Here is a 288,358-nt window from a genome sequence, read left to right as displayed (position 1 = left end):
AGTAACTAAGGTCAGCCACACCAGCATCCCATGGCTCTGTGATGACTGCACTCTGAACACCAAGGTGTTACCGGATGGTGCCGTGCAATTCCAGGCTCTTGGTGTCATAAACAAAAACACTGGACCGGGCCAGGCACAGTGGCTCACGCCTGTAATCCCAGCACTTTGGGAGGCCAAGGTGGGCAGATCACCTGAGGTCAGGAGTTCGAGACTAGCCTGACCAACATGGTGAAACTCTGTCTCTACTAAAAATACAAAATTTAACCAGGTATGGTGGCACATGCCTGTAATCCCAGCTACTCAGGAGGCTGAGGCAGGAAAATCACTTGAACCCAGGAGGCAGAGGTTGCAGTGAGCCAGGATCACACCACTGTACTCTAGCCTGGGCTCTGTCTCAAAAACAAACAAACAACAACAAAACAAAACAAAACAAAACAAAAACTGGACATGATACACACAAGTAGCAAAGCCAGAAGCAAAATTTATTAGGCACAGCATTATACTCTCAAAGAGGGGAGAGTGGGCTGACCTCTGTGAGATGAGATCAGCATCAGTTTAATGTACTTGTGGTCTTTTTATGTGTTTCCCCCCTCCTTCTTTTCCCAAGGCTGCCTAATCTCTAGCCAGTGTCTGCCTTTTGATTGATAGGTGTGTTGCTTAGTTACTTTGGCTCTTGTGCACTTGCGTTACCTCTATCCCATAATCTCAACCACATGCATGACATGCAGTTCATATGCATGAGCTTTAATGAGCTGATTATCATCTGGGGTCTTGTCAAGGATACTTTTTCTCTCTAATGCGCATGCCCATCTCTGAGAGCTGTTCCCCCGCATACTGGTTTGGTCAGCATCTGGCTGGCCATAGGGTCTCTTTACTCACTTTTGTATCTTACTTTTGATTTGGCTGCTTAACTTCTGCTTCTTTTCTTGCTTCTCGCTCGCTCGCCCCTCATCTTGCTTCTGCTTTCACTCCTTCTACCCTTTATCCAACCTTCAATTCCCTCTGCTGTTCTCCTGCCACAAAAGTGCGCTTCCCTGGTTGTCAATACTTCGTGCATATCGTACTCATCATTGCTGGGAGAATTAAGTGCTGTCCATAGAACACCACTGGGGAAGACACCTAGAAGCTCAGTCTATTCTCTCCGAGACATCACACTATGTACCTTTTTCTTCTACTGATTTTAAACTGTTGACTTTTGCTGTAATAAACTGTACTCATGAGTATTACAGTTTCTTCTTGTTTGTTCTAGAGGCAAGTTCTCACTCTGTCACCCAAGCTAGAGTATAGTGGCTCCATCACAGCTCACTGCAGCGTCAAACTCCTGGGCCCAGGCAATCCTTCCATCTCATCCTCCCAAGTAGTTAGAACTACAGGCACACACCACCGCATCAGGCTAATTTTTACATCTTCTTTTGGTAGAGACAGGGTCTTGGTAGGTTGCCCAGGCTGGTCTCACACACTTGGCCTCAAGTATCCTTCCACCTCAGCCTCCCAAAGCATTGGGACTAAAGGCATGAGCCACTGTGCCTGGCTCAGTATAACAGTTTCTAAGTTCTGTGAGTCTTCCTAGAAAGTCACGGGACCTGAGGTTGATCTTGGAGAACTTCTGACACACTCAAATAAGTTCTGAAGATTAGCTAACAATATTGCAGCCGTGTTAATGTCTTGGTTTCATAATCGTACCTTAGAAGAAGCTGAGTGAAGGATATACAAGAACTTTGTGTAACTTTCTGAAAGTCTAAAGTTATTTCAAAATTAAAAGTTAAAAACGAACAAGGAGATAAGTGTGATCATTGTCAGTGCTGGGTATTAGGCATGTGTGGATTCAGTATATTTTTCTCTCTACTTTTGTAGAAGTTTGAAATATTTTGTAATTTAAAAAGCCTTTTAAGCTAGAGAATTCAAGAGTTCAGTGAAACAACTCAAAATGATCACATCCAAAACATACAGAATAGGGTCAGCCTCAAAGTGGATGAAAAAACAATTTAAACATAGAGAGATTATTAAAAAGCCTTGCTCCAAGGGCCACTGAGCAAGGCTTTCTCCACTGGGCACCTCCTGTGATCCAGGCCTTTCTCTATGGCACAGAGAAACTAAGTCATTGTCACACGGTCGGTGATAGCATTACTCCTTCACAGAGGTGAATCCAGTTGGAAGTGAGAACTTTCACCTCCAAACAGTGAGGCCAATGCCACCTTCCCTGAAACCACTGCCCATGGCAATGAGAACTGCCAGGAAGCTGAGCCCCACAACTCCAGGAGGATCTATTAGGTGATAAGTCTCAAAGCTTGGGCCACAGATCCTGCCTGCCTCCTCCTGCAGAAACAAGCTAGACACTACCCTGGGATATGATGGGGTGTCGTGAGGTTCCTTACTGAGCAAATATCTCGCATTACAAGGGAGGCCAAGGCCTAGAAAGGAAGGACACCTCCTCAGAGTCAACGCAGCTCAGAAGTCCTGCCAGAACAGGAGCCTTGATCTCCCACTGGCCTCCTGATTTCTTTCCCAATCTTACACAAATGCGTTACGTAATCTATTTACGGTGCCAACCCGAACAAAGTGACATCCCCTCCCTGAGCTTGTTTCCTTACCTGCAAAGTGGGAAGCTGCATCTGACTTTCCAAGGTGGTTATGCAGGGAGGAAAGCTCTAAGCCTCTCATCCCTCCCACTAAGACGGGCTCCCATCTGGATCCCACACACTACAGATGGATGCTCCACAAATATTTGTCCAGGGAATGTCAGGGGATGCTAAGCATAAGACAAACCACATGTTAGAGCAGAAACATGGGGAGAGAGGAAAACCATACACCTTACAGAGCAGCCTTTTCATGTAAGGACCTTCTGAAGGGAGCCTATTAAGTTCGTGTGATATTAACAGCTTGAGTCCCTGAAGGGCACACAATGAAAGATCAGCAAAGACCGGGATATCACTTTGGAAACACTGCTGGGGTACACAGTTTTTGGTACAAGTAGTAACACAGGAATCCCTGGCTTTGAGAATGGAAGGGCTCCACACACAGCAGTCCTCCAGGACAGCCCCAGACACTGGTGCGAAGGTCACACCCATGCAGGAAGAGAGGGAGGAAAGAGACTAGTCAGCAAGCCCAGACAGGCAGGCGGAGCGCGGGCCAAACAGGGCTCTCAGCTTCTGCGTTCCAGCCCCTCTGTGGGAGGAGAGAAGGGCAGGACCACAAGCCTGCCAGAGGCTGCGGCCTGCAGTCAGGAGGAAAGGCCAACCCGACACAGGACAGAAGGGAGCCAGGTGAGCCAGGCTGCGGGGCGGGGACAGACCGGGAGACTCCAGAGGACGCGGCACCCTCGCTGTGACCTTGTCCACAGCTCCGAGGGACCCAGGGCAAGTCTTCCTCTACTGGGCACCCCTGCAAACCAGGCCCTGCACTAAGTGTCAGGGTAACAGCGTGACAGTGACAAAGATCACGGCCCTCTTGCAGTTTCCGTGTTAGTAGCGGGAAGACAGAAGTAAAGAAAAACATATGAAATGACCTCGAATGTCAGAAGAGGGCAACTGAAAAGAGAAAAAGGAGAGCCCAGTGAGGACAGGGAACGCTGGGGGTGGGGGGTTGCGGGTTTAAAGAGGGCCTCTTTCAGGTTAAATGAGGCTCAATGCAAAAAGCAATAGTGACATCTGAAGAAAGGGGTTCTGGGCAGGGGGAGCAGCCCCAGCAAAAGCTGGCGGTGGCAGGAAGGCTTGGGGCATTCAGAACAGCAAGAAGGCGGGGGCAGCAGCGGAAGGAGAGGTAGGGCAGGAAGAGAAGAGCCGCACTGGACTCCCGGGGGCAGAGGATGGGGGCCCCTTGCCAGCACCCCCACTGCCTGCTAGGGGTATTGGTTTGAAAGCCTGCATATGAATCTCACTTGCTACATGTGGCTGCATGATGTTATAAAGTCTCCTCCCTTTCCAAGGCCCACGTCCTCTCCATAAAATGGTAATAACAGTAGTGCATCTGTCAGGTTGAGGTAAGGCAGGAAGGGGATGAAAAGCATGGTAACCTGTGGGAAAGATGTGCAGAATGGCTGCTGCAAGCTCAGAAATGCAGAGCTGGCCTCCTAGGCCTTGTAGGAAGAACATGTAAGTAAATAAGAACTTGTTACTAACACTAAGAACACCCAGGGGGCCATGGAGCTGGACCCAGACCTTGCCGAGAGGGAGCAGCAGGGGCAAAGGGTAGGAAGAGAGAGTAGAGGCCAGCGATGAGGGCAGTAAGTTGCCACAGGAGAGAGGCGAGCACAGTGGGAGGCGGGTAGACACAGCAAGGACTCCACTCCACAAACAGTGGGCCCCAAGGAGCAAACTCCAAGCCAGAGAGGAAAACAACGTGATTTGCAAGACTTCACCTAGCAGCTGGGAGAACAGACAAGAGGGACACTGAGGCCAAGTAAGAGATGACAGTGGCCTGGGTGCTAGCCAAGGAGACATAAGAGCAGATAGACTCAAGAGACCTGTGAAGTGGGATGGACCGCACCTCAAGGTTACCTCACTGTGGAAAAGTGGGGGCTTCTCAGAGGCCAAGCATTTATTGTGAAGGAGGCAGGGGTTTTAGGGGAACATTCACAAGCAGGGAGCAGGCTTCCACCCTCAGTTCCACAAAACACCTGCAGGGCTCATAGAAATGAGGCTGGATGATCCCAGAACTTACGAGCAACTGAATGATACCAAGGTGCTCCTAGTCACTCTCCACAGTGGAGCTGCAGTGTGGACAAAGCATGTGCTTTGTGGTGAGACCCCATCCACCTCCTGGCCATCTCCAGCTGCGTGGCTAGGGGCCACTCAACCTCTCCAGGATTGATTTCTTCAGGTGTAAACTTCACTGACTTTTTGTGAAGACTGCCCAAGGCAATGCAGGTAACACAAACTGCAGTGGATAGAGCCCAGTCTTTGGGGTCAGGCACTGTCCAATCTTGGCTAACAAGTATTGAACAAACAGGTACCGAGCAATGACTGCATACCATGTCCACCATGCACACAGTGCCTGGTCCACAGCAAGCATCCACAGGGCGAGTGTGGAAGTGGCGTGGCATTCAGGTACTTAGGATGTCTTTCTTCTACCAAGCAGCCCTGGCTGACACCCAGCCCTAGGCACTTCCTCTCACACACAGGTTTTTTGCACTGCCCAAGATCAGAGCAGACCCTCGGAGCAGCCAGGTTGGAAGTGTCTCTCCTCAGTCACCAGGCAGATCCAGGATAGGATGGGCAGCCCAGTGCACCGAGTATCACTGGGGGATACCTGGAGCAGACAAATGCACCCCGACATAGAGAGTGAGAGGCATATGCAGTCCTTTGACGTGGAACGGCTCACCAACATCCTTGATGGAGGTGCCCAGAACACTGCGCTCCGGAGGAAAGTTGGTAAGGGGAAGCTGGGGAATGGGACATCTGCTTTACGCCCCAGGCTTCTCTGGTAAGAGTCCTTCATTAGCAGTCCTGCCTCCAAATAACAAATTTTGCCCTTGAAATTCCACTGTTAGAGATTCATTCCTTTGAACTGTAAAGACAATCTTTACATGCCAACATTGCCTGAGCCCACCTGAGGGATAGAAGAGTCCTAGGTGGCAGAAAACCTGGATTCTGGTCCTAAAATTCTGCCGCTGCATAGCTTTGTAACCTTGGGCAATTCACTTTCCCACCACTTGTCCTCAGTTTTGTCATCTGTAATATAACAATAACGTCTGATTTACTTTCCAGATCCATGAGGCAAGTGGGTGAGAAGATTTGAAGGTGCCAGAAACCGCACCCCAGGTCCCTAAGCCCTCTGTTCTCTGTCCTCTGTAGAGAGCATCATCCACAGTTATCCAGAGTTTAGCCGTAAGGACGATTATTTCATGACCCAGAATGAGCGTTATAAGGCTGCCATGCGGAGGGCATTCCACATCCGATTGACAGCACAGCGCCTGGGTTGGTTGGCAGATGGTCCTGAATTAGGCTATGCTTACAGGTACTCACTCCTGGGGCAGCTCCACTAGAGAGCGATATACCTGGGATCACCTGGAAGCCCCCCAGCCCCATGAGCCATTTTTCCCAACAAAGGGAAGACTTACTAGGAAACCAGGATGGAGGTGTCCCTTATCTCCTTTACTCTGCTCAGGCAGTGTGTACCTGGGCCCCTGTCTCCAATAGGCTACTCAACTACAGCATCTCTCCCCAACAGAGCCATTTCTGGAGATGTGGCCTTAAATATACACAGAGTCTTTGTGAAAGCCCTCAGGAGTCTGGGCACAGAGGAGCAGATTGCCAAATGGGACCCACTCTGCAAAAACATCCAGATCATCACAACATATGCTCAGACAGAACTGGGACATGGTGAGCCAGGACTGCTGCATGTGGTGTGTAGATTGTGCACTGCAAAACTCCAGAGGGCCCATTCACATCTCAGTAGCCATAGGTTCGTATGCTCCGAGGGACATATGTTTCCTATGAAAACATTTCAGCAGATGGCAGTCAAGGGGCTTGAGGAAGGGGTCCCACCTTCTAATTGCACATATTGTATGAGCTGCCGGTGGGGCAAGTCATTCCTTCCAGGAACATCAGCACCCATCCCTTGTCATAGACTGGCTAGAGGGAACTGTGTGTCCCCCACACAGCCTGCAGATGAAAGGGGAGAACTGCCTGTAAGTACAGCTGGGAGCTGAGCCCCACTCCATACTTTGCTGACGCCTAAGATTCAGGCCCACCTACAAGCAGCTTCCCAGGTAAGAACCTCACCTGGGGCCAATGTCTAACACACCTCCTTGATCCTAAGGGACATACCTTCAGGGCCTGGAGACTGAAGCTACCTATGACGCAGCCACCCAGGAGTTTGTAATACACAGCCCCACGCTGACTGCCACCAAATGGTGGCCTGGAGACTGTGAGTATCCATCCACCCCGCTTCCTTATCTCTCCCCAAGTAGAGCAATGTTGAGGGCAGAATGGCACTGGCTTTGAGGGCCAACAGCCCTCAGATTGATTTTCTGTTCTAAGCTGCTGACCTTGGGCAAGTCAGGTCACCTCCCTGAGCCTCATGTTCTTACTCTGTAAAATAGGTGGGATATTCAACATTTCATTAACGAGTGGCTGGAAAGTCCCAAAAGAACTTTGAAGTAGAGGAGGCAATCGACCCATGAGAGACAAGGCCTCACACTCACACACACACACACACACACGCGTGCACGCGCACACACACACACACACACACACCCTTGGTCTAGTCCCAGGCACTCCCCACAAGCCCAGTTCCTCTCATCTCCCGAGTTAGTGGGAGAGCTTACCACCAGCCAGAGCACAAGCCCTGTGCTGACACAGTGAAAAGAACACACCTCCCTGCGCCTGCGGCAGACAACTAGGAAGGCTCACGCCCACCACCAGCACCAATCAGGCCACCAACACCGTACCTCCCATCGTGGCCACCAGGTGGCAGCCACATCAAGCGTCCCTGAGGCTCGGTGATTTACCAAGCCCCAAGAAGGGGTTCTCCTTCTTCAAACTTGAGAATTTACCTCTGAGGACACATCTGTGGCACCTGGGGGCCCATACCTTGTGTGGAAAAGTTAAAACAAATATGAAGAGTCCAACTAAAACAGGAGAGTAACAGAGATGAGAGACGCAGAGAGAGGGAGACAGGCAGAGACCAGAGACGTAAGAGAGAGACAGGAGCCAGGAGTGGTGGCTCACGCCTGTAATCCCAGCATTTTGAGAGGCTGACGCAGGTGGATCACTTGAGGCCAGGAGTTTGAGACCAGCCTGGCCAACATGGTGAAACCCTGTCTTTACTAAAAATATAAAAATCAGCCAGGCATGATTATGCACACCTGTAATCCCAGCTACTTAGGAGGCTGAGGCGTGAGAACTGGTTGAACCTGGAAGGCAGAGGTTACAGTGAGCCAAGATCACACCACTACACTCCAGTCTGGGCCACCAAACAAGACTCTGTCTCAAAAAAAAAAAAAAAAAAAAAAAAAAACAAGAGCGAGAGAGAGATGAGAGAAAACAAGATAGAAAATGAATGACCACTGTCAAAAAATGAAGACAAAAGCAACCAGCCTTTAAGATCAGACAGACCAGGGTACAGATGAATCAGCTCTGTCCCTCCAGGCCAGTGAACTTCAGTGCGTCACTCTACACTCTCAGCCTGTTTCCTTATCTGGAAAATGGGACTCATCATCATCCCTCCCCTGCAAGAACTGGAAAGCATCTATCACAGGGTCTAGTGCCACATGGATTTCGATAAATGATAATTATCCGTATTCACTATTGTAAAGTTGATGAGAGTAATTCGTTAATAGTTGGGGGGTGGGGGACAAAAAAAAAAGGTGGATCATTTCACAGTGCCTTTGCCAAGTCACTGCTAGGTTTGCTTGGTTCTTTGGGGGCAATTTCCCCTATCTGTGATCAGTGACTTTTCAGGGCCCCAGAGGTACCCATCCAAAACCCCAGACCCAGGAAGCTGGGTGGGAAAAGCAATGCACAGGTCTTCCTGTGATGGGCCTCTCCTCTTTCCACCCTCAGTGGGACGGTCAGCCACCCACGCCCTGGTCCAGGCCCAGCTGATCTGCTCAGGAGCCCGGCGGGGCATGCACGCTTTTATTGTGCCCATCCGGAGTCTTCAGGACCACACCCCCCTGCCAGGTATGCCCATAGTGCTCCCTCAAGGACTCCTGCCAGGAGGAGACCCCATGTGGCCTCCCTTGACTGGGGTTCCAGAGGGCCACAGGAGAAGCTGGGACATGTCTCCCTTGGGCAGGGAGGAGTCCAGTTGGACAGACTTGGTACTAACTGGCTAGGTGACCTTGAGCATCTGATTCAGCATCTATCTGACCTCAGTTTGTTCACCTGCAAAATAGGTACAATAACCCCAGTGTCACAGGCTGCTGTGAACTGGATGTGTATGTGATACCTGGCACATAGCAAGCACTCCCTCAACTGATAGGTGTCTTCATCTCCATCTCCTTCAAGGAATCATCGTTGGGGACATCGGGCCCAAGATGGACTTTGATCAAACGGACAATGGCTTTCTGCAGCTGAACCATGTGCGGGTCCCCAGGGAGAACATGCTAAGTCGCTTTGCACAGGTTAGGGGCCCGGGAAGGCCGGGGATTTGTACTTCCTGGAGAGGGGACCTGAGCTTTGTGGAGGCTGGGTGTAGGTCCTCCATAGAGCTGAGTTTGGGCCACATAACCCCCTCCCCCCAAGAGAGGTTCTGACATCCCACAGGCTGGGGTAAAACCCCAGCTTAGGAGCAGTATGATCTTGGCCACAGAGCCTCAGACTTCTCATGCAGAAATGCTCATCACATGGGCTGACAGAGCAATCACAGCAGTTGGGTGGCAGCCCCAGGAGAGGACAGGGCTGAGGTGATCTGCATATTTACCCACAGTGAGGCCTGAACACACACCACCCAGAGTGCCAGCAGGAGTTCTGAAGGTCCCAATTCTGCCAGCCATCACCCTTTTAGTTATGGGTTGTGGGGAGGTCCAGGGTGTCCCAAGAGAGGCGCTGTGAACCAGGACACTTGGGGAAGTGGCCTGGTATTTGAACATTCCAACTCCACATGAGCAGGTTGAGGGTGAGGTGCCCTCCACGTGTGGAGCCCCACAGCTCTGGGAAGTGGGGGGAATCCTGGGGAGCCTGGGCTCAGACCCTGTGTCTGTCCTTGTTCCAACAGGTCTTGCCAGATGGCACCTACGTCAAACTCGGAACAGCACAGAGCAACTACCTTCCCATGGTGGTGGTGCGGGTGGAGCTGCTGCTGGGGGAGATCCTCCCTCTATTGCAGAAGGCCTGTGTCATCGCCATGCGCTACTCAGTCATCCGCCGCCAATCCCAGCTCCGGCCCAGGCAAGGGGTGCCCAGCGGCTGACCACCGCAGACATGCCGCTTCTCAGTCCCACAGTGCCTTCCCCTGACCCCACCCTTCTGCCAGAGCTAGAGTGCTGGAAGCAGGCTCTGCCCCCACCAACACACACTCACAAAATCTGCCCAGGCCTGGTCCCATCTGGCCATGTCAGAGGGGCCTCTCTAGCTCCTTCTATCAGGACTGACCAGCCGGCCTAAACTGTGTCCCCAGTGCCTGGCCCCCTCGGGCTCTATGTGACTGTGTCTTTAGCCCTGTAGTACCAGGTCTGTCTGACTCTGTGTCTGTCTGAGTCCAGCTGTGTGCTGTGTGGCTATGACGGGCTCAGCGGGTCTGGGTCAGCCAGTTGCCAGCTGCGTCAGACTCTGGCTGGCTGAGTTGATTCTGTCAGGCCGAGCCTAGCAAAACCCAATGTCATATCGACTGTGTGTGGCTGAACTCGTTCTGCCTGGCTGTGCTGTCAGCATCTGACTGTGGTATGTCTACATCTGGGTCCCTTTTGTTGTAATTGGTTGTGTTGCTACCACTCCCTCCACCCCACAGCACAGAACAGCAAGGGCTGACTGAACCCACTGTGCACACTCAGCTTGGCCACTTCATCTCTCAACTTCCTCAGCTACAAAAGGGGTGGACAGAAGCAGCCTTTCAGGGGGTGTGGAGGGTGAAATGCAATAAGGTGCACTAGGCCCTCAGTCCAGGGTCCTTTCCTCTGGCAAGCCCACAGTGTCCTCAGTAGGCCTGGGCTTCAGAATCCAGGCTGGGAGTGTTCTCTGGAGGATGGGGCCACTGGGAAGAAGGGGCTGCGGCTGCTGTCCCGCCCATGGCCCATTTATCTGGGCTGCTGAAGTGTCCTCAGGGACGTTATAAGAAGGATGCATCAGGTGAGCAACTGCTGCCCAGAGAGGAGGCCTCTTATAATCACATGCTCTTTCAATCCCGTTACTGCGAGGTCCTAAATGCTGGACACAGTCTCGGGCACTGAGGACATGGCAGTGGATAAGGCAGACACACTCCCACCCTCTTCCCAATCCTGGAGACGCTGGCCAGACCAGGTTTTCCTTTCCTTGGGGTTTCGTCGGACCGAGTTTACACCTAAGAGTTACTGTTTAGGCTTGACATAGTCAGCACACAGCAAGTGCACATGGGCGGTGGAAGGTCACAGGTTCAGATCTTCGGGGGTGCAGGGCCACAGCTCTTCACCTGAAATCTTGGGACCAGACATGCTGGAATTCAGAACGTTTCAGGTTTTAGGATAATACCTTGTATTTGCCGGAATTCTGTCAGCCTCCCTTAACAAGGGGCAATACCACCAGCAAACGTGTCAGTATTTCTGCAGTGAAATATGTGGATGTTCATGTTAGATGGGATTCTTAAAGGATCATACATAGACTCATGTCAGTTCAGGTCAAGTTTTGCAATGAGTTCTAAGGAACCGTCTGTTTTTAAGGCTTTTATGGTGTTAGGGATAGGGAAAGGTGGATACAGCATGTAGCGATCTAAATCTTCCTCTTCTTTTCCCCTCAGTGACCAAGAGGCAAAGGTCCTGGACTACCAGACGCAGCAACAGAAGCTCTTTCCTCAGCTGGCCATCAGTTATGCCTTCCATTTCCTGGCAGTCAGCCTCTTGGAGTTCTTCCAGCGCTCCTACAGTGCCATTCTGAACAGGGACTTCAGCATCCTGCCTGAGGTACCTGCTGTCTGCAGAGGAGCAGGTGCTGGCCGGGCAAGGGGGAGCAGCCATAACCCCATCCCCATGGGCACTCCCCATCCCCACCTCTCCCAGCTTTTGGCATCCCATGGCATCTGGGTGAACAGTACCCTGATAAATAAATTTACCCACAACTGGCCCCCAGAGAGCCACAAACATGCTAACAGGAGACACTCACACCTAGTATAAAGAGCGCAGGTCCACAACCCCTGATGTGTATTTGAAACCCAAAAAGCCCAGATAAACAGTTGTTTGGAACTCATTTGGTGGCATAGTTGGACCTGAACTGACCTGATTAATCTGTCTGAGTGTGAATACATTTTTCAGTAAAATTATTAATGTGTTTAATCACTAAGGCAACCCCAAACCCCACTGGGGCTATTATATGTAATGTACCTTAACCACTTGCCTGTCTACAATTCAAAAGTTACTGATTCCTAAATACACCTGGCTCACAGGTCTCCGGTAAAGCATTGTGGACTTATATTCCCAGTAAGATTCGGTCTGTCCAGGTAGCACGCTCTATTAGCACTGTTAACCCTTCCAACTGCATTTGAGGCACAGAGAGATCAAGGGACACAACGTTTCTCCCAAGGACTTGAAAGTTCCAAAGATAGGTAGGGGCTTCAAGAACCAAAATCTCAAACCAGGCTGCTGCCTGCCAGCCTCTGTCTCTGTTGGGCTGCTGTAACAAAATACCATAAAGCAGTGGTTTATAAATAACAGAATCTGGCCAGGCATGGTGGCTCACACCTGTAATCTCAGCACTTTAGGAGGCCAGGGCAGGGGGATTGCTTGAGACCAGCCTCAGCAAGATGGTCAGAACCCATCTCCACACAAAAAAATTGAAAAATTAGTCAGGTATGGTGGCACACACCTGTAGTCCCAGCTACTACTTAGGAGGCTGCAGTGGGAGGATTCCTTGAGCCCAGGAGTTCGAGGATCCACCAAGCTATGACTGTGCCATCGCACTCCAGTCCAGCCTGAGCAACAGAGTGAGACCCTGTCTCAAAAAAAAAAAAAATTATTTCTCACAATTCTGGAGGCTGGGAAGTCCAAGATTGAGGCTCTAGCGCATTTGGTGTCAGGTGAGGGCCTGCTTCTTGGTTCATAGATGGCTGTCTTTTTGCTATGACCTCATATGGTAGAAGCGGCTTCTTTCATGAGGGCACCCTCATGACCTAATCACCTCCTGAAGGCCCCACCTCCTAATGCCATCGCCTTGGGGGCTAGGATTTCTACATAAGAATTTCAGGTGGACACATTCAGACCCTATCGCCCTCCTACCACCCATAAATGGGCTGACCGTGGACACCCATCCTCACAGGCTAGCTTTCTAAAACCCATTCCAGCAAAATTCATTATCTCCTGGAGGCTTGTGGACTCAATCCAGGCAGCACCCTCTTCCCAATCCTGGAGACACTGGCCAGGCCAGGTTTTCTTCGCTCTTTTTTTTTTTTTTTTTTTTTGAGACAGAGTCTTGCCTGAGTGCTGTGGCACAATCTTGGCTCACTGCAACCTCTGCACCCCTGCACCCCCCAGGTTCAAGCAATTCTCCTGCCTCAGCCTCCCGAGTAGCTGGGATTACAGACACATACCACCATGCCCCACTAATTTTTGTATTTTTAGCAGAGATGGGGTTTCACCATGTTGGCCAGGCTGATCTCAAACTCCCGACCTTGTGATCCACCCGCCTCAGCCTCCCAAAGTGCTGGCACTACAGATGTGAGCCACTGTGCCCAGCTCCTTTGCTCTTATGCCCCTACAGCTACATTGCCTAATTGTGTGTCTCTGGGTGAGTCACATAACCTTAGTTTCCACCTTCTCATTAATAAAGTTGTGAGCAGAGGAAACACTTCTTGCTTCAGAGCTGAGCTGGGCATACAGTAGATGCTCTGTAAGTGGTGCACAGGGTTGGCCCCCATGGTGAAGGTCCCTTTACACCGCCCAGCCCCTCTGTGTTCTCACAGCTCCATGCACTGAGCACAGGCATGAAGGCCATGATGTCAGACTTCTGCACCCAGGGGGCTGAGATGTGCCGCAGGGCCTGTGGCGGACATGGCTACTCCAAGCTGAGTGGCCTGCCATCACTGGTCACCAAAGTGTCCGCCTCTTGCACCTATGAGGGTGAGAACACAGTGCTCTACCTGCAGGTGGCCAGGTAAGATCCAGACTGACCCAGGCCTTTGCCCAAGCCCTTGGGGACACACCAAGCTTCTGCTGGGTGGAGGGTTCTGTCTGATGCCCATAAAGGGAGCAGGCTTTGGGAAGCACCATTTGGGAGCTGTCCAATTCCCCCAAATATGACCAAGCTACCCATTTCTAGGACACCATCCTCTCTCACCTCCACCACAGCCTCAGACTCCTCCCTCGTCACTTGCTTCTGCCCTTCTCCACTTCTCCACAGGGACCCACAGGGATCTTTTCAGAGCCTAGAAAAGATCACATCTTTCTCTGGTTTAAAATTCAATGGCTTCCAGTGCTTGTAGGAAAATGCCACATTCTATGCTATGGCCTGCAAGGTCCATGAGACCTGACCCCTGCCTTCCTGTCCATACTCCATCCTGCTCTCACTACCTCCTACCTCTGCTCAGTTCTTTTTTTTTTTTTTTTTTAGATGGAATCTCACTCTGTCGCCCAGTCTGGAGTGCAGTGGCACAATCTCAGCTCACTGCAACCTCCACTCCCGGGGTTCAAGTGATTCTCCTGCCTCAGCCTCCCGAGTAGCTGGGATTACAGGCACATACCACCATGCCTGGCTAATTTTTGTATTTTTAGTAGAGATGGGGTTTCACCACGTTGGCCAGGACAGTTTCAATCTCTTGACCTCGTGATCTGCCTGCCTCGGCCTCCCAAAGTGCTGGGATTACAGGCGTGAACCACTGTGCCGGGCCACCTCAGCTCACTTCTGCTGGCCACACACTTCTTTCTGTCCAGGAGGCTTTTGCATTTGCTTCCTTCCCTCCCAACATGGCCTTGTTTCCTTTGAAGCAGTTTCATAGTCTACCATCATCTCATTTTTTTGTCCACCTTTTTAGCTCTGCTCTCCAACTAGACTAGGAGCTCCCTGAGGGCAGGGACTACCCCTACCTTGCTCACTGCAGCATCGCCCAGCCTTGGTGCAGAGCCTGCACACAGAGGCTCCAACCCCGAGGCAGAAAGCTACAGCCAAGTCAGCCTCCTCCACATAGGCGGCTTCTTTTGATCCCTTTTAGGTCTGTAGGACCTTGAGGCCAACAGAACCTCACACTCACCTATTCTCAGGTGACCAAACAGGGTAAATGCAAGGAGAAAGAATTTCACTGGCAAATACAAAATACATTTATTAGATTTTTAAAAACATATAACATCCCTTGGTTTTTCTTCAAATTACAAAAGGAATACAATAGCACATATTATGTACTCTGGGCCCAGCACTGTGCTGAGCACTCTACAAATATCATCTCATTCCACTTCATCACCCCCCATCACATGAGAACTGTCCTCCCCACCTAGAGCTGGAGAAGCTCAGCCTTAGGAAGTAGAGCTACTTCTGCAGCATCACACAGGTCTCAGCAGGGCTGCATGGGATCCAGGGCTGTCTGAGCCCAGGACCTGTAACCACTGGATTAGCCTAAAGCAGCAGCTGAGAGTCACCTATAATCCTCCTATTCCTGTTAGCATTCTTGCCTCTATCCTTCTTTTTTCAGCTAAGAAAATTTAATTTCTACCCAGTCACTGTACAAGTCATTATAAATCCCCAAATCGCAATGTTCTGAGGGAAATTCTGTTTGCTCAGATCACAGAAGGGTTTATGTTCAGGATCTGAGAGAGTCAGATCCAGCTCCACAGGTCCTGGGGTGTGCCTCACTGAGGGCCTCGAGGCAGGAGGACCCAAGGGAAAACCCTCAGGAGGGAGACCAGGCGGAGGCCGGGTGATGCGGCTCTCCCACGGGAAGGTGGGGACCCGGCATGAGCATGCCTGTCTTTGGGAATGAGGGGTGCTGGGCTGTCCCACAGAGTCTCTCCCCTCTTCCTGCCTCCCCTTCCACCCCCCAGGTTTCTGGTGAAGAACTACCTGCAGACTCAGATGTCCGCTGGCTCCGCGCAACAGAGATCTCTCCCTCCATCTGTCGCCTATCTCACAGCACCTGTCCTGGCCAGGTGTCCAGCCCAGAGGGCAGCTGACTTCCTCTGCCCAGAGCTCTACACCACGGCCTGGGCACACGTGGCAGCAAGGTAAGCCAGTGCTGAGAAATCAGCCATCCCACCTGGGGACAGGCTCCATGCCACACTAGGGCCTTTGGGATTGGTTGGTTGGACATTCGTGGATTCAGTTCTAAAAACCACCCTGTGCCTAGCCTCCTCGGTCCTCTCAGTTCCTGCCACCGTGGGCAGAGAGAGGGGGAAGCCCCCCCTCAGCCATGGAGCCCCATCACTTCCCCATCCTGGTCACAGTAGTAGAAGGACATCACGCCTCTGGCCAGTGAGATATCTTTTAAATCTCTAGGGTCCTATGTTGATTTGCAATACAGTAAGTGTACCCATATGTCAATACTACAAATATATTGATATGCAAATGCCAATAAAGCAATACTCACATGTTTGCAATATCCCACAATTTAAAAATAATTTTTGAAAATATGACTATACCACAGGATAGAATTCATTTATTTCCAGGGTCTAGGAGGTTCCAGGGAACATGGACAAAACCAAGGACCCATCCATTCTGTCATTCAACATATTGTTCACTACCTACTATGTGTTAGGAATGACCAAACATGCCAGGGGCAGGAAATAAAGAGAGATCCTGACCAAATACAGACACCACCATGGAAAAGATGGAGAGATTTAACTACCTAAAAAGAAAACCTTGTGAACCCTGCCCAAATTAAAACACCAAAAATAGGTTGGGCCTGGTGGCTCACACCCATAATTCCCGTACTTTGGGAGGTTGAGGTGAGTGGATTGCTTGAGCTCAGGAGTCTGAGACCAGCTTGGGCAACATGGTGAAACCCCACCTCTACTAAAAATACAAAAAAAATTTTAATTAAAAAAAAAAAGAAACACCAAAAACAAACTGGAACAACGTATTTTCAGTATATAGTCAGAGGCTTTATATCCCAACCTGTGGTCCCAAGGATGGTTAATAGTTATTTCAAGATCACAAGCAACTTGGAACATTCATTTATTTATTCCAAAAGTATTTATTAACTGCCTATAACATGGCATGCACTGTTCTAGGCATTGGGGACCCGATAAACACCCCAGACCTCACCAAGCTAACATTTCTGGGAGATTTGAGGAGGGAAAAATAAGGCTGCTCGAGGTAATTAAAGTGTCATGATATTTCTCCTTGCTTGAAACTCAGTGTGACCTCTGCTTATCTATTCCCTGGCAAAGCAAAAAAACATTGCTTAATAAACAGTTTGCTTTACACACAAATTCCAAGGGTCATGGATGGACGGGCAGGGAATGAAAAAATAAGAGGGATTAAAGGTGAATAAAATGGCAAATGACTAATTTAGTGGTTTGGAGGACAAAGGTTGGTTTTCTATTTTTGTTTTTAGGTCTCTTGGGTAGAACCTACAACAGGCTAGGTGACCGACAGGCCCCTCTGGCCTTTACAGAAAAACCATTCTCCTTGCTCAGGCCATAGGATGTCAGTCAACAGAAAAGCTTGAACATACTGGTGTCAGGCTGGAATCTGCATTAGAAATAGGGTACAGCACCTGGCCTATGGCTCTGAAGCTTTATAACATGGTGATTAAGTCAAGGCCAGCACAGTGGCTCACACCTGTAATCCCAGCACTTTGGGAGGCCGAGGCAGGTGGATCACGAGGTCAGGAGTTTGAGACCACCTGGTCAACATGGTGAAACCCTAGCTCTACTAAAAATACAAAAATTAGCCGGGCATGGTGGTGCACACCTGTAATCCTAGCTACTCAGGGGGCTGAAGCAGGAGGATTACCTAAGCCCGGGAGACGGAGGTTGCAGTAAGCCAAGATCCAACCACTGCACTCCAGCCTGGGGGACAGAGTGAGACTGACTCAGAAAAAAAAAAAAAAAAAAAAAGAACAAGTCAAAATCCTGGCTCTGCTCCTTATCAGCTGTGTGACCCTAGACAAATTAGTTAACCTCTCTGGGACTCAGTTTTCCCCAATGCAAACTGGGGGATGCCTGCCCTTAAAAGAGTTAGAGATAATGAATATCAATCATTTAGCTTGATGGCACACAAGTGGTCAATAAATAGGCATTATTTCTACTGCTGAGGAACCACAGGAAGCCCATCCGTTGTCTTTTCCACTCAGTCAGGAAGCTGAACCTTTTTTTCTTTGTCCTTCAGGCTGATAAAGGACTCAGTGCACCATTTACAGACCCTGACGCAATCCGGAGCTGACCAGCACGAGGCCTGGAACCAGACCACTGTCATACACCTCCAGGCTGCTAAGGTGAGCTCCCGCCAGCTGAAGCTAAAAGGGATCCGTTTTTGTTTCCCAGGCAGGCTACCCTGCTGGGAAAATCCAGGTTCTGCCATTATTCCCAAACTCTGCTTTGCCAGCAGCTGCCCTCATTTCACTTCTTAGGCTTTTAGTCCAGCGTATTTTAATTAAAGGACTTAACTCCAAAGCAATCTTGCTGGCAGCTCTTAGGGGAAAAGGTAATGAGGCAGTGTTATTGGATTTGCTTCAGGTTGTTCAAATATTTCCTCCCAGATAGAAAAGCAGGTCAAGTCTCCCCTTAGCCCCACAGGCAATCCTTGGATGTCTGATTCAATTTCCACTCCGTTTTGTGTTTGTGCATAATTCACAGTCAGTTGGCAAATATTTGAGCACCCACTCTGCACTAGGCACTGAGCTGGGTGCTCAACAGTGAAGCCACTGCCCATACACAGCTATAATCAAGGAAGCACCATGGCAGGGAAATACAGGCTGCTGTTGAATCCCAGAGCAGGTTCATTTCTGCCCACCTGGAGGAGTCAGAAAGTGGCATATAGGCTAAGACTTCAAGGATAAGCTGAAATTAACCAGTCAAACAGTGGGGCAGCAGCTCTGGAGAGAAGAGTTTCCGGGCAAAGGGAGCTGTGCATGCCAAGGAGGCAGCAAGAAGCCTGGTGTGCTCGGGAGAAAGTACAAATCTCCTAAGGAGGACCTAAGGAGGGGGACTGAGACAAGGGGAGGAGGAGAGACAGGCAAGGCCTCCTCCGACCTTTTGTACCACTGTGAAAAGTTGGGGGTTTGTTTTCATTGCAATGCCTTTGCTGAGTTTGTTTGGAGTTGGGTTAATCAGTTTCATTCTAGAAGAATCATGCAGGCTGCAGGGGGAGGAATGGACAGGAGGCTAGAGGCCAGTTAGAAGGGAACAAGTCTGGGCGAGGACTGAGGGTGGTCCCGACCATGATCATGGCAGAGAGCCTGGAGACAAGTGGGTAGATCAGAGATGCCAAGGGGAAAGAAGGCAGGGACAGCCCTCAGAGTGCTGGCATGGGAAAGGGGTAAGAACAATTCCCGAGTTCTAGCTTATGCAGCTGGGACTCTGGCCCTGCCAATAACTGGAAAACTAAAGGCCTCAGGCCTCAGACCCAGAAAATGGCAGCTTTGGAACAGGAGAGCCCTGAAGGGCTGCAGACGCCCTCGTGGGACAGGGCTGGTGGGGCAGGCTGGGCATGAGCACCACCATGTGAACCATCACCTCCACCACACCACGGGTGCCGGTATTAACTCTGCAGTCCTCAGTTCTGCTCAGCCCACAGCAAGGGCACCCCCTGCTGTGCTAACTGTCCTGTAAACACAGAGGGTTAGCCAAGGCTTCGTGCCTTCTCTGGATCACCAAAACAGGAACCACAGCCTCCCATCATCCACTCATCCATTTTCCGTGAAACCTATGGCCTGACTTCAAATGGACCAGATGCTGCTTGCCAGGGTTACTTCATTGAATCCACACAACCCAGGGAGGGAGACTGACGTCATCTCCACTTCAAGGGTGAGGAAAGAGAACTCAGGAGTTAGGTCCCAGAGGTAGGAAATGGCTGAGTCCAGATGCTTTTCCTTCCCACACCACCAAGGGTGTGATGAGTGACAGAGGTGAGCCTGCGGGGGAAGAACACATCCCTGACAGTTTCCTCGAGAGGTGGTGCCCCAGCTAATTCTCCAAGGTCATAAATGGATAGGGCTTTCTGTACTCTCTGTGCTTTGTGAGGTTATCTAGTCTACAGAAAGCTTCAGCACTCAACAGGGCCCCATCTGGAAACCATAAATGTGCAGGTAGAGATAACCGCAATTTGGGGGAAGGGGGGATGATACTGACAGAAAAGTAGACAAGGGGGAGCCACAGGCTAAATTCCGGTCCCAGTTCTGTGTGACCTCAAGCACCCCCTCCCTCTCTGGCTTTAACTTCCCTGTCTGTAAACAAAGGGGCATGGAAGAGCCCTTTAGACTCTGACAGGCTCTGATCCTATAATTCGGACTGACCAGAAGAGATGTCAGTCCCCAGGACGACAGGAACAAATGCTGGCCTCATTATAATCCAGCTGCTCTCCTGTGGCTTTGGCCACACAGGGTTAGGAATACAGCCCTGGTGTGGATCTCACTGCCACCACTTTCTAGCTATCAGCTTGGGCAAAAAACTTCTCAGAGCCTCAGTCTCTTCATCTGCAAGATGGAACTAATAACAGTACCTACTTTGTAGGATTCTGATGATGACTAAATGAGTTAACACATGTAAAATGTGAGAGGCAGCTAGCATGTAAGTGCTATATATCGCACCCCTACACCCAAATTAGACAGGAGGCAAGATTTCAACCAACACACACAATGTAAATAATGTTCACTGTGCTCAGAGCATGGGGCCAAGGTTCGGCTCAGCCCTTCCCCAAAGCGTAAAGGTCACCTCTGTCTCTGATCCTTATCCTGCTTAAGGCAGAGACCCAGACCCTTGGGCAGCTCTCCATCACTCTACCCCTCAACTCAGACGCTTGAGCATTTGAGGATGTGGCTCTCGGGTTAGGATAGGAAAAGGAGTGTGGGTCTACAGTTCTGCCAAGCTGGACCCAGTCTGAGCAGCAATGGCTAATGGAGCCAGCAGAGGCAACGTAGCACATCTGCTCACCTCCCACAGCCAAATGCTGCAAGCTCAGCAGGCTGTGAGCACACCATGTCTGCATGGCACAGTGGAGTAGTCAGCACCTGTGTGAGAGCCCCTAGGAAACACAGGTTCTTTCCAAGTGAGAAAACGAATCGGGTCACTGTCCTGCTGAAGACTCCTGGTCCCACAGAACAAATCCAGACCCTGTCATTCACAGCCCTTCACTGACCTGGGCCCCAGGTATGGGTCCACCCTAACCTCCACAGTTCCCCATCATCACCTCATTATACCCCCACACTTCAGCCTCATTAAATTGCCTGTAGATTCCTGAAAGTACAGTCTTTTGCACAAAATGTTCACCCTGCCTGGAATGACCTTTCCCCCAATTCACGTCCCATTGGGTGAACTCCTTTGAAACCCCAAGATGCTTTTTTTTTTTTTTTTTTAAGACAGGGTCTCACTCTGTCACCCAGGCTGGAGTGCAGTGGCGCCATCTCAACTCACTGCAACCTCTACCTCCCAGGCACAAGCGATTCTTGTGCCTCAGCCTCCCAAGTAACCAGAATTACAGGTGTGCACCAACACACCTGGCTAATTTTTGTATTTTTTAGAGGCAGGGTTTCGCCATGTTGGCCAGGCTGGTCTTGAACTCCTGACCTCAAGTGATCCACCCACCTCAGCTTCCCAAAGTGCTGGGATTACAGGTATGAGCCACAGTGTCCAGCCAATCCCCCGCAAAACACTCTAAGTCTTGCTACTGAAAATCACTACAGCAGCACGGGCATCACAGGGGACCTCATTAGAAATGCACAGTCTTAGGTGAGGCGCAGTGGCTCATGCTTGTAATCCCAGCACTTTGGGAGGCTGAGGCAGGGAGATCACCTGAGGTCAGGAGTTCGAGAGCAGCCTGACCAACATGGAGAAACCCCTCTCTAGTAAAAAATACAAAATTATTTGGGCGTGGTGGTGGATGCCTATAATCCCAGCTACTCAGGAGACTGAGACAGGAGAATCACTTGAACTCAGGAGGTGGAGGTTGCGGTGAGCCAAGATCGCACCATTGCACTCCAGCCTGGGCAACAAGAACGAAACTCCATATCAAAAAAAGAAATGCACAGTCTTAACCCCTGCCTTGGAATCTGCATTTTGACAAGATCCCCAGGTGATCTATATGCACACAAAAAACTGAGAAGCTGGCTGGGTCCAGAGACTCATGCCTGTCATCCCAGCACTTTGGGAAGCCAAGGAAGGAGCATCACTTGAGCTCAGGAGTCCAAGATCAGTGTGGGCAACATGACAAGACCCTTATCTCTACTAAAAATACAAAAAAAAAAAAATAGCCTGGCATGGTGGTATGTGCCTGTGGCCCCAACTACTCGGGAGGCTGAGGTGGGAGAATTGCTTGAGCCCAGCGGGGCAGACGTTGCAGTGAGTGGAGATCACAGCACTGTAATTCAGCCTGGGTGACAGAGTGAGATTCTATCTCAAAAATAAAAAGTAAAATTATGAAGCACTGCTTTACACTCTCTCTATTCCTCGCTCTCCCTTGTGGAACTCATATATCCTACCTGACAAAATAATTACATGTGCTTGTCTTGACGAGATGGGGACTGTTCAAAATATTAACAACTCACAGGACAAGGCAACCGATCAACTGGACTTCAGGCCTAGGGGAAGCAACGTCCTGAAGGCCTTCTGCTGGGTCAAGCATTAGTTGCTGGGCTGTGGAGGGAAGGAGGGGGTCTTCGGGAAGGAGCCCATCTGGCAGGAGGAGCTCTCACAGGGTTGATGGCAGTGGACACTTGCCAACTGGTATTAAAGTATTATTTTAACAACTGACACAGCCAGACCATTACATATGCACTAAATAACAGCACTGCTTACCTTAAGAAGTTTATACTCTGGCTGGGATAAATTTCATATACATCTTGAACTCTTATTTTCTCACCCCACAGTGCACACACATGTGCATATACATACACCACTGACTTGAACATGGCAGACAACAAATAGCTATTTTTTTTTTTTTTTGAGATGGAGTTTTGCTCTTGTTTTCCAAGCTGAAGTGCAATGACCCAATTTTGGTTCACTGCAACCTCCGCCTCCTGGATTCAAGTGATTCTCCTGCCTCAGCCTCCCAAGCAGCTGGGATTATAGGCATGCACCACCATGCTGGGCTAATTTTTGTATTTTTTAGAGGCAGGGTTTCGCCATGTTGGCCAGGCTGGTCTTGAACTTCTGACCGCAGTGATCCACCCACCTTGGCCTCCCAAAGTGCTGAGATTACAGGTGTGAGCCACTGCACCGGGTTTAAAATACCTATTTTCTTAATAACAGTGGTGCTGTCCTCCACCTTCCCCAGGCCAGCCTCCAATATGCCTGTATTCTTTCTCTCAACTTTCCAACCACCTTGAAACTGCTCCAAGCAAAATGAAGAAAACAAGAGCCATGTTTCAAAGTCCACCAGCCCCCCAACCCCCCCACACACACACAAACATATACACGCCATCAAAAAGGCTTGATCAGCCTCAGAGTGAGCTAGGAAAAAAGGCAGCTGCTCATCAGCCTGCTGGGAAGCACATGCCTGCCTCAAGTTTATTCCAGCCATCTGGCCAAGCTTACAGGATGATTTCTGGAGTAGAAAATCAGAAATCAGGAGAACATATCTTTGTGTCTTTGTAGGCACACTGCTACTATGTCACTGTGAAGGGTTTTGCAGAAGCTCTGGAGAAACTAGAAAATGAACCAGCGATTCAGCAGGTGCTCAAGCGTCTCTGTGACCTCCATGCCATACACGGAATCTTGACTAACTCGGGTGACTTTCTCCATGATTCCTTCCTGTCTGGTGCCCAAGTGGACATGGCAAGAACAGCCTACCTGGACCTGCTCTTCCTGATCCGGTGAGTGGCTGAGGCTTCAAACCATGTTGGCCTTCAGAGAATAACTCTACACCATCACGCCCAGCCATAGCTAACCCTTAAAGAGCACTTATGTGACAGGCCCTGTCCGTCATAAGTGCTCTTTATCTTATATACATCTCATTTAATCCTTATAGCCCTTTGAAATGAGTACTATTAATCTCACTTTATTGGAAAGGAAATTCAGGCTGTTGGGAGTTAAGTTGTCCAGTGTCACACAATCAGCCAGAGGAGGAGCCGGTTACACTTTCAGGTCTGGCCCTTGAGCCTGCACTCTTAACCTGTGTGTTAAAGTTAAGGTTGAGGAATTACTTCAAACACATCCTTGTCTTTTAGTTGAATGTGCTTAAGCAAATTCTTACCAAAATTAGTAAATTTAGCTTATCCTCCCTCAGCTTCAAGATGAAATTTTTTAAAAACTCTGTAATTTATATATTGATTTGTAAAATAATAACACGAAGTTTTTAAATGCAGCATGAATGTAGTGCTATGTAGGGTCATGAAATATTAATGCAGTGCTTTCACACTGTTATTCTATAATCTAAATGATTACTGTAAAAACATCTCAAAACCAAAGCCCAACCTGATCAGGGTCCTAGAAAAAATAGAAATAAAACCAATAAAGAAAAAACAAAGGCCGGGCGCGGTGGCTCAAGCCTGTAATCCCAGCACTTTGGGAGGCCGAGGCGGGTGGATCACGAGGTCAGCAGATCGGGACCATCCTGGTCAACATGGTGAAACCCCGTCTCTACTAAAAATACAAAAAATTAGCTGGGCACGGTGGTGCGTGCCTGTAATCCCAGCTACTCGGGAGGCTGGGGCAGGAGAATTGCCTGAACCCAGGAGGCGGAGGTTGCGGTGAGCCGAGATTGCACCATTGCACTCCAGCCTGGGTAACAAGAGCGAAACTCCGTCTCAAAAAAAAAAAAAAAAGAAAAAACAAAAAAGCCTGAGCAACATGGCGAAACTCCATCTCTACAACAAAATGAATCGGGCATTGTGGCACACACCTGTAATCTCAGCTACTCGGGAGGCTGAGGTAGGAGGATTGATTGATCCCAGGAGGTTGAGGTTGTAGTGAGCTATGATCCCACCACGGCACTCCAGCCTGAGCAACAAAGTTTCAAAAAAAAAGAAAGAAAAGAAAACATTGCAAATTATTTACCATTGTCTATAAGATAAAAAAAAAATGGACTAACTTGAGAATATAATGTTTTTGAGACCTCACTGGGCAGAAACTATGATGCCTTTTGCATAAGGTCAGGGTTGACTCCTAGAATTTCCAGTAATTCTCATATCAACAAGACTAATAAAAAGAAAAAAGAGGCTGAGAGCAGTGGCTCACATCTGTAACCCAGCACTTTGGGAGGCCAAGGTGGGAGGATCACTTGAGGCAAAGAGTTCAAGACTAGCTTGGGTACCACAGTGAGACACCATATCTAAAATTTAAATACACACACACACACACACACACACACACACAAAGAAAATAAGATTTGTAATTTTAAAAATAAGATTTTTAAGACAGGTTTTTCAAAAACTAGACCAAATTCCTTTTATTTCTAACAATATGCAATGTATTACATGCCCTTTATGACCACCCATAGCATGTAACAGACAGCTGGTGTTTAAAAAATGTTTGTTCAGGCTAGGTGCGGTGGCTCACACCTGTAATCCCAGCACTTTGGGAGGCCAAGGCAGGTGAATCATCCGAGGTCAAGAGTTTGAGAACAGCCTGGCCAAGATAGTTGAAATCCTGTCTCTACTAAAAATACAAAAATTAGCCAGACATGGTTGCAGGCACCTGTAATCTCAGCTACTTTGGAGGCTGAGGCAGGAGAATCACGTGAATCCAGGAGGCAGAGGTTGCAGTGATCCGAGACCGCACCACTGCACTCCAGCCTTGGCGACAAGAGTGAGACTCCATCTCAAAAAAAAAAAAAAAAAAAAAAGTTTGTTCAGTTAAAGCATCAAAAACTGTCAAAAAATACATTTAATACATTATGTCCTAGGTATTAAACTTTCCCTAATACAAGGAATCCAGGGGTGAAAACTATTAAGAGCATAATTAAGTACTGCACAGTTCAAGCCCAAGGGTGTCTATCTTTCTGAAACCCTCAGTATTTAAAAGTACATGAAAATAATGTTCCAACTGTGGTTAACAATGATGATACAAAAGATCACCTTAATACCCTATAAGCGTGTTTTTTTTAATTTGCAAACAGCATTTCTAAGTGCTTGCCTTGGCTCCAGAAACTTACAATTCAAGACAAGATAGACAGCCCTGATGCAAGCTGCCAACTTACTCATGCATCAAACCCAGAAATGGATTTACTTACATGATGGTTCCTAAGTAACCTTACTACTGCAGGGTAATTACGTACATAACAGATTCTCTGCATATCATTATTCAGGGTCACAGTTCCCTGCCTTGATTAGTCACTATCTCCCTAAGATTTCTGAGATGAAAACTGAAGGGTGGCATAGTATTCTAAGGATGCCAAGAACCAGCTCTCTGTAATGTTAACTGACCCAGACAGTTTTTAGCTGTTTAAGTGGTCATAAAACCTCAGCTGGGAGACTTCCGGGTAAAGAGAGCAGATTAAACATATGCATTCACTTTCGTTCTTTCCTGAAACCCTACTAAAACATCAGTGAATGGACTGAAATTTTTTAAAAGGCACACACCCACAAAGAGAAAGAGAACAGGAGAGAAAACGTGAAAGCGGGAGAATAGATGGACATACTTGCAGACTAGTGATTCAGCAGACAAGTTACACCAAAGAACCCCAGGAACTAGTAGCACTGTGTACCTCTGGCAGTGGGGGTGAGGGTAAGAATGACAGGAGGGGTTAAAAGTCTATTTCAGAAGGAGCTGAATCAGGTCCCCTCCTCATCTGTGAGTACTTATTTAGGAGCTTTGGAGGGGTTTTTGGTTTTGTTTTTAAAGATGGGATCTCCCTATGTTGTCCAGGCTGGTCTTAAACTCCTGGGCTCAAGGGATCCTCCTACCTCAGCCTCCCAAAGTGCTGGGATTACATGCATAAGCTACCACAACTGGCCTCTATGAATAATTGTAAGACTTTCCTTGACTCTGGCAGAAGGGTAAACGGAGGGTCTGTGGACTAGGGAGCATCAGGCATAGTTGATAATAAGACTAACCTTCAGAAGACAGAGGTCTTTATAGGCCAAATGCTGACACCTCCCTCCCCAGACCTTTTTTCCCTCTGGTTCCTAAGAAACTGCCAGCCAGACTAGCACCCTGCAAGAAGATGATAAGATGATTCTTCTCTGGAGAATCCGACCAGCCTAAGGAGAAGGATCTAAAGATGCTGGCATCAGAGTCCCCCAATGGTCCACCCAGTTCACTCCATAGTGAACCCCACATTGGCAAGCATAGCCACAGGTTTGTAATCAGCTAGTTAATGTCTTACTCTTAGCTGTGATCAGACACTCAGGTATCACCAGACACTTGAAGAATGCCCCTAACATAAAAAATGGAGACCAAATTAAGCAAAACAAGGCAATTCAGAGGACACGAGAGAATCCACAGGGAGAAGAAAACTTAAAAAAAAAAAAAAGTGATATCTCAGAGTTAAGAGAAGATATTGCAACCACAAAATAAAAACCTAAATGCCATTATTTAAAACTAATATTCAAAGAACCTAAAAAAAGAGCTCCTTGAAATTAAAAAATGATAGTGGAAATGAAAACTCAATATAAGTACTGGAAGCTAAAGTTGCAGAAATCTCACAGAAAGAAAGCAAAAACACAAAAAAATAGGACTTTTAAAAAGTAAGAGGATCAATCTTAGCTGTTCATCATCTGAAGAACAGATCTAGAAAGAAGACAGAGAAAACAGAAGGAAGCAAATCATTAATAAAACAATTCAAGAAAACATTCCTCAAATGAAGGATATGAGTTTCAGGTTAAAAAGGATCACAGATGCCTACAGACTAGAGGAGAGGAGACAGGCACACATATGCACAAAATAAGTCACGCTGTATACAATGTGAAATGGTAATACCTGCTATGAAGCAAAGGGTAGCAGGAAGCGGGGGAAAGAATGCTGGGGGTCAGTTTGAGGGGAGGGGGGAGCTGCAGTTTTAAATAGGCTAGAGAAGGCCTCCCTGAGAGGGTGACAGTTAAGGAAAGACCTGGGGAGAAGGTAGGGAGAAGCTGTTGTGGCTGCTAGGGAAAAAGCATTACAGGCAGAACATCATACAGTCACGCCTCACTTAACAATGGGAGGATCCATTCTGAGAAATGTGTCTTCAGGTGACTCTGTCATCATGTGAACATCACAGAGTGTACTTACACAAGCCTAAATGGTATAGCCTATTGCTCGTAGGCTGACCCCTGCAAAGCATGTTGCTATACTCAATACCGTAGGCAATTCTAACATAAATCACTAAGCAACAGGAATTTTTCAGCTCTATCATAATGTCATGGGACCACCATCATATACATGGTTCATCATTGACCAAAACATCATTATGCAGTGCATGATGGTACAAATGTTGAAGGCCAGAGTGTGCCTGGCATATCCATCCAGAGAACACAGAAGAGGTCACGGGGGCAAGAATGGCATGACTGAGGTGGAAAATGAGGGCAGAGGGCAGAGAGTTAAGGGAGTGCAGTGGGGGTAGGAAGAGAGGATAAGGTAGATCCTTGCAAAGACTTAGAATGTGAAGGTTTTGAGCACTGGATAGAATGGGAGGGTTTTGAGTACTGGATAGACACAATCTGAAAGAATCTTATGAATATTTTTAAAGGCCCTCTACAGGTGCCATATTAAGAACTAAGAGTGAGGCCAGGCACGGTGGCTTATGCCTGTAATCCCTGCACTTTGGGAGGCCCAGGTGGGCGGATGACAAGATCAAGAGATTGAGACCATCCTGGCCAATGTGGTGAAACCCCATCTCTACTAAAAATACAAAAAAATTAGCCAGATGTGGTGGCACATGCCTTGGAGGCTGAGGCAGGAGAATCACTTGAACCCAGGAGGTGGAGGTTGCAGTAAGCCAAGATCACACCACTGCACTCCAGCCTGGCAACAGAGTGAGACTCCATCTCAAAACAAAAATAAACAAACAAAAAAAGAACTAACAGTGAAAAGCAGGGAGATCAGCTGAATGGCTAATGCGATAATCCAAGTGAATGATGGTAGTGGATTGGACCAGTGATAGTGATGGAGGTGGTAGGAAGTGGTTGAAGTTGAATATATCTTGAAGGCAGAACAGGATTTGCTGACAAATTAGATGTAGGGAGAGAAAGGAGAGGAATCAAGGTTTTTGGTCAGAAGGACAATGCTGCCATTTACCATAAATGGGGAAGACTACAGGAGGGCCAGGTTTGGGCAGAATGGACAAGAAAGATCTGGCCAACCAGGAGTTTGGGTTCAGATACATTACATTTGAAGAGCCTGTCAGAAATCCAAGTACAGATGTTGGTAAGCAGGGGACACTGGAGGAACAAATTTGGAAGTCTTGGCATGCGGTTGATATTTAAAGCCATGAGGAGGACTATCACAAGGAGTGCATGAAGACAAGAGGTCCAAGTACTGAGTCTGCAGACCCTCCAAAGATAGTAAGGAAGTAACGATGACAAGAGCTATTTCTGTGGAGTCATGAAGTCATGTTTTTACATGAATTGATCCAGTTCAGGAGAGAATAAACAGTATAACACTTTCAGGGAGTTTTGTCCTAAAGGGGAGCAAAGATGATGGAGAAGGAAATAGTCAAAAGCTTGCATTTAGATGGCAGAAATGACTTTCTGTTTGTATACTGATGGAAATGATCCAGTAGAGAGGGAATTTTTTTTTTTATTGTACCTCTCTTTGAACTTGATCTTGGCCTCCCATCAGGCCTTGTGTTTAAGAGCAAGGTCTTTGAAGAGATCCTTGTTGAGTTTGTCCAAGAGGATATCCACAGAGTACCTTGTGGGCATAAGGTGACTGCAGTTGTAAGCTTTTGCAAGACTTGATCTTGGACCTCTTGGAGATCTTCTTGCCTATGGCAGCTGTCAATTTGTGAGGCTAGCAGTCAGTTCCAGCTACCAAAGCCTGACTGTAAGAATGGACTCAGGTGCCATCATCAATGCTCTTCACAATGATGGCTGTGCATCCAGAATGGCATACAGCCAGGACTAGCAGCACTTTCCCAGGCTTCATGAGCATGCCCATTTTGACAGCAACCAGCCAGGCCTACAGTAAAACTTAAGAAGGGCATTTCCACTAACCATTCACCTCTGAGAGGGGAATTTTGGTGTTATAGGGGAAAGGCAGGAGAATTTTGTTCTCCAGTAGGCATAGGGAAAAGACATCTAGTAGACAAGGAGGGACTGAGGCCCGAGCTGGGAGCCTGGACAGCTAACCTGTACTAAGAGAGAAGGCACTGTACATATAAATGCAAAGGTGGGAACTTATACAGATTCTCTTACTTTTCCACTTCATCAGTGAAATAGGAGGCAAAGCCATCCAAGCAAGAGAGCTGGCAAAGGTGGACAGTGCCGGTCTGAGGATCGAAGAGATGGTACGAAATAACCATCTAGGAGAAGGAAAGAGTAAATGAACAATGAGTAAATACAGCAATGTAATACAATTGCTGAGCTGCAACTGGGCCCACCTGAGCCCTTATTACACCAGTTATGATTGGTTTTTCCAGCCATGTATAGCTACAAAAGTAGTGGCACAAAGTGGGTGGAAAATTAAAAACAAAGAAGTATGCATTTTGCTAAACAGGTATGATAGAGCAAGAAAAACTGTTGTGAGTGCATGTGTGTGTGTTTTTTTTTTCTTTTTGAGAGGGAGTCTTGCCCTGTTGCCCAAGCTGAAATGCAGTGGCACAATCTTGGCTCACTGCAACTTCTGCCTCCCAAGTTCAAGCGATTCTCCCACCTCAGCCTTCCCAGTAGCTGAAACTACAGCTGAAAAATTAGCCACCACACCTAGCGAATTTTTGTATTTTTAGTAGAGACAGGGTTTCGCCATGTTGGCCAGGCTGGTCTCAAACTCCTGACCTCAGTTAATCCATCCACCTGGGCCTCCCAAAATGCTGGGATTACAGGTGTGAGCCATTGCCCCCAACCTGTTGAATATATTTTTGAGAGTAATAAAGCATGGAATTTCAGCTGGATAAGGAATGAACGGAGACCACAAGGGGGCGGGGGGACATTAAATTAGCAATGGTGATGGGGATCATCAAGAAAGGATTAAATTGGATACAGTATCCAAGTTACCTCCAATGCTTTAATGACGCACAGTCATCATAATGTCAATAATGAATATTGGTCTGGCCAAAATTATAACTATATTGGCAGGCCAGGAGGCCAGGAGGAGGAAGAATGGGAACAGGGGAGAGAGGAGTGAAGAGAAAGGTTATAAATACAAATCCTTACCTTTTGAATGAAGAATCAACAAATACTATCTAAAACTGAACCATCAAGAAGCAGCAATATAAACAAGATATTTCGACATTCAGATAAATAGTGAAATATCTAAAAGATTGAAATTGCCTCTGGGGAGAAAGAAGTGGAAATCAGACAGGGATATGCTGTTTTTTTAAACAAGCCTTAAGGAACTCTTCGATTCATTATACTGTGTGTGTGTGTGTGTGTGTGTGTGTGTGTGTGTGTGTGTGTAAACTGATTAAAAAATTTTTTTAATGCTGAATTGTTTGAAAATTGAATAATCACGCAACCTTTAATTAGATATTGTTATTTGCCATCTAAGACTAGTTTGATTCATAAGAGCAATCTGAAACACTCACAAACTCTTGTTTCTCTACCAGGAAGGATGCCATCCTGTTAACTGATGCGTTTGACTTCACCGATCAGTGTTTAAATTCAGCACTTGGCTGTTATGATGGAAATGTCTATGAACGCCTGTTCCAGTGGGCTCAGAGGTCACCAACCAATACTCAGGTAGTTGAGTGGAATTATAAATTACGTGAAAAAGCAGAGAAAAGGCAGTGAGTACACCTTCATGTTTTCCCATTTTAATTGATTCCCATTAGGTTGGAAATCACTTGGCGCAGCATGTCTGTTTAAAATATTTTCAGAGAACACATAAAAGAAACCAGGAGTGGTGGTATGGCCTGGCAGGAACTCTGAGCCTAGACTATAATCAGCAAAATGCACTGCTCGGAACTTGGTAAAGGGAATTAAGAGGAAGGCCGACGCTCTAAATCATGGCTTGACAGACCCAAGGGCATACACACAGAGTGGTAAACTGGCTTTTAAGTAACAAAAAGAAGGAGATAAATCACTGTGGTGATTTAACTACCTTATTTTCAGCCTTTTAACTTTCAGTTTTGTGTAGATAAAAGGGGGTATTCAGAAGTGATAGGAAGCTTGAGGGATGTCTCTCTCAGACCTGATTTCCTGCTAGAGATGATACCCTCTCCTCTTCACTCTAGGAATACAATTCAAGGAGCAAAAAAGCTGTTGCACTGACATCAGTAGCCCAGGAAAGCCGTATAAGTGACACACTCAAGGGTCATGCCAAAAAAATCCCCAGCCATCCTAGGAGAGCACACCAGTACTCTACATCATTAACAGCGAGAAGACAGGGAGGACTCATAAGGTCCCAACACTCTAGGGCCAGGGTATGCTCACAGTTCTCTGCTGATGAGCCTCTTTGGGAAAAGTTGCAAATGTCAATGAATATGTTAACAGCAGTGAAGAAATAAACCCTGTATTTAGAATATGAGGAACCAATTATTTAATAACAGATTTTACACAGATGATCAAAACAAAGTCTATAGGTTCACAACAGATTATTTTAAATTGTATAGTGCAAATATATTATTCGGATGGTGAAGCTTTCTTTCTTACCTCTTTGGTCCAATTTCAGAAAAGGTGTCTTAACACCTCATCAAATTGGCAACTCTCAAGCTTTCATTCACACTTAGCATGGTGTTAGACTTGCTCTTAACAATTTGCAGCCTGTCATACCACATGGCTTAATTTAACATGATTATCTGAAGTTATGACACAACCAACCCATCTTGGTCACTCCTTGTCCCAGAGAGACATCCTTTTAACTCAAGGAAATAGAAACAATTTACCTAAAGAAGGTATACATTCACAGCTTTAGTAGTTAACCTACTTCCAGTGTGTTACTTTTCTAATGATTAGATCTGCTTTCTAACATTTAAATCTTGGCATAAAAATTCAGCAATCCTCCCACTCCAGACAAGCTCCCGTGGTCTAAAGATAAATGTATGCCCTTTGGTGCTCCAGAGAAAAACCCGCCCTGCTATAACACCTGTCAGAAATGCTGACATATATAGCTCAAACCTGTTTTACTGGCAGCACAGGAAACATTCTGGCTTCTCTAGAGAGAATGGCGGGGGCTTTCTTGTGTTTTAGTTTGGTTTTAATGTTTATTATAAAAGACTTCAATCTGGATAGTACATAAGAGCATGTTTATGTAAACGAGAGGAATGACTGACCCAGAGGGTCAACGCATTTGGGAAAACATTGATGCACTTCATCCCATTCACTTCTATCTCCTTCCACTCCTGTGAACAACGATGGTGTCGTCACCTTCCCAATGCCAGGATTTACCACGGAGTAGACACTCCACGTTTATGGAATAAATGAACACGGTTTTAGGACCTATGCAGTGAGATGAAGGAAGCTGCTGACTTCCTTCATCATAGTGCCACAGACTTGTGTCATCTTAGCTTATATTACCTTCCTAAACAGGTAACAGGTATAGCACTGGATCTTTCACACATGACAATTTGGGAATGTGAAGTTACAAATGATCTTAGTGAACTGTTTCCAGTTAGTTAAAATGACACGAGGCTGCCTGCTGACACATAGCCATATGATCTTACATTTCTGGCTCCTTTAGAGATCACCAAAATAGTACTTTTAAAATGTATTTTTCTCATCTGTGGATAATTTTTTAACCCTAACCTTAAGATATAATGCTATAATGCTGAAGGTGCAATAAGAGATGCTTTCCTCATTTGCACTAATAGAAAGAGACACACTACAGATATTTTATGTATACATTTTATTATTTTTTTGAGATGGAGTCTCGCTCTGTCACCCAGGCTGAAGTGCAGTGGCACAATCATGGCTCACTGCAACCTTGGCCTCCCAGGTTCAAGCAATTCTCCTGCCTCAACCTCCTGACTAGCTGGGATTACAGGCACGCACCACCACACCCAGCTAATTTTTGTATTTTTTATTAGTAGAGATGGGGTTTCATCATGTTGGCCAGGCTGATCTTGAACTCCTGACCTCAAATGATCCGCCTGCCTCAGCCTCTCAAAGTGCTAGGATTATAGATGTGAGCCACCACACCCGGCATATATTTTAAATAAAAGAGCAGCTATGTTGAAACATGCCCTGTAAACACTTAAGTACAAATAGGAATATGTTTCACTGACATTTTTCTACCAAAAGAAAAGTGCTATGCTAAGGTAAACATCTTGCAATCAAATGAGAGGCTCTTCTATCTGGGGCAGTGATGAGCTTTATCCCTGGAGAGGATGATGTGCTTTCTTGGTTTAAGGGAGTAATCATTGGGGATAATTTCAAAACAAAAATCTTGTTTTTCCCCAATTATTCTATTGTAAAAATTTGTCCAAGTAGGAGTTAGATGCATTTAATACATCTACTGATTCATTCATTCGATAATTCAACAAATATTTACTAAGTACATGTTTATGCCAGAAACTATTCTAGATACTGAAGATACACTGCAGAACAAAAGTCATAAACCTAGGCTGAGTGCAGTGGCTCACGCGTGTAATCCCAGCACTTTGGGAGGCTGAGGCAGGTGACTCACTTGAGGTCAGGAGTTTGAGACCAACCTGGCCAATATGGCCAAACTGTCTCTATCAAAAATACAAACATGAGCCAGGTGTGATGGTGTACACCTGTAATCCCAGCTACTCGGGAGGCTGAGGCACGAGAATTGCTTGACTGGGAGGCAGAGGTTGCAGTGAGCCAAGATCCCCGCACCACTGCACTCCAGCCTGGGCAACAGAGCGATACCCTAGTCTCAAAAAAAAAAAAAAAAAAGTCATAAGCCCAGTGTTCAAGGAGCTTACAGTTTTAGTGTAGACAGGCACACACACACACACACACACACACACACACAAGTAAATATTATAAAAGACGAGACTAGAACTAAGAAACAAAGAATCAAGACACTGAATTACAGCATAATGAGGATAACCTAGTCAGACCTAGAATACCGCTTATGTGATCCCACTATCTGGTTCCTTGCTTCGTAAATAATGTTCAGTTTCAGAGAGCCTCCAAGAGTCAAGCCTTTTATTTGTATTAAATTCCAAAAGCAAGTGATAAGCTGTGTTTTTAATTGGCCACCTGCATCCACAATTTAAAATCTGCATGAGAAAAGGAAGGATGCCCTTTGGAAAAAATGTTTCTCCATATGTTCACACAAAATGAGTTTTAGAAATAATTTTTAAAATTAAGGATCTTATGTAATGTTACTTTTTGAAACTAAAGACTTAATTTGAAAGAAAAAGTCATTAATCCTGGCAGAAATGTACTGTCTTAATAACGTGTTTCTTTGTACAAACAGGAGAACCCTGCCTATGAGGAATATATAAGACCACTATTACAAAGTTGGAGATCCAAGCTATGAAATAACCAACAGTATTCAAGAAGCAACCAGCACCACTATGTAATGATGGTACTATGGCATATACGCAAAATTAAAATTTTAAATTAGATATTTATGTTTTAGTCATTAACTTTTAGATACAGTCTGAAGTGATACATGTGAAATAATATCTGTGATTTACTTTGAAATAATCTATAGGAGAAAAAAGGCAAAGTGAATAGTTGTTGAAGCTAGTCAACGGGCAGGTACATGGGTCTTCATTACACTATTCTCTCTACCTCTGAATGTGTTTGAAATTTCCAGTGGGGTACAGTGGGTCATGCCTGTAATCCCAACACATTGGGAGGTTGAGATAGGAGGATCACTTGAGCCCAGAAGTTCAAGACCAGCCTGAGCAACATATAGGGATGCCATCTCTACAAAAATAACAATAAAAAATTGGGCATGGGGGTACATGCCTGTGGTGCCAGCTACTGGGAGGCTGATTGCTTGAGCCCAGGAGGTTGAGGTTGCAGAAAGCCATGATCACACCACTGCATTCCAGCCTGAGCAACAGAGTAAAGAACCTGTCTCAAAAAAGAAAAAGAAATTTTCCACAGTAAAAAACAGCACCACTATCCAGTAACAGCATCTATTTGGTTAAATACCAGGATTTTGTTTTAGATCTAGCAAAAGCCAATAGGCTCATTAGTCGTCACTGCGTTCTTTAGCACACATTTATCCTTGGGTTTAAAGGGACACACATACATGCACACACACAATCCTCCTAAGTGATTATACTTGCTGTAATCTAAATAAAATACAGCTCTAAGAATGCAACTAAGTATCAACTTTTAAAAATCAACTCTTCCCACAGTGAAAATGATTTAAAATTTCATTAAAAGATATAACTGTCTCAAGTTACCCAAATGTAATCAAGCTACATTTTTCATATCATTTTCAGTTACCCAACTAGACAAAACACTCTAAATGTCATTAGATAAATAAAATGGCAAAAAAAAAAAAAAAAATCTCAGCTGGCTACTTTTCCTGATTTATTCATATAAACAATCATTTTATTGTTAATAATTACTAAATTTGAGAAAATTTACCAAAAGCAAACATCTCCAGTAAGCAGGACAAGGAAGAGGCCTGATAAGTTTTTAACTTTTAAAAACTTGGGTTAAGTACGGTGGCTCACACCTGTAGTCCCAGCACTCTGGGAGGCCAGGGCAGGTGGATCACCTGAGGACAAGAGTTCAAGACCCATTGGCATATTAGTGGCATTGAAAAAAAGAAAAAGAAAAGAGTTCAAGACTAGGCTGGCAAACATGATGAAACCCCATCTCTACTAAAAATACAAAAATTAGCCAGGCATGATGTTACATGCCAGTAATCCCAGCTACTCAGGAGGCTGCAGCAGGAGAATCACTTGAAACTGGGAGGCAATTGCAGTGAGCCAAGATGGCACCATTGCACTCCACCTGGGCAACAAGAATGAGACTCCATCTCAAAAATAAATAAATTAAAATTAAAATTAAAACTGGGAACTGGTATTATTCTTATTTCCACACCTGTTTTCAACCCAAATCATTTTATTTCATATTGACCTCAGCAAGCTCAACAATACATAACTGGTTGGGCCTTTTTTTTTTTTTTTAAAGGTAACTATCAATCAATTTTAAATACAAGATAATTTTCCAAAATGATAAACCTGTACTCAAATATTGACTCACTGAAACCACAGAAACCTGTCAATAACATCAAAGGATCTTAGTTTGAAGATGGTGAAAATAGGGTAATTACAGATTTCTGGATATTGGCCATTTGTCAAATTTTAAAATACATTTTCAGAGACATGGGCAAAAATAGACATAAGGAAGTGTCGTCATCTTCCTTGCAGAGAGAGAACCTCAGAATATTCTCAAAGAGAAAAAGAGAAAAGGAGTGGCCTGCCTGCCCCAGGGCAGACAGCCTCAGAGCTCCACTCTTCCCCAAGAAAATAGGGAATAAATTACATGACTTCCTTTGATACGGTGGTCTAACAAACTAGGAAGTCTCAGTATAATTAAAATGATACTTCCTGAGTTACTTTCAAGAAATAGAAGCAAATGAACTATACAAAATAAGACTACAGTGAAATAAATAAAAGTAGGTGTATTTCTCCAGCTGTTCTAGGTCCTTCATTCACTGCAGTTTGTTTCTTCCCTTCAGAAATAATCTTAACTTTGATAACAAAATACATTTGTGAGTTACCACAAAACATGAGCATAAAGGGCTAAAATCATTTTGTCCCTGTGCTTAGCACAAAACTGAAATAATGGTCATAGAACTGTTGGAAATTAAAGAAAAATCTGTAATCTTCAACATAAATTCCATTTTTTAAAATGTGAAAAACTCTATGTTCACTGTTCAAACATGTACCCTTTTAGTCAAAATTAATAATTCCATCCATCCTTGCTTCAATGACACAACAGAGTTCCTATAAACTGTAACCTAAGGTCCCACTGTGTCCTCTCAAATCAAATACAAATGTGCTATGGGCAGCTTTTAGACAAGGAATATGATTCCCCCGCTTAAGTAATAATAATCAAGAAATACAAACTTAACTTTCATATTTCATTTTTTATTAGGTTTTTTTTTTTTCTGGTAGACAGTACACTTGAGAATTATACTGCACCAGGCATAAAGAGTAAGAGTTCTACCACAGGGACATTTTGTATTCAGAATTCAATATAAATATTTCTAGTCAGACATTTCCATGGCTACAGATATTTGGTTCCTTGATTTATATGCATAGAAAGAAACAGTTGTCATAACTGTAAAAAGCAGTACTTATTAAGTACTTTTAAATGATTGGAACAGTTTTCCTTTAATATTACAATACTACTTATTGGTTTGGAAACTAGGTCACCCTACATGATCTTTTGATTTTTCTCAAAGGCATCATGAGTACTCTACTTATTCTTTCATTCTTGTATGTTTAGCCTACTAGTTGAGTTAGGGACCATTTTATCAGAAATCATTTTAGCACTGTAATAAAAAAAGCTCTGTTAAGGGTAGATTATATACCATAATGATTTTCAGACTTCTTTTTATAAAAAAGGTATCTGGAGACTCTGAACAGGCACATGCATACTCAGGGGGAAGGGAAGAAAACATGGAGGAGTCTACCAAAGCACAAAACTTCCTTCTGGTCCTCACTGCCTTCAAATAAATACAAATATTTAAAAGAAAAAAAAATCTCACACTGTGATTAAAAAAAAAATCTGTATCTTCCATTTCCTGGAGAGTCTATTTCCAGGAACCTGTGGCAGGGTTGGAGATCAGTCATCTGTCTTCCGGGCTAGCCTACAGAAAGTCCAGTTGTGCTCCACTGTGTTTTCATTGGCCCGCTCACTCATGTGATGCACCCGGGTGTTTCGGATCGTGAAACCTTGTTTTGTAATGTATTCCATCAGGTGGACCCTAAGAGAAACTTCCTGGTGGTAATCACAGGGTCCAAAAGTAAAGGAAACCTGGCAGTCTCTGGTGTCCATCATGTGCTTATTCCACTTGGTAAAATAATTTGAGATGCCTTCTAGTAAGGAATGGACCTTGGTGGTGATGGTTAGTTGGGTTATGATGACAGCCACTGGGTTGGAGTACTTAGAAAGCTTCCGAGTACTAGACAGCTCCACAACTTCCTCAAAAGTATCCATGGGATACAAAGGCTTAGGATCATTGAGACACTGAATCAAGGGCTCAATCTGGTAAAAATCTGCTTCTTTCCGAAGCAGATCAAATTCCTTAAAATCCAATGGTAAGGTCAACTCTGAAGTTCTTAAGAAGTTGAGGACATATCGGAAAAGAGGTCCATCTCGATCAATAAAGTAATTGCCTTGAGGGTCTCGAGCTGTGGGGAAGTCCCCCCCAAACATAGCTCCAAGCATGGAATCCGGGTAACGCGTCAATGTGGTGAGAGACGTTGTATACAAGTGTCCACCTACATTTAACGTGACTGGGTCAGTCATCTGAAATTTTTAAAGAAATGATCAGTCATCTGAAATTTTTAAATACTAACTTTGACAATTTAAGAAAATCAGTGAGGCCGGGCACAGTGGCTCACACCTGTAATCCCAGCACTTTGGGAGGCTAAGGTGGGCAGATCACGAGGTCAAGAGATCGAGACCATCCTGGCCAACATGATGAAACTCTGTCTCTACTAAAAATACAAAAAATTAGCTGGGGGTGGTGGCATACGCCTGTAGTCCCAGCTACTCGGGAGGCTGAGGCAGAAGAATCACTTGAACCTGGGAGGCGGAGGTTGCAGTGAGCCAAGATTGCGCCACTGCAAACTCTAGCCTGGCGACACAGCAGACTCTGTCTCAAAAAATAAATAAATAAATAAGTGATACTGAGCAAAGCCCAAGATTCTTTCAGGCTGTAATGTATTTAGTAATCCTCTAATGCAAAATGACTTTAACTTCCAGCAATAAACCCACCCAGATGAAGAGATCTGACATTTGCTTTCAACTAAAAAATAAAATGAAGGATAAATCCAATTCTTTGAAGACTTACTGTAAGAATATAGGGCATGACTTCCAGAGTCACATCATTTCAGGCCCATTATCTACAGTTTTCAGGTCAGAATATATTGTGGGAAGGAAAAAGCCAAGTTAAAATACACTTATTTTTCTCTGATTTTTTTTAAAAGGCTTGCATTCTTATGAATTTAATTTAACATAAGATAGAATTAAAATGATCTAATTATATAGACATTTACTTTCAATATTTCTTTGGGTTTTTCCCACCCCCTCAAACAAAAGAAACAAACTATGAAATTTGTTTTTGAAATAAAAAGTTGGGCTGGGTGTAGCGGCTCACGCCTGTAATCCTAGTACTTTAGGAGGCCAAGGTAGGCAGATAGCCTGAGCTCAGGAGTTCAAGACCAGCCTCGGCAACATGGCAAAACCCCATCTCTATTAAAAATAAAAATAAAAAATAAAAAAGTTAGCTGGGCATGGTGGTGCATGAGTAGTCCTAGCTACTTGGGAGGCTGAGATATGAGAATCACTTGAACCCAGGAGGCGGAGGCTGCAGTGAGCCAAGATCACACCACTTCATTTCAGCCTGGGTAACACAGAGAGACTCTGTCTCAAAAAATAATAATAAATTAATTTAATTAAATTAAAAAGTGTGCAGACCCAATCTTAGTAACTTTTTCATGGAAGTGATAGTTTCAAATACTAAGTTAAAACAGAGAGTTTAGTCAATACAACCTAGCCACAAAAGCATCACATACCCAAAGGCTAACAGCAGCCATAAAATTTCACAATCTGATAGTGTATTCACTTTTGTAACATTAATGTGGTAATCTGCCCTTTAATTTTTGAGAAGCAAGCTTCTCTTAGAACACAAACCTTCAGTTTTGGAAATATTATTTAAGAAAAAGGCTGTGGTTCATGCCTGTAATCCCAGCACTTTGGGAGGCCAAGGTGGGCAGATCACAAGGTCAGGAGTTCGAAACCAGCCTGGCCAATATGGCGAAACCACATCTCTACTAAAGCTACAAAAATTAGCTGGGCATGGTGGTGCACCCCTGTAGTCCCAGCTACTCAGGAGGCTGAGGCAGAAGAATTGCTTGAATCCAGGAGGCGGAGGTTGCAGTGAGCCAACACTGTGCCACTGTACTCCAGCCTATGTGACAGAGCAAGACGCCATCTCAAAAAAAAAAGAAAAAAAAATAGACCAGGTGTGATGGTTCACACCTATAATCCCAGCACTTTGAGAGGCTATGGAGGGTAGATCACTTGAGCCCAGGAGTTCCTGGCCAGCCTGGGCAACATGACAAAACTGAGCTACGCATGGTGGTGAACACCTGTAGTCTCAGCTACTCTGGAGGCTGAGGTGGGACAATCACCTAAGCTTGTAAAGTGATGAGCTGAGATAGCGTCACTGCCCTCCAGCCTGGGCAAAAGAACAAGACCCTGTCAAAAAAAAGAGAGAAAGAGAGAGAGAGAGAGAGAGAGAACTTCAAGTACTAGGCAAGTAAAATATACCTCACATCAAAGGAATAGAAAAATAGGGAGACATATGCACACACACAAAAAAATGCAAGTGGCAAAGGAGGCACTCCCAAACCACAACAAAATACCCTCCATATCATTATTCACTAGATCCTTTTGTAGTCACCATTCATGAAGCGTTTTCAGAGGAACATACTTTAAAAAATAAAAAAAATCACGTTATCTCTCCAGCGATTATAAAAAGTATTTGGAGAATCAACTTTGAGTTTGCTTCCATTAAAACACCAATCAAAGGCGGGAGGATGGTTTGAGGTCAGGAGCTCAAGACCAGCCTGGCCAAAACGGTGAAACCCCATCTCTACTGAAAATACAAAAATTAGCTGGACGTGGTGACACACACTGGTAATCCCAGCTACTCGGGAGGCTGAGGCAGGAGAATCACTTGAACTTGGGAGGAGGTTGCAGTAAGCCAAGATCATGCCACTGCACCTCAGTCTGGGCAACACGGTGAAACTCCACATAAAAAATTTAAAAAATTTTTTAAAACACCACACAAGGCCAGGTTTGGTGGCTCACGCCTATAATCCCAGCACTTTGGGCAACATTTACTTGCCTAGTACAGGTGGATCATGAGGTCAGGAGATCAAGACCGTCCTGGCCAACATAGTGAAACCCCGTCTCTACTAAAAATACAAATATTAGTCAGGTGTGGTGGCACACACCTGTAGTCCCAGCTACATGGGAGGTTGAGCCAGGAGAATCACTTGAACACAGGAGGCCAAGACTGCAGTGAGTGGAGATTGCCCCACTCAACTCCAGGCTGGGTGACAGAGCAAGACTCTGTCTCAAAAAAAAAAACCCACACAAGACAAAAATGCCCCCAAAATACATCTAAACGAAGTAAAAGGGGGCAGAGAGGTTACACAAATTCACAATTTTCTTTTCTTATAAGATATATTATACCTAAAAATACATAAGGGTAAAAAGACACAGAAAAATAATTCCCCAGCCTTTAAAATACATCTCCAAGAACCACTCACCATATAGCCCCAGTCTCCATTATCCATCTGCTCCAGTGCTGCGTCTTCCGGAGCCCAGGTTTCAGGAAAACTTCAAGAGGAGAAAAACAGACATATGATAGCACATATGACTATGAAAATAGAGAAGAAAGGTTTTTTTCCACCCAACAGAGGAGGCCAAACACCAGAAAAACTACTCATCTTTGCTCAGCTGAACCCCACTATGGGGCAAAGATCTGGGAAGGAAAGCATTCCCTGAGGGCCTTCTACGTGCCCTGTATTCTTACCACAGAGAACCCATCTGGAACTAACAGACTGCAGATTTTCAGAGAAAGAACTATCCTGTACTTAAGAGAAGGAAGAAGAGTCTAGGAAGTAACCCGGTCATTCAAATTCTACCTCTCTTCTTGGAAAATCAATTTTTAGAATTTATATAAGAGAATATTATGATTAACTCTACAACCTTATCCTGGTACAAACCTATAATGGTCCTCACCAAAAAGGTCATTTAAGAAAAAGGGAAGGCCGGGCGCGGTGGCTCACGCCTGTAATCCCAGCACTTTGGGAGGCCGAGGCGGGTGGATCACGAGGTCAAAAGATCGAGACCATCCTGGTCAACATGGTGAAACCCTGTCTCTACTACAAATACAAAAAATTAGCTGGGCACGGTGGCACGTGCCTGTAATCCCAGCTACTCGGGAGGCTGAGGCAGGAGAATTGCCTGAACCCAGGAAGCGGAGGTTGCGGTGAGCTGAGATCGCGCCATTGCACTCCAGCCCGGGTAACAAGAGCGAAACCCCGTCTCAAAAAAAAAAAAAAAAGAAAAAGAAAAGAAAAAGGGAGAAGGGGAAACCTCTCTTCATCAGCATTTCAGCTATACAAACCAATCACCTGAGTAACAGCATCAAAATAATAAACCTCCCAGGATACCAGCATGCCTTTCCAAGAGAAATACATCAGAATGGTATATTATAATATTAAGAAATAGGATGTTTTTAAATAATGATGTATATCTCTTTGTACAATAATTAAAACAAATAGATAGCAATTTAAATGCCAGACTATTAAGAGCACAATTTGGGGCAAAAAGAACCTTATCAATATAGATGAGAGTCAATCAGCCAGCACTCATGGAGAGCCAGCCTTAAGACACTGAGAAATGCTCAGATACTAATGATGCCAATGCAAATTTATTTTTATCTACAATTCTAAAGCACTTAAACAAACAGTTTCCCAGCTACTGAACTGCCTTAGTCAGTTCCCTCTCACATACTTCAATCCCAAATCAACCTGCAAAGCAAACTGCAGAACAAATTCCAAAAGCTCTGGCAAGGGATGGTAAGAAACGTGGACTTAGCGGTATTGATCCAGGAAATGCACTGTTTTTTTTTTTGTTTTTTTTTTATGTGGTCCTTGAACAGATCCACTTTTCCCACTTTTAGAGGAATCTGGCACAGAATTCCCAGAACAAGCCCTGGCTACAGAAGATCACAAAGGCTCTTTCTCAAAAGGTCACTCAGGCATGTAGAGAACATTTGCATAGCACAGCATGGGCTGAAATCAGAGCCTGAAGCATCTATTACTCTACCTTGCAAACTCTTCAAAGCACACAAACTAAAATGTGGACCAGGCTCTAGGCAGTCAGTTTTTATTCTTTACACAGAGCGGTAGGATATAGATAGGCCTCCACATGCTATGGGGCGAGAAATGGAACAAATGTCAAATTCAAGATTGTTATGGCAGTCTTTCATTCCTCTGACTTGCTTCACAAATAGTATCCGAAGTAAACAGAACCAAGAAACGGGCTTTGCCAATTTGTCTTGCCAGAATCTGATTCAGTCACTGATAACAACAGATTAGTAACTGAGCAATTTAAAAGGCCACTCATCCAAAAGTTCTGGTAAGATGCTCATCTTTGGCATTTTCTCATCATCCAAAGTATTCATTCCTGACAACCTCAATAATAATTCGTTCAGCCAACAATTCTTGTGGGTCACCTCTGGGGTGGATGGGGTGCCTATGTGCAACATGGATACATGGAAATACAAAAAGTACAGTCTTTGCCCTCATGGAGCTTTCCATCTATAATGGAAGGCAACATGCAATGACTGAAGTACAGAACAGAATTCAAAGTGCCATATAACAGATGAACCAGCAGAGGCCCATGAGAGGGGAAAAGTAAGATTCCAAATGGGAAAATGGAGGACTTCTGGGAAGAGCTCACTCAGTTGAATCCTTGAAAGAAAATCTGGACAACCTGAGAAGGGATTCTAGAATGAAGAAACAATTTAATAGACAGGTATGAAAGACTTTTTTTCCCCCTACAACATTCCTGACACCAGTAGGCGAGCATGGATTACTATCCTCATCTTAGAGATGCAAAACAGACAAACAGGGCAGATTAAGTGACTAGCTTAAGGCATCACAGTGGGGAAATAACTCGATAAGAACTTGCATGTTCTGACTCTTAGTCTAGATTTTTCCATAAATCCCCTCCTAGGGTAGAAATTGAAAGAACAGAATCTAAGAGACAAGAAATTGAAAAAGATTAACTTTAAACTCTCTACTAGCCATCTATTAACCCTATCCACCCAGTAGGGTTTTATTTACAAATTTTACAGTAACAGCCTAACTAAACAGACACATGGGTTTGTAAAAATTCTCCTGAGTCCCGCTCACACACAAAAAAAGACAGGAACCCATTCAATTAGTGTGAATAATGGCTGCTGTCCTCTGTCTGCAGTGACATAAGGAACTCCAATCCAGGGCCTGGTGCGGTGGCTCACGCCAGTAATCCCAGCACTTGGGAGGCCGAGGCCAGTGGATCACGAGGACAGGAGTTCAAGATGAGCCTGACCAACATGGAGAAACGCCGTCTCTATTAAAAATACAAAAATTAGCCGGGTGTGGTGGTGCCTGTAGTCCCAACTACTCAGGAGGTTGAAGCAGAAGAATCACTTGGGAGGTGGAGGTTGTAGTGAGCAGAGGTGGTAGTGAGCCGAGACTGCACCACCCAAGCTGGTTAACAGAGCGAAACTCTGTCTCAAAAATAAAGAACTCCAATCCATGAATATCCAAATGATTAAATGAGAAACAGAAGACCAAAGACAAGAAAAAAAAGAAAAAAAAAGAAAAAAAGCATACATCAATGTTACCACTGTTAATGAAAAGTCTGTCTACCATTAATCTTTTTTTTTTTTTACTGCTAAATCAAAACAAGGTAACTTCTTGAGCATTATTAAAAAAAAAAAAAAGAAGAAGAAGAAAGAAAGAAAATTAGATGATGTCCCTGAATCTGGTCCACAGCAAATGCAAAAGTTCTGGTACAAAGATGTAATGAAACCTCATGCTTAATAAATCAGGAAAGCAATTATGGGAATCTATAGCCCACATTTCTTAAAAAGTACCCAAAAGCCTTCCTATACTTGTATATAAGATACATCAAAATAAACTGAAGCAAAGTCACTATTAGTCATTTCCAATAACAATGACTAAACTGTCTAAAGAAATCAAATTGTTCATTAAAAGTTCAAAGAGCAAAAACAGTATTGATTAAATTTTATCTCTACCTGCTTCTAAATATCTCCTGTAGAGATACTTAGATACAGCAAGAAGCAAATTTTTAAAAAGGCACAAAGAATTCCTTGTTATTCACTAGCTGGATAATAATCAGCTTCTGAATTCTGAATTGATGACCATTAGGAACATCTCTGAAACCATGCAGATGAATGAAATATAACATAATCCCAAGGAATTTCCAGAATGGTTTCAATCTCTTCTACTAAATCATTTTCCAGAGCTGCTAACAATTAGAAAATGATTTATTTGCTTTTCATCTTCTCTCCCTTCTGGCATAGTCTCCAGTGGAGGGCTTAATGAGAAGTTAAATGACCACAAGATAGGCAGCAGAAGGAAGATCTTGAAATGGGCATCAAATAGGCCTGTTTTACTAGATGAAGGCAAAGAAATATCTAATGTTTCAGAAAATCTGCCAGAAATGGTAACAAATGAAAAATGAAAAAAACTTTCCTTTACAGTGACTTTCCTTACTAAAACTAATGATGGTTTTGAAAGACAGCAAATGCAACCAAGCACAAACAGCCATAAAGATCAAAGAAGTCTCTGACTCTGTAAAATCAGTTCACCTGAAAAGATTTAACCTTTGACGCAAATAAAATTCCTGTGAAAACACCACCGACCATTCCCCAAAGAATATAAAGCAGTGCTGAAAATTCACCCATGTTTAAGCTTCAAAAGTTATTATGACTAATGTATAAATTCTGACAGTGTCATGTTAGCAGGTAATTAAGCTTAAGAAAACACATACTGAAGAATTTATAGAAGCCTTAAAAGAAAGTATTAATTTTCTAAAGTAGCATATCTGAAGAATACATAATTCAGTAAGTTAATAGCTTAAAAAGTAACCTAAGAACCCTTAAATGCAATTCTCCCTACCACTGTGGAACTGCAATTACAGGCTTACTGGTTATGATGAACTAACTTAACAAAAATATTCTGAGTTTATCATTTCTGCTATAGACTAAGAATTCTCCAGGGCCAAAGTCCTAATCCTATATAACAACTTACATGTTGCAATATAAACCTCCAAACTTCAATGAATAATAAAAACCTCCAACTACTACCTTCCCAGAGTTTCCAGGCAGCCCTTTAAAATGCTTTTCTACTGAAACGTTTTTGTGTCTGGCATTCAGAAAAGACTCAATAAACTCCCTCTTTCTATACTTACCTTCAAAATTGCCTTTGTACTGAGTTTTGCTCTTCTCGAAATGTGGGAGTTTGAAAGTGAAATACTTTTTATAGTAACTGGTTCAGTGACATCTAAAGGAGTCTTTGGGGTTAACATTCACACACAGGCCAGCACAAGTAGCCAGGCATACAAGGATAATGTGATTATGGTGTTAGATTATCCTTAACCATATGACTGCAGGAAAAGTAATCATTTTCTCTTTCTCCCCTCTCAACCATGTGGTCTAGAAAAGAGGAGCTATAGGTTGAAAAGTGACCTAATATTAAAAAAAACTGTCATAGATAGTCACAAAATCATAACACTCCTCTTAACTCAGTTTCCACAAGAAAAAACAGGATAATACCACCTTCTCAAAAGTAATTACACCATTTAGGCACAAAAGAAAGGCAAAAATTGGCCTCTAAGAGTAACACAACAATACAAAGAAGAGAACAGTTCCCTGGGAGGTCCTGTAATCGAATTCTGCTCCATTACTGATTATGAGACCCTGAGAAAATCACTCTATGCCCAACTTCTTCTTTGGGGAAATGGAGAAAATGAGTGAAATCACGAATATAAAACCATCTGCAAATTGGCAAGTATTAAATATGAAAACACTAGTGGCAGCAGTATAAACAAAATTTCTATGTTAACATGAGAAACTTGAGTGTGAACACAAGTAATTTAGAGCACTGGCCTGGAGACAGGGCAAATATAGAGAAGGCAGCCTCTTAATTTGCTTCAAATCTCCCCAGGTGCTCCTTTTCCCAGAGCTCCAGAAGGGAGAAGTACATACAGGTAAAGGGGGGTGCCTAGCTTTTCCAGAGATCACCAGACATCTGAGCTCTTGATCTCAGAAGGAACTTATTTAAAGCATGACTCAGGATTATCTCCAAGGTAAAGCTGAATCCCAGTAAATACATGTACTCCATTTTAAATGGACCCCAAATATCAAAATCCAAACACACTGAAGGATTCATAGGGTTCACCCTAAGAGCCCTTTAAGTAGTGATACTTGGGTTAAAATATGATTTATGAAAATTCAAATCACAAAACTTAGGAATAGCATCCATGACTACCCTGACCGCTGCATCCTTCATATCTAAGGCAAATCACAAAATCAAATATCAATATGGACTGATGGTTTTCCGCCAAAGAGAAAATTCTCTCAACCTACCAACACTGCTGACAAAAACATTTTCCTTTTCCTAGCTACACATTTGTTCATTTGAAAACATCTCAATCTTGGGCTCAGGACTGTGTCACATGCTGTCCCCAAGCTGCTTTCCTATCCCAGGATGATTCAAGTAATAGGGCATTCGTGACAGCGAAAAAAAGAACATGCCAGGGGGATATGGAGAGATACTTGGGCTACTCCAAATCTGCTTAGCGAGCCGGGTCATCCCGGGCCACTTTGCCACCCAAACCTCCTTTATCACAAAGTCCTAAAATTGGATCCATCAACTTGTTCTAGAACTGGTATACTTGAACAGAAACATGATAACTTCAGCAGAATATCCAAACAGGATCTCTGTCACGTTTCATTTCCCCGTCCCACCCCCAGACACAGCCTCCACCGTCAGCCCAGCAGGTGCTGCAGGGGCTCCCCATTACCACGGTCATTTATCACCTTGACATCAAGCATTAAAAATGCCACCACACACACAAATCTAAGCTTAAAGAACTCAGCTGCAATCTGAGTGTCTCTTCAGGGCAGAAAAGCCCACAGGCAGGGTTTAGAGCCCTGCCTCACGTTTTAAACTAGGGCAATTGGTGGCTAATAAGCGCCATCTCCCAAAATCAATCATCTGCGAGCACACCCCGAATGTCCCCGTCTGGGCTACGCTTCGCTGTTGCCCCGCCAGCAAAGCCCCCGCAACCCGACCCCGCCAGGGGTAGGGCGGGCGATGCTCCGGGCCCGGACGAGGGGCGCGCCGAAATCGCGCGTCCCCGCCGGGCGGGCCCCGGAACCCCCGCCCAGGCCCGACCGCGGGCACCTCCGCCGCGGGCTCGTGCCAGCCCCTGGACGCACGGTCCCCTCAGCGCGGCCCCGCCGCCGCCCGATTCCAGGCTCCCCCGGCCAGAACCTCCTCAGCCCAGCTCCCCTGCCCGCTCGGCTCAGGCATGTCCGGAAACCCGGCCCTTCCAAGCCCCGGCCCCGCAAGCCCAGCGCCAGCCCCACTCACTGCGCGGCGGCGGCCGGGCCGGGAGCTGCCCGCGGCCGGAGAACGCGAGCGCAGGGACGAGCGAGCCCGCGCCCGGCGACGGCGGTGGCGGCGGCGGCGGCAGAGGGGACGACTGAGCCCGCGCCCGGAGTTGCGGCTCCAGCTGCCCGGCGCGGGCGGCGCCTTCCCAGCAGAGCCTAGGCGCCACGAGCGCGGGCGCCCCCTACCGGCGGCGCGGGCGGGAAGCCAAAGGGACCGGCGGCCGGGGGAACTCAGCTAGCGCACCCGGAGCCGCGTGGTTAAGACCACACCACCGCAGCCCCGAAGCCCCGCCCCGAAGCCCCAGTCCGGTCCCCTAGGCTCCGCCCCTAAACCCCGCCCCTACGTCCAGCCTCCGCCCACATTCTGGGGTCCGCCCAGCCACAAGCCCACTGCGTCCTCAGGGCTGGTGTCGCGCAGCGTTTCTCCTCAATCATTTCACGAACTTGTATGGGGCCCCACTATATCTCAGGCCTGGGGGTTTAGGAGATACAGCGCCCACCAAGACGGAGGCGGGTTCTAATGGAAGGACAAGACAGACAAAACTCAAGGTAACAGCTAGTAGACAAAATAATGACAGGTTATGATCATAAGTGTTGGAAGGGGAGTGATTAGAGGATTTGATGGAGCAGAAGGGAAGGGGACCCCTGCTTCAAACGCAGTGGCCAAGGAAGACCTGGACCCGGACCTGCGGCCAGAGCCCCTCCTGCCTGCCCTGCATTGAGGAGACTGCTTCTATGAGAGCTGTGAGGAAGCCTCCGGGGCCACCCATCCGGCTTGGAGGGCAGAACAGTAAAGAGCAGCCGGGCCCAGAGGCTCTGCAATATGGGCAGCCAAGTGGAGAGGAGGGCAGAGCCACCACAGCAGACAAAACGACCAGTGCAAAGGCTCTGGGGCCTGGAGGAGCTCCGCGCTAGACAAGGCTGGCGCCGGTATTGTCCCCACTTCACCAGGAAGGAGGCCAAGGCTTCAGAGGATGGGCAGCTCCTAAGGCCTTAGGGCTCATTGGTCTCCATGAGTCCACTTGTTCCAAGTCCCATTCGCTTCCTGCTAGCTAGGTCGCGGTCCCCTTCCGGTGAAGCCAGTTCCCTGATGGTGGGTTTGCTGTTTCCGCTTCTCCACCAGAATAACCACTGGCCTTAGAAACTCACTCGGGTTTCACATCTGCATGTGTGTGAGCTGGCTCTGGGGCTGAAATTCTTATCAGCATCATCACAGTCATATTTGATACTTGATTTTTCTCCAAAAACTCAAATTGATAGGTTAAATAAATGACATATGCTTCATCAACATAACTGAGTGCTACATTATCAACTTCACAAGACTAGGGGAGAATACAGGGAAATGTGTGTGAAAATAATCAGTACACAAACTAGTATACATGATATAATCCTGATTTTATTTTTTAAAACATAAATATACACAGACAAAAATTTTGAGGGAAATACATCAAACCATTGATCATCATGTTGAAGATAATAGTATGGGAATGTTAATGACATTGCTTCTTAGTGTTCTTCTGCATTTTCATGAATATTGAATTTATAATCAGAACACATGACTATTGAATTTATAATTAAAAAATACGAGTTTTGGTTTGTTTGTTTTTTTGCACCCCACCCCACCCCACCTCACTCCGGCTTTTATTATTTTTTTTAAACAGGAGGACAATACCAAAATTACCCAATACTCAGACTTCCAGAATTTGGTACCACTGAAAATCCAGAATTGTCTCTGACTTACTGAGTGTCCTTGAAAGAGTCATTTCCCCTCTCAGGGCTTCTATCCCCCAAATAAAAACTGATGGATTAATTCTGTTGGTGTTTTTGTCAGACTTAGTCCTTCCTATCTTAACAATTTTTAGAACTATTGTTAATTGTACCTTCAAATTTTTCTTTTATAATTGACAGATGGCTATTGAAATGCAGTTGAGCCGGGCACAGTGGCTCATGCCTGTAATCCCAGCACTTTGGGAAGCCGAGGCGGGCATATCACGAGGTCAAGAGATCGAGACCATACTGGCCAACATGGTGAAACCCCGTCTCTACTAAAAATACAAAAAAATTAGCTGGGCATGGTGGTGTGCACCTGTAGTCCCAGCTACTTGGGAGGCTGAGGCAGGAAAATTGCTTGAACCCAGGAGGCGGAGGTTGCAGTGAGACAAGGTCGCGCCACTGCATCCCAGCCTGGTGCCTGGTGACAGAGTGAGACTGTCTCAAAAAAAGAGAAAGAAAAGAAAAGAAAGAAAGAAAGAAAGAAAGAAAGAAAGAAAGAAAGAAAGAAAGAAAGAAAGAAAAGAAAGAAGGAAAGAAATGCAGTTGGTTTTTATGTAATCTTATAGCCAGCAAAATTAAACTCTTTTTCAGTTCTATTAAGTGTGTAGGTTCTCTTGAATTCGCAGTGCAAATAATCATAGAGTCTGTAAGTCATGACAGTGCGGTATCTTCCTGTCCTTTTTTTCCTTTTTCTTGCTGCACTGTGGTGACTAAATTCTCCCACACAATGTTGAAAAGCAGTGATGGTATGGCCACTTCTATCCTGGTTTTGACTGCTTCTAACATATCACTGTTAACTGCAGTGTTTGTTGTGGATTTTTTGATAGACATTCTTTATGAGGGTTAGGAAGCACTATTCTTCTTTACTGTCAATGGGTGCTGAATTTTATCAATGTGAGATTCTCCCCATTGCAATGCAATGAATTACATGGATTGTATTATACTATATTAAATAAGATATATTATTGTATCTTATGATATTAAGCTATCCATGTATTCCCAGGCTAAACTCGCCTTGATGATATATTTTTTAAGTCAATATATTTTTATTAAAGGAATTTCACATGTCATGATGTATTACTTTTTCAATATACTGCTAGATTCCATTTGCTAATATTTTACTTAGGGTCTTCATGTCCATATGAATGACTGAGATACGCTATTATTTTCCATTCTTATTCTTTCCTCATCTGGCTTTGCTATCAAAGTTCCATGAGCCTCACAACATACCTGAGTGTCTATTCACTAGACTGGGATTTTTCTGTAGTTTGCATGTTCTATAGGCGTCTCCTGTAAACCATCTGGATCTGTTGGTTTCGGGGATTGGGGGTGGAGAGGGTTTACATTGGAAGCTGTTTCTGTCCAACACCATCCCCTCTTCTCCAGGTGCCCCACTCCATGGACTGGCTCAGCCACCTCCATCAGTTCCATTACTGTGTCTGAGCTGAAGGCTTCCAAACCCGTGACTCCAGCCCAGCCCTTTCTCCTGAATCCAGAGCTATAGATCTCACCTATTCTATAGCCCCAACTCTGTGCAAGGCACTGTGCCAGGTACTTTTACCTTCTGTATCAGTTACCTTTTGCCCCATATTGCTCAGGGTTGCAAGCCTGCAAGGGAAGGCTGGCTTCTGGCTTACAGCTGCCCCTAGCCCTCTGCACCTTTCTTTTCCAGGTGGCCACCAAGCATCCAGGCTCCTGTGGTAAAGAGACTGATCCTGGTCTGCCCTGGGCTAGGCTGGCCTGGAGGGGGCTGTTCATTATCAGATCTACACCTGTTATAGGAAGGAACCAAGCCTGGTACAGTGCTGGGAGGGCAAAGGGGGACCAGCAGTTGACAAAACTGATCCGTAGGAATGAAGCCTGGAGTTCTGAGTCCCCTCCCTGTCTCCCTCCTTCCTCTCCCAACTCTCACTGCCTAGTGGACCTCACCTCCTACTTGTCAGGAAAACCTTTCTCCTTCTGTGGGAGCTCCCTGGACCCCTCCTTCTTCTCTAGCTCCTCCTCGTAGACTTACAGAGATGCTCCTATTGTTTTACCCTGGACACTTATACCCAAGTTTCTGTCTAACACCTTCCCCTCCTCTCCATGTGCCCCTCTCCATGGACCGGCTCAGCCACCTCCATCAATTCCATTACTGTGTCTGAGCCAAAGGCTTCTAAACCTGTGACTCCAGCCCAGCCCTCTCTCCTGAATCCAGAGCTATAGATCTCACCTAGTCTATAGCCCCAACTCTGTGCAAGGCTTTTACCCTCTGTATCAGTTACCCTTTGCCACATAACAAATAATCCCAAATGGTGGGGTCTTAAACTTCCAAGTTCTATCCCCTCAGTTTCTGTGGGTCAGGAACTTGGAAGCAGCTCAGGGTCTGACAGGAGCTTGCAGTCCTGAGGGCGGTAGGGGCTGCAGTCATCTGAAGCCTGGAGACTTCGCTCCCAAACTCACTCACGTGGCGTTCAGCACAAGGCATTCATTCCTCATCATGAGAGTCTCTCCTGATAACATGGCAGTTGACATCCCCCAGAGCAAGTGACCAAGAGAGAGCAAGGTAGAAGCCAAAATGTCGTTTATAACCCAGCCTCAAAAGCGACACACATGTTATTATGGACCTACAGATAAACCATACTACCGTGTGGGGGGTCACCACAAGGCGGGAACCAGGAGGCTGTGGCCACACCCTCATGACAGCTCTGGCTCCCCCCACAGGACAGATAAGAAGGGGAAGGCACAGAGAGGTGAAGTTATTGATCCAGGCTATATGGCTAAGGGTGGGAGGAGAGAATGGAATGTGGCTCTGCCGGCTTCCCTCAGTTTCCTTCTCCCACAGCCCATCGATCCCAGGTCCACCACCAGTCTCCTCACCCTCAGCATGTACAAACCTGAACCCTCCGCACCACCCCCAAACCTCCCAAGTCCCCAGCTCAGCTCGGCAAATGGCGCCTCCGTCCTCCCATCTGCCCAGACCAGAAGCTTTGAGTCATGCCTGCTCCTCCCTCCCCCTCACTTCCCAGTGCCAGAGAACCCAGCCCTGCCAAGTCTTCCCCCTCAGTGCAGCCTGGATCCTTCTCTCCTTCTCCCTCTTCATCTCCAACACCATCAAGCGAGGCCAAGCCACTGATGTGTCCATCCCGGGCACCTGCAGCAGCCCCTCCTCCTGGTGTTCCCCATTCCCTCTGCCCCTACACTGCCCATCAGTCCTCTCTCTCCAGCATGAGTCAGCTCTAAGAACACAAAGCTGTGTGTCACCTTGCCTGCTTTACACTCCTTCTGTGACACCTGCTGCCTTCAGGATCCAGTTCAAACTCCCTCCAGTGTGGTCTGGCCCCTGCCCACTGGTCCTTCCCTCTCCCCTCTTCTCACTCTCTTGGCTCAACCTCTCTGGCCACATTTCAGGTCCTGGGACCCACTGCTCATCTTTTCACTTCAAGGCCTTCCATGTGCTGTTCCCTTGACCTAGACCTCTCTTTCCCCACCCCTTAGCATGCCTGTCTCCTCCTCCTCTGTATGTTGTCACCTCATCAGGGAGGTCTTCCCTGACCTCCCACCAAGGCTGAGTTCCCCCAGCTAAAACTTCCACAGTGCCTGTCCTTCCCTCTCTCCACCTCCCAGCTTCTCAGCTGGACTGTGAGCTTCCTGAGGGCAGAGGCTGTGTCCCACTGGCTCATAACTGCATCCTAGAACTTCATCTGGTACCCAGCACTTAGTACATACTCAACAGCTATGTGACAGTTCGGTGCATTCTCTGCACTGTCTCCTGCCCTTTGCACTCCATACTCCAGCACCTGGACAATGTTCCTTTCCTTAGATGAATTACGGGATCTCTGACCTCCAGATGTTCACTCATGCTGTTCCCGCTCAGCCATGCCCTTCCCTTTCTTCCCCTGATTCACTCAGCTAACTCTTGTTTATTCATCATCAACTTGGTTTGCCAGATTTAGCAAATGAAAATACAGGATGCTCTGTTACATTTGAATTTCAAACAAACAATGAATAAATATTTAGTATAAGTATGTCCCAAATATTGCATTAGATGCAAGCATCCAGTATTTTCTCTGGAAACCCTGTCAGGAACCAGCACCACTCCCCTCTCCTTTGAGAGGTCTTCCTGGCCTTCGCCTCTACTTTAGGTCTGCTCACCCCCCAACCCAGGGGTCCCAAACCAGCCCCCTCCTGGCCCCTGCTGACCACATAAACACTCCCTCTGTTTTAAAATAGTCTATACCAATTGGACTGTGATCTCCTGATACAGAAAACTGTATCTCAGACTTCATTCGGAATCTCTCTTCACCTGAGACAAACTTGACCCTCAGGAGGTGGTCAGTCAGGTTTAGAAAGAAGATAAAAGAACAGCAATGAAGAGAAAAAAGTAAACAGGATGGAAAAAAGGAACTACGAAGCGAAACACCGCCCGAGGAGCAAGAGCAGTCTGGAGCTCTTGACTGACTGCTTGCAACATGGAGCTTCCCTTCCATCTCCCTCCACGCCCTGCCTTGCCTCTGTCAGGTAGAGCCCTTCTTCCCCCAGCTCCAGCCTCTGGAACTTTCAGATTATTCTGGAGCAGGAATGCAAAAAGAAACCAGTCTGTGTCCCTTTAGAAGGTTTTCCAAAACCACCTCTTGAGCTTTAAAATGGGAGGCCCTAGGCAAGAGCCTAGTAAGCCCAGTACTTTGGGAAGCCAAGGCTGGAGAATGGATTACTTGAGTCTGTGAGTTTGAGACCAGCTTGAGTCCCCCAATCCCTATAAAAAAAAAATACGAAAATTAGCAGGGCGTAGTGATGTGGGCCTATAGTCCCAGCTACTTAAGAGGATGAGGTGGGAGGATTGTTTAAGGCAGACAATGCTGCAACGAGCTGTGCCAATGCATTCTAGTCTGGGAGACAAAGCAAGACCCCATCTCAAAAAAGAAAATAATTAATTAACCAATTCATTAAGTAAAATAAAATGGGAGGCCCTGTGAGGGAGCAAGGTGGGAGTTCATGCTTCAGCCCCGGACAGAGGAGAGCTGTGAGGGTGCACTGGGCAGGGAGGCACCCCCAAAGCAGGGGACTGCTCAACTGCTATCGGAGTCCAAGCAAGTGACCTGGGGGCCAAACCTGCACTCAGCCCACACATGGCCATTCACATTACCTCCCTCAAGCGCTGACATGCTGGGGGTGCTCCCTAGGAACTGCAGGCAGTGAGGAACCCTAAAGCAGTGAGCCCACATCTCTGCTGATCTCCTTCCGACTATCCATTGTGGCATATTCTGAGCAGTCAAAGCTGGCCAGTGGGGAAATGCACTCCACTCAGTCTCTCTTGGTAGTGGGCTCTGTCTCGTGTGTGTGTGTGTGTGTGTGTGTGTGTGTGTGTGTGTGTGTATGCACGCATGTATCCCTTGTGCCACCAGTTTCACCAGCTGTGGTTTTCTTAGAACTTGTACACAGCCTCCCTTAGCTTTTTACTCGCTGGGTGATTCAACTGGGAAATAAATTCCTAAACAGCCCCCTCGCACTCCCTGTCCCTGGGAACTGGCCCCAGTCCCTCTCCACACTTGCTTCAGCTTCCAGGACACCCTCTGGCACAAGTGAGCCTTGCAGCCAGCAGTTTCCAATGCCTCCTCCACGTCCAGCCATGAAGACGCTTTGGCAAGTTTGATGAGAGTGTTTTTCCTTTTTTTAATAAGGTTTCTAATTGCCTGTTATTTCCAACCTTCTCTTTAATCAGCTTCCAAAACTCTGCTGGGAGCTACAGAACCAGGAAAAGGAATCTGGTTCTCACCGGTGTCAGGAGAGAGGCCCTGTGGTTGTCCTTGGATGTCACCATCCTCTTCACCATTATGACTCCGTAATTATAGACAATGGATCTTAAAGGAGCCCAGGAATCAGAAGCTCTGGCTCCTGTCTTCAGCCCCAGGACTGCCTCAGCATGCCACCTCTGAAAAGTTTACTGGCTTTGAGACCCCTTTTATGTCAAATGAGAATAAAGCTGCCTGGCTGTAGCATCACCGGCTAGTGTGAAAAAGACTCATAAAACGACTCCAGATTCTGAAGTCTCACCCTTTCAACTCCATGCCCCCAAACACTTGTCAGTAGCACATTTCAGGCCCTGGTTTGTCCTCTCACCCCGTTCCTAATCCAAGCTGTTTCCTCTGCATGTGTTTAGCTATTTAGCCAGAGTGTAATCACTTGCACAGCCTCGCTCCTGCCTTTTCTGTCCATCCCTCCCAAGCTAGGTCTCTCCAGGTCCTAGGGCCTCTCCTTCCACACTTTTCTCCTGCCTGGATGCCTACCCTCAACTCAACCCAATGAGGGGGCACTGACCCACTACCCCCCACCTCAAATAGATTGCCTTGTCAAGGAGTTCTGCGTGATTCTGTCTGAAATATGGTTATGATGGGGATCAGGACATGCTCCCCCAAATTATGGCAACTCTGTATACTGGATATTTTTAAGCTGAAAGAATTTGAGAAACAGCAGGTGCAGGAAGGACTCTTTGACCTTCCCCTGAAACTAGTCATAAGCCTTTCTTTAGTTCCTTATGAAGTCCCCCACATCACACAAAACTTATATTATATAAACGTGTAAGTTTTTCTCTTGTTAATCTGTCTTTTGCTACAGAAAGAAAAAGGGTTTTTTCCTCCATATAGTTTTTATAGAGCTCCTATGTTGTATATAATATGCAATTAATAATATTTGTAAACCTCCATAAAACAAGGTCTGTGAATGTTCTAGGATCTTCTGAAATGAAAGTATGATTACAAAGCAAGAACGCTAGTTTAACCCTATTAAAATGCCCCTAGGGCAGGGTGCAGTGGCATGTGCCTGTAGTCCCAGCTACTCGGGAGGCTGAGGTGGGAGGATCACTTGAGCCCCGGAGTTCTGGGCTATAGTGCGCTGTGCTGATCGGGTGTCAGCACTAAGTTGGGCATCCATGTGGTGACATCCCAAGAGCGGCGGACCAACAGGTTGCCTACAGAGGGGTGAACTGGCCCAGGTCGGAAAAGGAGCAGGTCAGAACTCCCGTGCTAATCAGTAGTGGGACTGCGCCTGTGAATAGCCACTGCACTCCAGCCTGGGCAACATAGGAGACCCCATCTATTAAAAATAAAATGCCCCTAGGGTTTTGAGGTGGTGCGGGGCTGGGGGACTCAACACCTCAAAGGCTAACAGTGGATCCATTGTCATTTCAGCAAAAAAAATAAATAAATAAATAAAGAGAGAGAGCATCATTTCGAGCAGTAATTATAGCAACTGTATGAAGAGCCATGTTTTGGGATTCAGAATTGCCTTACACATGTCACTCATTTCCTGTTACTCACATCAGGTCCCAAGATAACTGGGTGGGACCCCAGCTTGCTCTCTGGCTCTGTCACTTACCAGCAACCAGGGCTAGGACGCACTCAAAAGCCTCTCAGCCTCAGTTTCCTCAACTGTCAAATGGAATAAACAATGCAGGGTTGTTATGACGCTAAAACGAAACAATTAAAGTATGAAAAATTCTGATAATGCAGTGCCTGGCATGAAGTCGGCACACAATAAATTGGTAGCTTTTATTATAATAACTAATTGCTGTACTGCTGATTTGAAAAGATAAATATAGAAGTGAAACCCTGGCAGGCAGCAGAACTGGGCTGAGAGAGAAGGGACGTTTTGAGACTGATGATTTGATTGTTCCAACAAGACTTCTTAAAACATTCATTTATTTTGGTTACAAGTTGAATATTGTCCACCTTGATAATTGCTATGAATAATTAAGGAACAATGACTTCCACTGACGTTCTTATAGCACTTGTGTGAATAATTAAATAGATCTTTTTATAACCCTTTCTGAATTAAAATATGCAAAACCTAAACTAACATTGTAAAACTAAGTTGCCAGAGTGATGGAATTATACAAAGCAATAAACAGGAAAGTAATAACTTTAAATGTCATTAAATACTTAAGTAACAACTGGGAAGAAACAGTATCCCCATTTTGACTGAATTTTTTTTTTAAGTTTAATTTTTTACTGGGGTATAACATCCATATAGAAATATGCACAAAGCAAAAACAGTTTAATGAATTTTCACAAAGTAAACATCCCCTTGTAACCAACATGCAGATAAAGACACAGAACAGCACCAGTACTCCAGGAGCCCCCTCATATCCCTTCCTGGCTAATCTTTTCTTTATTTTTTTTTCTTTCTCCTCTTCCTCCTTCTTCCTCTTTGAGATATAATTTGCAAGCCATAAAATCTATTCATTGTAAATAAACAGTTTGGTTATTTTTTTTCTAAATTTATGCAATTGTGCAACCATCACCACCATTCACTTGTTTGTTTGTTGAGACAGAGTTTTGCTCTTGTTGCCCATGTTAGAATGCAATGGCCTGGTCTTGGCTTACTGCAACCTCTCCCTCCTGGGTTTAAGCAATTCTCCTGCCTCAGCCTCCCGAGTAGTTGGAATTACAAGCACCCACCAGCACACCTGGCAAATTTTTGTATTTTTAGTAGAGACCGGGCTTCACCATCTTGGCCAGGCTGGTCTCGAACTCATGACCTCAGGTGATCCGCCCGCCTCAGCCTCCCAAAGTGCCGGAATGACAGGCATGAGTCACCGTGCTAGACTACCATCCAGCTTTAGAATCTTTCCTTTGCTCCAAAAAGTTATCTTATTCAAAGTCAGCCCCTTTTGACAGTCAATTCTTACCCCCATCCTCAGCCCAGACAACCATTGATCTGTTTTCTGTCCCTAGAGTTTTGCCTTTACTAAAATTTTTAAATGAGTAGACGTATACAATAGGAGACAAACAATAAGAGTCTTTTGTGTTATAACTAGTTTTTTTTTTTTTAAGACGGAGTTTTGCTCTTGTTACCCAGACTGGAGTGCAATGGCATGATCTTGGCTCACCGCAACCTCCACCTCCCGCGTTCAGGCAACTCTCCTGTCTCAGCCTCCTGAGTAGCTGGGATTACAGGCACTCACCACTGTGCCCAGCTAATTTTTTTGTATTTTTAGTAGAGACAGGGTTTCACCATGTTGACCAGGATGGTCTTGATCTCTTGACCTTGCGATCCATACAGCTTGGCCTCCCAAAGTGCTGGGATTACAGGCGTGAGCCACCACGCCCGGCCTATAACTAGTTTTTTAATCATAAAATATATAAATATGAACATTGCCAGATTAGAGTCTTCCAAGTGTGACACATGAAACAACTTAAGGTCCTCAACAAAATACTAGCAAACAGAATTCAACAATGCATGAAAAAGATTATTCGCCATAATCAAGTGGGATTCACCCCAGGGATGCAAGGATGGTTTCGCATATGCAAATCAATAAACATGATACATACATCACCAGAATCAAAGACAAAAAACATATTAGCATTTCCATAAACACTTAAAGAAACAGACAAAAGTCAATATCCCTTCATGATAAAAACCCTCAACAAATTGGGTATAGAAGGAACATACCTCAACACAATAAAGGGAGTATATGACAAGCCTACAGCTATTATAATACTGAACAGGGAAAAATTAAAAGCTTTCCACTAAGATCTGGAAAAAGACAAGGATGCCACTTTTACCACTTTTATTCAACATAATACTAGAAGTCCTAACCATAGCAATTAAGCAAGAGAAATACATCAAGGACATTTAAGTTGAAAAGGAAAAAGTCAAATAACCCTTGTTTGCAAATAACATGATCTTATATTTACAAAAGTCTAAAGACTCCACCAAAAAACCCTTAGAACTGATCAATGAATTGAATATAGTTGCAGAATACAAACTCAACATACAAAAATCTCTAGCACTTCTATATGCTAACAGTGATCAATCTGAAAAAGAAATCAAGAAAGCAATTTATTTACAATAGCTACAAAGAAAATAAAATACCTAGGAATTAATTTAACCAAAGAAGTGGGGCCAGGCATGGTAGCTCATGCCTATAGTCACAGCACTTTGGGAGGCAAAGGTGGGCAGATCACTTGTGTCTCCAGAAGTTTGAGACCAGCCTGGGCAACATGGTGAAACCCCACCTCTACAAAAAGTACAAAAAATTAGCCAGGCATGGTGGCATGCACCTGAAGTCCCAGCTACTTGGAAGGCTGAGGTAGGAGGATCCTGTGCCCAGGAAGTCAAGGCTGCAGTAAGTCATGATCATGCCACTGCACTCCAGCCTGTGTGCTTGAAAGAGACTCTGTCTTCAAAAAAAGGAAGATCTGTACAAAGAAAACTACATAACAGTGATGAAAGAAATTTAAGAAGACACAAAAAATGGAAAGATATCCTATGTTCATGAATTGGGAACATTAATATTATTAAAATGTCTATACTCCCCAAAGTGATCTACAGATTCAATGCAATGTCTATCAAAATAACAACAACATTCTTTACAGAATTAGAAAATAGAATCCTAGCCCAGGTGCAGTGGCTCACTCCTATAATCTTACAACTTTGGGAGGCCGAGGCAGGTGGATCACCTGAGTTCAGGAGTTCAAATCCAGCCTGGCCAACATGATGAAACCCCATCTCAACTAAAAATACCAAAAAATTAGCTGGGCATGGTGGCACATGCCTGTAGTCCCAGCTACTTGGGAGGCTGAAGCAGGAGAATTACTTGAAACCAGAAGGTGGAGGTTGCAGCAAGCCTTGGTCATGCCACTGCACACCAGCCTGGGCAACAGAGCGAGACTCCAACTCAAAAAAAATAATAATAAAAGGAAGAAAGAAAAAAGAATCCTAAAATAATGTGGAACCACAGAAGACCCCAAATAGCTAAAGCAATCCTAAGCAAAAAGAACAAAGATGGAAGCATCACACTACCTGATTTCAAATTATACTACAAAACTGTAGTAACCAAAACAGCATTCCACTGGCAGAAAAACATATATATAGACCAGTGGAACAAAATCAAGAACCCAGAAATAAATCCATGCATTTACAACCAACTGATTTCCGCAGAGGTATCAAGAACATACATTGGGGATAGGGCAGTCTCTTTAACAAACAGTCCTGAGAAAACTGGATATCCATATGCAGAAAAATAAAACTAGATCCCCATCTTTCATCATATACAAAAATCAACTCAAAATGGATTAAAGACTTAAATATAATGTCTACAACTTTGAAACTACTAGAAGGAAACATTGGGGAAACACTACAGAACAGTGGTCTGAACAAAGATTTTTTGGGTAAGATCTCAAAAGCACAGGCAACAAAAGCAAACAATTAAGAAAGTGCAGACACAACCTTCAGAATGAGAGAAAATATTTGCAAACTATCCATCTGCTACAGTTTGGATATTTGACCCTCAAAATCTCATGTTGAAATTGACCCCCAGTGTTGGTGGTGGGGCCTAATTGGAGGGTCCACTTCCAATGGGTTATGGGGGCAGATCACTGATGAATGGCTTGGTGTTGACCTCACAGTAAGGAGTGTGTTCTCTATTAGCTCCTGTGGGAGCTGGTTGTTTGGAAGGAGCCCAGCACCTGTCTCCCCTCTCTCTTGCTTTCTCTCTCTGGCAATGTGAGCTCCCTTTTGCTTCTGGTCATGGATAGAAGCAGCCTGAAGCCCTCATCAGAAAGAATTGCTGGTGTCGTACTTCTTGTACAGCCTGCAGAATCATGAGCCAAATAAACCTCTTTTCTTTATAAACAACCCAGCTTCAGGTATTCCTTTACAGCAACACTATACAGACTGAGATACCATCTGTACTAGTTCATTTTCATGCTGCTGATAAAGACATACTAGAAACTGGGAACAAAAAAGGTTTAATTGGACTTACAGTTCCACATGGCTGGGGAGGCCTCAGAATCATGGCGGGAGGCAAAAGGCTCTTCTTACATGGTGGCGGCAAGAGAAAGTGAGGAAGAAGCAAAGGCAGAAACCCCTGATAAACCCATCAGATCTTGTGAGATTTATTTACAATCACAAGAATAGCATGGGAAAAACCAGCCCCCATCATTATTTCCTCCTGGGTCACTCCCATAACCTGTGGGAATCCTGGGAGATACAATCCAGAGATTTGGGTGGGGACACAGCCAAACCATATCACCATCCAACAAGGGATTAATACCCAGAATATGTAAGGAACTCAAACAACTGAAAAGCAAACAAACAAATAAACAATCAAATAAAAATGGGCAAAATACATAAGTAGACATTTCTCAAAAGAAGACATACAAATGGCCAGCAGGCAAATGAGAAAATCCTCGACATTATTAATCATCAGAGAAACACAAATCAAAATCACAATAAAATACTACCTCATCCCAGTTAAAATGTCTATCATCATAAAAAACAAAAAATAACAAATGCTGGCAAGGATGCGAGAAAGGGGGAACACTTGTACACTATTAGTGGGAAAGTAAATTAGTACAGCCACTATGGAGAACAGTGTGGAAGTTGCTCAATAACTACAAATAGAACTATTATATGATCTAGCAATCCCACTGCAGGGTATATACCGGAAAGAAAGGAAATCAGTGTATCAGAGATATCTGAACTCCTATGTTTATTGCAACACTATTTACAACAGCCAAGATATGGAATCAACCTGTGTGTCCACTAGTGGATGAATGGATAAAGAAAATGCGGTCTATATACACCATGAAATATTCTTCAACGACAAAAATGAATGAAATCCTGTCATTTGCAGCAACATGGATGGAACTGGACGAGATCATTACGTTCATATAAGCCAGGCACAGAAAGACAAATACTACATATTCGTATTCATATGTGGGAACTAAAAACGTGGATCTCATGGAGGTGAAGAGTAGAATGGTGGTTACCAGAGGTTGGGAGGGTAGTGGGGATGAAGACAGGTTGATCGATGGGTACAAAAATACAGTTAGATGGAAGGAATACATTCTAGTGTTTGATAGTACAGTAGGGAAATTATAGTTAACAAAAATTTATCATGGCCGGGTGCGGTGGCTCAAGCCTGTAATCCCAGCACTTTGGGAGGCCGAGGCGGGTGGATCACGAGGTCAAGAGATCAAGACCATCCTGGTCAACATGGTGAAACCCCGTCTCTACTAAAAAAATACAAAAAATTAGCCGGGCATGGTGGCGTGTGCCTGTAATTCCAGCTACTCAGGAGGCTGAGGCAGGAGAATTGCCTGAACCCAGGAGGCGGAGGTTGCGGTGAGCTGAGATCGCACCCATTGCACTCCAGCCTGGGTAACAAGAGCGAAACTCCGTCTCAAAAAAAAAAAAAAAAATTATCATAAAAAATAGCTAGGAGAGAAGAATTACAATGTTCCCAACACAAAGAAAAGATAAATGCTTGAGATGAAGGATATTCCAATTACCCTCATTTGAACATTCCACACTGTTTACACGTACCAAAATATCACATGTAGCCCCAAATACATATACAACCATTACCTATCATGTTGAAAAAAGAAAGAACTTTGGGTGGTATTGAGATAACTATTTGCTTTCTTAACTGTGTATTTTTAATTAGGTATATGAAAATAACTAGCACATGATGCCAATGATGTTACACATACTATTGCTTAGATCTGGACTAGGTTTAAAAATTAATCAACGTTTTAAAAACATTAATAATAACATAGACAAAAAAATTATAAAATTGTATGCAGCCAGGGGCGGTGGCTCACGCCTGTCATCCCAGTACTTTGGAAGGCTGAGGCAGGCGGATCACTTGAGGTTGGGAGTTCGAGAGCAGCCTGACCAACATGGTGAAACCCTGTCTCTTAAAAAATAAATAAATAAATAAATGATCTGGGCACCATGGCACATGCCTCACTCTGGAGGCTGAGGTGGAAGAATCTCGAGCCAAGGAGTGTCCAGACTGCAGTGAGTGAGCTAGGATGACACCACTGCACTCCAGAATTTAACAGTCTCTCTCTCTCTCTCTCTCTCCCCACCTCAAAAAAATTTTTTTAATTGTATGCAAAGGAGTGAAGCCAATAAAATAGTAGCTTAGATTGAGAGAGAAATAGTTTCTGTGAGCCCTGAAATTCCACATATCCATCAATATTTAGCCTTTAAAAAATAAATAACAAGGGCCGGGCGCAGTGGATCTCATCTGTAATCTCAGCACTTTGGGAGGCTAAGCCGGTGAATCACTTGAAGTCTGAAGTTCAACACCAGCCTGGCCAACAAGGTAAAACCCCGTCTCTACTAAAAATACAAAAATTAGCTGGGCGTGGTGGTGTATGCCTGTAACCCCAACACTTGGGAGGCTGAGGCAGAAGAATTGCTTGAACCCAGGAGGCGGAGGTTTCAGCGAGCCGAGATGGCACCACAGCACACCAGCCTGGGTGACAGAGTGAGACTTCATCTCAAAAAGAAAAAAAAAAAAAAAAAACAGGCTGAGCATTGTGGGAGGCTGAGGCAGGCAGATCACCTGAGGTCGGGAGTTGGAGACCAGTCTGACCAACATGGAAAAACCCTGTATCTACTAGAAATACAAAATTAGCCAGGCATGTTGGTGCATATCAGTAATCCCAGCTACTCAGGAGGCTGAGACAGAAGAATTGCTTGAACCGGGGAGGTGGAGGTTGCAATGAGCTGAAATTGTGCCATTGCACTCCAGCCTGGGCAACAGGAGTGAAAATATGTCTCAAAAAAAAGAAAAGAAAAAGAACAACAGCAACAACAACAGATGTTTATGGCCATTGAGGTGTTTTATTCATCATTTCAACACCTTTTTATTGTGTGCCTTCTATGTGCTAGATGCTAGATAAATGTTGATTTAGAGATTCTTCTCAAACTGCTTTTTTGTATTTACATTTAAAATATTCTTAAAAGGAATTTGATGATTCAAATTAAGTCAGGAAATGTCCATGGACGTTTAGGAGTATAAGAGGTTGCTGTGCTGTCCCTTCCCCACTCCCATGCAAAGAAGGGGGTGCAGGGGTGTGCAGGACAGAGCACCAGCCCTTAGAGAGCTCATGATGAGGCTGGAGAGAAAGCATACCAATAAAATGAGAAATGACAGTAAATCACAGTAAAGAACAATCCCCAGGGGATGCAGTGACACACAGTAGTACATGGTTATGCATTTGCATACAGCAGCTGCCACAAAGGCTTTGGGCTGACAAGAAGATTCAGAATTCAGGAAGGTGAGTGAAAATGTGTATGCATGATGAAGTATTTGGCCCAATGGAGGGTAGAATTTAGACAGGCAAAGAAGAAAGCGATGGTTCCAGCAAAATCGAAGCATAACAGAGAAAAGCATATGCTAGGGAGAGCTGACCTACGGACTAGTGCAGAGTTGAAAAGGGTGGAGAGTTGGCCACAGGTCAGAAGGGCTGATTCCAATGTTGACTACCCACAAACAACTATGAACTGGACTCATGAACAACAAGAGATGTAGTCAGAATGTTTAGGCTGTCTCAATCAATCATTTGTAGAATGTCTACAGAATAGATAGGTGGATGGATGGATGGACGGACGGATGGACGGATGGATAAAGGAAAGCAGGAAGGGAGGTTATGCATATGTAGCCCACATCCATCCCTGCCTGTGTTGTAAGGCCTAAAGTTCAATATTATGTGCTGTCTTGACATCTGGCAAAACGAAAGGGCCTCAAATGGCCTAACAACAAGTCCCCTCCCCACTATGCTCCTGTAGATACGGTCCCCTGGCCAAATAACCTTCCTTATTTAAGGGACTAGGCACAGTTCCTGCTTATCACTGAGTAGCAAGTTTCACTTCCTGCCAGCCCACAGAATTACTCCAAAAGCCAATCACTTCCTCCTGTAGGGATTAAACAGCACTTCACCCTCTTGAAACTACAAAGCCTGCCTCCCACAGCCCCCGACAGTTCACTCTGTTCCTGGGTGCAACCCCCGTATGGTCCTGTATTCCCCTCCCCTGGGCTGTGAGTATGTGAGGAGTAAGCTGCTGTCAATCTCACCTGGCCAGTGTAGTGTTCGCTCACCCCCATAACCCTAGCTAGGAATCCCTCCTTCACTAACAGGATGAAGAGGAGGCAATCAAAACAATCCGCCCTATTTTCCTTTGCTGACAGAACCTGGATTTTGTTCAAGGAACCATCCTTCCTAACATGACTTAGAAAATGGTCGCTTCATCCCCATCTCAGAAATAAATTGTAATTGGTTTTATTCCCTCTTAGTGGTCCCATTAGACTCTAGCATATGACCCAGTCCTGCCCATTAAAACCTGAGGATAGAGGGAGGGATGGGGAGCAAAAAAAAAAAATTAAAAATAAATAAATACAACCTGAGGATATATCTGATGGGAGGTTTCTGGGAAGGAATTCCTAACTCCTGAGAAGGGGGCACTGAAATAAAAGGCCCCTGTTCTATTTCCACAGGTTTCTGTTTCTAGACCCCATGTGTTCACCTGTGGCTCCAGTTACCCTGTGGCCAAGAGCATATACAGCCTACTCTAGAGGAAACTGAAAAAGAGATGGAAAAGCCTGGGTCAGTCCGGGAGCAGTGGCTCACACCTGTAATCCCAGTGTTTTGGGAGGCTGAGGCAGGAGGGTCTTGGGTCCAGGAGTTCAAGACTGAGTCTTAATTGCCACCATTGAGCCAATGAATCAACCTGCATACCTTTGAATAATGTCTTTTCTTAATGTTTATGCCAGTTTGGGTCAGTATTTTCTCTTCCTTGCAACTGCAAACATCTTACTGATACATCAGCTTTTAGCTGTATTGGTAAACATGAATTCCTAAATCCATCCAAAGGGATAGCATTCTTAAAGCATTTTCAGGACCTTAAGTTTAAAGTTCAAACCGATGAAATACTTGGATGAGGTTGATTTAATTATCAGAGAAAGAAACTAGCCATTGAGCACCTACTGCATACATTCACAGTATCCCTAAAGTTGCTTGCTTTACTGCCCCTGTTTTATGGAAGAGGAAACAGAAGGTAATGGAGGTATGTGACCAGCTCAGGTCACACAAACAACAAGCATCCAAGCTGGAATTTAAAACCCAAGTCTGTCTGTCTTGTCAGACCCCTGCAGGGTGTTTTGCCCTGAGTGAATTAGACTGGGAACAAACTGGGAAGCCAAAATGAAGAAAGAGTTGAAGGAATATCAGTAGACAATTTTTGTTTTTAAAGCAGAACTAGGACTTCTTCTATTTTTTTAGAGAAAACAACACCACCAGCAACCTCTCACTTTTTCTGGCACATCTAAACCAGACACGAAAGTATGTGAAAATGCAAAATCACATGTGAGATGTACAATCAATCAGTCACCAAGTATTTATGGAGCTCATAACATGAGCCTGGCAGCCAGGGTAGCTGGATGCTGTGTTTTCTAGTCCCACGGAGAGAGGGGCCAGACTATAGTGCAAACTCCAGGACAAGATGAGAATAATCATAAAAATGTAGTTTAAAGATCCCCTCACAGGTTGGGGGCAGTGGCTCCCGCATGTAATCCCAGAACTTTGGGAGGCTGAGGCAGGCAGATCACTTGAGGTCAGGAGTTCAAGACCAGGCTGGCCAACATGGTGAAAACCCATCTCTACTAAAAATACGAAAATCAGCTGGGCATGGTGGTGCATGCCTGTAGTCCCAGCTACTTGGGAGGGTGAGGCAGAAGAATCACTTGAACCTGGGAGGCAGAGGTTACAGTGAGCCAAGATCCCACCACTGCACTCCAGCCAGCCTGGACAACAGCAAGACTCTACAAAAAAAAAAAAAAAAAAAAAATCCCCTCTCAGGATTATTGGTCCAGCATTTTTTAAGTTTCTAAGATACAGTTGAGCACTGCTTATTGTAAGGTTTATTGCCGAGTTCAATGAGGAAATGGAGACTGGAGTAAAAAAGTAAAAACCAATTTATTCAGCTCCCGGGCGAGGTTCTATGCTCAGGGGAAGGGGCCAGAGAAGCCGCGCTTCTCTTCTTAGGGCTTGGGGGTTGTATGGAGAGTGGAGGTAGTTGACTGGCTGCAGGGGAAACAAAGCGGAGGTAGTCTCATTGGTTAGGAAGGGACTGGGCATGGACGAGGCAAGCCGCCATTGGCAGCCACTCGGGGCTGCTGGCAAGTGGGCTGGCTGAGGACGTACGGGGCAAACTGCCATAGGGCAGGTCTTGGAGGGATTTTTAAAATCTCGGCAGGGCCGAGTGCCTAGTTGCTGATGAGTGCAGGACTGAGATTGGAATGCGGAAATGGGTGTGGGGAGCCCACTGGGAGAGGCCAGATGCACTCAGAATGATGAGTAGTTTTCTGGTACGGAGAGGAGTGGGTGTGTCCATTTGGCCCCTGGCAAGGCAACCAGCCTTACACTTATAAATAGGTTCCTGGAGTCTAGAGTCAGGAAGACTGGGATTAAAATTCCAGCTCTTCCACCACTGCAGTGTGACCTTGAGCAAGCTTCTTATCTCACTGAGCCTTAGTTTTCTGATCTGTGAAATGGAAATAATAATAGTACTTAGTTCAAAAGGCTACTGTGCCAGGTCCAGTTTGTGTCTGACAGATGTTAGAGAATATTACTTTTTATCCTTCTATTATTCGTTTTGAAAAAGTAGATGTCTATAATCTCCCACCTGAAAACGCAGAGCTGGAGTGAAAGCGTGAGCTGGCAGCAGGCCTAGATCACGCTGCAGGGTGATAATCCACATGCTTGGGCCTTGTGTTTTCCTTTCTCTCTTTTTCCCAATTCAGAAGGGAGCTGACTTTGGGAATACTGTCTGGAGTCTGGAAGCCTGTGGAAGGTGATGCAACCAGCTGTTACAGTAACTTCAGAAAGGGCCCCAGGATGGCAGGAAAGCAGCAGAGGGGCCTGCTAAGTGGCCCCTCCTGAAGCCAAAGGGGCCACTTAGCAGGACCAACAGAACCCTTGACCAACTATGTGGACCAGTGACCCAGAGCCAGATTCATTTCCCTCCCTAGTCATGGCCTTCCTTCCACCCCCCAGGACTGTGCGAAACTCAATATATATATGTTCCTGGGGAAGTGGGTACGTACCCAGGAAAGACCACAGTTAGAGGGTTGTTTTTTTTTTCTTTTGAGACGGAGTCTTATTCTGTCGCCCAGGCTAGAGTGAAGTGATGCTCACTGCAACCTCCACCTCCCAGGTTCAAGCAATTCTCCTGCATCAGCTTCCTGAGTAGCTGGGACCGCAGGCATGCATGACTGTGCTCGGATGATTTTGTATTTTTAATAGAAATGGGGTTTCTCCATGTTGGTCGGGCTGGTCTTGAACTCCTGACCTCGTGATCCACCCGACTTGGCCTCCCAAAGTGCTGGGATTACAGATGTGAGCCATCGAGCCCAGCTGGTTAAAGGCTTCATACCAGGCTGGCATGGCAAAAACCTGGACTCAGAGTCAAGTTCTAGAAAGAAAACCTTATTTTTTGTCTACCTGTGTTGTGCCCTGAGAGTCCTACCAACCATAGCTGGTATGAATAATTTCCAGTCACTTGTTCTAAGGCGACCATGGTGGATACAAAGGTCCACAAATCTCAACCAGGAGCAGGAAAGAAGGTAAAGCTACAGGTGAGATCATAGGCCCATCGCCAGGAGGGCACGCAGGCAGATCGGCCAGAGGCCTTTGGAATGGGCTTGGGCACCAACGAGGAAGCAAATGAGGAGGTGAAGGAACAAATAAACCCACCTGGCAGAAAACTGCCACTGTTCACAGTCTTTCACACCCAATTATTATTAAATCCAGAGATTTGGGTTTGCAGCTGGGGTTTAGCAATTAAAACTGTTATGTTGCGACACCTTTCCTGTTTGAAGTGGTAAAGGCATAAAGCCTGCGAATTTGTGGATGTGACACCGCAGCCTTCTGTGCAAACATCTGACTCACTTTGCACCCCCAGAGGGGGAAGAAGCCAGCTCAGGTTTCACTCTTAACCCCCAAACCCTGCTGTGAATGTCAGTTCTTTCCCAGAAGCAAACGGAACAAAGCAAATCTCTTTAAATCAGTGCTGACAGCCTAAACCCAAGTTTATGAAGGTTCAGGCCACAGAGGAGGCCCTGTGCTCCAGGGTTGCACGGTGAGGGGTGAGCGGCTCTGAGTCAAATGAGCCAGAACCTAGACTTCACTATTTTCATCACCTTAACATTTACATTCCGAGAGCCTGGGGAAATGGATCTTTGAGATGACAGAACATTAACCTTTGCTATAGCAAAGTCTGGACCGTCTCCAAGTGCCTAACAAAAAATGGTACTCCTTATCTTCATTCTAGCCTCCAGTCTGTTGGAAAGGTCAAGACAGGGGAGGGGCATGGACAGCGGCAATGTCTCGGGAAATCTCAGTGCTCATAGGGCCTATAGCTACCCTCCAAGTCCACTCTGGCATTTTCTGCATGAGTAAACTCAGGCTTAGGAGAGGTTAGGGAACCTCTGCAATGTCCCAGCGCTGGATGGTCCATGAGCTGCGGCTGAGGTCCATGCTACCTGCTCTGGTCTGTTCATTCACTATAATGAATGTGTGCTGGTTACTACCAAGGAACTTCTGTCTGTGGTTGTATGGGTCATGGTGGTCGGCACGGCCCCAACCTCCCCATGGAAGTCGAGGAGGCTCCAGATTCCCTCTCCCCACCTCCTGAGAGCAGAGATGTGACCCATACCCTGCCATCAGGACATTACACCTGCAATATCTGTGGAAGATCAGAATACGCCCCACTAAATATGCCTGTTTGTTATAAGCACTGTTGAGCTGAAGGCAATTGAGAAGATGCAGATGCAGGAAAGCTCTCTGCCCTTCCTCTAATTGCCTAAAAGAGGGACATAGATTTACGAAGACATAAGGTATCCTGTACCCAGTTCTACTAAGAAGGACAAAGGCTGGGGCCAGGCTCCATGGCTCATGCCTGTAATCCCAGCACTTTGGGAGGCTGAGGTAGGTGGATCACCTGAGGTCAGGATTTTGAGACCAGCCTGGCCAATATGGTGAAACTGTCTCTACTTAAAATACAAAAAATTAGCTGGGCGTGGTCGCAGGTACCTGTAATCCCAGCTACTCTGGAGGCTGAGGCAGGAGAATCACTTGAACCCAGGAGGCGGAGGTTGCAGTGAGCCAAGATGGTGCCACTGCACCCCAGCCTGGGCGACAAAGAGAAACTCAGTCTCAAAAAAAAAACAAAAACAAAAGTCAACCACTGAAGACAACTTGAGACTTTCATGGACCTGGAGATGGCGCCAGAGCAATCGACATGAACAAGCTTCACTCACTGGTCTTTATCTGCCAATTACTTGCCTTCCCACAAGTTGCTGCCCCTAGAGACTCATTTCTCTTGTTCTTTGTTGGAGGTGCTATATAAGCTGGAATTCTTATATAGAGAACGACTCATTCCCTGGGTATTCCCCATGTGTATATATTGCTGGAAAAGAGGGTCATAATCCAGACTCCAAGAACAGGTTATTGGATCTTGTGCAGGAAATAATTCAAGGAGAGCCACAGACCACAGTAAAAGAAGCAAATTTATTGGAAACCTGCTACAGAGTCAAGTAGAGCATCCTCAGAAAGCAGGAGGAAGAACATGCCATCCTTGGTTAGCATCTCCACTTATAAGAAGCTATGAGGAGCTATAATTAAACTTGAAATGGGCAGATGTGCTTGCTAAAGGTAGTGGCTATTAGTGTTGTCAGTGACCATTAATCCTTCAATCGAAGCCGGCTCATTATCGTTATCTTTAAGTACATGGGCTCCATGCTTAGGGCATCTGGACGTTCTGCAGGCTTTGGTGGGAGCTGCTCTGTAGGGCCATAAATATTCGGTAATTATAATTGGTGGTCAGCTTAGAATGTGGCTATTTTCAGGTCCTAAATATTAACCTTTTAAGTGTCTTGTGAGTGCCCAGTTACTCACTTCCAGAGAGTCACTCTGGTCATGTGCTACTAAACCAGAGGCCTGGTAAGCAGGGGTTCCTCTAACACATATATACATTCATAAACTCCTGTTCGCTTTACTTTTCTCTTGTCAATCTGTCTTTTGTTACAGGGCTCTGTTCTTTTTTTTTTTTTTTTTTTTTTTTTTTTGAGACGGAGTTTCGCTCTTGTTACCCAGGCTGGAGTGCAATGGCGCAATCTCGGCTCACCGCAACCTCCGCCCCCTGGGTTCAGGCAATTCTGCTGCCTCAGCCTCCTGAGTAGCTGGGATTACAGGCACGCACCACCGTGCCCAGCTAATTTTTTGTAATTTTTAGTAGAGACGGGGTTTCACCATGTTGACCAGGATGGTCTCGATCTGTTGACCTCGTGATCCACCCGCCTTGGCCTCCCAAAGTGCTGGGATTACAGGCTTGAGCCACCGCGCCCGGCCCTACAGGGCTCTGTTCTAACTAAGAACTTATGAAGGTTGAAGAAAAATTTGTTTTTCCTTCCCAACATGTCCAAACTGCCCACGGCCGCCACATTGGTTCTGCCACAGACTACTGTGACCAGAGCCACATCTTTTTTTTTTTTTTTTTTTTATTGAGACAGAATTTGGCTCTTACTGCCCAGGCTGGAGTGCAGTGGTGCAATCTCAGCTCATTGATTACAACCTCTGCCTCCTGGGTTCAAGCGATTCTCTTGTCTCAGCCTCCTAAGTAAGTAGCTGGGATTACAGGCATGCGCCACCACACCTGGCTAATTTTGTATTTTTAGTAGAGATGGGATTTCACCATGTTGGTCAGGCTGGTCTCAAACTCCCAACCTCACTTGTGACCTGCCCACTTAGGTCTCCCAAAGTACTGGGATTACATGCATGAGCCACTGCACCCAGCCCCAGAGGCAGGTCGTCTAATGATAAATTTGCCCAGTGACCAGTTCACCTGTTGACCAATTTGCATAATGAACAGTTTGCCTTGAACCAGACCTATTTTGAGAGTTTTTGCATTTATTCAGCTGCTCTATTCTTTTTAGCCACCTTTCAGGCATTTTTAAGGATTAAAAAAATTAATTTCCCCTAAGGGGTTTTTCACCTGCTAAATATCAAATTTCTGATTATTTATGAAATGTATTGTCTTTTTTAAACAATGAAATTGTTCTTTATTATGTGGGAGTCTTTGGATAATATATCAACCTTCAAACTGTAAGATACTTCTTTGTAAGTTTATATCAAAGTTGCAGGTTTTTTATTTTATTTTGAGATGGAGTCTTGGTCTATTACTAGGCTGGAGTGCAGTGGCACAATCTTGGCTCACTGCAACCTCCGCCTCCTGGGTTCAAGAGATTCTTCCGCCCCAGCCTCCCGAGTAGCTGGGACCACAGGTGCGTGCCACCACGCCCGGCTAATTTTTATGTATTTTTAGTAGAGACAGGGTTTCACCATATTGGCCAGGATGGTCTCAATCTCTTGACCTCGTGATCCACCTGCCTCGGCCTCCCAAAGTGCTAGTATTACAGGCATGAGCCACTGCACCCGGCCAAAGTTGTAGGCTTATAGTAAGAGACCCTTACTGAGTCTGATGTTCAAGATATTAAATTCAGAAAATAATCCTAGATTTGAAACATTATATGAGTGCTCTTGGTGAGCAACTGAACTGACTTTCATGGTGGCATGAGACCAGCACAGCTCTTAGCAGCTAACCATAATTAATGTCTGATGATAATGACTAAGAATATACTAGGCCAAATGTGTGCTACTGGGTTCATATTCCATTTCAGTCCATAAATAAGTATTGTGGGTGACTATGTTTATAATAAAAGCAGGCTGGACGAGGTGGTTCATGCCTATAATCCCAGCATTTGGGAGGCTAAAATAGGCAGATCACTTGAGGTCAGGAGTTCGACACCAGCCTGGCCAACATGGTGAAACCCCACCTCTACTAAAAATACAAAAATTAGCTGGTCGGTTTGATGTACACATATAATCCCACCTACTGGGAATGCTCCCACATGTTGTGGGAGGGACCAGGTGGAGATAATTGAATCAGAGGCAGCTCCCCTCATGCTGTTCTTGTGATAGTGAGTGAGTTCTCACAGGATCTGATGGTTTTATAAGGGGCTTGCGCCTTTGCTCAGCATTCACATCTTTCACCTGCCACCATGATTATAAGTTTCCTGAGGCCTCTCTAGCCCTGTGGAAATGTGAGGCAATTAAACCTTTTTTTCTTATAAATTACCCAGTCTCAGGTATGTCTCATAGCAGCATGAAAATGGAATAATAGTCTACTTCAAGTTACCATACATATTCAACATTAGTAAAGTAGCTCTTCTGGCTGCGCACCGTGGCTCACACCTGTACTCTCAGCATTTTCGGAGGCCAAGGCAGGTGAATCACTTGAGCCCACGAATTAGAGACCAGCCTGGGCAACATAGCAAGACCCCTGTATCTAAAAAAAAAAAAGTAGAAAAAATTAGCCAGGAGTTGTGGCACGTACCTGTGGTCCCAGCTACTTGGGAGGCTGAGGTGGAAGGATCAGTTGAGGCCAGAAGGTCAAGGCTGCAGTCAGCCAAAATTTGCCACTGCATTCCAGCCTCGGGAAAGAGTTATACCCTATCTCAAAATAATTTTTTAAATATAGGTCAGGCATTGTGGCTCACACCTATAATTCCAGCACTTTGGGAGGCCAAGGTGGGTAGATCACGAGGTCAAGAGTTCAAGACCAGCCTGGCCAACATGGGGAAACCCATCTCTACTAAAAATACAAAAATTAGCCAGGCATGGTGGTGCTCAGCTATAGTCCCAGGTACTCAGGAGACTGAGGCAGGAGAATCACTTGAACCCAGGAGGCAGAGATTGCAGTGAGCTGAGATCATGCCACTGCACTCCAGCCTGGGTGACAGAGTGAGACTCCATCTCAAAAATGAAAACAATGAAATGGCTGGTTAAACTAGTCATTTATCTATTGGCATTGATTTAATTACTTTTTAAAAGGAACATGCTCACTATTATAATATAGTTCCTTTTCACAGACCCAGAGATCATAGGTGACATCTTGTCTCCCCAAATATAAGAACTAAACATAAGAAAAGTCTGGTATAATCACTCAGAGAGACATTAACACCAATGTTATAAGTCAGTTCCGATGTATTTAATAAAACGGCTTTCCTTTAGTCAAAATAATGTTTTTAAATCTAGTCAAATAATCAGCATCAAAATGTTTGGGACACTCAGGAGTGTCTCTTTGGTGCCTGGAAATGGGTGTTTTATTCATCCTCTAGAAGTTCACAGTACAGTGTGTGGGCGAAGCTTTCTGGGCAATGTGTCCCTCTGTCAGCTTTTGCCTCTGCAAAGCCAAACTGTGGGTTGTGTGTCTGAGTATTACAACCCACAAGAAATGTGGCTATGGCCAGAAAACATAAGTGTGAATGATTTTGGAACGCTGCGCATCTCATGAGTCACATGGCAACAGCCCTGACCGCGGTTTGTACACCTTCTGCCCTAGCAGCCACCAGTCAAGCGAAGAGGGTGCCCTCTAGGGGTGAGCCTGGGCAACAAAATAGTCCCCTTCTCTTGGGAAACTGTGGGGATTCACCTTTAGGAAGTCCTTTTCCTAAAAACTACACTTCTAAAGCTTTCAAAAATGAAATTCTATCAACAAGATATCAGAAGTAACCAAATAAACCGACGTGTGTGCCTGCGTGTGTATGCATGCATGCTCGCCCATATAAACTGAGTATCAGTATGAGCAGGAAACTAGCATGGGTGCTGGCCTCCCAGGAGGGGAACAGCATAAAGGAGATGGGGACAGGAGGGGAACTCACTTTTCCCTCCCCTCAACTTTTATTATGAAAAACGTTCAAACAGAAAAGTTGAGAGAATAGTGCATTAAATTCTCGCTTACTCAGCACCTAGATTTCACCGTGCTTGGCGTGTTTGTATTTGTTTTATCTCTATATTAGTTTGCCTGACTTCTCTTAGACTCACCTTTCACGGCAAAGTCTTTAGATCCTTTCAACTGTGTACTCTGTATATGTCATCTATCAAAATTAATTTCTTTTTTTTTTTTTGAGACGGAGTTTCGCTCTTGTTACCCAGGCTGGAGTGCTATGGCGTGATCTCAGCTCACCACAACCTCTGCCTCCTGGGTTCAGGCAATTCTCCCGCCTCAGCCTCCTGAGTAGCTGGGATTACAGGCACGTGCCACCATGCCCAGCTAATTTTTTGTATTTTTAGTAGAGACAGGGTTTCACCATATTGACCAGGATGGTCTCGATCTCTTGACCTCATGATCCACCCGCCTCGGCCTCCCAAAGTGCTGGAATTACAGGCTTAAGCCACCACGCCCGGCCAATAAATTTCTTAATAATGATAGTAACCATGTCTGAGAGGAGTTGTGAAGGAGGGTTAAATTAGATGAGGAGATGGACAAAAAATACCTGGCGCAGCGCCAAGCACAGAGTACCTGCTCAAGAAACGCTGTGGTGGGCAGGGCGTAGTGACTCACACCTGTCATCCAAGCACTTTGGAGGCCAAGGCGGGCGGATCACCTGAGGTCAGGAGTTCAAAACCAGCCTGACCAACATGGTGAAACCCCGTCTTTAAAAAAGAAAAAGAAAGAAATGCTTCGGTCACGCTCAGATTTCCCTTCATTCACTCGTAGGTCCCACAGTAAACTCAGCATCTTTGATTTCATCTGAGTCTTTTCCCAAGCCAATCCTCTTTTCCCTTTTCCACACCTCTCTCAACTTCTCTATGGCTCCTGGCAGGTGCAGAGTAAAAGGGATCATCACGCCCTGCAGGAAAGCAGCAGGGCCTCCAGACCACAGTTACGGCCCACCACTGAGCTGGAGCAGGCCTAGGCAGCCATGATACTTAATCCTTTCCCGGCTGCTCCAAGAAAATGGCTTTATGCCTGCAAATAGCCACCCTTTCTCATGGCCTATCTTGTAATAGGTTTGGCAATTTTCTGATGTCAGAATACATACATACAAAATATTTAAATAATATAAAATAAGGCTGGGCACGGTGGCTCACACCTGTAATCCCAGCAATTTGGGAGGCCAAGGCCGGCGGATCACGAGGTCAGGAAGTCAAGATCAGCCTGGCCAAGATGGTGAAACCCCGTGTCTACTAAAAATACAAAAATTAGCCAGACACGGAGGCAGGTGCCTATACTCCCAGCTACTTGGAAGGTTAAGGCAGGAGAATTGCTTGAACCCAAGTGGCAGAGGTTGCAGTGAGCCGAGATTGTGCCACTGTACTCAAGCCTAGATGGCAGAGTGAGACTCCATCTCAAAAAATAAAATAAACAAAATATATAAAATATAAAATGTAACTATGTGGTAAAAATCAAGTAGAGATGCTAACTACATATCTAAATATATATTATATAATATATACATGCAATATAATATGCATATATTAATATACACTATACGTGTTAACATGTATATATGTTTCATCATATAATATAATATGCAATATAATTCAATATATGGCTTTAAAAAAATAAGTAGAGATTCGGCCGGTCACGGTGCTTCATGCCTGTAATCCCAGCACTTTGGGAAGCTGAGGCAGGTGGCTCACCTGAGGTTGGGAGTTCAAGACCAGCCTGACCAACATGGAGAAATACCATCTGTACTAAAAATACAAAATCAGCCAGGCATGGTGGTTCGTGACTGTAATTCCAGCTACTCAGAAGGCTAAGGCAGAAGAATCACTTCAGCCCAGGAGGTGGAGGTTGTGGTGAGCCAAGATTGAGCCATTACACTCCAGTCTGGGCAACAAGAGCAAAACTCCATCTCAAAAAAAAAAAAATAGAGATTCTATGCTATGTTTCCCTTTCTTGTTCTCTATACGCATATATATTCAACATACAGAACATGTATATGACACGTTACATGTATGTATATTACACATGCTATCTATCACACGTATGTATATGTATCGTAGGAAAAAGCAACTCTTTTTTCTTTCTATACTCACCCCTCAGTACTTTACTTCTGACACCAGATGTGTGAGTTTTTTCCCACACATTGATTCTCTGGCGGACACCAATTGGGTATCCTACAATTGATTCAGTTTTGATACCAACTAGAGTTGGTACAAATCCCACAGGTTAAGGGCTCAGTCCCACAAGATTGCCCCCACTTCGGATGCTGGTTGCAAGTCCCAGGTTGTCACTTGTACGTCTGACCAACCAATTACAAATTGGGGTTCCCCTCCTCAGGTTTGACACTTTGCTAGTGTGGCTTTCAGAACTCAGAAAACATTATGTGTTTATTATAAAGGATATTACAAAGGATGGAGATGAACAGCCAGATTGAAGAGGTACATAGGGCAAAGTGTTGGGTGACCCATGCCCCCAGCACCTCCACACATTCAGCAACCTGGAAGCTCTCGAAAGTCCACATTTTTATAAAGGCATCATCATATGGGCATGATCAATTATTAACTCAATCTTTGCAGAGGATGGGGAGTGCAGCTAAAAGCTCCAAACTTCTGATCACGGCTTGGTCTTTCTAGTAACTGGACCCCATCCAGCAACCCAGCAAGAGTCACCTCATTAGGACAAAAGATGCCCCTACCTCCCAGGAGATTCCAAGGGATGGGGAGCTCTGTGGAACAAACTGGGGTCAAAGACCAAATATTAGAACAAAAGATACACCTAGCACTTCTATCGCTTAGGAAATTACATGGGTTTTCAGAGCTCTGTGCCAGGAACTGGGTCGAAGACCAAAATATATTTCTTATTATAAATAACAACATCATAGTATATGTATATGCACATACTAGCATCCACAATATAGTCAATGTAATATGAGATATAGATATGTTTACAGATCTAGTTAGCATCTCTAACTACTTGGTTTTTACCACATACTGAATTCTGTTTGGCCAGACTCACCCTCCACCCCACCAGGACCATAAGCCCCATCTCTTATTTTTCAAAGTAAACCAGTTGAGTCACCACCTGCTCTATTAGCTACATCCAATGATTGTTTGTTTATTTTAAATTAATTAATTTATTAAATATTAGTTTATTAAATAATTTATTAAAATTATTATAAATTATAAGGTTAATTTAATTGAATTAATTTATGAAAGATTAATTGATTAATCTTTCTGGCAACTGCCTATAAACCTAGAGACTTACTCCAGTCCTTGGGGAGCGAGAACTAGGGAACTTCTCTGCCTCTCATATGCCCTATTTTTCCATTACCTTGGTTCTGTTGCTACCACACTGGCACCAGGGAGAGCAAGTCTCTATAAGCCATGTGCCTTCTCCACCACCAGAAGGCTGCTCCACGGGGCCTGATTCTGCCCAAGTGTGACTGTTCCTAGAGGAGAAGACTTCCCTCCGGCAGGGTCACAGCAGCCCCAGATGCATCCAACTTGGTTAACAATTTACAGCCACTTGCTGTGGAAGGGCCTGCAAAGACAACCAAGGAAACCCCAACAAAAATAAGAGCATTTGCTGAGCATTCATTGTGTGCCAAACTGTGCAAAATGCTTTTTTTTTTTTTTTTTTTTTTTAAGAGAGGGGGAGGGCTCATTATGTTGCCCAGGCTGTGCTCAAACTCCTGGACTCAAACAATCCTCCCACCTCTACCTCCCGAGTAGCTGGAATTACAGGCATGAGCCATTGCACCTGGCTTAAAACACTTACAATATGTTATCGAATTTAAGCTGATTACCTAAACCCCTCTACAAAGCAGACATTTTCCCCTGATTTGAGTTTTGCTTTTTTGGTGAGTTCCTCTTAGGAGACCTTAATTCAGGTTTTAAAATTAATTAATCAAGTAACATTTATACAGAAATTACTGTGTGGCAGACAGACACCGAGTGAGCATTACAAACATTAACTCACTGAGCCCTCAGATGGCCCTATGAGATGGGCACTGTTATTCCCTTAATAGTCACAAGCAATGAGCTCAAAGTCACACAGCTAATAAGTGGCAGAAGTGGGATGCCTGTTCCACCAATGGAAATGTAATGGAGGTAATTCAAAGTGGGGACACGTGCACATGAAATACATTGGCAAGGGTGTGGAGAAATAGGCACTCTCGGGTATTGCTTAAGGGAGGGCAAATTTTCAAGGCAATGTGACAATATTGAGCAAAATTTAAAATGCACACGCAGTAGTTACTTTGACCCTGATATTCTTCTTCTAGAAATTGTTCACAGATATTTGTATGCATGTGAAAACATATGGACAAGTCATCTTATTGCACTATGTTTGTAATAGTGAAGACTAAAAGCAACCAGAATGATAATTAATAGGACATCAGGGCCAGGCATGGTGGCTTACGGCTGTAATCCCAGCACTTTGGGAGGCTGAGGCAAGTGATCACTTGAGGTGAGGAGTTCAAGACCAGCCTGGCCAACATGGTGAAACACTGTCTCAACTAAAAATACAAAAATTAGCCGGGCATGGTGGTGGGCACCTGTAATCCCAGCTACTCGAGAGGCTGAAGCAGACAGAATTGCTCGAACCCAGGAGGTGGAAGTTGCAGTGAACTGAGATCATGCCACTGCACTCCAGCCTGGGTGACACAGTGAGACTCCATCTCAGGAAGAAAAAAAATAGAACATCAGTTAAATGAATTATAATACGCCACACTCTGGAATACTATAAAGCTGTGATGATGAATGAGTGAAATCTACTGATGCTGAAGTGTCCTCTGAGATGTATTTGTAATGAAAATACAAAGCACAGAGCATATGTGTGTTTTCAAGGCTAATATCCAAGCCAAAGTCCAGGGTCTGACTCCAGGGAAGAGAAACACATCTTCTCTATTACCATATGAATGTGGTGCTAGACACCAAATTGAATTTGTTTCCATTTCAACCATATAAATTTGGCTGTATGTGGAGGGGGCAAAATTCAGGCTACAGTGGGGCTTTAGTCTCCCTGTTCTGGTACACACTGTCCCCCACAGAAGTGCATCTGGAACCAATAGAGGACACAGAGAGAAAAAGGCGATGGGGATTACCCACTCCTTCATGCACACACTCTTGGACCACAGCTCCTCTGGTTGGTGACAAATATTTCTCCTCAATGTTAAGTGCCTGCCCACTCGCTGCTACCACCAACTCCAAGGTATTGCCTGCTGGCAGTGACAGAGGAGAATAGAAAAAAGAAAGCAAAAACCAAAATGGGATTCTCTCCTCCTCTGCCTAGGAAGCGCGCACGCGCGCGCGAACACACACACACACACACACACACACACGCACGCACTACCCCCAGATGAGAAAGAGAAGGCCTCTCCTAGAACGCTTCCCATCTCCTGTCTGCACCTATTGCATGTTTCTGAGTTTACAACAGCTATCTTTGAGTCCAGGCTGGGCAATATCAAAGGAAAAAAAAATGCGAACTTTCCACCACTTTGATGGAATTTTTTTTTGGAGATGATGTTTCACTATGGAGTGTGGTGACATAGCCTCAGCTCACTGCAGCCTCTGCCTCCTGGATTCAAGCAATTTTCCTGGCTTAGCCTCCTGAGTAGCTGAAATAACTGTGCACCCACCATCACACCCGGCTAACCCAGCTAATTTTTGTATTTTTAGTAGAGACGGGGGTTTCGCCATGCTGGCCAGGCTGGTCTCAAACTCCTCACCTCAAATGATCCACCTGCCTCGGCCTCCCAAAGTGCTGGGATTACAGACATGAGCCACTGTGCCCGGTCAGAGCTTTTTCTGATCTTTTTCCCCAATCCACTAGCTACAATTTGTTTTTCAGAGTCTTTAGCTGCTCCATGCCTTTTGAAAGGATCTGTAGTTGCAGCCAATGTGATCAGAAAATGGTGGGAAGATCTCGGAGATGGGGAAGATCAAGGGAGACATCACAAATAGTTGTGTATGAACTCTGGGTTCACCCCATGCTTGCATGTATGGATCTCACCCCAAACGGAATACCACAGGCTTTGCGAACTCCGTTGCGGGTAGCTCTCTGCCCAGGTCCCTGAATGACCGACCTCAATTTAGTAGAGGCCAGTTATAGTTTGGCCACAAGAGGGGGCGCACAGGTGGGACTGATCTGAAAAGCTCTGAAAACACTTTCTAAACTTTACTTGGAACCACAGCTCACACAAGGCCGGTTGAAATTTCTGACCTGAACTTCACCTTCTAAGTTATCTGCTAAAATTAAAAATATCAATGTTATCTAGCCAGACTGACAAAGAAATAGAGAGAAAAGACAGAAACTACTAAATTCAGGAATGAAAGAAGGAATATCACTACAGACTCCCTCCTCAACAATTTGAAAGGCTCACAAGTGAGTATTATGACAAACCAAGGCATAAAAACTTGATAACTTAGATAAAATGGACCAATTCCTTGAAAGATATAAATGATCTCAATTTTCTCAAGAACAAACAGATGATCTGAATAGTTCTATATGTGGTAAATAACTTGAATTTGTAGTTAAAAGCCCCTGAAGAAGACATCTCCAGATAGTTTCACTTACAAATTCTGTAAAACATTTAAAGAAGAAATAACACCAATTCTACACAATCTCATCCAGAAAATAGAAGAGGAGAGAACACTTCCCAATTCATTTTGTGAGGCCAACATTACCCTGATACCAAAATCAGACAAGACAAGAAAACTACAAACCAATGATCTTTCATGAACATAGACATGAATCTCAACAAAATATTAGCAAGTTAAGTCCAGCATTATACATGCATGTGTGTGTATCTTACCATGACCAAGCAAGGTTTACATCAATAATTCAAGAATGGTTCAATATTTGAAATCAATTAATATAATCTACCATGTTAACAATCTAAAGAAAAAAAAAACTAAAGAAAAAATCAGTCAAATAAATTGATGTAGACAAAGCATCTCAAAAGATTCAGTGGTCATTCTGGTAAAAGGACTCAGCAAACTAGGAACAGAAGAGAGCTTCCTTAGTCTGAATAAAGGCATCTACAAAAAAACAAAAACAAACATCATACTTAATCTTGAAAGATTGAACACTTTCCCTCTGAAATCAGGAAAAAGACGATATTCATTCTCACCACTCCTATTCAATATTGTACTAGAAGATCAGCAATGAGACAAGAAAAACAAGAGACATGCATTTTAGAAGAAAAGAAATTGTCTTTCACAGACAACATAATCGTCTATGCAGATGATTCCACAGAATGTACAAAAACCTAAAAATAATAAATGAGTTCAGCATGGTTGCAGGACATAATGTCAACATGTGAAAATCAGTTGTATTTCTACACACTAGCAGTAACTGAATTCTGATCTGAATTCAGTTGAAAAAATTTTAAAACAGCACTGACAATGCCTTAAAAAAAAACAAAATATTGGCCAGGTGTGGTGGCTAACGCCTATAATCCCAGCACTTTGGGAGGCCAAGGCAGGCAGGAGTTCGGAACCAGTCTGACCAACATGGAGAAATCTGTCTCTACTAAAAATACAAAATTGGCTGGGCTTGGTGGCACATGTCTGTAATCCCAGCTACTCGGGAGGCTGAAGCAGGAGAATCGCTTGAACCCGGAAGGCACAGGTTACAGTGAGCCAAGATCGTGCCATTGCACTCCAGCCTGGGCAACAAGAGCGAAACTTTGTCTTTAAAAAAAAAAAGGCATAAATGTAATAAAATATGTGCAGGATTGATATACTGAAAACTATAAAACACTAATGAAAGAAATCAAAGAACACCTAAGCAAATTGAGAAACGGGCTGCACTTGTGATGGTAAGATTCAGTATAGGGGCTGCCTGGGGGCCCTGGTCCAGAAGGCTGTCCCGGGGGCCTGGACACTTGTGATGGTAAGATTCAGTACAGGGGCTGCCTGCGGGCCCTGGTCCGGGAGGCTGTCCCGGGGACCCCACCCCTCCCTTAAAAAAAAAAAAGATTCAGTATAGTTAGGATGTCAGTTCTCCCTAAAATGTTCTGTAAATTTAACACTATTCCAATAGAAATTCTATTTTTTTGTTGTTGTTTTTTTTTTTTTTTTTTTTAGATTCTAAAACAATTTTGAAAAAGAACAGCAGGCCAGGCTCAACCTGTAATCCCAGCAGTTTGGGAGGCCAAGATGGGCAGATCACTTGAGGCCAGGAGTTTAAGACCAGCCTGGCCAACATAGCAAAACTCCACCTGTACTAAAACTACAAAAATTAGCTGAGCATGGTGGTACACACCTGTAATCCCAGCTACTTGGGCGGCTGAGGCGCTTGAATCTGGGAGGCAGAGGTTGCAGTGAGCTGAGATCATGCCACTGCACTCCAGCTTGGGCAAGAGAACAGGGAAAAAAAAAAAAAAAGAGCAAGGTTGGAAGACTCATACTACCTGATTTTTAAAATTACTATATAACTACAGTAATCCAGACTGAGTAATATTGAAGAAAGGACAAACACACAGATCCATGGATCAGAATACAGAGTCCAAAAATAGATCCACTCAAAATGGCCAGGTGATTTTTGACAAGGGTCCAAAGGCAATTCAATGGGAAAAAGATCATCATTTCACCAAAAGATGTTGAAACAATTGGACAACCAGATGCCAAGAAAACTTGGATCTAAACCTCACACCTTAAACAAAAATTAACTCAAAGTGGACCATAGATCTAAATGCAAAACTATAAAACTTTAGAAAAAAAACATAAAAGAAGAATTTTGCAACCTGACAGTAAGCAAGGAGTTTGTAGATACAACACCAATACATAATCAATAAAAGAAAAATGTGATAAATTGAGTTACATCAAAATTTAAACTTTTTTCTTTGCAAAAGGCACTGTTAAGAGAATGAAAAGACATCTCACACTGGGAGAAAATATTTGCAAATCACATATTCAACATAGAACTTGTATCCAGAATAGACAGATAAATATCAATTGTAAGAAGCAAATGACTGATTTAAAAATGGGCAAAAGATTTGAACAGACATTTCTCCAAAGATGATATACAAATGGCCAATAAGCACAATAAGGGATGCTCAATATCATTAGCCATTAGTGAAGCACAAATCAAACCACCATGAGATATCACTACACACCTATTAAAGAGGCAAAAACCAAAAACAAACAAATGATAATACCAAATACTAATGAGGATGTGGAGCAACTGGAACTCTCATACATTGTTGGGGTGAATATAAAATAGTGTAGCTGAGCCAGAAGCAGTTTGACAATTCCTTAAAAGTTAGACTGGATGCAGTGGTTCACATCTGTAATCTCAGTCCTTTGGGAGGCTGAGTTGGGCAGATTGCTTGAGTTCAGAAGTCTGGGACCAGCCAGGACAACATGACGAAACTCCATCTCCAGGAAATATACAAAAATTAGCCAGACATGTGGCGTGTGCCTGATCCCAGCTACTTGGAAGGCTGAGGTGGGAGGATTGCTTAAGCCCAAAAGTGAGAGGTTGTAGTGAGTCAAGACGGCACCACTGCACTCCAGCCTGGCAATAGAGCCAAGTGGCAGCGTTTGCCACTTTTATTCAACATAGTATTGGAAGTCCTTGCCCAAAGCAATCGGGCAAAAAAAAAAAGCATCTAAATTGGAAATAGAGTAAACTGCCTTTTTTCCTAACATGACAAGATCTTATATGTAGAAAACCCTAAAGATTACACACACACACACACACACACCTATTAGAACTACACTTGATCTTAGCCAAAAGGCCAAGAAGTGATTCTGTTAGAACTAATGAACAAATTTAGCAAAGTTGCAGGATACAAAATCAACACACAAAAACTGGTTGTAATTCTACACATTGATAACAGACAATCTAAAATGAACATTACAAAAACAATTTTATTTATAATAGCATCAAAAAGGATAAGGCCATGCATAGTAGCTTACACCTGTTATCTGAGCACTTTGGGAGGCCAAGGTGGGAGGATTGTCTGAGGAGTTAGAGGCTGCAGTGAGCTGTGATTATACCACTTCACTCTAGCCTAGGCAACAGAGTGAGATCCTGTCTCCAAAAAAGAAAAACAGAAAGTCAAGATAGGAGAAGCAGAAATTAAGAAATCCACTGAGGCTGGGCATGGTGGCTGATGCCTGTAATCCCAGCACTTTGGGAGGCAGAGATGGACAGATCACCTGAGGTCAAGACCAGCCTGACCAACATGGTGAAACCCCATCTCTACTAAAAAGACAAGGAATTAGCCGGACATGTGGCAGATGCCTGTTATCCCAGCTACTTGGGAGGCTAAGGCACAAGAATTGTTTGAAGCTGGGAGGCAGAGGTTGCAGCGCGCCGAGATGGCACCACTCCACTCCAGCCTGGGTAACAGTGAGACTCCGTCTCAAAAAAAAAGAATTGAGGAGAAAGGATATCTGCCTGAGCAGGTTCTCATGCAGATAAAAGTGCCCTGTTCTGGAAAATAAAATGCCACAAAAAACATTTGTTAGTAAGGAAGAGAAGGGAGCTCCAGGAATTAAGGTAGGAAGGGATAGGCTAACTCTACTGCTTTGTGCAAATGCGGTCAGGTTTATGATCGTGACTGCCCTTATCTGTAAAGCTGCTAACTTCTGAGCCTTGAAAGGAAAAGGTAAACACCAGCTGCTGGTCTTTTCTTTGTACAACAATAAGGCCTGGACAATGAGAACCCTTTTTCTGGATTGGTCTCATCAGTGCATTGTCCCTGAACTCAATAAATAACTTGATGGTAAGAGACTGCCTTTTAAAGTTCTCTTAATATTGGACAATGTCCCTGACCACCCAGAATGCCATGAGTTCAACACTGAAGGTGTTGAAGTTGTCTACGTGCCCCTAAACCTGGGGTCTCTAATTCTGCCTCTAGATCGGGAGTGATAAGGACCTGCAAGTCTCATTACACACAACAGTCTATGGAAAGGATTGTCAGTGCTATGGAAGAGAACCCAGATAGAGAGACAATCATAAAAGTCAGGAAGGATCACACCATTGAACATGCCATCGTTGTTACAGAAAAACCTGTGAAAGCCAAAATAAATAAATATATAAGTTAATTAAATAAAAATTAAAAAGCATGAACGCCACCAAGCCCAAACAAAAAAGGTGGGGAGCATGCGGGGTAAAGAGTGTCAAGATATAGATCTTGGAGAAATTAAAAAGCTAACAGATACCACACCAGAGGAGTTAATAGAAGACAACTGGGTGGAGATGAGTGCTTCTGAACCAGTGCCAGATCATGAGGAAGGAGACATAAAAGAATCATTACTAGAAAAGAAATTAACATTAGACAGTCTGGCAGAAGGGTTCTCATTATTCATGACTGCTTTTTACTTCTTTTATATGGACTCTTCCATGATATAGGCACTGAAACTACAGCAAATGATAGAAGAGGGATTGGTACCATATAGAAATATTTTTAAAGAAATGAAAAAGCAAAGAAGTCAGAAATAAATTATATTGTATTTCTGTAGTTTCACTGAGTGTGTCCACTTCTCCTGCCTCCCCTTCCACCTCCTCCACCTCTTCTGCCTCTGCCACTCCTGAGACAGCAAGATCAACCCTTCCTCTTCCTCCTCAGCCTACTCAACAGGAAGATGAAGAGGATGAAGACTTTTGTGATGACTCACTTCCACTTAATGAACAGTGAATGTATTTTCTCTTCCTTATGACTTTTAAAATAACATTTTCTTTACTCTAGTTTACTTTATTAAGAATATAGGCCAGGTGCAGTAACTTTATTAAGAATATAGGGCCAGGCATGGTGGCACACGCCTGTACTCCCAGCTACTCAGGCGGCTGAGGTGGGAGGATTGCTTGAGCCCAGGAGCTCTGGGCTGTAGTGAGCTCTGCGGATCGGGTGTCCACACTAAGTTCTGCATCAGTATGGTGACCACCAGCTTCCCTAAGGAGGGGTGAACCGGCCCAGGTTGGAAACAGAGCAGGTCAAAACTCCAGTGCTGATCAGTAGTGGGATCATGCCTGTGAACAGCCACTGCACTCCAGCCTGGGCAACACAGGAGATCTCGTCTCAAAAAAAAAAAAAAAAAGAATATAGGCCAGGCCTGCTCATGCCTGTAATCTTAGCACTTTGTAAGGCCGAGGCAGGTGGATGACCTGAGGTTGGGAGTTTGAGACCAGCCTAACCAACATGGAGAAACCCCATCCCTACTAAAAATACAAAAATTAGGCAGGTGCGGTGGCACATACCTGTAATCCCAGCAACTTGGGAGGCTGAGGCAGGAGAATCGCTTGAACCTGGGAGGCAGAGGTTGCAGTGAGCCAAGATTATGCCACTGCACTCCAGCCTGGGGAACAGAATGAGATTCCGTCTCGAAAAAAAAAAAAAAAAGAATATTTTACATAATATTTAAAATATACAAAATGTGTTAAATGACTGTGTTGTTGTAAAATTTCTAGTCAACAGCAAGCTTTTTGTAGTTAAACTTTGGGGGAGTCAAAGATGACACTTCGAGGAGGATCAGTGACCCTGATCCTTCAAGTTCAAGGGCCAACTATATACAGAAATCAACTCATTATGTATCATAGACCTAAATATAAGAGGTAATACTATAAAACCCTGGGAAAACAACATACAGGAGCAGCTCCATAACATCTAACTCAACAATAATTTATCACATATGACACCAAAAGCACAGGCAATAAAACAAAAAAATAGTTAAATTGGACTTTACCAAAACTTAAAAATTTGTGCAACAAAGGAGTAAAAATGCAAGCCAAGGAATAAGAGAAAATAATTATATCTGATAAACAAGTAATATCATATATATTTATTTGATAGACATTTATCCAAGGAAGATATGCAAATGGCCAATGAGCACATGAAAAAATACTCAATTTCACTAACCATTAGGGAAATAAAAATCAAAATTACAATGAGATATCACTGCAAACACACTAAGATGGTTATTATCTAAAAACACACACACACATGGCCAGGCATGGTTATTATCTAAAAAAACACATGTATAATCCTAGCAGTTTGGGAGGGTAAGGCAGGCGGATCACTTGAGGACAGGAGTTCAAGATCAACCTGGCCAACACAGCAAAACCCTGTCTCTACTAAAAATAAAAAAATTACCCAGGCATGATAGCACATGCCTGTGGTCCCAGCTACTTGTGGGGCTGAGGCATGAGAATCTCTTGAACCTGTGAGGTGGAGGCTTCAGTGAGCTAAGATCACACCATTGCACTCCAGCCTGGGCAACAGAGCAAGACTCTATTTCAAAAAATAAATAAATTTAAAAAATTAAAAATACACAAAGCAACAAAACAGAAAATAATCAGTGTTGTTGAAGATTTGGAGAAACTGAAAGCTTTTATTGTATGTGTTCTGACTGTTCCACTGTCAAGTCACCCCAACCAGTCCACCCCATCTCTCTCCCTTTCCTTAGGCCTTTCTATTCCTTGAGACAAAACAATATTGAAATTAGGCAGGGTGCAGTGGCTCACACCTGTAATTCCAGCACTTTGGGAGGCCGAGGTGGGAGGACCACTTGAGCCTAGGAGGCCAAGGCCACAGTGGGCCATGATTGTGCTACTGCACTCCAGCCTGGGCAACAAAGTAAGGCCCTGTCAAAAAAAAAAAAAAAAAAAACAAAGAAGAAGGGAAGGGAGGGGAAGACAGGGGAGGGAAAAGAAACAAACAAACTAGGCCAAGTACTAACCCTGAAATAGTCTTAAAAGTGTTCAAGTGAAAGGAAGAGTCACACATCTCTCATTTTAAATCAAAACCTAGAAATAACTAAGTTTAGTAAGGAAAGCACGTCAAAAGCCAAGATAGGGTGAAAGATAGGTCTCTTGCACCAAATAGCCAAGTTTTGAATGAAAAAGAAAGTTCTTGAAGGAAATTAAAAGTGCTACTCCAGTAAACACACAAATGAGAAGAAAGCAAAAATAGTCTTTTGCTAATGTGGAGAAAGTTTGAGTGGTCTGGATAGATCAAACCAGCCACAATATTCTCTTAAGCCAAAGCCTAATCCAGAAGAATTCTTCAATTCCATGAAGGCTCACAGAATGCAGAAGCTGCAGAAGAAAAGTTGAAAGCTAGCAGAGATTGGCTCGTGAGATTTAAGGGAAAAAGCCGTCTCCACGACATAACAGTTGAAGGTGAAGCCGCAAGTACTGATGGAGAAGCTGCAGCAAGTTCTCCAGAAGATCTACGAAGATCATTGATGAAGGTGGCTACACCAAACAATAGATTTCCCATGTAGATGAAACAGCCTTCTGTTGGAAAGAAGATGATATCTAGGACTGTCATAGCTAGAGAGGAAAAGTCAATGCTTGGCTTCAAAGCTTCAAAGGACAGGCTGACTCGTTGTTGTTGTTTGAGAAAGGGTCTCACTCTGTTGCCCAGGCTGGAGTACAGTGGCACAGTCATGGTGGCTCACTGCAGCATTAATCTCCTGGGCTCAAGTGATCCTCCTGCCTTAGCCTCCTAAGTAGCTGGGACCACAATTGCATGCCACCATGCCCAGCTAATTAAAAAAAATTTTTTTTTTGTAGAAACAGTGTCTCTGTACATTGCCCAGGCTGGTCTCATTTGGATTCAAGCAATCCTCCTGCCTCAGCCTACCAAAGTGCTGGGATTACAGGCATGAGCCACCATGTCCAGCCCAGGCTGACTCCATTGTTAAGGGCTAATGCTGCTGGTGACTTTCAGTTGAAGCCAATGCTCATTTACCATTCCTAAAATCCTAGAGCCCTTAAAAATAATTCCATTCTGCCTGTGCTGTAATAAACAGAAAAACAAAGCCTGGATGATAGCACATCTATTTAAAGCATGGTTTACTGAATATCTTAAGCCTACTGTTGAGACCTACTGCTCAGAAAAAAGATCCCTGTCAAAAGATTAGTGCTCATTTACAGTACACATGATCACCCAAGGAGATGTGTAAGATGTACAAAGAAATTAACATGTTATTCTCATGCCTGCTAACACAACAGCCATTGTGCAGCCATTCAGAAAGTAATTTTGACTTTCAAGTTTTATTATTTTAGAAATACAGCCGGGCATGGTGGCTCACGCCTGTAATCCCAGCACTTTGGGAGGCTGAGGCAGGTGGATCACGAGGTCAGGGGTTTGAGATCAGCCTGACAAACATGGTGAAACCCTGTCTCTACTTAAAAATACAAAAATTAGCCAGCTGTGGAGGTGTGCACCTGTAATCCCAGCTACTTGGGAGGCTGAGGCAGGAGAATTGCTTGAACCCGGGAGGAGAAGGTTGCGGTGAGCCAAGAACGTGCCACTGCACTCCAGCCTGGGCAACAGAGTGAGACTCCATCTCAAAAAACAAAAAAATACACTTCATGAAGGGTGAGATGGCTCATGATTATAATCCCAGTACTTTGGAAGGCTGAGGCAGGAAGATTGCTTGGACCCAGGAGTTTGAGACCAGCCTGGGCAATATGGTAAGACCCCATCTCTACAAAACATTTAAAAATTAGCCAGGTGTTGTGGTGCATGCCTGTGGACCCAAGGTGGCATGCACCTGAGGAAGCTCAGGCTGGAGGATTGCTTGAGCTCAGGAGGTTGATACTGCAGTGAGCTGTGATCATGCCACTGTACTCCAGTCAGGGTGACAGAATGAGACTCAAAAAAAAAAAAGAAAGAAAGAAAGAAAGAAATGCACTTCATAAGGCTATAGCTGCCAGAGATAGCAATTCCTCTGATGGATCTTATAAAGTAAATTGAAAATCTTTCAGAAAGAATTCAGTCTGGATGTCATTAAGAACCTTTGTGATTCATGGGAGGTGAAAATATTAACATGAACAGAAGTTTGGAAGAAGTTGATTCTAACCCTTATGGATGACTTTGAGGGATTCAAGACTTCAGCGGAGAAAGGATCTACAGATGTGGGAATGGCAAATGGCAAGAGAACTACAATTAGAAGTGGAACCTGAAGATGTGACTGAATTGCTGCAGTCTCATGATCCAACTTTTACAGATGAGGAGTTGCTTCTTACGGATGAGCAAAGAAAGTGGTTTGTTGAAATGGAATCTACTCCTGATGCAGATGATTGTGAACATTGTTGAAATGACAGCAAAGGGTTGGGCACGGCAGCTCATCTATGATCCCAGCACTTTGCGAGGCCAAGGCAGGTTGATCACTTGAGCCCAGGAGTTCAAAACAGGCCTGGGCAACATAGTAAGATGTCATCTCTACTAAAAACTTTTTGAAAAAATAAAATTGGCTGTTGCCCTTTTCGGCCTCAGCCCACCTGCACCGAGGTGAAAAAAAAAATTACTTTAAAAAAAAGAAATGACCACAAAGGATTTAGAATATTACATAAACTTAGTTGATAAAGCAGTGACAGGTTGGAGGGGATTGACCAATTTTGAAAGAAGTTCTGTTGCCAGTAAAATGCTATCAAATGGCATCGTCTGCTACAGAGAAACCTTTGTGAAAAGAAGAGTCAACTGACGTAGCAAACTTCACTTTTGTCTTATTTTAAGAAACTGCCACAACCACCCCAACCTTCAGCAACCATCACCCTGATCCATCAGCAGCCATCAAGGCCAGGCCCTCCACCAGCAAAATGATTACAACTCACTGAAGGCTCAGGTAATGGTTAGCATTTTTAAGTAATAAGGCATTTTTAAATTAAGGTATGCACATTTTTGGGCGGGCATGGTGGCTCTTGCCTGTAATACCAGCACTTTGGCAGGCCAAAGTAGACAGATCACCTGAGGTTGGGAGTTTGAGACCAGCCTGACCAACATGGAGAAATCCCATCTCTAAATAAATAAATAAAAATGTAAAAAGTATCCACATTTTTAGACATAATGCTATTGTAAATTAATAGACTACAATATAGTGTAAACATAACTTTTATATGCACTGGGAAACAAAACAATTTGTGTGACCTACTTCATTGGAATATTTGTGTTATTGTGGTGATGTGGAGCCATACCTGCAGTATCTCCAAGGTATGCTTATATACACAAAAGAAGTAAAAGCAGGCATTCAGACAGATATTTGTAGACCAATCTTTACAGCAGCATTATTCACAAATCCAGAAGGTGGGGGCAACCAAAATGTCCATCACCAGGCAAATGGATCAGCAAAATGTGATGTAGGCATAAATGGAATACTATACAGCCTTAGAAAGAAATGAAATTCTAACATGTGCTACAACATGGGTGAACCTTGACATGCCGTGAAATCAGCCAGACACAAAACCACTTACATGAGGTACTTAGTCAAATTCATAGAGACAGAGAGCAGAATGGTGATTGCCAGGGGGTGGAGGGAGGGGAGAATGAAGAGTTATTGTTTCCTGATAGAACTGTAGCTGGAGAAGATAAAACAGTTCTGGAGATGGATGGTGGTGTAGCTAAACAGTGTGAATATTCTTAATGCCTCTGAACTACACAACTAAAAACGGTAAATGTTATGTTATGCACATTGTATCACAATTTTAAAAACACAATCTAGTTAGGATATGGTCAAAAGACATATTGAGGGCAAAGGTGCAAGGATCATTTGAGGCCAGGAGTTTGAGACCAGCCCAGGAAACATGACAAGACCCCTGTCTCTACAAAAATAAAATTAGCCAGGTGTGGTGGCATATACCTGTGGTCTCAGTTATTTGGGAAACTGAGGTGGGAGGATCGCTTAAGCCCAGACTGCAGTGCTACAATGATCTGTGATTATGCTACTGCACTCCAGCCTGGGTAACATAGTAAAACCCTGTCTCAAAAAATAATAATAATAATATTACCAAGTGCTGGAAAGGATCCAGATATCTCATACATTGGGATATAACATTATATGACACAGCCACTCTGGAAAAAAAGTTTGGCAGATTCTGAAAATTTACACATACACATACCATACAATCATACAACTAACTACGATTTCCTGCAGAAATGAAAACTTATGCCCATCCCTAAACCTGTAAACCAATGTTCTGTGGTGAGCAGGTCTGTGTAAACCCCCAAAGGCAAAGGGAGCTGAGAAGCTGGAGACAGAGGGTGAAAAATCCACTTTCTCAGAAGGAAACATTTAATATGGACTTACAAACAGAAGTGAAGTCTCTGGCAGCCAAGAGATGGTGGGTGGCCACACCCACCTGCTTTCCAGAAAATATTCTTTAATTAGCAAGCTGTTGTTGGTAAAACATGTGCAGCTGGTTATGTCTCAGACCCTCTTGGGAAACAACTAGGGACCACTGGGGAAGTTAAATAAGCATCTTTAATGAGGGGTTATCTATGTACAGGCATTGTTTCTGTATGAAGAGTTAGATGCGACAGGCATTGTTTCTTGACCTTGTGGGAATGGGAACACCTTGGTATGCAGACATCAGACATCAGTCATCATGGCAGTTTCGCTTCAACATGGTGTAACTCTTGCCATGCAGCAGGCTGTTTTCCTACAACCAATGTTGATAACAGCTTTATTGATAAAAGCTGAAACTGGAGACAGCCCAAATGTCCTTCAATGGGTGAAAGGGTAAACTGATACAGTCACACAACTATTTAGCAATATAAAGGAACAAAATCTGGCCAGACCCGGTGGCTCATGTTTGTAATCCCACAACTTTGGGAGGCCAAGGTGGGTGGATCACTTGAGGTCAGGAGTTCGAGACCAGCCTGGCCAACATGGTGAAACCTCATCTCTATTAAAAATACAAAAATTAGCCAGGCATGGTGGCCCTTGGCTGTAGTCCTACCTACTCGGGAGGCTGAGGCAGGAGAATTGCCTGAACCTGGGAGGCAGAGATTACAGTGAGCCAAATGGTGCTACTGCACTCCAGCCTGGCCGACAGAGCAAAACTCTGTCTCACAAAAAAAAGAAAGGAAAAAAATTTGATACACAATTTAAATGGATCTCAAGGGCACTCAGCTGATGATAAGAGGCAATCTGAAAGAGTTACATATTGTATGATTCTATTTATATAATGTTCTTGAAATAACGAAGTATAGTACTTGAGAACAGATCAGTGGTACTGAGGAGTTAGGAGTTGGGGAAGATGTGACTGTGAGGTAACAAGGAAGTTTCTTTGTGACAAGGGACAATTCCATATCCTGATTGCAGTGGTAGCTACATGAAAATGTAAATGTGATAAAACTCTATAGTACTACACACACACACACACACACACACACATACACACAAACTGATGAAATCTGAATAAAGTCTCTCCTGGAGTTAATAGTATAGTTGTACCAATGTCAATTACTTTTGGTTTCGACAACTATGGCTATATAATTGGGTAAAGGTACACATAAGATCTTGTTTTTAATAGAGACTAGCTCTCTGTTGCCCAGGCTGGTCTCGAACTCCTGGCCTCAAGCCATCCTCCTGCCTTGGCCTCCCAAAGTGCTGGGATTACAGGCAGGAGTCACCGCACCCAGCCCAAAACCTTGAATGAAGGACTTTCTGACAACTGACAAAGAATCCAAAGTGTTCTTAAGTAAAAATATTCCCTGTAATCCTGCAAAGATTTAGTTCTGAGGGAAGCCTAGTTGGCCAGTTTACACCTGGAAATCTCTTTTAGGAAAATCTATTGAATATAGAAATATACAGTCATTTTGAAAATATTATGGATTTAAGATTCACCACTTTGACCTTTTGTGTTTTTTACTCTGTAAACTAAAAATAAAATTCTAAGCACCCCCACCTCAATCAACTGAATGGACTCTCACCTCCTTGGCCAAGGGGATCCCCAAGACAACCTAAAAAACAAGTTCAGGCCACTTGATGGGAAAGGAGATCAGATAAGCCTCAGTATACTCTCCTCCCTTTGGAGTTTAGGTGCAACTGACCAGCATTAACATTAAAATAGAGATCTTAAGACTGACAAAACAGACTCTTTATAGCAATAAGATACCAAAGTCAAACTTGACACTGCTATAGCATCACAGGACAGAAACAGGGTCTAAAGGAAATACAAGTATTTTACCCTAAAATATATTTCTTTGACATATTTGGAATGTCCCTGCAAAGCCATGTCTTGTGGAAATTTTCATTCTGCAGAGAATCCCCTTCCTTTTCCAGGTCTTTCCCTGATCCAGGAGAAATTTAAGAGTCTGTGGCCGGGCATGGTGGCTCACGCCTATAATGCCAGCACTTGCCAGAGGCTGAGGCGGGCAGATCACGAGTTCAGGAGTTTGAAACCAGCATGGCCAACATAGTGAAACTCCATTTCTACTAAAAATACAAAAAATTAGCCACGTGTGGTGGCAGGCACCTGTAATCTCAGCTGCTCGGGAGGCGGAGGCAGGAGAATCACTCGAACCTGGAGGGTGGAGGTTGCAGTGAGCCCAGATTGCACCATTGCACTCCAGCCTGGCAACAGAGCAAGACTCCATCTGAAGAAAAAAAAAATCTGACACCTTTTAAGGTCTGATAAGAGACATTTACCATTTATTTACTCTGAAGTCTGCTACTCAGAAGTTTCATCTATGTAATAAAAACCTTGGCTTCCATAACCCCTCTTATTCTTTAGGGTGACTTAAACTCTTCAGGCAAAGCTTAACTCAACCAACTGCCAATCAGAAAAGCTCTGCATCCATGTATAGCCTGGAAGTATCCGATCCCGTACTTGGAGAGGTCCCACTTTCCTGGCTCAACCAATGTATACCTTACATGTGTTGATTTATGTCTTTGCCTGTAATGTCTGTCTCCCTAAGATGTATAAAACCAAACTGTAACCCACCTACCTTGAACCCATGTTCTCAGGACCTCCTGAGGCTGTGTCATGGGCCAAGGTCACTAAACTATGAGGCTCAGAATAAACTTCTTTAAATATTTTACAGAGTTTGACTTTCTTCTTTAACAATTTTTATACAGAAAATTCCACCCACCCTATCCAAACTGACCAGTTGGAGTTTGAAAGGAAGGCACATGTACTAATGAAGATACTTCTAAATGTCCTCAGTCATTATTTGAAAAGAACATTCTCAGCTGGGGCCTGTGACTCACATTGCCTTCCTGACTGAGCTGGCCAGACTAGCTACACAGACTCAGTGTTCCTGGCTTTTCTGGATCTCTCTATTAAATATAGCTCAAGAATACTGTCCTTTGTTTGGACCACAGTCCAGATTCTGGCTTCTCTTTGGGCTATCATTCCTTCACTTGATGTCTCTGTCAGAGGCATATGAACCAGAGCAACTCCATCTTGAATAGGAGCCGGGTAAAATGAGGCTGAGACCTACTGGGCTGCGTTCCCAGACAGTTAAGGCATTCTCAGTCACAGGATGAGACAGGAGATCAACAGAAGATACAGGTCATACTGACCTTGCTGATAGAACAGGTTGCAGGAAAGAAGCCAGCCAAAACCCACCAAAACCAAGAGAGCGATGAGAGTGTCCTCTGGTCATCCTCATTGCTACACTCCCACCAGTGCCATCACAGTTTTTAAATACCGTGGAAACAACAGGAAGTTACTCTATATGGTCTAAAAAGGGGAGGCATGAATAATCCACACCTTTTTTAACATATAATCAAGAAATAACCGTACAAATGGGCAACCAGCAGCCCTTGAGGCTGCTCTGTCTATGGAGTAGTCTTTCTTTTATTCCTTTACTTTCTTAATAAACTCGCTTTTGCTTTGCACTGTAGACTTGCCCTGAATTCTTTCTTCTGTGACATCTAAAAACCCTCTCTTGGGATCTGGATCGGGACTCCTTTCCTATAACATCTCCTTTTGCTTGGTAAATCTGATCCTGAAATCTTTTGGTGTTAGGTGGTGGGGAGGTAGAAAGGACTGATTCACATTTTCGTTCTGAGCACCACCCAGGAATTTTTGGGGGCTGACATCTCAAGTTCAGGAGTTTCTCAGGGATGCTGTGGCTGCCTGGGAAGTGCTGGGCATTCCTGAGGCTTCCTGGCAGGGACTGATAGGACTAGATGATGGTGGCAGGTAAGGGAGACTCAGAAGGTGTTGATTCCATACCTTGAAAATACCATCTGTCCATTTTACAAATGAGACAGAGTCCCAGAGAGTAAAGGTCATCTCTGTGCTGCCATCCTCAAATTTCTATCTCTAGCCCTGACTAACCCCTAGGCTCCAGCCAACCTGGGTATGTATGTCCCAGCCATCTAAAGAATAAAGGCTGGTTGCAGTGGCTCATGCCTGCAGTCCCAGCTCTTCGGGAGGGCAAGGCCAGTGGATCACTTAAGGTCAAGAGTTCAACACCAGCCTGGCCAACATGGTAAACTAAAAATAAAAAAATAAAAAAAATAGAGGCCAGGCATGGTAGCTCACACCTGTAATCCAAGCACTTTGGAGGCCAAGGCAGGCGGATCGCCTGAGGTCGGGAGTTGGAGACCAGCATGACCAACATGGTAAAACCCCATCTTTACATAAAAAAAAAAAAAAAGTCGGGCATGGTGGCAGGTGCCTGTGATCCAAGCTACTCAGGAGGCTAAAGCAGGAGAATAGTTTGAACCTGGGAGGCAAAGGTTGCCACTGCACTGCCTGGGCAACAGAGACTCCATCTCAAAAAAAAAAAAATTGACTCTTACTTCCCCAGCTCCTCCCACTTGCACCGCCCCAGGCTCCTCCCTTGCCCCATCCCATCCATCCATCCAACAACGTCGACAAAAATCCAAAATCTTCCTCAGCTCTTCCCTTGCACTTACTTACAGCATTCCTATTGATTCTAGCCCAAATAGATCTCAAAATGGTCCCTCTCCTCTTCATCTGGAAGTTGCCTCCTAGTCCATCTCTGTCGCTGCCACAGACATCCCAGCATTCCCCTTCCCTGCCTTTGCCTTCACCCACTCCCATTCCCACTCAGCAACCTACGAATCATCTAGGGATGGCACTAGACGCACTACTGCACTGGGCTCAGAGCCCTTAGATTAAACCCAGACTCCTCATCACAGCTCACAAAACCCTAATTTGGAAGTTGCAAATTCCTAATTTGGCAGCCTGCAGCTGTGATCCACAGAAGGGAATGTTTGGAATGTCTTGGGGTTGGGTGGAGACAGTCCCCGATTGTCCCATCTGACCCCCAAGGGCCAAACTAAGACTAACGAGCTTCCAGAGGCTGTCCCTATCGTCAAGTGTTTGGCACCTCCCCATAGGGCCTTCTCTAAAGTTGTAACCTTCCCCCAAGCAGGACCCCAACTTCTGCTTTAGGAAGCAGTGGGAAAAGATCATGCTTTGGAGTCAGACAGTACTAAATTAAAATATTGGCTAATTTAATCAACTTCTGCTTCAATTTACCCATGTTCAAAACAGAGATAATACTACACTAATTACCCAAGTGGGGTAGTGTGAGAATGAGCTATACAGCACATATCACAATGCTTGGCTCACACTAGGTGCTTAATGCAAACAATGAAAGCTATGATCTGCATTATACGGAATCAACAGACAGCACTGTCCAGGGAAGACTAGGCTCACTCATGAAGTGGTAAGTTCCCCATCACTAGAGCGTGTGTAAGCGCTTCTTGGTGCCCAAAGGATTCCAGCATCCACAGCAGGTCGGCCTCACTCTTAAGGTCTCTCCAGCTTCCAGAGATCATGCTCCTCAGTATCTGACTTCTAGTCCCCACGCTTCAAGTAACACCGACCAGGCACGTGTGCCCAGCGTGCAACCCGCGTGTCGGCCACCGTCCGCTGTCAATAAAGTTGATTTGAGGCGGCTCCAGGAAGTGGGGCAGGGCCATCCACACTCCACTTCGGCCCGGCCCCGCGGCCCCTCACCCGGTGGGCGGGTAGGCCGGGCACGCAGACGCCGCGCCTTGCCATTGGCCTGTGCCGGGGAGGCGGGGCCTGCTCACGTCTATTGGCTTCTCTATGTTGTCATTTGATAGCGGATAGAGGACACGACCAAGATGGCGGCGGTGTCTGGCTTGGTTCGGAGACCCCTTCGCCAGGTAGGCAGCAGCGCACAACCTGTATCCCCGGGCGACCTCTGCCTACCCTTTGGCCCTTCATCATCTTCTTCTCTCCCTGCCAGGTCTCCGGGCTGCTGAAGAGGCGCTTTCACAGGACCGCGCCGGCTGCGCTGCAGGTAACAGGCGGGGTCTCTCGTCGGACGAGGGCGGGGAGGGGCCCCCTTCTCCCAGGAAGGAGGCCGGAGTCGCGCCTGCGCCGCGGTCGGCCGGCGCCGTGGGCCTTGGGTTTGCGGAGCCTGCACCCTCGGTGGAGCTCCTGCTGCCTCTTTCGCCGCCTGACACTTATCACACCGGCGAGTCACCCCCTCACAGCTGGCTGGACAGTGGGAGAAAACTAAGACTAGGCGTTTCCTCCCTCACTCCATGTTTTTTTCCATTAAATTGCAGCAAAATAGACTTAACTTAGAATGTACTTTTTAGAAGTGTGTAATTAAGTGGCATTAAGTGCATTCACCGTGTTGTACAACCATCACCCCCATCCATTTCCAGAACTTTTTAATCATCCCAAACAGAAACTATCCATTACATGGTAACCTTTCCCTTCCCCAAACCTCTGGTAACCCCTATTGTACTTTCCTGTCTGTATGAGGCTGTCTATTTTAGAACCTCATATAAGTGGAATCATTTGGTTTTTTGTGTCTGCCTTATCTCAGCGTAATGTCCTCAAGGTTCATCTGATGCATTGTAGAATGCATCAGAGTTTGATTCCTAAGGCTGAATATAATGCATATGTATGTATGTGTGTGTGTGTGAGTTTATAGTTTATTTATATATATACAGTCTCTCTGTGCAACCCAGGATGGATGGAGTGTCACTGCAACCTCACCTCCTGGGTTCAAGGTATTCTTGCGACTCGGATTGCTGAGTAGCTGAGAGACAGGGTTTCACCATATTGCCCAGACTGGTCTTGAACTCCTGGCCTCAGGTGATCTGCCTGCCTTAGCCTCCCGAAGTGCTGGGATTACAGGCATGAGCCACCTAGTCTAACCCAATATTTTCTATTGTTTTTCTTTTTTTTTTGAGACGGAGTTTTGCTCTTGTCGCCCAGGCTGGAGTGCATTGGCATGATCTCAGCTCAATGCAACCTCCACCTCCTGGGTTCAAGCAATTCTACCTCAGCCTCCTGAGTAGCTGATTACAGGCGCCCACCACCATACCTGGCTGATTTTTATATTTTTAGTAGGGACGGGGTTTCACCATGTTGGCCAGGCTGGTCTCGAACTCCTGACCTCAGGTGATCCACCCACCTTGGCCTCTCAAAGTGCTGGGATTACAGGTGTGCGCCACCGCACCAGCCTTGTTTTGTCTAGTGAATAATGCCGCTGTGAACATTGATGTGCAAGTAGGTGCTTGAATCCCTGCTTTCAGTTCTTTTGGGTATATAAGTAGAAGTGGAATTGATGGATTGTATGGTAATTCTCCCCTCCTTCCTTTTTTTATTAACTAGATTTTGCCATTCTTTGTATTAAAATAGCAACTCCTACATTCTGGATGCAAAGTGGCAGTGCTTGGCACCTAGTGACTGCTCAGTACATTAATACATACAGTCAAAGACCAACTATGTGGGATAGAAATGTTACTTTTAGAATTCTTTGAGTTTTTTTTTTTTTGAGACAGAGTCTTGCTCTGTCACCAGGCGCCAGGCTGGAGTGCAGTGCCATGATCTCGGCTCATTGCAACCTCCGCCTCCCGGGTTCAAGCAATTCTCCTGCCTCAGTCTCCCGAGTAGCTGGGCCTGTGGGCGCGCACCACCACGCCCAGCTAATTTTTGTACTTTTAGTAGAGACGGGGTTTCACCATGTTGGCCAGGATGGTCTCGATCTCTTGACCTCGTGATCTGCCCGCCTCGGCCTCCCAAAGTGCTGGGATTACAGGCATGAGCCACCTCGCCCGGTGAGAATTCTTTGAGTTTTTAAAGAGAAGCCTGTTCTAGTGTTTTTATATTGTATGCTGTGGGCACCCTAGGTAAATAGAAAGAAAGAAAATCTTAGTTGAGTCCTCAACAATTCTGAAGCTTTTTGACTGTTTTTGCATACCTGTGACAGGTGACAGTTCGTGATGCTATAAATCAGGGCATGGATGAGGAGCTGGAAAGAGATGAGAAGGTATTTCTCCTTGGAGAAGAAGTTGCCCAGTATGATGGGGCATACAAGGTAACTAAAATATATGAAAGTTATGCAAAATTGAGGTCACTGTTACCCCCAGATACACTTAAGGGATCAACTCTTAATTGTAGGTTAGTCGAGGGCTATGGAAGAAATATGGAGACAAGAGGATTATTGACACTCCCATATCAGAGGTAAGCCATCCAGTGGGGAGCTGACCCTTGAGGGGCATGTCTGTTAGTGTTCATTGTCCTAATTTTTATGGATTTTCACTTATGTTTATGTTTTACTTTGTAGATGGGCTTTGCTGGAATTGCTGTAGGTGCAGCTATGGTATGTAGTACTCTTTATGAAGCTCATCCAAAAAGATTTCTTTTTTTCTTTTTTCCTTTTTTCTTTTTTTGAGGAGTCTCACTCTGTTGCCCCTCTCAGCTCCCAGGTTCAAGCAATTCTCCTGCCTCAGCCTCCCTATTAGCTGGGATTTCAGGTTGTGCCACTATGACCAGCTGATTTTTGTGTTTTTAGTAGAGCTGGGGCTTCACCATGTTGGCCAGGCTGGTCTCGAACTCCTGGCTTCAAGTGATCCACCTGCCTCGGCCTCCCAAAGTGCTGGGATTACAGGTGTGAGCCACCGCACCCAGCCCCAAAGAGATTTAACATCACCTTTTAAAAACATCATTTGGGAAAAAAAAAAAAACCACCACCACCAGGTAGGTAGATGTAGTGGTGCTTGCCTATAGTTCCAGCTACTTGGGAGGCTGAGGCAGGAGGATTACTTGACCCTAGGAGTTAGAGGCTGCAGTGAGCTATGACTGTGCCACTGCAGTCCAGCCTGGGTGACAGACCCTGTCTATAAAAAATAAAAATAAAAAAACATCATTTGAATGTTAGAAGACTTAGAGAGATTGTCACTTTTTATTGCTATTTCTAGTCTTTTTAACATACACATATTTTATTTTACAGGCTGGGTTGCGGCCCATTTGTGAATTTATGACCTTCAATTTCTCCATGCAAGCCATTGACCAGGTTATAAACTCAGCTGCCAAGACCTACTACATGTCCGGTGGCCTTCAGTCTGTGCCTATAGTCTTCAGGGGGCCCAATGGTGCCTCAGCAGGTGTAGCTGCCCAGCACTCACAGTGCTTTGCTGCATGGTATGGGCACTGCCCAGGCTTAAAGGTGGTCAGTCCCTGGAATTCAGAGGATGCTAAAGGACTTATTAAATCAGCCATTCGGGATAACAATCCAGGTCAGCACAGGGACCCTTTGTTTCTTTTGAAGATTGAAAAGCTAAAATGATATATTTGTACAGAGGAAACCATTGAAGGCTGTTAGTCAGGCTTAGATGTATCATATAAAATGTTAATAATTTATATAGTAAGGATAGTAAAAATGGGCTTGATTTTCCTACTTCTGACTGTAAGGGTGCCAGCTAGGTAAAGGAGACATTTACTGCACACCCACAACACTGGTTTAACCTCAATAGATAAAATTATATTGACCAAACTACAAATTAGTTTGTAATTACAAAGTACCTAAACTGTCCTCAAGGCTGCCAGTGGTGGTAGAAATAAGGCTAATCAGCACAGTGAAACTTCTTACAAGATGAATGATACTGCTTTGTATACAGTTTTAGACATTCTGGATGTGCTTAGTTACTTTTAAATATTTATGATATTTTTCAGTGGTGGTGCTAGAGAATGAATTGATGTATGGGGTTCCTTTTGAATTTCCTCCGGAAGCGCAGTCAAAAGATTTTCTAGTTCCTATTGGAAAAGCCAAAATAGAAAGGCAAGGTAAGAGAACTAAGATATATATTTAAACAGTATTTTTAATCCAGCCGCTCAATTTTGGTAAAATTTAATCTAGAAGTTATTGCCATTTACTTTGAAAAATTATAGGATGAACTCAAGAATGTGTGATGCCCCAATTTCTCATTCATTTGTGCTTTTCTAGATTTCAGTCTGAGAGGTTCGTGTTTTATTTCTAGGAAGGCTGTCACATTCCTCAGCTCACTGGAATGAAGTTGAGTTGAAGACTATGAATGAACAAGAGCCACAGCTGGCTGCAGAGTGGTGTAGTGTTTATTTTCCACCCGATCTTTAATCTGTGACCACTTTGTTTTCAGGAACACATATAACTGTGGTTTCCCATTCGAGACCTGTGGGCCACTGCTTAGAAGCTGCAGCAGTGCTATCTAAAGAGGGAGTTGAATGTGAGGTGAGTGGACATTTGATTTGATTTGATTTGGTGGTGTTTTTTGTTTTTTTTTTTTTTTGAGACTCTCGCCCATCCTGGAGTGTAGTGGCGCGATCTCAGCTTACTGCAACCTCCGCCTCTTGAGGTTCAAGCGATTCTCCTGCCTCAGCCTCCTGAGTAGCTGGGATTACAGGCACACGCCACCACGAACGCTGGCTAATTTTTGTACTTTTTAATAGAGACGGGGTTTCACTATGTTCATCAGGCTGGTCTCAGACTCCTGACCTCATGATCTGCCCACCTCAGCTTCCCAAAGTGCTAGGATTACAGGCATGAGCCACTGTGCCCCACCCCACATTTACTTGTTTTTAAAGAATTAGAAAGGCTCATTTTAGATTTAAGACCCAGAAATAGGACTTAGGTTAATAGATTAATTAGATGTTAACCTAATCTAATAGGTTAATTAGATGTAAAACCTTGCTTTGTCACTCATTTCTGTCTCTGTTTCTGGGAACCTGCCTGCATTTCACATACTTTTTACCACTAAGGTCACTTAGGTTCTGGATCTTTTTTTGAGAGACAGGGTTGGAAGCTCTCCGAACCTCTCCTGCTTCTCAGTGATACACACCCCAAGAGAGAGAGAGAGACAGGGTTTTGTTTTGTTGCCCAGGCTGGAGTGTAGCAGCTGGATCATGGCTCACTGTAACCCTGAACTCCTGGGCTCAAGTGGTGCTCCCACCTCACCCTTCTGAGGTTCTGGAACTTTTATACTTGGGCAAGTTATATACTCTAAATCTGTTTCATCAGAAGAAACACTGTAGTAGAAATACTGTCCTGTCATAGGGCAGTTGTGAGAATTATACTTAGTGTAGTGGTTGGTACATAATAGGCACTCAGATGTTAACTGTTACTCATTTTGATGAAGGAATTTAAAGTGAAGGAGGATTGGCTGGGTGTGGTGGATCACCTGAGGTGAGGAGTTTGACCAACTTGGCCAACATGGTGAAACCCCATCTTTACTAAAAACACAAAAATTAGCCAGATGTGGTGGTATATGCCTGTAATCCCAGCTATTCGGGAGGCTGAGGCAAGAGAATGGCTTGAACCCGGAAGGTGGAGGTGGCAGTGAGCCAAGATAACGCCACTGCACTCCAGCCTGGGCAAAAAGAGCAAAACTCTGTCTCAAAAAAATAAAGTGAAGGAGGATAAATGAATCCTATAACTGCACAGAGCTGCTTGTAGTAGACATACAAATCTTCGTTTTAATTAAAATTCTTCCTTTTACAGTTTATACATTCATGTACCTATTCACAGGCAGATTAGATTTTCCTAGATCCAAAGATTAACAGGAAACAAAAAAGGAAATGGTATTATGGGGATAAGGTTCTATTTGTGCTGCGGTCACTCTGTAAAGTTGATTATATTACCTGTTTAGGTGATAAATATGCGTACCATCAGACCAATGGACATGGAAACCATAGAAGCCAGTGTCATGAAGACAAATCACCTTGTAACTGTGGAAGGAGGCTGGCCACAGTTTGGAGTAGGAGCTGAAATCTGTGCCAGGATCATGGAAGGTATTTCAAAGAAACTGGTTCTAGAATAGTCAAGCACAGTAAACATCGTGTACCTGAATACATGATACATGTATGTACAGGATACAGAGATTGAAAGCTAGGGGTGGCCAAATGACTTGAACTTTGAACTTGCAAGTTTGGCATTTCTCCTCAGGTAAATACTTTAAAAGCAAATCCAGAAAGCAGTTCCCCATAATTAGGATTCCTTATGTTTTCTCTTCCTGATCAGCCACACCTCTGTGCCAACGTGGTAGTGCCCAGCTGGCATTTACTCTCTCTCAGTTGAGCCTTCCTTCTTCTAGGTCCTGCATTCAATTTCCTGGATGCTCCTGCTGTTCGTGTCACTGGTGCTGATGTCCCTATGCCTTATGCAAAGATTCTGGAAGACAACTCTATACCTCAGGTCAAAGACATCATATTTGCAATAAAGAAAACATTAAATATTTAGTTTGGACTTGAATATCAAGTCGTTGAAGTTTATTTGAAATACTTGCTGGCATTGCACCTGGATTCAAGACTTTACTACTCATGAAGAAAAACAATCTCTAAAGCAACAGCAGGTGTTTTTGTACAGGGAGGTTTAAATGTGTTTGTGTATGGAAAACTCTCCACTCTCCTGGCCTAGAGGCCATGCTTCCTTTTGTCTGTTACAGTTGCCATGTTCTTTGAATAAAATTGTATGACGTTTTACTCTCTCTCACTCTAAGGACAAAGTATGGATGTGGCAGAGTCCGGATGAAAGATATATCCATATGTATAAAATTAAAGCATATAATCTACTTTACTGTTAGTTTGTTTTGATAAGGAATAAAGGAATTCCTAACTATGACTAATTGTTTGTTTTTGAGACAGGGTCTGGAGTCAGTGATGCAATCTTGGCTCACTGCAACCTCCACCTCCCAGGTTTAAGCAATTCTCCTGCCTCAGCCTCAGAAGTGGGAAATTAGCCACCACATCCAGCTAATTTTGGTATTTTTAGTACAGTGGGGTTTCACCATATTGGACAGGCTGGTCTTGAACTCCTGACCTCAGGTAATCCAGCTGCCTCAGCCTCCCAAAGTGCTGAGATACAGGCATGAGCCAGCCATCACGCCATGACTAATTCTATTTTTATACCAAAAGAATTAGCTTGGCCGGGTGTGGTGGCTCAAGCCTATAGTCCTAGCATTTTGGGAGGCTGAGGCGGGTGGATCATGAGGTCAGGAGATGGAGACCATCCTGGCGAACATGGTGAAACCCCGTGTCTAATAAAAATACAAGAAATTAGCAGGGCATGGTAGGATGCGCCTGTAGTCCCAGCTGCTTGGGAGGCTGTGACAGGTGAATCGCTTGAACTTCGGAGGCAAAGCTTGCAGTGAGCTGAGATGACACCACTGTGCTTTAGCCTGGGCGACGGAGCAAGACTCCCATCTTAAAAAAAAAAAAAAAATTGGCTGGTGCGGTGGCTTACATGTATAATCTTAGCACTTTGGGAGGCTGATGCAGGTGGATTCCTTGAGTGTAGGAGTTCAAGACCAGCCTGGCCAATGTGGTGAAATCCCATCTCTACAAAGAAAAAACAGAAAAAAATCAATGTGGGTCAAAAACTTGAAATTCTGTTCAGAAATTAGGGCCACCAAGGGCTCATGCCTACAATCCCAGCACTTTGGATGGTTGAGGCAAGAGGAATTGCTTCAGCCCAGGAGTTTGAGACCAACTTGAGGCAACATGGCAAAAACCCTGCTGACAAAAAAAAAAAAAAAACAAATAGGTATCTGGTGGTGTGCCTGTAGGATTGCCAGAGTTCTGGGAGGTCAAGGTTGCAGTGAGCTGTGATTGCATTACTGCAATCCAGCCTGGGTAACAGGGAAACCCTGTCTTAAAAATAACAAAAGAAATTACTGTCATGTGGGAAATAAGCTGATACTGTACAAGACCATTAACTGTTTGTATTCAAATATCTGAACTATCCAAAACAGCAAAACTGACTTCAGAAGGACTCAGGCCTCAGAAGCCTCTATTAGGAACTAATCAGCTAGGTTGCATCACACTTGGAACAGGAACTTATCCACAGGCTCTTCAAAGGCCTAATTCTAATAGCGTTCTCTTTAAAATTATGGCAAAGTTTTTATCAGGTGTTTTTCCCATTGCCAGAAGTCAGATATTCTGTCAAATACAACCCTCTTTAGAAGCTGAGATAGAAAAAATGGGTTTAAATTAGTTTCAGAAGCATATAGGTGGTACCTAATTTAAGTAGCAAGACAGGATTGTTCTTAGAAGAAAACTGAGACACAAAAGAATAGGGACAGGATAGCCAGGAAGGAAACTTTAGACAATGTGAATCTATTCTTTGTTAACAATAGATGCTACAAAAAGTTCTCATTTGAAATATCTTGTCAAGCTACAGACACGTTTTCTTGACATAGTTTATTTTAATAAAAATACAGCTGACATTTATCACAGATTACATGAAGGTATACACAATGACATTCTCTGCATAGTAACCAACACTGATATGTGTACTTGAATTTTTAAATAGATTATTTATAATCCTTTAAAGTGCAATTAAAGGTTTAAGCAAATCAGGATAAAGGATCTTTCTAATAAATGATAACACTAAAAAGATGATATATTGATATATTTAGATAAGTTATTCAAAAATCGTAATTGATTTCTATAGATGCCAAATTTACTTCTGTTGTAATAATGACCTGCCTCCCTCAAACCCCAAACTTGACTTAATTGCTGAGGACTAAGAAGATCCTCTAATTGGCAAGAGCTTTTTCTGATGTTAATATTTTTGTCTGGTTCAGTATTCTCACTAAAAAGAACTATGGGTCTAGAGGATTTGCTTTAGCAGACCTGAGTTCTCTAACCACAATGGTATTCCTGTTAGAACTTAAGACAATGAACATTCCCCATTGTATTTGAGGGGAAAACGAAGAACTCAGTTGCTTTCTGACTCAGCAATGTAACTATGCTTTGGGCTATAGTGTTAATGTCTAAGATAAAGGTAGCAAAAATTGGAGTTACCTAAGAATCAGAAAATGCTTTAGAGAAATGAACTATGAGAGAAATGTTTCTAGGAGCTCCGTCTGATGGGGTAGAAGGGATTGCAACACAAAGGCCATTTCCTGCTGTGATTGAATACTGTCATTGTTTTTCTGTCCATTTCCTTTTGTTGGTGAAAATATTTCAATATGCTGCTGCCCCAAAAGCATGCCCATTAGAGGATAAACAAGACTCCTTTACAAAAGGGTTAATAAAGGAGCAAAATATTTCTTCAGGGAGAAATGCCAGCCTAACTTTATTCTACTTAACGAATAGTTCCCTCTTGAAAAGCTTCTTACATGAGCATCTGCAAAACAGTACTGTTTGTGGCTGTACTGGCTCAGCAATTATTATCCCAGGAAGAGGGTAGTTTGTGGGGTAGGGGATAAAATAGGAATAAAAAAGAACTTTCCCCTCCAAGTGTAAACAGGAAGCTTCAGCCGATCTTAGGAGCACTGTGATCACAGGTTTCAGCTTTCCTCAAAGTTCCTTTTTGGAAATTCTGGATGGAGCTGAGCAAGGCCCCTCGGCTCACGCCATTCTCAGCCTGGGGCGAGAGCTGGGCAGGTGCCTCTGTGCTCGCAGGAGGCAAGGGAGCTGCTGGTGGTGGTAGAGGTGGAGGAGGTGGAGGTAATGCAGATATCCCTGTGGAGGAAAAAGGGGACAGTCAGTTATTCTCTGCAGCTGCTCTGCACACATGCTACTGCTCAGTCTTGAGCAGAATGGACTTTGGTGAGAGTCCACACGTTTTCCTCAGAGGTACCAAGATACCTAGTACTGTAATGTGTTAAGATACTCAACAAAGCTAGAAGCATCAAAGGGGAATTAAAAGTTGCCATTTCCCTCAAACAATAGTCATGTTAAAGGCTGTTGGAACAAATATTACAGATTACATGAAACCATATATGGTGGCATTCTCTGCATAGATGAGGCTCTGACCCCATTTGCAAATATTAGTAATGGTCCCCAAAGAGGAGTTTCATCCATCAGTTACTTCAGCCAGGTCCCAGGAAGCTCTGTCTACTTCTGAGCTAGCAATTAAAGACAGACATCTGCTTGATGGAACTGGGCTTCCTGAATGTCAGTTACTCATGAGGGATGAACAGTTCTTCAGCTGCTCCAACACACACACTGTTTGAAGGATGTGATTTTATATAAAATGACAAACCACTCAGGATTCTCAGCAAGGAACACAGTGCCTCCTGGGTATGCATTTCCTAGAGGAGTCTGTCTTGAATAATAATTTCCTATTAGGTTGCATTAAAGCAATACAAAATGCTAATATCTGTTAGCAACACAAAGCAGGAGGCAGAAGGATCTCTCTCTCCGGCAATAGTGTTCTTACAGAGAAATCTCTTAAGTACTGTTTTCCATCATGGCCCCCGTTGCCAAAGCATCAGGAGAAACTGGAATGTCGTGCTGTCCCCCAGTGGGCAAGGAGAGGGAAACTGGGCAGGTGTCTAAAACTTCCCTCGGCTTCCAGGCACGTGAACATCTGCAGCTTGAATTTTATATTTTGGAATCACTGAATGGATTGTTCTCTCAGGACAGAATAAACACTGAGTACAGAAAAATCCTTGCCTTAAAGAATGTTCCTGTGCCACAGTTTGTTGCCCTGTCTCCTGTGACCTTGCAGCTCTCTCAGACTCCACCTGTCAGACACTGCCTCTGTCCCTAACAAGGCTACCCCAAGGAGACATTCTGCCAGATGGTTTCCCCTACACTGCTGCTGAGTTGTGATAACAGGTAACAGGTAAAGCTACCCTACTTAAGTTTATATGGATACTGGCTCAGAATCACCAATACAATACTCGAGTACCTCCTTTTCACCAAGTGTGATGACAGGTAAGGGTTAAAGTCTTACAATTGATAGAAAATCACTTACCTTTCTTTATATCTTTTACCCAAACCTAAGGCAGCTGAAATTAAAGAATCACACAAATATACACGCTCATGCTCTGCAATCTTGCAATGCTCAAATATAGCAATACAAATAAAGGTTAAATACAGACAAATGACCAATATGTTCATTGGTTCTACACAATAACAACTGATGAATGAAATTCTGTTATGTTTTATGCTAGGGTGGACTGTGGGAAAATGTTCCTGGCTTTATGTCACAGGGTTACAAAGATAAGAAGGACTTTAAACCTGAGGTGACTGTTGAGGAGGGACAATAAGAAAATAAGCATATGTGATAAGCATTCCTCTAAAGATGACTTCTGGAGGAAGGGAGACCTCTGCTGAAGGCTTTTGGAATTCAGTCTCTTGACTGCAGCACCAAGGGGGCCCAGAGGAGTGAGCTCTGCCACTTGGGGGTGAGTAGGTGCCAATGCCCTTCCCTAGAACCCTCCCACCCAATGGCCAGAAAAGGGCAGCGGAATCTGGACTTGATATCAGGGCCCAGTGTGTAACAGAAGGAGCTCCAGGGTTTCTGCTTCCCAGGTTTGTGCTTTGACCCCTGGCAGAAGAATCACTGCACAGTTAAGGACAGGTTCTCAGCTGCAGCAGTAGGCGAGGGAGTTCTACTTGGGAGTTCAACTAAAGGCACAGCACTGACCATCTAGAGATGGACCAGCCCTCCAGGCAAGGATTCTGGGAGGCTGGAGATGGGGTAGGGCCTGCCATCTTGGCACAGAACAAAACTGCTTGGTCTCACAGAGAACCAACCCTTGGTTTTGGCCTCATTACCAGGCCCTCAAAATTAGAAGTGCAAATGCACCACCGCAGAGTTTGGGAGTGGTCCAAGTAAAGGCTGAAACCATTGTCACTTTAAATGAGTCTCTTTGAAAATGTAGGTGGTGTAAATAAATATGCTGTCCAAAGAGCTCCAGGGAAACCTGTGCATGTAAAACAAATGGAACGAAAGGACAGGCAGCAGGATCTCCCTGATGTGGCCCCAGCCATCCCGAGCAGTCCAGTGGGGCTTGATGTCCCAGCAGGTCTGCTTTTCCTCACTGGGCCTGCAACAACCATGGTGGCTCTTGGGTACAACCAGGGCAAAGAGGCCAAACCCAACTTTTCAGTTTGGAACAGGGGAGAGGAGGTCTGGGAGTCAGAAGGTGAAAACGAGAAGGCAGGAACACAGGCCTGGGACTCACTCTCACTCAGTCCACACCATTGATTGTTTTTGGCTTTTCCTTTCGGCCCTTGCCATGGTCTACAAGCTTCCTGAAAGGTCCACTGGGGCTTCAGCTACAACACGTGGCTAACAATGGAGGTAAGAGGGGACAGGGGCAACAGGGCCAAATGAAAGTTGACCATTTGGCCTGTGACAAACCTGGGAACAATTGCCTGCTGCCTGCGCTCTCTTCACACCTAGAATACGAATGAGTCCCTCCTGCCAAGAGGCCTCCAATACCCTTATCTCCAGGCCACATACAAGAGCAGACCGATTCCATGTTAAACTGATGATACCTGAATTTGTGTCCAGGATGGGGGATGCTCCAAACAGCTTACCTTCTGTTATGATTAGGTCAGTCCTGATTTCTCCCATCTCACTTTCTCTTAGACAAAATCCTGGAGAGCCAACTACTTACTCCACTCTCCCCAAAATCCTCTCCATCAAGCCACATGGGAACCTGGCAGTCCATCAAAGGCCCTGGCAGAGGGCAGAGATTGCTGCAGTGAGCACGTAGGTCAGATCTAGGGAGGAATGCCAGGCCAGAAACACCCTTGACAGCCTCGTGAAAAGGAGTACCCCCTGACTCTTAGGCCAGCAGTGGGTAATCTACAGGTCTCTGTAATTCTGTGTTCCTCTGTGGTCACATACAAGAGGGGAGGCCAAGTGGCCATAAGACCACACTAGGGTAACACCAGACTATCCAGCCACCCTTGGGAGAGAAGGAAGCAGGCAGCCCCCAGCTCTCAGGAGAACCACCTTTTCCTTTGGCCTCAGGCAGGTGAGGAGGCTGTATTCCTGTCACAGATTGAGAATCATAAAGGATGCTTACAGAAGAACTGTTTCTCCCTACCATCAGTTAAAAAGCCAGCAAGCTGTCTTCCTGTGACCAGGAACTCAACTGCCTAACACTCTTTCCCCTTCATCAGAATAACTAGGAACCAACATTTTTGCAGCAATAGGACTTTGAGAGTTATGGTTTCCAAAATTAAAATATACCAAAATGCCATGCAGTTGATTTGCAGGTTTTAGAGCTGCATTTTAAATCTGAAATCAGAGTGAAAATGAAGATTTTGAAGGTCATGATGAAAATGAAATGAATATAGATGAAGTCACTGGGTACTTTTTAAAGATGCTGTATTTCATTTAAATATTCAGATAAGGAAATAGTCTCAAATCTGCTTTCCCACTTGTTCATCACTTCAGCGATCGAGACACTTTGGATCCTATTTCACACATAGAAACAGAGCATCTTTAAAGTTAGAGAAATCAGCATAGTTTACTTTACCGAAAATTCACGTTCAAAATGGTGCATGCTCTACTGAAAACAGCAAAGAGAGAAAGAGAAAGAGGGGACACAAGTCATTATTCAGATTTTAGTGTCATTTGAACAAATAGTAACAGACAGTAAAATATTAGTCTGAATTATAAGCTGATTATTCTCACTTCAAAACTAGGATATACTCAAATTAACTACAAAAGGCACCGGGTTTGGAAACATGATTGTGAGCCTTTTAAAACACGGCAAACGTATTTATAGAATAACCAATGAGTTGCTTTTTAATCCAACTAATGAGTCGCTTTCTTCTTCATGTTCTTTGTCCTCTGAGCCAGTTAGGTGCTATTTTTATTAACAAGCACAAAGCTCCCTTCAGAAGAGCCATGAAGGTTTTACCTCTGAAGAGCAGACTGGATATGAGTGTACTTAGTTCTATTATTGAACAAGGTTGATCAAGAGGGGAGAAAAATGAAAACCCACCACCTTTCTCCAAAAAAGCCTTCTACAGTCTATAGTAGACTTGTCTCTTTCAAGTTGGGAGGAGCACGAGCAGGCCTAGGGCCAGAGTTCCTGGGCAGGCATCCTCAAGGTGGGAGCACATGGGCCCCTCTCTAGAGTCTGAATTGGGTAGTGAACTTACTTAAGGCTATAAAGTCATTTTAAAAAGGAAAGTGACCTGGCACGGTGGTTCACCCAGTCAGGAGATCAAGACCATCCAGGCCAACATGGTGAAACCCCATCTCTACTAAAATACAACAAATGAGCCGGGTTTCGTGGCAGGCACCTGTAATCCCACCTACTCGGGAGGCTGAGGCAAGGGAATTGCTTGAACCCAGGAGGTGGAGGTTGCAATGAGCTAAGATGGCGCCACTCCACTCCAGCCAAAAAAAGGAAAGCAAGGTAAATGTTTTTCTTGTCTTCTTTTAAACTGACTAGATCCCCAGCTAAATGTGAAGGATTATCCTTTGGTAAATCTCAGAGTTCCTAACAAACCAACTCTGCCCCAAGGCCTTCTCCTAGAAAGAGGCTGGGAAACTGGGAAACGAGGCCCCATGTGGGCTGGAGCTGGGCAGGCTGACCACTCACGTCTGGACACCTTGGGAGGAAACACAGATGAGGGGGCAATTCTTACCACCCGACAGCAATTCTGAGCCTAGAACGGGTTTCAGACTTTGATCTGGAAGCTCTAACATTCTCTCTTCTTTTCTGCCTTAAGTCTTGTTTTTTTATTATTAACCCTTCTTCCTGTTAAGAGTTCTCAGTGACTCTCTGTGCCCAGACAGCTGTTTTCCCTCTGTTGGGACTCAGAAAACAATATCCCGAAATGAAGACCTCAGCAGCAGCCTCAGAGCAAAAGTTTTTCTTTGACTTTCTCTTGCCCTCCAGTCTTCTCAGTCTTACTGTCCCCCAAGGCTAGCCAGAGAAACTAGTATCACTCCTTCTTCAAGGTGGGTTATAGAAACAGAACCCTTTTTCCCCAAAGCCAGCCATCATACCTAAAAATAATTACTCTCCCTCCACCTTTCTGTGTAAAAACTGGCCATAAAGAAATCACCTGGCTGGGCATGATGGCTCACACCTGTAATCCCAGCACTTTAGGAGGCAAGCAGATCACCTGAGGCCAGGAGTTTGAGACCAGCCTGGCCAACACGGCGAAACCCTATCTCTAATAAAAGTAGCCAGGTGTGGTGGCGGGTACCTGTAATCCCTACTCGGGAGGCTAAGGCAGGAGAATTGCTTGAACCTGGAAGCAGAGGCTGCAGTGAGCCAAGATTGTGCCTCCAGCCTGGGCACTGCAGCCTCCACAGCAAGAGTGAAACTCTATCTCAAAAAAGAAAAGAAATCACCTGAACCACCTTGTCTGACTGTAGATCATAAGCCCCCTATTCCAGAGAAGGTCCTGACCATACCCAGAAGGAAGGAATGCTGCTCCAAGAGGCCGAGAAGAATCTAGACAGCCTTGTTGGGTTTTCCCACTCAGCCTATTATTAGCATTAGATCAAAGCCTTTCCTCCAATCATATTTCTACACAGCTGTCCATACTTTGTTGAACCTAAGCATAAAAATGGACAATTTTCCCTGTATCTTTGGGTCTTCATTCTGAAGGCTCCTGCATATACACATTAAATAAACTTGTACGCCTTTTATCTTATTAATCTGTTTGGCCAGTTGAATTTTCAGCAAAACTTCAGAGGACCAAGGGGAACCCCTGGCCCTCACATCTCTTCCTCTTCAGATTTGAAACTTCCCTTTCATTCTTGAAAACTGGGTTTTCTACAAACTGCCAGCTTTCTCACCTCAAAATTATTGCTTAAAATATAAACTGCAGGCAAGAACAGCTAGAATTATCTGATTGTAGGGCATTCATAGTTTATACTTGATAGTATTTACTGCTTAGAAAGCCCCACCATGTACGCCATAAAGAGCAGGACTTCTTTTAAAAGACAGCTTCAAAGAATGGAAATTATTTGTCCAAGGTCATAGTGGGAATGTGGCAGAGCTAGGACTCCAGCCCTGGTTTACTGACTCGACATTCAGGGTTCTTTTCACACCAGCCAACCACAGCATTGAAGAGCACGGGCCCTGCCGTGCATCCTGAAGAAAGCAGGCACTCAATAAATCAGTGGTGTAAATGAACAATGAACAAGTTAGACTCCTGGTTCTAGCACCCGGATAACTTGTGTGACCTTGGTCAAAGTCTCTTAACCCTACTAGAGCATCAGTTTCTTCATCTGTAAAATGGAGCTGGAGTCCACTCACACTGGATAGGAAGGTATTCACGATGATTAACTGAAACAAATGACTATAAATCAACAGTGCCTAGCACAAAATAAGTGCTCCAAATAGATATAATTATTTTAAATAACAATTTAGGGTCCTCTGCTTACTTCGCTTTCCAAAAATACTCTTTTAAAAACTCACTTTTTTTAAAAAAGGGCTGGGCATGGGTGGCTCATGCCTGTAATCCCACCATTATGGGAGGCCAAGGTGGGTAGATCACTTGAGCCCAGGAGTTCAAGACCAGCCTGGGCAACATGGCAAAATCCATCTCTACAAAAAATACAAAAATTAGCCAAGCACGGTGGCACACACCTGTAGTCCCACTTGGGAGGCTGAGGTGGGAGGTTAAGGCCACAGTGAGCGGTGATTGTGCCACTGCACTCCAGCCTAGGTGACAGGGAGAGATCCTGTCTCAAAAAACAGAGAGTAAGGCAACAGGCCTGTGTTCTCCCAAAGGAGGGTGGGAGGGTATACTGGTGGGGGTGGGTGTGTGTGTGTGTGTGTGTGTGCATGCGTGTGTAAATTCGGACCTTTTTAACTAATCAGTTCTAGAAATAGAATATACACACTAGTTTATCATGAAATAAGCCAGGATAAAGAATTTTAAAGTTCTTGAAAGAGTGACCTTCCTGAGGCAGAAAACAACCTTTTGCAGAAAAGACAGTGCTAGGAATGTTCTTACTGAATAAATAGCGGTCTCAGCAAAAGAGTATTATAGAATCCCACTCCACCTGATGGAACTGCCAGCAGACTTAGGGAGAGGATAGTTCTCCCATCAACTTGGTAAGGACCTGAAGAAAGGGCTCCCAGAGAAGAAGCTGCAGTAAGAAAAGGGAGGGGCCCCAGCCCTTACACAATTGCTGGAAAGGGCTCATGAAGGTAAGACCCCTTTACTTAGAAACTGAGATTAAGACCACCTTTAGCTGCTATAAATGTGCTTAAAACTGATGATTTCAGGAAGAAAGGCACTGCTGCTGAATTCAACTTACCTAACTTGATCTATTGCTGCTGATCCACTGCTGAGAAATCTGTCAAAGGCCAGAGTCCACAGTGGATTTAAGATTTAGGGTGTGCTTGATTAGAAAGAACTGTGAGGCCAGGCGCTGTGGCTCACATCTATAATCCCAGCAATTTGGGAGGCTTAAGTGAGAGAAGCGCTTGTGCCCAGGAGTTTGAGACCAGCCTGGGCAATATGGTGAGACTCTGTCTCTACAAAAAAATTTTAAAAAATTAGCTGGATGTGGTGGTGCACACCTATAGTCCCAGCTTCTCAGGAAGCTGAGGCAGGAGGATCACTTGAGCCCAGGAGAAGGCCGGCCTCTAGTTCTACAAGGAAGAATAGCCTAAGCAGGGGCGGGCCAGCCAAAAATTGCCATCCTGGCCAGGCACAGTGGCTCATACTTGCAATCTCAGCACTTCAGGGGGCCGAAGCGGGCGGATCACTTGAGGTCAGGAGTCCAAGACCAGCCTGACCAACATGGTGAAACCCCATCTCTACCAAAAATACAACAAAAAATTTAGCTGGTCATGGTGGTAAGCACCTGTAATCCCAGATACTCAGAGGCTGAGGCACAAAAATCGCTTGAACCCGGGAGGCAGAGGTTGCAGTGAGCCGAGATTGCACCACTGCACTCCAGCCTGGGTGACAGAGCAAGACTGTCTCAAAAACAAAAATGGTATCATCCCTAGGCTCAGAGTCCTGCCCTGACTCAGCAGAGGCCTTGAAATCTGCAGAGCAAGCCTATGTAAATCAAAAATTTACCAAGCATCTCCCATACAAGCCCTGCACCCTGGAGGAAGAAATGCTGCACAGAGAGGCCAAGCAGAACCTCAACAAACAGGCCTTGCTGGGTTTAGATCATACTCTTTCTTTTCTTTTTTTAAAATTTTTAAAATTTTAGCTAAACATTGGGTACTCAGATCATACTTTTTTTTTTTACAATCACACTGAGAGGGAACTGGGACATCCCTCAACTTTTAGGGTCCTGCAAACCTCAAGGCATGTAAATAAAGGAAAATCCAAATGCTCCTTTAAGAAAAATTCCAGGCATTCAGCAAGCCCTAGAGGTAATTAAGTAATTAAGTAACTTGGTAAACAAGAAAGTAATAATTAGCTTAAGAACAATAGCCAAGGAAGTTAAAGCTCCAGAGATGTTCCCTTGCCCTGCAGAAACCAAAGATAACATCTTAACACATGTCGCTGATTGTCTTTCAAAGGTTTAGACCCCCGCTAAAGACCCAAACCACAAAGACCCAGAGGAGGAGGAAAAGAAGACTAAACTGTACCTATTATTGGTCCTTTGTTCTAAGTATCTTCCTGAGAAGCTTGGAGAAAGTCACTCCCCTTAGCAAGTTAACATTTTTCTACTGACCCCAAAATTCTTAAAGCTTCTCTTCATCAACTGCAAGTCAGATCTCTGAATCTACTTGTGAGTACCCCCTATCCCCAAGATGTCCCACCCTTTTAGGCTTAAACCAATGCACAACCTCAGCGTACTGACTTATAATTTTACCTTTAGCTTCTGTTTTCCCAAAATTTACCCCACCTATAAAAATCCTTGCCTGTAAGGCATCTGGAAGGTCAGATTTCGAGCATTTCGCTGCCTGGTCCTCCTTGCCTAGCACTCTGCAATAAATGCCTTCCTTTCTATCACTGCAACAGCCTCGGTGTGGGTATCTTGTTTTATTGCACTGGGTGAATAGGACCCCAGTTTGGTTCTATAACAACATTTCTATATGGTTGTCAATCATGCCTAGCTGATGACGCCTCCATAAAAGGCCCAAGAGGGCAGGGTTTGGAGAGCTTCCTGATAGCTGAACATGCGAAGGTTCCTGAAGGGTGATGTGCCCACGAAAGGCATGGAAGCTCCTTCCCCCAAACCTTGCCCTATGCATCTTTTCGTGTGTATCCTTTGTAACATCCTTTATAATAAACTGGTAAACATGTTTCCCTGAGTTCTGTGAGCTGCACCAGCAAATTAATGGAAACCAAAGAGAGGGCTGGGGGAACTTCTACTTATAGCTGGTTCGCCAAAGTTCTGGATTCCCATCCTTGCACATAGTGTCAGAAAGAGCAGGTAGTTTTGGGGACTAAGCCCCAACCTGTGGGGTGTGATGCAATCTCCAGGTAGATAGTGTCAGAACTGAGTTGGAGGACACCCAGCTTGTTGCTTACTGATTGCTTTCTTGGTGGCCGAGAGAACCACTCCCCGACCTCCTGAAATTCGGTCACAGAAGTCTGTGTGTGCTGATTATTGTTGTGTTGAGTGTCAGAACAGGAAAAAACACTTCTGAGTGTGAGTTTTTCCTAAACAGTGTCTATCATTTTGGAGCTTCTGAGAGGCACTGGAAATGTGACTCCATGAAAGCTAGGTCCTTGTCTATCCATTTCTGTAACCCAGGGCCAAGCGCAGTCCTCCTTAGCAAACCACAGGCTCTCAGTAAATGCACCTTGACTACATCTTGAATGAATAAACTCCCTGGGGTTGAATTGCTTAGGGACTGAAATGCTAGGTTGCCAGGCAAATGCTAAATATTAGTTACCATTTTCATGAGATGCATTACAGGAAATGCCCAGCAGAGGTCAGAGTACAGGCTGAGTCCATTTGATCAACAAAACATAAAAGGAGATAAAACAAAGGAGAAGCCAATATTTGCTGGGAACCTCTCATATCTGCCAGGCACTCTCACTCTGCCAGGCATTGTGCTGCGGCCTCACATATGTTTTCCTTCTAAATCCTCAAGACTCCCCTTCAGGCTGCGCACTATCAAGTTCACAGGAATGCCCCTCCCACTCACCGCCAGGTTTTCCCAACATTGACTCTAATTACATAAGACTCCTCTTTTTTTCTCTCATTCTAAAAGTTACCTTATCTCCTACAAACTTGCTCCTGGATGAGACAGTGCCCATTTAAACACAGATAAATTAGAGAATTCCCCCAAAAGTCCAAATAGATTGTAAATTCCCAAAGGCATTTAGAGATAAGAACTGGTAGTCAACTGAGCAGGGCAGATCTAACCACACAGGGAGGGGCTCTGAACCCTTACACAGCTGCCTCCAGTGCCTTGCTTGCTAAAGGAGGTTTATGGATTCTCACTATTAATTTCTCCTAATATGCCCAAGTAGTATTAAATTAATATCCTATATTCTAGGAAATGGGTCAATATAGTTGGGGCAGTAGATCACTAGACATTTCTGATTAGCCTGAACAGGTTATCTCCACAAAAGACAAAAAAGCTTATTTTCTGTCTTGATCAACATTTGGGGACTTTCTTGGGAAATCTGCTGACAAAGTAAGATAAGGACAAGAATATCCTCCCATGAACCAGGTACTTTGCTATTCAAAAGCAGGCCCTGGCCCTAGAACATTCAGCACTAAGGCACCAATAACCACCCTCAGGCAGAAATAAGTCATTCGCACTAGTCCCTTGCGTTTGCTCGCTCTTGTTTTCTTAGGTGGGTCAGTTAGAAGCATTTGAGTGGAGATGAGGAATGCTCTTGGCAGCTCCTGGGTGCCTTGTTAGATATTAATAATGATTATGGGATCAACTCATATACCAAACCCCTGCCAATGACTCTCCCTTCACACAGCTGTAGGAACCCTTCCAAGCACAGCCGGTAAGCTCTGAGTGGCAGAAGCAGCTCCTTGCACATCTAGAACATGTGATTCATTTAAGAAGCAAAAGGAGATACTGGTGTCCCAATTGTTTTTATTGGGCTTGCAAAAGACTTTAAGAGAGAGATCTTGGTTCAAAAAGAAAAGAAAGATAGTATTATGGGGCTACCCCACAAAATCAGGGATTATTTTTATAAGCAGTCTCCAAGATTCATTCTTTTTACATTTTTCAATCAAAACTTGTATCTAATTTACAAAGGTGAAACAAAGGCTAGTAACAGAAAAATATTCAGATAATTAAATACATTACAGAGCAAAACAGAGTCTAATTGTTGCCAGAAAATCGGAAATGCAGTGACTCTTTCACTCCTGCATCTAGGTATCTCACCAGTTGTGTTGTGATAAAGCTGACCCTATGAACAGGCTCCTTGGTAAGAGAGGCCTGGCAGGATGGGACCAGTGGGCCACAGTGCATCTGTGTTGTTTAGCTGAGCATGTACCAAGACAGGCTCCAATCCTAGCTCTGCATGAAGCTTTTCAACAAGCTGGAGCCAGGGGTGGCTAATGGCCCTGAAACTGGTCCATTTCCTGTGAAAGCAGAGCTTGGAAATCTAGCCCCTCTGCTCTCCCAAATGACACTGCTAATTTGCACTCCCACTGATCTCTCTTGAGAAGGCTGCTGCTATCTAATGCCTGAAATTGTTGGGCCAAGGCAGGAAGAGGCACAGCCCACTCTTCCTGTTGGCAGAGAGGAAGGTGGCATGTCACTTTACTCCATCACTAACCTGATGTAGAGGGTGGAGTTGGCGATGACGGGGATGTGAGAGGTGAGCTGGCCCCAGATCCTGCTGAGATAAAACACAGAGAAACCCTTATGGGGACCAACAAAAGACATTTGGCATTTGGCCCAGGCTGGGACCCATTTTTGTCTGAGCATCTACACTTGGCTTAGTGTGTGAACCTTGTGAAACAAGATGATGAGGGACAAAAAACTCAGAGACTGGACCCAATGATGACAGGCTTCTACTCCAGTGCACGGTCCATCTCCTTCCCCAAGCCACTAAAAGCTTCTTGCCTCCCACTGCTCCCCACAGCCTGCCTGGTTTGAAACTTTGCACAATCAACAGCTTATGCAATTGGCTGCAGTATCTCTTCCTGACCCAACTTCCACTTCTGAGTAATGACAAATGACAGAGGCCACAAATGGTACAGGGGACAGAGAGGTGCAGAGCAGCCTGCTGAGGCCTCTAAAGGAAGGAAGAGCTCCCTACAGCATCCACCCAGTAACATGTTCTGTAGAAGTTCTGTTTCATCAGCAGGTAGAGTCAACTAGATAGGGTCAGCCTATTTAGTTCTTGGATTTCACAGGCCTTTTCTTATCTAGAATCAGTAAATGTCCTTCTTCACACTAAAACAATGTGCAAAATCCCACCTGTTGCATGCTTTTTCTGGATCTAGTAATCTTTTCAAATATTCCCAAGTTCTCAGCATCTCCCCATTACTCCCTCCTGAGCTGACATGGAAGTAGCTCCATCAGCAGAGGCTCCAACACCCCTCCCCCACACAGAGATCATATGGAGAGTTTAACCAAATCTCCCTACTCAGGTGCTTTCTGGGCTGATCGGCACACACACCCAAAGGGAGGGCTATCATTACATGCCAGAGAAGCCACCAGAGCTGGTGTAGTTAAGCCTCCAGCCATCATTTCACTGACTTCCCACAGGGCATGTTGGTGCCTCATGGACACTGGCCATGATGAGAAACGTCCTGATCAAGCCACACCTCCCTTTAGCTTAATACTTTTCTATTTGCAATATTGCCTCAGTTCCCTATAAAATATGAGGGTGTTTTACTGAAAAAGGAGGTAAAAATCAATGCACACTGTCTTCATATTGTTTGTAGTGCTAATGGATTTTAAGGGGGAGAAAGAAGCTTGACCGCTTGATTCCAATAGAGTTTGGGAATTATCTATATTTATCCATCAATTGCTACTTCATTTTCCTAAACTCCTGAGGGCACTGGGGTGTCCTGATGTCCTTGAGTCTCATCCGGCTGCACGTGACACAGCTTTGCAGGCAGGCAGGGTCTTAGAAGGTAGAGAGTACACTGTTAGGCTTTCTCCGCTCTATAAAAAATTAGCTACTGCTGGTTGGAGACATGAGTCTCAGCCTAATGATGACCATGACTGGTCCATGTCCCTCCCATCAACCATGGAGAAAATAGGCTTCCAACTCTGAAATTACCCACCGGCCACCACAGCACTCACCCCAGAGGAGCCTGCGCTGGTCCTCATTGGGACTTCCCCTCCTACCTCTCCTTTGCAGCTCTCCCTGAGCCTTCTCCAAACTCTCACTCTCCTGCTGGAGTCTATGGACTTTATTCAGTGCTTCCAATCTCCAGCTTTGGCCACGCCCCTTGCATTCTCCAGCTGTGGCTCATTCAGCCCTCAGGGCTGCAGCCTAATCATCTTGTTTAAGTCCCAGTTTCTCCTCCTGCCCCAGGCAGACATTCTCCTCCCTGACTTCCCTGAAAAGACTGAGGCATGACCTGTGAATACCCCCAATTTCCTCCCTTCTACTTTTAAACATCTCTGTCTCTTCTCCTGCTGCCACCATATCCTACCTCTAGGAAGAGATGCATGGGTCTCCTCAAAGCTCAGACCAATAGCTGGTACTTTGAATGCTAACCCTTGGCTTTGTAGCCCCAATGCCCCCTGCCCCCAGTTACTGTCTCTTTTGCATCTTCAAATTCCCCCTTTCTACTCTGTCTTTCCTCTGCCTAAAAGTATAAGCAGGTAGTCCCATGGCCCTCCAGGGCTAAGCCAAAACTGCTTGGGTTAGGGTGAAACCTTCCCTTTTCTATGTGGGCTCTACTTCACAGAGTCACAAACTAGAAAAACCAGAAGGCCCCCAGGGATCTGGCTCTGATTTCCAAAGATGGGACATTATGGAAATCAGAGCCAGCTGTGAGGGGCAGCTGGAAGTGGCAGCAACAAATGCCAACTCTTTGTACCATCTCGGTTTGTTGCCATTCCCCACACACTGTCGAGTCCTTTCCTCAATTCACACAGGAGGGCACATCTTCCCACCACGTGGGGTCCAGAGAAGCAGGCAGGATTTAAAGTCATTTCTCTTCATGCAGGCTCTACTAAAATATGGGAAGCCTTGCATTTTAAGTCAGGTGTTTTCCTTCCATGGCTAATGCTCCTGAGTCTGTCTTTAGTCGATCAAGTTCCGCCATCAGTGAAGAAGGTGAACTATCCAATTACCTCAGAAGTCCCTTCTAGCACTTGAGTGCTGCAAGCCTATGAATGCCGTTACAATCCTTCATTAGAGACAGAGTTATTTTGTTCTCTGTAGTCATTACTACATTGCCCAGTTTCTGGCTAGCAGAACTCAAGACCTCTTGACCAACTAGAGACTCCTGATCCTGATCTCTGGGTCCTGGGCCCCGTTACCAACTCTAATCAGTTACCTGAATTATTGGAGTTGCTGTACTTCGCTGAATGCTCTTCACTATTTTCAAGAGCAGATCGTTTTGACTTCTTTAAGAATAAAAGAAAAGGGGGAGGGGGAGAGGAAAGCAAAGAATAAACACAGTGAAGCTGGAGTTAGAATAAAAATATTTTCCAGGCATACCATTAAACTAGCTACAGACAAGGTCACATTCAGCCCCATGATTTAATACAGTGAAGAAGCAACAGCCAAAACTAAAGGGAGAAATAAAACCAAAAATGCTGACTTTACTATCTCAGGCCAATTGTTTCCTCCAGTTACATTATGCCATAATCATCCCAGCAAACCAGAAAACTACATGGGCTTTTTCTCTGCTGATTCTTCTATAGCTCTTTTTTTTTTTTTTTTAAAGCTGCACCCCAGTCATCTTGAAATAGTCTTAGCTTTCAAGGAGATATAGCACAGTATCTGTCATTAAATGGGCACCATTAACCTAGAACTTTATTCACATGTATTCAAGAACTCATAGAAGGAATGCAGAGAGACACCATGCTTACCTTTCGAGCTAAAATCTTTCTTTTTTTTCTTTCCTCCTCAGATCCATGGTGGGACTGAGCTCTTGTCAGTCTTCGATGCTGGTGAATCTTTAAGAGACGAGAAGGTGTAAGCATATCCCACATCAGGCAGCTTCCTAATGAAAATATTCTCCAACATGTTTTGCCAAACCATATTTTATTGGGATAAAAAAAATCTTTCCTTGCTCAGGTTATCTACTTCCTGGCGCAAGCCTGGTAGAAGAGTATACCAGAGGAAGAGGACCTTTCTCATGCCCCGGATACCTTCCTGCCTTTCCCTCTTTCACAGAAGAATGTGGTGAGAGAGCATGGACCATGCATGCCCCCAGCTACCACCACCCGCATGCCCTGATCCTCAAGCCAGACTACCCATCCTAGACATGCTTGTTTTCAACATCCATTGAGCTCCTCGAGGGCAGGACGGTGAAGTATTCAGCTCTACGGGGCAGCTTTTAGCCTAAAGGCTGGCTGAGAGTAAGTATGCTTAAAATATTTGTGGAGTGAACAGTCAAATGTCAACCACTATAAAAACCATGGCAGAGGATGGGGACACTAAACGAAGGCAGGGAGGAACCGTTATCAATTTACCTGTTTCTGTTCTTCGATTAGTCTCTTTTCGATACATTCTTTGGCAATTCTCAATGCCTCTTTTAACTTTGTAGGGATCTGAAAGAAGAGAAAGTATATCATCCATTTAAAAATGCAGCTGGAGATACTCCCAAGCCCTGAAGCCAATGAAGAAACAGTTGATTATCAAGAGTTATTTGGAATAAAATCAGTTACAGCTGTCCATTCAAATCCTACCCCAGCCACTTTTGGTATCCCTATCAAAGTCACCTCTCTAGCATTTTTTAGCAATGAACACATAAAACTAAAACATAAATAAACATGATGTGTTTCAAGTAATTCTCAAAGGCTGTAAACTGCCAAAGCAATCTGAAAAAGAAAAACAAAGTTGGAGGCCTCACATTTCCTGATTTTGAAACCTATTACATAGCTACAGTAATTAAAACAGTGTGGGTTGGGCGAGATGGTTCATGCCTGTAATCCCAGCACTTTGGGAGGCCAAGGCGGGCAGATCATGAGGTCAAGAGATCAAGACCATCCTAGCTAACACGGTGAAACCCCTTCTCAACTAAAAATACAAAAAATTAGCTAGTTGTGGTGGCACGCGCCTGTAGTCCCAGTTACTTGGGAGGGTGAGGCAGGAGAATCGCTTGAACCTGGGAGACAGAGGTTGCAATGAGCCGAGATCGTGTCACTGCACTCCAGCCTGGGAGACAGAACCAGACTCCATCTCAAAACAACAACAACAACAACAAAAACAGTGTGGTGCTGATGTGGAGGCAGATACATAGACCAATGGAAAAGAAGAGAGCCCAGAAATAAACCCCTATGGATATGGTCAAATAATCTTTGACAAGAGTTCCAAGAACACACAATGGGGGAAAGAACAGTATAGTCAATAATGGTGCTGGGAAAACTGGTTATCCACATACAAAAGAATGAAGCTGGACGCTTACCTTATACCATATACAAAAATTAAACTGGATTTAAGACCTAAACGTAAGACCTAAAACGATAAAACTCCTAAAGAAAAGACACAGGGGAAAGCTTCATGACATTGGATTTGACAGTGATTTATTTCTTGCATATGACACCAAAAGCACAGGCAATAAAAGAAAAAATAATTAAACTTCATCAAAATTCAAAACTTTGGTGCAGCTGGGCACAGTGACTCACACCTGTAATCCCAACACTTTTGGGAGGCTGAGGTGGGTGGATCACTTGAGGTGAGGAGTTTGAGACCAGCCTGGCCAATATGGCAAAACCCTGTATCTACTAAAGATAAAAATTAGCCAGGCATGGTGGTACATGTCTGTAATCCACTTAGGAAGCTGAGACAGGAGAATCGCTTGAACCTGGGAGGTGGAGGTTGCAATAAGCTGAGATTGCGCCACTGTACTCCCAGCCTAGGCAACAGAGCAAGACCCTGTCTCCAAAAGAAAAAAAGAAAAATAAATAAATAAAACATTGGCGCAACAGAAATAACGGAGTAAAAAGACAACTCAAGGAATGGGACATAATATTTGCAAATCATAGGTCTGAGAAGGAATTAATATCCAGAATATATAAAGGAACTCCAACAACTCAACAACAAAATATAAGTAACCCAATTAAAAAGGGCAAAAGATCTAAATAGACATTTCTCTAAAGAAAATATACAAATGACCAACAAGCATATGAAAAGGCACTCAATGTCTCTAATCATTAGAGAAATGTCAATCAAAACCACAATGAGGTATCACCTCACACCCATTAGGACAGCCACTATTAAAAAAATAAAATAACAAGTGTTGGTAAGAATGTGGAGGAACTGAAACCCTTGTACACTGCTGGTGGAAATGTCGAGTAGTACAGCTGCTATGGAAAACAGTATGGAGGTGCCTCAGAAAACTATAAAATGGAACTACCATATGATCTAGCAATTCAACTTCTGGGTATATATCCAAAAGAATCGAGAGCAGGATCTCAAAGAGGTATTTGTGTACCCATGTTCACTGTGGCATTATTCATAACAGACAAGAGGTAAAAGCAACTCAAATGCTCATCACAGATGAATAAATAAAGTGTGGCATATTCTTTCAATGGAATATTATTCAGCCTTAAAAAAAGAAGGAAATCTTATCACATGCTACAACATAGATGAATCTTGAGGACATTATGCTAAGTGAAATAAATTATTCATAAAAGGATAAATACTTATATAAGACTTGTAGAGTAGTCAAGATCATAGAAACAAAGTAGAATAGTGATTGCCAGGAGCTGTGGGGAGGGAGAAACGGGGAATTATTATTCTCTGGATATAGAGTTTCAGGTTGTAAGTTCTAGAGATCTGTTATACAACAATGTGAAGATAGTTATCATCACTAAACTGTACGCTTAAAAATGGTTCAGAGGATAAATTTTATATTGTATGTTTTATTACAATTAAAAATTTAAAGATTAGGTCAGGCACAGTCACTCACACCTGTAATCCCAGCACTTTTGGAGGCCACTTGGAGCCAAGAGTTCAAGACTAGCCTGGGCAAAATAGTGAAACCCTGTGTCTACAAAAAATTTAAAAATTAGGAGAGTGTGGTGGTATTAGGCCCCTGTGGTCCTAGATACTCAGGAGGCTGAGGCAGGAGGATTGCCTGAGCCCAGGAGATCGAGGCTGCACTGAGCCCCATCACTGCGCCACTGCACTCCAGCCTGGCAACAAAGTGAGACCCTATCTCAAAAAAACTTTTTTTTTAACCAAAAATTTAAAAAATTGGCCAGCCTCAGTGGCTCACACCTGTAATCCCAGTACTTTGGGATCAGGTGGGTGGATCACCTGAGGTCAGGAGTTCAAGATCAGCCTGAACAACATGGTGAAACCCCGTTTCTACTAATGGTACAAAAATTAGCGGGGCTTGGTAGCAGCTTGTAATTCCAGCTGCTTGGGAGGCTGAGGCAGAAGAATCACTTGAACCTGAGAGGCAAAGGTTGTAGTGAGCTGAGATTGTGCCATTGTACTCTAGCCTGGGCAACAAGAGCAAGACTCCATCTCAAAAAAAAAATTTTTTTAATTACATAAAACTTATTGGAACATACAACAATTCAAGCAGTATTATTTTATAACTTCAGAGCTATTTTCTGAAAGATTTATGTTCTGAATTTTATAAGATGAAGCTTTCCCAGCTTTACCTGTTGGGAGACATTCCTAACAACAGCCCAGTTTGCTTCTAAACCTATCATTTCTTTCCTTTTTTTTTTTTTTTTTTTTGAAATAGAGTTTCATTCTGTCACCCAGGCTTGAGTACAGTGGTGTGATCTCAGCTCACTGCAACCTTGGCCTCCTGGGTCCAAGCAATTCTTCTGCTTCAGCCTACCAAGTAGATGGGACTACAGGCACCTGTCACCAAGCCCAGCTAATTTTTGTATTTTTGGTAGCAATGAGGTTTTGCTATGTTGGCCAGGCTGATCTGGAACTCCTGACCTCAAATAATCCACCTGCCTCAGCCTTCGAAAGTGTTGGGATTGTAGGTGTGACCCACCACAAACCATGCCCGGGTCATTTCTTAATTTATTCGCTTTTAAACCATGAGGAGTCCAGGCCTGGAAAATAAGACACTCAGATCATGTTGAACTTTTTGTCTTTATTATTCTGTAAAAATTTCAAATTAAAAAAAATGCTGTAAGTAGGTAATACAGTCACATGGTTTAAAATCTGAAAGGTATAAAAGGGCACATACGAAGTGAAAAGTCCCTCACCTACTGCCACAGAGGAAACCAACATTACCCGTCTCCTGTATATCTTTCCAGAAAGTCAGTGTACATACAAGAAATTCAAGTGGGATTTTAAAATCATACTATCTTTGCCGCTTAGGCTCTCTGGCTTAGGGAAACAGCGAGGTCTAATACTAATCCCTGAATCCTAAAGGCTGGACTGTCAGGGTTAGAGGAGAATGTATTTATTGACAAGGCTGAAAAAATGTCCTAAGATGTTTCAGTGAAGAAGAGATTAATTTAAATGTTTTTTTCTCTCCTACTTCAGAGCCAAAGAAGCTATTATTATCAGAATTCCTCTAATGGGCAAAACAGAACAGAGGAAAGCATCTCTCTCACTGACACAGTCTTCTAACCCTGCCTTGGTTTTCCTTCTTTTGTTTGTTTTTAATTGATTTTCCTCCTAATAGTATTTCATTTGGAATACAGAAAGGAGAGCGAGAACTACCTTTCTTCCTCCCACCCAAATCGCACTCACAGTGAGCACTGCCAAGAGCCATGGCCTGAACAAGGAGTTTCTGTAGATGATCTCAGTGGTCTAATGAAAACAGACATGCATTACTCACTGATTTTACACATGGGTACATGCAGACCCAAAGATTAAGTGCTTGCCCATAGGTCAGTAGCTCTCAACTGGGAGCAATTCTGTACACCCCCGCCCCCAGGAGACATTTGGCAATGTCTGGAGGCATTTTTGATTGTCACGGTTGGGGAAACGGGGAAAGGAGTATTGTTTGCATCTAGTGGTGAGGTCAGGGATGCTGCTTCACATCCTACTGTGCACAGGCAGTCCCCACAACAAAGAATCATCTGGCCCAAAACGTCAAATACCATGGCTGAAAAACCCTGCTGTAGATAACACCTAGTATTCTAAGAACCAATTAAGATATCATTCTGGTTTTTTGAGTTCCAAAGTCCATTCTCTTTCCATGATACATAACACCACTGCTTCCCAGGAGAAGACCTCCTTCCAGTCTTGTTTCTAGATAGATAAGTTGTTTTACACATTATCTTCTTTTTTTTTAATACCTAAGCATAAATCTAAATCATTTTCCATATTACTGCAATGTCTTTATCAATTTCACTTTTAGACTGTCAAATAGACGTATCATAAATTATTAAACTAGCCCCTAATTGTAGAATATTTAGATTATTTCCAAATTTTCCCTATTATATACCTTTTCTTTTTTTGGCTAAAAATAGAGTTAACTTTAAAGTCAACTTAGTTATATCACAAACCGAAAAACAATATAATTGTTTTTACCTTAAACTGTGGTTTTTCAGAAGTGGTTAGTAAAACATCGCTGAATAATCTGTAAGAAAACAAACAAAAATATTTCTTGAACCAGGTGCACTCTCAGACTAGGATTAAAGCAGATTAAGCCACCTTTAGCCCATGAGGTCTCCCTTCCCTGCACCACATCCCCTGGCCCCACCCCCAATCCACCATTCCATGTTCATTAACAAATGCAAAAGGGTTTGCACAGTGTGACCCCCTTCCCACTGTGTTACTGGGGTGTCCGGGCCAGCTGTGTGCTAGAGGGGTTTCCTCACAATGGGCAATATTGCATTTTTTAAGAAATTACTTTTTCAAATGCTAATTTGCAAAAATATCACAAATAATATATGGAGTAGATATTTCTAAATAGACAAGTTAGTTTTCTACTATTTTTCTTGCCTCAGAAGAGGATAAAATTTATTCTAGAGTTCAGTAACATAAAACTGTTCAAGTAAGTACAACGGAATTGTCCTGATTGGAATCTAACAGAAAAGTAATTTTTTTTTTTTCATTTTCTAGCAAAATCAAAATGTATTCCCAGCACAGAAAGTAATTTTCTTCTAAGTATTTCTCATGCTTCATTTTAAAAACTAGTAGTTTTTGGAGTAAATCAATTCTCTCTTGAAAAATACGTTACTGGCTGGGCGCAGTGGCTCATGTCTGTAATCCCAGCAATTTGCCAGGCCAAGGCAGGCAGATCACTTGAGGTCAGAGGTTTGAGACTGGCCTGGGGAATGCGGTGAAACCCCATATGAACTAAAAATACAAAAATTAGCTGGGCATGGTGGTGCATGCCTGTAGTCCCAGTTTCTTGGGAGAGTAAGGCAGAAGAATCCCTGGAACCCAGGAGGTGAAGGCTGCAGTGAGCTGAGATTACACCACTGCACTCCAGCCTGGACAACAGAGCAAGACTCCATCTCAAAAAAAAAAAAAAAAAAGGTATGTTATTACAAAGAAGTAAACAACAGACACTGGGGTCTACTTGAGCAGAGAGGATGCAGAGAGGACAGAAATAATTATTGTATACTGAGCTTAATAGCTGGGTGATGAAATATGTACAACAAACCCCCATGACACGTGTTTCCCTAAGTAACAAACTTCCGCATGTATACCCAAATCTAAAAGTTAAAAATAAAAATTTTTAAAAAATGATTTTAAAATTACCCATGTGACCAAAAAAAAGTATATTATTAACAACAGCAGCATGGGCTGGGTGCAGTGGCTCATGCCTATAATCCCAACACTTTGGGAGGCTGAGGCGGGTGGATTGCCTGAGGTCAGAAATTCGAGACCAGCCTGTCCAACATGGTGAAACCCCTGTCTCTACTAAAAACACAAAAACTGGCTGGGCATAGTGGTAAGCACCTGTACTCCCAGCTACTCAGGAGGCAGAGGCAGGAGAATCACTTGAACCCAGAAGGCGGAGGTTGTCGAGACTGCACCACTATACTCCACCTGGGTGACAGAGCAAGATTCTATCTTGAAAAGAAAGAGAAAGAAGAGAAGAGAGAAGTGAAGAGAAGAGAAAAACAGTAGCATGAACTGGGCACAGTGGCACAAGCCTATAGTCCCAGCTACTCCAGAGCTAGCAGTGAGAGGATCCTTTGAGCTCAGGAGTTCAAAACCAGCCTGCGTAACACAGCAAGACCGTCTCAAAAAGAAAGAAAAGAAGAGAAAAGAAAAGGAAGAAAGAAAGGAAGGGAGGGAGGAAAAATAATAGTATGAACAATTCTGAACTGCTGGCTAAAACAGGTCAGTGGGTAGCACCCAAACAGCTCTAAGTATTTCCTTAATATGCCTCCTGCCCCTCCGCTACTTTTTTAAAAAGATGGAGTCTCATTATGGTGTCCAGGTTGCCCTGGAAGTTCTGGGCTCAATCGATCCTCTCATCTTGGCCTCCTGAGTAGCTGGAACTGCAAGCACGTACAACTATGCCTGGCTGAATATCCTGCACCGCCACTTTGTTTTATTTTTGAAACAAAGTCTCACTGTCATCTATGCTGGAGTGCAGTGGCATGCTCAAGGTTCACTGCAACCTCAAATTCCCAGGCTCAAGTGATTCTGCCACCACAGCCTTCTGAGTTGCTGGGATTATTACATGGTGCACACCACCAGGCCTAGCTAATTTTTTTGTTGTAATTTTTGTAGAAACGAGATTTTGTCATGTTGGATAGATAGGCTGGTCTTGAATCCCTGAGCTCAAGTGATCCACCCACCTCAGCCCCTGAAACTGCTGGGATTACACATGTGAGCCACTGTGCCCAGCTATATTACTCTTTTTTTAAAGACAGGAACTTCATCACAAGTAGAAATGACAGGATTAGCTTTTCCCACAGGGCTCCTCAGGGCCCTGTCTGTCCCTCAGTCACACATGTTTACTTCCAGAGGACACGTTTTAATTGAATATGGTTCACACCTGTCCAAGTACTCTTCTCAAGGCTGAAGCCCACGGGGTAGAAAGACTTGACTGAGAGAAAGATGTGAGAGCTTTGGAATGGGGAGTGTAAATGCAAATTCAAGTAAATCAACCTGCACACAGGCTATTTCCTAAGTACAAGTGCATTTTGCTAGAAAAGGTTGTGTGAAAGTTGTTTTCCAAACTGGGTCTATTTTTCCATATGCACATTGTTTAGTTTTGAGACGGAGTCTTGCTCTGTCACCCAGGCTGTAATGCAGTGGTGAGATCTTGGCTCACTGCAACCTCTACCTCCTGGGTTCAAGTGATTCTTCTGCCTCAGTTACCTAAGTAGCTGGGATTACAGGAGTGTGCCACCACACCTGCTAATTCTTTATATTTTCTTAATAGACACAGGGTTTCCCCACATTGGCCAGGGTGGTCTTGAACTCTTGACCTCAAGTGATCCACCCACCTCAGCCTCCCAAAGTGCTGGGATTATAGGCATGAGCCACCGCCCAGTCCATATTATTATTAATGGTTGTTGGTATGGCAACAGACACTTCAGTGTCTGTGGATCATTAGAATGTCACATCCACGGGGCAGGGGCTTAGTTTCCTTTGTTCATCACAATGCCTAGGACAGCAGCTGGCCTCCAGAAGGCCCTTTATAAGCACTTGTGGAAATAATGAACCAGGAACTTGAAGTTATCTCTACCTCTCTGTACTCTGGCTCTGTGCACTTCAAGCCATCCCCTACCTTGCTTTTCCATATTGTTTCTAGTGTATCTCTGTTATACAATAAGCTGGTGCAGACAAAGCACCAGATATACAGCATGGTGTATGATGATCAAAAAAGGTCAGCTGATTCAATAGAAAGCATAACTAATATTTAATGAGCGCTTATTAAGCGCCTGGTCCCTACTAGGAATTGCCTTATTAAATCCTCCCAACTGTCTTCTGACGTAGGAACTGTTATTACCTTTCCCATTTCACAGTTCACAAAACTCTACTTCCAGAGGTTAGGAAACTTGTCCAAGGTCATCCAGGAAGAAGTGGTGAAGCTGGGATCCACCCACAGGTCTGTCTGACCCCAGGCAAACCCTTCTTAACCACTCTGCTGACTTTCCACGAAGGAACAGAAAATGCACCTGAAGGAAAGGCCCCACAGCACTGTTTCAGTTGTCCTGGTTATCTATTCATAACCCAGTTTCAGAGAAAATGTCTTCTGAGCTTCAAGACCCTAGCTCAGTGCCTGGTACATGCTACAGTTTAATAAACAATACCCCGTGAGTAAATTCACAAGCAAAAGCATGGGGGCCCAGAAACAAGTTGCCTTCCTCCTTCAAGGCCCTGTGACTTGTGAACTATGTACAGCTGGGGGCCAACTGGTTTGCTGATGCAGGGTCAGAAAAGAGCCACTTGAGAGGGCCCTCCTTCAGTGCTTCCTAGCTGGGGGCTGCAACACATACACATACCCAATGCTAACGTACGTACACACAATGCTAACGTTGAATGAGGAGACACACATGAAATGACACAGCCATCAGATCAAGACAGCAGCGAGGTTACAAACAAAAGGTCAGGACATCATGCTACGGGTGGCCATCAGCAAGCCAGCCAGGCCAACTCTGCAGGGATCGCAAGAGTCTTCACTACAGTATCAGGTGCTTGGACACAGTGGTCTGGTGTTCAACATGGTTATCAAGATTACAACCAACGCATATGATTGACTTACGGCATCTGTAAGAGCCGGGAGACGGTAGGCATGCCGTTTTTACAGGCTTCACAAGACAGCGTAGACTCCAACACGGCCACTTGAAATGAACAGATACACATTTTAGTTCCACAGAACACGCTGGCAAATCCACTTGCTGATGAAAAGTTTGACACCACTTTGCAATAACTGTCTGCGGGCTGATTAGGACAGTGTCAAAACTCTTCACACACAGACAGATGGCATACGTGGGGTAGGGGAATGCTGGCAACACTGGCATTACCAATGACTCAAAAGAAATGGTTTAGAAACTACATGCTGACAGAAAGCTAAATATATTTCAAAGATAATTGGAGGAAGGATTCAAGATATCATTCATAAAAGTGTTTGTTCTCTTGAAAGAGAAGTAAACACTACACAGAAGTAAAATTCTGAACTTGAAAGACATTTTGCTGCTTGCCTGCTTTTCATCAAAACCAGTGCACAAAATGCCAATTGTTGATATCTCATCAACCAACACCTTGGATGCTACTAACAGGAGCAGCCAGATTTTTCTACCCATAGGTCGCTGTTCAGTGTCAGTGGTTCACATTCAACAAAATATATAGTCCCAGGCCTGTTCTCCTGAATTGTCTCATGTAATACACTTGGTGAAGGGTAGACTTACATATCTCCAAGGCACAGGGGTCCAAGAGCTACCCTGCCCTCTCCTCTCTCCTCCAGCCATGAGTTCTGGCCTAGCTGTGGAGGGGATGAAAGGGTCCTGGATGGTCTGCACTAGTTCCTGCATCCCTTCTTCCTAAAGGTGCTCTCACTTGTCCTCCAGCTCGCCTCAGCCCCCTCAGGTAATTCTGTAAGAGCTCCCAGATCCAATTTGTCTGGGTGTCTGCATTCCCGCCTGTCTGCCCTAGGTCTGGGCCTGCTACGCTCTTATCTACTAGGTTTTCGGCCTATGGCTTTGGCTTTCTTGTTTCTTCTTCTATTTTTTTTTTTGAGGCAGAGTCTCACTCTGTCGCCCAGGCTGGACTGTAGTGGCGCTATCTCCACTCACTGCAACCTCCACCTCCCAAGAGGCAGGTTCAAGCAATTCTCGTGCCTCAGCCACCAGAAAGCTGGGATTACAGGCATGCACCTCCACACCCCTGCTATTTTTTGAATTTTTAGTAGAGACAGAGTTTCATTATGTTGGCCAGGTGGGTCTTGAACTCCTGACCTCATATGATCCACCTACCTCGGCCTCTCAAAGTGCTGGGATTACAGGCATGAGCCACTGTGTCTGGCCTCTCTGGTTTCTTACAAGTCTCACTCCAGCCTTGATCTGACTTCTGATGCCTGCCTGAGTCCCCTCCAGACTGGCTTTACATTGCCTGGCTCTGGCTTCTGCATCACACTCATGCAGACCATACTTCTCTTTTCATCCTCCTGCTTCCAAAATTCTAAAGCATTTTACAAAAAGTTCCCAGAAACTTCAGATAGGCTGACAAATGGACAAGCCACCTGAATTTTCACTGAAGTAAACTACTCAAATTTTATCTATCTGCTTTTAAATTGGGTAAGAATTTCTGGCTATAGAGGACAGCAACTTCCTCTGGGTCTTTCCTGGACTCTGGAAAGGGGATGAGTGGCTCTGCATACTGCCAGGTCCCAGAAGACCCTTCCCAACCCCATACTGACCCACAGCCATGGACGGGGCCGGAGGGAAGGAGTCCACAGGCACCGAATCTGGCGGTCGTCCATAAGTCATTTCATACAGTAAGTGGCCAAAGCAGTGGACATCCACACTTTCCAATGTCTGTGGAAGAAAGAGAGCAGCAGCGTGTTCACCCTTCACTTTGGCTTTACGGACCACACGCTCCTGCCCCAAGCCTCCTCTGAGAAACTAAGCCCAGCGATAGCCTCGCTCCTAACTGGTAGTGTAAATGCAACTCCAGAGCCTTTTGTGAAACCTCATGAGGTATCCCAAAGGTCTCGGTCTGACCCTCTACAGTTTTCCAATCAGTCACTCTACCTCCCTCCTTACCCCACCAGCCATTTCAACTCAGCCTCCTGGAGATACAGCAATGCTCCAAGGGACAAATGGGGCTGATAGGCAAGGACTGCCCCAACTGTACCTTGGTACATATTTCCTACATGAGCAGATCATGGGATACCTGATACCTAAAAATGAGCCTGCTACTTTATTACTTTAGCAACTTACATTGATTTTTCTGAATTGTGAAAAATAAGATCGGTAGAAGGAAGGCAGGCCCAATAAGGAATTCTCAAGGTCTAGCAGCCGGCAAGTGTCCCCATCGAGCATCACATTGGAGGCATGAAGATGCCCATAAGGGAATCCCTTGTCATGAAGAAACTTCAGTACCTATTAAAGCATATAGGTAAGTTACATTTTCCCCAACTCATTCAGCTATAAGACAAGTTAAACTTTGTTTTTACATCAATATATTTTGAAACAAAACCAAACAGGTCACTGGAGAGATTCCTAAAGAAAAATGCCACCTCTCCCCATTTGTTTGGAAAAGGGAGTGAAACTGAATGCTTTCCAGCTTTGAGGCTATGAGATACAACACCAGTTCTTTCTTTCCCCAAAAGGATAGAGAAGCAGGCTGCATATGCTTGGAATTAATAACTCCAATGCCAAAAGGCTCTGCTTTAAGCCCTTTCTGATTCCAGTAGGCCAGCTCTCTTCAGGACAAAGTCTTGATCCTCCTGCATAGATGAGTGAAGCTATCATATCGGTGATTTTGCCAGTAATTCAGAAAAAGAGGTTGAACTAGAAAACATCTCTAGTTCAGTCTCTCCTCCAAATATATCTAGCTGTTTATTAATAAGAACACACAACAGGCACCCAGAAAAAGAAGCAAATCTTTCAGCTGCCATGTAAATAATCAGTGGCTTACCCAGTAATCGAGATGCTTAGATATAGCCCTGCAATGCCCTCGTGAGCTAGAGCAGTGATAGCCAAGTGGGGTGCCCAGAGCAATTCACTAAGGGCTGGAAGAAAATATTACAACTTCTCTTCCTAGTTGTTGTTTTTTAAAAATATTATTCTTTTTTAACTTATACGAAATATATTACTAGTATGCTGCCTCCATCAAAAAAAGTAAAATATATATATACACACATACATATATATGTATACATATATATGTATGTGATATGTATACATATATATGTATGTGTGTATTACATATATAATTTATAGTTAAACAGCCATAACATTGGAATATTAAATTACTTATTACTGATAGGGTTGCATAATCCCAGAAGCCTGGAGAATACTGGTCTAGAGGGTAATGTAAGAAGGGCTTTTCACTTCTGGTTATACCTTTGTAAGGGAGCCATACGGTTATGTATATGACATAACAAAATCAAAAATCTTGGCACAGGGATAAAGAGCAACCAAAGATAATATAAAAGTTGGTGTCCACACAGTAAAGTTCTTAAAACTCAGACACTAAATTGCAAGAGCTAAAGCTTTAAGAATTTTGTAGACCCAAGTGACTGTTGCCTTAGCCTCAAATATTGCTTGTCGTGGCAAAATATGACACTGCAATCAGTTTATAAGCAATCAGACAACTTAAGTGATTTTGGATAGTACTTAAGAAGTTTTCCAGATGAATAATGCAATTTTGGATGACATCTGAATGCAACTTAAACTAAAGTATTTCTTACCTCTAATATTTGCCGTCCATATGTCTTTATTTGCTGGAGTTCCAGGCCCTGAATCTTCTTAGGGTTGCAGTACTTCTTTAGAAATGGGTCTTTCGGTTTTGCCTTTGGAAAAGAACACAGAACACATAAGAAAGCAGCAGTGGGGCCAACATCTGCACACAGACTCCGTGACCAGGCAGGATTCTACAGAGGCTAGGGGCGCCAGAGATGGCCAGCTGCAGGATGTGAGTTTTTAAAATACAACAGTCTGTGTAGTTGATAGAAGAAAGTGGCTGACCCAGGTTCCATCCGTTCTCTAGCCCAGTGAAGATGTGCCTGGTCTTTCCCTTAGCAGACCCCAAAGTCTTGTATATTGTTCGAATCTTCAGTACTGCTTTGTTAAGTGCAAAACACAAACTTTAAAAACTGACCTAAGAGAGCAGCTTGCAATGTAATGGACATAATTATTAAACGTTCAACCTTTCCTCATGTGTGAATAGGAATGCTCTTTAGTCAAACTGAGTTCTTACTGCATGAGTAAAAATAAATTCCAAATAACATCAAAACTAACATCAAATCCTCAGGGCCTAGCCTCTATAGTCTTAGAGACTAAGTATCAATAATACATTCTAAAGGAACCTGAGAACTTCCTTATGACCATGGGCTTGCACAAGTACCTTGTAGATCAGATCCTTCAAAGTTCCCTTTTCGTTAAACATCCTAATTAGCAACGTTGAGGATTCATTAGCTGTGGCAAAGGTAACCCGATAGATGTAAGGGTGCTGTCAAAACAAAAAAAGACATTCCCATTGATTTGCATCAGGATCTAGGTCCATTTAATCAGGATCTGGTTATGCAGAGTCAAGTACCACTGTGGTGGTTTAGTTGCATACGAATGTGGTCATATTCCCTGAACACATGGCATTTTCAATGACCAGCTAGTTATTCAATGACCAGCTAGTCCCTCCTTCTTCAGATGGAGAAGGGACATAAACTGCAGGAACAAAAGAAAACAGGAAACAGGTGATGGATATGGTAAACTCTACAAGTGAAGGGTCCTCTTCAGTGTGTGTACTCTCTTAGCTCAGGCAGAAGTGTGGTGGAAGAGAGAAAATGTCCAAGTTTGGAGGATAATGGTGTTAATATCCAGTCTCTGTAAGACAGTAAAGAACACAGCCAAATCTCAGAACGGCCAAGTGGGGACTAGGATAATGTGTCTTTGCTCACAGCTTACCCTAACATTCTGCACTGCTGTTTAGGTGCCAAGCCAAGAAGCATAACAGCCAGAAAACAGGCAAAAGTACCATCTTCTGGAATCTCAGCCCTTTTCCACAGGAGCTAGCATGAATCTTCCTACTCTTCTACAGAAGTCTGCAGTATAATGATTCACAGTGTCCTCCTCAGATGGGGACACTGACATTAACCAATTGGGGTGGAAAAAAGACAAATTATTTAATGAGTGAAAGGAAAGTGCTCTTTTTCCCTGGAATTCTGGTTACATGAAACGAACTGGTTCCAGACAGGTATTCCAATGCTCATTAGCTCAAAGGAGTATCATGAAAATTTAAACCCATGGGAGCTGAGCTATGCAGGAATTTTGAGGCTGGCATGAGTAGGTTGGTGGGGTGGAAAGGTGTACTCAGGAAAATATAGTAATTGATCATGAAGTTCTCCTGAGCTGACTTTTTAATAGCTTTATTGAGATATAACTCACATGCCATTACTATTCACCCATTTAAACGGTACAATTCAATGATTTTCAACATATTCACAGTCATACAACCATTATACAATCTAATTATAGAATATTTTCAACACCCAATACTTGTCCGGGCCAAGGTAGAATAAAAGTATATTGAGTACATACTCATATAAATTTTTTTTAAAGGGAGAAGAGAAGCTCTTTAGGGTAGAATGCCAACTAACAAATAAATACAGAAGGAATAATAGAGTTAGAAAATCACATTAGACCAGGCACAGTGTGACTCACCCTGTAATCCCAGCACTTTGGGAGGCCAAGGCTGGCAGATCACCTGAGGTCAAGAGATCGAGACTATCATGGCCAACATGGTGAAACCTAGTCTATACTAAAAATACAAAAATGACCTGAGTGTGGTGGCATGTACCTGTAGTCCCAGCTACTAAGGAGGCTGAGGCAGGAGAATCACTTGAACCCAGGAGGCAGAGGTTCAGTGAACTGAGATCACACCACTGCACTCCAGCCTGGGTGACAGATAGAGGCTCCATCTCAAACAAACAAAAAAACAAACAAACAAAAAAAAATCACATTAAATGCTAAAATGCTACTGGGCCTGATAAAGAACAGAATATGTAGCCTCCCGATGAATTATAGGTATTTATCTTAAGAAATTAAGGATGGGTATAATGTTTAGCAAAAATTGTTCACTATGGCTTTTTTCTTTTTAAAAAAATAAGAGCAAAAAGCTGGAGTTGATCTAAATGTCAACAGAAGATTGAGTAAACTAAGGTATAGCCAACTTTAATTGTATACAGCCCAAGATAATGATGCTATACTGCATTTACTGACAACTAAAGATGCTCATGGTACACCAATAATGAAAAAAAATTAGGTTTTAAGACACTATATATATAATTTATATAAATATATAAGTATATTTATGAATTATATATAGGATCTTAAAACTTGATTTTTAAAATTAATTTGTAAATATAAATTATAAATATTTTATAAATAAAATTTCTCTTTTTAATCACAAAAATTCTTAAAAAGTAACAACTGAACATTTTGGTTCACTATACTTCTGGTTGATTGGGATTACAGGTGAGTTTTATTTCCTTATGTTTGCTTATCTGTCTTCTGACTTTGCTACAACTAATATGCACCATTTATATGTGCGATCTTTTTTTAAAGAAGCACATCTATTAAAAGAAATTTAGGGCTGGTGAGGTGGCTTATGCCTGTAATCCCAGCACTTTGGAGGCCAAGGCAGGTGGATTGCAAGGCCAGGAGTTTGAGACCAGCTTGACCAACATGGTAAAACCCAGTGTCTACTAAAAATATAAAAATTAGCCAGGTGTAGTGGTACCCTCCTGTAATCCCAGCTATTCAGGAGGCTGAGGCAGGAGAATTGCTTGAACCCAGGAGGTGGAGGTTCAGTGAGCCAAGATCATGCCACTGTACTCCAGCCTGCGTGACAGAGTGAGACTCCATTTTGGAAAAAAAAAAAAAAGGGAAATTTAAAACTGGGTTCTGACAGCCTGTATCACACAACCAATCAAGCTTTAAGACCAAAGCGTCTTTTTGGCCTCAGATTGCACCTCATTAATAGCTTGGTTTTGCCAGTTTGACAAGACACTATATGGGCAAAAACAAACTTGCCAAGCCAAGTGCACAAATCAGCATAATTGGGTTCAGTTCACTAGTGACTCATTCCAGTGACATCTTCATGCAGACATGAAGATAAAGAATGTCAATGTTAACTCAATTTTCTGGCCAGATTAGTCTTTGCTGAAGACATTCTGCACATATTTTGAAATATATCTATGTGGTTCTTTGCACTGAAGGCCCTAGATTAGAGCTGTGTAGTAGCATAAATAATACCATGTACTCCTAAAGGTAATCTGGTTGGCCTGTGAGGGCAGTAACTCAGAGAGAAAAAAGGCTATTTTGCCTTTTCTTGACCCAGCTTATCTAAATCCTTATTAGTTCTGTTTTCTCAAGCTGGAAAGAGTATCTTACAGTTCCACTGATATAAAAACCCTCGCCAAGAACAAGAGGCTGAGAGAAGTGGCTGCTTCTCCACTCTGATCTTTATTTAAAATACAAAGTCTATATTTAAATGACCATGTTTCATGGGTTGTGCAGATGTCATAAATGCTATTTCAAATGGCCTACGATCTATGTGCTTGGCCCTACACAATTTCAGTCTTAACTGAAATCCACTGGACCTCCCCATTCTCTTTTTCAGCTCTTCTGTCCATGTTCACCCACAAAAAAACACTGTGACTCTGTCATCAGCACTGAGAATAATAGAAAGATATATACTCACCAAACAGGAAGGCAGAAGTTTGATTAGACACTGAAAATCTTTATCTGACAAATACTTGTCCGGGCCAAGGTCAGCCTGAAAACATGGATGGGAATATCAGGGTACTGCTTTGGTCACCAAAAGAACAATTCCTTTAATTTTATTTGGCCCAATATATGACTGGAAACCAAAGATGAAAATCACACTAAATCTAGCTGCCTCAAGACCTTTCTGGAGAAGCAGTGTGTAAAAATACCAGACTTGTCGGTCAAGGTGGCTCATGCCTGTAATCTTAACACTTTGGGAGGCCGAGGCGGGTGGATCACCTGAGGTCTTCAAGACCAGCCCAACCAACATGGTGAAACCCCATCTCTACTAAAAATACAAAGAAGTTAGCTGGGCATAGTGGCAAGCCCATGTAATTCCAGCTACTTGGGAGGCTGAGACAGGAGAATCACTTGAACCTGAAAGGCGAAGGCTGCAATGAGCCAAGATCACGCCACTGCACTCCCCTCCAGCCTGGGCGACAGAATGAAACTCCGTTAAAAAAAAAAAACAACTTAACTGTAATCTTATCTAATTCCATTAACCAAATGTATAACTAAAACTCTCAAAGAGATAAAGCAATGCCCAAGTATTTTTTTTTTTTTTTGGAAGTATTCTCCAAAACTGTAAACCCTAAATAGATTTCAGAGTTATTTTAATCTGCTCCTATTTCTTTCCAAATGTTTACTAGTTGACCAAATAGAATTGCATTTACATGACCAAATGCACAGGAAAATGACTTACAATGACTATTCTTTTAAATGGACTAAGGAAGCCTTTATATCATCGCTTAAGAGCACAGTACAATTTTATAATTCTCTTGTCAAATCTCCTTTCATTAACCATCTAAAGTCACTGAAAGGACACCAAAGCAAAAAGCTAGCTTACCCAGCTTAACACTAGCCGTTCCTTTGGCTGATTTTTAATCTTCATCAAGAAATACTTCTTCCTTATTCTCCAACCTGCCATAAAAGCAAAAAATGTGCTTAGAGCTGCATAATTTTTGCAACAATTGATATGTTTCAGTGACTAAATAATCAAGAAAAATTAAGTTTGGCAATATTATTTGCGGCTACATAGGCAAAAACAAAAGAACCATTTGATGACGTTGACAGAGTAAAGGGTGTACTTAAAAAGAAAGAGTAAATATAAATAAAGAAATTATTCCCAGAAGTAGCAGGAAAATAGCACTTCAATTTAGATTTGGTGAAAAAGACAGATGAAGAAGGAATGGTGGTTCTGCAAGTTAATACCATCCAAATTCTCTGATGGGGCTTTAACCAAGGTTCATTAAGTATTAAAAGTTAAGAACTGTATTCTCAAGCAGTCACGAAGCAAAAAGAGAAAGAAGTCACCTGCATTTAAGTATGTTTTTGGGATAGGAATCAGAAAGCATGACTAAGGATCCAGTTCTGTGATCTGTCTTTTTAAGAGAATGAGCATGCCAGTGTCTCACCTATGTCTTTCAAAGGTTCCACCACCTCCCACTTTGGTTCTGATCGGAAGAACATGGAAACCTGTTGTAAGGCAATCTCTGCAAAGACATTTTAGAAACTCATTAGTCAGACATATCAGCAAAGGGCAATATGCTGAAGATGCTATTCTTGTATGACCTTTTTAAAAATCTTCCTTACCAAAAAAATAAAAAGAAAGAAGAAAACAACACAAACTAAATGCAATGTGGGATTCCAGATTGAACCATGGAATAGAAAAAGTACATTAGCAGAAAAAGTGGTAAAATCTGAATAAAGCCCGTAGTTAATGTAACATTAACTTAAAAGTGTAACTTAAAGAGAAAGGGTAAATAAAGAAATTATTCACAGGAATAGTAGGAAAATAGCACTTCAGTTTAGATTTAGTGAAAAAGACAGATGAAGAAGGAATGGTGGTTCTGAAAGTTATTACCATCCAAATCCTTTGATGGGGCTTTAACCAAGGTTCATTAAGTATTAAAAGTTAAGAACTTTTAACTTTATTAAAAGTTAATATTCATTTCTAGCTTTGATAAATGTACCACGGTTATATAAGATATTAATGTTAGGAGAGGCTGGGTGTGGTAGCTCACACCTGTAATCCCAGCACTTTGGGAGGTTGAGGCAGGCGGATCATGAGGTCAAGAGATGGAGACCATCCTGGCCAACATGGTGAAACCTTGTCTCTACTAAAAGCACAAAAATTAGCTGGGCATGGTGGTGTGCACCTGTAGTGCCAGCTATTCGGGAGGCTGAGGCAGGAGAATCACTTGAACTCGGGAGGCAGAGGTTTCAGTGAGCTGAGATCCTGCCACTGCATTCCAGCCTGGCAATGAAGCAAGACTCCATCTCAAAAAAATAAATAAATAAAAATTAGGAGAGACTGGGTGAGAAGCATATGGAAATTTTCTGTACTATCACTGCAACTTCTTTTGTTTACTTCTTTGTTTTGTTCTCAACAGAGTGAGAGAGGGTCTCACTCTGCTGCCCAGGTTGGAATGCAGTGGCACAATCACGGCTCACTGCAACCTCAACCTCTAGGGCTTAAGTGATCCTTCCACCTCAGCCTCCCGAATAGTTGGGACTACAAGCATGCACCACTAGCCCTGGCTAATTTCTGGTGTGTGTTTTTGTTTTTGTTTTCGTTTTTTAGAGATGAGGTACAGACTGGTCTCAAATTCTTGGGCTCAAGAGAGCCGCCCATCTCGACCTCCCAAAGTGCTGGGAATACAGCATGAACCACTGTACCCAGCCCACTGCAATTTCTATGTAAATCTAAGATTATTCCAAAATGTAAAGTTTATTTTAAAAGTTATTGATAATGGGAAAATGCATATATTTCAAAACTGGAAAATCTAAAATATGTAATCTAGCTGGTTTAAGCCAAGAATTCAATGTATGTACCAGACCACAACCCAAGCCCAAAACTCAAAACATGTTCTAAGGTCAGCTTGGGACAGCATTTAATGTTGTTCCAGGTACTATTTATCCCATCTGGAATTACAGCTTTCATCAACAAAAAAAGTGATTACCCTTAAATACATACTAGAAGTAAAAGCCAGTGTACAGCAACAACATGGTTCTATTGTGGAAAGTCACCGAGTGCCTGTTTACCAGGGGAAAAACAGGCACTCGGTGACTTTCTTTTTGTGTTCATTTATCATGAAAATGTTTCCCCCTTTTAAGAAGACAATGAGAAAAGGAAGTTCTTTAAAGTTCACTGCATTAAGAAATTATCAAAATAGCTGTGCTTTACATTTCCTGTAAAAAGCAACATCTATAATTTGCTATTTCCCCTTACTGAAGTGAGTAAATGAAGCCACTCCAGATCCTTGACGGCAAACAGCAATCCTCCAAATGCACTGTGGAATTTCACTTCTGCCTAGCATTAATTACATTCCAGGCAGACTGGTGAAGCATGAGGGATTCAGCAGAAATGCTCTCCATATGTCAAAATGACCTTGTTTGGAATTCACATGTCAAGAGCTTGGCAAACAACATCATTTGGATATATGTTATAGTACATTTTGAGTTAAGAGATTCAGGGAAGAAAACAATTTACTAGCTATTTGTTTACTGACTCAATATGTAAAGTGTCAATGGCATCTACTCAGAAGAAAACATGTGATGACCAAATACAAAACTGACTCCATTCACATTTGTTCTAACTTTCCCAGTGTGTGACAAACCATCTGGAAGAGCTGCGTGCAGGAGAAACACACAGACTTCCATTATCAACACTGGGAACCTTGTACCTTGTTTATAATTCATGTTAATATAAAGTGGTTTTAGTATTTCCAAAGTAACTTGAACATAAAGAAACTTAAAAGGAAATAAAGTGAAAATCATTCACATCAACTTTACAAAGGAGCATGAAAAATAATTCTGTAATGTGTACAATGTCATTCTAAAAGACGAACAGTGACATATAACTCTCCACAAAATCATTATTCGGCAATATTTACTGTATGCTACTATGTGCCATACCTTGTTTTAGGAATGGAGGAAATAGCTGTGAATAAATGGAACATACTGGATTTCTTACTGATACTGAGGACTGGGAAATAGCTTTTTTCACTTAGGGGTCAGGGAATTGGAGAAAGGACAATTTCTTCCCACTGAACTGTGATTTACTGTCAAATAAACTGCATGAATATCATGTGCCTAATATTAATCCCCTCCTTCCCCAGACTTGGACAACACATTTCAATCCTAAACATCTACTCCTCTGCTTAGAAGCCTTTACTGGTTCCCCACTTCCTTGCCAAATCAAGACCAAGCTTATATATATCTAGGGTTCAAGCAACCTCTGGATTTAACCCACCTTTCTGCCTTTATCTCCCACAGTGTGTGGGGTCTCTCTGCACTCTGAGATTTGCTTACCATGGCCCCTAAAGACTGGCCTGCCCCACTTCCTCAGCGTTTTTCCTCTGGCCCAGACTCAGCCCAGATGTTCTGCTCCCTTAGCCAGGACTTTCTCCCTCCCTTCTTCTTTCTCTCCTCTGTACACTCCCAGTGCTATATGTGTCCCTCTCTTACGGGATTACGCACTGAATGTCCTATTTTAGTGCTACTCTATTCCACAGAGACTGTATGCTCTGGCTGTATATCTGGGTAATGCCAGGATATATCTTCTCAAGCTGCTCTGCCCAGAGCATTGGCCACTGCCTCTCAGCCTGGCTAATGCCTACTCACCCCTCAGGTCTCTGTGTAGGACTGACCTCTTCTGGAAAGCCTTCCTTCATCTTTAGGTGTGGATCATCCATGCCTCCACCCTCTTCCCCAAGGTGCTGCCTAGCATTTACTCTGCCACAGCCATCACCTGCCAATCTCCCTGTGTAACTTCCTGGAGTAGGAAGAAGGGGAATTATTCTTTCCTCCTTGCTGTATACATAGCACCCGGCACAGAGTAGAAGCTCAGTAAGTATTTGACGAAGCAGCTACCAAGGGTTCAATACATGTTTAGCATATGTGGAACCTCTCTCCCATTAGAACATGAAATCCATGAGAAGGAAGGCATCTGCCCTCTAGTTCTGACACAGGAACTGACTGCCACATGTGGAAAAACTGCATGCTCAGAAAGTGCTGATAAACAGGCTGGAGACAGGAAATGGAGAGCACAGCCTTCAAACCCATTCTGCGCTTCCCACAGAGCTCAGTTCTTCCAGGCCCCACCACAGCGAGCAGTCATTGAATTCCTCAATCCCAGCCCCATGGAGTGACTGCAGGGAACAAACACTGACTCCTCTAGAACTACAGCCGGGGTCCAGACCCCTAGACCACTACAGCAGGTTGCACTGCAGAGAGGCCTGCAACCTCACCAAATACCCTATTGTCGTTCTAAACATAGTCCTTTTTCCAGTCTCCCTCCCTCTTTATATCCTGGAGTCCACTACTATCCTACCTATTCAAGGGATTCCTGGGGCTTTAGGCCTCAAAGGAAACTTCAGCACTCCCTGGTCCATTCCCCCTCCCCAGCCTCTTGTTTTACAGGTCAGGATGTGGGCCCACAGAGAAGAAACACTGCTAATGACAAAGCTAGGACAGGGATACAGGTCTCGATTTCTGGTCCAAATGACTCTTGCCTGGAAATTAAAATCCCCTTACTTCAAGAGAGTATGAGGATTGAGGCGGGAAGATGGCTACAGTGCAGTGAGGCTTTTAAATGACAGAAGTACTTTGTTAAAAAGGTGAATACTGTAAGGGGTATATGTGTGTGTGAGAGAGATTCTCAACACAAACTCCTCATGACCAAGAGATACCTGTTTTCCCTGCACAACAGCTGGTCCTCAATTAGACTTTTTAATTCCAATGAACACCTCACAGTAGACCAAGGACGTACATTTCCTTTTTGAGGATAGGCTCTTCTGGAGAAAACCCGGAAAAGAAAGAAAGGCCCAGCAGTCCCAGGCTGGGGACTCAGGAAAGAGAGAAGGAAGCTGCCAATGTCCTGAGAGCTCCTGGTTCCCTGGGAACACAATGCCATCACAGTCCCCCTTCAACAAGGCACCCTCACCCTCCGTCACAGCAAGGAATAGGAAAAGTGTTCTGCTGATTCTGGCCACCACTTGAACACAGAACTCAAATCCTGCTGAAATGAAGCTGGATGATGACTGAAAACCATGTGGAAAAGAAGAGGTGGAGACATTATCCACATTTAAATGGAACAGTGGACCAGGCGAAGTGGCTCACGCCTGTAATCCCAAAACTGTGGGAGGCCAAGGCATGCAGATCATTTGAGCACAGAGTTCAAGACCAGCCAAGGCAACACAGTGAAACTGCCTTTCTACAAACAATTTAAAAATCAGCTGAGCATGGTGCTGTGCACCTGTAATCCCAGCTACTCGTGAGGCTGGGGTGCTAGGATCACTTGAATCCAGAAGGTCATGGCTGTGCAGAGCTGAGATCGTGCCACTGCACTCCAGCCTGGACAACAGAGTGAGAGCTTTGCTCAAAAAATAAACCGGGAAAAGTGGCCCTGCTTAGAGAAGTGCCACAAGGTGGGAGGTGTGCAGGGTGTGCTCAGAGAACTGTGGGCCATGCTGTGAACCTTGGGAATGGTCCTGTCAAGCTGGCATGGAGGTGGAGGCCTGTGCCTCCCTTTCCTGAAGTGGCTGGTATGTCGGCCTCAAGGCTAGACAAATTCTGACATTTCATTCAAAGGGGAAAATAAATCACCATCTCTCTGAAAACAGCATCCATCACCTATTGTTTATGGGATCGTGCCTTCTGAATAGCGGCCACTGCAGGTTCTGGCAGAAGTTTCTGGTGGTCTTTTTATACCCCTGCCCACATCTGCTTTGGACTCCTGACCCTCTACCATGATGGAGGCCAGGGGGTGGGGGTCGGGGGTGGAGATCAAAGACAGTAACAGCATGTCGGGGAGGTACAGAAAAAGCAGAGAACCAGCAACTGTCAGAATAGACAACCTTCCAGGAGCTACACAGCATTTAACTTAAACACTCAGACCAGACTAAAGTCACACAAATGTGCAATCTTGGGTAGGGCCCTCCCTCTCTGGGGCCCTTAGTTGAACTCATTTATGAAAAGAGAGGGAACTTATACATGACACATCTGCTCTAAGATCCCTTTTATCTCTGATCCCATGAGACTCAATGTACTTCTGGTGCCAGCTCCCTGAGAGCAAGGAGCACATGTGTTTGTGCCTGCATCCCCACTGCCCAGCACACATCACATTTGTTGAACAAATGGCATCATTACACGTGCACTACATCTTGATGCTTGCCCCTAGGAGAACATTAGCAGCCACTTGCAGGGAATGAACCACTTGCAGGAGATAAACCACTGAGTGGGCCTGGGTTAGGGCTGATTGGACAAGTCAATCCAGATGGCCTGCTGTCTGACAATTTGGGGAACAAGGTGAAACACTGAGAAATGAAAGCCACAAAAGATGCTACTTTGACAGAATTCAAGCTGTCCCTAGAGCCCCAGTCCTATCTGTGCTATCTTTTCTCTTATGTGAACAAAAAAGCAAGTGGAGGGAAGAATGGAATTCTTGTAACAACTCAATGCTCCATTTGGTAACTTACAGTAAGTGTGAGTTTGAAATAAACTTTCCTTCTCTTGGTTACACTCTAGAATGGCATTTTCCTTAGCCCTGCACAGCACTTTGGTTAGAAAATGGTAGGTACATTCTAGATCAAGGCTTATGCTTTAATGTGCATGCAAATCACCTGCAGACCTTGTTAAAATCAAATCCTGGTTGAGGACTGAATTCTGCACCTTCGACAAGCTCCCAGTGATGCCAATGCTGCTGGTCAGAGAACCACACTGTGAGTCACAAGCCTCAAGGGCTGTGGTTTTCAAACTTGGCTCCATATTAGAATCACTCGGGAAGCTTTACAGACTACAAGCTCCACCCACAGAGACTGATTTAATCGGCATGCATGCAGCCTGGGCATGAGAATTTTTTAATGCTCCCCAGGTGATTCTACTATGGAGAAAACTTGGTGCCTGCCAAGTAGACGTCTGTTTTGCCTCTCTGAAATAGGAATATTTTGGTAAATGAATGCGTGTGAATAAATAAATAAAAATGAAATAGGAATAAAAGTGCCTCTCTCTACTTCAAAAACAATGTTTTAAGGACTCAATTATCTGATACGATATATTCTCTTAGCAAGGAAATTAACAATATCCATAGCTCCACTTGGTCTCTAAAGCATGGTTTGTCTTTAACAAATCAGGTGAAACAATAGTTTCTATTGTTCTCTTCAAAGTGACACCGGAATGTATTAAATGTTTAGTTTCACATTCTGCCCACATCAGGCTAAGGTTATTGACGCCAGCTTTGAGTGCGGTTGGTATTGGAAGAGAAGCCCTTTCCACCATAGTTGCTTGGCGGCTGCCCTGATCCAGAAAAGATTTGGAAGAGAACAATCTCCTATGCTTTGCACTGAGTGGGTCTCAGGAAGCAAATAGGAAGATATAGAAAGGATCCTTCTGAATCACTGCTGTGTTTAAATTTCCAGAAAAAAACAGAAACATATAACATATTGTACATACAAAAACAGCCAAATACAAATCAAATTAAGATATTGATTAGAGGTCAAAATTAATATAAAAATTACTGTATGCATTAGTGTGAAAATGTTTTTTAAGTTGGAGTCTCATTCTGTCGCCTAGGCTAGAGTGCAGTGGCACTATCTCAGCTCACTGCAACCTCCACCTCCCGTGTTCAAGCAATTCTCCTGCCTCAGCCCTATAGTAGCTGGGATTACAGGCATGTGCCACCACGTCTGGCTAATTTTTGTATTTTTAGTAGAGACGGGGTTTCGCCATGTTGGCCAGGCTGGTCTTGAACTGCTGACTTCAGGTGATCCACCCGCCTCGGCCTCCCAAAGTGCTGGGATTACAGGCGAGAGCCACGGCGCCCAGCCTTTTGTGGATTATTTTACTCTCTGTTCTGTCAGGGAAGACAATAAAGACAAGAGTGTAAGTACATACAACAATTTGTCCTCCATATTTTTCTGTGCAGACTTTACAAACATTTTGGAATTATTTTCTTCTTATACATCTACAGTAAACTACAATCAAGAAAATCTTAGTAAATTCATAATACCCTATAACAAATGTGTACACATCCCCATTTTGAGAAAGAGTTTTTCCCACATGTTATCTCCAGCAAGGGACAGCAAGGGCCTCTTTAGCCATGTGACCATAGCTCACAGATTCCATCGCTTACCAGTGTAGTTTGCGGAATAATTGTTTGGATCTAAAAACTTCTTAACCAGCTCACAATTAGACAATATATGATTTGTGGTGATCACGTTGAGATAGTTCTGAAGACCTTTCTGCCTCTCAGCTATGAATTCACGATCCATGTTACCAATCAATTTTTTGGGAGGAAGAGGTAGACTTAGGCCTGCAATCTTAAAAAAAACAACAAAGGTTACACTCATGTCATCCACAAATAAGAATCAATACAAATATCTTGACCCGTCATATTTCATTAAACCTAAGACAATGTAGATTTTAAGATGCATCCTAATTTCAGTGATATAAAAATTACAAAAAAAACTGCTTTTAGAATTGATAAAATTTTTTTTTTTTTTTGAGACGGAGTTTCACTCTTGTTACCCAAGCTAGAGTGCAATGGCGTGATCTCAGCTCACCGCAACCTCTGCCTCCTGGGTTCAGGCAATTCTCCTGCCTCAGCCTCCTGAGTAGCTGGGATTACAGACACGTGCCACCATGCCCAGCTAATTTTTTGTATTTTTAGTAGAGACGGGGTTTCACCATGTTGACCAGGATGGTCTCGATCTTTTGACCTCATGCTCTACCCACCTCGACCTCCCAAAGTGCCGGGATTACAGGCTTGAGCCACCACGCCTGGCCCCTAAAATACTGTATTAAGCATAGCTATTTTATTTTATTTTATTTTTGAGATGCAGTCTCACTCTGTCACCCAGGCTGGAGTGCAGTGGCGTGATCTCGGCTCACTGCAACCTCCACCTCCTGGCTTTAAGCAATTCTCCTCCCTCAGCCTCCCAAGTAGCTGGGACTACAGGCATGTGCCACCACACCCAGCTAATTTTTCTATTTTTAGGAGACACAGGGTTTTGCCATGTTGGTCAGGCTGGTCTCAAACTCCTGACCTCAAGTGATCCACCAGCTTCGGTCTCCTAAAGTGCTGGGATTACAGGTGTGAGCCACTGTGCCCAGTCAAGTATACTAAGTTCAGAACTTTTTTTTTAAATATGTTTTTATTTTTACTAAAGTTGCACAAAAACATAATTTCAAGAGTAACTCTCTTTCTTAAATTATTACTGACAGTCCCATGACACCCCTCACCCCTGCTACCAGGTGACACAGCCATTCTCTACTCCCCTAAGGCAGCCACATTTGAGACTCTCAGCTGCTCTTTTGACAATGGGGAATGCTCACACTGTCATGGCTTGAATTTTCATTTTTAGGCATTAGCTACAGATTTCTCATTATGGAAGATGAGTAATAAGTTCTCTTTCACAATCCTGACCTCATCTCACACACATCTTGTCCCTAATCTTCCTGACATCATTATACTATTATTTGGTATAATATTCATATTTACCTTAGGTAAATAACATTCACAAATGAGCTAGAGTCATGCTTACTTTTCCTTTACAGCAACTTATGGTCTTTTTTTTTGGCTTTCTATTCAACTGGAAAATCTGAATCCAAGGCTTCTCTCAACACACTCGGTTATACAGAGGCGTCAGTTTTGTCTTCTTGGAGAGTACCTTCCAGAGCCCACCAACCTGCTCCAAGCGGGAGTGGCGGTCCCTACACTACTGCAAAGCGAGCATCCTGGGACCTCCCTTCATCCTCATCCTAGAGATCTTTTTGCCTTTGTCTTGAAAAACCGCATTCTCTATCCCCATCTTCCTTTTTTGTACATATTCCCTTGTTTTGGGTAGCATGTACCCACTGTCAGCTTTAAAAAGAAGAGCAAGAGACACATTTTTTGAAACCTTACATATATAGAAAAATATTTATCCTCCCCTTATACTTGATTTATTTTAAGTTGGGAATATATTTTTCTTCAGAATTTTAATTTTTTAAATTTTTATTTATTTATTTATTTATTTTGAGATGAAGTCTCCCTCTGTTGCCCAGCCTGGAGTACAGTGGCATGATCTTAGCTCACTGCAACTTCCACCTTTTTAGTAGAGATGGGATTTTACCATGCTGAGCAGGCTAGTCTCGAACTCCTGACCTCATGATCTGCCTTCCTCAGCCTCCCAAAGTGCTGGGATTACAAGAGTGAGCAACCATGCCGGCCTTTCTTCAGGATTTTAAAGAAATATCTGGTTGTCTTCTAGTTTAGTGCTGCTGTTAAAGGTTCAAGCATATTGATGCCTTTTTTTTTTTTCTTTGAGTCAGGGTCTACGCTTTGTCACCAAGGCTGGAGTATGGTGGCATGATCATAGCCCACTGTCACCTCGAATTCCTGAGCTCAAGAGATCCTCCCACCCCTGCCTCACAAGTAGCTGGGATACAGGTGCACGCCACCACACACAGCTAATCATACTGATTCTTTATCCATTGTTTATTGTTGTCGTTGTTTTTCCAGAAGCTTTCAGGATCTTCTCTATGACCTCAGTTTGGTTTCTGACTTACATGTGTCTATTTTCATCCCAGGCTGACACTCAGTCCTTTCAAACTAAAAACTAATCTCCTTAAGTTCTTTGCTAGTTCATTGTATTGTTTGGTCATTATTTCCTCCCCTCCATGCTTCTGCTTTCTTTTACTGAAACTCCTCTTTTTCAGTGTTGGACTTCCTGGACTGTTCCTCTAATTTTATCTTTTTTATTTTCTGCTTTTGTTTTGTTTTGTTTTTGAGACAGGCTCTCACCCTGTCACCCAGGCTGGAGTACAGGGGGCATGATCACCACTCACTGCAGCCTCAACCTCCTGAGCTCAAACAATACTATCACCTTAATCTCCTGAGGAACTGTGCACCACTCCACCTAATTTTTGTATTTCACTTTTCTTTTTTTAAAGAGTATTTCCTTTATCTTTCAACCCTTCTAAATAGTTGTCTATTCTTATTTTTTCTTTGTAAGTACTCTTTTCTATTCTTTTGTTTCCTTAATAGCACCTTGAATGTAATATCATTTCTTATCTCTCTAGGAAGACAAAAGACAATCTTTCTGAAGTGCCTAAAGCATTCTTCTCACTGAATACTTGCTGCTTCCTGATGGTTCTATTTTTCCATGGTGGTGGGTGCCTGTAATCCCAGCTACTTGGGAGGCTGAGGCAAGAGAATCACTTGAACCTGGGAGGCAGAGGCTGCAGTGAGCCAGTGGTTCCTTTCATGGTGGGAGTCGGGTATGAGCAGGAACTGGGATTTAAGGGCTACACTTCGGAAGTATCCCAGGTCTCCTTTCTGCCAGAATTATGGGAAGATAATGTTGTGGGATGTGAGCAATGAAGTTTAGAAAAAACAGAGTCCACAAAACATATCCACAAGGAGAAAATTAAGAAGCAACTTACACCAAGCAGGTGAAACCCTAATGCTTCAGAAACAGATGAAGAAAAACGTGGCAAATTTCTAACCAAAGCTAAGTACTGAACATGGAGAAACAGTAAAGTAGTCCTTAGGTATAAAAATAAAGGGCAACCTGGGAGCAGTGGCTCACACCTGTAATCCCAGCACTATGGAGGCTGAGGTGGGAAGATAACGTGAGGTCAGGAGTTCAAAACCAGCCTGGGCAACATGGTGAAACCTGTCTCTACTAACAATACAAAAATTAGCTGGGCGTGGTGTTGAGCACCTCTAATCCCAGCTACTTGGGAGGCTGAGGCAGGAGAATTGCTTAAACCCGGGAGGCAGAGGCTGCAGTGAGCCAAGATTGCACCACTGTACTCCAGCCTAGGCAACAGAGCAAGACTCTGTCTTAAAAAAAAAAAAAATGAAGTCCAAATCCAATGAAAACATTTAAAAAGAAATAAATAGGCCAGGCGCGGTGGCTTAAGCCTGTAATCCCAGCACTTTGGGAGGCCGAGGCGGGTGGATCACAAGGTCAAGAGATCGAGACCATCCTGGTCAACATGGTGAAACCCCGTCTCTACTAAAAATACAAAAAATTAGCTGGGCATGGTGGCGTGTGCCTGTAATCCCAGCTACTCAGGAGGCTGAGGCAGGAGAATTGCCTGAACCCAGGAGGCGGAGGTTGCGGTGAGCCGAGATCATGCCATTGCACTCCAGCCTGAGTAACAAGAGCGAAACTCCGTCTCAAAAATAAATAAATAAATTAATTAAATTAAATAAATTAAAAAAATAAAAAGAAATAAAACATCGTCCTGGAGGAGTTTGGTGACCTTTAGTTATCAGCTCATATTCAAGAGTGGAGCACCAAAAGTTGACTGGAACCTCTGGGTGAATGCCTGGGGTTTATCTACTGTGGGCTTTATTTTACCAGATGACCCTATGCAGCTGTTTCACTGGACAAACCTTTAGCTCTTTCCTCTTAGGTTGAACAGATTCCCCCCAAAACAATCTTCCAATCTCCTGCCTAAAAAGTCTAAGGCTTGACTGCCAGAATTCTGGAAGCTGAGAGAAAGAAGGCAGCTAGGGAGAGAGTGCGGTCCTCATGATAGTATGTACATGTTTCCTTTTCTTCTTTGTTTGAGATGGAGTCTCGCTCTGTCGCCAGGCTGGAGTGCAGTGGCATGATCCTGAGGCTGCACTGAGTGCAGTGGCATGATCACTACAACCTCCAACTCCCTGGTTCAAGTGATTCTCCTGCCTCAGCCTCCCAAGTAGCTGGGATTACAGGCACGTGCCGCCATGCCCAGCTAATTTTTGTATTTTTAGTAGAGAGCGGTTTGGCCAGGCTGGTCTCAATCACCTCACCTCATAATCCACCCACCTTGGCCTCCCAAAGTGCTGGGATTACAGGCATGAGCCACTGTGCCCAGCTGTATGTACATGTTTTCAACTGTGCCTGCATTCCCAGCCTAAAGACTGTTTGACTCTCTCCAGAAAATAAACTTCTAGTTTTTTGCTGGAAGTCAGAGGGCAGGCATAAGTTGCATGGACGTGGAAGACTTGGGGATCTGACTGCTTCTTAAACAGACTTGCAACTCCTGATTCTAGCTTGACTGTCACACTACTCTGGGGGCAGCACTTGGTACTACCAATGCTGGCACCTTCCAGGGGTTCTGTGATGTAAACTGAGACCCAATGAGATTATCTGCTTCCCACCTCAGAATTCTGCCTTTCTACATCTGCTTAATCAATTAGCTTTCACCCACTGGATTTCAGCTTAAAATGTTTTATTGTGGACCGGGTGCAGTGGCTCACACCTGTAACCCCAGCACTTTGGGAGGCTGAGGTGGGCTGATTACCTGAGGTCAAGAGTTTGAGACCAGCCTGGCTAATATGTCAAAACCATGTCTCTACTAAAAATACAAAAGTGAGCCTGGTGTAATGGTGGGTGCCTGTAATCCCAGCTATTCAGGAGGCTAAGGCAGGGGAGAATCACTTGAACCTGGGAGGCGGAGGTTCCGGTGAGCCAAGATCATGCCATTGCACTCCAGAGCGAGACTCTGTCTCAGAAAAAATATATAAAATAAAATAAATTTTTAAAAAGTGTTTTATTGTGTTTTTTTTCTTCTCCTGTTCTGTTTGTTCTTGAGAGGGTGCATATGTATATATAAACAATTCACTGTTATTCTAGAGTGGTTTGGGGAAGGAGGAAAAGTAAATACAGGTACTCAATCTACTATCATTTTCTACATTATTTAAAACTTTTAATTTCTTCTTTCTTTCTTTCTTTTTTATTTTTAGAAAGAGATAGGTCTCACTATGTATGGAACTCCTGGTTGCAAATAATCCTCCCACCTCAGCCTACCTCTCAAGTAGCTGGGACGATGAGCTTATTTTTTAAACAAAAACAGCAAAGCATCAGGTTGGTCTTTTAATTTAATGAGCAAAGTCATTTTCAAAAAGTAGTGCTACTCTAGACTTATGCTTATATTAGAGCAGTCCAGTGGCATGTGTATTGATCTAAGATAAGGTCTAAAGAGAAGGGCATTTTTAATTCAGAAAAGGATGTAATCTAAACCATTAAAATGGGCAGCCTAACTGAAATTGTTCCACTCTGTATTTTTCAAACAACAATGATGTAGCCAAATGAAGACCTTGAACTTGATACTGGACAAGATAAAAAGGTTGGTGGAAAATTCTAAATTGCCAGTTTCTCAAGCACAATTATGAAAATATGTCAGAGCATACACAAAGCAAATTTTCTATCACAGCATAACTCATTTCCAAATAAGATAATTAAATTTTATGTCGTTTGCCTCATTTATACAGTTAGGCATTATCTAATAGAAGTTTCTTTTTTAGCTGAATAAAATGCATAGGTATGAAGAAAGTACATCACTTAGCTACTGCACATACAAGCCAATCACTTTATTTTTTTTTTCAGTGGCATAATGAATTAAATCAAAGGTAGGCCAGGCACGGTGGCTTACACCTGTAATCCCAGCACTTTGGAAGGCTGAGGTAGATGTATCACCTGGGGTCAGGAGTTAGACACCACCCTAACTAACATAGCAAAACCCTATCTCTACTAAAAATACAAAAACTAGCCAGGCATGGTGGTATGCAACTGTAATTCCAGCTACTAAGGAGGCTGAGGCATGAGAATCACTTGAACCCAGGAGGCAGAGGCTACAATGAGCCATGATGGTGCCACTGCACTCCAACCTGGGTAACAAAGTGAGACTCTGTCTCAAAAAAATAAATAAAGGGTAATTACCTAAAACACAACTGATGTATCTTTCCTGAAACTATTTTATGAAGTTGCAGAATATCATCTCATTTATGTGTGTGTACTGCAAGTCATCACTCAATGTTGTCAATAGGTTCTTATAAACTGGGACTTTAAGCAAAATGAGTAACAAGACCAGTTTTACCACAGGCTTGCTTGTTTATTTATTTAGGAGACAGAGTTTCACACTTGTCGCCAGGCTGGAGTGCAATGGCACAATCTCAGCTCACTGAAACCTTCACCTTCAAGGTTCAAGCAGTTCTACTGCCTCAGCCTCCCAAGTGTAACTAGGATTACAGGTGCCTTCCACCATGCCCAGCTAATTTTTCAGTAGAGATGGGGTTTTACCATGTTGGCCAGGCTGGTCTTGAACTCCTGACCTCAAGTGATCCACCTGCCTCGGCCTCCCAAAGTGCTGGGATTACAGGCATGAGCTACCACGCCCAGCCAGGCTAATTTATATAGACAAGAATTAACTTCCTACTGCATATTTCTGGTCACAAAAATATCAGCAAACTTCTAAAGACCTAAAAGTTGTCTAATATTAAACACTGAAATAAGTATAACCTATACATAATTTAAGAAAGATTAATGAAAACAAGATAATAATTATTATTTTAGAGGGTAACTGTTGTTAACTTGGTGTATTTTTGCACTTAACATTCATTACTTAAAGCAATTATGTAGATATTAAAATGTAACTCATTAATGAATCCAGAAGAAATGGAAAATTACTTAAAAGACAATAATCATGCTTAGCATTGGTGAGATTTTGCCAACTTAACAAGATAACAAGATAAACATTATAATGTTAACAAGATAAACATTATTTACGCAATGTTTCAGTTTAGGGTCTCAGGTGGCTGGAGCCCGCCTCATCTCAGGATGCACTCACACACACTTACACTCACGTGGGGACTATGCAGACACGCCCGTTTACCTAACCTGTATGTTTGTGGGATGTGGGAAGAAACTGGAGCACCCAGAGAAAATACATGCAAACTCCATTCAGAGTAGCCTTGGTCATGGATAGATATTTTTCTCATCAACATTACAACCAAACACAATGTTGAACAAAACAATGTGATCTGAGAACCTGCTGTTTTCGCCTGGGATATGGTTACACAGGCACAAAAAATGTCTGGGAGGACTCACAGCAACTGCTTTGCAATAACCACCTCCTGGAGCAGGTTGGCTCATTAGTTTTTATTTCTCTACTGTAGAATGTTTACAATGTTCGTTTACTACTTTTTTTTCAATTAAAGAAAAAATTTCTTTTGTTTATCAAACTGATTGTATATGCAGCAAGGATTTTAAAAATCCATTACCCAGTATCGACAGAGTTCCCTGTACTACTACACAGCAGCAACCCCCACTGAATCCACATCACTCAGAGAGGAGTCACATCTGACATCATTGGATTCAAATACCAATATTCTGGCTCCTTTTGTTTCATTGTGGGGATGTGAGAATGAATTTCATAAAGTATCTGTTTTGAACTTTGTGGCTTCCAAGCTTCAACCAATCCATTTTGTCAAGCGTCATTTCACCTTTTTAAATGTATGGCTCTGCCCAGACATCCCATCAGTTCTTCCAAACTATCAGGTGAAACAAAGAGCTCTTTTGCCAACAGCTGCAATTACAATGGCACTGCTATATCAGACAGACCAGAGGTAGTTTTCCAGCCCTATGTTTAAGATCTCACAAAAAAGTATACCTAAAAGTACTCAAACAATGCAACCTGTAAGTTATATTAAAACCTCGCCTCCTTGGGCTGGGCGTGGTGGCTCACGCCTATAATCCCAGCACTTTGGGAGGCCAAGGTGCGCCGAGACGGACTGGCGGCAGCAGCGGCCACTCACCCTCCTCCCTCTTTTTTTTTTTTTTTTACACCCAATGAATTCATCTCTTTATTGCATATTGCTTTTTAAAAAAAATGTACAGTCTCATAACACATACATTTTTTTTCTCAGTACTATCTAACAACAGTCTCGCACCTAAAGACTAAGTGGTTCCAACTACTAAGCTAATAAGATACAAGACATATAATTAAGTTTACAAATTATGCATTTGCTTTTTGGCATTAATTTAAAAAAAAAAAAAACTTTAAAATACACACCCAAGAGAGATAGTGGCTATTTACACCAGCACCAATCTAAAAAGTTTTTTTTTTTTTTTCAATAATGGCACATGGAATCACCTGCACACAGTTTTCTGGGAAAGAAACCAAAAATGGAAATGGCAAAGGCGGCCCACCAGGATGGCCGTATCAAAGAAGGATGATTAAAAGGGGCAAGAGGGACATGCTACACAAACTTGCTCCTTTACGTGACTTTCCCTCCACCTGTCTATTCCTTAAGCTGTAAGACAAAGCCATTTTCAAAATACAGTTCCAAAATTGAGCCACACCAAATTTCTCCTGCTACAAATAGAAAAGAATATACATAGAGGCACTTTAGTTAAGGAACAGACAAAACCTTCATTATATTCCAATCTTCCTTATCTCCAAGCCTTTTTGAGCCAAGTCTCTATCTGCACCTTTAACATGGTGTTATCGCAGACCTGGGCTAAGTCGGGATTGGGGGAGTGCAACCTTTGCTTTGTATTTATGACTGTTTTATTTGCTAGTCACTTACTTCCATATAATGTGTAGAAAGTCACTAAATTTGCAATGAGGAAAAGATGTAAAACCACAGCTCTTGACAACTCTTAGAGCACTATTTCACAGCTTTCACATAGCACAGATACCTTGCCATCTGTGCTAAGCATCAAGAGATCCAGACCATCCTGGGCAACAAGGTGAAACCCTGTCTCTAGTAAAAATACAGAAATTAGCTGGGCATGGTGGTGCACGCATGTCCCAGCTACTCGGGATGCTGAGGCAGGAGAATTGCTTGAACCCAGGAGTCGGAGGTTGCAGTGAGCCGAGATCACGCCATTGCACTCCAGCCTGGGTAACAAGAGTGAAACTCCGTCTCAAAAAAAAACAAAAAAAAAAACCCCTCACCTCTTAAAAAAGATTGTTCAAGAGACAATTTCTCTTTTAGCATTCTCCTAGAATTTCTAACTTCTTACCAATTGTAGAATATAAAATTTAGAAATCCAATGGCTAATTAGAAGGGAGGGGAAAAGAATACTACACATAGAATAATAAAGTCTCTAAGCCACTGATTTCCCAGACACCTCCACACAGATGACTTCAAGCCAGAAAGCCTCATCATCTCACTGTCACTACCTTCCTCCTCTTTAACATGCTATATGGATTCCCTTCTTGAGTTCCTTATAGAAAAAAAAGAGAACATGACAGCCAGCAGAGGAATCTCCAGAGTTCCATGTACAACTGCAGAATGAAAATGGAAGGGGGAGGCTGGGTGCCATGGCTCACATCTGTAACCCCAGCATTCTGGGATGCTAAGGCGGGCGGATCACCTGAGGTCAGGCATTCAAGACCAACCTGGCCAACATTGTGAAACTCCATCTCTACTGAGGATAAAAAAAAAAAAAATTAGCAGAACTCAATGGTGGGCGCCTATAATTCCAGCTATCCAGGAGGCTGAAGCAAGAGAATCACCTGAACCCAAGAGGCGGAGGTTGCAGTGAGTGCAATCTCGACTCACTGCACTCTAGCCTGGGTGACAGAGTGAGACTCTGTCTCAAGGAAAAAAAAGAAATTGGAAAGCAGTGAAAGATTCTCAAATTGGGATCTAAAGCCCAAAATAAATTACATGACAAACTATATCACAGTTTCAAGAAACCTAGCTTTTATCTGGAGGAAAAACTTTCAAACTCAATCGGTTCTATGCTCCTTACTTCCAACATCAGATCTTAATGATCTGCAAATTGCCTTCAACCATATTCCAGTCAATAGACTAGGGGGTTCTAAGCTCTCAACAGACCCTCAATTTGTCTCAATCCCCAGCTGTCCCCGGATTACAGTCAAGTCTCTCCGAGGTCAACAATGGGCAGTAAAATTCTAATTACAAAATATTTGTGCTATAAGAGACCTCAGAAGTCATCCAGTTTGGCTGGGTGTGGTGGCTCACTCCTGTAATCCCAGCACTTTGGGAGGCCAAGGTGGGTAGATCATGAGGTCAGGAGTTTGAGACCCACCTAGCCAAGATGGTGAAACCCAGTCTCTACTAAAAATACGAAAATTAGCCGGGTGCAGTGGTGGGTGCCTGTAATCCCAGCTACTCGGAAAGCTGCGGCAGAAGAATTGCTTAAAACCCAGGAGGCAGAGGTTGCAGTGAGCCAAAACTGCAGCACTGTGCTCTAGCCTGTGCGACAGAGTAAGACTCCGTCTCAAAAAAAAAGGTCATCTAGTTCAACCCATTTATTTCAGCGGCAAAAGTGAGACCAGAGAGAAGAAATGATGGACTCAAGGTCTCAACGCTGGAAGAGGCAATGTTGGGTTCGTTCTCAAGTCTAAGGGACAGAGACAGTTCCATCTCTCTGCCCAGTTCCCAACATTTCAACAGGCTGCTTCTTTCTCTTCGTTGTGTGGTGTCTCCCTAGACACCTGGTAATTTGACGGTGCATTTAAAATAAGGCGGTGATTTTTCTTCATTGTTTCACAAAATATGCTCACTATAAAGTCTGGCAGCCTGGTCAACATGGTGAAACCCCCGTCTCTACTAAAAATACAAAATTAGCTTGTGTGCTGGCACATGCCTGTAATCTCAGCTACTTAGGAGGCTAAGGCAGGAGAATCACTTGAACCCGGGAGGCAGAGGTTGCAGTGAGCCAAGATCATGCCACTGCACTCCAGTCTGAGTGACACAGCAAGACTCTATCTCAAAAAAAAAAAAAAAAAGGTTGGAAAATGCAGCTTTTTTCTATTTTTCTTCTTACATAGCCTACATGTGCTTTTTTGTGGAGAACTTGGAAAGTACAGAACATTAAAAAAAAAAGAAAGAAAAAGACATAACCTATTATTCTGCCACCTGGGGATCACCATTATTGGCATGTTTACCTGCAACCCTGTTTTCCAAACATGTCATGTAATTATATTATATGGGATGTATAATTTTGCATTCTGCTTTTTTTCACTTAGACATGTTCCTGTTAGACTCAGATAACTCTGAATATGTACATTTTATCTTTCTTCAGCAGGAAGTCATTTATCTGTCAAAAGGGTAACTGGACACTGAAAATCATGGTCACAGTTTTATTCTGAGGTTTTAGTCTTTTCAGTCTGTTTTATGGAGATTGTTTTGAAATTATTTCATTGCCAAAAAGCTGTATGTACTTTCTTCTGTTTGTTTACTTGAATCCAACAAAACCTCCCACTGAAATGATGTCTGGCCATATTCTGCCCAACACAAGCCAACATCAATATATGGGGATATTTGCATTTGAAATAAGATTCACACTGAAAGTACTCATTTCAAAAGGTAAAATTACACTGAAGCAAAAATAAAATCCACTATGTTAAAAAGGCCATAAGCGAAGAGTCATGGCAAGTAAGCCTTATTACCCCAAAGTATAAGCAAATGAGAGATAAAACTCTCCTTCCCACCCTCTATTCTCAAAGGCTAATTCTAGGCAATTTCAGCTTATTTTATTTATGTATTTATTTATTTTTTTGAGACAGAGTCTTACTCTGTCACCAGGCTGGAGTGCAGTGGCCGGATCTCAGCTCACTGCAACCTCTGCCTCTCAGGTTCAAGTGATTCTCCTGCCTTAGCCTCCTGAGGAGCTGGGATTACAGGTGCCCATCACCATGCCTGGCTAATTTTTGTATTTTTAATAGAGACAGGGTTTCACCATGTTGGCCAGGATGGTTTCAATCTCTTGACCTTGTGATCCTCCCGTGTTGGCCTCCCAAAGTACTGGGATTACAGGTGTGAGCCACTGCACCCAGCCAGCAATTCCAATTTCAAAAATATTTCTCCCACAATTCTTACTCAGCCTGGCTGAATGACATTGTATAAAGATCACTACCCCTTTATACACAAGCAAAGGTTCACTCGAGCATAAAGGCAGACATACTTAGTAGGCCAGTGTTAATTCCCAAATGCCTACACCACTGTGGAAATGTCACATGGGCCACTGCATGGGGGATAGGATGGCTTGAGAAAATCCACTGCTGGAATAAACTGCACATTGATGCCTCATTTACAATGTCATTGTAGGCCCAGCTCTTGGCTGAGTACAAAGAAGATGCTATTAAACTCCATAAATAAAACCAATTAAACCCATCAATGAGAATTTGATCTCTGCCAATATTCTATCTGAAGACTCAAATGGGTCATACTAAAATTAAAATACAAAAAGACAGTATGTGTCAAATGCATGACAAGTATGGCAATTACATAAATGTCTGCAGATACTAGGGCCACTTCCTTCAAAAGGAAAATAAGGCATTCATGCCTTCAGCAGTGTTATAAATGATGTTAAAATTTGGGCTCTACAAATGCTTATTTCCTTTTTTGTTTTTGAGACAGGCTGGTGTGCAACGTCACACAATCTCAGCTCACTGCAACCTCCACCTCCTGGGTTCAAGTGGTTCTCCTGCCTCAGCCTCCTGAGTAGCTGGGATTACAGGTGAGTACCACCACCACACCCAACTAAGGTTTGCATTTTTAGTAGAGACAGGGTTTGGCCATGTTGGTCAGGCTGGTCTCCAACTCCTGACCTCAGGTGAGGAGTGCTTCACCTTGTGAAGTGCTTCCAAAGTGCTTATTTTCTGAAGTCTGATCAACAAAATGTGGCCTTCTGAAGGAAAAGAAGTATTATTCTTCCTCCTAGTAGACGGTCCTCCTGACCTTTGTGTGCAAGATCAGAAGTCACTCAGAATGAGCGATAATGGCTATCTCACCAATGACGGGAGTAGTCCTTTCCCTCCTGGCCGAGTCCTTTATCTCATAAGCCGAGCACTCTTCCACAGGTTTAAAGAATTTTATGTTCCCAATCAAATCTGAGGTATGCCACACACGTGTACAATAGTCTTCAGTAATCCAAGGCACTGGAAGACCAGCCTGCCAGGTGAAGACATGGCTGGTATTGCCAGGACTGCCTAAGGTGCTAAAGCCCCTCTTGGACCCTTCCACATTTCTAGACAAAGACCTTGCAGCTCATGCTTCTTCCCATTATGGCCCTCAAGTTAGGAACATTTAAAGGGATTTCTAAATACATATTTAGGAGAAAAATGTTAAACAGAAAAAGGCTGAGTCTCTACAGTTACTGCTGAATATTGATCTGCAGAGCTGACTATATAGCCAAAGAGTCAGAGTCCCAGCTCCATCTAAGTGAACAATGCTAGCAATCCATGTAATCATTCCTCATCTGTGAAAAGGAGATATTACATCAGCCTCCTATGACTGGTAAGGATAAGTCTGGCACATTGTACTTGTTTGCAAGGTGACTATTAATTATAAATCACATGTTGATTCCCAAAAGTTTATTTTTAGAGCCACACATTATCTATGTAAAGTAGCAATTTATTTTCTTTGCCAGGGAAATGTGCTAATTTCTTGTTTCTGGTGTTGCCATTTCCAATGAGTTTTTTAGACACCCCAAGTAATCAATGTGTGTAATCAGAATTTCAAAACATGTACCTGTAAGCTGTTGTTAAGCAAATCAAAGTCACTGTATCTTCTAACAATCTGTAAGAGAAAAGACAGTAGTGTTTTGATTCAGCAAAAACTATCTCTTTTCACTTATTTATTTAATATGTATTCGCATTAGTAATACTGGCACTCTAGAGTTCAGGCACTTGTGCTAAAGGTAGTAGGGCTTATAGCTGGTGGTTAACTGTTTAACCTGACAAGCCCAGAAAACAGATTCAGCAGTGCTGGGTCATGGAAAACTGGTTAATGCCTGCCAAATTCACAAGATGCCAGAAGATAAGTGAGAATATTTGTTTTCATGACAAACAGCCCTTCAAATGTCTTTCTTATTAATCAGGCACCTAGAAAGATGAATGATTCGAAAGTTTTACGGAGCATGGAATCAACGCAAGAGGAAATGGGATAGTTTTGAGGCCATTTCACCTTTGTCCTGGATCAAACTTCCCCCAAGTGAGCTCCCACCACCCTGGACACTGGACTGCACTACAGGCAGAGCTGCCACACCTCACCCTGATTCCCCAGGGTTTCCCTTCTTAACAGATAGTCCACCTTCCCTTGTCTACACATTCTTTCTCAGCAATATGGATTGATGCCATTGATTAGGCTATAGTCAAATTCTACTAGACCTTCAGGCCCTGATCAATAAAATAATTTTGCTTTTAATAGTTTGACTTTAACCTTTATTGGTGATTTTCAATAATGTGCAGAAAAGTATTACCTGAAAATCACCTAGAACCCTACTGGGGCTCAGAAAATGATACCCCAAAGTACAGTACTTGGCATGCTAAGTACTTTGAACTAAAGGAGTTTAGAAGGCCTCAGAAATGGGCCAGGTGCAGCGGCTAATGCCTGTAATTCCAGCACGTTGGGAGGCCAAGGCGGGTGGATCACCTGAGGCCAGGAGTTTGAGACCAGCCTGGCCAACATGGGGAAATACGTCTCTACTAAAAATACAAAAGTTAGCTGGATGTGGTGGCCTGCACCTGTAGTTTCAACTACTTGGGAAGTAGAGGCACTAGATTTGCTTGAGCCTGGGAGGCAGAGATTGCAGTGAGCAGAGACTGCTCCACTGCATTCCAGCCTGGGCAACAGAGTGAGGACTCTGTCTCCAAGAAAAAAAAGAAGGAGGCCTCACAAATGAGGTTTTTTGTGGTTTTTTTGTTTTTGTTTTTGAGACAGAGTTTTTCCTCTTTTGCCCAGGCTGGAGTGCAATGGCACGACCTCGGCTCACTACAACCTCTGCCTCCTGAGTTCAAGGGATTTTCCTGCCTCAGCCTCCCAAGTAGCTAGGATTACAGGTATGAGCCACCATGCCCAGCTAATTTTGTACTTTTAATAAAGACGGGATTTCTCTATGTTGGTCAGGCTGGTCTCAAACTCCTGACCTTGGGTGATCCACCCACCTCAGCCTCCTAAAGTGCTGGGATTACAGGCATGATAAACCACGCCTGGCCCAAATGAGTTCTTTCTGGTCTTCGGCCCTCCTTGTCCCTAGCCTAGCCCCTCTACCTCTCACAAAGCAAGCCATAAAACCTAGAAAGGCTGCTCTCTCTCTTCTCCCTTGAGGACTCTCATTCTAAAGGGGTCCTGCCCCATACCCAGGAGGAGGGAAGGCTACAGACAGGGCCAGGCACAATGGGTCACACCTATAATGCTAGCACTTTGGGAGGCCAAAGCAAGAGGATCCCTTGAGTCTAGAAGTTAAAGACCAGTCTGGGCAACACAGCAAGACCCTGTTTCTACAAAAAAAAAAAAAGAAAAAAATTTTAAAAAAAGAAGAACAGGCAAGGCCAGGCACGGTGGCTCATGCCTACAATGCCAGCACTTTGGGAGGCCAAGGTGGAAGCACTGCTTGAGCTCAGGAGTTCAAGACCAGTCTTGGCAACATGTCAAAACCCTGTCTCTATAAAAAATACAAAAAAATTAGTTGGGCATAGTAGCACCTGCCTGTAGTCCCAGCTACTCAGCTGAAGGGGGAGGATCACTTGAGTCCAGGAGGGCAAGGCTGCAGTGAGCCATGATGCACTTCAGTCTGGGTGACAGAGCAAACAAAACCCTATCTCAAAAATAAAAATAAAAAAGTAAACTGTTCAATCACATTCTACATGATTATCCATTCTTCATCAAATCAAGCACAAAAATGGACAGTTTTCCCTGAGTCACTGGGTCTTCATTTCTGAAAGTTCCCATATCACATAAAATTTTGATTAAATAAATTTATGTTTTTCTCTTGTTAATTTGTCTTTTGTTATAGGAGTGTTGGCCACAATCTTTATGGTGGGTGAAGAAAGGTATCACACCTCTCCGCCCCTACAACCCCACCCATTGAAAATCTAATCAGGTCTAGGATGGGGCCCAAGAGTCTACATTTTTGGTAAGTACCCCTGGGTTTCTAATGCAATGGATCTAGAAAACTGCACCAAGGGTTGACCTTTCTGGTAGGACACTGTTGTTGGCCCTGTTTGCCAAATATACATCAAAAAGTTAAATATAAGGTCATCCCTGATAAGAGCCAAGAAGCAAAAGATTGTGGAGTGGTTAACTAGAGAGAATGAACAAGCTCCAACTTGGTTCTGCCAATGATCTAACTGTGACCTCAGACAAGTTGCTTACCTCACAAATGTAAAATGAGGACAGTATTACCACACAGGATTTTTTTTTTTTTTTTGAGACGGAGTTTCGCTCTTGTTACCCAGGCTGGAGCGCAACCGCACGATCTAGGCTCACCACAACCTCCGCCTCCTGGGTTTAAGCAATTCTCCTGCCTCAGCCTCCCGAGTAGCTGGGACTACAGGCACGCGCCACCATGCCCAGCTAATTTTTGTATTTTTTTTTAGTAGAGACAAGGTTTCACCATGTTGACCAGGATGATCTCTTGACCTCGTGATCCACCCGCCTCGGCCTCCCAAAGTGCTGAGATTATAGGTGTGAGCCACGGCGCCCAGCCCACACAGGACTTTTTTAAAAGGTTAAGTGAATTAATGTGCTTAAACCAGTGCTAAACACTTAATACATGCTCAATAGATGTTAAATATAATTATTCAAACAGAAAGCAGTTTGAAATTTCAAAGAAAAGACCAATTGTGGACCACTGTGGTAAGAGGCTGCCAAAGGTAGGAGGTTAAGGTTTGAGCTGGGCTGTGAAAGACAAGGTAAGATTTTTGGGAGAGAGGAAGTGTTGGGAGAGGTGGAAGTGGTAATTATAATTACTAAAACAGGAAAGAAAGGACCCCTATGCAGAATTCAGCCACCCTCTGTAAGTCGACTTGGATGGGAAGGACCTCTCGATCTGTGTAGGAATTCTTTTCTCTCTGAGGCCACCACTGAAGAAAGCAGAGTCTGGGGCCCCAAGAAGACCCTCCCGTAGAGACAGTGAGGGAGCTAGCACCAGAAACTGCCCGTGAATGAATCTGAGATCCATAAAATGTAGTGGCCCAAACTGCATAATAGCCAGGACTCAATATCACCTTTCTACCTGGTAGACTGAACTCAAACCATAGCTGCAGGGGAGGAGGCATGAATTCCTAGAAACAAAACGTGTAATTTATATATACTGTTTGCTCTGGGTTGAGCTGGGAACAAATTCCTAGATACCCTCCATGGTAGTATCAATCATATACAATTTAACCAAACAACTGGAGACAGCAAAGATTTTTATCATACTTGTCTTAAAGCTAAAGGTTTATAGCTAAAAGAAACATGATTTATATTTATGCATGTTCTGATTTTTCCAGATTTTTAGATGCCCCAAGTCAGAGTTTGAGTCAGGCATTTAAGTATTTTTCTAATTGACCAAAAAAAAAAAAAATGCTTACCTGCCAGCTGTTTTCCACAGAAATTCCTCTCTGCACCCGAATGATATATTCCTTAAAAAAGGAAGGGAAAAAGAGCCTCAGTTATAAAACCCCCAAATCAGGGAATCGAAAATAAGTTAAAAATCAGATAAAGTAGACTTCAGAGCAAGGAAAATTACTAGAGACAGAGAGGGACATTACATAAAAACAAAAAGGTAGTATACCAGGAAGACATAGCAATCCTAAATGTATATGCATCAAACAAGAGAGCTGTAAAATATGTGAGGCAAAAGCTGATAAAACTGAAAGAAGAGAGACAAATCCACAGTTATAGTTGAAGACTTCAATACTTCTTTGTCAGTTATTGATAGAACAACTAAACAGAACACCAGGTAGGATATAGAAGAACTTAACAATACCCTCAGCCAACAGGATTTAATTAGCATTTATAGAGCACTCCACCCAGTAACAGCAGAACACACATTCTTTCCAAGGCACCATGCATATCGTAAACCAATACAGATCATATCCCGAGCCAAAATCTCAAAAAATTTAAAAGAATCAAAATCATACAAACTAGAAATCAGTAAGATTGGTAACAAGAAAGTCTCCACAAAGAGTTGGAAACTAAACAACACATTTCTAAATAATCCATGGTTTAAAGACAAAATCTCAAGGGAAATTAAAAAATATATACATTGAACTGAAAGAAAATACAGCATATCAAAATTTGTGGGACATGTCAGCTAAAGAAGCACTGGGAGGGAAATTTAAGCATTAAATAGTTATATTAGAAAAGAGAAGAACTATCAAATCAATAATCTGAACTCCACCTCAAGAACCTAGAAAAAGAAAAGTGTAGCCGGGCGCAGAGGCTCAAACCTGTAATCCCAGCACTTTAGGAGGCTGAGGCAGGTGGATCACAAGGTCAAGAGATCAAGACCATCCTGGTCAACATGGTAAAACCCCGTCTGAACTAAAAATACAAAAAATTAGCTGGGCATGGTGGCGTGTGCCTGTAATCCCAGCTACTCAGGAGGCTGAGGCAGGAGAATTGCCTGAACCCAGGGGGCGGAGGTTGCAGTGAGCCAAGATCGCGCCATTGCACTCCAGCCTGGGTAACAAGAGCGAAACTCCGTCTCAAAAAAAAAAAAAGAAAGAAAAAGAAAAAGAAAAATGTAATGAACTCAAAAGAAGCAGAAGAAAGAAAATAAAGAGCAGAAATCAATAAAACTGAAAACAAAGGAACAGATAAAAATCAAGAAATAAAAAGTGTATTATTTGAAAGGAGCAATAAAATTGATAAAAAGTGGACAAAATTGACAAAAAAGGAGTTAAGACACAATTTACTAATATCGAATGAATTAGGATACTACTACAGACTGTGCAGATACCAAATGGATAAGGGAATGCTACGAATGATTCTTACATATATAAATTTGACAACTTAGATGACATGGACCACTTCCTCAGAAAAACTAAGTACAACTCCCCCAATATAAAATACATAATTTGAACTTTATAGCTATTTATAATTAAATTTATAACTAAAAAACTCCCCCCAAGTAAATATCAAGGCCCAGTGCTTTCACTGGAGAATTCTACTAAGTGTGTTAAGAAGAATCAACACCACCAGGCCCTGTGGCTCACACCTGTAATCCCAGCTCTTAGGGAGGCAGAGGTGGGATGATAGCTTGAGCATAGGAATTCGAGACCTGCCTGGGCAATATAGCGAGACCCTGTTCTCAAAAAAAAAAAAAAAAAAGAATCAACGCCAATTCTATACAAATTCTTCTAAAGCACAGAAGAGGAAGGAACACTTTCCAATTCACTTGGTGAAGCTAGTATTACCCAGACATCAAAACCAAAGACCGTGCAAAAAAAGAAAACTACGGAGCAATATCATTCACAAACATAGGCTCAAAAATCTTTTTAAAAATACTAGCAAATTGAATTCAGCAATTTATAAAAAGAATTATATACCATGACCAAGTGGGGCTTATTCTAGGGACTCAAGGCTGGTTCACTGTTTGGAAACTGATCAATGTAACCCACCATACTAACAGGCTAATCAAGAAAAATCATATGATCATATCGAATGATTCAGAAAAAGCATCTGACAAAACTTAACATCCTCTCATGATAAAAATTTTTAGAAAAATAGGAATAGAGGCCAGGCGTGGTGGCTCAAGCCTGTAATCCCAGCACTTTGGGAGGCCGAGGTGGGTGGATCATGAGGTCAAGAGATCGAGACCATCCTGGTCAACATGATGAAACCCCGTCTCCACTAAAAATACAAAAAATTAGCTGGGCATGGTGGTGCGTGCCTGTAATCCCAGCTACTCGGGAGGCTGAGGCAGGAGAATTGCCTGAACCCAGGAGGCGGAGGTTGCGGTGAGCCGAGATTGCGCCATTGCACTCCAGCCTGGGTAACAAGAGCGAAACTCCGTCTCAAAAAAAAAAAAGAAAAAGAAAAATAGGAATAGAGGGCACTTTCTTAAGTTGATGAAAAGGTTCTACAAAAAACTCACAGCTGACATACTTAATGGTGGATGACTCAATATTTCCCCCTAAGATCAGGAAAAAGGCAAAGCAGTATGTTCTCCTGCTCAACAAACTACTAGAATATCTAGCCAGTTTAATAAAAATAGGAAAAGAAATAAAAGGCATATAGATCAAAAGGAAGAAATAAAACTGTTCCTATTTGTAGATGACATGATAGTCTATGTAGAAAATTCCAAGGGATCTACAAAAAAACTGGAATTAATAAATTCATAGGCTGGCCTCAGTGGTTCATGCCTGTAATTGCAGCACTTTGGGAGGTAGAGGTGGGAGGACTGCTTGAGCCCAGGAGTTTAAGACTAGCCCAGGCAACACAGCAAGACCTCGTGTCTACAAAAATAAATTAGCTGGCATGGTGGCACATGCCTGTAGTACCAGCTACTCAGGAGGCAGAAGGAATGCTTGAGCCCTGGTCATGGCTGCAGCAAGCTGTGTTGGCACCCACACTCCAGCCTTGGCAAAAGAGAGACACCCTGTAATTAATTAATTAATTGAGTTCAAGGCCACGGAATACAAGTATACAAATATCAATATACTAGCAACGAACATATATAGGTACAAATTAGAAATACAATACCATTTATAATTACTCAAAAAAATAACTGGGGAAAATCTAAAACATGCATAGTACTTATATATCAAAAACTCAAATCACTGATGAAAGAAATCAAAGCTCTAAATTTAAAAAAAGAAATGAAAACTTCGATTATCCCTAAACTGATATACATGTTTATAACAAATCCTATTAAAATCCCGGGAAGATTTTTTTCTAAATATAGGCAAGATTATTCTAAAATGTAGATGGGGCCAAGTCAGTGGCTCATGACCATAAACCCAGCATTTTGGGAGGCCAAGGCAGAAGGATCGCCTGAGCTCAGGAGTTCAACCAACTTGGGCAACATGGTGAAACTCTATCGCTACAAAAAAATAAAGAAAGTAATTAGCCAGGCATGGTGGTGAACACTTGCAGTCCCAGCTACTCAAGGAAGCTGAGGCAGGAAAAGTGCTTGAGCTTGGGAGGCTGAAGCTGCAGTGAACCAAGATCGTGCCACGGCACTCCAGCATGGGCAACAGAGCAAGACCCTGCCTCTAGATAAAAAAATAAAGTACAAGGAATCAGTCTACTTGATTTCAATACTTATTATATCAATATAGTCATCAAGACTGTGTAGTGTTGGTAGAGGCATAAACAAATGTGTCACTGGGACAGAACAGAGAACCCAGAAATAATTCCATGTAAGAATGCCTAAATTTTTTATTAAAGTGCAATTCAATAAAGGAATGAAAGCCTTTACAACAAATGGTGCCAGAGCAACTGGACACTCAGCAATGAAATGAACCTCAACTTAAGATTCATGCATAATACAAAAAGTAACCCAAAATGAATTATGTACTTAAATGTAAAACTGTAAGACTTTTAGAAAAAACATAAGAGAAAAATCTGGGATCCAGGTTTAGGCAACAAGTTCTTGACAGCAAAAGCATGATCTATGTAAGGGAAAACTGAACTTCATCAAAATTAAAAACATTTTTCTATGAAAGAACTAAAATTAAAAATAAAAACCATCCAAATAGAAAATGAGCAAATGTTAAGAACACATTTCACTGAAGAGGATATACAGATGGCATACATGAAAATATGTTCAACATCACTAGCACTCAGGGAAATGCAAATTAAGGCCACTAATACACCTATCAGAATGGCTTAAATAAAAAACAGTAATAACACCAAATGCTGGCCAGGATACAAAAAAACTGGATCACTCACACATTGCAGATGGGACTATAAAATGGTACAGCCATTCCAGAACGGTTTGGAAGTTTCTTTAAAAACGATATATGCAACTACCATACAACTCAGCAACTGTACTTGTAGGCATTTATTCCAAAGAAATGAAAACTTATATTCACATAAGAATTTATGCACGAATGTTCAGAGCAGCTTTATTAGGAACAGCCTGAAAATGGAAACAAGACAGATGTCCTTCAATAGGTGGTTAAATTCTGCTATATCCATATCATGGAATACTACTCAACCAAAAAAAGAAATGAACTATTAATATACACAATAACTTGGATGGATCTCCAGAGAATCATGCTGAGTGGAAAAAACCAATCTTGAAGGGTTATATACTGGACAATTCTATTTATGTAACATTCTTGAAGTGACAAAATTATAGAGATGGAGAACAGATTAATGGTTACCTGGAGGTAAGGCAGGAGTAGTGAGATGGGCATGGGAAGGAAGCTGCATGGCTACAGAAGGGCAAAGTGGGGAATACTCCTATTAATGGAAGTGTTCCCTATCATTACTGTATCACTGTCAATATCCTGGTTATAATACTGTATTATAGTTTTGCAAGATTGGAGGAAAACTGAGTACAGGGTATATGGGATCTCTCTGCATTTTTTTTTTTTTTTTTTTTAATGAGACAGAGTCTTGCTCTGCTGCTCAGGCTGGAGTGCAGTGGCACAATCTCAGCTCACTGCAACCTCTGCCTCCTGGGTTCAAGTGATTCTCATGCCTCAGCCTCCTGAGGAGATAGGATAATGGGTGCCCGCCACCATGCTTGGCTAATTTTTTTGTATTTTTAGTAAAGATGGGGTTTCATCATGTTGGCCAGGCTGGTTTTGAACTCCTGACCTCTGGTGATCTACCTGCCTTGGCCTCCCAAAGTGCTGAGATTACAGGCGTGAGCCACCGCCCTCAGCCTCTCTGCATTACCTGTTACAACTGCATGTAAATCTTCAATTACCTCAAATAAAAAGTTTCATTAAAAAAATCAGCAAAATGCAAGCATTCAAAACTAGGTGTGCTAACAGTGTAAAGACTAAGATTCATGATTTTTAGTGTTCAAAGTTTACATTTTATACGCACAGCTATAAAAGGCCATCATTAAGAAAATAAGTGGGCCGGGCACGGTGCCTCACCCCTGTAATCCCAGCACTTTGGGAGGCCGAGGCAGGTGGATCACAAGGTCAAGGGATCGAGACCATCCTGGTCAACATGGTGAAACCCCATCTCTACTAAAAATACAAAAATTAGCTGGGCATGGTGGTGCGTGCCTGTAGTCCCAGCTACTCAGGAGGCTGAGGCAGGAGAATTGCTTGAACCCAGGAGGCAGAGGTTGCGGTGAGCCGAGATCGTGCCATTGCACTCCAGTCTGGGTAAGAAGAGCAAAACTCCATCTCAAAACAAAAAAAGAAAGTAAGTGAAAAGATGGGAAATGCACCAATGGCATTTCACAAAGAAACCAAATCCAGTGACTTCCTGAACCTGCCAAATGATAGAAGTTGCCCAGCCAGAGGCTTTAAGAGGATAAGGCAGGTGGATTGCTTGAGCCCAGGAGTTCCAGACCAGACTGGGCAACATAGTAAGAGATCCTTTCTCTACAAAAATTTTTTTAAAATCAGCTGAGCATGATAGTGGTCCCCTGTAGTCTCAGCTATCAGAAAGCTGGGGTAAGAGGATCACTTAAGCCCAGGAGGTTGAGGCTGCAGTAGGCCATGATCACGCCACTGCCCTCCAGTCTGGTTGACAGAGCAAGATCCTGTCATACACACAGACATACACACACACAAACACACACACACACTCTTCCAGGTCTCACACCAGACATGCTGAATCAGAATCTCTAGAACAGAACCCTAGAAATGAGAAGGTTTTTTTGTTTTGTTTTGTTGTGTTTGAGACAAGAGTTTTGCTCTTTTTGTCCAGGCTGGAGTGCAATGGTGCGATCTTGGCTCACTGCAACCTCTGCCTCACAGGTTCATGTGATTCTCCTGCCTCAGTCTCCCGAGTAACTGGAATTACAGGTGTGTGCTAACACATCCAGCTAATTTTTGTATTTTTAGTAGAGACAGGGTTTCACCATGTCAGCCAGGCTGGTCTTGAACTCCTTATCTCAGGTGATTGGTATACTGCCTTAGCCTCCCAAAGTGCTAGAATTACAAGTGTGAGCCACCACGCCCGGCTGAAACGCAAGTTTTAATAGCCTCCCCAGGTAATTCTTACTAAGTAAGCAAGAAACACAGACCTAGAACAGCCTCCAGCTTATACACACAGGAAGTTATGATGAAAGTATAAATTAAATCACAATGAATGTTATTACATTTTCCTCAAATGCTCAGAATTGTTTTATTAACTGTTTGTTGTTGTTGTTTTTCAGTCAGGGTCTCACTTTGTTGCCTAGGTTGGAGTGCAATGGTACAATCTTGGCTCACTGCAACCTTCACCACCTCCTGGGTTCAAGCAAACCTCCTGCCTCAGCCTCCCGAGTAGCTAGGACCACAGGCATGCACCAACACCCCCAGATAATTCTGTATTTTTTGCAGAGATGGAGTTTCACTATGTTTCCCAGGCTGCTCTAGAACTTCTGGACTCAAGTGATCTACCCATTTTGGCCTCCCAAAGTGCTGGTATTACAGGTGTGAATCACCGCACCCAGCCTGTTTTACTAACTTTGAGTGGTATAATGTAGGCATTACTCACAGTCACTACTCAACAAATCCTTTCTACTGAATTAATTCCATTGCTTTAAATAGGTTATTTAGAAAATAAAGCCAAATGAGATGTTAACCTGGTAACTACATTTTAAAATTGATCTTATTACACTATTATTCATTTATATGCTGTTTACTTAGCAAAGGCTGATAAATTCCAAATAAGCAGTAACTTTTGTCTCTTCTGGATTATGTTAAGGATGGTACATTCAACATTCAACAATATTTGCTCAATTATTATGGACCTGGCATGGTTCTATATGGGGTTATAAAACATTTCAAAACTGATTTGTGTAGTGTGACACAACTCTCTCTCTCTGTTTTTTTTTTTGTTTTTTTTTTTTAGAAATAAGGTGTTGCTCTGTCACCCAGACAGAGTACAATGGCATGACCATGGCTCACTGCAGCCTCAACCTCCTGGGCTCAAGCAGTCCCCCCACCTCAGCCTCCTGAGTGGCTGGGACTACAGGTGCACTCCACCATCCCCAGCTAATTTTTAATTTTTTTTTGTAGAAACAGGGTCTCACTATGTTGCTCAGGCTGGTCTCAAACTCCTGGCCTCCAGCAATTCTATCTCAGCCTCCCAAAGTGCTGGGATTACAGCCATGAGCTAACGTGGCCAGCCTCATGAAAATCTCTTAAGCACTATGCTAATGCAATTATTTCTGAATACATAAAGATAAAATGCTAAAAACATCTGACAGTCTTACACTTGGGGATCAGTCCTTCAGCTTTTAAATGTTCTTGTCATCTAAAGATTGTTTTACTGACAGATTTTCTGGGCTTTTACATTCTTATAGAAATGTAAATTAGCATGTATAATTGGGTAACTCCAAATAACTACACATAAGTTTTTTTTGACGTCTAGAGGGAAAAAATGTTAAGTCACAAAAATCACTTTGAGCATCCATTGCTTCATGTATCAGAGGAATAATTTTAATGTTTAAAATTCCAGCACAGTGTTGGGCACCTAGAAGGTACTAAGTACACATTTGCTGTCTCCTTTATATAAACACATATAAAGTACACAACTTTGAGTTTAAAGTTTGAACATGTGTTTTTATGAAATGTTGCTGCCAGTTGTGAGCATGGATTAAGCACCTATCACGTCCCAAAACTGTGCTTTGTTCATGCAGGGGAAATGATTCTCAACAGAAAAGTGCATTCTGACAAAAAAAGGTACTGTGTTCCATTCCTTTCCTGTGTGGAGATATAATTTAGATTTTAAAAAATAAACTTGGTCATAAAACACATGATAACGTTTGGGGAAAGCATTTGGCATATGGGAAGCAGTAGCTATAAGATAATGCCTGCGTCCTGATGTTAGACTGTGACATCCCAAAATGATATCCTAGTTAATGTTTCTGCCAAGATACTCTATGTTCAGGTCAGTTTCTTAAAAGGAGTGGGGGTGATTCCCATAGACAACTGGCAATGTCTGAAAACATTTTAGGTTGTCACAGGGGACAGGAGTGCTACCTAGTAGGTATCGGCCAGGAATGCTACTAAATGTCCTGTAATGCACAGGAGATCCCCACAACAAAGAACTACCTGAGCCCAAATGTCAAAGTACTGAAGTTGAGAAACTGGGGATCAGATGAGTAGAACAGGTCACACCAGTCCATGGAGGCTTGGGATGCAGGATGGAGTGGGAGTTACTTCTGCTGCCATCTGCCCTCGGCCACACCCACTGGTATCCCACATGCAACACCATTTCTAACATGTGCATGGCTACCAACAGGGTGCGCTTAGTTACTGGCAGCCCCTAGGCACCATCCATTGTGTTTCCTCTGTAAAGAAATATTAAGAATGAGCCCCCAGAAGCAGAGTAGGAAGGTGGTTACCACAGGATGGGAGTGGGAGTGGACCAAGAAAGAGATGATGTTGGTCCAAGGTTTCAATTAAGACAGGCAGAATATGCTGCGGTGATCTACTGCACGGCATGGTGATTTTAGTCAATAATAACACATATGTCAAAACGGCTACAAGAGTGGATTTTAAATGTTCTCACCACAAAGAAATGATAACTACATGAGATGACGATATGTTCAGTAGCTTGATTCAATTATTCTACAAAGTGTATATGTCATGCACTGCATAAGGACATTTTGGTCAGAACAGACCACAAGTAAATATGATCATGATCCAATAAGATTAGTTTTTTTCTTTTTTTTTGTTTTTAAGATGGAGTCTCACTCTGTCACCCAGGCTAGAGTGCAGTGGCATGATCTTGGCTCACAGCAACCTCTGGCTCCTGGGTTCATACAATTCTCCTGCCTCAAAGTAGTTGGGATTACAAGGGCCTACCACCAAGTCTGCCTAATTTTTGTATTTTTAGTAGAGATGGGATTTCACCACATTTGTCAGGCTGACCAGGAATTCCTTACCTCAAAGTGATCCACCCACCTTCACCTCCCAAAGTGCTAGGATTACAGGCATGAGCCACAGTGCCCGGCCAAGGTCCAATAAGATTATAATGGATCTAAAAACATTCCTATCGCCTAGTGACATCACAGATGTCTTAACTTCATAGCGCAATGCATTACTCATATGTTTGTAGTATGCTGGTGTAAATAAACCTACTGCTTTTTATAGTAATTTCAGAGTATACTCCTTCTACTTAGAAAAAAAGGTAACTGTAAAATAGCCTCAGACAGCTCCTTTAAGAGGTATTCAGACGCCATTGCTATCATAGAAGACCTCCATGTGTGTTATTCCCCTAAAGACCTTTCAGTGGGACAGGATGTGGAGGTGGACGATGGTCATACTGATGATCTTGACACTGTGTAGGACTAGGCTAATATGTGTGTTTATGTCTTAGATTTTAATTAAAACAAGTTTAAAGAGTACAAATAAAAAGTTTTTAAAATATTCCTTATGAAAAAAGGACGTAAAGAAAAACATTTTAAATAAATTTAACATAGCCTAAGTGTACAGCATTTATAAAGTCTACAGTCATGCCCAGTCATGTCCTAGGCCTTCACATTCACTCACCGCTCACTCACTGACTCACCCAGAGCAACTTCCAGTCCTGCAAGCTCCATTAATAATAAGTGCCCTATACAGGTAGACCTTTTTTTTTTTAATTTTACTTTTTTTTTAGGGAGATGAGATCTCACTCTGTTGGTGAGGCTGGACTTAAACCCCTGGACTCAAACAATCCTCCTGCCTTGACCTCTTGAAGTGCTAGGATTACTGGTGTGAGCCACTGTGACTGGTTGTCTTTTAATATTTTTATACTGTACCTTTTCTATGTTAAGATATACAAATACTTACTATAATGTTACAGTTGCCTACAGTACTCAGTAGAGTAATAAGCTGTACAGGTTTGTATCCTGGGAGCAATAGGCTCTACCATCTAGCCTAGGTGTGGAGTAGGCTATACCACCTAGGCTTGTGTAAGTGCACTCCCTGATGTTCACACAATGATAAAATTCCTAACAATTTCTCAAGATGTATCCCTGTCATTAAGTGGTACAACTACATATGTATAACATCACACTATATTGCAAATATACAATTATTTGTTAATTAAAAATAAAATTTTAAAAAGAGACCAACAAAATTGACCAGACATATTTGTTAAAGAACCAAATAAACCTATAAAAATAAAAAGATAAAAAACAAGGCTCCCGTGCGGCTCCCAAGCCCATCTGCCATGTAATTACAGATAAAAAAGAAATGGGAAGCAATATAAGGTGATTTTGCTCAGGAATATTTCTATTCCATTTCAATGGGACAAGTTGGTCCCTAACTATAAAAACACTTGAATTTTTCTACATTGCTCGATACATCATCCAGCCTAATCAAAAGATAAATGTTTCCACCTCAAATTTCCAATGCTGTGAACTAAAAAAGAAGAAAAAGAAGAAACCCCACAGCTGTCTACTGCTTGCAACCAGGCTGCAGCTCTTATTAAAGCAAAGCAAACAAAGCCCTGGAGACCAACAGAAATTCAACATTTGAAGTCAGGCCTCCACCTCCCGAGTTGGAGTCAGCAGGCTGGGATCCTCGAGTGAATCATTCCCATCTTTACTGCCCTCTCTGATGTGGAACAGGATCGACAGAGTGCATAAAAGAGAAGATAAACCACCAAGGTCCATCAGGCATGGAAAGGAGAGCTAACAGCCCTGCAGAGCAGGCCTGAGTCAGATGGATTTCAGCCTGCCACCAAACCCTGCCATCTGCTGCCACTTCCCCAAAGGGCCTGCTCCTTTCTGCCCCTCCTCTTGACACAACACCCTCTATGTTGGCACGTCAGGGAGGCTGCTATGTCCAGCCCTAGCATATAGGCATTCTGGCAAGTCACTAAGGTCTGGTGCTGAAGTTTTTCAAACTGGAAATGCACTTGCACTAGGACCACATGATTTCTGACTTAAGTGAGAGAAGAAAAGAGAGAATTAACTTAAAATGAGCACTAACCATGTGCTGGGAATTTTGCTAAGCCCCTAGCCCAATACTTCTCATTAATCCTCACAGCCACCCTAGGTGGTAAATCTCAGGTCAACACGATCAAGCGAGCTATCCAAGGTTGCACAGCTAGGATGCAGCCGGCTGGGAACTGGAAACCAAGTCCTGCTGATTCCCAAGACCCTCCAACCTGCCAGACATAGCTGGCAACCCGGGGAAGTCCTGAGGCCAGGCTCTTTCTGCAACTTGGAAAGATGAGAGTCCTCACTAGTCCATAGACTGAGCTGGTTCACCCCAATGATGTAGACCCATTGACTCTTACCTGAGGGTGCAGAGGTGGGGGCTGTCATTTCCACAACTTTAGAATTGATAATGCTCCCAACACTGGCAATTTTCCAAGTAAGTATCCCCACTGGCAATTTGTTTTCCTGAATTTCTGAAAGGGTACATGGGATTTCACTGCACAGTAGCAGGTACTCAAAGGTACCTTGGTGAAATTTTAGGAAAACTAAGTAGGAAAACTTACATTGAACATGTCTGGCCTCAAATTACTTTAGTAAGCCTACAAATACAGATGGCTTTGAAATAAACGTATTGCCGGGCACAGTGGCTCACGCCTGTAATGCCAGCACTTTGGGAGGATAACCTGAGGTCAGGAGTTCGAGACCAGCCTGACCAATATGGTGAAATCCTGTCTTTAAAAAAAATAATAAAATAAATAAAATAAAATAAACGTATTAAGGAGCTCAAGCCAAAACCTACACAAACTTCAAACCAGCCTAGCCTACGTAATTCTCTCTTCCCTTTTGGCACAGCTATCAGATGTGCCATGAAACTTAAAAGTACAGAAAAAGACACCAGCAGCTGTTCAGAAATGTTTTCCAGATACCTGTCAGTGTTCCTATCTCTCTACCTCTAAGGCAGAGGGTCTGAAGCCTGCTGCATTCTAGAATCACCTAGAGAACTTGAAAAGATACCTACACCCCAGGCACAGTGGCTCGCACTTGTAATCCCAGCACTTTGGGAGGCCGAGGCGGGCAGATCACCTGAGGTCAGGAGTTCAAGACCAGCCTGACCAACATAGAGAAACCCCATCTCTACTAAAAATACACAATAAGCCAGGCACGGTGGTGCATGCCTGTAATCCCAGCTACTCGGGAGGCTGAGGTAAAAGAATCGCTTGAACTTGGGAGGCAGAGGTTGCAGTGAGCCAAGATGGCGCCATTGCACTCCAGCCTGGGCAGCAAGAGTGAAACTCTGTCTCAAAAACAAACAAACGAAAAAAAAAATGAAAAGATACCTACGCTTGTGCCCTCACAGATTCTGATTTAATTTGTCTGAGCTGGGCACAGGCATTAGCAGTTCTTTTGCTTTTTTCTCTCTCTCTTCTTTTCTTTTTCTTTGAGACAGAGTCTCCTTTGTCACCCAGGCTGGAGTACAGTGGCACAATCTCAGCTTACTGTAACCTCTGCCTCTGTCTCCCAGGTTCAAGCAGTTCTCGTGCCTCAGCCTCCTGAGTAGCTGAGACTACAGGTGAGTACCACCATGCTCGGCTAAGTTTTGTAATTTTAGTAGACACAGGGTTTTATCACATTGGCCAGGATGGTCTTGAATTCCTGACTTCAGGTGATCCCACCCGCCTCAGTGTCCCAAAGTGTTAGGATTACAGGCATGAGCCACTGTGCCTGGCCAGCAGGTCTTAAATGTTCCTCAGGTGATACTAACTTGCAGTCAGGGGCGAGAATCATTGTTCTAAAACTTCATAAAGTGATTGGAGGCCAGATGTGGTGGCTCACACCTGTAATTACAGTACTTTGGGAGGCCAAGGAAGATCATCTGAGATCAGGAATTCAAGACCAGCCTGACCAACATGGTAAAACCCTGTCTCTACTAAAATTACAAAACTTGTCTGGTCGTGGTGGTACACTTATAATCCCAGATACTGGGGAGTGTGAGGCAGAAGAATCGCTTGAACCCAGGAGGGCAGAAGTTGCAGTAAGCTGAGATCGCGCCACTGTACTCCAGCCTACGACAGAGTGAGAGACTCCGATCAAAAAAAAAAAAAATCGGAAGCAGCTCCACACCACAAAAATAAAACCCCTTGCATGGGTGAAAGGAAACAGATGAAGCAACCACTAACCAAACCTCATAATCTCCTCCACCCCTCACGATACCTCCCCACCTCCTCTTAAGGACTCAGCTCTTCTGTCTTTTGGGGGTGTGGTTTGTATCTAACCTGAGCCCCTAGAAATCCCTCATACAGGGCTCTGTAGTGGTGGCTCCCATAGGTACCACTCACACTATCTGCCAGTGCTCTTTAAGGGGAGCAAGAAAGAACCATTTTCCTCAGCTGGAGGAAATGAGTCTCTGAAGGATAGATGCCTTGACTAAGTGGTGGATCTGGGGAAGGATAGATGCCTTGACTAGAAAGTGGTGGATCTGGGAGAGGAGGCAGTCCTATTTGTCACCAGCACCCACTAGCCACATCACCCCTCTGGGTTCACTCTCAAACCCACTTCTCCCCTGGCACTTTCTCTTCACAGGAAGGCCTGAAAAGAATGCTAAAAACAGGTGACCTGACTGGAATCTACCACCATGCTACTTCTCTCTGCTCTGGGACCTTCCATGGCTCCCACAGGCCCATAGGATAAATCCAAATGCCTTAGCCTAGCTTCTACATTCTTCTACAACTGACCAAACTGTCCCAACCCTTTCTTCCCATGCAAACCCTCCTCTACCTAGTCAGACTGTTTATATCCTAAATATCCCTTACTTACTCCCCTCTCTTCGCTGTTCTACCTATTCAAAATCAGTGTCACATAGCACAACAGCTGCAGCCACAGGCAGCAGTCCACATCATCCTAGAGGACAGCAAGGTTTCTGAGGAAATTCTCATAGAATTCAGCTTGCAGGCTTCTGCTTAGCTCACTGGCCACCTGCCTGGCTGCTTACAGTCCTTGATATTTCACTTAAAATTAGTGATTACTCCTTGCTCTGCTAAGTAGTCATTATTTACCGTAGTTTCATCTGCAGATTTTCAGTGCTAGAACCTACCTTTGTTTCATTTCAATTGTTGTGTAACCCAGTAATATGCAAAAACTGCCCCAAAACTAATGAAAACATAAAGGGTTTTTAAAGGCATCTGAAGAATCATCACCATCTTAACCTAAATTTTGGCAGGTGACTGAAGCCAAACACATCTTTTCAGCTGTGTGAAATGAATTTTATTTAAAAACCTAATTCATAGAATTGTGTGCTTTAACTTTAGCCAAACAAATTCCCCAGTTTCTACTTTGTGTTCACAGAAGAGACGAAGCACACATTGCAAATATGCTTTGATCCCTGCAGTGAGATGGGCTCCAAGATCATACATGCTTCTCTTCTCTCTTCTCCGGGCCTTTTGAAGTCTACACTCTCTGCTGTGGGATGGTCTCCTGCCCTCCTACCAAGAGAGCTGGTCTCCACACTGACTTCAAAGACAGCTGATGTTCCAGAGAAGAAAAACACCGCAAAGAAGCACTCCAAAATCCTTTTGACCTCAAACATGACTACAGAATGGATACGGCTTTTTAAATAGCCACTTCCTGCAGCATTCTATAGTACAATGACCCTTAAATAACGCCCACGCAAATTACATAATTTGCTAAAATGGAAACCCAGTAATTACATCTTACATCAAAGCAAAAAAAAAAAAAAAAACTTTAAAACTCTGAAGCTCAATTAAATAGTCATTCAAAACAAAATATAACCTTCACCTGTTCAATAATCCTAACAATGCCCTCAAACTGTTCAAATGGATGAAGTGAACATGATCTCAGAGAACTACCCACTACAAGTTCAGCAGGCTAGAAAAGAAAATAACACAGAAACTCTGATCCGCTGGAAATGATGGTTTTCTGTGGGCCCTGGTATCTGAGGCGGCCAGCTCCTCATCCAACACGCCTTAGTACCCACTGGAGACTGAAGCGCTCCCTCCCGGGCCAAGTCTCCTCTACCTTCCCCCTTGTCCGTTGCCTCAAAGACAGGCAACCTGGGAGCCCTTCCGGAACCTGAAAGAGGGGCTGGTCACTGTGTAATGATCAGCCACAATGTGCCATCCCTCCTCCACAGCACAGCCACAGTCCCCAGCAGGAGAGGGCACACGCCTTCCAGTCACAGAGATCTGGAACAAAGCCCAACGACCACTTACTAGCTTTGCAGCCTAACTTGTCTGTGCTTCAGTTTCCTCATCTGCAAAATCATAACCTTCCCAACAGAGTCCTGGTGAATATGAAATAAGACAGCATATTTAGAGCAGCCAGCACAATGGCAAGCTTTGTAACTGTTCATTTTCTTCCCTGCTAAGAAAATAGCGAACAAAAGTGTCTGCAGGTAAATGTGTCACAGCTCTAATCAGCAAGCATGGGACAGTGGCAGCACTTTGAAGAACGCTCAGGAAAAAACAAAAGGCAGCCATTCTCTCTGAATACGAGAAACAATTGTATCAGTCTCTAATTTCTAAGGAATCCATGTCTCCAGCCTCTGTTGTCCTAGATTCTATGCCCATTTTTGGCTATTTTTTCCCCTATGTTTTTCAGGTTATCCTCAATAAGCATAAATTATTTTTACAACCAGGAAAAACAATTTTTTGAAGTTTCTCAGTTTGCTACACATGTAATTTAAAACATGCTACTTTAAAATAAGAAATCCTGGCCAGGTGCGGTGGTTCACACCCGTAATCCCAGCACTTTAGGAGGCACGCACCTTTAGTCTCAGTTACTTGAGGGGCTGAGGCAGGTGGATCCCTTAAGCCCACAGAGATGGAAACTGCAGTGAGCTGTGATTGCACCTCTGCACTCCAGCCTGGGTGACAGAGTGAGAACCTTTTTTAGAAAAATAAAATAAATCAAATTAAATAAGGAATTCTGAGAGATAAGGATTGAGATTATCTGAGCTTAGAATGTTATCAATGATAAATGCAGTCAATCACCTTTTTTCCTTTGACAAGGGACCTTTTGGTCATTTTACTACTCATTAGTACTCTGTGCTGGGGAGACTGGGAAAATAGAAGATGAAAGCAAAGTAAATGAATTCTTCTATTTGTAACTGGGCTGGAGAAGCATTTAGTGGAAGAGAAGCTTCAAACAATGGGGTGAAGTCAATCTAGAAGTCCCGACTGGTTTTAATAATGGTCACCATCACTAAGAATAACGAAGAGTTGACTACACATAAATTTATCCTGCCTAGTCTGAGAATGTTGCTGTGTCATCCTGAGACACTAGCTCCACTTTCATAATCAACTGTGGAATTGACCACATGCCCTGCAGACACACATCCTCAGAGCGGGAGGTATAACTGCTCTGCTTATGGGGCACTAACTCGCTGCCTTTCGGCCCTCAGTTTATTCCATCTCCCAGCAATATTTGGAGGGAGGCCTCACTACATCTCTTATACAAGAACCCTGAGGCTCGGAGAGGGTAGAAGCCTTAAACAAGGGTACACAACTACTAAATGATGAGAACGGACTCTGCCCCAGGCAGGCCTGACTCAGGGGCACAGCGGTTCCTACTTCTATGCCCTTGGACACAATGCTTTCACATGCTCCAAAGTCTCATTATGATGAACAGAGTGCAGCTGGGCAGCCAGAACAAGTCTATCAAGTCAGGGGGAAGCTGAATAAGGACAAGAACCTGGGCCTGGACAACAAGTTCCTATAGCAATAGAGCTCTCAGAACACCACAACCACCTGGTTTAATACCCCTACACTTTGCAGCCTACCTCCTACTACATGGACACAAACTGCTGGAGCGTAATCTGAGCACCACCTGGAAGCTGTGTACAAGAAAGAAACTATTTTTTCTCCTGAATGTTCAGCAAGCCCCATCATATACATCAGGCAGTTAAGAAGCAGCAGAAAGGAACATTTTTTTTTTTGAGACAGAGTCTCGCTCCGTCGCCAGGTGCCAGGCTGGAGTGCAGTGGCGCAATCTTGGCTCACTGCAACCTCCGCCTCCTGGGTTCAAGCAATTCTCCTGCCTCAGCCTCCTGAGTAGCTGGAATTACAGGTGCGCGCCATCACGCCCAGCTAATTTTTGTATTTTTAGTAGAGACGGGGTTTCACCATGTTGGCCAGGATGGTCTCGATCTCCTGACCTTGTGATCCGCCCGCCTCAGCCTCCCAAAGTGCTGGGATTACAGGCGTGAGCCACCACGCCCGGCCTGAAAGGAACATTTTTATAAGAACATGCCTAAAGTGGACATCAGGTTTACATGGTCCTCAGCAATTTGAATGGCAGTTAACTTCAGTTGTACAAAAACAGAACAAGGTCCTCCACGAAGCTGTTTTGCTTCCACACTGTGCTGTTAAACTCCCCAAGGTACTAATAACGGTTGCACCTCAATGAGCTTCCTTCCAGTGTGTTTACTCTTAAAAACCACAGAGGCTCTGGGCCTCAATGGTTGTAAAATCCCAATGGCTGCAGGGCTAGCAGGTCCTATCCATTAAGCTCAGTCTTTCTCAAATAGTTCAGCAGTTCAAAGAGAGCAGTGACCTAAGGCTTGATATTCAATATGGTAGCCTCTATGCACAAGGGACTACTGAGCTCTTGGTATGTGGATAGGGTGAAAAGGGGACTGAATTTTTAGCCTAATTTTATTAGTCTAGTGGCTGGAATACTGGATAGTGTGCAGTTACAGACTGTTTATCTGCAGGTATAAATATAGATATTTATGAAAATGTGGCCGGGTGCTGTGACTCACACCTGTAATCCCAGAAGCTTGAGAGTCTGAGTCTGGTGAATCATCTGAGGTCAGGAGTTCAAGACCAGCCTGGCCAACATGGTAAAACCCTGTCTCTACTAAAAATACACAAATCAGCCAGGCATGGTGGCAGGCACCTGTAATCCCAGCTACTTGGGAGGCTAACGCAGAAGAATTGCTTGAACCTGGGGTGACAGAGTAAGACTCCGTCTCAAAAAAAAAAAAAAAGATATTTATGAAAATGAAAGCATACTAAACAGTGTGTTTTAACTTCCCTTTTCTCCCACTTAGTATAACATGGATCTTGTTCCATAACAATACATTTGGGATTTTATTTTTAATTTCTTTTGGAGATGGGGTCTGGCTCTGTTGCCCAGGCTGGAGAGCAGTGGTGCGATCATAGCTCACTGTAACCTTGAACTCCTAGGCTCAAGTGATCCTCCCACCTCAGCTTCCCTAGTAACTGGGACTACAGGCATGAGCTACTATACCTGGCAGATATTATTTTTAATGTCTGTATCTGTGCTGTCCAGTATAGTAGCCACAAGCATTATGTGGCCACTGAGTACCTGATACACAGCTAGTCCCAAATCAGATATGCTGTAATTGTAAAATACACATCAGATTTCAAATACTTTTATGACAAGAGGAATGTAAAATATATTAATTTAAAAAAATACATATAGAGTCTCACTCTGTTACCTAGGCTGGAGTGCAGTGGTGCAATCATAGCTCACTGCAGTCTCCACCTCCTGGGCTCAAGGGATTTTTCTACCTCAACCTCCTGAGTAGCTGAGACTACAGGTGTGTGCCACCATACCTTCTTTTTTTTTAAGTTTTGTAGAGACTAGGTCTTGCTAAGTTGCTCAGCCTGGTCTCAATCTCCTGGCCTCAAGAGATCCTCCCTCCTCAGCCTGCCAAAGAGCTGACATTACAGGCATTAGTCACTGCACCGAGCACAGTAATACTTTTTATAATGATTGCATGGTGAAATTATAATGTTTTGGATATATCGGGTTAAATATATTATTTAAATTATTTGTACCTGTTTCTTTGTACTTTTTAAATGTGGCTACTAGAAAATGTAAAGTTACATAATGTGGCTAGCATTGTATTTCCATTGGACAGCACTGCCCTGTCTCCATTGTATGTAATCAATTAACTCCATCCCTATGCAGCCAGAATGGAAGAACTGAGAAAACGGTCACCCAAATCTTTGTCTGGTTCTGTGGTTCAGAAGGGGATCACTAGCTTGCCCTCTTCTAGCCAATGCTTAGTGGAGCCATCAATCAGGTCTACCACTCTGCAGTCCCTGACAACAGATCAGCTTAGGGATGGCTGCCAACTCTTATTTCTTTCATTCAAAGTTCTAGTCAGCTGGGCCTTGTGGCTTACACTTGTAATCCCAGCACTTTGGAAAGCAGAGGCAGGCAGATGACTTGAGAGGCCAGGAGTTCAAGACCAACCTGGCCAACCGAGCAAAACCCAATCCCTACTAAAAAGACATAAAAATTAGTTGGGTGTGGTCACACGAACCTGTAGTCCCAGCATTCAGGAGGCTGAGGCACCCTGAATCCAGGAGGTGGAGGTTGCAGTGAGCTGAGATCGCACCACTGCACTCCAGCCTGAGCAACAAAGCAAAACTCCATACAAACCTTCATTCTTACCCTCTTTCACCTCATTTTCTTCAACTAAAAAAACTGAGATAATAACAAATACAATTCAGAACTATCATGAAGGTAAAACAAAAATCTAGAAAAGTTTGGCAATTTCTTTTTTTTTTTTGAGATGGAGTTTCGCTGTTGTTACCCAGACTGGAGTGCAATGGCACGATCTCAGCTCACCGCAACCTCCGCCTTCTGGGTTCAAGCAATTCTCCTGCCTCAGCCTCCCAAGTAGCTGGGACTACAGGCACGTGCCACCATGCCCAGCTAATTTTTGTATTTTTAGTAGAGATGGGGTTTCACCTTGTTGACCAGGATGGTCTCAATCTCTTGACCTCGTGATCCACCCGCCTCGGCCTCCCAAAGTGCCGGGATTATAGGCGTGAGCCACCGCGCCCGGCCGGCAATTTCTTATAAAGTTAAACATACATTTAGCCTATCACTCAGCAATTCCATTCCTAGGTACTCACTCAGGAGAATGAAAATATATATCTACACAAAGATTTTACCCAAATATTCATGGCAGCTCTACTCATAATAGCCCCAAACTGGAAATAACCCAAATATCTACCAACTGGTGAATAGATAACAAATTAATGCTAAATCCATACAATGGAATACCACTCAGTGATAAAAAGAAACATATAACATCATAGAAGAATTTCAAAGCTTTATGCTAAGTGAAAGAAGCCAGACCAAAAAAAAAAAAAAAAAAGACTATGTTGTATAAGATTCCACTTATCGATGACATCCTATTAATAGAAAGGATGAAACAATAGTAAGAGAAAGCAGATGAGTAGTTGCCAGGGACCAGAGGGAGGGCAGGGACTGCAAAGGGGCACCAAGGAAATAATTGGAGTGATGAAAGTGTGTGTGCGTGCGTGCGTGCGTGTGTGTGTATCTGTCAAGATTTATCAAATTGTATACTTAAAATTGCTGAATTTCATTATATGTAAATGTATTTCAACAAAGTTGACCAGAAAGAGAGAAACAGAGGGAGAAAGAAATATCTAATCTCTTGAGCACAGAAGTTCCAGACCAGCCTGTGTAACATAGTAAGACCTCATCTTTATAAACAATGAACATGGCAGGGCATGGTGGCTCAAGCATGTAATCCCAGCACTTTGGGAGGCCAAGACAGGCAGATCACTTGAGATCAGGAGTTCAAGACCAGCCCGGCCAACATGGCAAAACCCTGTCTCTACTAAAAATATAAAAATTAGCCAGGCGTGATGGCACATGCCTGTAGTCCCATCTACTTGGGAAGCTATGGCAGGAGAATGGCTTGAACCTGGGAGGTGGAGGTTGCGGTGAGCCAAGATCTCATCACTGCACCACTCCAGCCTAGGTGACTCCACCCACCTCCCCTTCCAAAAAAAAAAAAACAGACTTAGCCAGGTGTGGTGGTGCAAGCCTGTGGACTTAGCTACTAGAGGCTGAGGTGGAAGGATTGCTTGAGCCCAGAAGGTTGAGGCTACAGTGAGCCAAGATCACACCACTGCACTCCAGCCTGGATGAGAGAGACTGCCTCAAAAAAAAAAAAAAGAAAGAAAGAAAGAATTATAGAGTTACTATAAAGCACTTGGCTTGGCACACAGTGAATGCTTAAACAATGTCAGCTATTATGACAAGTAACACTCCCTTTTCAGTATTACTCAAGATATCTAAAACCAAACTTAGACTCATCATCTTCCTGGGAAAGCCAGCTACCCTGCATCTACCTTGTACTACTTCTCTAATCATTTCTTGGTGCCTCTGTTTCCCTTGTGGCCTCTACTTGGCAGACTCTTCCTGCCCTCTCCCTGTCATAGACCTGAGCTGCGGCCTCTCTAACTTCACTGTTCCATTATCACCCTTGACTCTCTTCTCGTCTTCCTTTACCCTTTTTACTGTACCTTGTACAGAGACAGCAAACTAAGCTTCCTAAAATGCCACTTTTATGAGCCACATATCCACTCAAATCCCCTCACTGTTGTTCAGATTCCTTAATCTGGAATCCAAGAGGCCCCACAATTGGCTCTAGTCTTCCTTTTCCGTCTTTTACCCCACACCAGAATCTTCCCAAATAAACCCAGATGGAATGAATAAACAGATGAAGGCAGGAACCTGTACCTCAAGTGCCTAGGACATGTCAGGAACACAGGGCATACTCACAGCAGTATCTGCTGAATGAACTAATGAACTCCTGAAGTCTACAAATGTAACCTTGGCCTCAGAGAAGAATCATTCTTCAGATTTTTAAACTAAGATCCTTATGGTGGGTTACTGAGTTTGGAAGAGAATGAACAAGAGGCCCAGAAGGTGTTTCAGGATTTATGTGTTAAAGGCTATTAGGCTATTTCTACTTCTTAAAAATAATAAATATCAATAAAACAATAACACAAATATTTTTCCCTTTAACCTAGAATAGAGTAGGAGCTTCCAAACAGGCACACAGGAAGCATGGGATGAGTTGTAGAAGTCGTAAGTGTGTTCATAACTCAGTTGGTTTATCACAGTTTTTACCATTACATAGTATTTTAATTGACTTTGCTCTTAGTCATAGATGATTTCATTTACATCCATAATAAACCAGTGGCTAAATGTAGGCTCAAGCAATGCCAATGACAAAACACATGTCAGTGAGAAGTTAGTGAGAAATACAAGTGAGAATCATCAAAAAATGGTATTTCTACAAGTTTTCTGAGGATGCTGTTTTTCAGGGCCTTAAGTTGTATTCCTCTTATCACAATTTAAAAATATATATAATTTAGATCCCAAGCAATATAATTTTTAGTAATATACTAATCTAAATACATTTTTTTCTATTTAAAATCACTTCTAGAGAGAGTTTGTACGATTCACTATAACTATGAAAGGCATTTGCAAGTTTAAACAGGCTGAAGTATGCTGATTTAGAACATTTCCTCTGAAATGCTGGCTCCTCTGTTAACCACTCCAAGTTCCCTAAGCTGTAGGGAGGACCTGACCAGCCTTTCCCCTGCACACTGCTCTCCCAGGCAGAGGAGCCCTTTGGTACTTTGCTTCATATTTGCTTTTGTGGCTGCTATATCCATCACTAGGATGTCAGTTCCCTGCTTCATTCATCTTTTTAACTTAATAGGCAGCACAGAGCCTGGCACCCAGAAGTCTCTGTAAGTATCTGTTAATGTTCCTGAGATCAAATGTCTGTGTACTGATGTTGGAACCCCTCTAGTGATTAACAAAAGCTGGGAGAGGAAGAGCTGGCACGCTAGGGGCTGCCTCCCTTCAGATCTGGCCTCCAGAAGCTCAAGGCTAAGCCCCATGGCCTGTCCACTTGTCTTTTTTTTTTTTTTTTTTTGGGGGGGGGGGACAGAGTTTTGCTCTTATTGCCCAGACTGGAGTGCAATGGTGTTATTTCAACTCACTCAGCCTCTGCCTCCCATGTTCAAGCGATTTTTCTGCCTCTGCCTCCTTAGTAGCTGGGATTACAGGTGCCTGCCACCACACCTAGCTAAATTTTTTTTGTATTTTTAGTAGAGACAGGGTTTTGCCATGTTGGCCAGGCTAGTCTCAAACTCCTTGCCTCAGGTGATCTGCCCACCTTGGCCTCCCAAAGTGCTGGGATTACAGGCATGAGCCACTGCGCCCGGCCAACCACCTGTCTTTTTTGTCACCATTGAACACCATTAGCCAACTCTGCAGCCTCGTAAGGAGGCCCTGTGCTGCACCTCCCAAGTATGGCTGTCAAAAAGTGTTACTCCAGGGTAAAAAGGAAAAAACAGGAGGAAAGCTGCTCTTTGAAGTATCAGTGATGCTTTTTGCCACTTATTAGCAGAGTAATCACAGTTGACAGTGACACAAACTTTTAAATAAGTAATTTTCTTTTTCCCATTCAAAACATATATTTGAATGCCAAAAAAGCACTAGGAAATACTTGAGTTCTCTGGCAAATACAACAGTAAGAAACGGCAAAACAGCTGACACTTAAGTGCTGGGCTGTGTTCTGAATGATCCATGTGGATGAGCTCAGTTAATCCTCACAGCAGTCCTAACATACTCTTTCTATCCTCACTTTACGGACGAAGAAACTGAGGCTGGAGAAATCAAGCAGCAATTTGTCCAAGGTCATTAAGCCATTGTTGCTCTCTACAATTATACACAGTTTTACCTGTGTGGGATTGGAGGAGGGGGGTTATAAACAGAAAACAGGGTAGTAAGAAGTAATAGATGTAAAATGAATGTACCTTTGGGGCAGATATACTCTGGGAATTTCAGAGGAAGCAAAATTACATCCAGCTTGGCTGGCAAGAGGTAAAAGTATCCAGTATCCCGCGTGACAGGCATGATGGTCGGCAGCAGTGCACAAGAAGGGTTTCCTGAGCTTTACCCCCAATTCATTCTCAAATTCACTTATTCAGCAATGCTTGCTGCATGCTTACTATCTACGTGCCGGGAACTGGCTAGTTTAAAACTGAATCAACACAGCAATACATAAAGTCTGGATTTAGAGTTAAAAAAACAAAACAAGCTTCAAAGAGGCAGAACAAGCTGCCCGTGCCCCTTACCATCCACAGAGTGGGAAAAAGCAGAGGTGAGTCCTCTATGCACAGACCCTCCTGTCTACCCTCAACATCATGAGACCCCCCTAGACCAGGGACTACTCACCACTGCATTCCTAGAGACCACAATGCCCATCAAAGAGCGAGAGCTTGAGAAGTACCTGTGGAATAAACCAGTGCCAGGCTGCTGATGAATATGGTGGGCTACATGGTCACATGCATAGATGCCTACAGCATGGTAATATGACACTCTGCCATTCCCTGTGCTCTCGTGGACCAGGCAGGGTGCTGTGGTGCTGGCCTGTGCTAGAGGTCTGGTGTGAACAGGCCCACTTCTTTCTGGCTTCATGTCCCTCTACTTCTGCAAAGAGGAATGTGAGCAAGACTAAAGTGCAATGAATCCCTGCCCAGGAATCACTTGTTACCTGGGGGAAGGGCAGGCTCAAAAGGAAGGCAATGAATGAACAACGCTGCTTTCCCTTTTCACTATTACAGGTGGCTCTTAGACATTTTGAGATCCAGGATTCTCCCACACCAACACTCCATTCACTTCCCCAAGTCCAGCAAAAAAGCCTCAACTGAATTAATGAGGAGAAATGACCTATTTCTGATGAACACATCAAAGAAATGTGAGCAGCCTTGTTTAAATATTATAAAGAGGTGCTGTGACAGCAGGTGGAGCCATGACTAGTGCTCCAGAACCCTGCTTTCCGGCACAGAGGCCTCTGCCCTTCCCCATGCCACTGTCTAATAAGTCATCAGTGCACACACTTAAGCACACCAGGCAGGCTGCAACCCAAAGCAATTTGTTTTCAAACTCACAGGACACAGTTCATCTATTGCTCTGAATACAGGATTTGCTTTAAGTAGGAGATAGATGGTATTATAGTACATTTTTCAGATGTACATGTTTCACCAACTAACACCAACTAAAATAAGTAATACTCTAAGTTTACAATTTTAAAAAGGTTTTCTTTTTTTTTTTTTTTTTTTGAGACCATCTCACTCTGTTGCCCAGGCTGGAGTGCATTGGCATGATCTCGGCTCACTGCAACCTCTGCCTCCCAGGTTCAAGGGATTCTCAGGCCTTAGCTTCCCAAGTAGCCTGGGACTACAGGCACGCGCCACCTTGCCTGGCTAATCTTTGTATTTTTAGCAGAGATGGGGTTTTACTACGTTGCCCAAGCTGGTCTTGAACTTCTGGCCTCAAGCCAGTCATCCATCTCAGTCTCTCAAAGTGCTAGGATTATAGGCATGAGCCCCAGTGCCCAGCCTAAAAAAGTTTTTCCAACAGTGATTCTTACCCTAAGATCCACAGCCTAAGAATGGGCTTCAGGTCAGTGAGGTTCTAAGAGGTCACAAAGAGAGGTGCATGGGTGTTTATCGATAGAGAAGCAGTCCCTCTGATGAGATCCTTAAAGAAGTTGGGCTGGAAGAGCTTGTGCTTAGAATATATTCTGAAACAATTCCAATAACAATAGAACAACTTGGTTATTTCTTGGGAGTTTGATAAAGAGGTGTTTATATTAAATGAGTTTGGCAGCCCTGTAGGTTTAAAAAGAAAAACATAACATATTCTGAGTTATAAAACAGGGTGATGACTAAGGCTTCTTTTTGGGGTATTGAAAATGTTCTGGCAGGGTGTGGTGGCTCACGCCTGTATCTTAGCACTTTGGGAAGCCAAGGTAGGCCAATCACCTGAGGTCAGGAGTTCAAGACCAGCCTGGCCAACATGGTGAAACCCCATCTCTACTAAAAATACAAAAATTAGCCAGGTGTGGTGATGGGTGCCTGTAGTCCCAGCTACTTGGGAGGCTGAGGCAGGAAAATCACTTGAACCCAGGAGGTGAAGGTTGCAGTGGGCAAAGATCACACCACTGCACTCCAGCCTGGGCAACAGAGTGAGATTCTATCTCAAGAAAGAAAGAAAGAGAAAAGAAAGAAAGAAAGAGAGAAAGAGAGAAAGAAAGGAAGGAAGGAAGGAAGGAGGAAAGAAGGAAAGAAAGAAGGAAAAGAAAAGAAAAGAAAGAAAGAAAATGTTCTAAGATTGATTGTGGTGATGAATACACAATTCTGTAAATATACCAACAGCCATTGAATTGTATGCTTTAAATGAGTGACTCATATGATATGTGAATTATATAAAGATTTTTTTTTTTTTTTGAGACAGTCTAACTCTGTTGTCCAGGCTGCAATGCAGTGGTATGATCTTGGCTCACCGCAACCTCTGTCCCCTGGGTTTAAGCAATTATGCTGCCTCAGCCTCCCTGGTAACTGGGATTACACTACCACTCCTAGCTAATTTTTGTACTCTTAGTAGAAATGGGGTTTTAACATGTTGGCCAGGCTGGTCTCAAACTCCTGACCTCAAATGACCTGCCCGTCCTGGTCTCCCAAAGTGCTGGGATTTCAGGCATGAGCTACTACACCTGGCTCAAAACACTTGGTATTTTAACTTCAACTAAAAATGGTTATTTACTTCAAATGTGGTTGTCAGCAAGGTGAGCTGGAGACTAAATGGTCAATCTAAAGAAACTCTCCTCCTCCTGAGGTCCAAATTTACCCAAGACAAAGCACTTGTTCCTTATTCTTAAGTCAAAAGTTTCAAACCACAAAGCAGGGCCATTGTCATCTATTCTGAAGAGGAGTCAACTTTAACTTCCTCCTCTACATCCTTGGTGTTTGCAAAGGAAGGCACTGATAAGAATGACTTCTAGTTTAAGGGAAAAAAAACAAAGGAAAAACTCTATTACTCCCCCTCTGACATCCCAAACACTTAAGCTCTTATGACTTCTAAAATGGGGTCCATTTCCCCCTTACTCAGGATACCAAAAGTTGGAACATATTCCTATGAAGCTACCCCAAAACCTCTAGCAGCCTGAAAGGAAACCACTACCTGACCTGCAGTGAGGAACAGAGGGTTTATTTTACTTGCTCCAAATAACCCATTTAAACTTCCAATCAATAATTTAGGCTGGGTACAGCGGCTCACACTTGTAATCCCAGCACTTTGGGAGGCCAAGGTGTGAGGATCACTCAAGGCCAAGAGTTTGAGACCAGCCTGGGCAACACAGAGAGGCACTGTCTCTATAGAAAATTTAAAAATTAGCCAAGTGTTGTGATGTGTGCTTGAAGTTCCAGCTACTCAGGAGGCTAAGGCAGAAGGATCCTTTGAGCTGGAGAGGTCAAAGCTATAGTGAGCCACGACTGCTCCACTGCCCTCCAGCCTGGGTGACAGAGTGAGACCCAGTCTTAAAAAAAAAAAAAAATCTATATATTGAACAATCTCGAAATCACAATCCATATGGAAACTAAGTACACATGGGTGGCTCTTTCCACTGTTCCCTAGGGAAGCAAAACATGTAACCACCTTTTCACATAAAATAAACCTCAGCCCCAGAATCTTAGATTTCTTCCTAGTAATTATAGTCAGGTGCTTGGATTTATATTCCTATTATGAGACACCTTTCTCATGGGATAATTCTCAAACGGGAATTAAGTATCAACAGCCCATAAATGAGGCTGCAAAAAAAAAACAACTCTCAGTCAGGCATGCCTGTAATCCCAGCACTTTGGGAGGCCAAGGTGGGCAGATCACTTGATCTCAGGAGTTCAAGACCAGCCTGGCCAACATGGTAAAACCCTGTCTCTACTCAAAATACAAAAATTGTATTTGATGTGGTGGCTGGCGCCTATAATCCCAGCTACTCGAGAGGTGAGGCAGGAGAATTACTTGAACCCAGGAGGCAGAGTTGCAGTGAGCTGAGATCGCACCATTGCACTCCAGCATGGACAACAGAGTAAGACTCCATCTCAAATAAATAAATAAATAAATAAACAAGAACAGCAAAAAACAACTTCTTCAATAGAAAGAGACAACTTACAATCTCTAAATGAACTAATTGCCAGTACCTAAAAGCTTTCAATTCAAGGTTTTCTGACTGCTTTCATCTCAGGTTTCTAAGACAAGTGGGGAAAAATACATAACCACATGGAATAGATGCCCAGCAAATAACGGCTCTTATATCTTATTATAATGTGTAGAAGTGCTGAAAGTTAACTATCACACAATCTATCTAATACAAACATCTTTAAAGAATTTTTTTTTTTTTTTTTGAGATAGAGTGTTGCTCTGTTGCCCAGGCTGGAGTGCAATGGCGCAATCTTGGCTCACTGCAACCGCTGCCTCCCAGGTTCAAGTGATTCTTCTGCCTCAGCCTCCCAGCTAGCTGGGACTAAAGGCATATACCACCACACCTGGCTAATTTTTGTATTTTTAGTAGAGACAGGGTTTCACCATGTTGGCCAGGCTGGTCTTGAACTTCTGACCTCAGATGATCCACCCGCCTCAGCCTCCCAAAGTGCTGGGATTACAGGCATAAGCCACCACACCTGGCCTAAAGAACTTTTTTTTAAGTATTCAGTATAACTTGGAATTCTAAAGAAACTTCCAAAGAGCATTCTAAAAGGAAGTTCAAATTCTGATACTGAGTACTGGATTATCTTAAGATTTCAGGATCTGAAGGCAATAATGTCTCCTAATTTGGCATTACATTTCAATAGTTATTCTGGTGATGAATAAATAGAGTTTAAAAGTCTATAAAAAGGGTAATTGATTAAGAAGCTAAAGCTCAGAAACCCAAACCTCTAAAACCATCTGTTTTATGAAGGTAAAGATCCTAGTTGAGGCTGGGTGCAGTGGCTCATGCCTGTAATCCCAGCATTCTGGGAGGCCAAGGCAGGAGGATCACTTGAGCTGAGGAGTTTGAGACCAATCTGGACAACATATCAAGACCCCATCTCTACTAAAAATCAAAGAATTAGAAAGGTATGGTGGTGCATGCCTGTAGTCCCAGCTACTCAGGAAGCTGAGGCAGGAGGATTACTTGAGCCAGGAAATTGAGACTGCCGTGAACTGTGATCCTGCACGCTAGCCTGGGTGACAGAGTAAGACCCTGTCTCAAAACAAAAATTTAAAAAGACCTCCAGGCCGGGCGCGGTGGCTCACGCCCGTAATCCAAGCACTTTGAGAGGCTGAGGCGGGTGGATCACGAGGTCAAGAGATCAAGACCATCCTGGTCAACATGGTGAAACCCCGTCTCTACTAAAAATACAAAAAATTAGCTGGACACAGTGGCGTGTGCCTGTAATCCCAGCTACTCAGGAGGCTGAGGCAGGAGAATTGCCTGAACCCAGGAGGCGGAGGTTGCCGTGAGCCGAGATCGCGCCATGCACTCCAGCCTGGGTAACAAGAGCGAAACTCCATCTCAAAAAAAAAAAAAAAAAAAAAAAGACCTCCAAATCCAACAGAACAAAAGCTCCATGAATGCAGGAGCTGTCTGGTTCACCATTCCATCTCTAGCATGTGCCTGGCACATAGTAGGCACTTAATATATTTTTGTTGAATGAATGAGTATAGCTGAATAAATAAGCCATGCAGGAATGCAGTTTCCAAATATCAAAAGTTCAAGGAGAGATCCATTTTCAGTAAAGATTTTAACATGTAATATTATCTTTTCCACGGGTTTTTAAGAATGTTCTCTGTTATGCCTTAACTGTCACTATAATTATCTGTTTCTCAAAAACAAAATGTCCAATTGGAAGATAAATAGTCCCTGATCCAGATGAACCCCAAAGAAAAATATTTAAAAAGGAGAAAACTGAGATGAAAAGCTGTCACACACAGCCTACCCACCAGCAAAAACTGGATCTGCACATTTGATAACAACGCTTTCCAAAACTGTTTCCTCTGGTTCTATTTCAGCTAGGTAAGCATTTTTTTAGTCTACTGACTTTAAAAAGTTTTCCCTTTTATGTAGCCAAGAACATGTATTTCCCTTGCCCTCTCTTGGTCCTCTCAAATTTTCTCACAACTTACCTGTGTGGCTTTTCACCAGAATTTCTTTTGTTTGGAAAATCCTCCTTCTTCCTCCAAACTCAACCTGAAAGCATCTTCCCCCTAAATATTAGCCTTTCTGATTTTATAGAAGCTTCATTTCCTTGCAGCAGAGGGCTGGTCTAGCTCTTAAAACTAAATTCATTTTGCTCCATAAAAATAAAAATAAAATCAAACCACAGCAAAGCACAGAATCGCCTACCAACACGCGTCCTTTCTGCCAGCTGCTCATCCCAATACGCCTTTCTGGTGGTGACCTTGGATTCCCTTCAACCTTCTGGTGACTCAATTTTCCAAACCACAGAATTTTTCCCTACCAATTTCATAAATCCTGAATCATTTTGTGTTATAGATTGTCTCCCAGCTGGGTGCAGTGGCTCATGCCTATAATCTCAGCTCTTTTGGAGGCCAAGGTTGGAGGATCACTGGAGGCCAGGAGTTCAAGATCAGTCTGGGCAACACAGTAAAAACCTCAATGCTATTAAAAAATATGTATATATATACATATACATATTTTTTTCATTTATCAAGGTAGTTTAGCCTTGGGAAACATATATATATGTTATAAAAATAAATGTTATAAATATGTTATATGTATTATATGTTATGTATATATAACATATATATAATACATATATGTTATATATATAATACATATATGTTATATATATATATATAATACATATATTATATATATATGTTTCCCAAGGCTAAACCACTTTGATAAATGAAAGGAACTATGGACAGAAATGAGCTTACTTGCAATAATACCCCCTAATGTGTTTAACCCTTTGCACAAATGTTGTCAGGGAGTGATGAGATGGAAGGAGGAAGGAATGCACTTTACAAATACTTCATCAAGATGATTTCATTTAATCTTCCTAATAACCTTGGGAGGCAGTCAGGGCAGGCATTTATTACTCTCATTTACAGATGACAAAACTAAACTTCAAAAAGGTTTAGGTGGCTCGCCCAGCCTGTATCACATGACTAGCAAGTATCAGCCCAAACCTGTATTAAAGTTGTGCCTTTCCAACCCCAAGGCTGCTTCTATCTCTGTAAGTTTCTGTCTACAGCCAATGAGCAACTTCCTAGAGAGTCAGCATTTCAAAGGGAGAGTAGAGCTCTGACTTTTGGAACACCGTCTCCCTTCAGCTACTGGGCCGGAAAGCCATCTTCAATCTTCCCAAGAAAAAACAGTGCCTTTCTCTTCTACATACCACTCTTAGCAACTACTTATTTCCAGAATAATTTCCAACAGTTCCTGTTTTACTCATAAGACACCAATAGTCCAAAAAGTTTGCATCAGCATATGATTTTCTCAATAAAGTTCAGGGCTGATGCAACATTTCTCAGTCAAACTTTACAGCTAAAATGACAAGAACACAGAACAGTCAAAAAATTATGCAAGACAATGCTACAGTTTTTTACTCCAACACATCTGCCTCTGTGGGTCTCCTGTGAGTCACTGTCTTTCATATTCAGTCATCACTGTAAGAACTGCCATTTTCTACCCTCAATTGTTTTATTTTTTAAAGAAAAGATCTGCAGAGGCCAAGTGTAGTGGCTCATGTCTGTATACCAGCACCTTGTGGGGCTGAGGTGGGAGGATGGCCTGACTCCAGGCGTTCCAGACCAGGCTGGACACTGGACAACATGGTGAGACACTGTCTCTACACACACACACACACACACACACACACACACGGAAAAGATCCACAATAAAAACAGAATCCTATTACATCCTTCACCACCTAAAGCAATGATCTCTAAGTTATTTTTTCAATTTTCATAATTACCAGTTTACACAAACAGAAAAAGAGGCATAGTAAGGTTGAAGTTCAATTATTCAGTCATTCAATAAGCACATTTGAAATCCTATCAAAAACCAGAGAATAAGACCCAAGAGTGAGAAAGAAGTGTCCCTCTCTTGTAGCCTGGTGGAGAGAAAAATTAAAAGAAGTAATTACAGGACAAACCAATCAAGATTAAGGTGTGGGGAGGCACATGGGCTGTAGAAAGCATGGAATGCTTCCTAAAGAAAGTAATTTGTGAGTATTTATAAACATCTATCTCTTTACTTTCAACGCAAAATAAACCTGAAGGACTGAAAGGTTATAAGACTTATTTGCCAATAGTCAAGTCAAAAATCAAACTTCCTAGCTGAATTACTCTTGACTCCCTATCCTAAATTTCAACCCTTAAGCCATACTCCCTTTAGGTGCAAATGATAGCAAGGGAGTCCTATATGTGCCTTCTCACGTGTCTATAGAATATGACTAAAGATACACAGAGTGAAATAAATCACATTTTTTAAAAAGATAATCATATTATTAACTGGAAGTGAATGCTTCGAACAATTCAAGCCCTACAAAGCATGGTTGTCAGAAGAGGAAACCGAGGTTCAAAAAAGTCTCACTTTAATGCAACAGAATGAAAGGTCTCTTTGAAGTCACCAGAAGAGCTTGAAAGAAAAGAAACAGAAGGCTATTGTGGGCTTTAGCCTCCAGATGATGATCCCCCAAACACACTGCTATGATAAACAAACAAGCCTCTGAGCCTGAAACTGATTCGGTGGCCTGACAAAACATCACAATTGAAGGAATCTCTCCTCATTCATCACTTCTCCAAAAAAGTCCCACTGGCTGGTAGCCCCAGGTTTCTTGCTGGTTCCTGGATTTATTGCTTGTAAATTATAATGCATAGTGTACCTTTCAAAATAAGGTACAAGCAAATGAAAACAACCACGGTTTTAAAGCCCCATAAAAGACAGTATATATAGCAGAAAAGAACTCTGTCCGTGTTTACTATGAGGACCTATTACTCCTTTATGCTACTCGAGTGGATTTTAAACCCAAATGAATGCCACCATTGCCCACTAAAGAGCAAGTTAGAGAAGCACATTCATACACCTGCTTCAGCAGTCCCCTCTGGCTGCCGCCCCCACCACTTCCCCGGGCCAGGGCCAACCGGCTGACCAGGAAACTGGGCTGCAGACCCCAGCCACTTGCACTCTGCTGTCCCAACAAGTAGGCTCTGAAGGCACACTTCCATTTGGCCCGGTACACCCTCAGTCGCATCACCCAGACCCTCTGCTGCCAGAAGGAAACTCCACGGCCTCAAAAAGGAAAAGGCTGGCGGCGGGCAGAAGTGGATAGTCTTGAGTGGTCTCGTTCCCGCTCCCCTCGTCCAAGGTGAGCCCGGGGCTCCCGCACCTCCCGCCCCCGAACTCCGAGGCGCTTTCCAGGTCGCCGCCGAGCTCCTTCCACTCCGCGGCGCCGGGGGCTGCGTTCCCCATCCTCTGCCCCTCCGGGCCTCTGCGTTCGCCTGGGCCCCGGGGGCCCTGACCCAGACCCAGCGGCGCGCCACAGCCTTCCTGGCCAAGGCCGCCCACCCTGTGGCCCGGTCCCCGTCCGACGACCCTGTCCGGCCAGCGCCCTGCAGCCCGCAGCCCCTTCGTGGCCCGGGGCCACCCCAAGCCGACCGCCCGCCCGCCCGCCCGCAGGGCCGCGCACCGTGTGGGACTGCAGGCTCTGGCTCGCCTCGATGGCTGCTGTCAACGGCACCGTGTCGTCCAACAGCACCTTGCCGGCTGGCGGCTTCTCCATGAAGGCCATCCCGGGACGCCCGGCCGCCGCCGCCCAGGGACGCGAGGCAGGAACCCGAAGCGCCGACTCCCGCCGCCCGCCAGGCTCCAACGCCGCCGCTGTCAACACGCGCCGCCCCACGCTCTGCCGGGCCCGTGGGGTCCTAGCGCCGCCTGTCCCACTGCCGCCACCGCCCCGGAGTCCTAGCGCCGACCTAGCGGAGACGACGCGGGGGCCGCCAGCACTGCCGCCCTCAGGTCCGCGCATCCGCCTCACGGCTGCCAAGAGCCTACGCCTCCCAGCTCCTCGCAGCCGCACCGCAGACTCGGTGCCCTTAGCTCCGGGCATCGGATCTGGGAACACCACCCTAAGCCATCACCACCAGGATCCTCGGATCCAGAGACGCTTGGTCCTGAGCCCTGGGATCCAGGAATCTTCAGGGCGAGATTTCCAAACCAGGCCTCTCAGAACTGTGCTTTTCTGGGACTGTACGTCTTGAAATCCTCAGAACTGGACCTCTCTCATACCTCCAGGCCCAAGAACTCAGAAAAAGGGCCTTCAGGATGGGATCCCCCAGTCTGAGCCCTGCAGACCCAGAGGCTTTCTGAAACAAGCCCTTCAGATTGAGACTTCACAGGGACTCTTGAACCAGCTCTTCAGACCTGAACACCTAAGAGCTGGACCCCATAATTGCAGACCTTGGAACCCAGAACACTCGGACCCAAGCTCTAAGAACTGGAGACCCTATAAAATGGTCCAGAGACCCCTAGCCTCTACTCTTGGCTCCCACTGCCTGCTCAGCCACATCCCTTAGACTTGGGAGTTTTTGATCCCACCACATGGACTCGAAGACCTTCAAACCAAGAGCCAAGCCCGAGAAACTTGTGATTAACTTCTCAGCCCTAAATCAGCCCACAGTCTGCCTGAACCCAAAGCCATAATCCTGGCACCACCTTATCCCCTACCCCCCATACACACATAGAAGTTTCACCCACACTGCCCTCTCCTAGGGCAGCATTCCAGGATAGTGAAGAGTTAAGTTTAGAATAGGATGACCATCATCTCCGTGGCTCTAGCATTTACCAGCTGTGTGATCTTGAATAAGTTACCCAACCTCTCTGAGTCCCAGCTCCCCAATCTGCAAAGTGGAGATAATGTTATTTGTATGAAACGGTTAATACAAGGAATGCAGTAGACTGGGAAGGGGCTTGGCACCTTGAGTTTTAATAAAAACTCAAACAGTAGTCAGGCGCCACCGCTCACGCTTGTAATCCCAGTACTTTGGGAGTGGCAAGGCAGATGGATCACCGGAGGTCAGGAGTTTGAGACTATCCTAGCCAACATGGCAAAAACCCCCTCTACTAAAAATACAAAAATTAGCTGGGCATGGTGGCATGCCCTGGTAGACCTAGATACTCAGAAGGCCGAGGCAGGAGAATTGCTTGAACTCGGGAGGCACAGGTTGCAGTGAGCCAAGATGGTACGACTCTACTCCAGCCTAGGTGACAGAGTGAGACTCCATCTTAAACAAACAAACACAAAACAAACAAACAAAAACCTCAAACAGTGGTCAGTTGTGATGGCTCACCTTTGTAATCCCAGCACTTTGGGATGCTGAGGAGAGTGGATGGCTTGAGCCAAGGAGTTCAGCCTGGGCAATATGGTGAGAGCCCATCTCTAAAAAAAAAATTAAAAATAACTGGGCATGATGGCTCACACCTGTGGTCCCAACTACTCAGGAGAAGGCTTAGGTGGGAGAATTTTTTGAGCACAGGAGGTTGAAGCTGCAGTGAGCCATGATCATGCCACTTCACTCCAGCTTAGGCAACAGAGCAAGACTCTGTCTCTGGAAAAACAAAGTCAATATTAGTTTCCTCCTTCCCCTACAGCTCATAGAATGGAAGGTTCCTAATTCTTAAATTTGCCTCCACTAAACTTCTACATTTCAGATAAGAAAACAAAGTTTCTTGGCAATCCCACCACTACCACCAAAATTTGACATCACAGGAAAGGCCCACATCATATATAAAATATCCCTTCTCCAGATCTCAAGCTTAATGGGATTGCTGGGCAGCCCCATGGAGTCAAGTGGCCATGACAGATTGGCCTCGGGGGCCAAGATCCAATAAATCAAGCTAGATGTGAAGAAGGAATCATGGAACTTCATGATTCAGCCCTAAAATAATCAGAACTCTCCCTCCATTCCATTTTTGTCTCACTGTATTTAAAAGCAGCAGTCTATTAAAGCAAAACCATATGTCATTTAGGGAGGATTCAACTTTTTACTTTCATTTCTTTGTTTAAGGCAAATTGATTATTTCACTACCAGAGTCACAGAAACCAAAATCCCGCTATATCGTGATATGGACTGACCAAGACAAGGCTCTTTTCTCTTACTGCTGGTGGGATTATAAATTGGCCCGACCTTTCTGGAGGACATTCATACATTCATTCAACAATTATTTGCCAAGTACCTACTATGTAATAGGCCTGGTACTAGAAGCTAAAACAAATATGTATTAAAGGCTTTAAAAATGTTCTTATCCAACGACCAAGTAATTCTGCGTCTAGGAAGGTATCCTAAGAATATCCTAAGAATAATTAGAGATCAGAGCAAAATATCATGCAAGGATAAATGTCTAACAATTGAGTTTTGGACAAATCTTGGTATAATCGTGAATTTTTTGCAACATTAAAAATCAGGCCAGGCTACGTGGTACATGCCTGTAGTCCCAGGTACTCAGGAGGCTGAGGTGGGAGGATCACTTGAAACCAGAAGGTTGAGGCTGCAGTGAGCCAAGACTGCATCACTGCATTCTAGCCTGGGCAACAGAGCAAAACCTGTCTCAAAAAATATATAAAAAAAAAAGTCACATAATTAAAGAATATTTGGTGATCTTGAGAAATGCTCTTAATAGTAAGCAATTTAGTACCTGTATAATCCCAATGTATCTATAGGACAAACACCAGAAGGAAATATATCAAAATATGGGCTGAGTGTAGAAGCTCACACCTGCAATCCCAGCACTTTGAGAGGCTGAGGTGGACAGATCACTTGAGGTCAGGAGTCTGAGGCCAGCCTGGACAACATGGTAAAACCCTGTCTCTCCTTTTAGAGAAAAATTAGCCAGAGCATGGCGACTCACACCCGTAATTCCAGCTACTCAGGAGGTTGAGGCAGGAGAATCACTTAAACCCAAGAGGTGGAGGTTGCAGTGAGCCGAGATTGTGCCACTGTACTCTAGCCTGGGTGACAGAATGAAACTCCATCTCAAAAATAAATAGACTGGGCGCAGTGGCTCATGCCTGTAATCCCAGAATTTTGGGAGGCGGAGGCGGGCAGGTCATGAGGTCAAGAGATCGAGACCATCCTGGCCAACATGGTGAAACCCCATCGCTATTAAAAATACAAAAATTAGCTGGGCATGGTGGCACACGCTTGTAGTCCCAGCCACTCCAGAGGCTGAGGCAGGAGAATTGCTTGAAACTGAGAGGTGGAAGTTGCAGTGGGCTGAGATCGAGCCACTGCACTCCAGCCTGGAGACAGAGGGAGACTCCATCATAAAGAAACAAACAAATAAATAAATAAATAACGGTGGGCCTCTAGGAAGGAGAATCGCGATGCTTTATTCTGTATGCTTTTCTGCATGTAACTTTTATGATTAAGGGGGGAAAATGTTAGACAACTGGAGTCCAGTACTCTGACAACTGGTTCCATAAGTTAGAAAAGTAACAGGAAGAAGGCTTCTCTGAATCTGGCCAGCTGGTAGTTAGCTCCATTTTCTCTGTGATCTGTGCAAACACACAAGCCAAATGTGTGTTTTTGTAAGAGAAATCAACTTGTCCATGGTTCATACTTTACAAGCAATTTCACATGCTCTGAGGAATGCATTTTGCATACTTTTACAAATTAGATTATTTTTGTTTAAGATTATATGATTGGTAGATAACAATCTCCATGCATATGTTTTTGACAAATGATCACAGTAGTGATTTTTTTCAAAGTCAATAAGTGGTACTTGAAAACTTTAGAGCCAGGCGCAGTGGCTCAAGCCTGTAATCCCAGCACTTTGGGAGGCCAAGGTGGGTGGATCACGAGGTCAAGAGATCGAGACCATCCTGGTCAACATGGTGAAACCCTGTCTCTACTAAAAATACAAAAAATTAGCTGAGCATGGTGGCGTGTGCCTGTAATCCCAGCTACTTGGGAGGCTGAGGCGGGAGAATTGTTTGAACCCAGGAGGTGGAGGTTGCAGTGAGCCGAGATCACGCCTTTGCACTCCAGCCTGGGTAACAAGAGCAAAACTCTGTCTCAAAAAAAAAAAAAAAAAACTTTCGATATTGCAGGTCCTAAAGAGGACAAAATGGAAAAGAAGCAAACTCCTTTTTGTCCAATAATTTTTAAGGAGGGTAGAAAAGATTGTCACAGTAATCCTAGCACCTTGGGAAACTGAGATGGCAGGATGGCTTGAGGCCAGGAATTCAAGAGCATCCAGGGTAACATAGTAAGACCCTGTCTCTACAATGTTTTAAAAAATTAGCCAGGTGTGGTGGTGTGTAGCGCATGCCTGTAGACCTAGTACTCAGAAGGCTGAGGTGGGAGGATATCTTGAGCCTGGCAATTTGAGTGGCAGTGACCTGTGATTGTACAAATTGCCCTCCAGCCTGGGCAACCCAGCAAGACTCTGTCTATAAAAAAAATTAAAATGAGGCCAGGCCCGGTGGCTCACGCCTGTAATCCCAGCACTTTGGGAGGCCGAGGTGGGTGGATCATGAGGTCAAGAGATCGAGACCATCCTGGTCAACATGGTGAAACAGTCTCTACTAAAAATACAAAAAATTAGCTGGGTATGGTGGCGCGTGCCTGTAGTCCCAGCTACTCGGGAGGCTAAGGCAGGAGACTTGCCTGAACCTAGGAGGCGGAGGTTGCAGTGAGCCGAGATCGCACCATTGCACTCTAGCCTGGGTTACAAGAGCGAAACTCCCTCTCAAAAATAAAATAAAATAAATAAAAATGGCCAGGCGCTGTGGCTCACGCCTGTAATCCTAGCACTTTGGGAGGCCGAGGTGGGTGGATCACCTGAGGTCAGGAGTTCAAGATCAGCCTGGCCATCATGGTGAAACCCCATCTTTGAAAAATAAATAAATAAAAATTAAAAATTAAGGAAATCAGCAGATGAACCATTCAGAGAGAGAAAAGTTGTTCTATGGAAAGGAATTCAAATACTTTTCTCCCTGGAAGGGAAGAGAACAGAAAAGGAATTAGAATTGAAGTTCAGAGTTGCAAAGGTCATGAAATAACAACCTTGTCTAGTTTTCCTTTCTAAGGAAAGGAAACTGAAAGTGAGAAATCAGGTATTTGATGGAGTGAAGCCAGAGACAAACTCTCAGTCTACCCTTTCCCTTTCTCTGTGAATTCTTCTGGGAAGTGAGCCCCTTAAAACAAATATTGTGGTGAGCCTCATGATTTATTTTTATCTACCCAAATCAGTGTCTTGTCAGTGATTCTCTGAGGATACTGGACTTAAACTGGATTCATGATCTACGGGGAACCAAGTTTCAACCCCCAGGACAGCCTCAATATCCATTTGGCGTTTGAAATGGCTCAGGCCTGGCTGGGCATGGTGGCTTATGACTATAATCCCAGCACTTTGGGAGGCCAAGACAGGCAGATTGCTTGAGCCCAGGGGTTTGAGACCAGCCTAGGCAACATAGTGAGATTCCTGTCTCTACAAAAAGTCAAAACATTAGCTGGGCATGGTAGCATATGCCTGTGATTCCAGCTACTGAGGACGCTGAGGTAGGAGGATCACATGAGCACAGGGAGGTCGAGGCTGCAATAAGCTGTGATCCCACCACTGCACTCCAGCCTGGATGAGAGAGAGAAAGAAAGAAAGAGAGAGAGAGAGAGAAAGAGAGAGAGAGAGAGAGAGAGGGAGGGAGGGAGGGAGGGAGGGAAAGAAATGGCTCAGGCTGAACCTGGGGACAAGGCTAGAGCTGATCTGAATTAAATCAATTTTGTTTCTATAGTCTCAGGCTGCCTAAAGCTAAAAAGGAATGAAGGAACCTCAGCTTTCTCAGTTTTTGCCACACACACAACTACTCAGGGCTAGCAATATATATATATATATATATATATATATATATATATATATATATATTTTTTTTTTTTTCCACCGTTGCCAGATGTTTAGATGGCCCACAGGTTGTTTGTCTAACAACTTGATGTTTGCCCAGATTGACTGAAGATAATGAGTTTTAGTGAGGATGCTCCTAGGCTTGGCAACTACTCTACGAAATCAAATCACAGAAGCTTGTGAAAAACTCAGTGTTTCCTAAGCAGCATGGCCTCCCAACTCAAAATGCTTTTATTTCTTTAAATATTCATGAACTGGACCTAAAACAACAAAACTCAAGCCACAGTCATTCTTATTTCCTTTACGTGTTATTTTCCACCTCATCACAGAGGACTTTTGCCCAGGGTTGATAAGGCTGAATTGCTTTATAGCTAAGAACCAACTTAGGAATGAACTGTGGGGCCTCTGATTAATCTTGTTGTATTTATGTAGCGTTAACACTCGTTCTGCGTGCCTTATGATTTTGAATTTAAATGGTTTCTTCTAGCCGGTGATTCTACTCTAACCCGCAATTTCTCTGAAGATGCTGAGAATTCATTTCTCTTCTGTGTTTGTAAGCCTAAATAAAAGCAAAGATAAGAACAAAGAAGGTGAAACATCTGAGACCCTGGAGATACCTGTGGACCAAGACTAATTTGGCAGCACTCTCATCCTGCTCAGACAGAGCTAGGTAATAAGCTATGCTGACACACGAGACATTCACATTGGCACAGTTGCTCAGTGACAGTCATCCCTTGGTAGAAAATGTTTTAATATAAAAACTTAATGGAAATATGTAATAGCAATTTTCTTTGGGAATAAATTGGTCTCTGAATCATACTCTAAAATCATAAAGGAAAAATGACTAATAACTCAGCACAAAATGAAAAGCTGTGGTTACCTAAGAGGTATCAGTGTGCATTTAGCAATTTCTTCTTTTTCTAGGTGAATACATACATCAGGTCCACAAGACAAACGGTGTCTGTTGCCAGGCTTTCTTTCCATTGTACTCAAGATTTGCTGTTCAGAAAAAGAAATGAGTGGCATTTCACCAGTATGGAAATGTTTCTAATAGAATATAAAAATCCATTAAGCAATTTTCCAGTACATTAGGCTAAAAGTGCTTAAAATGGGTATTTCTTTCTGTGACAATTAAACATCACATAATTTGCAGTCGTATAATGCCCCTATATAAAAAGTGCTAGGACAACTTGGCCTACTTATTGTATTTTAAGACAGAGTCACACTGTTGTTGCGGTTCTGTTGCTCAGGCTGGAGTGCAGTGGCATGATCTTGGCTCACTGCAACCTCAGCGTCCTAGGTTCAAGTGATTCTCCTGCCTCAGCCTCCCAAGTAGCTGGTACTACAGGCTTTCACCACCATGCCCGGCTAACTTTTGTACTTTGTTGGCCAGGTTGGTCTCAAACTCCTGACCTTGTGATCCGACTACCTCAGCCTCCCAAAGTGTTGGGATTATAGGCATGAGCCACTGTGCCCAGCCTTAACCTGGCCTATTTTAGTCATACTTTTGTACTCACTTCCAAATTTGACCTGGTACAGTCAAGGCTACTTCTCAATTATCTGGGAGAGGATTTCCTAATTTGAGGGTCACTCAAGCTTTCATTGGAAGAGTCATTCTTTTAAGCAGTTTGGTATAGACTCGGAATGAGAAAGCCAAGCAACCAGTTGTCCTTATAGCCAGCTTTAACAAAGCATGAGTGGTTTGAGAATCTTGGCTCTGGATAAAAATGACAAGTTATTATTTAAAGAGAAGTATTGATAACTTCTTGTCGACTTCTCTGTTCCAACTTTTATTGATTTATAGATTTCAAAGACCATGACTCTTAGGGAATATAAAAATGTGGAAATCTGTATGCAGAGGCTCATTCCAGCACTTTGGGAGGCCAAGGCAGGAGTATCACTTGAGACCAGGAGTTTGAGACCAGCCTGGGCAACACAGTCAGACCCCCATCTCTACAAAAATTGAATATGTTTTTAAAAAGTGAACATGAAGGTCGAGCACAATGGCTGATGCCTATAATCCCAGCACTTTGGGAAGTCAAGGTGGGAGGATTGCTTGAGCCCAGGAGTTTGAGTCTAGATTGGACAATAAAGTGAGACCTCATCTCTGCAAAAAATAAAAAAATAAGCCAGACATGGTGTTGTGCACCTGTAGTCCCTGCTATACAGGAGGCTGAGGCAGGAGGATTGTGTAAGCCTAGGAGGGGCTGCAGTGACTGTACCACTGCAACTCCAGCCTGCCAGACAGAGTGAGACTCCATCTCAGAAAACAAAACAAAAACAAACAAACAAACAAACAAAAAATCAGTGGAAATGCTTACACTGAAAAGCTACTTTTAAAAGTTACACAGCATAAATCAACTATCACTCAGATCTGACATCCCTTCCCCAACCTATACTTCTCATCTTTAGGCTAACCCGTAAGCAATTCTGCAGTGAAGACAAATAATCTTAGAAAAAGGGTAGGTGATATGCATGAGTGGAAGACTTTCAACTAATGGTATTAGGAAAATGCTACAACTCTAGCAGGGAATAAGATCTAGAATGTTCAGAAAGCAAAGATTGCTATAGAATTATTCCAATTACTTTAATGCCACATAAGATGCTGTTATAGAAACTGACAGTGCTCCAGTTCCAGCAATGTGAAGAAAACAAATTTTTTCACCCCAAAATAATTTGTCATATTTTGAGATGGCTGTTCATAGAGCCAACAGAAGTAGCACTACAAAGCTGTCTTTTGTGGGGGAAACTTGGATTTGCAGAGAATCTGCTTGGTGCAGCCAGGCCTTTCCTTGTCTGGATCTTGGTGAAATCTGCCAGGCACAGTGGCTCATGTCTGTAATCCCAGCACTTCGGGAGGTCGAGTTCGGTGGATCACCTGATTGAGAGCAGCCTGGGCAACACGGTGACTGTCTCTACTAAAAATACAAAAATCAGCCGGGCATAGTGGCTGGCGCCTGTAATCTCACCTACTTGGGAGGCTGAGGCAGGAGAACTGCTTGAGCCGAGACCATGGAATTGTAATCCATCCTGGGCAGTAAGAGTGAAATTGTCTCAAAAGGAAAAAAAAAAAAAAAAAAAAAGGTCTAAAACATTTACCATCTATTCCTTTGAGGGCTGCCACCTGTGGGGCTTCATTTACATAACAAGACCACTTTTGCTAGTCAGGCTTCCTCTTCTCTTGCTCCCACAACCTGTTTTGCCATGATCCGAGCCCACACTTTCTGTAACCTTAAGATGGTATTTAAGCTTCTAAAGCCTATTGGGTAGGGGCTTGGGAGTAATCACTCTGTGGTTCTCCCCCACATGCAAGTTAATATATTTGTATGCCTTTTCTCCGTTGATTTTTTTATGAACCTTCAGAGGGCAAAGGATAATTTTCCCCTTGGCCTCTATAGGAATCTAAGACCCATAGAGTGATGGAAAAAGGAAAGGCTTTGGAGCCAAGCAGGCCCAAGTTTGAATCCCAGCTGTACTGCTTATTCACTGTACAACCTTGGGCAAGTCACAGTTACCCAACTTACAAACAAGGTAACATTAACTTCACAAAGTTGTTTCAAGGATTAATGTAGAAAATCAACTTATCAGGCATTGAAAAAATGGTGGCTCTTAGTATCAATGATCACTTCCCAATCCAGTTAAGTGATGGACCCAATTTTAAGACAGCTGCTAAATCCCAAAAAATGAGTTCTGCAGGAGCAAGCAGTCTTGGCCTCAAGTCCATATATTTGTACCTCATGATCCCTATTTTGTTTTGCCATTTGAACACATTTTCAGCATGTCTAGTGATTCACCTACAAATAAGTCTTCTTTAGGTGGATCTCAGCCTGCATACGCTGTGCATTCTGAAACTCATGAAAATGGTATCTTTTTTTTTTTTTTTTAAAGACGGAGTTTCGTTCTTGTTACCCAGGCTGGAGAGCAATGGCGCCATCTCGGCTCACTGCAACCTCCGCCTCCCGGGTTCAGGCAATTCTCGTCCCTCAGCCTCCTAAGTAGCTGGGACTACAGGCACGCGCCACCACGCCCAGCTAATTTTTTGTATTTTTAGTAGAGATGGGGTTTCACCATGTTGACCAGGATGGTCTCGATCTCTTGACCTCGTGATCCACCCGCCTCGGCCTCCCAAAGTGCTGGGATTACAGGCGTGAGCCACTGCACCCGGCGTGAAAACGGTATCCTTGGTCTTCACATTGATTTTGGTTTTATCTTCCCAGCTTTAAAGTACTAACTTTATACACAGCACTGCCCTCTAGCGACTAGAATAATTCTTTCTAGTTTGTTAAGCAGCTCTCTTGGTAAAAATTAAAATAAATTCTGTCGTAGATTGTCTTGAATGTGTTGGTTAACACTAGAGAAATGGAAATCATAATTACAATGAGATACCACCTCACACCCAATAGTAATCTGAAGAACAATTTGACAATTCTTTAAAGTTACATGACCCAGCAATTCCACTCCTACAGAGAATTGAAAACGTGCATACATTTTTTTATTTTTTAAAAGACCGAATCTTGCTCTTTCACCAGGCTGGAGTGCAGTGGCACCATCTTGGCTCACTGCAACCTCCCGTCTCCCGGATTCAAGGGATTCCCTTGCCTCAGCCTCCTGAGTGGCTGAGACTACACGTGTGTGCCACCACACCCACCTAATTTTTTGCATTTTAGTAGAGACAGGGTTTCACCATGGCCAGGATGGTCTCGATCTCCTGACCTCATGATACACCCACCGTGGCCTTCCAAAGTGCTGGGATTACAGGCGTGAGCCACCATGCCTGGCCCAAAAACCTCTTCTATAATGTTCATAGCATTATTCTTAACCAAAAAGCAGAAATATTATGCAAATATCAATTGATGAATGGGTAAATGCAATGGAATATTATTCAGCCATAAAATAGAATGATGTACTCATACATGCTGTAACATGAACCCTGAAAACATGCTGTATTAAAGAAGCCAGTTCCAAAGGACCACATATTGTGTGAACTTATATGAAATGTCCAGAACAGGGAAATCCATACACAAAAAGGAGCCTGGTGATTCCCTAGGACTGGAGGAGAGAACTGGATTGACTGCTAATGGGGGTTTCTTTTGGGGGTGAGAAGAATGATATGAAAAATTGCTTTGGTGATGGCTGTACAACTTTGTGGATATACTGAAAACTTATCTGTACACTTTAAAAAGGTGAATTTTATGGTATGTGAATTATGTCTCGATGTTATTTAAAAATGGAAAACAAAAGTGTTGGCTGTGCTGGGATGGCCATTTAGTACTAACATGTTAGGCACGTTTCCCCTTCAAAAACCCACCCCCAGTCTTAAGAATTTGGCATCCATGGTCTTAATATTTCTTTTTTTAAATAAGCATGTATTAGTTATATAATGAGAGGTAGATCCACATTTTCAAGGAATAATCTTAACTTTTTAAAACAGAAACTGCACTTAAGAACACTAGTAGAGGTTGGTTGACACCCTGAAAGACGGTTTTAACTGTGGGCCAGTCAGCATCAAACTCAGGAAAACCTCTCACCTCCAATGCAGGGGAAATGGATAACAGTAATAGTAGCTGCTGCTGACAGGCTGGGCCCTATGCTTAACTCCATCTATTATCTCCCCCAACTATCCCACATGGCAGGTGTTACCAGTGTTTTATAGATCAGGCAGCTTATATAACTGAGACCAAGGTTGCACATATGCCCCTGCCCTGAAATGCAAGTCTCACAGAAGGCAAAGCAAGATGCCACCTTGGTGTAAATAACAAATTATGACAGACTCAGTAACTACTGAAAAGCAGGGTCTAAGAATATTCACTGATAAAAGGTAGGTGTTCAAATATGACCCAACTTCTATTTTTGTCTTCAGTAATTAAGTGATACACAGCTGAAATTCAGTGAGAAGCTGCTTCTACACAGATACAGGAAGGGTTCTATTATCCAAATGCAAATCTATATAGGTCTGAATTCCTAAAAGTAGAATCTTTTTGAGATGGAGTTTTGCTCTGTCACCCAGGCTGAAGTGCAGTGGTATGATTTCAGCTCACTGCAACCTCCCAGGTTCAAACGATTTTCCTGCCTCAGCCTCCCAAGTAGCTGGGATTATAGGTGCCCGCCACCATGCCCAGCTAATTTTTGTATTTTTAGTGGAAATGGGGTTTCACATGTTGACCAAGCTGGTCTTGAGCTTCTGACCTCAAGTGATTCGCCTGCCATGGCCTCCCAAAGTGCTGGGATTATAACCATGCACCACCATGCCTGACTTCAAAGTAGAGTGTTTACATAAATAACCTTCCCAATACTTTTTTTTTTTTTGAGACAGGGTCTTGCTCTGTCACCCAGGCTGCAGTGCAGAGGTGTGATCTCAGCTTCTCATTGTAACCTCCAGCTCTTGGGCCCAAGCTATTCTCCCACCTCAGCCTCCCCAGTAGCTGGGACTACAGGCCCAAGCCACCAAGCACTACTAATTTTTACATTTTCTTTTTGTTGGGATGTGGTCTCACCATGTTGGCCAGGCTGGTCTTGGACTGCTGACCTTAAGTGATCCATCTGCCTCAGCCTCCCAAAGTGCTAGGATTACAGTTATGAGTCACCATGCCTAGCCTATTTCTTGAATTAAAAAAAAAAAAAAGGGCAGAGAATTTCACATACACTCTTGCATAAGGCCAAACTGGAAAGTGGGCATTTGAACAGCTATCTGCTCCCTTACCCTAATTAGGATGGGCTTCTGGGCCTACCAACCATTCTTTGGTGAAGAGCAGCAATCCATTTCCCCAAAGGCTCTTTAATAACAGCATTGGTGTTTGAGGTTGCATCTTTAAACACGTATTTCAGGATTTAGGAGCTTCTGGAACCATAACTTTAACCCAGCCTTCCATGACAGTCTTTTTACTTTCTACTACTGAACACGACACTGCAATAATAGCAATGAACCGTTTTAGCTTTTTCACTTCTGCAGAAGCTAAAACAACTTCTCCAATATATAAAGGGGCTGGAAAGCTAATTTCTTGGGAAAGAAATACACAGCCTGGCCCTGGCATTTTAGTTCCCAGGAGAGCTGAGATAAGTCCATTGATCAAAACTCCATGTACAATTGTATTTCCAAACTTGGTGTGTTTTGCAAAGTCTTCATTTAGATGCAAAGGATTGGCATCCCCTGTTAACTCTGAGAAGGTAGCCACATCCGTCTGTGTGAAGGCCCTCCTAAGTTCAGCACGGTCTCCAACTCTGATGTGCATATGCTGAAAGTGCTGCAGGGCCAGCACCGGGAGGTTCAGGCAGACTCTCCTCCGAAGCCCACCCCACCAAAGGTGATGGCTGGAAATTAGTGGGAACATCTTCAGCACCCTCAAATTTCACCAAGAGCTTTTAGCCTGCTTCAGTCTTCAAACATGCAGGCACCAAAAAATAAATCTGAGAGTGGAGGAATGTTTCCAAAATAGAAGACTATTCCTTCAATCCAATACTAGTTCCCTACTATTACCAGATAATGCCAGGAGAAATGGAGAAACCTACAAAAGAAAGAAAAAGGTTAAGGCATTGGAAGAAACTGCACTGAAGCACAGGGCAATGTGGAAACATGTCCAGTTTTACAGGATAAACAAAGTGAATGCAGGAGCATTTTAAAGAGCGTCCCAAGAGGAAGCCTTCAATAACAAGTAGTCATAGCTTAAAAGGAGCATACAATATATAACACCCAAAGCATTAAGTGTTAAATAAAAAATAAGACTTAACCACAGAGTAGCAACTTTTATCCCAGAACAACCTCCCACAGACTTTAAAATCTGAAGTGCTGTGTCTCACATTTTTTGAAAACAAGCCCTTTATGTTCCCCTACTTAGATCATGTTAACCATATTACATTCATGCAAGCACAAAAATGAGCTATGAATATTAAGAAGCGATTGAGCCATCATCAGTCTCATTTGGAATATGTGAGGGAACAGTCTTTACCTGAATCACCCGGAAAGCACATTTTTTGCCTTTATAGGATCCTAACAAGGCCAAAGAGCTCCACAATTTGACAAGACCACTGCAGAAAAGACCAGGAAAATACATAGCGTATCATAGGCTGAAAACAAAATGAACCTCAACTAAGGTTTCTGAAATATTCACTTCTGGCTTTGCAACTATAACCATCAATGGGAAACTAGAGCTGTAACCAAAGCATGTTTTGCTCTCTCTAGGGTACAAGTTTCTGGTGGATGGAATGTTCATATTCATCCCAGTTAAAATCCCCAAAAGCTGCTCAGAGTTCACAATATTCTTCTCATTCTCAGAGGAAAGAATTTTTGCTCTAATTCTCATCAGTCTCTCTGACTTGTTATACTAGAAATGCCCACTCTCTGTCATACCTGCTACATATTCTCAAGATGGCTGACAAGGTCTTCTCTTCATAGCGTAGGATGTCCAAAGGCAAGGCGGCATCAACCTGGATATGGAATAATACTATTAGCAGGCTGTTAGCACCATTATTCTTGCTTGTCAAGTTTTGACTATTCTCCACAAATGCTGTATTTTATTTAATGGTGCTGGTGCTTTGAATTGCCTATTTGATTATAGCTCCCCCTGCCTAGAAAGTTCTGCCTACACCTCTTCATATGGCTGATAATCAGTCCCTCATCCTTTGAGCCTTCATTTAAATTGTTCCTTGACTGATCTTTAAGATGAGACAAAGTCAGCTTGCTATGTTCTTTCTTGTACAGGAACACCATACTTCCTCTTTCATAATTCTCTTCATTCTTGTCACTAATTGCCTAACATGTTTTCCTACTACAAGAACCAAGACCATCAGTCCATGCGGCAGAGGCCATGTCTGTTTCTTCGCAGCTATATAAATCCCAAGAACAAAGTTTTCTATCTCACATACAAGTACACACAGGGATTTTTTTTTTTTTTTATTTTGTATTTTAAAAAATTACAGATTCACAAGAGATTGCAAAGAAATGTACAGGGAAGTTCCATGCACTCTTCATCCAGCCTCCCACAGTGTCAATGCCTTGTGTAACTACAGTACAGTAGCAAAACTAGAATTACTTTATTTCAAGTCTTCTATAAATGGAAACACCTAGTATGTAATGTTTTGTTACATTACACAGGCTTTTTTTCATTCAGCATAATTCTCTGGAAATTCATCCATGTTGTGTCTATCAATAGGTCATTCCTTTTCATTGCTGAGTATATTCCATAGCAGGAATGCACCACAGTTTATTCACCCATTAAAGGATATGTGGGGTATTTTCAGTTTCATTATTATTAAAGCTACTATGAATATTCATGTACAATGTACAGGCTTTGTGTGAACCTAAGTTTTTATTCCTCTGGAATAGACGCCCAGGAGTGCTAATGCTGAGTTCTATGGCAGATGCATGTTTAGTCTGCTAAAGATATCGCCAAGCTATGTTCCAGAATGGCTGCACCATTTTACATACCCATTATAACATATGAGTGATCCAGTTTCTTCGCATTCTTGCTAGCATTTAGTGTTGTTATTTTTTCAGTGATTCTGCTTGGTACATAGTGGTATCACATTGTGTCATTAATGTGAAGTTCCCTAATAGCTAAACATCTTTCCATGTGCTTGCCAACCATACATCCTCTTAGGGAAATGTCTGTTAATTTTTCTGCCCATTTTCTAATTGGATTATTTGGTTTCTTACTATTGAGTTTTGATACGTCTTTATTATTATTATTTTTTGAAAAAGTCTCACTCTGTCACCCTGGCTGGAGTGCAGTGGTGCAATCTTGGCTCACTGCATTCCCCATCTCACAGGTTCATGCACTTCTCCTGCCTCAGCCTCCTGAGTAGCTGGGATTACAGGCGTGTGCCACCATACTCAGCTAATTTTTATAGTTTTAGTAGAGACAGGGTTTTGCTCTATGCTACTGAAATGAACTTGGCACCCAAAAAAAGAGAAAAAAAGATAGGGTTTTGCCATGTTGGCCAGGCCGGTCTCAAACTCCCAACCTTAGGTGATCCACCCACTTCGTTCTCCCAAAGTGTTGGGATTACAGGCATTAGCCACCACACCCCGCCTATTGTTATTATTATTATTATTTTTGAGACAGGGTCTTGCTGTTATCCAGGCTGCAGTGCAGTGGTGCAATCATAGTTCACCACAGACTCAAACTCCTGGCCTCAAACAATCTTCCTGCCTCAGCCTCCCAAAGTGTTGGGATTACAGGCCTGAGCCACTGCACCAGGCCAAAAGTCATTTATATATTCTAGACACTAGTTCTTTGTTGGATATGTGGTTTACAATTATTTTCCCCCAGTCTGTAATTCATCTTTTCATCCTTTTTTTCCCCCACAGTGTCGTGATCACGGCTCACTGCAACCTTGAGCTTCTGGGCTCAAGCAATCGTCCCACCCCAGCCTCCTGACTAGCTGGGACTATAGGTGCACCACCATGCCCAGCTCAATTTTTTAAATTTTTTGTACAGATGAGGTTTCACCAGATATCCAGGCTGGTCTGGAACTCCTGGGCTCAAGTGATCCACCTGCTCTCAAAGTGGTGGGATTATAGCTATGAGCAACTGTGCCTGTCATTTTCATCCTCCTAAGAGTCTTTTGCAAAATGTAAGTTTTAAATTTTGATGAGGTACTTAGCATATTTTGATTTGACGGACAAACATTTGATGTGATGTACAGAGGTATCAGAAAACAATTTCCTGAGCATCTTCTGTCTTCTCTCAACTTCCAAAACCCTACTTCTGTTCTCAAAGGAATGCTAAGACAAATCTGCTTAAAGTGTGGGCCTACGACAAAATAGGGAGTTGAATCAGAATGTAAAACAATAGTATAATTAATCACAGTGTTTAGTTCAGTTCATCTTTTTTTCATAAGAAGTCTTTTTTTTTTAACTTTTTGTTTTTTTTTTGAGATGGAGTCTTGCTCTGATGCCCAGGCTGGAATGCAGTGATGCCATCTCAGCTCACTGCAACCTCCACCTTCAGAGTTCAAGCAATTCTCATGCCTCAGCCTTCCAAATAGCTGGAACTACAGGTGTGCACCACCACACCCAGCTAATTTTTATGTTTTTAGTAGAGAAGGGAGTTTCACTATGTTGGCCAGGCTGGTCTAAAACTCCTGACCTTAAGTGATTTGCCTACCTCAGCCTCCCAAAGAACTGAGATTACAGGCATGTGCCACAATGCCCGGCCCATAAAGAGACTTTCTCATTAAAAGTGATAGTGCACTGGTTCTGCTGCAAATTCCTCATCTCTTCAAGATGGTCAGAGAGTTTGCAGGTTGCCAGTCTAGGCCACACTTTGAGTAGCACTGTGCTAGAACAAACATCTGTCTAACATGTTCCTTGTCAAATAGAAGGCATAATAGAATAAACCTATAAAAATTCATCACTTCTCAAAGTCTACTTCTGCAACTTCAAACACAGTTTTAAAATAATATCTAGGGAAACCCTCATATACTACTGGTTGGAATGTAAATGTACAACCACTATAGAGAAAAGTATGGAGGTTTCCCAAAAAACTAAAAATAGGTCGTTTGATGGCTCACGTCTGTAATCCCAACACTTTGGGAGGACAAGGTAGGAGGTCTGCTTGAGGCTAGGAGCCTGGGAAACATACTCAGACCTCATCTCTACAAGTAAAAAAATTGGCTGGGCGTGGTGGCACATGCCTGTGGTCCCAGCTATTTGGGATGCTGAAGTGGGAGAATCACTTGAGCTTGGGTGGCTGAGGCTTCAGTGAACCATGACTATGCCACTGTACTCCAGCCTGGGCATCACAGCAAGACTTCATCTTGAACACAAAAAAGAAAACAGAACTAAAAATAGATTACCATTTAATCCTGCAAGTCTACTATTGAGCATACATCCAAATGAAAGGAAATTAATATCAAAAAGACATGTGCACTCTCATATTTACTGCGGTACTATTCACAATAGCCAAAATACAGAATCAACTTAAGTGCCAATCAATGGATAAATGGATAAAGAAAATGTGATATATATTACAATGGAATATTATTCCATAATATTCCATAAAAAAGAATGAAATCCTGTCATTTGCAGCAATATGAATAGAACTGGAGGCCATTTTGTTAAGTAAGTCATATACAGAAAGACATGTTCTCACTCATGTGAGAGCTAAAAAAGTAGATCTCATGAGGATAGAAAGACTGGGATGGGGGTAGAGAGGATGGAAGGATGGGGGTAGAGAGGATAAAGAGGAAAAAAAGAAATAAAAATGTGTTTATTACAATAAACGAATAAAAAATTTAAAAATGCAGAGTTGTACAATTAAAAAAATTTTTTTAATGTTTGAAAAGCATTCTTTCTGAATTTCTTACAAAGATCTTTGGCATGTTCAATCTACCAAGTGATTCCATACCTCCCCAAACAGGTCCTTCAGGGCAGAAATAAGAAGCTGTTTGAACTGCGCAGCATTCAGTCCAACTCCACCATCTTGAAATTCTCTAAAAAAACATGAAAAAAAAAGGCATCATATTAAATTTCATTCTGTTGGGATTCATGTTAGAAAGTAATCTAAAATAGAACTTAGGAAACTAAACTTACAGGCAGACTTTCATGTAGTGGTGCTCGGAAGGGTTTTTGTAAACTACTCTTTCATATGTGGCAGCAGGCGCAGGCATCTTTTCCAGTGCTGATCACACCTACAGTAAGTCAAAAGGGCTAGAAATGACCAATGCACATGCTATTTTTCAGTTTTGATGAGAATTTGGCATATTTGTTTTTTTTTTTTCCTTTTTGAAGCAGGGTCTCATCCTGTCACCTTGGTTAGAGTGCAGTGGTGCAATCACAGTTTACCGCAGCCTCGACCTCAGGCTCTCCAGGCTCAGGTGATCCTACAGCCTCAGACTCCTGAGTAGTGGGAACTATAGATGCATGCCACCACATCCAGATAATTTTCTATTTTTTTGTAGTGACAGGGTTTCACTATGTCGCCCAGGGTGGTCTCGAACCCAAGGGCTCAAGCAATCTGCCCACCTCGGCCTCCCAAAGTGCTGGGATTACAAGTGTGAGCCACCATACCCCACCTTCCTGTTTTTTTGTTTTTTTTTTTAAGATGGAGTCTTGTTCTGTCGCCCAGGCTGGAATGCAGTGGCACGATCTTGGCTCACCGCAACCTCTGCCTCCAAGGTTCAAGCAATTCTCCTGGCTCAGCCTCCTGAGTAGGTGGGATTACAGGCATGTGCCACAATACCTAAGTAATTTTTTTGTATCTTTAGTCAACAGGATTTCACCATATTGGCCAGGCTGGTCTCGAACTCCTGACCTTGTGATCTGGCCACCTCAGCATCCCAAAGCGCTGGGATTACAGCCATGAGCCTTCATGCCTGGCATCCTGTTTGGTTTTTAAGACTTCTGTTCACAGTAACTCATCTAATTCTGGTCAAACTAAGGTTACCCATATGAAAACAAGTTTTATAGTCTGTATGTGCCAAATCACTGTACTCTTACTTAAAACCTAGTAACATAATTTTGGCTAACAATTTTCTTACTGAGCACCCAGCTCTGTGCTAATAAACATTTCACATGCCTTAGCTTCTGTCTTCAAAATGCTTCTGAGGTAAGAGGTATTATTATTCCTACTTTCGAGAAGAGAACACAGAGGTTTAATAAACATAGGTAACATCTGCTCAAGGGTACCCAGAGATTCCAACCACTCCTGAGCCTGCTCAAGACCTGTTATGATGCCTCTTAATCCAAAGGAAAAGAAAAGGCTTAAAGGAGTAAAATCTAAGACTTGAAGGTCCTCTTCTCGTTTACTCTCCAACACAGAACGCAAACAGAAGAAGGAGGGGTGGCCGTTCAGCCATCTCCCCCCATCCTGGGTCTGCCTGCTTTCAGTCCAAAAGCCGGGTCTGTGCAGGACCATCCATGAAAGACAGAGCATAAACAGCACAAGGCTTGAGAAGAGGAATTCCTGGAATGGGCACTCAACGCAGCTTCTAAAAGGTGTGAACTACCAAGAAGGTACAACATGCTGATCTCTCTGTAGACTGCTCCTCTCCTTGGCTCCACACCAACCTTGCTCTCCCCATGGACGGGTCCTACTCATCTTTCAACTTTCAGTTTAAATGTCACCTCTTCATGGAGGTCTTTTCTGACACCTTGCTCTAAATTAAGTCCCCATGCTATGCAATCTCTTAACATTGTCTGTTTAATATATGGATCACCCACTACAGGGACCAGGAAACTGAGGCCCAGTTAAGCAAAGGGACTGATCCAAGGTCATAGAGCTATGGACCAGCATTTCCAAAACCATTCTGGGTTAGACCAAGTGCTAACCACTCCCAGATGACGACCTCTGGAGAAAAGTCAGGATCAAGGAGCTACATCTACCAATCCATTCAACAAACATTAATACTTTGGGGCCTGCAGTGGTGCTCATGCCTATAATCCCGACAGTTTAGGGGGCCAGGAGTTTGAGACCAGCCTGGGAAACATGAGACCCTGTCTCTACAAAAATTTTTTTTTTTTTTTGAGACGGAGTTTCACTCTTCTACAAAAATTTTTTTAATTAGCCAGGCATGGTAGTGTGTGCCTGTAGTCCCAGCTACTCCAGGGGCTGAGGTGGGAGGACAGCTTGAGCCTGAAAGGTTAAGGCCACAGTGCACTATGATTGTACCACTGCACTCCAGCCTGGGTGACAGAGCATGACCCGGTCTCCAAAACAAACTAACAAACCAAAACCACTATCATACTATGATAAAAAGTAGGTATTCAAATGAGGGAAAACTGATAGTGGTAGGCCTATATATTCAAAAGAATCCTTGGTTTCAGGACAGGAGTAATAGTTATCTGATGCTTCTTTCCCAGTCACTAGTGTGTCCCCTGAGTAGGGCAGGGAGAACAGAAACCTCATCTGTCTTTTTCATTGCTTGGCACCTGTGTTTTTTAGTGTTACTAACTGCCTTGATGGAGCTGGCTGCCTAAAGTAGGGGAGTGAAATTAGGCCAGGGGGTTAGACGCCAGTCAAATGAAGACTTATGGAACATTCATGAGATGGATAGTGGTGATGGCTGCACAGCGTTGTGAATATACTTAACGCCACTTATGATAAATTTTGTTACATATTTTTTTGCAATTAAAATGACAGCAATGTCCTCTGGAGGCTGTTCTGAGATGAAAGGAGAGGATGCCTGGGAAACTCTTCTGTACAGACTGGTATTAAATATATTCACCAGGCTCTCCATAGATGTGGGCTCAAGAAGTCACTGTCATCATCATCTTTAAAGTAGTTTTGTTTGTTTTGAGATGGAGTCTCACCCTGTTGCCCAGGTTGCAGTGCAATGGCGCTCACAGCTCACTGCGACCTCCGACTCCCAGGTTCAAACGATTCTCCCGCCTCAGCCTCCCGAGTAGCTGGGATTACAGGTGTGTGCCACTATGCCCAGCTAATTTTTGTATTTTCAGTAGAGATGAGGTTTCGCCATGTTGGCCATGTTGGTCTCGAACTTCTGACTTCGTGATCCACCCGCCTTGGCCTCCCAAAGTGCTGGGATAAAGTCAGGCTTTTTGTTCGTTTGTTTTGAGGTGGAGTCTCACTCTGTCACCCAGGCTGGAGAGCAGTGATGCCATCTCGGGTCACTGCAACCTCTGCTCTTGAGGTGAAGCAATTCTCCTGCCTCAGCCTCCCGAGTAGCTAGGATTACAGGCGGACGTCACTATGTCCAGCTAACTTTTATAATGGGGTTTCACCATGTTGGCTCAGGCTGGTCTCGAACTCCTGGCTTCAAGTGATCCGCCGGCCTCGGCCTTGTGAAGTGCTGGGAATACAGGCGTGAGCCACCATGCCCGGCCTAAAGTCAGTCTTTTATAGAGGCTGCAGGGATGCTCCTAAACTGATTGCCCCTACTCTCCATCTCTACGGCAGCCAGTGAGTCTATTAACATCTACTCAAGCTACATCATTTCTCTGCTCAAAACCTTGCTATGGTTCCCGTTTTAGCCAGAGTAAGGCTGAAGTCCCTAGAGCAGCCTGCAAGGCGCTGCCTGATCCACAGGGCTGCTCTCTCCACAGCTCTGACCTCAGGCCCTGCCATTCTCCCTCCACTCAATCCCCACCACCACCCAGGTCTAGCCTAGCCCTTTCTAATGCGCCAGTCTCGCTCCCGCCCCTGGGCCTCGGCTCTAGCTTTTCCCCACGCAGGGAATGCTCTTCCTCCAGGGAGCCACCTGGCTCAAACCCTTGCCTCCTTCCTGGCTTAGCTCAAATCTCACTCGCTTTGGCCCATGCCCTTCTCAGCTAACACCGCATCCCACTCCATGCCCCGTCCCTTTCTTCTTCCTAGCCTTTTTCTACGACAATTATGTAACCCGTTTATCTTTATCTGTACTTCCCTCCCCCACCCCAACAGAAAGTCGACTTCCAGAATCCGTGTAGTTCACTGCTGTCGGCCCTAAAACACTAGCAACGTACAGTTTTTGAACTAAATCAATTAATCACTTTAAAAAGTTAAATTTCCCTACTCTTGACCACTTGGGCGGCTTTCAATTTTTTTCAGCAACCACCACTCAGCGCTCACCTCGCGCCGGACGCATGAAGTATGCACAGGACACGGTTTCGAGGTCCCGCCCGGGCCTAGCAGCCACCCTCTGCGATCGAGACCCAACGCGGCACCGTACGGAGGCCTTCGACACCCGGGGCCGAAGAGGACAAGCAGCCAACGCCGCGCCGCCCGACCCGCGCATGCGCTGCCGGCGGGGCCGACAGAGACGGCTTCCGGACAACAACCGCTCTCTGGAGGGCTTCTACCTACCCAGTCTCCGTCGGACTAACTAGCCTGACGCCTGCCCAGTCTCCTATTCCCCGTAAGCACCCGTCAAGGCTTGCGGCTCACCGGCAGCAGAAAGAGCTGGGCCTGGGAAACTCATGGTGTCTTTACGTTTGGCTCTCCTCGCCCCGCCCCGCCGTGCGTGACGTCCCGGCGGATATGACGACACCGTGCGGCGTCTTCCTACGGACCCAGGCGCGAATCCTGATCCGGAGCTGAGAGGGGCCGAGCTCGGCGCCCTCTGGTGTCCACTCCGGGAAAGCGGTGTATGCAATTTGCTTAGGGTGCTGTTTAGGGCGTGTTTATTCTGCCCTGAATGTGCTTCATAGTCATCCATTTCTTCATGCATTCATTCATTCATTGAACAATTGTTTTGTTGGCTTTTTGAGACAGTTTCACTCTGTCGCCCAAGCTGGAGTGCACTGGCGTGGAGTAGCTGGGACTACAGATATGGGCCACCATGCCCGGCTAAGTTTTGTATTTTTAGTAGAGACGGGGTTTCACCATGTTGGCTAGGCTGGTCTCACACTCCTGGCCTCAAGTGATCTGCCCGCCTCTCCCTCCCAAACTGCTGGGATTACAGACGTGAGCAACCGCGCCCAACTCATTCTACAAATTTATTTATTTATTTATTTTTGAGACGGAGTTTCGCTCTTGTTACCCAGGCTGGAGTGCAATGGCGCGATCTCGGCTCACCGCAACCTCCGCCTCCTGGGTTCAGGCAATTCTCCTGCCTCAGCCTCCCGAGTAGCTGGGATTACAGGCACACGCCACCATGCCCAGCTAATTTTTTGTATTTTTAGTAGAGACGGGGTTTCACCATGTTGACCAGGATGTTCTCGATCTTTTGACCTCGTGATCCACCCGCCTCGGCCTCCCAAAGTGCTGGGATTACAGGCTTGAGCCACTGTGCCCAACCTGCAAATTTATATCTAGCATCTCCTCTTCTCAATATCTCCTGTGTCAAGCACTCCCCAAAGACAGGACCCACTCTCATTGTCTCTTGTGACTCCCAGCACATAGTAGGTGTCCTATCTAGGTCGACCTGAAAAGACCTAAAAAGTTAAGACTTACTTTGTGCCAGGCACTGTGCAAACTATTTTACACATATTGTCTCATGTAACCCTCACACAATCCTGAGATGGCTATTACTATGATCATCACCATTTTAGAGGTGGAAACTGAGGCACAGGCTAGGCGCTGTGACCCATGTCTATAATTCCAGCCCTTTGGGAGGCTGAGGTGGGCAAATCACTTGAGGCCAGGAGATCAAGACCAGCCTGGCAAACATGGTAAAACCTGGTCTCTACTAAAAATACAAAAATTAGCTAGGTGTTGTGGCGCACACCTGTAGCTCCAGCTACTTGGGAGGCTGAAGCAGGAGAATCGCTTGAACCCAGGAGGCAGAGGTTGCAGTGAGCCGAGATCACACCACTGCACTCCAGCCTGGGCAGCAGAATGAGACTCTGCCTAAAACAAAAAGAAACCAAAGCACAGAGAGGCAAAGTTATTTGCTCAAGATCACAGTTATAAGCGGTGGCCTGGGCTGTCTGATTCTAGCCAGTGCTGTCCACACTGCACTGTATTATCACCAATTTAGGAGCTGCAGTGGGAAGGGAACCTTTAGTGTAAGCCCCATGAGGATGTGGCCTTGTCTGTGTTGCTCACCACTGCATCCCAGTTCCTGGCACCCAGTGGTGACCCAGCATCTGTTTATTGAACACATTCATTGGTAAATGGATATGCTGGTTCTGCCTGGGTTGGGGGCAAAGGGTTGCCTTGCACAGGACAGCTGAGTCAGCAGAGATCTCCTTCCTCAATTCTTTTCTCAAAATCCCACTGTGTTGTGTCCAGAAGCTTCAGTCCTTGGCCATGGCTATGCTCTCCAGTTCTGCGGTTCCTACTTCCCTTTTTTCTTCCCTCAGAGGAGACAGGGCTTGTTCCAGATGTGGGAAGAGGTGGAGAAAGCAAACACAGAACCCACAGACCCTGGCATTTGCTTTCTCAAAGCAGCTTGATTTCAGAAGCTGCCAGAACTTGCTTCAAATACATTCTGCCACTTACCCAGCTCCCTCATCTGTCACATGGAGAGACTATTAGCATCTTCCTCACAGAGTTGAGGAGAAAAGGGTCGATGGTATAAAGTGTCTGGCATCCCAGGAAACCCTCAGTAATAGGAGAGGGTTCCTGTCAGCCAGCTGCCTGGGAAACGTATCCTGCCAGGCGGCCCAGGAAATCCAGAGCCGCTCCTGCATTTTGAACTTGAAGGAACAATGGATAATTTTCACCCTGCTGCAACAAACCCTGAAAATGAAGTACCTTCCCAGTTGCCTGAATTCTCTCATGCTGTCTTATTAATTCAGAGTGGAAAATAAAAGAGATGCATTTGAATGATAAAGACAAAAAAACTTTAGTTTTTCGGCCAGGTATGGTGGTTCACGCCTGTAATCCCAGCACTTTAGGAGGCCGAGGCAGGCAGAACACCTGAGGTCAGGAGTTCAAGACCAGCCTGGCCAACATGGTGAAATCCCATCTCTACTAAAAATATAAAAATTAGCCGGTTGTGGTGGTGGTGTGCACCTGTAATCCCAGGTACTTGGGAGGCTGAGGCAGGAGAATTGCTTGAGCCCAGGAGGCAGATGTTGCAGTGAGCCAAGATCAAGGCACTGCACTCCAGCCTAGATGACAGAGTAAGACTCTGTCTCAAAAAACAAACTGTTTTTCAACTAAATTTTATTTAAAAACATTTTTTTTTAACAGTGTCTCACTATCACCCAAACAGGGTAGTACAATGATGTGATATTGGCTCACTGCAGCCTCAACCTCCCAGGTTCAACCAATCCTCCTGCCTCAGCCTCCCAAGTATCTGGGACTACAGGCACGTGCCATCATGCCCAGCTAATTTTTAACTTTTTTGTTGAAACGGGATCTCGCCATGTTGCTCAGGCTGGTCTTGAATTCCTAGGCTCAAGAGATCCTTCTAGGTTGGCCTCCCAAAATGCTGGGATTACAGGTGTAAGCCACCTCACCATGCCTAAATTTTAGTTTTTGAATAGGTCCTGCAGGCTTACAGCATACATTTCAAATGACATAAAGGGATAAATATTAAAAAGTGAGTCTCCCTTCCACCTCCTCCCGTCAGCCCCTCCCCTCTCCAGGAGCAACCACTGGTATGAGTTTCTTAAGTGTCCCCTGAGAAATATATGAGGGCTTTTCCCTCTTGACGATATATCTACACATTGCTCTAAATCAAAACACACAAAGCTGCTTCAGTCTTTTTTACTTTTTTTGGAGAGAGGGTCTCAGTTTGTAGTACAGGCTGGAGTACAGTGGTGCAAACATAGGTCACTGCTGCCCCGAACTCCTGGGCTCAAGTGATCCTCCTGCCTCAGCCTCCAGAGGAGCTGAGACTACAGGCATGTGACACCATAACCAGCTAATTTTTTTTTTTTTTGAGACAGTCTTGCTCTATTGCCAGACTGGAGTGCAGTGGCGAGATCCCAGCTCACTACAACTTCCGTTTTCTGGTTTCAAGCAATTCTCCTGCCTCAGCCTCCCAAGTAGCTGGGACTACAGGCACGCTCCACCATGCCCAGCTAATTTTTTATATTTTTAGTAGAGACGGGGTTTCACCATGTTGGCCAGGATGGTCTCGATCTCTTGACCTTGTGATCTGCCCGCATCAGCCTTCCAAAGTGCTGGGATTACAGGCGTGAGCCACCATGCCCAGCCCCCAGCTAATTTTTTTTAAATTTTTATTTTTAGAGAGGAGATCTTGCTATGGTGTCCAGGCTAGCTGCCCAGTCTTTATGAAAGTTACCCTGTACTGCATTGGGTGGAGCCACTTGGCTCTTAAGAGGACCATTTCAGGCACCCTCTGTGTTTCAGAGCAAAGCTGTTGTGGCAGGTCTGTATTTTATGTTCCTGAAAGGTACGGCAGCCAAGAAGGAGTTAGGTCCACACTTCCCCTCTGCTGTATGGCTCCCCTCCCTGCCTTGCTTACTGGTGCCAAATGGATTTTTTTTGCTTAAGTTGAGAAGCTTTCTCAACTTGGGGAAGAAAAGGCAAGAGAGAGGGGTCCAAGTAAGATTCCAGTCCCCCTGTTCTCCATTGATTTCATGGAAAACATCCCCTTATGTCAGCAGATTGTGGAGATAGGACAAAGGAAGTGAAAATGATCAGAAGTTAAAACCTACAGAACTGTAGCCATTGTTTCCATTTAGAGAACAAGATCACATAGTTTAGGAAGATTTGCCAAGTACCAGATAACTTGCTCACATTATTCCATCAATCATGCAATGTCACTATTTATTACTACTTTTCACAGATGAAGAAAATGAAGCCAAGTTATTTATCTAAGGTGGTAAGAGGCTCCAGAACCTAAAACGCTGCATTCTATCCCTCCCATGTGGAAGACCAGGCTGAGAGCTGCTCCTTTGAGGCAACTCAGGCATCATCTCCAAACAAGAAACTCTGAAAAGCAGGCAGTGCTTGAGAATCCCTAGAAGCCAAGCCTGAGAGAGGGACCCTAATGGAAATGATTTATTGAGAGATAGCCCCCAAGTCTGTAAAGGAGGGAAGCAGGATAGGGCAGGAGACGAAGCCAAGCAAAGATGTGGATTTGAAACCGGTCCAATCATCACATAGAACTGATGCTTATGGCTTCTTTTGAGTAAATGTAGAAATTGACCCTCTCAGTCTTAAAATTTGAGAAAGCTACATTTGTCTTATCTGAGTTCCTTTCTCAGGAAACCAACCATGAGTCCTCCCAGATAGTAATCGAGGAGCTGAAACTCACAAGATTATTGCATTTGGACAATGTGAGGCCAGATCTTTCACCCTTCATGATTGCCTATCTCAGAACCTGCTTCCTGTTGACCAACTCCCCTTCCTTATTCTTCCCTGATTCCTGTTTTCCTGCATGTAGTTATATTTCTGCTGTATAAACTCCTAAGTTTAGTCAGGGAGATGGATTTAAGACTGATCTCCGATGTCCGCAGCAGCAGCACCCACAGAAAGCCTTCTTCCCTGGCAGTATTCATTGTTTCAGTGATTAGCTTTCTCTTCAGTAAGTGGCAGGACCTAGACACAAGCCCTAGTGTTTCGGTAACAGATTCAGCTGAGTTTTGCCTCAGCTGGATCCCATGGGGAGTCCTGGAGCATAAATGATACCAAAGAAGCTTCCAAGTTTTGAGGTGAGGGGGCCAAGCCTTCATATTCCTCCTATCACTGGCTGCCAACTATAGGGTTGCCATATTTAGCAAATAAAAATACAGGATAAGCCAGGCACGGTGGCTTGTGTCTGTAATCACAGTGCTTTTGGAGGCTGAGGCAGGAGGACTGCTTGAGCCCAGGAGTTCTTACCCATACGAATGTGTGCAAATGCACAGAAATCCCAGTGGACTGACTGAGGGGGGAAGAGTGGAGCTGTGCAGACAGTGTCAGAGACTCTCATTTTTTAAGCAGTCTTTTTGTTTGATTTTTGTGTGTGTGTATGTGAGAGAGAGATGGAGTTTCACTCTTGTTGCCCAGGCTGCAGTGCAATGGTGTGATCTCGGCTCACCACAACCTCTGCCTCTTGGGTTCAAGTGATTCTCCTGCCTCAGCCTCCCGAGTAGCTGGGATTACAGGGATGTGCCACCATGTCCAGCTAATTTTGTATTTTTAGTAGAGATGGGGGTTTCTCCAAGTTGGTCAGGCTGGTCTCGAACTACTGACCTTAGGTGATCCGCCCACCTCGGCCTCCCAAAGTGCTGGGATTACAGGTGTGAGCCACCTTGCCTCACTGTTTGATTTCTTTTTAAGTGACGGCATCATTTTGGTAACACTAATAATTACTAAATAACTAACTATCAGGACCTGCTACTTACATAGCTAGGCACAAGAGGGAGCTGTGGACCACACCTATCTATTTTTCCCTCTGCAAAAACCAGCAACAATAAAGAATGCCCAGTTAAATTTGAGCTTCAGATAAATAATGAATGGGACATCTTTATACTAAAAATGTATTTGTTGTTTATCTGAAATTAACATTTAATGGGGCATCCCGTATTTTATATGGCAACACTTGGATGTGAGAGGAGAATAGGCATAGCCTCGAAGGCATCTCTGGTCATCCAAGGGCTGTTCAACATGGCAGCCAATACAGCAGGTGGAGGGTGGATGCAGTAGTTAGTAAAGGGGACCTGGGAAGGACATAAGCACACCCCTTTTCAGGCAGGAACTCTGGGGGCAGTGCACCAGACAATGGTAAAAAAGACTGGAAGCTCTTACCACCCCCATCACCCAGGGAACAGCAAGACAGCCTGGTCCCCTGCCCCAGCACCCACCCCTCTGCCAGCAGCTGCTGAAGGACGTCTTTTCTCCCTCCGTCATTCCCCTGCTTGTCAGGGGGTTATAGCTGGAGCCAAGCTGTTTAACTTTGTCTCACCCAGCATTTCTGAACTGTATTTAAATGATGGAGGAAACTTTCTTTGGAAGTGATCTTAGATGGCTTTCTCCTAAAAAAGACTGTTGCTCCAGGGCCCCAGGAAGAGAGAATCTGGGGAGGGGATAACCATCCTGTAATTTAGCAGCTTGTTTCTGGAGGGTTCTTAAATCCTTTCTTCAAATTCAGAGTTCTTCTCCTGGGGGTTCAAAGAGGTCCCTACAAAATGATTTGCACCCCGCTTTCTCTGGAGGACTCTGCATCCCTGTTATAGGAACCTGGGGGATCTGTAGGTTTGGACCTAGAAGAGCTCCATGGAAAAGAGCAGGAGGAGGAGTGGGCAACAGTAATGTCCAGCATAGCCCCATTTGTGTTACATTAATTAAAAATCCACAAAACCAACCAGTTTCACACTGCTTACCCGTATGTATGAGTGCAAATGCACAGAAATCCCAAGGGACTGACCCGATGGGGAAGGTGGGGCCATAAAGAGGGTATAGGAAACTCTCCTTTTTAAAGAAATCTTTTTGTTTGATTTCTTTTAAGGTGACAGAGCATCATTTTTGTTAACACTAATAATTAGAGCATCAGTTTGTAACACTGAAATCAGGACCTGCTACTTACATAGTTAGGCCACAAGAAGGAGCTGTGGACCGTCTGCTCCTTCCACGTGTGAAGAAAAAAAATGCTTCCTAAGCCTACCCCTAAGGCAAGAGACAAGACCTGGAAAGCAGGCTCCCAATCCCTTATCTGCAATCCTGAAAAAAAAAAACAACAACATCAAAAAAGAAAACCCTGGAAACCAAATATCTTCATCTAGCGCCAATGCTTAATCTGAACTAAGGTGGGGCTTACAGCTTTTGTCCCGCTTACTGGGACTAGACATACACTGCATGGCGGAAATATGAAGGCATTTATTTGTCATGCGTGGTGGCCCCAGACCCTGCAGAGGGCATCACATACATGGTATATACACTGTGATACCTTTTCAGGTCAGAACGCTTCTGAATTTGAATCACGTCTGGCCTGAGAGCTTTGGGGAAGGGTTGTCTCGGCAGCCACCTTTCCAGTTATCCTTCAGAAGTCACCTGCCCCCCAACCCAGCTAGCTTTGGCCTTTGGTCATTGGAACTGTCACCTGCTTACTGCCCCTACGAACCCTTCCTTCTTCCATCCCCTGCTGCAGGTCCTGGCCTCCTAGGTATGGCCTCAGATTCCTGTTCATTGCCTTGAAGATTTAAAGACCAAAGATCCAGAAACCAATGAAGGGAAGTTTCCTCCAGGAGCCAAGAGAGAGGGACTGTCCTGCTGCTGAAAGGTGACCCTAGCAGTCACTTATCCTCATCCTTTCCCTTTGCCTGACTAGGCTGATGATGGTCACAAGACTCTCCTCCCACTGCCAGCACAGGCAACCCCAAGTCCACACCCTGGTTGGTACCATCCCCAGGGGGCAGACACTGGACCCCACAGCCCGGGGGTAGCTGGGGACACCAGAAGAGCCAGAACCAGGACTATCACCTGCTGGTCCTGGCCTTGGCAGGTAATTTGAAGATATCTCCCCTGCCCTATCTGTGATGAGCCCCACCCCTCCAAAAAATGCTCTGATTTTTTCTTTCAGGAAAGGGAGAAACTGTAAGAACAGCACTCAATTTGGGATTAGGGAGGGAGAAAAGGCTGATGAGAAGGTCCAGTCTATGGTTAAAGGAGTGATGCTGGGAGAGCTGAAAGGTGATGGCTCCTCCAAAGCAGAAGGCTGGGGCCTGCACCTGTTAAAGTCTGCAGCCACCACTTTGGAACGATGTTAGTTACCTAAGCAACCCACCAGTATCTAGGGCTTGGAAAGTAAATGAGGGGGCCTAAGTTCAGCATTTATGTATAAATATTAGGCCTAAAATGTGTCTGAAGGCAGGTATAGCCCCTGGCCAGTAAGCAATCCCTTTAAAGGATGCCTGAACAGACCCCAGCAGAGCCTCAGGGCTGGCTTCTGAAGCGGCAGCTAGGAGCAGGCCACATTATTTTTCTTTTTTTTTTGAGACAGAGTCTTGCTGTGCTGCCCAGGCTGAAGTGCAGTGGTGCAATCCTGGCTCTGCAGCCTCCACCTCCCGGGTTCAAGTGATTCTCGTGCCTCAGCCTCTCAAGTAGCTGGGACTATCAGTGTATACCACCACACCCAGCAAATTTTTTGTATTTTCAGTAAAGAAAGGGTTTTGCCATGTTGAGGAGGCTGGTCTCAAACTCCTGACCTCAGGTGATCCACCCGCCTCAGCCTCCCAAAGTGCTGGGATTACAGGCGTGAGCCACCATGTCCGGCCAGGCCACATCTCTCAACTGCTTTCCATGTCAGACCCCAGAGAGACAGTGAGACTTAGCTGAGACTTCTCCCAAAGCAGAATATTGCTGGGGACAAACAACACTCATTTCCAGAGCATGGGGGCAGAAGAGGGGATCAGCAAGGTGAGTGAGCCCTTCACCAGTCATGTTACTGAAGAGGCTGGTGTGGGGAGGGCAAGCTGTCGCTGTCTGTGTCCTTAGCAGAATGATGTGGGAATCCAGGTGAGTTGTGTTTCCTGTCCGGCAGGAGGCTGGGCAGTTGGAAGTCCTTAACTATGATGAATCAACAACTGGGTCACCTTCTTCAACAGGGGCTCAAGCCAGGAGGTGTGGCCCCAGTAATCTAAGGCTGAAGCTGCCACATACTGGCCTGGTCTGGATGAGCCAATGCAGCCCCAGGCAGACTGGTAAGGTAGGCGGGAGAGCTCCTGCCTGAATAGGTAAAAGCATTGTTTTTATAAGTTACCTTCGGTTATGTACCGACAGGCTTCCCTTTCCTCGTAAGCTGTGTGACCTTGGGCAAGATACTTCACCACTCCATGCCTCAGTCCCTGTGCTGTAAAACTGGCATGGTGTCACACCTACAGGGCTGCATGAAAAGACTCAGAATAGCCTCTGGCACATAGTTACAAGACTTAGTCCTCCAGCCTGGCCCAAGAATTTCCTGTGAATTTCCTGTGGGCAAAGCTATAAGTAAGGTTCCCTAGGATGGGGAATACTCACTGGGGCTCAAATGATGATACAAACTTACACAGGCAGCCCATCAGTCCGATGCATTTGTTACATCAATCACTCCTAGTGTTACCTCTGTCCAAGACAAGGAGCTCAGACTGACTGCAAACTGAGTTCTAAGTGCTGCCTGTCCCTCTTCAACACCTCATCAGGAGGGTCGGCCCACAGCAGCCCAGAAGGCCCCAGCTCCAGCCAGTGGGATGAGAGCCCAGCTGCAGCTGTGATTTCCAGGCCCTTCCACTGTCATTTCAGAAGTTCCTCGCAGTCTTTCAGGGAGGGGGTGATGAATGAGTCCTTTCTTCTTCCCAATCTACCATCATCAAAGGCACACACCATAGGGGCCAGAGGGGTGTGGCACAGGGGACTCAGAGCTGGCAGTAACCAGCAGGCTTGCTATAGTCACAGAAGCAGGAAGTGAGGCACAGGGTCTTCTGGGTGTGGCCAGAATTGCAACACCAAGCGAGAACCTGAAAACCCACCTTATAGTTAAAAATGACTCTCATCCTCTCTGCTCACAGCTTGTAGTCAATGCTTTCTGGTGCCAGCAGAGGAGATGGAAGCTGTGTCCAGCTGCGGAACTTGCCTACTGTCCTTCTGGGCTGGGATAAACGGCACACACCCTGCCTGAATGACCCCATGGTGGGCACAGTTCAGAGACTGCTTTTGATGTTATCTTTAACTGGTATTCAACCCAGAGCAGAAGAACTCCTATATCCACTGCGGTTTCTGATCTGAGGTACTATCCCAGGTCTCGGGCTTCTTCAGTGATCTTGAGGAAACCATCTCTCACCAGCTAGGCCCACCAACACTGAACCCCTCTCCCACCGTGCTCAGAATTCTCAGTGAATATAGGAAATTGGAACAAATAAAATGTCTAATATCTACTTTATTTTCTACTTCATTGATTTTTGTTTTCATCTGTATTACTTCCCTCTATTTTTCTCTGGCTTTGATATTATTTCTTTTCTTGTTTCTTGAGACAGACGCTTAATTTATTGATTTTTCTTTCTCTTTTTTTTTTTTAAGAGATGGGGTCTTGCCATGTTGCCTAGGGTGGTCTCAAACTCCTGGGCTCAAGCAATCTTCCTGCCTTGGCTTCCCAAGGTGTTGGAACTACAGGTGTCAGCCACTCCACCTAGCCTCTTCTCTTCTAATATGCATACTGAAGTCTATAAATTTCCCTCTGAGCACTGCTTTAGCTGCATCCCAACTTGATGTCACACCTTCGTATCTTCTTCTTCGTTTTAAGCTCAAGTTCCATTCTTTTCTGGTAAACTAAAATATTCAAACACTGTCCTGAATTCCAATTTAAACTATAAAGTTATCTCATTTTATTCCCAGAATGACTTGGCTGTAGATTTTCTATAAAAAAAAAGAAAAGTTGGAAAAAATGAAGCTTCTCGCCTGGGGAGTTTAGGGCTCCTAAATGCCACAGAAGAGTCGAAAAGAATAGTTTGAGGACTCTTGCTTTTGGCTTTTGATATACAATTTCAGTGAATGTTTTTTTTTTTTTTTTTTGAGATGGAGTTTCTCACTTGTTGCCTAGGCTGGAGTGCAATAGTGCCATCTTGGCTCACTACAACCTCCACCTCCTGGGTTCAAGTGATTCTCATGTCTCAGGGTCCCAGGTAGCTGGGATTACAGGTGTGTGCCACCACGCCCAGCTAATTTTTGTATTTTTAGTAGAGATAAGGTTTTGCCATGATGGCAGGGCTGGTCTCAAACTCCTGGCCTCAAGCAATCCACCCACCTCGACCTCCCAAAGTACTGGGATTACAGGCATGAGCCACTGTCCCTGGCCTTAGATATACAATTTCAACTGAATAAAAATTGCAAACATGATTCCCTAAAACTAATAAATTATCCATGCAAAGACTTCCAAAGCCTGTCGAAAAAGGCTTACTTTAAAAAACACATTTTAAAGTTAACAGAAACTCTGCCAACATTGCGCCTAATTAGGAGTTCACAAATAGAAACCACGTGCATGTTGCTGATCTAAACTTATTAAATTTATTTCATGTCACTGTGGTCACTTTTACAGCTGCTTAGACTTATTTTCAATCACGTTACTGTTCACAGAATTCACAGAATTCATTAACGAACTAGTATTTTACATCCAGGGGTTCTCAGTAGCACACCGAAATAGAAAAGAGGCCCACGAGCTGTTGCTTGTGTGTGGAACCTGAGTCTGATTACTTAGACAGATGTCTAGAACATTATTGCTTTATTAGTCCTATTTTGTTAATAATAAATTATTCCTAGGAAACTTTCCCTGCTAGGCGTTCATTCTGCGACTGTTGCGGGTTCACTCCAAACATATCTGACTTCATGGGTGCTGAATGAACCACACACCCATGTGCTCTGTTGCTCTGGCCGCTCCGAGGGCTGGAACAATGCCCCTCCATGCATGTAAACATTTCCTTCCACTCGCCACTTTACTCCCTGGTCTTGCAGCCAATGGGCTGCAGTCATACATGGGTCTCTATGTAAAACTTAAATTCGACCTAAACGACAGGGTTCAGCGAATGAGGACTAATGCTCCTATAAAAGCCACTGCCCATGCAAGGGAATACACCTGAAGCAACACAAATATCTTGGGTCTCCGTCTATAAGGAATGTCGCAAAGAAAATGTCCTCGATTTCATTATGGTCCAAGTGGCTACTTTGCACAAGCTTGTCAGTAACATGAACTTGAAGACTTCATGGTAGATTTTATGGCTGGGGTTTCTTCTTTTGTTCCATATGAGTTTCTTCTATTTTGTGAAAAAGATCTTGGAGGTTTTCTCATGGTCCCAAAGCTCTGGGGAACCGTGGATACCAGGGATAAGGGACTGGCTTCCTCAGGGTCACTGGCGCTCCGACCGCATTTGGGGCAGGATCCCTGAGAGTGGTGGCTGCGTCAGATTTGGGGGATGGGAGCAGGTGCTGTGTGTCGAATACAGGCTGCAGTCAGGGCCTCAGTCCAGCTTCTTGTTGTTGTCTGTGTTGTGCACAGAAGCTAAAAAGTCGACGATGAGCTTGGCTGTCTTCCTGGGTCTCTCCATCACTACCGAGTGCCCACAGTTTTCCAGAAGCTCCACCTGGCAATTGGCAATTGACTTGGCCAACATGTCCGCCCCAGACACATCTAGCACCTGCCGGGCAAGAGAGGGAGCTGGATGATACGCAAAGATTCAGACACCCACATGTGCACTCCATGGACAGAACTTCCACCAAGGCCTGGAGGGGTCAGCGGGGCAGGAGGATGTGAATTTTAGGACCAAGTCCCTTTGGTGTTGGGGCTTGTGGCTCTCTGAATGAAAGTGACCATGATGCTTCCTATTTCATTCTGCAACTCTGTGCCAGGAGCTGGGCTGCTGTCAGTAATACTGAGGTAGAAAACACATTCCCTGCCCTGGAGGAGGTTATGGTATGGTGGGGAAGCCAGAGGCACAGGGGAGGGGCAAGGTGGATGGAAGATCTTGTTCCTGAGTCCCAGGAGAGTAGAGAGGGGACAGGAGGGGAGCATTCATAGACATGGGAATGGCATGGGGTGGGGGAGGTCATGGCGAGTGCAGCAGCCATCAAGGAGCATGACAGCTGAGACACTGAGCACATGGGCAGTGGGGAGAGAAGAGGCAGAGAAGAGGGGGCTGTTCCTACAGCCACCAGGGGGAGTGTTAAGGTGAGTGACTTGATCAGGCTGGCTCTGTGCCTGGTTAGGGGAGCCCAAGCTGTGGGAGGTGAACATGAGGAAGATCCAAGAGGGGAAAGCTAATTATCACAAGCTGGGGGTATCTCTTTTTTTTTTTTTTTTTGAGGCGTTTCACTCTTTTGTCCAGGCTGGAATGAAGTGGTATGGTCTCAGCTCACTGCAACCTCCACCCTCCAGGTTCAGCCAATTCTCCTGCCTCAGCCTCCCTAGTAGCTGGGATTATAGGTGCCTGCCACCTTGCCTGGCTAATTTTTGTAGAGATGGGGTTTCGCCACGTTGGCCAGGCTGGTCTCAAACTCCTGACCTCAGGTGATCCACCTGCCTCGGCCTCCCAAAGTGCTGAGATTATAGGTGTGAGCCGCCACACCTGGCTGGGAGTATATCTTTGAAGGTCCTCTGGGGATCCCTGGAGCCCTGTATTTCCCAGCCCTGATGTCTGTGGATAATGGGGAATGCTTTTCCAACATGAAAGTCAGAACTTTTCCAGGGCTGACCCTTTTCAAACAACTCATTTCCTTTCATTTTCCTCTGGGTCCCAGCTACTATGCCAATCCACCTCCAGCTTTTTCTCCAACATCCGCCCTCAGAAGTGGATCTGCAGTCACTTCACTTCTCTTAGTCGCTTTTACCTTCAATTCATCCCGGACAAGAGGGCCCCCTCCTCCCTATCCTTAACTGCAAAAGCCCAAACTCAAGCGCCTTCTGTGTCTTTGCTCTATTCTCACCAACTCAAATCATTAAAACCAAGATTTTCTGCCCACTGGGGAGTTAAGGCAAGAGGATGCCTCAGTCAAGGAATGGAGCACTGCAGGGCATCACTGGACCAGGAAATGGAACAGCTAATGGGGAGCTTAACAGCTAATTCCAGCCAAGGAATTGGAAATCTTTGCCTTGCCACTCAATCACAGCTAAGGCTGCCATGGCAACCCACTGAGCAGGAATAACACCCAGCTACTGTGGAAACACCCAGGGGAAATGCAGATGTAGTCAACAGGTAAAAACAGCCTGAACAAGTAGAAACTCCCAACTGAGTGTCTTTTTTTGTTTTTTTTTTTTTTTGAGACAGCTCTTGCTCTGTTGCCCAGGTTGGAGTGCAGTGATGCCATCATGGCTCACTTCAGCCTTCACCCACTGGGCTCAAGTGATCCTCCCACCTCAGCGCCCCCCAGGTAGCTGGGATGACAGGTATGCACCACCATGCCCAGCCAAAATAAATATCTCTATTGCAGAGAGATCAGAAACTACAACTCCCTGGCAAAAATACCCATATGAGCTCCTGGCTTTGGCACTGTTTGCTGGTTAGCATTACAAACCCATCATTCCCTATGGCCACTCAGAGGTAAGTGCAATTACAGAACGGCCCCTGATGAGATATGCACATCTGTGGGAACCATATTAGCTGTTTCCTGGATAGAATATTCATATAGATGGTCAAAAACTTGTCCTGGGCTAGTGTGGTGGCTCCCACCTATAATCCCCAGCACTCTGGGAGGCCCAGGTGGGAAGATCTCTTGAACCCAAGAGTTCAAGACCAGCCTGAGCAACACAGTAAGACCTCATCTCTATAAAAAATAAAAAATTGCAGGGCATGGTGGCACATGCCTGTAGTCCCAGCTGCTTGGGAGGCAGAGGTGGGAGCATCACTTGAGCTCAGGAGGTTAAGACTGCAGTAAGCTGTGATTGTACCACTGCATTCTAGCTTGGGAGACAGAGCAAGAACCGGTCTCAAAACAAACAAACAACTCCCCCCACCAAGAAAAACAAAAACAAAATCTTTTCCTACATTGTTTCACACCAGGGCCAAGATGAGAGTGAGGCAGGTGAGACACTGGCATAAGGCACAAAATTTGAGTGCCAGAAAACTCCGCAATCAAGAGAAAAATATTTTAGTGCAGTATGTTAAAAAACATTAATGCAAAAGACACATGATGAACAGAATATCAAAATCACAAATACAGATAGGACCTGACGCTGCACTTGCATGACACATCTCTCTCATCTCAGCCTCATCTCAGCCCTGCTATGCACTATAGACGAGAAGCTGCTGGAGGGCAGGGATCCTAGCTGTCTTGGTCCCTACTGTATCCTCAGGGCCTAATACAGTGTTAGGCACATACTAGGTGCTCAATAAATGCCTGTTAACTGGCTAAATGTGTGGGCGGTCAGTTGTGAGTTTATCCCTTCACTAATTGGTTTGCTCAATTTCTCACTTGTTCACTCACTCACTGTGTACCCTGGGTCTCCTGCATACCAGGCACAGTGCTGGCAGGGAGAAGGGACATAAAGAGTAATAGCTACTTTGGTGAACTGAACACAGAGGTGTGATGCATGAACTGAAGCATGCAGAAACCCTCTGAGGGAGGGCTACCATGTTCGGTTGTACAGGTTGTATACTGTCCAAATCCATCATTCACATAGATGACGATGCACATGGCTCCCCCTGCAGTTGTGCGGTATAGCAGCCAGCCTAAAGGGGTCCAAAGAAGAAGGAGGCTGAATTCGGCCTGGTAGGGGCGGGTGCTGTGACACCAAATGTTGGTGACAGAGCAGGAAAAGAGCCAGCGAGCTTGGGAGGCAAAACGCCGTGAAATAAAAGATTCCCTGAAGCCTCTGCTATTTGGCATCTATCCCAGGGACAGTCCACAAAACACATGAAGGATCTGATCGTATTTATAGCAGGCTCTTTTTCTGGAACAACATGGACTTCTGAGTCTGGAAAGAAATTCTGAACCATGCATTGAGGCCACCATCAGAGGCAAAGGACATGAATAATCTAATCTACTATCAGCTAACCTAATCATTTATTTTTTTCCAGTTAGAAGATTACTTTCATATATATTATTTCATTTGAGCCTCAAAATAACCCCAGTACTAGAAGAGAAACCCTCAATTTAGAGGGGCTGAGTTACTTGCTCAAGGTCATGGGCTGGTCAACGACAAAAGCAGGGCTGGAACATAGCCTTTCAGACTCCAAGGCCAGTGCTCTCGATTCTGCACTGTCTCCACAGGAAGATGGGTTACGGCCTCTCCCTGTTGGCTCCTGGGAGCCCCAAATCACCGTTTTAGAACAACAAAAGGCCTTCAATGCTCTGGCTCTGATTCCTGATCAAATGACTCTCTGCTGGCATAGCCCAGGGGATAAACAAAGCTTCTTTCAGTTCCTGGCTGCTGCAGAAGAGAGCATATGAGATCCCCTCCTCTCCACGTCCACAAACCCACGCTGTGAATCCTTGCCATGCCTGGCTGATCTAAAACACCATTACCCCTGACTCTGCATACTTGCCATGGGCACAGCCCGGCTGCTCCTCCCCATTCTCTCCTGCCTGGGTCACTCCTGCACTTGTGGGTCTTTGTGGCCACAGTGTGACCTCCTGCCAGTTAAAAATTGATGCACTTAGGTAAAGGGTATGCAGGTATACTCCATTGTTTTTTTTTTGAGATAGGATCCTGCCATGTGACATAGGCTGGAGTGCAGTGGAACAATCATGGCTCACTGCCACCTCAGGTCCTGGACTCAAGTGACCCACCTGCCTCACCCTCCAGAGTAGCTGCGACTACAGGTGTGTGTCACCAGGCTTGGCTACTTTTTAAAAAATTTATTTTTTATAGAGATGGGATCTCACTGTGTTGCCCAGGTTGGTCTCAAACTGGGCTCAATCGATCCTCCTGCCTTAGCCTCCCAAAGTGCTGGCATTATAGGCATGAGCCACCATGCCTGGCCTTCTTTCAAATTTTCTATAAGTTTGAAATTATTTCAAGATAAAATATTTTTAAAAATAGAATGAATAGGTCTGTATGGGCTGATATGAAATGATTTCCAAGATACATACTTCTTTTATATATATATGTAAACGCACATATATAATCTTATATATATATCTTACATATGCATGCCTATACATATCTAAGCTTTCAAATATGCATCGTAGATGCCAGTGTATCTAGCATGTTTGAAAGCTTAGATATGTATAGGCAGGCATATGTATCCAATACATGTGTGCTTAGAATAGGAGTAGGCGAAGAATGGCTCGCTCCCTGCTTTTATAAATAAAGGTTCACTGGAACACAGCCATGGATTTGTTTCCATATTGCCTATTCTGCTTTTGTACTATCACATCAGAGTTACTCAACTCTGCCCAGTTATGACAGAGACTGGACCACAAAGCTGACAATATTTACCATCTGGCCTTTACAGAAAACAGTTGCCAACTTCTAGCTTAAAAAATTTAGGCGAAGCATGTTGGCTCACGCCTGTAATCCTAGCATTTTGGGAGGCGGAGGCAGGTGGATTACCTGAGATCAGGTGCTCAAGACCAGCCTGGCCAACATGGTGAAACCCTGTCTCTACTAAAAAAAAAAAAAAAAAAAAAAAATACAAAAATTAGCCAGGTGTTGTGGTGTGCACCTGTAATCCCAGTGACTTGGGAGGCTGAGACAGGAGGATCGCTTGATCCTGGGAGGCAGAGGTTGCAGTGAGGTGAAATTGCACCACTGCACTCCAGCCTGGGCAACAGAGTGAGACTCTGTCTCAAAAAAAAAAAAAAAATCTAAGAAATATATATAAGACAGTAAGAGTTGCCTCATATTAATAGAAACTGGGATTTGGGATGTGAAAAAGACCAAGTTTTCATTATTCTAAACCTTTTGGTGCTTTTTGAAGATTTTTTATACCATGTGACTGCATGGCTTTGATAAAAATGATTTTTAAAAATGATTTAACATTGCCTTTTCTTTTACCAGACCAAATGTTGTTGCTCTTAACTCCCAGAACTCTGCCCTGTCAACACCGCCACCCAACACACGTGCCTCCCCCTCTCCCGACAGCAGCTATCAGCTCACTCCGTAAACAACCACTTGCTCTTCCTCAAGGACGTTTTTCCTGAGGCCCTGGTGACAAGCACAGATCACCATGGGCATGTGTTACATACCTGGTCTTGTTTTCCCCAGATGATCTGCGTCGGGACCTTGATCTTGTCCATGTTCTGATGGAGAGAGTATCTGGACTTCTCACTGACGATTTCCAAAAACACTTGTAGAAAAGGAAAACAAATTGAGCATGTACTAGACTGTGCCTCTGGCACCCCTGCAGGGTCATGGGATAGTCACTGAGTCCAGGTCACTACTTCCTCTCTTCAGGGGCCCACGGAGACATTCATAGTGTCAGAGATTTAAGAAATAAAAGCCATCCATCCACAGAGCTCCAAGCTGAAAGCAGGGCTACTTACGCTTTCGGTAGAAGTTGTTATGAGGGATGCGGACATCAACAAGGCCTTGCAGGATCTAAGGATAAAGAACCCAGCGTTAGAAAGCAAAAGAAGACTCATTTGCTCAGGCCTCCCATAGCTCTGGGACAATGAATGAGAATGAGGTCCAGCAATTTGTTGCACTGTCAAGGTCTTTAGAGCCTGGCCCTCTGAATTCCCATGATGCAGCACACAGTCTAATGGGAGTTAGGCTTCCAAGAAGTTTTTTTTTAAATTTAATTATAAAGAAACTTGGGTAATATCGTGAAACTGGAGGTGCCCTACAGCATGTTAAAGACACCTGAGATGGCCTGACAGCAACTTTAGCTTGAGAGATTCCCTGTTTCACTTAAGACATAAACAGCATGGGCTGGGTGCGGTGACTCACGCCTGTAATCCCAGCCCTCTGGGGGGCTGAGGTGGGTGGATAACTTGAGGCCGGGAGTTCGAGACCAGCCTGGTCAACATGGTGAAACCCCCATCTCTAGACAAAAACTAGCCAGATGTGGTGGTGCAGGGCTGTAATCCCATCTACTGGGGAGGCTGAGGCAGGACAATCACTTGAACCCAGGAGGCGGAGGTTGCAGTGAGCTAAGATCATGCCACTGCACTGCAGCCTGAGTGACAGAGCCAAAAACAAAAAAGAAAGAAAGAAAAAAGAAAGACATAATGAGGATGACCATAATACAAAGTAATTAGCCAGTAATATCCAAATGTAGAACAAGTTCTATTAAAAAAATTCAGCCACTGGGGATGATAGGTCTATTAAACAACAAAGAAATAAACTATTGAGGAGATTCTGGGGAGGGTTCCACAGTCCTTTATTTATCATTTGACACCACCTTTGCCTTTCCTGCTGAGGGCTGCAGCCCATGTGGACAGGCCAGATCTCCTGGACCTGGGCTACTGACCCAAAGAGGTAGTGGTGGCTGGAAGAAACAGTCCTTCTCTTCCTCCTGCCTCAGGACTCCTGAGGTAGAGTACAGGGTTCACATTAGTGGCTGTACTCCTCCACTCCTCTCCTCTACCTGGAAACAGGTCTGAACCCCTTCAATGCACTCTCTCAGGAGTCCTGTGCACTGACTGAAAGTGGGGAAGACCCAGCCATGGCTGCTATGGACTAAGCCAACCCTCTGGAGCATCACTAGACTCTAACTCATTCAGCCCGGAGATAAGAACAATCACAATTTGTTGAATAACCACACTGTGCTCAGCATCAGACATTTTCTTTGTTCAGCTATCCATCCCGTACCCACACATATCTATTTGTCTTGCATCCATCCATCCTCCACCTCTACTCAATCCACCCATCCATCCTGAACCACATATGCATTTGTCTATCTCTCCTGCATACACCAATCCATCCAACCTCCATCTCTGCATTATCCAGAGATCCTCCCATCCATGCAGCCATCTCTCCATCCTGCAGACCTAAATCATCTGTGCACTGGCACATAATCAATTTATGCAAAAATCTATCCTGCAACTACCCACCCATCCATTTTCTATCACTGCATTATCCAAGCATGTGCTCATCCATCAATCCATCCAATCTATAGCTAGGACCTACTTCATGCAAGCACTGTGCTAAAGTCTGGGGACAGAACAGCCAATTAAGACAAAGTCCCTAGCGGAGGCCACAGATGTGTAGACAGACAAGCACAACACAATATGACGTGGTGGGCTGAGTGTGCGGGTACTCCTTCTCTCCGAGGAAGGAAAGGCTTTTAGAGCTGCCATTTATTTTTCTCTTGGTGTTTTCATATCCCTGACAACTCAAAACATGGAGTACTCCTTCTCTCCGAGGAAGGAAAGGCTTTTAGAGCTGCCATTTATTTTTCTCTTGGTGTTTTCATATCCCTGACAACTCAAAACACGGAGTTTTCTAAAACACCATTTGTCCACTCTGTTCTGGGAAGAGATCAGTACTGAGAGAAAGGAGTGCAACTTCAGAGCTAAAAAGGATTTCAGGGCTGGAACAGGCCACAGAATGATTCTGGGTGTTTCCTGAGGGACAGGCCACATCTATTAATTGAATCATGTTCACAACTTCTGAATAGGACCCATTTTCTCAAGTCCTAGGAGGACCCGTCCACCCCCAGGCAGGGTCAAGCTCCTACAACAGAGGGAGATAATTTGGGGTCATGAAGCCTCAGCCTTGGACCCTCCTCTCCTGGTTCTTCATACTATCTCCCTAGATGACCTCATTCAGACCCATGACCTTCAATATTAGTGTCTGCTGATGGCACCAACGTACATACAGCTTCAGGCCACGCTTCCCTTAGCTACAACTTGACCTCTGCACTTGGAGGCCTCACAGGCAACCAGAACTTAACAAGTGAAAAATGGAGCCCTTGGCATACTCCCCAAACCTGCCCTTGCCCTCCTCAGAATATACTATCTCTGTGTTTGTTTTTGTTTTTTTTTGAGACAGGTTCTCACTCTGTCGCCCAGGATGGAGTACAGTGGCAAGATCTTGGCTCACTGCAGCCTCCACCTCCTGGGCTCAGGTGATCCTCTTACCTCAGCCTCCTGAGTAGCTGAAACTACAGGTGTGTGCCACCACACTTGGCTAATTTTTAAAAAATTTTTTTGTAGAGATGAGGTGTTGCTACCTTGCCCAGGCCGGTCTCAAACTCCTGCACTCACACAATCCACCTGCCTTGGCCTCCGAAAGTGCTGAGAATACAGGTGTGAGCCATCATGCCCAGCCAGGAAAATACTACTTTTAACCATCCAGGACCTCAAGTGCTGGAAGTCACCAGTGACTCCTCCCCTTTCCCCAGCCCCCATTTCCAATTTGCCTGTACATCCTGTTCTTCCTCAAATCTCGTCTCCATTGCTGCAACCCTAGTCTACACCACCATCGTCTCCAAGGCACCAACACTTCCCAGATGGGTTCCTTTGTTCTATTTGTGCTCTCCTACAATCCCTCAGTGGGGGGCTATACTTAGAAAAACCCCTGGCTCCTTTCCATAAGCTATAAGGTCCTACAGGATCTAGTCCAACATTTTTCAAAGTGGCTCCTGGGAGTCCAGGAGGTCAAACTACTTTCCCAATACTCAATGTTACTTGCCTCTTCATTTACATTCTCTCAAAAGTACAGTTTTTCAGAGCCTATATGATGTGGGATGATGTCCTTGCTCCTGGCTACTGGAATGAGTGCTTGTACATTTTAAAATCTTCTGAGTTTTCATTTATTTTATTTGTATTTAAATAGAGATGGGGTCTTGCTACATTGACCAGGCTGGTCTTGAACTCCTAGCCTCAAGCGATCCTGCCATCTTGGCCTCCCAAAGTGCTGGGATTATAGGCATGAACCACCACACCTGGCATGAGTTTTCATTTCTAATATGGTAAATATTAATAGTAAATATAACCCCCATAAATAAAAACCCTTTGGGTTCCTCAATAATTTTTAAGAGTGTAAAGAAGTCCTAAGATTTTTTTTCAATTGAGTGTCTCTGAATTAGCCCCTGCCTCCCTTTCTAACTCCATCTCGACCCTTCTCTTATTCTTGGGGCTCCAGCCATTCCAGCCTCCTTCATCTTGAATATACATGTTTTTCCACCTCTGTCTATGCTGTTCCTCAAAGAGGCTTATCAAAGCCACCCCTGCCTTCCTATTCAATCACTACACCATCTTCATTTCCTCTATAAAACTCATGACCACTGGTAATTGTTTGCTTGTCATTGTCTACCTCCCCCACTGGACCATGCCTGCCCAGGGAGCTTCTTGTCTTTATTGACCACTGTGCCAGCACAGTGCCTGGCATGTCACAGGGACTGCAGAGACACTTCTGAAGAGGACAAGGAGGAGTCAATGAGTAGGTAAAGGAGGGAATATGTGGAGGAAACTGGCACTCGCCCCCAAGCCTCTGGGGAGGGTAGTTGTGTCACTGTTGCAACCACATTACCTGCTGGGGCACCTTGAAGCGGACATAGGAGCAGAGCTGAAGCATTTCGCTCATCTCTTCTGGGGTAGACGGGATCAAGGGAATCTTCTCCACGGCGGCAGAGTCCTGCAGTTCTTTGAGCCGTTGTATGAACTGATTATCAGTTGAGTACTGCAGGCCTGTGAGATTCAAACCCAAATGGTTTGACAATACATCCACCTTCTTACCAACCCCATTTTATATAGGGAACTTCCAGTAGAAGCCCTGAGTTAATATATTTAAGGTTTCTTTCATGAGTAAATTTCTTTTTTGTTGGTACTGCCATCCTTGCTCAAATCAAAACCACACTGAGAAACACACACAAAAAATCCTTCCACGTATTTCAGGGACTGGTTACTCACACTGTGGTCTGTGGACCAGGAGCATTGAAAGCCTGCAAGAAATGCAGATGCTTCCCCTCCCTGAGCCTCTTGAACCAGAATTTGCTTCTCACAAGTTACTCACACTGGTCCGTGGACCAGGAGCATTGAAAGCCTGCAAGAATTGCAGATGCTCCCGCTCCCTAAGCCTCTTGAACCAGAATTTGCATTCTCACAAGTTGCCAGGAGATTCCTATGTATGATAGAATTTAAGAAGGATTAGCCTTGAAGACAACTTGCCTGAGCACATCTGATTGTTGATGGGAAATGTGAGGAAACACATGACCGGAAGAAAAAACAGGGCTGGTACGAATGACTACTCCTTCCCTTGGCCGGTACTCAGGTGGTACTTTCTTATTTGGGGTCAGTAACAAAACACAGGGGAACTGGGAGGCTTCCGAGCTGTTCCTTGCTTCAGGGCAGCAACGCTGCTGCCTTCTCCAGAGTCGCTCTGCCTCTAGGAGAGCACTTGGCTGCTGTTGAGAAGGATTCTCTTTGAGATTGCTCATTATCTCCCATCACCTCAGGGCATGACACCAGAGTCCACAGAATTATGCAAAAGGGCAAAACTCATTTTCACTTCCAGCATGAAGCAAGCTTCTAGGCATTTAGCTTAGTCAAACGATTAGATTTTTTTTCACTTTAAGTTCTGGGATACAAGTGCAGAAGGTGCAGGTTTGTTACATAGGTATACGAGTGCTATGGTGGTTTGCTGTACCTATCAAACTGTCATCTAGGTTTTAGGCCCCACATGCATTAGGTATTTGTCCTAATGCTTTCCCTCCCCTTGACCCCCACCCACTGACAGGCACTGGTATGTGATGTTCCCCTCCCTGTGTCCACGTGTTCTCATTGTTCAGCTCCCACTTATGAGTGGGAACATGCAGTGCTTGGTTTTCTGTTCCTGTGTTAGTTTGCTGAGGATGATGGCTTCCAGCCTCATCCATGTCCCTGCAAAGGACATGAACTCATTTTTTTAAACGGCTGCATAGTATTCCACGGTGTATATGCGCCACATTTTCTTTATCCAGTCTATCATTGATGGGCATCTGGGTTGGTTACAAGTCTTTGCTATTGTAAGCAGTGCTGTAATAAACATGTATACATGTTCGATTTTTTAATTTTATTTTATATTTTTGTAGAGATGGGGTCTCCCCCAGGCTGGTCTTGAAAACCTAGCCTCAAGCAGTCCTCCCCTCTTAGCCTCCCAAAGTGTTGGGATTACAGGTGTGAGCGATCTCACCCAGCAAAACCTAGCAAAGAGCTAGATTTTACAAAGAAAGGCAATAGCATCAATAATATTGGTTGTGATGCAGAAATCCACACTTTATAAATCTATGTACAGTAAACCCTTGAAATCTAACACAGGTATGATGTATGGCCTTCAGGGTGCCATGAAACAGATGACACTATCTATTTCCTCTCTCTTTAAAACTAACCCTAGGTTAAATGTCACGTGGTATCCTGGACTGGATCCCAGAACAGAAGAAGGACATTAGTTGAAAAACTAAATGAAATCCAAATAAAGCCTGGAGTTCAGTTAACAGTAATATATCAATGCTGGTTTCTTAGTTGTGACCAATTTACTGTAGTAATGTGAGCTATTAACAATGGGGAAACTAAGTAAAGGTTATATGGGGCTCTCTATACCATCTCTGTAATATTTCTTTAAATTTAAAATTATTTCAAAATTTTTGGAAAGTTTATTTTAAAACCCTTGGTAGAATATAATCCTGAATTTATTTCTACTTTTTCATTTTCACATATAAACTTAATTTTAAATTTCCAACTGCAAATCAGATGTAAACGTTTTCTCTGAGCAAACAAACCTATACTTGAAAAAGCCAGTTAGATTTTACTTCCCATAAATGACTTAAAATCTAAAAACCTTCCATAGATGCTGTTCCTTCAATTCTCAAACTTCTGATGATGAGATCAAATAATTTCAGATATGGTACTTGAGAAAAAGAGAGGAGAAGACCCTTTGGTGGCTTGTCTTCAATTTCAATGTCCTTAACATTTCAAAACTGATTAGCTTTCAGAGTAGCAGAAGGATTTTAAAAGTTAGTTAAGTTCCGTTTCAGTAAAAGTCACTAATTGTTCAACTCATGGCTGGCTTCTAGTTGAATCACACAGAGGAAAGCAGGGGATATGAGTCACATAAAGGAGGCAGTAAATATGCAAGGACTTCCAAACATCACAGTTCGGGTTCTGGAGTCAGGCAGTCTGGACTCTTGATCCTATCGTGGTTCTGGCATTAATGAATTTCTTTGTGCCTCAATGTTCCCATTTATAAAATGGGCATAATATCTTGACCTGGATGGTAACTGCATACATAAAAAGTCACTGAGATGCACATTTCAATTTAGATAATTTACTATGTAAATAATACCCCAAAAAAGCACCAAAGGCAGAGGGAGAGAGAGGCTGGGTATGGTGGCTCACACCTGTGATCCCAGCACTTTGGGAGGCAGAGGTGGGCAGATCACTTGAGGCCAAGAGTTCAAGTGATTCCTACCAACAGGATCCTGGCCAGCAGAATTCAAGTTTACCTGGCCAACACTGTAAAACCCCACCTCTACTAAAAATACAAAAAATTAGCTGGGCACGGTGGCACACGCCTGTAATCTCAGCTACTTGGGTGGGTGGCTGAGGCACAAGAATTGCTTGAACTCAGGAGGTTGAGGCCACAGTGAGCCATGATTGCACCACTGCAGTCCCGTCCAGGAAACAGACTGAGACTCTGTCTCAAAAAAAAAAAAAAAAAAGAGGAAGATAGAGGAAAAAATACAATTTTCATCTATTTTATATTATAAACACAAGTTTGAAGACTCATGGAAGAAAAATAAATTTAAAACTCCAACTTCAAATGGTAATATCTGAGAATATGTTTCAGTTCACATTGACATACTTACATATAACAACAGAGAAACTAAAGTTTGACTTTTTGTTTTTTTGTGTGTGACAGAGTCTTGCTCTGTCACCCAGGCTGGAGTAACTGTGTATGTAAAAAGTCATTGAGGTGCACATTTAAATTTGGACAATTTACTACGTACGTGTAAATAATACCCCATAAAGCAGCAAAGGGAAATGGAGAGAGAGGCTGGGTACAGTGGCTCATGTCTGTAATCTGATCTCACCACAACCTCCACCTCCTGGGTTCAAGCGATTCTTCCATCACAGCCTCCCGAGTAGCTGGGATTACAGGCGTGTGCCACCACACCCAGCTAATTTTTGTATTTTTAGTAGAGACAGGGTTTCACCATGTAGGCCAAGATGGTCTTGATCTCTTAACCTCATGATCTGCCTGCCTCAGCCTCCCAAGTGCTGGGATTACAGACGTGAGCCACTGTGCCTGGCCCCACCTCAAAATCTTGGTGGAACAAGGCTGGTTCTATATTTTCAAAATCAGTCTGGTTATGATTATGATTATCTAACTATTGGTTGGTTAGAGTTATCAATAAAACACTGCATATCTCTCAAGCATACATCAAAAAGATGATTCTAAAAAATAGTCATAGCAGAGTTGCTATGACTAGCTACCTGTTTCTTCAGGGATTCATCCCTGGGGAGGGATGTTTCAGCCTCATAACTTACCAGCAGGACACACAAGACAAAGGCTGGAGACATCTGACGGGTAGTAAGCAGCATACACCCCAGCCACGTGGCCACCCATGGAGGTGCCTATCAGGTGGAAAGGTTTTTTGTTCAGCTTGAGGCATTCTACAAACTAGGAAGGGAAATGAGAAAGTGGCTTGGTTACACAGCTGTAGACAATGACAATGGTGATTACAGCATAGAAACCCCCTGAACTTCCTATGGAAAACTGAAAATGAGTACTGTTTAAAGAGAGTCTGAAACTCTCCTGGATCTATTATAAGATGAGCACTGTGGCATGTATGGACTTCTCTTTATCTGGCACAATAGATTGAGAGGTCATTTATAAATATAAAATCAACAGGGATTCCGCTAATTAATGAGTCAGCAAACTTTTCTTTCTTTCCTTTTTCTGAGACAGGATCTCACTCTGTTGCCCATGCTGTAGTGCAGTGGTGTGATCACCAAGGTTCACTGCAGCTTTCACCTCTGGGGCTCAGGAGCTCCTCCCAGTTCAGCCTCCTGAGCAGCTAGAACTACAGGCATGTACCACCACATCTGGCTAATTTTTTTTTTAGATGAGGTTTCACCATATTGCCCATGCTGATTAAATTCTTTATAAAGGTCCAGAGAGTAAATATTTTCTTCTTTGAGAGCCATATAATCTGTTGCAACTATTCAACTCTGCTGTTGCAGGCAAAAGCAGTCAAAGGCAATATGTATTAAATAAATGAATCAGTGTGGCTGTGTTCCAATAAAATTTAGTTTACAAAAATAGGTACAAGCTAAACAGAGTCCATGGGCTGTACTTAGAGGGCTAATTTAAAGCTCTCTTGTCCATCTGACCATCCATTTGTCTATTCAACTATCCCTCCATCCGATCATCCAATCAGCCATCCACCCAACTATTCACCCATCTAAAAAATATTTATTGGCTATCTATTATGTATAGGAAACTATGATTAGATGTTGAAAAACACAGCAAAGAGCCAAAAAGACAAGGTTCCTGGCCTAATTTAAAGAACAGTTTATTGGAGGAAACAGGTATTAAATATCCTCATTTGGGGAAAGTACTTAAGATCAGCCTGAAACTTATGGGCTACCACATTTTGAAATGGCTCATAAATTCCTATGACCTTGAAGGCCCAGCCAGAGAAGGCTAGAGCTCGATTCTCAAACAGGTGCTAGGAATAGATATTAAAGCAGGTTACAATGTGAAGAACACCCTCCCAGCTGGGCAGAGGGGCTATGACTGTTATCACATAGCTGGTAAAGAGAAAAGTAGATCCCTAGGGAGGGAACTGGTTTTAAGAAATTCTAAACCCCTTTCCAAAGAGTTGAGCAAATGCTCAGATTGTATTTCGTTACAAACAACTGCCAATAGGCTTAGAGTTGAACAGTCTGTAATAGGCCCTGGCCCTCCATTGCCAACTGGAGATATCAGGTTGCCATTTGGCTCCAATCACTTGTAGACAGACTGTACCAGAGACGGGTCAGGAGGTAGCATGGGACTCTCTTCCCTGCTCTCCAGCCTTGGACATGCAATAGTGGCTAAGGCAATCTGGGCAATCCTTTGTGGAGCCTTCTGCTTACCTGGTGTATCCTCTTGACTTGCCCATCTATGGACAGGTCATCCAGGGAGGAACGGGTAGTGCCCTCATGTCCTGGCATGTCCACGCAGATCAAGTGCAGGTTCTTTGGAAGGAACTGAGGACACACAGACCCAAAGAGTCAGTATGTGGTGTGCCAAACATGTCTGCCCATTTTCTTGGGAGGTTGCCCCATGTATACGTGACCTGGACAGCCATCCCTGGGGATGTATGAGTCTTGGCCACTCAGTGCTTTTTTTGTTTGTTTTATTGAGATGGAATCTTGCATTGTCACCTGGGCTAGAGTGCAATGGCATGATCTTGGCTCACTGAAACCTCTGCCTCCCAGGTTCATGCAATTCTCCTGCCTCAGCCTCCCAAGAAGCTGATATTACAGGTGCACATCATCACGCCTGGCTAATTTCTTTTTTTTTTTTTTTTGCATTCTTAGTAGAGATGGTGTTTCACTATGTTGGCCAGGCTGGTCTTGAACGCCTGACCTCATGATCTGCCCACCTGCCTTGATGTCCCACTGCAAGTGTCTGGCCACTAAGTGTTTTACCCCAGTAATGTGAATAAGCATTGCCAGTATCCTCATTGGGAGCAGAGGCCCCCAAAGATTAATACATAGATGGAAGCAGGCTCAGGAGATGCCTGTAAAAAGGTGACAAAGTAGGGGCAGCAGGCTTAAGTCTCTTGCTGTTTCTTCCTACCAGTTGACATGTACTACCTCCTCCTTTCCCCCACCCCTTCCACACTTCCTCCAGCCATGCAACTGCTGACTTGGAACTGGAAAGGATGGTTCTGTTCTCCCATATCCTGGCCAGCTCCAGAGCCAACAGAAGCAACGTTTTCCCCAAGAATCACGTCTGATCACCCCAATTCTGGTTTGTTTGGTTTCTTTTTACATTAAAGTCTAATTCTCAAAATTATTCTTATCCTAAAACACCTTCTTCCATTTAGATATGTACCACTTTTAACCAGGAAACTGAGAAACATAAGTTACCAACAAATGAACATCCAGTTAGAAGAAAGATGCTTATCTGAGGAGGGGGGCAGAAAGTAAGGGGTTCATCAAGGCATGAAGATGACTGTCCTCATGGTGGAATTTGGAAATAAGAACACAAGGAACTAGAGGCTGTGCGAGTCCTTTCCTCCTGGTGGAGATGATACTTGGGATCCCTCAGGTATGGTCTTGCCTGAGGTGGGAGCCAGGGATGCTTTCTGCCCAAGACTTCCACCAGCCCCAACCTTCACAGCTGATCATGCTTACCAAGGGCAGCACGTTGCCACACCCAAGTAAACCAAGACAAAAAGTGACTTGGAGAACTCTTCCAGAAAGCTGCCAGATCAAGACTGTTTCGCTAAATGGCAAAGGAAAAGAAAAAAACGAGCGTAGAAGAGGGAGTGGGAAGAAAAAGCAAAGAAGGAGTGAAGGAAGAAGATGGAGGGGAAGGAAGTGAAGAAACCTGGAGTACAAAGAAACAAATGACTCTTTAAAAGGCCACCTCTGCCAGCTCTGATCATCACAGCAGTTCTGAGATACAGCTGTGTCAGAAACCTCCCCAAAGAAATAATCCATGAGGTGAAAAGATTTCTAAGCCATAGGTTTTATATATAATATTCACCACAATACATTTTTTTCTGACAAAAAAAGAGTAACATATTGCATTAGCTTTTTGTTGTTGTTGTTTGTTTATGAGACAGGGTCTCACTCCTGTCTCCCAGGCTAGAGTACAGTAGCATGATCTTGGCTCTGCAGCCTTGACTTCCCAGGCTCAGGTGATTCTTCCATCTCAGCCACCCAAGTGGCTGAGATTACAGGTGCATGCCACCATGCCTAGCTAAGTTTTTTGTATTTTTTTGTAGAGACAGAATCTCCCTATGTTGCCCAGCCTGGTCCCAAACTCCTGGGCTCAAGTGATCTGCCCGCCTTGGCCTCCCAAAGTGGGGATTACAGGTGTGAGGCACTGTGCCAGGCCACACTGCATTAGTTCTCATATGACTTGAACCATCACAGTTCTGAGTTCCCTTTGCTTTCCACCACTGTTGATGACATCATGTCCTAGTGGAAACCCTTTTTTCCCCTCTTCCTTTTTTTTTTTTTTTTTTTTTTGAGACAAAGTCTTATTCTGTTGCCCAGGCTAAGTGTAGGGGCACAATCATGGCTCACTGAAGCCTTGACCCCCCCAGGTTCAAGCAATCTTTCCACCTCAGCCTCCTGAGTAGCTGGCACTACAGGCCTGCTCCACCACACTTGGCTAATTTTTTTATTTTTTGTAGAGACAGGGTTTCTTTATGTTGTCCAGGCTGGTTTCAAACTCCTGAACTCAAGTAATCCTCCTGCCTTAGCCTCCCAAAGTGCTGGGATTACAGGCATGAGCCACCACACCCAACTCCCTTTTCTTATAAGAGAGAAGAATCTAGCATTGCACCTTGACCACACTGAGCCACATATCCTTGTGTGCAGAGAATCCGTGGAGCATGAGGATGGAGGGTTTGTGGCCAGGCCTGCCCCGGAAGGAATAACAGAACTGATAGTCTTCATGGTGAACATAGCGGACTTGCATGCCCAATGTCCTCCGCCAGTACCTGGAGGGGGTGGGAAATAAAGACAAAGCAAAATCAGTAAGCTCTGGATAAGTGGCTTCCAGAAAGGCACAGGTCCTCTCTGTAAGTCTTACTTAGTGGAAACACAAACACTTCTCCAGCCCTTGTCCTCTATCAGTCGCCAGAGCTTCACCCTCAGGAAACATGAAGCCAGACCAATCCAGAGAACACCTTCAATGAACTATTTTGGTATATGCTTTACTAATCACTCTAACATGGGAGATGTGGTGTTTTCTTAAGAAGCATGCCACACATAATAACCTTTTGACACTATGTCTTTCTAGAGATTTTGAGAGTGATAACTTATTTCTTGAGAACCATCTGCACTGGTCCTCTGGCTTTGTTCCTCATAACATATGGCAGCTGGTTGAAAGCTCAGCTTCTGCTGGTTACATAAGACTTGGCAGTGCTGGACTTTGGCCTCAAATTGATTTCAATATAAAATTACCATCTAAACAAATTGAACCCTCTGCATGGTGAATCCCTCCAAGATGAGAGATAATTAATTCAATCAGAGATGTACTTTGTAAGCTACTTTACACTAAGAAGTAGCCAAGTCTTGCAAAAGCAAATAACCTAAACTGACTGGTCTTAACTCTGTGTATAAAATAAGCAGAGAGGGAGAGAGGATACATATTCATATTTACTTTTATCTGCATACAAAAACCGTGGGAGCATACATAAGATTTTTTTGTTTGCTTGGTTGGGTTTTTTGTTGTTGTTTTTGGTTTTTTGTTTTTTTTTACCTTGTCTGAGTGAGATTTAATTGTGCACTGAGGTGGCCAAAATTTTTTTAAATTACATTTTAGGTTTTGGGGTACATGTGAAGAACATGCAAGATTGTTGCATAGGTACACATGTGGCAGTGTGATTTGCTGCCTTCCTCCCCTTCACCTATATCTGGCATTTCTCCCCGTGCTATCTCTCCCTAACTCCCCACCCCCTGCTGTCCCTCCCCTATTTCCCCTCAGCAGACCCCAGTGTGTGATGCTCCCCTCCCTGTGTCCATGTGTTCTCATTGTTCAACACCCACCTATGAGTGAGAACATGCAGTGTTTGATTTTCTGTTCTTGTGTCAGTTTGCTGAGAATGATGTTTCCAGGTTCATCCATGTCCCTACAAAGGACACGAACTCATGGTTTTTGATGGCTGCATAGTATTCCATGGTGTATATGTGCCACATGTTCCCTGTCCAGTCTATCATCGATGGGCATTTGGGTTGGTTCCAGGTCTTTGCTATTGTAAACTGTGCTGCAATGAACATTCGTGTGCATGTGTCCTTATAGTAGAACGATTTATAATCCTTCGGATACATATGTAGTAATGGGATTGCTGGGTCAAATGGAATTTCTATTTCTAGGTCCTTGAGGAATCGCCACACTGTCTTCCACAATGGTTGAACTAATTTACACTCCCACCAGCAGTGTAAAAGTGTTCCTATTTCTCCACATCCTTTCCAGCATCTGTTGTGTCCAGATTTTTTAATGACTGCCATTCTAACTGGTGGTTTTTTTTGTTTGTTTTTGTTTTTTTTTTTTTTTTTTTTTGAGATAGAGTCTCATTCTGTGACCCAGGCTGGGGCAATCTTGGCTCACTGCAACCTCGAACTCCAGGGCTCAAGCAATTCTTGTGCCTCAGCCTACCGAGTTTCTGGGATTACAGGCACACACTACCATGCCTGGCTAATTCCTGTATTTTTAGTAAAGATGGGGTTTCACCATGTTGGCTAGGCCAGTCTCAAACTCCTGGTCTCAAGTGATCTGCCTGCATTGGCCTCCCAAAGTGCTGAGATTACAGGCATGAGCCACTGTGTCCAGCCACAAGATACTATTAAGATGAATATCTGGAGTGGAGGTAGGGAATAAGATGAGAAATAGGTGGACAGGAAACAGAGATGGAAGGCAGACTTTTACTGGGTTTCTTTTTTTTTCTGAGATGGAGTCTCACTCTGTCGCCCAGGCTGGAGCACGGTGGCACAAGCTCAGCTCACTGCCTCCCAGGTTTAAGCAATTCTCCTGCCTCAGCCTCCTGAGAAGCTGGAATTACAGGCATGCACCACCACAACCCGCTACTTTATGTATTTTTTAGTAGAGATGGGGTTTTGCCATGTTAGCCAGGCTAGTCTTGAACTCCTGACCTCAAGTGATATGCCTGCTTTGGCCTCCCAAAATGCTGGGGTTACAGGAATCCGGCCAGTTAAACTGCACTCGGCCAGTTTCTTTTGAAACATTTTAAATTACTGCATTGCCTACTCAAAATGTAAAAAACATAATAGCACTGGCCAGCTTAAACGCTCTTCTTACAACAAGGCAAGTATATTTCAAAATTCTAATCAAAACATCATAACATGACTTTGTTCATCCATTCACATCCCAGCTCATTACTTACTGGCTTTGAGTGTTCCCTCCAAAACTCATGTTGAAATTTGACTGCCATTGTGAGGTGGGACTGTTAAGAGGTAATTAGGTCCTGACAGCTCTGCCTTCATAAATAGATTAATGCCATTATTGAGAGAGTGGGTTCCTGATAAAAGTGAGTCTGGCACCCTCTTACCTCTGGCTCACTCTTACAGTCTCTTTTTCTTCTACCTTCTACCATGGGATGACACAGCAGGAAAGCCCTTGCCAGATCCTGGCACTATTCTCTTGGACTTCTCAACCTCCAAAACCATAAACCAAACAAATTTCTTTTCTTTATAAATTACCTAGTCTGTGGTATTCTGCTGCAGCAACACAAAATGGAATAAGACACTATGTAATCTTATAATATGAGGAAATGCTGCATTACACGAAGAATATAGCAAAGATTAAATGAGGTGATCCATGTACAAAGTTTTATTCAATGCCCAGGACATGGTAAGTATTCAATACATTATAGTTATTAGCATTATGTAAAGATGATTTTGTCCTTCCAAATATATCATTTGCCAAAAATTAAAAGGAAAAATTAGGGGGAAATTTTGCAATTAATATGGCAGCTACAGATTGATATCCTTAATAAATAAAAAGCTTACAAACTGATCTCAACCATGCTAAAACCCCAATTCCACACTAGGCAAAATAAATGAAAAGGTTCCTCTGAGCAGAAAAGATATTAAGGACTAACAAACATAGAAAACATGTTCAAGTTCACTAGTAATTAAAAATATGAATACTGCACCAACATGGATGGAACTGGAGATCATTATGTTAAGTGAAACAAGCCAGGCGCAGAAAGACAAACATCACATGTTCTCTCTTATTTATGGGATCTAAAAATCAAAATAATGGAGATCATGGGCATAGAGAGTAGAAGGATGGTTACCAGAGGCTGAGATGAATGACTGGGGGTAGGAGAGAAGTGGGAATGGTTAATGGGTACAAAAGAAAAATAGAAAGAATGAATAAGACCTACTATTGATAGCACAACAGGGTGACTATAGTCAGTAATAACTTAGTTGTATATTTTAAAATAACTTAAAGCATGTAACTGGATTGGTTGTAACTCAAAGGATAAATGCTTACGGAGACAGATACCCCATTCTCTATGATGTGCTCATTTCACATGGCATACCTGTATCAAAACATCTCAGGTACCCCATATATATATACTATGTAGCCCTCAAAATGTTTTAATAAAAAATTTATTAAAAATATTAATACCCTCTATGAGCTGCTAAATTAGAAAAGTGGTGGGGTTTTTTGTTGAGATGGGCTCTTACTCTGTCACCCAGGCCGGAGTGTAGTGACACAATAATGGTTCACTACACCCCTGTCTTCCTGGGCTCAACTGATCCTCCCACTGCAGCCTCCTGAATAGCTGAAATTACAGGTGCATATACCATGCCTGGCTAATTTTAAAATTTTTTTGGTAGAGACCGTGTCTCCCTGTGTTGCCCAGGCTGGGTCTCAAACTCAAGTGATCTGCCATTGAGCCACTGCGTAGCATGCGTGTGTGTGCGTTTATATATAACCAGTTACAAAGTTCAGCCTTTCTGAAAGCAATCTGGCATAAAATATCAAGAATCTTTGAAACCTCATGCCCCTAGTTGACCAGTAATTATAGTTCCAAGAATAATCTGTCTCAAGGAAATAAGCAGAAACCTTGAAAAAAAAATTTTTTTAAAGCTGTTCCAGCCAGTGTTATGTGTTATTTAAATTAGAAAAAAAATCAGTACTAACCATAGTGTCCATAAACAGGAAATATATTAGATAAACTACCATATAGCTGGGCAATGTCATATTTTATTATTTAAAACTGAGTTTTCAAAGAATATTAAGTAACACGGAAAAATATTTATGACATGATGTCAAATGAAAAAAACAGGACCCAATTTTTAAAAATAGTATGGATTCCAATTCTGTAAAAAAAAAAAGCTGTAAGTGTACACAGATGAGGTGGTCGGGGAGAGAGGCAGGAAGAACAAAAGAAGCACTGAAGAAAATTATTCCAGGGAATATAGGTAATTTACATTTTCTTTGTGTTACCTTTTTATTTTAAAATAATTTATTTATTATTTTTGGTACACGGAGTGGGGTTCAAATGAGTTACATTTTTGTTTTGTTTTGTTTTGTTTTGTTTTTGAGATGGAGTCTGATTCTGTTGCCAGGCTGGAGTGCAGTGGCAGGATCTCAGCTCACTGCAACCTCCACCTCCTGGGTTCAAGTGATTTCCCTGCCTCAGTCTCTTGGATAGGTGGGACTACAGGTACGTGCCACCACACCCAGCTAATTTTTTATATTTTAGTAGAGACAGTGTTTCACCGTGTTGGTCAGGATGGTCTCAATCTCCTGACCTTGTGATCCGCCCACCTGGCCTCTCAAAATGCTGAGGTTACAGGCATGAGCCACCACGCCCAGCCAAGGTTACGTTTTTATAATCATCAAATTCTCTATAACTAAAAGTACAGTGCAATATCACGGAAGAGCTGGGAGGACCTAGTGGAAAAGATGAAACTTCAGCAGACTACTGGATACTCAACATACATCAGCTGGAGGCTGGAAAAGGGATGCCAGGAGGTAGAGACAGCAGAGGCAAGGGCCTGGGGGAGAGCCAGGTATGACTTGAACCAGAGTGAAGAGACACAGGGTTGGAAGGTGGCCAGACTGCCAGACTCAGGAATTGAGGGCTTCTTCATTACCAGATGGAGCTCTTTGGTACCACTTGATATTTTTCATTAAATTGGTACATCCACTGGACAACTTTATCTAGGTTCCAGAAACAAGGAGCTGGAGAACTAATTTTTTTTTTTTTTTTTTTTTTGAGATGGAGTTTCACTCTTGTTGCCCAGGCTGGAGTACAGTGGCACCATCTCGGCTCACTGTAACCTCCACCTCCTAGGTTCAAGCAATTCTCCTGCCTCAGCCTCCTAAGTAGCTGGGATTATAGGTACACGCCACCATGCCCAGTTAATTTTTGTATTTTTTTAGTAGAGTCAGGGTTTTACCATGTTGGCCAGGCTGGTCTTGAGCTCCTGACCTCAGATGATCTGCCTACCTTGGTCTTTCAAAGTCCTGGGATTATAGGCGGACCCAGAGAACTAATATTTTCAAATGATCCCCTCAAGGAAAGAGTAGGAAGATGACATCAGGTCAGCTGAAAAATTCTAAAAGACTAATGGCCCAGATGGAAAAAATAATTTCTTTGGTTTAATGATAATAGAAAATAGAGAACAGATTACCTCTAATTCACAAAAGCAGAACCTTACAGAACAGAAACAAAGAGAAGAATTAGGTGTGATGAATAGATGTCTCAAGAGCAAGATCTTTTACAATCTCAGTACAAGAGCCAAATTGCTCCTCTTTCAGGGACAGAAGTAATTGAAGGCTCTATTGACCTAAATAGAAAAGCCCCAAAGAGGACCTCCCCGGGGTTGCTGTTTGATAAAGCCTCCCGGACTCCACAGTCCTCATTCCGTAAGTCTCTTTTTCTAGTTAAGAGGAACCTCTGAAGAAAAGTACTTACAGTTTTTTTATACTGTGGTAAAATAGACTTAACATAACATTTACCATGTTAACCATTTTAAGTGTATAATCAATGACATTCGTGCATTCATAACATTGTAAAACCATCCCCACTATCCATTCCTAGAACTTTTCATCATCGCAAATAGAAACTTTGTACCCATTAAACATTAACTCCTCATCTTCCCTTCCCCCAGTCCCCCAGCAACCTCTATTCTATTTCTCTATGAGTTTGCCTATTCTGGGTAAAAGTGGAATCATACAAAATTTGTTCTTTGTGTCTGGTTAGTTTCACTTAGCACAGCTGTTCTCAAGGGTCATCCATGTTGTATTAATAGCATGCATCAGAGTGTCACTCCTTTTTAAGGCTGAATCATATTTTATTGTGTGTATATACCACATTTTGTTTATCCACTTGTCTGTTGGACATTTAGGTTATTTCCATCTTTGAGCTATTATAAAGAATGCTGCTATGGACATTGGTGTGCACACTGAGACCCGGCTTGCAATTCTTTGGGATTGATACTCAAAGTGGAATTGCTGGATCATATGTTAAATGTTTAACTTTCTGAGAAGTCAACAAACTTGTGCATAGCAGTTACACTATTTTATATTCCCAAGAGCAATGCACAGGGGCTTCCGATCTCTCCTCATCTTCACCAACACTTATTTTCCATTTTTTAAAAGTTATGTATATTTTACCACAATAAAAAGAAACAAACCAGGCTGGACATGGTGGCTCACAGCTGTAATCCTAACACTTTGGGAGGCCGAGGTGGGTGGAATGCTTGAGCCCAGGACTTCAGCCTGTCTCTACAAAAAACTGCAAAAATTAGCTGGTAAGGTGGCACACACCTGTAGCCCCAGTTACTCTGGAAGCTGAGGTGGAAGGATCACTGCAGCCAGGGAGGCAAAGGTTGCAGTGAGTAGCCTAGGCTGGTCTCGAACTCCTAGGCTCAAGCAATTGCCCACCTCTGCCTCCCAAAGTGCTAGGATTACAGGCATAAGCCGCAGCGCCCAGCTCCAAATTCACTTATTAATTCCAGCAAATTATTTATAGATTTTTTTGTACTTTCTATGTACACAATTGTGTCATGTGCAAACAATGCCAGTTTTATTTCTTCTTTTCTGATTCTTATCCCCTTTTCTTTATTATATTTATAGAAGTGAACTGTTTGCTATGATTTCTTACCTTGATTTTACAACTGAGTTTTTTTTGGGAAAACAAAAATCTTAGAAAATCTCAGTCTTTTTCATCTTGTGAAAAGTCCTGATATTTTCATTACACAATGAAAATCAGACCTGATGTCAACCGCAAGTGGCCGCAGCATCCCCAGTTGTGGCTCTCTGTTGATACACGTTAGAGCATTTGGTACCTCCTGTAGGAGCAGCCATAGTCCACAGTGCTGTGGAAATGTGCTGGCCATGCTCCAGGGACACTTAGACCCAGAGAAAGCTTCTCTGAAGACCTGCTGTGGCCTACTGGGGACACCTGTTCTTGTTCCCTGAGGAGCTGAGACGATCCCAGAGGGAACTCCAGGAGCTTGCACAATGTGATGAATTTACTAAACCCTTACGCTCATATGGCAGGGCAGCGGGGAAGAGGGACTAGGTGCCAAGCTACCTCTACTGCCTGCTGTTCCTGTTTGTGTAGCAATCCTGAAAATTAACCTGACCCACCTAGGTCTGCGAGGTGAACTCACTGGTGGTCATCATTGGCAGCCAAGCAAATGAAGGCCTTTGGAGGAGTCGCTGTGGTTAAGGGATATGAGTGACTCACAGTGATGTTGCTCATCCTATGACAACCATCGTGTAAATGTCACTTGCGGTGAGGCTATTTGGAAGAAACAGTCTGTGCATTTCGGTGATGCGGAGGAAGTGCCTCACAGGCACAGACTGCTGACAGCTCTCTGCAATAGCATCATGGGTTTTATTCCTAAAATCATAATCCCCCGTGTCACAATGCCACCTGGCATGATCTCAAAGCTTTTCTAGGATTTTCATCTTCCCCAACCAGCTGGGTTTTCTTCTTGGCCTGTGTGCCTGAGGTTCACAAAATAAAGCATTGTGTTTGTCTTTCAGCCACAGCTCTGAGCTGGGTGACAGGCTTTAAGACCCCGTGCATCCAAACTGCCAATTAAAGAGGGTCTGAATGCTCTGTGCTGTGGGGCCTCTCTGGGTTTTTTGTGGTATTATTTGTTAATAAAAGTGAATTATTTGCTATGCAGCATTATTCATAATAGCCAAAAGGTGGAAAGAACCCAAGTGTCCATTACAGATGAATAGATAAACAAAATATCTATATACACACAATGGAATATTATTCAACTACAACAAAAAGTGAAAAAGTAAGGCATGCGGCCGGGCATGGTGGCTCAATCCTGTAATCCCAGCACTTTGAGAGGCCGAGGCGGGTGGATCATGAGGTCAAGAGATCAAGACCATCCTGGTCAACATGGTGAAACCCCGTCTCTACTAAAAATACAAAAAATTAGCTGGGCATGGTGGCACGTGCCTGTAATACCAGCTACTCAGAAGGCTGAGGCAGGAAAATTGCTTGAACCCAGGAGGCAGAGGTTGCGGTGAGCCGAGATCGCACCATTGCACTCCAGCCTGGGTAACAAGAGCGAAACTCCGTTTCAAAAAAAAGTGATGCATGCTACAACATGGATGAATCTTGAAAACATTATGCTAAACGAGAGAAACCAGACACAAAGGTCACACATTGTATAGCACCATTTATGTGAAATGTCCGGAAAGGCACATCTAAAGAGACAGTAAGTAGACGAGTGGCTGTCTGAAGATAGAGAGGGAGAAACTGGGAGTAATGGCTACTAGGTACGGGGACTCATTTGGGGAGGTGGAAGTATTTGAAATTAGATCATGGTAATGGTTATACAACACTCTGAATATATTAAAACCACTGAATTATACACTTTATTTATTTAGTTATATTTTATTTATTTATTTATTTAGACAGAGTCTCACTCTGTTGCCGAGGCTGGAGTGCAGTAGCACGATCTCAACTCGCTGCAACCTCTGCTTCCCGGGTTCAAGGGATTCTCCTGCCTCAGCCTCCCAAGTAGCTGAAATTACAGGCACATGCCACCATGCCCGGCTAATTTCTTGTATTTTTAGTAGAAACAAGGTTTCGGCATGTTGAGCAGGCTGGCCTGGAACTCCTGGCCTCAAGTGATCTGCTGGCGTCAGCCTCCCAAAATGCTGGGATTACAGGTGTTAGCCACCGTGCCCAGCCTTGAATTGTATACTTTAAAATGGTGACTTTTATGTTACACGGATTTTAACTTAATTTAAAAAGCAAATTATTTGCTATCAACTTATTTTTCACATTGAAAATCAAACATCAACATTACCCTGACACCTGACTCTGACAGCCCAGGGAACTGCTGGGGGACCATGCAGCATTGGGGCTGGTTTCCACATGAGGTGGGTGGAATTAGCCTTTACATAATCCCACCTCTGTATACGGCCATATCCATGGTTACGAGCCACATCAGGGAATTTCATTCTCTGCTTCAATTTCATATGGTTAATAAAAATGGCGTCTGTGTGTGGCAGTCCATGTTGCCTTGGCAAGACCACGAGAAGGGGCACGCAACTCTGGCCTCTCCATGTCAGGGGCCATCCAGGAGCCTTAACCCACAAAGCACACACTCCTGGTACCAGCACTGCAGGGGCAACGGCGTTTCAGCTTCAGAGTGAGTTTCGCTTTCTCAATGCAGAAGGTGGGTACCAGGTGATTCCAGGAAGGGGTCACAAATCTCCACCCCGCCCCCAGAGAGCAAGAGCAAAAGATGAAAAACTCCCTTCCATTCAATTAGTTTCCTTTCAAGGATCAGAGCCTGGCTGGCAGGCGGAAAATTCCACACTCAAGTGAAACAAAAGGGAGCCAGAAAGGAGGGCAGATAAAGGGCATAACACCCTCCCTGCACTCTTCTTTGTACAGAAGTGAGTTCTGACTTCCCGAAGTCCCAGTTAGATCTCAATGGGCTTACATATGGCATAGAGAGGAGCCAGGTCTATTTTGGTGCTCCCTTCATCAGAAGATGTACACCATGGGGTGGGAAGGGCAATTTCATTTGATAACTAGCCAGTGGCAGTGAAAAGGCAATGAAACACATCATGAGAAAGTCACTTTCTTTTTTTTTTTTTTTTTCCCGAGACGGAGTTTCGCTCTTGTTACCCAGGCTGGAGTGCAATGGTGCGATCTCGGCTCACCGCAACCTCTGCCTCCTGGGTTCAGGCAATTCTCCTGCCTCAGCCTCCCGAGTAGCTGGGATTACAGGCATGTGCCACCATGCCCAGCTAGTTTTTTGTATCTTTAATAGAGACGGGGTTTCACCATGTTGACCAGGATGGTCTTGATCTCTTGACCTCGTGATCCACCTGTCTTGGCCTCCCAAAGTGCTGGGATTACGGGCTTGAGCCACCGCGCCCGGCTCGAGAAAGTCACTTTCTTTTTGACTATTAACCTGGTTCCAACAAGGAGAAAGGCTCAACTCAGAGCTGCTACATCTTTCACACTGCTCATGCTTTGTAACAAAATAAAAGGAGACTGAGAGCCCTTTGTAGGCAACAGTATCTAGGCTACAATTTAACAAGACTGTTTAATGTCATTTTGTTTATTTTTACTTTTTGATATAAATTTTATCTATGGCAAGCTTTCCACTTAAGGGAGTGATTAAGGGAGTGATAATTATATCACTTTTTAAGCAATTGATTTAAGGATTTTTTTAAAAAAAACATGGCTCACTCTAAAGGAAATACAAAAGAAAAGGACAGGTGGTATCCAGATAGGGCAAGAATAATAACAGTGGTCCAAGAATGACATATTCTGGAAACTTCTTTTCCTTTCTGTTACTTCTTTACTAATGAATACTTATAGAACAACTCTAAAAGCATTCTGTCCTACACATGCCATCTCAATGGTTCTGCTCTTTCCTGTTCATTTTGCAGTGACATTGCTGCACCTGTCAGGACATCACAGGGTCAGAACGCAATGATCAAGTCCAGGCATGGTGGCTCACGCTTATAATCCTAGCACTTTGGGAGGATCACTTGAGGTCAGGAGTTCAAGACCAGCTTGGCCAACATAGCAAGAGCCTGTCTCTACTAAAAATACAAAAATTAGCCAGGCATGATGGCACATGCCTGTAGTTCCACCTACTCGGGAGGCTGAGGCAGGAGAATCACTTGAACCCAGGAGGTGGAGGTTTCAGTGAGTCAAGATCATGCCACTGCACTCCAGCCTGGGTGACAGAGGGAGACTATGTCTCAAAATAAATAAATAAATAAAAAGAATCCAATGATCAAGAAGATACCAAAGCAGTTGCCATAAAAATGTACAATCCTCCTTGCTTGACGACAGAATCACTGACTTTGGGAATGTGGGTGGGGAAACATGCTATCAGAAACCTGAAAGGGTTAGGCATGATGGCTCATGCTTGAAATTCCAGTACTTTGAGAGGCCGAGGTGGGAGGATCACTTGAGGCCAGGAGTTCAAGACCAGCTTAGCCAACATGGCAAAACCCCATCTCTATTAAAAATACAAAAAACCAGCTGGGCATGGTGGCACACACCTGTAAAATCCCAGCTACTTGGGAGGCTGAGGAAGGAAAATTGATTGAACCCAGGAGGTGGAGATTGCAGTGAGCCAAGATCACCCCACTGCACTACAGCCTGGGTAACAGAGCACAACTCTGTCTCAAAAAAAAAACCTTAAATAACGGATCTGATCTGGTAATATTCTTCAAGAACAGTCCTAAAATTCAAAAGAGGATGAGTACCTTTTAACTTTTCTGTATGTCTGAACTATTTCCTAATAAAATGTTGGACAACAACAACAAAAAGAACAAGCAGATATTATGATACTCTTGAAATCATCAATTATAAAACTGGCTTACCAATAATAGATTCTTATCAGTGCTGAAGGCCACAGGAGAAATGAGGCTACGAATGCCAGGATAGGGATGGCCAGTGTCCCGCCCGCAATCACAAACATGTTAACCACATCAAGATCCATCCTGCTCTTTCAGGCTGGCTGACACCTGCAGGGGCCAAAGAGAATGATGATATTAAAACTCTGTCTCAAGGGAAAAGAGGCAAAGAAGCAAAGGGGACAAGAAAAGTGAAGTTCCCAGAATGAAGGTAAAGATCGGGAGGAAAGCAAAGCAGGCAAATGCTTTAAAAACAAACAAACAACAACAAAAACAAATAGACGTGACAACTAAAAGTAATAAGGAATTTTTCAGAGGAGCCTGGATTTATAAAAAATACTATTAAGGACATTGTTGGCACAAATGTGGAAATCTGAGTAAGGACTGGGTATTAGACAACATCATTGTATCAGTGATGCAATTCTTGACTATGATGATGAGAATGTGGTCATGTATGTATGTAGGAGAATACCTTAGCTCTTAGGAGATGTCTGCTGAAGTTGTAAGGGGTAAAGTATAATGTTATCTGCTACTCACTTTAAAACATTTGTGAAAGAAAAAGTAATATGTGTGTGTTTGTGTCGGTGGGAAGAAAGGAAAGAGAAATAAAACAAATATGGTAAAATGCTAACCACTGGGGAATCCAGGTGAAGGTTACATGATATTATCCTTTCAATCTTTCTGTAGGCTTGCAATTTTTAAAAATAAAAAAGGACAGGTTGGGCATGGTAGCTCATGTCTGTGATCCAGCACTTTGGGAGACTGAGGCAGGAGTATCACTTGAGTCCAGGAGTTTGAAGCTGTAGTAAGCTATGATTGCACCACTGTACTTCAGCCTAGGCAACACAGTGAGAGACCTCTTTAAAAAAAAAAAAAAAAAAAAAGACAGAGACTTTTAAAGAAATCAATGAACATGTACATGTACACATGGATATGAGAAACCATTAACAGTGATTCCATTTAGGGTGGGGAATTAGATAGCTAAGTGTCAGGAATAGACAGGAAACTTGTTTTTCATTTTTTAAAACTTTTAAGTTGCTATGTAAATATATAACCTGTGTGAATTCACTCAAGGTAGTAACAAAAAATATTAAGGGAAAATAGTACAGAAAGTTACAGAATAAAGTTTCAAACCCGTTTTCATAGTTTCAGTAGAAGTTTTGGCTAAATGGAGCCTAAATCCCCTTTACATTTAGTTAATAAGTAAAACAAATAGCTCAAGTATGTGAAAGAGTTTACCTAACTAACTTGTTTACTCATGTAGTCTTAAAACTAACCTTGAAGCCAGATGGTCCTCTCAAGAGGAAGCTGACCAAGGATATACCCTCTAATAGTGTTTGATTTATGCATCAGAACCTGTGCTTTAATCTTCACTCTAGTAGTGCTGACTCAAGCACTACTTTACTAAATAAATGTAAAGTTTAAGTCAATTAAACTTTACTAAATAAATGCAAGTTTCACTGGCTGGGGAGGGCTGGTAATCACAACTGTTTATAGCACTCTCTAAGGAGTCTGTAAGAAGCTGCACAGACCCTCAGCCGAACTAGCAAAGCATAATATCTGTGTGTCAGTGTACTTTATTCATCCGTTGCTGAGTCAAGGTCTGCAAGACAGACCCCCACAGGTAGTGACCCTGACAGTGGCACCCAAATGTAGGGCAACACTGACAATCACCAATTCAAAAAATAAACACATGATAAAAAGTTAGGGCGGGAATAAGCCAAAAAGGTAGTATTCAGTGTACTTTCTGATGTCCTCCTAAAGACTTACACATCTGTAGACTAGAATGTGGGATGCATGAGAATGAGGACTGGGTGTCCCTAGCACCAAGACTATGACCTAACACATAATAGATGCACTAGAATCCCAGATGAATCAGAAGCCATGCCCTGCCCTGTCTTATGAGCTTGCAAACAGTTCATTCTAGCATGGAATGAAAAATACTTCAGGCTGGGTGCCATGGCTCATGCCTGTCATTTCAACAATTTGGGAGGCAGAGGTGGAAGGATCACTTGAGGCCAGGCATTCAAGACCAGCCGGGGCAACATCACAAGACCTCATCTCTATTTTATGTGTGTGTGTATGTGTATACACATATATATGTATACACACACACATATATATCATAAAATATACAAATATAAATATATAATAACATAATATATATTTCAAGTGCCATGATTCTCCCCAATACACAAAATACCTGGAAGGACCTGTAAGCCAGGTGTGGCCCTCTGCCTTGATTCCTAGCCATCTGTGCTAAGTGTGCAGGATTTCTTCAAGAAAAAGCATTAACATCTAACAAATCATGGCTTCCCTTATATTTCCTGGGAAATGGAGCAATCTCTCCCATATGCTTCTATCAACTGATACTTAATTCAATTTTATAACAAGTTCATGGCAGCACAGTATAATCTCATATCCACTGAGCACAAGCGTCAGCATGCTTTTTCTGTAAAGGCCAGACGGTGACTGTTTCAGCACTGTGGGCCACAGAATCTCTATCACAGCTGTTAGCAATCTGACACTGGATGAGAGACCAGCCATTGAAGATACGTAACGAATGGGTATGACTATGTCCCAATAAAACTTCACAGAAATAGGGTGTAGGCCAAATTTGGCCTGTAGGCTGTAATTTGCCAACCTTTGATATAGTACATCAGCCCTGTCACATAGGAAAGGCAGGTGTTTCTTCCTGTTTTATAGGCTGAGGAAACTGAGGCTCTGAGAGGCTAAATAACTTGACAAAGGTCACACAGCTTGTAGTCATGATTACAAAACAGGTTTCTAACTCCAAGCCTTTGCCCCAAGCTCAACTTTGTCTATTTTTTATATTTTTCAAATGGCCTTTCCTCAGTCTCTGCAACCTCTTTGCTGTTAGGTATCTACATTCATCATCCCTAATTTCTCCATGAAGCTCTCCATCTTCAAGTGGTTTTGCCTAGCAAGTACTTTCCAGCCTAAAGAAGGAGACAGATGCATCCATAGGTGGATTAGATGGTTCTTTTCATTACATACACATATTCTGAGTGCAGTCCTGAGTCTACAGTGATGAAACCTGCCACCTTCCCAGGGCATAAGCACTGTCTGTCTCTGATGCAACTGCCCTCTCAGTTTTTTAGTCACTATAAACAATTTTCCCAGCACATTTAAATCCCTGAATGATTCACTTATTTAACACTGGCTACAATTTACCCTGCTAAAAGGCATCACCATCAAGGGGTAAGCAAGTTAATTGTAGACTGAAGGGAATTTGTACAGATCTGTTTGAACACCGTGGGCTGTGAATGAGTTGACAAAGATAGGAACTGTCAACTTTGAGAAGACTTTTCCACATCATACAAAGTCTTTAAAAACTGCTGAGGGCCACTGTGAATTATTACTGAGCAGCAGGGAGCCCTTTGGACTAAGAATTAAACCAGTTTATGTCCAAAGCCATATAATATCATAGACTCTGACACTGGAGATGATAGCCCCAAAATGAAGGCATGATCATTACAAAACAAAAACAAAACCCTCTCTGCTCTGTCAGTGCCTGCCATGATGCCACAGTCAGTTTCAGCAAAGGTTTCATCTGGCTCCATCTTCTGTTTAATAAAGTCTTCCATAAAGAGCTTTTGTAGAACGTGATCAATTTAGCAATGTTTGGACTTATTACAGAAAACCCTGCACACTCTCCCTGACAAGGTCAAATCAATCCAGACCTTAATTGAAGAAACCACAATTCTGAGTTTTCTGTACAGATAAAGAGTAGGCAATTTATTCCTATCTCTACAACATCCTTCATTTTACAAAGGACTTGCTTTAGCTTTCCTTTAAAAAGACAGCTCCCCTGCCATACTGGTGTTTATTTCTAGAATACTCTATGTACCTAGGGGAGAGGCTGGAAGCAGAAAAACTGAAGCATTAAGAACCAGGAACTGCCAATGGCCAAGAATCAGAGCTCAACTAAGAAGTGTAACTTGAGTTTCCCAAGGCATGGGACCGATACAACTGAGAGTTTGCAAGATGACTTTAGCAAGCAGGAGTACTAAAGAATGCTTCAGGGTCACACAGCATTAGATAACACTGACATATATACTAGGAAAGTCATCCTTTTCAGTCCTACTTGGGTCAAAGAGAAACTCTCAGTGTGGTGGTGGTAAACAGCCCTCTAGGCTGGGCACAGTGGCTCATGCCTGTAATCCCAGCACTTTGGGAGGCTGAGGTGGGTGGATTGCTTGAGCAGAGGAGTTTGAGACCAGCCTGGGCAACATGGAGAGACGCCATCTTTACAAAACATATAAAAATTAGCTGGGCATGGTGGCATGCACCTGTAGTCCCAGCTACTCAGGAGGCTGAGGTGGGAAGATCACTTGAGCCTGGGAGTCTGAGGTTTCAGTGAGCTGAGAATGCACCACTGCATTCCAGCCTACGCAACAGAGGGAGATTATCTCAAAAAAAAGAAGGGGGAAAAAAGAAAGTCAATTTAAAGAAAAATGCTCAGTAGGTGATACATGAATCTAGCAAAAATCGTGATGGTTACACATGAATGGCTGCCACTGAGGGGCAAACTCGTGCGATAAATAGAACCAGGCTGGGGCACCAGTGTGGCAGCTGGCCCTCTCCAACCTGGCTCTTCCACGCATCAGCTGGGAGACCTTGGCTTCCTCATCTATTTAATGAGAACATTCAGATAGTCACGTCTGTTCTTTCTTACTTTGGTTATTTAAACATTTCTGGAATTATGACAGGCAATTAAAGAGTAGGATTTGGCTCGCCCCCACAAGCATCTTCTTCCCTATTAGAGCTTCCAGAACCTAAAACATCACCTGGCAAAGACTTGGTGCTTGATCATGTTTATCGCCTGACTGAATAAACTGAAAAACAAAACATTTTATCTATTTATCGTGTCAAGTGAGGCACCCGAGGGTTAAAGAGAGAGATCAGTGGCCCTGTGGCACAATGTGAAGCAGACAATGCCAGGAAGGAGAGCTGGTCACGATGACACCAGTGTGCACGATGGCACACTCTCACATTCCAGGCTCAGGGTCCTCTGCCACTGGTTAACACCCAAGCTGTGCATTTGGAGGCTCTTATGTCTGAACACAGTGGCAAAGATTAACTGGATAGGGGACATGTCAATGGATCCAGATAAACATTGCATCAAGGAAATGAAGTTTAATCCGGGGTTAGGAGTAAGGCACATCTTACAATTTTCTTTTAATGTTCTCACTGATTTTGAAAGGTGGGATCTTGAGTTCCGATATCTTAATCTTAAGGGGATAAAGTAAACTCCAAGAATAAACAATGTAAAACACTTTCATATAATCTCATAGACACATCTCTCCTTGCTTCTCCTGACTTACTGATTTTTTTTTTCTTTTTGAGATGGAGTCTTGCTCTGTCACCCAGGCTGGGGTGCAATGGCAGTCTCAGCTCACTGCTACTTCCGCCTCCTGGGTTCAAGCAATCTCCTGACTTAGCCTCCCAAGTTGCTGGGATTACAGGTGTCTGCCACTATGCCTAGCTAATTTTTGTGTTTTTAGTAGACACGGGGTTTCACCATGTTAGGCTAGTCTTGAACTCCTGACCTCAGGTGATCTGCACACCTTAGCCTCCCAAAGTGCTGGGATTAAAGGCGTGAGCCACCACACCCAGCCGACCTACTGATTTCTGCCGACAGTAACTGCATCAGTCTAACCTCCTAGATGCCAATGCATCTTTCATTGTCCTACTTGCTCACCACTTCTATTAGGCAAAGGTGAAGAGGTACCAGCACTGGAATCAACTTGTCCAAATCTAAACAAACTACACTGCCCAATATATGGCAATTTAAATGTAAATTAATAAAAGCCAAAGAAAATTCAAACCTCAATTCTTCAGTCACACCAGCCACATTTCAAGTGCTCAACAGCTACATGTGGATAAGCACTACCATATTAGACAGCACAGCTTTAGGGGACTTATACCCCTAAACACCAATCCCTTAGGCCCGTTGGGTTCAACATTTACTAGGAATGTAAGGTAAGAAGAAAAATTATCACCAGGTGTGGAACTTTGTAAGTCAGACCACAGCTCCCCTCAGCCCCCACACTGGCTCCAGGTCCTCCTTTTCTCACCCTTTTATTTCTATAAAGGCTGTTCTTTCATGATCCATAGTCCTCCCACCATCAGCTGCCAGAGGAATCTCCTGAATTCACACCAGGGATCAGGCTGTGCTGGTCTCATGTCCGCCAAATAAAATGTGAACTCTGACCACCCTATGTGGTCCCAGCTCAGCTTCCCAGTCTTGACTCCTAGTATTTGCCTGCACTCCAAATAGGCAGTTCCCAGCCCCCAGGCAAGCCCTATACAGCTTCATTGTGTCTTCCTGATGAGCTGCCTGATGAGCTCTTCTCTGCCTTCAAGGCCAGGACAAGTGTCCCCTTGCCAAGAAAACATCCGGCCCATGAGTGCGTGCCTTCCAGACCCCTTTCAAATTCAGAGCCAGGTTCCCCACATATTCTTTCAGAACTATTTGTAGGGGGCTTTTAGGGTATGCATCAGAGCTTTGAAAACCTCCACATGCTGAATCCCTTCCCACTAGACCTGATCAGAGAAATCAGGCAGCACAGTTTGGCCTGCTGGGCTTACAACAGCAGTCCCAGTCTCATTAAAGGCGGCCTTTTGGGGGAAATCTATGGTGGTAAAAATCCATACTCACTCTTCAAAGAGCACAGCCTTCTTTCCCAACTGCTACTGGCTCTGGCAGGAGCTGAAAATGAGATTCTGGAATCACACAAAATAAAATGACAAAGCATTAACTTATACTAGGGAATATGAATGAGGTGCTAACAGCTGGCCAGACTGCCAGCTTCAATGAAGGTGGAGCACTCTCTTTCTCAGTACAAAGTACAAATAGCTTGTGGCTTTACAGGACACCTCTTGTTCAGGTCACCTCCCCCAATAAGGCAATTAGGCAAACGTGCACAAACAGCAGGCATCTCAGATAACAAGTCAGGATTATAAAGGATTGAAGGAGGTCAAAGAAGAAATCTGGTGAGTAGCCAGGCCTAGAATGCGCTGCACGATAGTTAAAGCTCTCCTCCATCGCGATTAGGGCTTACCTAAACTGTTCAGAAAGGAATGGAAGCAAAGCAGCAACCAACGGGCAAGTGAGGATGATACTGTTACCAGAGTGACAGCACTGGTACAGTCAGGGGCCTGCACAGCTCCAAAACTGGGGGCTGGGCAGAAGCAGGGAGGTGCTACAACTGCTCAGCAGCAAGAGAATGAGACGAGCAAAGGAAACGAAATCAGCAAAACCCCTCAATTGTTTCAGATGAATCAAAGTGTTAAGTATAAAAAATAAAACCATCATCTGGGCGCAGTGGCTCATGCCTATAATCCCAGCACTTTGGGACGTCAAGGCGGGCAGATCACAAGGTCAGGGGTTCAAGAACAGCCTGGCCAACATAGTGAAATGCTGTCTCTACTAAAAATACAAAAATTTGCTGGGCTTAGTGGTGGGCGCCTATAGTCTCAGCTGCTCAGGAAGCTGAGGCAGGAGAATGGCTTGAACCCGGGAGGCGGAGGTTTCAGTGAGCCGAGATTGTGCCACAGCACTCCAGCCTAGGCAACAGACTGAGACTCTGTCTCAAAAACAAAAACAAAAACCATTAAGTTCTAAAAAAAAAACAAGAGAATTCTATTTTTAAAGTATCTCCATAGAAAAGGGCTTTCTAAGTAATGTCTAACATCCACAGGCCATAACAAAAGGATTATTAATTGCATTAAAAAGTGTCTAAATGTCCACATGGAAAGAGATACCATAAATAAGAATAAAATTTGTAAATATGTATCAGAGGAAACATAGTAATTTCCTTAATGCATAAAGCGTTCCTACAAATCAAGACCACCACCAACAAAACCTAATAGAAAAATGAGCAAATGATCTGAACAGATAATTTACCAGGAAGGAAATACAAATGACTCTTAACTATATAAAAAGATGCTCAATCTCATTTATAATAAGAGACATGCAAATTAAATCTACAGGGTGATGGTGATCTTTCTTTATCATACTGGCAAAGAATAAGAAGTTTAATACAGACGGTGCTGCTGAGGCTATGGAAAAAGATGCTCTCATATAATGTACCAATTTGCATTCTCATCAGCAAACTCTACAGATGGCAATTTGGCAAAATCTGTGGCTGTGTAAAATGCACATATCCTTGACCTAATGATCTTCTCTTCTTCTAGGACTTTATCTATTTTATGCCTGATTAGGTGTGAAAATGTTTGTGTAAGAGTATTACAATAGTATTCACAATGACAAACGATTGGAAATAATTCACATGCTCACATATAGTAAACTTATAGTTAAGTAAATGATGGTATAGCTTTACAAAGAAACACATATGGCCATTAAATACAAATAGAAATTAAATATAAACCCTTTATGTAATGAGACAGTCCTATTTGTCCCTATGGGTAACAACTTCCAAGGTACATTACCTCAAAAAAGCAAGGAACAGAAGAATAAGAGTAATACCTCTAACACTGAAAAACAGAGAGTGAGAGAGAAAATATATTTGTTATGCTTACGTGTGTGTGAAATCCTTCTGAACGAACACAAAAAAAACTGCCCACGGTTATGGTTAGCACTGGAAGGGAAACTGCAGGGCTGGGGACAAAGATGAGAGGGAGACTTTTCCCTGATACCTTTTTTCCCTTTTGAAGTGCTACCATGCGTATATTTAATTAAAACCTACAATCTAGTTTGGGCACTGTGGCTCATGCCTGTAATCCCAGTACTTTGGGAGGCTAAGGTGGGAGGATCACTTGAGGCCAGGAGTTCAAGACCAGCCTCGCCAATAGGGTGAAACCCCAACTCTACTAAAAATACAAAAATTAGCCAGGTGTGGTGGTGTGCGCCTGTAGTCCCAGCAATTCAGGAGGCTGAGGCATGAGAATCGCTTGAACCTGGGAGGTGGAAGTTACAGTGAACCAAGACCACCACTGTACTCCAGCCTGGGTGACAGAGCCAGACTCTGTTCCTTATTCCTGCCCTAATTGATAAGGCCATTGGACTTTGTAACTAACCTTGACTCCATACCCTATGACCCCCCACTCCCAGCTTGCAAAAAACTACCCGCTCCAAACCTATAAAACCAACTCATATCCCACCACCCTTTGCCGATGCCCTTTTCAGCCTCAGCCCACTTGCACCCAGGTGAATAAACAGCCATGTTGCTCACACAAAGCCTGTTTGCAGGGGGCAGGGTCCTCTGCATTCAGCACGTGTTTTAACACTAGTCACATAGGGCTGCTTAAAATTAAATTGAAATTAAATAAAATTAAAAATTTGGATCCTCGGCTGCACTAGCCACATTTCAAATGCTCAATAGCCACCTGTAGTTTGTGATTATCATACAGGACAGCAGAAATATAAACATTTCCCTTACCACAAAAGTTCTACTGGCCCATCCCGGACTCTACACTAGTTCAAGAGGCCAGGCACTGTGACTCACACCTATAATACCAGCACCTTGGAAGGTCAAGGCAGGAGGATCACTTTGGGCCCAGGAGTTTGAGACAAGCCTGGGCAACATAGCAAGACCCCATCTCTACGAAAAATACAAAAATTAGCTATGGTGGTGCATTCCCGTAGTCCCATTTAGAATCACTTGAACCCAGGAGGTAGAGGTTGCAGTGAGCCAAGATCATGCCACTGCACTCCAGCCTGGGTGACAGAGTAAGATTATGTCTCAAAAAAAAAAAAAAAAGGCCAGGCGTGGTGGCTCATGCCTGTAATCCCAGCACCTTGGGAGTCTGAGGAGGGCAGATCATGAGGTCAGGAGTTCGAGATCAGCCTGACCAACATGGTGAAACCCTGTCTCTACTAAAAATCATACAAAAATTAGATGGGCATGGTAGGGCATGCCTTGTAATCCCAGCTACTCAGGAGACTGAGGCAGGAGAACCTGGGAGGCGGGGGTTACAGTGAGCCGAGATGTCGCCACTGAACTCTAGCCTGGGAGTCAGAGCAAGACTCCATCTAAACAAACAAAAAATGTCCACTAGAGACAGCCACCAAACATTAACTGCTTCCCATTATAAGGGGAAAGAATACAAATGTGAATGCTGGAAGGATAGCAGATGAAACTCCCTCCATCTCCACACATTCTACGCAGCCTAGCAGCCCACTCTATTAACATTCAGTGACTGGGGACTACTGCCTACGTGACTGTCCAAAGTTCATGCCACCACAGCAGGAACTTTCGTCCTTAAGACTCCAAGTCCAGTACTCTTAGATAGAAAATAGGAATTTGTCAAATGATAAATGTTATCATTCTAACCTGGAACCACATGACCATCCATAAACCATACATTCTTATCTCCTTAGTGGTTCTGGGAGAGGTACTGATTAGATGGTTCGCTCTCTCCTGCTTCGCACCAAAGCTCAGACAACTGGTTCCTCATGGGGGTTCTTGTTGAAGAACCAGCCCAGCCCACAGTCCCCTCCCTGCTTTGGCCACCTGGGCAGCACTGTGGGAAAGAGAATTCAGCCCAGCCAGGCTGGTCTTGTGGGTGGAACCAGAAAGCCTCGCTACCTGATCCTCTAGAGAAGTGATACCCAGAGGAGGGACAGGCAGGCAGATCAGTCCGAGGCTCAGCTGGAAGGCAGGGGGGTTGTGCATCCTGTGGTACAGCTTTTAACAAATCAGACTGGCCAAGAAGCAAGGCGATGAAACATGTCACACATGCCCTGACCTCAACCAGCAACATCAGCCTCTGGTCAAGAGGTGCGCTGTGGTGATAGCCCGGAATAACCGCTTGTTTGAACATGTTTAAAACGAGACAACCCGATAGGATTATAAGCCAGTCTCCTGCTGGATGAAACAGGAGCCAAAAGCCACTTGACTCTTTACCTTCAAGAAACCCAGTCTTCAGGCACTAGTGGAGCCCACAATAGGCTTTGAACATTTCTCACTGAATTAGCATGAATACACAAACTGTCATCAGCCAGGTCACCCCTCAAAGGTAAAGTGCTAGAAAGAGCATCATGTAAGTGACTATTTGCCACATAACTGACAGGAATTAAAATAGCCCTCTATTGGTGTGCTATACAGCAGGGGGCAAAAACAGAACCTCAGCACCCAAAATATTCTCCGTTGTCCACACTTGTACTTTTAGACAAGAGGAAATAAATAGGCTGGGCGCAGTGGCTCACACCTGTAATCCCAGCACTTTGGGAGGCTGAGTCGGGTGGATCACCTGAGGTCGGGAGTTTGAGACCAGTCTGACCAACATGAAGAAACCCCATCTCTTCTAAAAATACAAAATTAGCTGAGTGTGGTGGCACATGCCTGCAATCTCAGATACCTGTGAGTCTGAGGCAGGAAAATCGCTTGAGCCTGGGAGGCAGAGGTTGAGGTGAGCCGAGACCACGCCACTGCATTCCAGCCTGGGCAACAAGAGCAAAATTCTGTCTCAAAAAAAAAAAAAAGAGGAAAAGCAGGTAGATCAAAGATGGTTTTTTTTTGGAAACAGAGTCTCTCTCTGTCACCCAGGCTAGAGTGCAGTGGCATGATCTCAGCTCACTGCAACCTCTGCCTCCAGAGTTCAAGCAATTCTCCTGCTTTAGCCTCCCCAAGTAGCTAGGATTACAGATGTGAATCACCACGCCGGCTAATTTTTGTGTGTTTAGTAGAGACAGGGTTTTGCCATGTTGGCCAGGCTGGTCTCGAACTCCTGGCCTCAAGTGATCCACCTGCCTTGGCCTCCCAAAGTGCTGGGATTACAGGCGTGAGCCACCGTGCCCAGCCCAGGGTTTTGCCTTTCTAAAGGAGGTGAAGTGGCCAGGCGCAGTGGCTCATGCCTGTAATATCAGCACTTTGGGAGGCTGAGGTGGGCGGATTACCTCAGGTCAGGAGTTCAAGACCAGCCTGGCCAATGTGGTGAAATCCCATCTCTACTAAAAATACAAAATTAGCCAGGTATGGTGGCAGGCGCCTCTCATCTCAGCTACTCAGGAGATTAAGACAGAAGAATCACTTGAATCTGGGAGGTGGAGGTTGCAATGAGCCGAGATCACACCATTGCTCTCCAGCCTGGGTGACAGAGCAAGTCTCCATCTCCAAAAAACAACATCAACAAGAACAAAAAGGGAGGTGAAGTTGGTCTACGGTACTTCCTAACTGCAGGAACAAAGCTGCTGTTAAACAAACAAACAAAAGAGCCCCGCTCCTAAACACTGGCAAGCTTTAGCAGGACCAGATTTCCTACTCCCAGCACAAAGTCTAGGACCCCAGCATTCGGGACCCTCGTGAGCTCATGCCCCTGTTCTTTCTAGCCAGAATCTCCTCCCCAGAGACCTCAAAAAGATAAGCACCAGAAAAAAAGATATGTGATAAAGCCACACTCAGAATTTCATTGTTAAGAGTAAAATACAGTTTTGTTCAGTGCTTTATCCAAATAAATAAAACAAAAATCAAATCCATTTTATAAGCAATAGTAAGTTTTAAGCAAATTTTAGGCTAAGCAAAATTTAGGCTATAATTAGACTTTTGTGCCCTTTTTTTTTTTTTTGAAACAGGGTCTTGCTCTGTTGCCCAGGCTAGATTGTAGTGGTGCAGTGCAGCCTCAACTTCCTGTGCCCAAGTGATCCTTCCACCTCAGCATCCTGCGTAGCTGGGACCACAGATATGCATCACCACGCCCAGCTAAGTTTTCATTTTTTGTAGAAATGGGGTCTCTCCATGTTGCTCAGACTGTTCTCAAACCCCTGGCCTCCAGCAACCCTCCTGCCTTGACCTCCCAAAGTGCTGCGATTACAGGCACAAGCCACCATGCTCACAATTCTTAGAACAAAGACTTCATCTCATGTAGATTGTTTTACAGTATGGCAAATCCTTCCAATCAACATTTGGTCATCACTGTGCTATCATAAAGAAGCCATGTTTGCAAAAATATCTTTTGGCTTCACTGATTTCTCAAGGGCCTCTCAATTCTTTGATTTTCAAGTCTCTCCCCTGAAGGAGCTGTCATCCTTTCTCTTCATCAATTGTTGACAGATCTCACATTGCCAGATCCTACTATTGCTTTGACACGTCATTTAAGCAGTTCTTCAACATCACTGGCTTTGATTTCATGAGATATTGCCTCTCTTAAGAGTTGCAATTTTACTTTCCATTGTTTGTCTCATATTTGCAAAGCATCTGACCACCAGGGAGAGACCCAGAGCTAAAATATGGATGCTCCTGGAGCCTGGCTAACTGCCAGGGTTGAAAACAGAGGGAGGGACGATGAAGTAGGACCTAATTTTGCACATGGCAAACCCATTAATGAATATTCTCCTGTTATGAAAACTTCTGCTTCCCAGCCAGCTGCAGTGGCTCATGTCTGTAATCCCAGCACTTTGGGAGGCCACGGCAGGCAGATCACTTGAGGTTCGAGACCCGCCTGGTTAACATGGTGAAACCCTGTCTCTAACTAAAAATACAAAAAAATTAGCCAGGCATGGTGGCGCACTCCTGTAGTCTGAGCTACTAAGGAGGCTGAGGCACAAGAATCCCTTGAACTTGGGAGGCAGAAGTTGCAGTGAGCTGAGTTCACACCACTATGCTCCAGCCTGGGCAACAGAGCGAGACTCTGTCCAAAAAAAAAGAAAGAAAACAAAACTTCTGCTTCCCATCCACGATCTGGAAACTGGAGAATCAGATACTAGGTACACTTAATAATCTGACTCTCTTATGACTATACCTGCACTGGCTTTCTGTTTTTTTTCTCTATTTTCTCCACTTTCTCTACCTGTAAGACATCCTCTGCCTCCCCCCAGTTCTCCCGTAAAGAAATCTTTCTGGCAGAGCTAGAATTTACCTCCTTCACTTAGCCTTTCCTCAATACCCCAGTAACCTCTGTTTCATCCCCCATGCCCCCGGAATATTTGGCATGAATACTTCCCTTTCAAGACACTTGTGATTTGTATCTTGCTATGACAACACTGGCTGGACCCTCCACTAGGCTGCAAGCTCCTCAGAAACAAGTCTGACCACATCTTTGCTTCTGTCACAATACTTAGCACCCACTGTCACTTGTCCTTGCTAGGTACTTGGTCAATGACAAATGATAACTGGGAAGTCAAAACAGAACGAACTGTTCAGACTGAGAAGACACAAGTCCCCACCCCCATCACACAGCCTTAGGGGGAGAAGTCACCAATCAACTCCCACCAGTGTCAACACAGGTCATCCCTTCACTCTGCTCACATGGCCACCAATGAAAGAAACATTCATCAGGGCAGTATAGTTTTAGAAGTGGTAGTTCAGATGGGGAGCTGGGTCCTAGAGAAGTTAAGCAAGCTGCTCAATGTCACACAGCTTCCTCTTCCTCTCTGCTAATTCACCAGTGGTTTGCAGTGGCCCTCAGCATGATGTTGAAGGCCACTTAGGATTTGGTGCCTGCCCATCTCTCAAGGGTCCTCCTCCTCTATCACTCCCTAGCACCTGCCCGCCACCCCTTCCCATAATGATCTGCAACCCCCAGCATCTGCTCTCCCATACCGAGAGGACTTTGGCATACTTGCTCCCCTCTCCCTGGCACATCTATTCTCCCTCTTGCCTGGTGAGCTCCAGCCCATCCTAAAAGTCTTGGCTATGAAAGCACTGCCCTCGTCTGTAAATGCTCCTCTGAAAGTTCAGTTTTGCAGTTCAACAACCTGGGTTCAAATCTCTGCTCTGCCACTGACCATTGGGACTCTGTTCTGGTCACATGCTTGCCATATGACTGTAGCAAGTGACCTAACCTCTTAGAATTCTATCTTGGTGTGGGGATGAGATGAGATGATTCAAGGGAACTGTTCAAAGCAGTGACAGGCAGATACTAAGCAGTGACTCTACACTGCTGGGATCTTGCCTGATTTCACAGGTAGTTAGGCAGCCCTGCCACACCTCCACCACCCTGCATGGCCACTGCTCAGGTCTGTGGAGATGCTTGAGTAGTCTCTGGGCAGGGTCTGCATTGCCATCTTTATACTCTCAGAATCCAGACCATAGCTCAGTCCCATCCCCAGACTTCATTACGTGTAAGGTTTGAGTCCTTTCCTGGGTATACCACATGGCAAACACCCAACGCCAATAGCCAAACAGCCACAGCTTCTGGAAAAATGCCTAAGAGCAAAGGCTGCTGTTAATTTAGGTTATTGCTTAAAAAGAAGAGGATCCCAACCTGCAGCAGGGTGAGAATCTCTGCCCACACCTCCTGAGTGCTGTCCTGCTCCCCTGAATCAGCAGTTTCCTTGGTACAGCAGCAGAGAGTGGCACAGAAGCGCTTGACAGACCCCACATCCATCCAACAACAGGCAGCAACACCCTTGGTGGCCTCTAGGGTTGGGAAGCATCAAATAGGATCCAGAGGGTTTCTGAGGGTCTGGTTTAGAAGAATATCTCGATCTTCTTGGAAGAGGCAACTACATGCAAGGTCAGAAGGGACTTTAATGTAAAAATCATGTCTGGATCAGTTTCTTAACTGGGGCACAAGTGACACTGGAGGCCATATAATTCTTTGTCATGGCACTGTCCTATCCATGTAGGACATTTAGCAGCATCCTTGGCCTCTACTCACTTGATGTTACCTACAAGTTGTGACAACCACCAACAACAAAATTTAAAAATGAGCCAGATTTGGTGGTGCACACCTGTCATCCCAGTTACTTAGGAGGCTCAGGTAGCAGGATTGCTCATGCCCAGGAGTTAAGAGTTACGTGAGCTATGACTGCTCCACTGCAGTCCAGCCTAGGCAACAGAGTGAGACCCTGTCTCTTAAAAAAAAAAAAAAAAAAATGAAGACTCAATTAGAAAAAATTTTTAAATGAATTTTTTTCAACTTGCAGAACTAGCTTCCCGGCATCTTCCAAACACTTAGCTTCAAGGGGGACATCCTTACCCCTTTTCTTTTGAACACTCATCATGGTAATAATTAATCACCAAAATAACCAGGAATTTTATAAAGAGTATCCCAGGTGTGGTGGTGCACACCTGTAGTTCCAGCTACTTGGGAGGCTGAGGTGGGAGAATCACTTGAGCCTAAGAGTTCCAGGCCAGCCTCAGTAGGAAACAGTGATACTTCATCTCTAAAAAAAAATTTTTTTTTTTTTTTTTGAGATGGAGTTCGCTCTTGTTACCCAGGCTGGAGTGCAATGGCGCGATCTCGGCTCACCGCAACCTCCGCCTCCTGGGCTCAGGCAATTCTCTTGCTTCAGCCTCCCGAGTAGCTGGGATTACAGGCACGTGCCACCGTGCCCAGCTAATTTTTTGTATTTTAAGTAGAGACGGGGTTTCACCATGTTGACCAGGATGGTCTTGATCTCTTGACCTCGTGATCCACCCGCCTTGGCCTCCCAAAGTGCTGGGATTACAGGCGTGAGCCACCGCGCCCGGCCAAAAATTTTTTTTAAAGGATATGACATAGTGAAGCTGATTTCCACTCTTAGCTGCCTGCTAGCCTACTAGAATAAACACTCATCCTTTATTTTTATTTTTTATTTTTTGAGACTGAGTCTTACTTTGTCACCTAGGCTGGAGTGCAGTGGCACAATCTCAGCTCACTGCAGCCTCAACCTCCCAGGCTCAAGCAGTTTTCCCACCTCAGCCTCCCAAGTAGCTGGGACTACAGGTGCACACCACCACTCCTAGCTAATTTTTTGGGGGGGTAGAGATGGGGTTCTGCCATGTTGCCCAGGCTGGTCTTGAACTCCTGGGCTCAGGTGATCCTCCTGTCTTGGCCTCTCAAAGTGCTGTCCACTTTGAGGTGTCAGCCCACCACACCCAGCGAAAACACTCATACTTGGTTTTCTTCCCTCCAAACCCAAAGATAATCTCTGAGTCTAACCTCTTGCCCCCATGATAGACCTCACCCAACACATACTGCAAATGAGGACCACCTCTAAGGACAAGTTTTCTCTCATATCGAGTTTCAGAATTACTTCCAGTGGCACAAACTGCATTCCCATCTTTTGCTCTAGGTTTCCAGATGCTCACGGAACTCAAAGATCATACATTTTAAAAGCTAAAACAACAGAAGGGCAATTCTGTCTCTAACTACAAAGACAACGGATAATTTAGAGTCGAAGAAAGCCATAGAATGTGTTGAAATCAAGGCAAAATATAAAAATAATAAGAAGATTGAAATAGAGTTGAAGAAAGTCTCATAGGTCTTTCTGAGCACAAAAAATGCTTCACTTCTGCAGAGTCAGTGTGAGCCATTTAGCAATGATTTTTTTCCCAGAAATTCAAGGTAGTGGTCAACTACCACTCTTCATAATAACTGCCACTTTCTGAGTGCTTACCACATGCTGGGCCCTGTGCATTATCTTATCTAAATATTGCCACTACCCTCTAAAGTGGGTACTATTACCAGAAGCTGAGAGGCCCTTGCCGGTCTGAGAACCTAATTTTAGAAAAATAAGTTGGTGCTAAAAACACACTGATTAATTTCTCTTATTTCTAATTTCCTATAACAATGTTCTTGATAAGAATTTGTTGAAATTGGGTAAAAAGTCTAGTGGTTCGCAGGGACGGGGGCGTTCTGAGGTCAGACTCACTTCCTGTCCTGGGAAGAGACCACCTCTGGAAGCCTCATATTCCTGCTCTCAGAAGTGGGCACAGCGGTGGCACCTACCTCAAGGAGCTATTGGGGGAAGCATGGCAGGTAATTCTTTTAAGGGGCTTAGAACAGGGCCTGGCACATAAGACTGGCTTATTCAATGTCAGCAATTATTCATTATAAACTATTTTAAACTCGTAGCCAGGTGGAGCCACCAGGGATTTCTGAGTGGGGAGGGGGGACAGCGGGAAGCGGGGTGGGGGGGGCGGGGGAGGAGCATGGTGAGACAAATGCTGGCCTCCAGGTCTCAGCTGAAGTAAGACCTTTCCTCTTCTTAACCACCCAGCTCCTGGGGCATAAAAAGGGCTCAAAATACATATTCCCTGCATGCACAATATCTAGACCCTCTGGCACCCTCTTCCCCACACCTGCCATGCCTCTCACTTGGTCACCGGGCCTTGCTCTGGGCTCAGGGGCGCAAACCCTGCACCTGCACTGCCCTGCAGCCGGTGTTACACAATCCGCATTTCTAAGGCAGCCAGGAATCCCGTGTCCCGTGGTGGGAACCGCAGGTTGCCGGCGGGTACCGGGCTGGACAGCATCCAGACTCAAGGATGTCGACTAGGAGAGGGGGCCAGGGCGCGGGAGCCGGGGCAGGCTGGGGAAACAGGAGCTGAAAGGCTGCTGGGGGAGGGAAGTCTTAGCGGAGAGGGATCTTGGGGGCGACGCGGAGGCAGCGCGTGACACGGAGCAAGAGACTGGGAGGGCGAGCTGCAGTCCTTCTCCAGGACATGGAGGAAACGGGGGTGCAGAAACCCCCAGATCCTCTCGGCACTGCGACGGGCGCCTAAGGGCTGGAGCGGGCGCGGGGTCGGGGGGAGGCGGAGTAGAACGAGGGTGCAGGTCCCGACCCGTCCTCACTCTGTCCCCTGGCTTCAAGAGGCTGGCAGCCTGGACCTGGGAAGTGGGGCGCCGGGGTTCGAGCATCTCAAACCTATCCAGGCAGCAGGAGGTGGGGGCAGAGTCCGCGCGGGGAGCGGAGTGGAAAGCCAGCTGCAGGTCCTTGACTCCTTCCACCCCGTGCGCCGCTGCCTGGAGGCAACGGGAGAAGGTCACTGGGCCATCGGGGCGCCCCATCCCCGTCGGGGTAACCCCGCCCGTCCGCCCCCGCTCACCTGACAGGCCTCAGCCGCCTGCGTTCCGCCGCCGAACCCGGACCCCGACCCTCGGTCCCTAGCCCGGGCTTGGACCCGCCGCCGCGCTCCTACCCGCGCCGCTCCCAGCTCCGGCGCTCTGAATGGCTGGACTCCTTAAAGGCGCAGCGTGCCGGCCCGCGTCCTCCGACAGAAAAGCTGGCCCCGCCCGCACCTGGCCCCGCCCGCACCCGGCCCCGTGCGCAGTCCCCGGGCGGAAGCGCTCGGTTTGGGGGTTTGGGGGCGCTTATCCCCAGCTCCGCCCACCGCGGGCTTACAGCGTTAAACCCCGAGGGTAAAGTTAGCGTCCCGCACAACCAGATGCAGGCAGCGGGCAACTCTCTCCGAGTACCCGAGAGCCAGGGCGGAAGCCTCAGCGCCTACTGTGTTTCCCGGGGGGCGGAGCCCGAGCGTCCCGTGCCGCCCTCCCCTCCGCCCCCCCAGCTGGGAAGCGCACAGTGGGCGGGGCACGGGGAGGGCCTCTGAGCCCCCGGAGCCACCCACAGTTCCACAATCCCGGCCCGAAGTCTTCCCGGCACTGTGTTTCACTTACTGAACACCTACGGTGTGCCTGGCGCGGCTGGGTATCACACCTGCCAAAGTGACCCCAGGCAGGATCTCTGGATCTCTGCCCCGAAAGGCATCAGAGAGAAAGGGACAGGCAGGGGTTCTCAGGCAGGCAACACTGCTTTACATCTGTTGTCTCACGTAATCCTATGAGGTAGACA

The 288,358-nt window shown here is 44.0% G+C and overlaps 7 protein-coding genes and 2 long non-coding RNA genes across 78 annotated transcripts; 2 read left to right on the top strand and 7 right to left on the bottom strand.

Annotated features, from left to right (window-relative positions):
* Positions 1-3,218: 3,218 nt before the first annotated feature.
* On the top strand, positions 3,219-35,261 carry ACOX2 (acyl-CoA oxidase 2). Of its 19 annotated transcripts, XM_078351320.1 has the most exons (16): positions 3,219-3,263; positions 4,622-4,865; positions 4,948-5,369; positions 5,793-5,955; positions 6,169-6,320; positions 6,760-6,867; positions 8,505-8,624; positions 8,952-9,067; positions 9,661-9,833; positions 11,374-11,536; positions 13,528-13,718; positions 15,596-15,775; positions 17,883-17,988; positions 23,303-23,520; positions 31,329-31,508; positions 35,111-35,261. In XM_078351320.1, the coding sequence occupies exons 3-16, from the start codon at positions 5,210-5,212 to the stop codon at positions 35,136-35,138; spliced, it is 2,058 nt and encodes a 685-aa protein (XP_078207446.1). In that variant the 5' UTR covers positions 3,219-3,263; positions 4,622-4,865; positions 4,948-5,209; the 3' UTR covers positions 35,139-35,261. The 19 variants fall into 19 exon arrangements, with proteins under 19 accessions (XP_078207446.1, XP_078207448.1, XP_008980158.1 ...); XM_078351322.1 differs by lacking the exon at positions 4,622-4,865 and having other exon boundaries at positions 5,120-5,369; positions 31,329-31,461; XM_008981910.4 differs by lacking the exon at positions 4,622-4,865 and having other exon boundaries at positions 5,120-5,369.
* Positions 35,262-37,736: 2,475 nt separating this feature from the next.
* KCTD6 (potassium channel tetramerization domain containing 6) lies at positions 37,737-49,344 on the bottom strand. 4 transcript variants are annotated; one of them, XM_002758495.7, is made up of 4 exons: positions 49,092-49,344; positions 46,906-47,149; positions 42,180-42,249; positions 37,737-39,144 (listed from the first exon to the last, which is right to left on the bottom strand). In XM_002758495.7, the coding sequence occupies exons 3-4, from the start codon at positions 42,204-42,206 to the stop codon at positions 38,458-38,460; spliced, it is 714 nt and encodes a 237-aa protein (XP_002758541.1). In that variant the 5' UTR covers positions 42,207-42,249; positions 46,906-47,149; positions 49,092-49,344; the 3' UTR covers positions 37,737-38,457. The 4 variants fall into 4 exon arrangements, with proteins under 4 accessions (XP_002758541.1, XP_078207466.1, XP_078207465.1 ...); XM_078351340.1 differs by lacking the exon at positions 46,906-47,149 and adding an exon at positions 39,692-39,743; XM_078351339.1 differs by lacking the exon at positions 49,092-49,344 and adding an exon at positions 39,692-39,743.
* A 22,897-nt stretch (positions 49,345-72,241) lies between these two features.
* LOC118147951 (uncharacterized) lies at positions 72,242-100,216 on the bottom strand. Its single transcript, XR_004734657.3, has 3 exons — positions 99,896-100,216; positions 79,841-80,050; positions 72,242-72,502 (listed from the first exon to the last, which is right to left on the bottom strand). It is a non-coding gene; the product is annotated as an uncharacterized LOC118147951 (long non-coding RNA).
* An 80-nt stretch (positions 100,217-100,296) lies between these two features.
* Positions 100,297-107,102, top strand: PDHB (pyruvate dehydrogenase E1 subunit beta). Its single transcript, XM_035275944.2, has 10 exons — positions 100,297-100,371; positions 100,455-100,508; positions 102,438-102,545; positions 102,629-102,691; positions 102,795-102,830; positions 103,461-103,746; positions 104,183-104,293; positions 104,626-104,717; positions 106,132-106,273; positions 106,576-107,102. Exons 1-10 carry the CDS (start codon positions 100,330-100,332, stop codon positions 106,719-106,721), a joined length of 1,080 nt encoding a protein of 359 aa, XP_035131835.1. The 5' UTR covers positions 100,297-100,329; the 3' UTR covers positions 106,722-107,102.
* A 1,562-nt stretch (positions 107,103-108,664) lies between these two features.
* On the bottom strand, positions 108,665-203,660 carry PXK (PX domain containing serine/threonine kinase like). Of its 27 annotated transcripts, none has more exons than XM_054245808.2 (20): positions 203,471-203,660; positions 169,681-169,731; positions 165,854-165,901; positions 151,715-151,901; positions 143,997-144,074; positions 143,429-143,502; positions 142,517-142,591; positions 139,163-139,267; positions 138,507-138,608; positions 137,032-137,193; positions 136,509-136,626; positions 134,856-134,934; positions 130,709-130,757; positions 125,719-125,796; positions 125,113-125,199; positions 124,575-124,644; positions 121,886-121,948; positions 113,713-113,740; positions 111,189-111,222; positions 108,665-109,948 (listed from the first exon to the last, which is right to left on the bottom strand). In XM_054245808.2, exons 1-19 carry the CDS (start codon positions 203,570-203,572, stop codon positions 111,204-111,206), a joined length of 1,575 nt encoding a protein of 524 aa, XP_054101783.1. In that variant the 5' UTR covers positions 203,573-203,660; the 3' UTR covers positions 108,665-109,948; positions 111,189-111,203. The 27 variants fall into 27 exon arrangements, with proteins under 27 accessions (XP_054101783.1, XP_078207414.1, XP_035131813.2 ...); XM_078351288.1 differs by having other exon boundaries at positions 121,886-121,945; XM_035275922.3 differs by lacking the exon at positions 111,189-111,222 and having other exon boundaries at positions 113,713-113,745.
* A 3,489-nt stretch (positions 203,661-207,149) lies between these two features.
* Positions 207,150-210,679, bottom strand: LOC144579548 (uncharacterized). The gene is made up of 2 exons (XR_013527403.1): positions 210,560-210,679; positions 207,150-207,334 (listed from the first exon to the last, which is right to left on the bottom strand). It is a non-coding gene; the product is annotated as an uncharacterized LOC144579548 (long non-coding RNA).
* A 3,470-nt stretch (positions 210,680-214,149) lies between these two features.
* Positions 214,150-226,568, bottom strand: RPP14 (ribonuclease P/MRP subunit p14). 7 transcript variants are annotated; one of them, XM_017964995.4, is made up of 6 exons: positions 226,185-226,568; positions 222,209-222,306; positions 222,024-222,108; positions 218,024-218,100; positions 217,623-217,701; positions 214,150-217,181 (listed from the first exon to the last, which is right to left on the bottom strand). In XM_017964995.4, the coding sequence occupies exons 2-6, from the start codon at positions 222,283-222,285 to the stop codon at positions 217,125-217,127; spliced, it is 375 nt and encodes a 124-aa protein (XP_017820484.1). In that variant the 5' UTR covers positions 222,286-222,306; positions 226,185-226,568; the 3' UTR covers positions 214,150-217,124. The 7 variants fall into 7 exon arrangements, with proteins under 7 accessions (XP_017820484.1, XP_017820483.1, XP_017820485.1 ...); XM_017964994.4 differs by having other exon boundaries at positions 226,419-226,568; XM_017964996.4 differs by having other exon boundaries at positions 226,500-226,568.
* On the bottom strand, positions 215,025-217,183 carry HTD2 (hydroxyacyl-thioester dehydratase type 2). Its single transcript, XM_054245814.2, has one exon. The coding sequence runs from the start codon at positions 217,005-217,007 to the stop codon at positions 216,501-216,503; it is 507 nt and encodes a 168-aa protein (XP_054101789.1). The 5' UTR covers positions 217,008-217,183; the 3' UTR covers positions 215,025-216,500.
* Positions 226,569-230,613: 4,045 nt separating the features above from the next.
* Positions 230,614-287,736, bottom strand: ABHD6 (abhydrolase domain containing 6, acylglycerol lipase). Of its 17 annotated transcripts, none has more exons than XM_078351310.1 (12): positions 287,613-287,736; positions 287,349-287,529; positions 275,555-275,619; positions 269,502-269,728; positions 268,837-268,980; positions 256,795-256,951; positions 254,364-254,477; positions 252,771-252,903; positions 248,776-248,933; positions 244,842-244,896; positions 244,545-244,645; positions 237,910-239,056 (listed from the first exon to the last, which is right to left on the bottom strand). In XM_078351310.1, exons 5-12 carry the CDS (start codon positions 268,953-268,955, stop codon positions 238,880-238,882), a joined length of 1,014 nt encoding a protein of 337 aa, XP_078207436.1. In that variant the 5' UTR covers positions 268,956-268,980; positions 269,502-269,728; positions 275,555-275,619; positions 287,349-287,529; positions 287,613-287,736; the 3' UTR covers positions 237,910-238,879. The 17 variants fall into 17 exon arrangements, with proteins under 17 accessions (XP_078207442.1, XP_078207436.1, XP_078207439.1 ...); XM_078351313.1 differs by having other exon boundaries at positions 287,359-287,529; XM_078351314.1 differs by having other exon boundaries at positions 275,555-275,605; positions 287,359-287,529.
* Positions 287,737-288,358: the final 622 nt, after the last annotated feature.

The sequence above is a fragment of the Callithrix jacchus genome, chromosome 15, assembly GCF_049354715.1.
Source record: "Callithrix jacchus isolate 240 chromosome 15, calJac240_pri, whole genome shotgun sequence".
Lineage (NCBI taxonomy): Eukaryota > Metazoa > Chordata > Mammalia > Primates > Cebidae > Callithrix > Callithrix jacchus.
The sequence above is the reverse complement of the archived record's forward strand: the minus strand, read 5'-3'. Positions and strand labels throughout refer to the sequence as shown.

Bases quoted from the DNA above. Each gene is read 5' to 3' on its own strand.
- ACOX2 (XM_008981910.4), top strand. From the start codon at position 5,210: ATGGGCAGCCCAGTGCACCGAGTATCACTGGGGGATACCTGGAGCAGA. The intron at 11,537-13,527 runs GTACCTGCTGTC...GTGTTCTCACAG, and splicing joins ACTTCAGCATCCTGCCTGAG to CTCCATGCACTGAGCACAGG. The intron at 31,509-35,110 runs GTGAGTACACCT...TTGTACAAACAG, and splicing joins GAAAAAGCAGAGAAAAGGCA to GAGAACCCTGCCTATGAGGA.
- KCTD6 (XM_002758495.7), bottom strand. From the start codon at position 42,206: ATGGATAATGGAGACTGGGGCTATATG. The intron at 39,145-42,179 runs GTGAGTGGTTCT...TAAAAATTTCAG, and splicing joins ATGGAGACTGGGGCTATATG to ATGACTGACCCAGTCACGTT.
- PDHB (XM_035275944.2), top strand. From the start codon at position 100,330: ATGGCGGCGGTGTCTGGCTTGGTTCGGAGACCCCTTCGCCAG. The intron at 102,692-102,794 runs GTAAGCCATCCA...TTTACTTTGTAG, and splicing joins TTGACACTCCCATATCAGAG to ATGGGCTTTGCTGGAATTGC. The intron at 104,718-106,131 runs GTGAGTGGACAT...TTACCTGTTTAG, and splicing joins AAGAGGGAGTTGAATGTGAG to GTGATAAATATGCGTACCAT.
- PXK (XM_035275914.3), bottom strand. From the start codon at position 203,572: ATGGCCTTCATGGAGAAGCCGCCAGCCGGCAAGGTGCTGTTGGACGAC. The intron at 144,075-151,714 runs GTAAGCGATGGA...ATGTCTTTGCAG, and splicing joins TTATTCCGCAAACTACACTG to AGATTGCCTTACAACAGGTT. The intron at 121,949-124,574 runs GTAACTGATTAG...GTTTTATCTCAG, and splicing joins CAGCAACTCCAATAATTCAG to CAGGATCTGGGGCCAGCTCA.
- HTD2 (XM_054245814.2), bottom strand. From the start codon at position 217,007: ATGTTCCCACTAATTTCCAGCCATCACCTTTGGTGGGGTGGGCTTCGG.
- RPP14 (XM_017964995.4), bottom strand. From the start codon at position 222,285: ATGCCTGCGCCTGCTGCCACATATGAAAGAGTAGTTTACAAAAACCCT. The intron at 222,109-222,208 runs GTAAGTTTAGTT...ATGTTTTTTTAG, and splicing joins CACTACATGAAAGTCTGCCT to AGAATTTCAAGATGGTGGAG. The intron at 217,182-217,622 runs GTAAAGACTGTT...TTTCTTTTGTAG, and splicing joins GTGCTTTCCGGGTGATTCAG to GTTTCTCCATTTCTCCTGGC.
- ABHD6 (XM_078351310.1), bottom strand. From the start codon at position 268,955: ATGGATCTTGATGTGGTTAACATGTTTGTGATTGCGGGCGGGACACTG. The intron at 248,934-252,770 runs GTAAGTTATGAG...TGAATCTCACAG, and splicing joins TTGTCTTGTGTGTCCTGCTG to GCCTGCAGTACTCAACTGAT. The intron at 244,897-248,775 runs GTAATGTGGTTG...CTTTATCCTTAG, and splicing joins GCTTCAAGGTGCCCCAGCAG to ATCCTGCAAGGCCTTGTTGA.